This window comes from Aquarana catesbeiana, linkage group LG02 (genome assembly GCF_042186555.1).
Source record: "Aquarana catesbeiana isolate 2022-GZ linkage group LG02, ASM4218655v1, whole genome shotgun sequence".
Classification (NCBI taxonomy): domain Eukaryota; kingdom Metazoa; phylum Chordata; class Amphibia; order Anura; family Ranidae; genus Aquarana; species Aquarana catesbeiana.
Window position 1 is genome coordinate 428,017,506 of NC_133325.1, and position 288,358 is coordinate 428,305,863.

A 288,358-nucleotide genomic window follows, 5' to 3' on the forward strand; every position below is an offset into this window, starting at 1 on the left:
ATACTTTATTTCCAAAGGTCTAAGCTGATTTATTTTGGATTGAAATAGAAGTTTTGAGTACTATTTCATGACCCTTGGATTTAAATGTAAAATCATATTTTCTTGTTTTAAAAATAGATCTTCCCCCTTTAAAGCTCATTTGAAACCAACATCCTCCTAATAGAACTTGATTCATCTTAAGAGGTTAGGAGAACAATGCGTCTTCAGAACAGTGCATGCGAGAGACATGATAGTGGTTCTAATTTGCACATCTTGGCCTATTTAAGCCTCAGATTGGCTCATTGTACTGTAGAAAGATGTGGCTGATAGAACCCGGAATTAGGGCTCTGTTCGGTGGCAGAAATGGCACCAATTGGCTGCATGATATATCCTGATTGCAGACCTAATCTTGCTATAAAAACCTAGAGCAGACCCCATGGGGAAATATTTATGAATTCTGATTGTGACATCCCATTTAAAGCCTCATTCTAGATTTACCTGCATTTACAACTCATGGATACATAAAAGTGATGCTGCATTTACTTTTCAGGCTCCTGTCTCAGAAAAATAAAATCTTTCATTTTATAAAATGTCAAGGGTACGTTCATGCTAGTGTGCTGCCATCATTATCCAGCTCTTGCTAATCTCTCCTCAGCTCCTAAAAATGTATCTTATCACATTTTGTCACTGGTCTTAGCCATGTTTTGATGCCATAAAAACTTAAAAAAATAAATAAAATACAATTCAGGTATTTGGATTATGTGATAAAACATGATATCAATCTTTATTTGCTATGAAACTACAGTTAGAGTTGAAGGCAAAAGATGTCTACAGGTCTATTATTGAAATCTGCATGCTATAAACCATCACACAGTCCTTTTTAGAAATTGGGGTTAATTTAAAGTGTATGTATAGCCACTATAACTTTTTTTTTTTTTTTTTTTTTTGCGTAGAGTGGAAAGGATTGGAACGCCTGTAAAGTTTGTATTGCTGTCTGGGTCCCTGCATGAGGGATTTATCTTCACTAGTTATCTTGAGGACTGCACTACATGCAAAGAAATAGATGGGAAATCCAAACCTTTACAGTTGTCATCAGGACAAGAGGGCACGGGAAATCTTCTAATGGAGACACCAATTTTGGTGACAGCTGTCAAAGAGGGAGACTTCCCTAACATTTAACCTAATGGGGTTTAAACTCTTCCTTATGCGTTAAAAAAAAAGTTTTGGCTTACACTGTAATCAAGGAATAGAGATGTTTCACTGAGCAAAATGAATGTTTAATTGACAAAGTAAATAAGTTAAAGACAAGTTTACTTTGAATGCCCAATTGTGTGCAAGGGAAATAAAAAAAAAGAAGAAATTTACTTCCTCAAGATTGGATGAATAAAGTGAATAAATCTTCAAATTATTAATCAAGCTAAGCCAACATATACTTTCCAAATTGAACATTTGCTTTGCAGTGCAAACAGTCTTTTGTGGGGATGAAAACAGTGGTTGCGATAAAAACTGGTTAGCCAAAAATCTATTCCATATAAGCTTTTGTTTTGTTTTTTGTTTGATTATTTGTTTACCATTGTCTATTTTTTTAATTTAATTCCATTGTCTGTGCTTTCTTCTTCTGGAGAAAAAAAAAGCTAAAATAACGAAGCTAATAAGGGACATTTTTTTTTTACACAAGGATCGGTCCAATATAGTAAAATTATCTTTGGTAACTTTTAGGCGCAATTTAAAGCAATTTAAAACCCATTTTATTTGTAAAAAACTTTTAAAAAAAATGCCACCTTCCCAATGAAACCCATTGAAATCTCACTGAAAGCTTCCAATTTAGGGGACATACAAATTCTCAGATTTGCTTCTTCCTGGCCCTTATCCCTCAATAGATTAAAGAGTAACTCCACTTTTGTTGGGAAAAAAACATTTCCCTCTGAGTGATCAATGTACATTGCAGGGATTTTAACAAACTTTGGGCAGATTCCTACCCTTTGTTATTCTGAAGAAATCCCTGTGTGTTTGTCTGTTTCCATGTGCCTAGTGCATCTAATGGGAGTAGTTTCATACTTATCAATCATCTGCTGTACCTGCAGGGCTCTAATGAGGAAAGCTGCAAGGTTTGCATTCCTTTAGATGTGATTTCCTACTGGGAGTATTTCACCAAAAACTTAATTTTTCTTACAGGTTATGCCTGAAATCAGACTTTTATCTTCTTAGACTTCTGGGAAAATCAGTAAGCCAATCACACAGCAGGTAATGATGTTTCTGGGAGATGTTCTGTACACATTTTGTGTACAAAATGCCTCCATGTAGCCATAATGCATTGCATTTTAAAGAAAATGACAGATCTGCAGATTGAAAAAGAAAGGTCATTTTTAAAAACCTTCAATCACAATATGACTTGTGTCGCAATTGTATAGGCATTATTATTTTCATTTTATTAGCCATGTTTTCCCTCAAAAAGTGGAGTTACCCTTTGACATGGACATTCATTGTATTGTTCATTTAAGCACAAGAGACTCCATTTTGTTTGCACTGTTGAAATGTGTTCTGTAACCTTCACCTAACACACAGACTCATCTTCTGCTAGAAGCTCTCTCTGTCTCTACTCCCCCCTCCCCTCTCAAGGTTTTACTTTTGCAATTGTTCTTTTCGCTAGCTTTAAATAATATATTTCTATTTGTTAGCTTTTAATAACATATTTCTATTTGTTATTTTTTAATAACATCTCACACCACTCGCGGCTAGGGGGCACCCGCCATCTCTGCGGTGGATTTAATGCCCCTTTGTACTTTGAGCTGTTTTTCATGGAAGATCTGCACGGATCTATTGTGGACCAAGATAATTTATATGCCAAACAATATATCGCCAAAAACCCATATTAGACCCTGACAATTTGCATGGGAACCTATCACGGATTCCGAATTTAAAATGTTTCTGAGCCTATCCCTCAACATGGACATTACTAAAAAGAATGAGTTGTGGTCATATTGGTCCACTGACCCAATTCATCATATGCCCGTGTTCACTGCTGCCATGGCCAGGACTAGATACGAGCAAATTTCGTGGTTTATGCACTTCAACGACAATGAAGTCGGTCATCCTTGGGGTGACCCTGGATATGATTGGCTCCACAAAATTTGGCCCCTCATAACCCACTTCAGCCAAAATTTGTAGCCTTATATACACCCTAACAAGCTGTCTGTGCAGATGAGTCCCAGATTAAGTTTTCCTGGCTGCCTTGTTTTCAAACAGTTTCTCCCCAGCAAGCGTGCCAGATATGGGGTCAAAATGTATAAGCTCTGTGACAGGGCAACAGGCTATACATGGAGTTTCCTGATTTATGAGGGAAAAGATAGTCACAGGAGCCCCCCAGACTGCCCAGACTACATAGGGAGCAGCAGCAAGTTTGTTTGGGACTTGGTGTCACTCTTATTCTGAAAGGGGTACCACTTATACGTGGACAATTATTACACAAGTGTGCCACTTTTTACACACTTTTTCTAATTTGAAATTGGCAACCTAATCACTGGGGCTTACCCCAACGGCTTGTAAATGCCCCACTTAGACGGGAGGAGAGAGCCTGCTTGAGGTCCAATGAATTGCTTGCAGTGAAGTTGAAGGACAAATGGAACGTTTTTGTTCTGTCTTCCAGTCACGCAGACATGGCAGTCCAAACTGCAACAGCGACTGGTGTTGTTGAGAAGCCCTTCTGTGTCCATGACTACATCCTTAAAATGAGGGGTGGACTTCAACAACCAGATGATGGGGCTGTACTTAGTTGCCTGTAAGGCCAGATGCTGGTACAAGAAAGTGTCTGTATATTTATTCCACTTGGCTCAGTTCAACGCTTATGTACTATACAAAGCATCAGGAAGAAGTGGATCCTTCCTAAAATTCCAGGAAGAGATCATCACAGCCCTTTTGTATCCAGAAGGTGCTGTGGCCCAATTTCCCAATCCAGATGCAGTGAGCCGGCTGCATGAGAGGCATTGTCCAGATGTCCTCCCTAGTACCCCCACCCAAAGAGCACCCCAAAAAAGATGTGTCTGTAGAAACCGCGGATTTAGGCGTGACGCCTGCTATTTTTGTCCCTCCTGTCCTGGCCAACCTGGTCTCTGCATCCAGGACTGTTTCCATCGCTACCACACACTAGTGGAGTATTAATATAGGGTACAGCATGGCACAGTCTAGGGCACACATTCACACAGGGTCTCGAAAGATATTAGATGGCTATCGCATTTTGAGAGACCCTAGCCTGGAACATTTAAAGTTTTTTATAGTCACAAAAAAAGTGTAAAAAAAACAAACAAACCCATAAATAATAAAAATAAATAAAAAAATTTAAATGACAAAAATAGTTGTTGTTTTATTATTCTTACTGTTTTCCTGTATTTTATACTACACTACCATACTGTAAAGTTTTATTGTTACTGTGTTGTATTGTTAACCATCGTTTGCTTTGCAGGTACGCCATTCTACTGTTTTACTGTACTGTATACTATACTGCTATATTGTAATGTTTTATTGTTACTGTGTTTTATTATAAACCATTGTTTGCTTTGCAAGGATGCCATTCAGCTGCTGCACTGATCTGTTTATTCTGACAGCAACAGGGTTTGCTCTCACAATTCGCAAATCAGTGACTCCAGCGCTGTGGGAGGTGATTTCACTGCCACAGTTAAAAAAAGTGCATATATGCCGAAGCATAGGGGCTGGGGTGGACAAAAATGAAATATTCAATGGATTCAACATGCCTCTCAGCACATAGCTTGGGGTGTCTACTTTCCAAAAAGGGGTCATTTGGGGGGGGGGGGGTTGCTATCTTGACATTTCAGGGCCTCCTGAAACTGTGATAGGTAGTGAGGACGTGAAATGAGCAATTTACGCCCTTTGAAATCCTGAAGGCAGTGATTGGTTTTCATCACCCGTACGTGGCTAGGCAACCAAAAATGGCATATGTGAGCAATATATCATTTTAGTGACAACTTTGTTAAACAATTTTTTTTTGTCATTTTTCAATCTCTTGTGACAAAAAATAACATTTTCAATGGACTCAAAAAGCCTCTCAGCAAATTCCTTAGGGTGTCTACTTTTCAAGAAGGGGTAATTTGGAGCGGGGTTGTACTGCCCTGCCATTTTAGAACATCAGGAAATGAGATAGGCAGTCAGAAAGTAAAGGCTGCGTAAATTCCAGTAAATATACCATAGTTTGTATACGCTATAACTTTTGTACAAACCAATAAATATACTCTTATTGATTTTTTTTTACCAAAGACATGTGGCTGAATACATTTTGGCCTAAATGTATGACAAAAATTTAGTTTATTGGACATTTTGTATAACAATAAGTAGAAAATATATATTTTTTTCAAAATGTTTGGTCTTTTTTTGTTTTTATCGCAAAAAATAAAAATCCCAGTAGTGATAAAATACCACCAAAAGAAATCTTGTTTTGTGGGAAAAAAAAAGGACGCACATTTTGTTTGGGTACAGCATTGCATGACTGCACAATTACCAGTTAAAGCAGCACAGTGCCAAATTGCAAAAAGTGCTCTCGTCAGGAAGGGGGTGAAACCTTCCAAAGGTCAAGTTGGTAAACTCACAGTCCCCGATAACATCTACTCCATACACAACATACACTTCATACATAATGAAAAAATGTTGTAATGTCAAGCTATAATAGTCTATGACTATAAGGACTGATGCAGAGAACTGAGGCAAAACAGCAGCAGCTGCCCAAAGAAACCAATCAGTTTCCTGGTAGATCCAGTGTCAGTCATGATGATCCACCACCACCAGACCATTACCCAACAATCTTGTTCCAGCGCACTACTGATACAGACAGCAGTTGTAAACTTACTGGCATAAGGCCATGGGTGAAATCATTGAACAATATATATTCTACATTGACCAATATTTTATATGTAGTCAAGTAATGCACCTTTATTTGTATACTGTATACTCTCTTAGAGACCAGGATTACCCTGCTTATTTTGTCAGCTTCTAAATATTATTTTATTCTTCAAATTGAGTTCCTACATTTATTTCTAAAGCCTAAATTTTTTTTTATTTATTAAGGATCCTGGGTGATGTCATTAACTAAGCATTGGTCTTGAATATATTTGATCAACGCCATCAACCATGATCCAATGGCAGCAGCCATTTGGGGATCTGTCATTTTGTGGTGGTAGCGCTACCAACGCTAAATGACAGATCCCTGGTCAGCCTGAGATCTTGAATAACCACATCTATCAAATATGGTCAATCATATCATAAATTTTTAGCGAATAAACTCACTGTTGTCTTGCAAACATATGCCTGTGAGCCTTAGATAATAAACTGCCTTATATTCTACTGTTGCCTGTTTAAATTCTTTAGTGTTGGCTTTCTAAGAAAGAATATCAATTATGAATATGTATGGCATCTGATTTTCTTTGTTATCCAAGTTATGTTTTATGAAATCCATAGACAAAGAGTTAGGGTTCAGTACTTTCATTGTCCCCTTGTGTCAGGCTGCATCCTGAGGGTTGGAGAAGTGAGGATATTCTTTCAAGGTAAATGCATATGAGTAATATTCACGGCAGACTTTTTCATGGTAATGTTTAATATGGTATGCAGAAAGGCAGCTCTATTACACTGCATGGTGAAGGCCATACCGTGCACTCCCTACTCATTACTGACCCACCTATTCTGCCATGATCACAGATATACTCCAGGAGGCTCAACTGAGAGTAAGCAAGGGAATTAATTAACAATCAGTAGCACTATGCATCTAGTAGGGCAAACTTAATAAGGCTAGTCTGGGCCAGGGATGAGAAAAGGGCTATAATAGAAAATTCATATACATTAATGGATTCAAGCCCATTTTGAAGAGACAGAGGAAAGGTCAATCTTTAAAGCTACAGAGTATATATTTAAAGGGCCTTGTGCAAACGTATAAATCTATAGAGAAAGAAGCAATGGAAAATAAAAAAGATATCATTTAAATCCATACAGTTAACTTTGCTAGCATAAAATCTAAAATCTTAACCATATTTTTTGTATTGGCTATATGTATGTACTCACAAATCTATTCAGAGTGATCAATACCTAGACAATAGAAATTACAATCTAATATCTCCCACTCTCATCCTTTCCTTCTTGTTCTCTCTTTCTATATAAATGTACACAATAAAGTTGTTTGTAAAGCTATGTGTTGTTGATCAATACTGTAGGCACAGGGTTAAATATAATGCATGTGTACTTAAAATGATTGTGCAGAACATAATTGCACTGAAGGCATAGCTTAAATGTTAGCTTATCAATAATAACTAACAGTCTATATGCAAATAAAGCCCTCAGGATTGTATTAATAGTAAAGCTAAAATGGTATTCGCCCTGGGTCTATTACATATATAGCATACATCGCTGGAAAGCCAGTGTATACGATACAAAAGTAAATCCCACAAGGGCACTGTTGGCTTCACACACTATTCTTTATTAAATCTGTAGCAAAAAACAGCCTATTTTAAAAACAGCTAAAATCTATCTGTGCAATGGTGAGTCATTGACCAGACGAGGATTTCAGCTGTTTTTAAAATATGATTATGTGGGTGATGCCAAGCAAGCACGTGTGGGGTGTTCTTTTGCATCGTACACATGAACTAAATATACAAAAGAGCACCAAGGCCGTGTTTGCTACCTGGAAAGGATGAAGATTTTTACATGGGGATCTCCTACGGTAACTGCTCTTAGGACACCAGCCTCCATCTCCCCTGTTATTTATGAAATGGTAAGTGCCACCCATTTGTCACATATTACTAGAAAGTCCTTCCTCAGTTCAAAATGGCATCCACAAACAAGATTGGTATTGTTCCTAATAATTAAATGCTTAAAGTGGTTGTAAACCCTTCCATGTACCCAGTGAAGTGACTGACCTCCAGTGATACACAGAGATTAAACAAATCCTCCTACATAAGTTGTACATATCTGCAGTCTTCTCTACATCTGTCCTGAAGTCCTGAATTTATAAAGGTTGTCTGAGCTTTCAGAAAACAGAGGGCAGAGAGCAGAAGTTATACACTGCAGAGCTCAGTGAGGAGAGTTCTGAGAGCTGATTGGAGGGAAGGGACACCACCCCTTCAAAGAACACATGGAAACAGAGCTGAGGCTGTCAAGCAGCTGAAGCCCTTTCCCCTGTTACCTTTTTTCTCTTGGTGTCAGGAAAAATTGTCAGAAGTGACTCATGATGATAGCAGAGGAACGAAGCAGCAGACAGAAATGACACTTAGTGCTCTTGATTGAGACAAGTACATACTATGCAGGGATATGCTTTCTTCATATTTCATGTTTGAAATTTACAACCACTTTAAGTTTCAATTCAGATGTAGACAGACCTAAATCAGATTGCAACTGCCTTAAATTGACCTAAAACACCTGTTATATTTACTTCCTAAATTATGAAAATGTTGCAAATGCCTTCAGATTCCTGTAAAAATATAAACATATGTTTTTGTTTTTTTACGTATTTAGTTCGTTTAAGAAAAAAAGGAAAACACTACTGAGGACAATCTTTCTAAACCCAGAGTTTCAAAATGGTTTTCTCTTTTCAAATAGTCAGTATGTTAGGAAAGCCACTGCATACTACTGGGAAAAGGGAACTCAAGGTATCAATTCCTAAGGCTGGGTTCACACCTCCGACAGATGTGGCTCACAGCAGGGGTTCGGTGTGTTCCTGTTCTCAGTTTCAGGGATGAAATAGGGCCAAATTCATTTTGCCTGAATTCAGCCCTGAAACGGAGCCAAAGATGAACTCGTTCTTGTGCAAGCCACTCCACAGCTGCAACGATGACATGTGAACTGGCTCCATAGAGAGCCGGTCACAATCTCCTGTCATGCGAATTGGATGCGGAGAAACCCACATCCAATTCGCAGAGGTGTGAACCCAGACTCATACATGACAAATGAAAAGTGTAGTTCTCTAGATGCTAGCTGGCTTACTGAAAAGTAAGCCATTTACGTTGCTTTACAATGCATTGTGCTACAATGAATGCTGACTCATATCCTGTTCAGTTTTATTGGTTACTACCTTTTGCCAGACATGGAGCAGATTAGATAAAGGGAGAGATAAGAATTAGCAGCTGGTGCAGTGTGTAATGACTTATGAAGACACGCTAGGCCAAATGCCTGAACCAGGCATGCCAAGCTGGTGTTCTTTAGGCTGTGCATGGCCCTTCAATCCTTCTTTTCAGCTTTAAGGGTTTTAAAATGTATAACTGATTGAGACCCCGGCTGTTTTACAGTTGATAAAAGGTATACTGTACTTCCTTAAAGTGGAACTTTAGTCAGAAAGTTAAGTCCTGATAGATCACTTCATTAGCAGGTATAGATATGTGAAACATTAAAAAGAAGCGCCGTTACTGTTTAAAATCTGGTAATACACTCAGTTGCTCTCTATTCTTGGCACTGTACATAAAATCATAGCAAATGGAGGCCAATCAGCTGTAATTTTTAAACTTTACTGTTGTTGAAGGGGGAAACAATAACAGAGTGTGTCACTTTCCCCCGTCGCCTGCCTTCAGATGCAACTTGTCACTTGCCATGTTGCCTGCTACCAGATGCAGCTTGTCACTTTCCACCATCACCTGCCACCAGATGTAGCTTGTCACTTGCCACCGTTGCCTGCCTTCAGATGCAGCTGGTCACTTGCCACCGTCGCCTGCCACCAGATGCAGCTTGTCACTTGCCACCAGATGCAGCTTGTCACTTGCCATCATCACCTGCCTTCAGATGCAGCTTGTCACTTGCCACCGTTGCCTGCCTTCAGATGCAGCTGGTCACTTGCCACCATTCCCTACCTTCAGATACAGCTTGTTACTTGCCACCGTTGCCTGCTACCAGATGCAGCTTGTCACTTGCCACCGTCGTCTGCCTTCAGATGCAGCTTGTCACTTGCCACCGTCGCCTGCCACCAGATGCAGCTTGTCACTTGCCACCAGATGCAGCTTGTCACTTGGCACCGTCGCCTGCCATCAGATGCAGCTTGTCACTTGCCACCATCGCCTACCTTCAGATGCATCTTGTCACATACCACTGTTACCTGCCACCAGATGCAGCTTGTCACTTGCCACCGTCACCTGCCATCAGATGTAGCTTGTCACTTGCCACCATCGTCTACCTTCAGATGCATCTTGTCACATACCACTGTTGCCTGCCACCAGATTATTATTATTATTATTATTATTATTATAATACAGGATTTATATAGCGCCAACAGTTTACGTAGCGCTTTACAACTTGAGGGTAGACAGTACAAATACAATACACTTTGATACAGTAGGAATCAGAGGGCCCTGCTCCTTAGAGCTTACAATCTAAGAGGGAAGGTCAAGAGATACAAGAGGTAATAACTGTGGGTGATGTGCTGATTGAGAAGATAAATGTACAGTTGTTAGGTGGGGGCCAGATAGGCTTCTCTGAAGAGATGAGTTTTCAGGGATCGTCTGAAAGTGGATAAAGTAGGAGAAAATCGGACGGATTGGGGTAGAGCATTCCAGAGGATGGGGGAGGCTCTGGAGAAGTCCTGAAAGCGAGCATGGGATGAGGTGACAAGGGAGTTTGGGAGCAGGAGGCCTTGGGAGGAGCGAAGAGAACGATTAGGTTGGTATTTTGTGATTAGGTTAGAGATGTAGCTGGGGGCCAGGTTGTGGATGGCTTTGTAAGTTATAGTTAGTATCTTGAATTTAATTCGGTGACTGAGTGGCAGCCAATGGAGGGATTGGCAGAGGGGTGTAGCAGACGCTGAGCGGTTTGTGAGGTGGATGAGCCTGGCAGCAGCGTTCATGACGGACTGAAGTGGGGATAGCCTATTTAGAGGTAAACCAATGAGGAGGGAGTTGCAATAGTCGAGGCAGGAGATGACCAGGGAGTGGATTAGAAGCTTTGTGGTGACATTGGTTAGGAAGGGGCATATCTTAGAGATGTTGCGGAGATTGAGGCGGCAAGTTTTGGATAGTGATAGAATGTGGGGTCGAAAGGTTAGTTCAGAGTCCAGGATTACACCTAGGACCTTGGCGTGGGGAGATGGGTTGATAGTTGAGCCGTTGATATTGACAGGGAAATCAGGGGAAGTGGCACCTGAGGGAGGAAATATCATGAGCTCGGTTTTGGATAGGTTGAGTTTGAGGAAGTGATGTGACATCCAGGCTGATATGTCTGCTAGTAAGTTGGTAATGCATGAGGAGACAGATGGAGAGAGCTGGGGGGTGGAGAGATAGATTTGGGTGTCATCAGCGTAGAGATGATATTTAAAGCTGTGGGAGGCAATCAACTGACCCAGGGAGGTGGTGTAGATTGAGAAAAGGAGAGGTCCAAGAACAGAACCTTGGGGGACCCCAGCGGAGAAAGGAAGAGGAGAGGAGGAAGTAGAGTTGTAAGTGACACTGAAGGAGCGGTGGGATAGGTAGGATGAGAACCAGCGAAGAGTACAGTCACGGAGACCAAAGGAGTGGAGTTTTTTGAGGAGGAGGGGGTGGTCCACTGTGTCAAAGGCACCAGAGAGATCCAGGAGAAGTAGTACAGAATAGTGTCCATTGGCTTTAGCCATTAGTAGGTCATTTGAGAGTTTAAGGAGAGCAGTTTCCCTGGAATTTTGAGGGCGAAAACCGGACTGAAGGGGATCAAGAAGTTTATTCATGGTCAGATGGTTGCTTAGTCGGTTGTAGACCAGTCTTTCAAGAAATTTGGAAGAGAAGGAGAGTAAGGAGATGGGACGTAAGTTGTTGAGATTGGTGGGGTCCAGTGAGGGCTTTTTAAGTATGGGGGTGACTAGCGCAAGTTTTAGAGAGTTTGGGAAGATGCCACAAGAGAGGGAGAGGTTGAAAATGTGAGTTAGAGAGTGTAGAATAGAGTCAGAGGGTGAGCGTAGCATTTGCAAGGGAACAGGATCCAGGGGGCAGGTGGTTAGATGAGTGTTAGATAAAAGTTTAGCAACCTCAGTAATAGTAGCAGGGTTGAATGAGGGAAGTAATGATTGTATCTGTGGACATGGGGTGTTGCATGGGGGAGGTTTTTGCGCATTGGTGATCTCCTCATGAATTGTATCAATCTTAGTTTTGAAGTGATTGGCAATCTCCTGGGCAGTGATTGAGTTGGTGGGTGGAGGCAGTGGAAGACAGAGTAGAGTGTTGAAGGTAGAGAAGAGTTGACGTGGACTGGATGAGAAGGTGTTAATGAGTGTGATAAAGGTCTGTTTGGCAGTGTGAAGGCAGGAGTAGTATTTTAGGAGGGCAGATTTATATTGTGTGAAGTCTTCCTGGGTCTTATAGGGCGTACACACGGTCGGACTTTGTTCGGACATTCCAACAACAAAATCCTAGGATTTTTTCCGACGGATGTTGGCTCAAACTTGTTTTGCCTACACACGGTCGCACAAAGTTGTCGGAATTTCCGATCGACAACCACGCGGTCACGTACACCACGTATGACAAGACTAGAAAAGGCCGGTTCAGAACCAAGCGCGGCACCCTTTGGGCTCCTTTTGCTAATCTCGTGTTAGTAAAAGTTTGGTGAGAGACGATTCGCGCTTTTTCAGACTCGTGGCTTTCAGATCGTTTTCTGCCGTTCAGTTTGTGCTTGTGGGTTTGTATCTGCTCTTCAGTGTGTGCAGTCAGTTCGTATCAGAGTTTTCTGTGTGATCTTGCCTGCTCGTTGCTGTTTTTCAGGTCGCTCTTCACAGGCCTTGCTGTTCTTCAGTGCGTTCTGTTACTTCGTTCTGAGCAGCCGACCGTTTTCTAGCCATGTTTCATATGCGTACTCCTCGTAGAGTTCGTGCTGTGTGGGGGCTTGGTGTTGGGGTCCTGACCTTGACACAAGTCCAGTCCATGAACAGGGTGGGGAGAAGTTCATGGACCAAGAATTGGTTGCTTCAGCGTGACCAGTTCTCTCATATGCCTTTGCTCTGTGAGATCCGTGAGAATAATCCTGATGATTTCAGGAACTTTCTCAGGATGATGGACCCCGTGTTTCACAGTTTGTTGGCTTCGCTGACCCCCTATATCAGCAGGCAGGATACCTGCATGAGGCAAGCCATCACTCTGGAGCAGAGGTTGGTCGCTACCCTGCGGTATTTCGCCACAGGGAGAAGCCTGCAGGACCTCAAGTTCTCGACAGGCATCTCCCCCCAGGCTCTTCTTTGTGGACATTTACTGCTTGTGTTTGTTTGAGCTGACCCTGACAGAAATGTGTGGAGTGCAGAAAATGTCGTGATTGTGTAACCTTATACAAAGCACTGTTGGCTGTTATTTACTAAATGCAAAGACACTTTTCACTACAAGTGTACTTGCAACTGCACTGAAACTGCACTTGTAATGCAAAGTGGATTTGCCCTTAGGAAATAACCCCCATTTTCTCATAAAACAATAATTACATCACCCCAAAAGTGTTGTAGTGTTGAGACAATAATCCACACATTCTTGATGAACAATCTTTTTAATACCAGCACAATCACATGTGCATTTACCCAAGGTTTTTCTGACAAACCAACATGTTTGTTGTATACCAATTTTTGTGGTGTCATTATCCAAAATCAAAATGTGCATTTTATAGAAAACAGGCCTGTGTAAAACCCACAAGAAAGACACAAATCTTGATCTTACAAAGTTCACATTTGGTAGAACGTGAAGGCAATATCAGACATGAGTATTTAGGAACTGTGTTTGATATTGCGTTCAGATGGGGTGAAGTCACCCCAGGAAAAGCCAAATTTGGAAGATGCACACAAATTTCACAATGTCAACATGTGCTAGCTGCCATCACGGGGGATCAAGGGATGTGTTTTGGGGGAGAAAGCCCTTCCTCACCGCTACTTTATTATTGAGGAGGGGGTTGCACCCCCAAAACGCGTCCATTGATTTCCCGTGATGGCAGATAGCACATGTTGACACACTGTGTGCATCCTCCAAATTTGGCTTTGGGAAAAATCACAAAAACATTTCGCACATTGTAGCACACAAAAGAAGAAAGTGATTTGGAGGGGTTTTAAACTCGCCCCAAAACATCAATGATGTTTTTATATTTTGGAATAACATCATTGATGTTTTGCTTGATGTTTTCCAATTGTAAATTACACCCCATGATCTCCCCGATCAGGATCTGGGCACTTTCGGATGTGAAAGTATCTTCATCCACAACCTCACGATCACCTAAAAAGAGAGGAAACATAAAATAAATTAGGTCTAAAAAATATGCCGCCATCCATCTCTTATCTGAGCCTGTGGTCGCAGACACTCACCTGTTGTGGTGACTAGTTCCACCACGTCTTCTTCCTCCTGCTCATCTTGTGTTAGGGGGATTTCCCCTTCTTCCAGAGGGGGGGGGGCTCTGGTCTCCTCGGATGAAGTGTGTCCTCCGAGTCTTTTCTCCCCTATGTAAAACAAAAATGGTATACTTAGCACACAGATATTTGATGGCAGAAGTATAAATAGGAAACATTGCTTGGAAGTGGGGTACAATTGTCTATTTTAGTAGAGTTCCAAGATGTAGCTTTTTTAGTGTCCTTTGTCAACCTGCAATACTTTACCTGTTTAGTACAAGCTTCACAGATGTAGCCCCCCCCTATAGTATACACTGGAGCACCTGTGTGCCCCCCCCTAATAAAAATGGTGTTCTGGGGTCCCACACTAGTGCTCCAGTGTCCAGATGTGAAAACAGCTGCTGAGTGTCCTCTCCTTACACACAATCTAGTTTGCATTTCATTCTAGTAACAAAGCCATCTACACAACCCAATTCTTTGAAGACAAGTATAGGGCGTCAAAATGGTGGCCAAATGCATATGGCCTAAACAATGGTATTTTATCATCCGAAATAAAAATGTGTGATCCGAACGAATAATGTGCCCATGAACATGAAAGTTGACATTTTAAACTGTACAACAGTTCCTAAAAGCACATAGATCAGCACGAACGTAATAAACACAAAAAAAATAGGAACACAGCACAACCACTTACTTTTTTGCAGCACTCTCCGGATCTTTCTGTACTGCTCATGTTCTTGTAATTTGAGGTCCGACCACCGCTTCCTGAGCTGATCTTTCGATCGTCGTACCCTGAATTTCCGGTGCAGACTCCTGACCACTTTCGCCATGATCTTGGCCTTTCGGACATTGTGGTTGGGGTAAGGCCCATACTTTCCATCATAGTCGGCCTTCTTCAGGATGTCCACCATCTCCAACATCTCCCCAAAGGACATATTTGAGTCCTTTAATCTCCTTCTGGATCGGGACGTTTCAGGCTCCGGCCTTTCTTCCTCCTCCTCCTCCTCGTTGCTGTAATTAGCACGATCCTGCTGTCTATCCGCTATGTGCTCTTCCTCCACTGCGCCGAACGAAAAGGGGCGGGGAATAGAATAGAAAGAACGTCAGGGGCGGGCGGAGTTATACGCATGCGCAGTGTGTATAAATCGTAATGCGCGCGTCTTACGTACGATCTGTGAGCGGAGGAAGGAGCATCGGAGACGCCGATCGTGCTAACGAAGGTAGGATCTAAACTTGGGCCTATACTGCTTCGAAATGGAAGCCTATATTGTAACAAGATTAGGGGAGTTTGGCCTGACATTAGGGTTTGTCTTGTGTTGTGTCTTGCAGAGAAAATGGATGGGTTCAACGACCACAATTTCCTGCCCCTGTTCATTGACAAGTACAGGGAGCTGCCCTGTCTGTGGCAAGTGAGACACCCCCACTATAATCACAAACAGAAGAGGCAGGCAGCGCTGGAGAAACTGCTGGAGTTGGTGAAGCCGGTGGTCCCCACAGCAACCATCCCCTATTTAAAAGCAAAAATTGGTGGCCTGAGGAGCACTTATCTTAGGGAGCGCAAGAAGGTCACAGATTCCCAGAGATTCGGAGCTGCATCAGATGACGTTTATGTCCCCAGGCTGTGGTACTACGAGAGACTGCGATTTCTGTCAGACCACACTGAAGTCAGGGAATCCCTCTCAACCCTTCCTTCCATGCTTCCTTCCATACCAGCTGAGGCTTCCAATGTCCAACCTGGGCCTTCCAGCCAGGAAGAAGTGGAGGAGCCCAGCTGGAGTCAGATATAGCATTCTTCTACAGATTTCTGGTCAATAAATAAATTATGTTTACTAGATGTTATTATTGATCATTAATTGCTGATTAAAAAAAGTGTTTTACATATCAATAGACAGTAGTGGGCACCCAAAATTGGGACAAGAATGCAAAATGCTGGGCTCAGAATGATAGTCTGTTATATTTGTTAACATTCAATTTGCAACAGTCAGGAGGTGAAAATTGTGTGTGATTGATGTAAAAAATACTAAAACTATGTCCCTTTTTCATACACAGGAAGACCTCAGCCAGGAGGAGGCTGTGGAATGTGGCAGTCAGGAGGAGGCGGGGATTAGTGGCAGTCAGGAGGAGGCGGGGATTAGTGGCAGCCAGGAGGAGGCGGGGCTAAGTGTCAGCCAAGAGAAGCCTGGGACAAGTCGCAGCCTGACTGAGTCTCAGGTTCCTCCCCTCCGCCTGCCACATAAACGAGCCAGGAAGATGACTTCCAGTCCTGTGCAGGATTCAGCATACAGGCTGATCCAGGAGGCTTCGGCGTCCCTCAGAGCCTTCCCCAGTCCTGAAGAGGCCTTTGCCTGCATGGCTGCCACCAAATTGCAGGGCATGCAGGAGGACCAAGGCAAGATCTCTGAGGACCTGATTTATAAAGTCCTACGTAAGGGGGAGAGTGGGGAACTGACACACAAGACGGATGTCATTGAGAACGACGATCCTCCTCCTCCTCCTGCTGCCACAACTCCACCACCACAGCCAAAGGCTGGAAGGAAGCGTGGAAGGAAGACCAAAGAGTGATGACCCTGGGTTCAGTCTGTTCTGACAGAAAATGCAGTCTCTCGTATGACCACAGCCTGGGGACACAGATGTCATCTGCTGCTTTCCGGATCTCTGGGACTTCTGGACCAGACTGCCCTCCCTTAGATATGGACTCCTCAGGCCACCAATTTTGCTTTTAAATAATTGATGTCTTCCCTGGGGGTCCAAGGCTTCACCCACTTCTGCAGTTTCTCCAGCGTTGCCTCCCTCTTTGTTTATAGTTGTGACCCCTTAATAAAATTTTTTTAGGTAAATTCTACTCTCCTGTGTGTGTTTTCATCCAAAAAGGACAGTTTGTTGGTGACGATTCAGGTGCATTTCTAAAGTACAATGTGAAATTAACAAGGGACAACAACACCAAACAATCTCCTACAGATTAAATAGAACAACATATCAATGGTGTTGTGGGAACTTGTCACAAAAAACACACAAACATTTTCGGGAGTACAAATCAAAATCACCAAAAAACAAAATTAAAAAAGAGAAACACAAAAAAAGAATCTACATTAAAGTCAAAAAAAAAAAAAAATATGTTGTCAGATGTGAGAAATCAAAATATATTGAGGGAATCCCGATAAATAGTAACGAAAGAAGTTTGTGAGAAGTGTGTGTGAATATGAGCATCAAAACTACTTAATTCTTGTCACATTATAAAGAAGAAGAGAGTGCGCTGTATTAAACCATTTTGAACATTGCAGCGTGACGAAAGTGCTGTATCCATTGCAAACGCTAAGTTTACCAGAACGAGCTGTCGGAATTTCTTCTGAGGATGCGTGGCACTTTGTGCGTCGGAACAGGCCACACACGGTCGGAATTGACGCGATCGGAAAATTTTATCTCCTGCTGTCCAACTTTGTGTGTCGGAAAATCCGATGGAAAATGTCCGATGGAGCCCACACACGGTTGAAATTTCCGACAACACGCTCCGATCGGACATTGTCCATCGGAAAATCCAACCGTGTGTACGGGGCATTAGTCTTATGCCACAGGCGCTCAAGAGCGCGGCTACGTTTTCTGAGACTTCTGGTGTCATCTGTTTGCCAGGGTTGTAGCAGTCGGGGCCTAATTCTGCGTGTAGTGAGGGGGCAAGCTTGTCTAGGGAGGAAGACAGTGAGCTGTTGTAGATGAAAGTAGCTAGGTTGGGGCAGGACAGAGGTGAGATTTTGTCATAGAGGTGATCAGTAGCAGAGTAGAGAAGAGAAGGGTTGAGGTGGCGAAGGTTTCTACGTGTAACTGTTAGGCGGTTGGAGGGAGAAGAGGTGTAAGACAGGGAGAGAGCAAAACTAATAAGGTGGTGATCAGAGAGTGGGAGTGGATTGTTGCAAAGGTTGCACAGAGTGCACAGATAGGAGAAGACAAGGTCAAGGGTGTTGCCGTTGGAGTGGGTAGGAGCCTGTATCCATTGCTTCAGGTCAAGCGATGAGGTTAGACTGACAAGTTTAGAAGTAATAGTAGTGTTAGTGTTAACAGGGATGTTGAAGTCCCCAAGAATAATTGTGGGGATTTCAGAAGAGAGAAAGTAGGGTAGCCAGGCAGAAAAGTCATCAAGAAAGGCTGATACTGGTCCAGGGGGCTGGTAGATGACAGCAATACTTAGAGAAATGGGACAGAATAGACGAATGCAGTGTGCCTCAAAAGAGGAGAGTGTCAGAGAGGGAGGTGGGTGAAGTACCTGATAGGTGCTGCATGGGGCTAGAAGGAGTCCCACTCCACCTCCCTTCCGTCCACTTGGTCTGGGGGAGTGGGTCCAGAGAAGGCCCCCATGGGAGAGGGAAGCAGGAGAAATAGTATCTGATTCATGAAGGTTAAAGGAATTTGCGATAAAGAGGTCGTGAAGGGCGGTGAGTTTGTTGCAGACAGAACGTGCATTCCACAGGGCACAGGAAAAGGGGGGGCTGGTTTTGGAAAGAGGAATAGAGACCAAGTTCTGTGGGTTGCGGCTCCTGCCAGAGAGTGTAGGGGGATGGGAGCATTGGGCAAAGACAGATGATGGTGGCCCAGGGTTAGGGGATATGTCACCAGAGATTAGGAGAAGCAGGAGGGTGAGGGAGGTAATGTGGGAATGTGATTTATGTGAAGGGGCATTTCTCAGAGTACTGGAGGTTGTATCAGTATATGGATGTAGAATGAGCAAGAATTGGTAGGAGCAGTAGTAGGGTGAGGACAGAAGGCAGGGTGATATGTATAAGCAGGGGGGTGGAGAGGGGGGGTGAAGGTAAGAGAGTTTGAGGAGAGAGGACAGGAGTGTCAGAAGCAGTGGTAGAGAGTGCATGTTACAGAGTGGAAGGAGAGCTTATTAGAGAGACGGGGTCACCTGCAGTCTGTTAGGTGCTTTCCAGTGCAGATTGCTATATTTGTTTGCTTCGTGCAATCACTGAAGTGCAGAGATTGAAGTGCATATCACTTGTAGAAAGAATCACTTAGAGATAGCCTTAAGGATAGAAGCCATTGCAATGTGCTCCCCCAGCAATGTGCTCCCCCCTTAAGGATGCTCAAATTTATACTGTTATAAGGGTGGGGTTGAAGTTCATTAATTAATCATGAGTGATTATAAGAATGCCTAACAATCAAAGTGGACTTTTTGCTTCTAAAGTCAGAATAGCAAGAGGCCAGAGGCCAAGATAAGATCAACACATAAAACTTAGGTAAGACAGTCCAGAGCAACAAAAAACGTCATGGTTATGCACAGGGCAAACGATAGAGACGGCCACATACCAAAGACACACACACAGAGACAGCAGGCAGATCCCAATTTCATTTAACGGTGGAAGATGTGGTTGAGCTGACACATACCAAAGACATACACACAGAGACAGCAGGCAGATCCCAATTTCATTTAACGGTGGAAGATGTGGTTGAGCTGACACATACCAGAGACACACACACAGAGACAGCAGGCAGATCCCAATTTCATTTAACGGTGGAAGATGTGGTTGAGCTGACACATACCAAAGACACACACACAGAGACAGCAGGCAGATCCCAATTTCATTTTTGCAATGAAAGACTTACACCCTCTTCTCACAGCCTCTCCCAGCACTATGGTGTCCAAGTGGGGAAACTGGCACAAATGCAGTCGCTGTGTTCCCTCCTATCCTAGAGTGAGAGTAGAACAGTGGGTTGATGATGTCCTCTCTCTGCTCAACTGCCGGATTTCTGACAGCGCAGCCTTTGTGGCCTGGATGTGAGGGCGGAACAGTGGTGATGCTGGGCGGGTGGTGAGAGATGATGTCATCTATCTGCTCACCCGCCGGATTTCTGACAGTGCAGCATTCGTGGCATGGCTGCAAACAGATCACAGATCGGCACCGGTCCGCAGCCAGGGGTTGTAGACCCTCTATGTAGAGGGAACACAGATTAGGGAGGGAGAAAAGAAAAGCAGGAGAGGTGACAGAATAAATAGTGCTTCCAAGGAGATACAAAAGAGTTTAATTAGTATTAAACCTAAAATCAAAAATGAAAAATATTGCAGTTTAACAATCATTATATTTGGAGGCAGTATTTGTTTTTTTAGGCTTTGTTCTGTCTGTTTTCGCCTGGTGATCTGGCCAGTAACACACCTACTGTATTAGAGTGCCCCCATTCTGGATGAAGGAGTACAGGGGTAACATTTGAACAGTAGCATTGTCAGTCTGAGGAAGGGAGTGTTAGAAGTAATAAGAGATTTAAATACAGTAACAAACTGAAGTTGAACTCCAGCCTAGTACTTTTTTAGTCATGTATACCCATCTTTAAGTTAAGTGAAAATGATTTGATTTTTCCTTTTAAATATATTTACAAGGAAAAAATTACATTTTTCCTTTTACTTTTGTAGAGCCCCCCCCCCCCCCCCCCCAGAGAGCCGCTGGTAGTTTGGGCCTCCCCCTAATGCTCACACAGCCAGGCACACAGCATTTTCAGTCTATAGAGTTTCTCTTTTTAGTTTTTATTATTTATTTATTTTTTAAAGAACAATGAACTTGGATGGAGATACTGTAGGGAACATGGGATACCCCAAAACTGCAGAACTTGAACTTGAACAGATTGAAGACTACTAACTTTTTGGCTGCACTGGTCCACTTCTTGACAAAAAATCTTATACACTTCAGCTGTGCCTATACAAAACCCAATAGTATTGAACCCCTGCTTGGCTGTATCAATACACTTCAGGCTGTACTTCTCTGCCTTACACAAGCATGCTGAAATCTCCCCTGTGCTTCTCAGGCTCAAACTATTTATGGGCTCTTCCCTCACCTTCTGCGACACCTCCCCAGAATTGAGGGTGCCCTCCCGCTCACTGTATTCCACAGATCTCTGGAATACATGAGGAAGTAGCAGAGCAGCAGCCTGTGAAAGCCTGAGCGTCTATAACCAATCAACCCCTGCTCCACTAAATACAGTGGAGCCAAACTAAGTATACTTCACAGCCTTTCCCAAATCCAGGAGGGTGCTACATCTTTATTGGTGGATTAAACAGTAATGTGTACATTTCAGCTCCTTCATTTCCGTAAGAGGGCTGTACTGTCTGAGACCAGCTTTAACATAAGCTGTCAGTCATACTGGTTGTTAGGTAATTGCTTCCATATACTGCATGTAGCGATGGCCCGCTCCCAGACCTCGTTTAGACACATTTCTCAGTCAATGAACAGTCTTTTGCTTGTTTTTGTTGTTTTTATTAGGGAATGGACTTGGTTGGGGAAATGGACATGCCCATAGGATAAATTGTGCTTTGTACAATAAAAGTAACTGCATCACACTTCTCAGAAGAGCAAGATGGCTGACCCTAAACTTGACAGACTTTTACCTCAGAACACTTCTCCCGGCTCACTTCCTCCAGCACACTACTTCATTGTCCAATTTTAGTAATCCTGTCACACCATCAGAACAAAACTAGGCCTCACTCTGAATAAGTCCCAGTGTCTTTACTTGATGGCCCTTTGTAGGCCGGGGCCTGCAGTACCCCTTTGTGGTAGCAACCGATTTACTTGAGAAGAATAAATGTACTTGATGGACTACTGATCCCAGCAAGCCCTTCTGGCTGCATCAACTTGACACAAACTCCCACAGTCTTTCCTTCTGCTCTACATCCAGCTCCCCTGGCATGACTCTTCCAGAGCTTTCCACTGTGCTTTCCACTCACCGACACCTGCCCTGGATCCTTCCTGAATGACTTTACTACGGACTGCGGCCCAACCGTCTCCTCCAGCTCCTGTTCCAGGACACCTCTCCATGACCGTTTAAGAAGAGGCTCCCTCCCAGCTCCCGAGCTCCCCACCTGAGGTACACCCCACCCCCAGAAAGGGGGTTCCCTCAGACATGACAGTCTAACACTCCATCATCCAGTTCACCCAGCCGACAACTCCTCCCCCAGCAAGCTGACCATATGTATATGTAGGAGGCCTGCCCCCTGCCAATCCTAGTTGGTCAGAGCTCCTCACATGCACCCCATGTCACTCCAGCTCTCTGCCCTGCCCCTTTTCCAGAACATTCTCACTGGAAACAGAGGAAGCGCCCAAAAGTTGAAGTACATGTCAGTCACCTACTGCTATACTAAACCACTCCCCTTCCCCCAGATCAAAACAAACAGGCCTAGCTCACAGCATAGGCCTGCTTAAATTTACCTTTGCTGGCAGCTCACACAAAAACCTATACTAGCACCTACCTACCTAAGGTAGAGGGTGCTATACATATATATCTTTTAAGTTATATCACAGCACCTCCCCCAACAATCAGTCTGCCACAACATGCCTAATTTAAGTGCAATGTAAAACTTGCCACTCCCTTGGAAGTTAACAAGCTTAAGAATGCAATCGGTGAAACCCAGAATATTTTAACATATTATTTCTGTTTTTTCTTTTTTTCAGTGACCCTATCTATTTCCTTTAATCGTGATATCACCTCTAAATTAACTCTACACAATCTTATAAATTCTGAGCATTTTAGTATAATACAAATATAGGTGTATCCAAAAGTTAGGCCCAGCTACACAGGATCTAAAGTTTTTATTTTCAAGGAATGTACATGTAGCGCTACCCCCGCAAGAGCTGCTGGAAGTTGATGGTCCCCATTGTTGCTCTGACTTTGCAAGCTCCCCAATCCCTGCTCTGGGTTCTGACATATTTAAAGCAGACATGAAATGCAAAGACACCAATGATTAGTAAAGTTTGCAAGTTAACACTTTACTTGGAAAATAAGTTAAACAGACAATAACAAACACAGTTACAGTATAACCCAAGTTGAGTGATAATGCAGCAAAATGAATTCACAGGAACACACAAAGATATGACCATAACAGTAAGATGAATTGTTATCATGAATTGGTTGATTAGGGATTTATGACCCCAGAACAAGAGGGAGAAGAGGAGACTTTTAGTCAGTCCACTCCCTCTAAGCCCTGATGCCGCAAGAAATAGAGGATATTCAGTATAAAAGGTCTGTGTTTAGAAAGTGATGTGATAATCTCCTGGTTGAGCACTAGAAGAAAGGTGCTCCGTGTATAGCATAAGAAGAAACATCTCTGAATTAGCATAGTAGCACAGCCAGTGCCTGTCTACATCCTTATTATAGTATTACAAACACTTGAGCAGGGATGAGCTCAAGGTTCTTCTGAATACCAGACTTTTTGTTGATTTGGCTGGAGCCAAACAGCATGTATAGTCATCAAATTTCTACTGCTGCAATATATGATAGCTTTCTCTGTTGTTGGAAAAGCAGCGAGCACTGACAACTATTGCATCCTTTGCAATTGGTGAAGGCATCTGTACTCATTAATGTCCTGGTGTTGTAAACAAGGGGACAGGACTGACATTACTGCTCAAATATGGTCACATGGACATATTTGGGCAATGACATTGACAAAATATGGCCATCAGCTGTAGGACCTTGGCTTTTGTTTACATTTAGCACTGAGGACCAGGGGATGTAATTTTCTGTGAGTGTAGTGTCAGAATGTGATGTGTCCAAGATGATCAATTGATTGATTGATTGTCTGCTGAACAACGTGATTAACCATGGATGTACATTGTAGGACATTTTTTGTTTTTTTATATCTTAATGGAGGATTTGCCAAATGTGTGTGTTTAAGTACATGTTTCACATTTTTGTGTGAATGAGCAGTGGTACAATGACTTCAATGGGGTTTGGATTTGGCACCCAAAGGTCAGTAAAGTTAATTGAGCTTGACCTAAACTATACCCAGATACATTCAATGTATCCCTATCCCTGAGCAACTCTATATAATGAAAGGAAAACTGATGCAATCAAAGTTCGGGAGAAGTCCTGGAGGCGGATATGGGAGGAGGTGATGAGGGAGCTAGAGAGCAGGAGGTCTTGGGAGGAACAAAGAGGGCGATTAGGTTGGTATTTTGAGACTAGGCTAGTGATGTAGCAGGGGGCAGAGTTGTGGATGGCTTTGTAACTTATTGTTAGTATTTTGAATTTAATTTGTTGGGTAAGTGGCAGCCAATGGAGGGATTGGCAGAGAGGGGTAGCAGACACTGTGTGGTTTGTAAGGTGGATGAGTCTGGCAGAAGCATTCATGATGGACTGAAGGGGGATAGTCTATTTAAAGGTAATCCAATGAGGAGGGAATTGCAGCAGTCAAGGCGAGAGATAACCAGGGAGTGAATCAGGAGCTTTGTGGTTTCATTGGTTAGAAAGGGAGGTAGTTTGGAGAGGTTGAGGGGGCCAGCTTTGGAAAGTGATTGGATGTGGGGCCGAAAGGAAAGTTCAGAGTCCAGGATAACATCTAGCACGCTGACATGTGGGGATGGGTGGATGGTTGTGCCATTGCTCTTGACAGAGTAGTCGGGGAAGAGGCACGTGCGGGAGTAAATATTATAAGCATCGGTTTTGGACAAGTTGAGTTTGAGGAAGTGGTGTGACATCCATACAGATATGTCTGTTAGTAAGTTAGTGATGCGTGAGGAGACTGATGGAGTTAGTTGAGGGGTGGAGTGATAGATTTGTGTGTCGTCAGCATAGAAATGATATTGAAAGCCGTGAGAGGCTATCAGCTGACCCAACTGACCAATAATAATAATAATATTAATAATAATAAATAATTAGGGTTTATATATAGCAACAAAATTCTTTGTCAAATTATGGCTAGGATTGTGGACCCTCTGTTCGTTCTGCACGTAGGTGGAAAAGTAAAAAGACCATCCAGTGCTCAGACCAAAGAACTTCACCCAGGGACTGTGGCACGTAATGACTTCAGCAATGCAGCCCTCCTCAAACTGGGCGATCTTCAGAAAACTATGAAAACACGTACAAGATATTGAATGCCTACTATTAGAATCTGTAGCATTAGATGTCCGAAATGTGGACCTGTAGCATGGATGCCTTAAATCGTGACCTGCAGTATTGGAGGCCTGATATTCGGACCTGAAATATTAGAGGCCTAATATCTAAATTTGTAGTATTGGATGCCTGATATCTTGACTTGCAGTATCGAATGTCTGTTATTTTAACCTGCAGTATTGGATGCCTGATATTTCAATCTTAAATATTAAAGTGATTGTAAAGGTAAATAATAAAAAAAAGTCTATACTTACCTGCTCTGTGCAATGGAATCGCACAGAGCGGCCGCAAACCACCTCTTTTCAGGTCCCCGGCTGGCGCTACTGGCCCCTCCCCTTGGTCCAGTGCCGCCATGGGAACCCTTTTCCCATGGGGGCACTCGTGTGTGCTCGCATCCAAGCCCTGCTGTTGCATTTATTGACATAGACAGCGGGACCTGGCCCTACCCCCCGTTCCCTCGTCACTGGCTTTGAGCAAAGCCAGCAAGACCTGAAAGTGAGGGGAGAGAAGATCTGCAGATGTGCACAGCGCTGGATCGTACAAGGGCTCAGGTAAGTAAAAGTGGGAGTGAGGGGGATGCTGACACCTAAACATTTTTTTACCATAATGCAAGGAATGCATTAAGGTAACAAATGATTAGGCTTTACAACCACTTTAAAGACTGATATATAGATTGGTAGTATTTGATGCCTGATATCTGGATTTGAAGTAGTGAATGTCTGTTACTTTGACCTGCAGTACTGGAGATTTAATATTTTAATCTGTAATAATATTTATGTATTTATTTATTTCAGGTACTTATATAGTGTTTTTCATATATGTGCATTCACATCAGTCCTTGTCCTCAAGGAGCTCACAATCTAAGGTCCATAACTCACATTCATACATACAAATACTAGGGCTAATTTAGACAGGAACCAATTAGCCTACAAGCATGTCTTTAGAGTATGGGAGGAAACCAGAGTATCAGGAGCAAACCCAAGCACGGGGAGAACACGCAAACTCTATGCAGGTAGTGCTGTGGCAGCTCAGACATTGCAATGGCAGCTCAGACATTGCAATGGCAGCTCAATGAGGGTCATTGTGAAGTTCAGCCAGCACCTCAAACAGAGAGGAGACACTACGCAAACCTCACTTCACTGTTCCATTAGGCAAAGCCCAGGCCATGATGCTCCCACTGAAGGATGGCCACTATAGTGCCCTTTCTGTTGGGGGTCATGGTTGTAGAGAAAGTAGAGGAGAAAATCACTGTGAAAGACCTTGAACTGGCTTCAATCTCCTGTGAAACGATCTGCAAGAGAACCTTGGACTCTTGAGTTATGAAATCTGCTTGCAGATTTAAGCAAGTTGAGAACTGTCCAGTAGCCAGCTGCAGTAGCCATCCATGGCACACTCTAAGTTGCAGTTGGCCTTCACTAAAGCTCCTATTGGTGGAGTAAGAATGGGAACCCCAGTGGTCCCAGTTTTCTTTGCTGCAAGCTGGCACTAGGTCATAATACTCAGGTTCCCCCCCCCCCCAAGCTGGATGGCTGGAGCAGAAAGGCTACGATGGAGAGACTGTTCGCAGGGATGCAGGCAAAATTATAATCATGTCAGACAGAGGTATTAGCAGGCAGAAGGCAAGGAAATAGTCAGATCTAGGAAGGGGTCGAGGCAGGCAGCAGGTGAAAGAGTATTCAGGTCCAGGCAGGGGTTGAGGTAAGCAGCAGTTGAAGGAGTAACCAGGTCCAGGCAGGGGTTGAAGCAGACGGCAGGCAAGAGAGTAGTCAGGTCAATCCAGATCTGGAAAAGACAAGCTTCAACTCTGAGAAAACTAGTGATAAGGCACAGCACCAGACACTGGTGCTTAAATATCCTTCTGGTCAGAGGACACACCCAGTATCATTTCAGGAAGGTCATCATGGAAAGTCTGGAAGAAACTGAAAGCTCAGGGAAACTTTGAATACTGGAGATCCTGGAAATCCTTGAAATCCTGGAAGACCCAGCAGGTATCTTATCAGTATTGTACTAATGAAATTTGCAACATTGGAAGCATGATATTTGGACCTTCAGTATTAGGGACCAGTTATTTGAACCTGCAGTACTGCAGGTCTGACTTGTAGTACTACATGCCTGATATCTGGACCTGCATTATTGGAAGCCTGAAATCTGGACCTGCAGTGCTAATTCCCTGATATTTAGACCTGCAGTATTGGAGGCTTAATATTAATACCTGCAGTATTAAAAGCCTAATATCTGGACCTGCAGTACTGAATGTCTGATATCTAGCTCTGCAGTATTGGAGTTATGATATTTAGACTTCCTCCACTCCTCCCTTCACCTCCCTACAGAACCTTTTATGTAACTCCTGAGGAAGGAGGCAAGAGTAATACTATACTCCAGTGATAGTGAACCTTGGCACCCCAGATGTTTAGGAACTACATTTCCCATGATGCTCAATAGGGAAGAGCTTCGAGTTCGAGTCGAACTCATGTTCGACTCGAACATGGGCTGTTTGCAAGTTCACCGAACAGCGAACAATTTGGGGTGTTCGCAGCAAATTCAAATGCCGCGGAACACCCTTTAAAAGTCTATGGGAGAAATCAAAGGTGCTAATTTTAAAGGCTTATATTCATGGTATTGTCATAAAAAAAGTTTGGGGACCTGGGTCCTGCCCCAGGGGACATGGATCAATGCAAAAAAAAGTTTTAAAAACGTACGTTTTTTCGGGAGCAGTGATTTTAATAATGCTTAAAGTGAAACAATAAAAGGTTTAATATCCCATTAAATTTCGTACCTGGAGGGTGTCTATAGTATGCCTGTAAAGGGGCGCATGTTTCCCGTGTTTAGAACAGTCTGACAGCAAAATGACATTTCAAAGGAAAAAAGTCATTTAAACTACTCGCGGCTATTAATGAATTGCTGGTCTGACAATACACATAAAAGTTCATTGATAAAAACAGCATGGGAATTCCCCACAGGGGAACCCCGAACCAAAATTAAAAAAAAAAAAAATGACGTGGGGGGTCCCCCTAAATTCCATACCAGGCCCTTCAGGTCTGGTATGGATATTAAGGGGAACCCCGTGCCAAAATGTAAAAAAAAAATGATGTGGGGAGTCCCCCTAAATATTAAGGGGAACCCCGGCCAAAATTTAAAAAAAAATGGTGTAGGGTCCCCCTCAAAATCTATACCAGACCCTTCAGGTCTGGTATGGATTTTAAGGGGAACCCCACGCCAAAATTTTTTAAAAAACCCTTATTTGAGCACGCAACCTGGCAGGCCGCAGGAAAAGAGGGGGGACAAAATAGCACCCCCCCGAACCATACCAGGCCACATGCCCTCAACATTGGGAGGGTGCTTTGGGGTAGCCCCCAAAACACCTTGTCCCCATGTTGATGAGGACAAGGGCCTCATCCCCACAACCCTGGCCGGTGGTTGTGGGGGTCTGCGGGCAGGGGGCTTATCAGAATCTGGAAGCCCTCTTTAACAAGGGGACCCCCAGATCCCGGCCTTCCCCCCTGTGTGAAATGGTAAGGGGGTACAAAAGTACCCCTACCATTTCACTAAAAAACTGTCAAAAATGTTAAAAATGACAAGAGACAGTTTTTGACAATTCCTTTATTTAAATGCTTCTTCTATCTTCCTTCATCTTCTTCTTCTTCTGGTTCTTCTGGTTCTTCCTCCGGTGTTCTCGTCCAGCATCTTCCTCCGCGGCGTCGGCGTCTTCTTCCCTTCTTCTCCTCGGGCCGCTCCGCATCCATGATGGCATGGGGGAGGCTCCCGCTCTTCTCTTCATCTTCTTCTCTTCATCTTCTTCTCTTCATCTTCTTTTCAGCCCGCTCCGCATCCATGATGGCCTCACACAGGGAGGAGGGCCGGGATCTGGGGGTCCCCTTGCTTCCAGATTCCGATAAGCCCCCCGCCCACAGACCCTCACAACCACCGTCCAGGGTTGTGGGGATGAGGCCCTTGTCCTGATCAACATGGGGACAAGGTGTTTTGGGGGGCTACCCCAAAGCACCCTCCCAATGTTGAGGGCATGTGGCCTGGTACGGTTCAGGAGTGGGGGGCCGCTCTCTTATCCCCCCTCTTTTCCTGTGGCCTGCCAGGTTGTGTGCTCGAATAAGGGTCTGGTATGGATTTTTAGAGGGACCCCACGCCGTTTTTTTTTTTTTTTTTTTGGCACGGGGTTCCCCTTAAAATCCACACCAGACCTGAAGGGCCTGGTATGGAATTTAGGGGGACACCCCACATCATTTTTTTTTTTTTAATTTTGGTTCGGGGTTCCCCTTAATATCCATACCAGACCTGAAGGGCCTGGTGTGGAATTTAGGGGGACCCCCCACGTAATTTTTTTTTAAAATTTTGATTCGGGGTTCCCCTGTGGGGAATTCCCATGCCGTTTTTATCAATGAACTTTTATGTGTATTATCGGACCGACAATGCATTAATAGCCGCAAGTAGTTTTAAATGACTTTTTTTCCTTTGAAATGTAATTTTGCTGTCAGACTGTTCTAAACATGGGAAACATGCGCCCCTTTACAAGCATACTATATACACCCCCCAGGTATGAAATTTAAAGGGATATTACACTTTTATTGTTTCACTTTAAGCATTATTAAAATCACTGCTCCCGAAAAAACGAACGTTCTTAAAACTTTTTTTTGCATTGATCCATGTCCCCTGGGGCAGGACCCAGGTCCCCAAACACTTTTTATGACAATAACTTGCATATAAGCCTTTAAAATTAGCACTTTTGATTATTCATGTTCGTGTCCCATAGACTTTAACGGTGTTCGCGTGTTCGAACAAATTTTTTGCCTGTTCGCATGTTTTGGCGCGAACCGAACAGGGGGGTGTTCGGCTCATCCCTAATGCTTAACTACACTGCAGAGTTCATGAGCATCATGGGTAATATAGTTCCAAAACATCTGGGGTGCCAAGGTTTGCCATCACTGCTATAGTTGTATTTGTTGTTTTATAGTGTGTCATGTGAATGACAGCTATGAGTAATCTGGGGCTATTGACATCACTTTCAAGATGGCATCACCCCACAGCAGTTTCAGGGCTTTTGAACATTCACTAAAGGCTTTAATGGGACGCTGCTGGACCTGCAGCCTCCATGGCCTGATATATGGACCTGCAGTGCAAGAGGCTTGATATCTGAATCTGCTATATTTGCAGTCTGATATCTAGAACTGCACTATTGCAGATCTAATATTTGGATCTGCTGTATTGGAGGCCTGATTTTTGGGCCTGCAGTAATAGAGGCCTGATTTTTGGATCTGTAGTAATAGATGCCTTATATTTGAACTTGCAATACTGGAGGCTTGATATCTGGAATTGCATTTTTGGAGGCCTGATATTTATACCTGGAGTACCGGAGGCCTGATATTTGGATCTGCAGTATTGGGGGACTGATGTTTGGACCTGTAGTTTTAGATGCCTGATATCTGGGCCTGTAGTTATAGATGCCCAGTTTTGTACCTGTTGTACTAGATGCCTCATAAATACATTTCTCTGAATAGTGCCAACGTAATGAAATCTATGCAATAGATGGTCAGTTTATTATTACAATAAAGGGGTCATTTGTCAACTGTTATGAGAACAGTGACACACAACTTCAAGAAAGCCTGTCATAACAAAAAAAAAAAAAATAGACACTGCCTTTGATGAACCTCCTCTGAAAATACTCTTGCTAGTTCCAGTTTATGAATTGAAGGAACAAAGTCAAATGTTTCCCCTTATTTCCCTACAGGACTAAGGTACACATTACAGATAATTAAAAATGTTCTAGTTCTAGTCTTGAGTATTTATTCAGAGAAAACAACATTAGTCAGCAACAACTTTCTGATGGAAGTTATAGTCTAAGTGCAACATTCACACTTTGTAAAAATGCTAAACAGATTAGACTACCACCAATCTTAATGAAGGAATTTGGGGGGGAAGGGCTGAAGTAAGACAGTTGTATTTTAAAACCAGAAGAAAAGATTTGCAAGCTTAGCCCTGCAGGAGCAGAGAAATCTATTTCCATTATAAGAAGTATTGATTTTTGTATTAAAAAAGTCTCATTACTTGAGATAATTACCCTGGGGTTTCTTGGTTACTCCTTTGGTTCCTAAATCTTGCAACTCAATCTTTTGTGTCTCTGAAAAGGTAAAGTCTTATGAACAACAAGATCACTGAGAAACACTTTGTGATATGATACCAATAACAATTTGTAATGGTTTCTACATTTACCATTGTTAATTAATTTGAAGTCACTTGAGATAATTTTTGTTGCTTTCTGACTGTTGGCATCACAACTGATGATCCACCAAACCTACCTCAAATCTTTCATCCAACTGTTTATTTTATATGTCATCATGCATTTTAAAAGGATTTTTACATTTTCTGTACAAGTTGGAAACAATGTTAGCTTGGATATATAAAATCTTCCATGCTGGAAAACATATAATCAATGCAGTTGCTTAAATATAAACTCATCTAATGCTGATTGCCTCAAGACCTGGCAGACTAGCATTCATTGAGGGAAAAAGGAATGGAACCAGAACTCATTTATGCTTTATTTTTCAATAATTGCACAGTGCACAATCCAAAAGGAAGGACTGCCATGGAATAAGAACAGCTTTTGGCATCACCTCACTGGCCTGAAGACTGAAGGGAAAAAAGCCCCCTTTACAGCCCCCGTTACTTGAATCCCAGTCCCCTGCACAGCACCCCCTCCTTGTATCCAAGTCCCCTTCACAGCTCCCCTTCCTTGTGCCCCAGTCCCCTTTACAGCTGCTTTTTATTTGCATCTCCATCCCCTTCTCAGTTCCCCCTTACTTGCTCCCCAAGTCCACTTTAGAGCCACCTTTCTTGCACCCCAGTCCACTTGACAGCCCCCTTCCTTGCACCACAGCATCCTTTACAATCCCCCTTTACTTGCATCTTGTCCCCAAATGCACAGCAGTCCCTTTCACAACCCCCCTCCCTGGTACCCCAGTCCACTTCACAGCCCCCTTCCTTACAGTCCCTTTTACATCCCCTTTACTTTCATTTCAGTTCCCCCTTACTTGCCCCCCAGTCCGCTTCACAACCCCCTTTCTGGCACCCCAGTCCATTTTACAGCCCCCCTTCCTTGCACCCCAGTCTCCTTTACAGCTTACTTTAATCTCAGTCCCCTTTACAGCCCTCCTTTTTTGTATACTGGTCCCCTGCACAGCCCCCCTTCCTTCCTTGCAATCCAGTCCCCTTTATATGAATGCCCCCCTTTCCATTTCCCCCTGCCAATCACAACACTCCGCCAACCTTTCTGATCCTATCTTACACAGCAGGTAGAAGTCACGCCATGTCCGGACAGAGGGTGGGGCATACGGGACATGCTTTTCATGTTAACATGCTGGTGATTGGTTGCTAGGACCTCCTAACATCCTAGTAATAAATCACTGGCTTGTTTACTTAAAAAGCATGTCCTGCATGTCCCACCCTCTGTCCAGACAACCTGCACCTTCTACCTGCTATACAAGGATGAATGTTGTGACGGTGATGGTGAGGAAAGGAGGATGTAAACTGAGAGAGGATACCCAGGCTGCTAAGTGGCAGAGCCCCTCATTTGGAAAGGACTGTCATTTGGTCTGTTTTCGGACTGCAGTCCGCCATTTATTGATATATAGACTGATAAAGTTGCTTTAAGTTTGATGGTTCTGTGGTGTGCAGACTTACTTTGTTTTGTAAGTGAAAGCTAAAAGAAGAGTGAAACAATAAACAGTTAGGGGGAAACTTCTGCACATAAAGAGGAAAAATAAGATTACAAGTAGGGTGAAAGACCCTAAGATAACCCAGGAAACCAGCCTCGATTATTGGTAATAATAAGCTTTATATAGAGGATGTGTTGGTAGTTATCCAACTTTACCTGACAGTGCTTTGAAGGTAGCTATTAGGGATGGGTCGAATGACCCCCTGTTACGTTCACACCAGGACTTTTGAACATTGCAAAAGTTCTGAACCGAATAATGAACCTCATTGAAGTCTATGGGACTGGAACGTGAAAAATCAAAAGTGCCCATTTTAAAGACTTATATGCAATTAATTGGGCATACAATGGTTATGGGGGTCTGGGTAATGCCCTGGGGGACATGTATCAATAAAAAAAAAGTTTGTAAAAAACGTCATTTTTAAATGAGCAGTGATTTATTGATGCTTAAAGTGAAAGCATACAAATCAAAAATTCCTTTCAATATAGTGCCTGGGGGGTCCCCTTAGTCTACCTGTGAAGTTGCACATCTGTACTGTGTATAATTGTATTTATAAAGCCAAAGGAGTTTCATTTTTCCTGCAAGCTTTCTTTATTTTGTAAGCAATGGCTTGCGGAGCCAGTCTGTATTATGAGGCTACAATGTAGTGCACTGGGAACAAGATTAGGGATGTTTTGGATAAGTTTTGGTGTCTCTTTCACAGACTTTGGATAGAGGTAGCAGGTGCGGAAAAATTGGTCTTTGGGTGTCAGGGGTGCCTTCACACCTTAACCTTAAAGAGGTACTCTTGATAAAAGCAAGAATTGGCCTTGCTGTCAAAAATTGCAATGATATGCACTTGTCAAACAGGTGCAGAAAAATTGGTCTTTGAGTGTCGGTGGCGCCTTCACACCATAACCCTATAGGGGTGCTCTTGATGAAAGCAAGAATTGGCCTTGCTGTCAAAAATTGCAACAATATACACTTGTCAAACAGGTGTGGAAAAATTGGTCTTTGGGTGTTGGTGTTGCATTCACACCATAACCCTATTGGGGTACTTTTGATGCAAGCAATAATTGTCCTTGCTGTCAAAAATTGCAATGATATGCACCTGTCAAACAGGTGCAGAAAAATTGGTCTTTGGGTGTTGGTGGCGCCTTCACACCGTAACCCTATTGAAGTACTCTTGATGAAAGCAAGAATTGGCCTTGCTGTCAAAAATTTAAATGATATGCACCTGTCAAACAGGTGCAGGGAAAATTGCTTTTTGGGTGTTGTTGGCGCCTCCACACTGTAACCCTGTCATGGATATGCAGTAATGTTTGCCTGTCAACTTACCTCTCCATGTGTTCAGCTTAAGAGGCCAGCCCCCCGGCTGCTTAAGTAATCTCTCCTCAAAGCATGGCTCCACCCCAGCCCCTATCATGTAACACTATATTAACCTCTGCACTGCAAGCCAGCCCTGCTGATCAATATTGTGTGTCCTGGCTTCCGTGTGCTACTTGCTGTGTGGAAGAAAATATTACAGCGCACACATGCAAAAAAGACATTTACCTCCAGCAAGGCTAGTTTAAAAACACCTAAAGATTTACAAAAAAAACATTATCAAAAAATATGGGGATTTGGTCACACCATATTGCTATATGGTGCTAAGCCCACTTACTGCGACAAAGTACCCCATGATCAGTGGGTCCTACACTATCCATGTACTGGGAGATCCTGCATCTCTGAACCATGAGAGCATTACACTCTTCTAAATGGGAGAATCTTAAGGTCTCCACCCATGACACAAGTGGACACTAATGAGAGGTACTTAGTGAGGGAGTGGGGTGCTCCTCACCCAAAGGGATTTGGTCAGAATCCATACAATATACAAACAAGATATTTGGGGGGCACACTCTAAAAGATGCATTAAAGATGGTGCAGCCATAAGACCATACAGTAGAAGAAAATATTGCACACATGCAAAAAAGACATTTACCTCCAGCAAGGCTAGTTTTTGCTACTTGCTGTGTGTTCTACGTCTGATTACAGTTACCGATCTTGGCTTGTTCTTGACTATCCTTACCTGCTTGTTGCCCCCACCTTTGGCTATCCCCTGACTATCCTTACCTGCTTGTTGCTCTGACCTTTGGCTATCTCCTGACTATCTTTTGTTTTTGTATTCTGCTGCTTCCTCTCTACCTCCCTGTAGTCTACCGTGAGCATGAACTGGGAGGCCTTAGGGGTCGCGACCTGGAGCCAGACTTCAGCTAAATCCATCCCCACCACTAGGGGCCTCTGGTGAACACCCGATGGCTCTTTGATTCTGCACCCTGGGAAATCTCATGCTCTAGCTATCAGTGTCATCCGTGTTGGTACTACAGAGTACCTCCTCTCCTGTGTCACCTAGAGCTCCATCTGTAGCAGTCAACCATAGGGTCCACTACCTTGCGGTGCCCTCCAGACCCCAACGGGGTGCATCTGTCACCTGGACTCAGGGGACCTGACAAACCCTATAGAGGTGCTCTTAAAGAAAGGAAGAATTGGTCTTGCTGTCAAAAATTGCAATGATATGCACTTATCAAACAGGTGCGGAAAAATTGGTCTTTCTTTGGGTGTTAATTGTGCCCATGAAACCTACACCAAAAAAATTATTCCAGATAAAATCAACACTCACAACGGTAGTCAGCCTAGAAATCCTGAAGAGATTCCACATCACAAAAACACTTAATCAGCGACATTGGCATTAGGGCTTCATAGCTGCTGGTAATCCAGGACTGATTAATTTTAATAAATGTCAGACAGTCCACGGAGTCTGTGGACAGAAGTATTCTATTATCAATAACAAAACCTCTAGCAGCACTGAATGCCCATTTGGAAAGCACACTGGATGCAGGGCAGCCCAGCAGCTCATTTTCATACTGGGCAAGTACTGGCCAGTGGTCTATTCTCATGACCCAGTAAGCCAGTGGATCGTCGACTGGAAAGCTCTCCGTCTATGTTTTCGCCCCTAGATAATCGACCACCATATGATGCAGACATTGCCCATGGGATGTGGTAGCTGACAGCCCTGTGTGGTGAGGACTAAAAAAATGTGTGAAATGCATTACTTAGGCGGCCACCTTCTCCACCACTCCTCTCTTGACCAACAGAAGCCTCAAAACTACGTTTTCCATGACACTGTAACCTAATAGAGTCAGGAAAAGCATTAGATAAACTCCTCTTTAAGGTGTCCTCAAGATATTTCATCTTCTGCACTCTCTGTGGGGATGGGATGAGTTCTGAGACTTTCCCCTTGTAATGGTGGTCAAGGAGGATTACCAACCAATAGTGATCCTTCTCCTTTACGCCACATATTCTTGGGTCCTTTCACAGGTTTTGAAGCATGAGGGAGCCCATGCACCAAAAATTTGCGGAGGCATGAGAAGCAGACTCCTCTGGGTCACTGAGGATTATAGTATCTGGAACTGCCAAGGGTCCTGGGGATGGAAAACCATCTCTTACTGTTTGACGTATGTCTTCCTCTGCATCAATGGCTCCAAAACAACCAGAATCCTCCTCCTCCACTTCCTTCTTCTCTTCTTGTATGTTCTGTGGCATAGGAACAATGGTGTCTGCATAAAGTGGGCATTGAGAGGAAAGGACATCCTTCTCTTCCTCCCGCTGCTCTGCCTCAAGTGCCGTGTCCATAATGCCACACATAGTCTGCTCCAGCAGGAACATAACAGTGATTGGTTCACTGATGCATGCATTGTCACGGCTCACCATCCTTGTGGCCTCCTCAAATAGAGGGTACAGTGCATGCATCCTTTATGAGCAGCTTTTGGCGTGGTGAAAAAAAACCTGAGCCGGCCTGAGCCTGCCATTGTGCCATACTAACACAGATATTCGTTGACAGCCCTCTGCTGCATGTGCAGCCACTGTAGCATTGCCAAAGTCGAGTTCCACCCAGTTGGCATGTCACAAATCAGGCGGTTTACGGGCAGGTGGAATTCCTGCTGAATTTCAGCCATCCGAGCACTTTGTATAACTGCCTGAAATGGCTACAGACTCTTTTGGCCTGCTTTACTAGATCTTCCAACCCTGGGTACCAAATTAGGAAATGCTGTATCACCAAATTGAGGACATGTGAGAGGCATGGCACATGTGTCAACTTTCCCTGTCTAAGGGTGGACAGGAGGTTTGTGCCATTATCACACACCACCATTCCTGGCTCCAGCTGGCGTAGCGTGAATCACCTCTGGGCCTACCCCTGCAGAGCTGTAAAAATCTCTGCTTTGATGTGGTTAGCAGTAACCACGTGTTAGCAGTAACATGGACTTTGCGGCTGACTGCCTTGCCCATTGATGCCACAACATTGCCTCCCACGTAATGGTACAGAGCTGGAATGGCCTTACATGAAAAGAAATAGCAACTGGGAACCTGCCGTTGTGGTATTGGTATTGGTAATTCACAGAAGGGGGCAGAATCCACCAGATGGAAAGGCAGAAGTTGTAGAACCAGCAGCTTTGACAAGCTTGCATTTGGACGCTGGGCATGTGGGTGGCAGTGACTGTATTTTTTTTTTTCGCTGCAGCAGATGGGGCAGAGAAATTTGCCAGCTATAGTCTACAGCTGGTGGTGTGCTGTTGGCAGATGTGCTGCAAGGACCTGGGACACCCTGCGCTATACCATCATCCCTGTCAGTGGAGGCTGCTGAGAGGTCATGAGGTATAGCGGGGCAGACTGAGGTGAGTAAGGAGAAGGAACACATTTGCGCCCCTTTTGTGTGGCTTTCATGTGCTCTTGCCAATGGGCTGAGTGCTGGGAGGTTAAATGCCCTGTCAAGCACGTGGTACCCAAATGGCTAGTGATTTTGTCATGCTTGATGTGTTTGAGACAAAGTTTACAAATTGGAACAGTGCAATCAGCTGTACATGTGCTAAAAAAGGCCCAGACAGCTGAGCTGTGGAAAGTGGGCCAGGAGATAACAGCTCCACAATGTGATGGAATAGGGTGGCTGCTCTCTACTCTCCCATGATGGCTGCTTTGTTGGGGTTGTGCCTTACTTTCACTTTCCTCCTCTGCTCTATCTGGCACCCAAGTCGCATCAGTGACCTCATCATCATCATCATCTCCCCCATCCTCATTACCACTGGAGACAACTTGGCAATACTCTGACTGCCAATTTGTGTACCAGTGTTCTCCCCTCTCTGTAGGCTCATGTTCCTGCATTCTTCAACCTCAACCTCAGAACCAACATCTGAATCAAGTAATGGCTGTGCATCGTCAAGGAGTAAGTGGCTGACACCATGTTCAAATAACTCAGCTGACTCCTCCATGCCTGATGCTGGGGCTATGGCAAGAATAGCTGTGGACAAGGAGGTAGGTTTAGTTACTCTGGCAGCCGCAGTGGACTGTGCACCAGTCTCTACTTGGGTGACGGAGGATGAGGAGGATGAAGATGGTTTAGTAAGCCAGTCCACCACTTCCTCTCCATGCTGTGGCTGGATAGCAGGGGCAACATCACTAAACAGAGGAATTAATGCCCTGTCTGAGGACTGACCACATCCACCTTTGCCTGTGAACACATACGCTGCTGGCCCCCTCACAGTTCCATGGGAACATCTGCCTTTCCTTGTTGTCCTCCCAAACATGAATGTGGGGGAGTGCTTATTAACAAAATGTAATATGGATGTGGAAATGTGTATGTGGATGCACGTTAATCAATGAAAAGTGGTGTTTGGTGCACTTTAACTTGAGTACTCACTACACAGACACACTCCACTGATACACTATAATATACTGCAGTAAAACTGCACTGATGCACTGCAATATATTGTGTCAAATGTGCAGTAATGCACGGAAATATACTGCGTTAACAGGAAGATAACGCACTGACCTATACTGCGTTAAATGGAAGATAAACCACTGAAATATATGGAGTTAAACTTGCAGTAACACACTGAACTATACTGCGTTAAACGGAAGATAAAGTACCAAAATATACAGCGTTAAACTTGCAATAATGCACTGAAATATACTGCATTATACGTGCAGTAACGCACAGAAATGTATTGTGTTGAATGGCACGTAATTCACTGAAATATACTGCGTTAAGCGTGAACTAACGCACAGAAATGTACTGCATTCAATGGAAGATAACACACTGAAATATACAGCGTTAAACTTGCAGTAACGCACTGAAATAAACTGTGTTAAACAGAATGTAATGAACTGAAATATACAGAGTTAAACTTGTAGTAATGCAATGAAATATACTCTGTCAAACTGTCACTACACTCAAACTAACTGAACTATCCCTACATTCACACTAATGTAAAGATAAATGGTGGTGGCTAGGGATGAGCCGAACAACCCCCTGTTCGGTTCGCACCAGAACATACGAACAGGCAAAAAATTTGTTTGAACACGCGAACACCGTTAAAGTCTATGGGACACGAACATGAATAATCAAAAGTGCTAATTTTAAAGGCTTATATGCAAGTTATTGTCATAAAAAAGTGTTTGGGGACCTGGGTCCTGCCCCAGGGGACATGGATCAATGCAAAAAAGAGTTTTAAAAACTGCAGTTTTTTCGGGAGCAGTGAATTTAAAAAATGCTTAAAGTGAAACAATAAAAGTGTAATATCCCTTTAAATTTCGTACCTGGGGGGTGTCTATAGTATGCCTGTAAAGGGGCGCATGTTTCCCGTGTTTAGAACAGTCTGGATGGGGCGTGTCCGGACGTCGAGGTGGGTGGACGTGCTGCAGAGGAGCTCCGCCGAGCCCTCTGCAATCCAGAGCCATCCGGAGCCTAAAATCCCTAAAACCTTCCCCCAGCTGCACCTTACGACTGCCGAGGGCTAGCTGCATCAATCTGGGGGCAAATTACTCCATCCACCCGGAGGATTAGCTACATCTAAGGCCGTCGCCGGCCCTGCATTAGACACCGGCCGCCATCTTGCGGCCTACAAGACAGCCGGAATCCCCAGACTCGCGTACCGCGATCGGCGGTGCGGGGGGTGACCGATCGGCCCATACTCAGGACCGCTGCCTCCGGAGCTGACCGCACGGACCGGGCACCCAGGATCCCACTACAGCAGCCACGGATGTGGGCCTCAGGCATCCGCGGCCTACAGTGGATCCGAGGCCTGTGAGGCCTACACGAATACCGGGCCTTGGGGCCGAAATCAGAGGCACAGGAGACCCCCAACACACCATCCTGTACAGTGGACACCCCTCCACTACACCAGAGACTAAGGTACAGGCCATTTTTTATTTATTTATTTTTTTTCACTTTGAGAACATTCAGCCACCATCTTGCGGCCTAACAGTGATGCCGGGCCCACACTGTAAGGTGATGAATCGCACCTAGATTGTGCTCTCCTCCCATTGCATTTGAGCACACAGCACTTAGAATCGCCATCCGTGCTGGCAGGGGGACATTACTGCTTTCTCGGGCCTGCCCTTCCCCCCCCCCAGACCCCCCTTATTTTTGTGGAGGAGGGGGCTTTGATAGAGAGCAATCAACCATGGATGGCTGAGGCCACACACCCCTGAGACCCGTGCCATCCCAACAGCCGCAGGCTATTCCCGCAATACAGCACACCTGCAATTTACATGGCGGCAGCTAGCTCACACTCCTCGGAACCTGCTGACCCTCAACAAGGCACCATACAAAGATATCTACTTAGAACAGCGCCGACTGATCCCCAAACACCTAAAGACAAGATGGCGCCTGGCCGCAACCCAGGAAAGACCAAGCCACCCACCGCCATTCCCGCAACAGCTTGCATGACTCTAGACGCAAATGAGAAACACCAAGAACCCAGAGGAGAGACATCAGCCTCCTCTACAAAAGCAGTCACATCGCAAGACACAGACACCGGGGAACTACAGACAACGCCTCACCCCCTGACAGGAGTGCCTATTAGAACGGAAACTACAGCCCTATTGTCTGCTTTCAGATCTGATTTCGAATCATGGGCAAGTAAGATGGAGGATTCCCTACAAGTAGAGCTGAACGCGCTGAGACAAAAAGTTACAGCTAATGAGGAAGCGGTATCGGTTTTAAATACTGCTCAGGATGACCATGAGGCACGTACAACAGCCCTGGAATCTGCTTCCGCGACACACCTCCGTCGCCTACGCCACCAACAGCTTCGCATAGAAGACAGCGAAAATCGCAGTCGCAGAAACAATATTAGACTGCAAGGTCTTCCTGAGGCAACATCAGGAGCAGAACTGAAGCCCACTGTCATATCCATCCTTAATAAAGTTCTGGCAAGAGAGGCAACTTCACCAATTGAATTGGACCGTGTTCACAGGGTGGGAGGGCCGGGGAGAGCCCGAGAAGGTCGCCCCCGTGATGTCCTCTGTAGGGTCCATTATTATACCTTGAAGGAGGAGATCATGCGAAAAGCATGGAACGTGGGCCCAGTAGACTTCTTTGGAGCCTCTATCCAACTGTACCCAGACTTGTCTCGCAACACGCTATACATGCGTTGAGTGGTGCGCCCTCTACTAGATCTTATACGACAAGCCGGTGCCTCCTATACATGGGGCCACCCCTTCAGCATCAAGGTGACGCGGGGAGATAGCAGGTTCACGCTCTCCGACCCAGATCAGCTGCCTGACTTTTTCCTCTTTCTTGAGCAAGAGCCGGTAGACGTCTTAAATTGGCTAGACCCTCCAGTCGATGGATCGAGACAATTGGGCCTTGGCCCACTCCCACAGCGTCGCAGACGACCTAGGTCTAGGTCAGTCTCCTCTGGCCCAGGGATGAGACGACCTACCTCTCCAGAAGATTAAGTCAGAAGTTACATGAGCTCCCTGGAACACTTGGTAGATGATGAAGTGACAGCGGGGATCGGACCTTTTAGCTCTTTCCCTGCTCTTTGCCAATTTATTATATGGCTGGGGTTCAGGAGAGAACATAGTCTAAGGTCACCTAAGGACTCTCACTATGAAGGGAGTCAAGTTCTGCTACAATACAACAAAAGTTTTATATAAAATGTTTTGCTTTATGTCAGATTGTTTCCTCTCGGCCCCTCCCTCTGTGGCGTGTGGTGGGGGGCGGGGGTGGGGGGGCGCTCCGGGGGGAGGTCTCGCCATCGGTCTTGATTGTCCCCATTTCGGGAGAATGTAAGGTTAAAAAGCACCACGCTTGATGCAGTTGGGTGCCTCCTTGGGTGGGGCCCCCGCCTCCCCCCTGTGGGCCCCCGCCTTCCCCCCCCCCTCCCTGTACCCCTGTGCGCGTACTACAGTTGTGACTAACTGAGTCATCTACAAGAGGATACTAATGTAATTGCTATTTATTCTTTATAGGATCCCAGGTTAACTACTTATACTCATTGTTGATATTTAGTTGATTGTTCCCACCTGTTCTCGTTAAGCTGCCTTATGCTTCACATATGTTTTACATGATTAATGTGCCACATATACTATATACATGCCTGATTCGCTGTCGGGATCACGGCTCAGGTTCACCCATTTCGACCTTCCCCCCCACAGTAGGACAGGCACTGTTTGTGCCTAAAGCGTGTTATATCACGCAGTGTTTTGCGTTAGCAAACACATTAGTTTTCTAGACACATTTTTTAGGTGTCCTTTCATTTACACCTTATTTTTTCTATTGTCTTCAAACTCTTCTCTCACCTTTCTTCCCTCTCCTTTTCTTTTCTCTTCTCTTCCTCCTACTTAAGTACCCCACCTCTTCTCCTCGTTCTACCCCGAATTGTTTTGCGTATTTATTTTATATATTTTATTGTTCTCCCCCCTACTCGGTCTCTAGCACCCTGACATGGCTCACACCGTAACCTCACGCCCCCAATTGAAATTCTGTTCCTACAACGTCAACGGGCTGAACATTGCTTCGAAACGTGGGCAAATACTTTATCAGATGCACAAAAGACGAGTTAACGTGCTTTTGTTGCAAGAGACCCACTTCCATTCTGAATCCACCTCTTCCTGCGCCAGTAGATATTTTAATAGATGGATCCACAGTACCAATCCAACACAAAAATCTAAGGGAGTATCTATTGCGTTGCATAAAACACTCCCTATTGAATTGCTTGATCATATGGCGGACCCCCAGGGCAGGTACGTTTTTGTAAAAATCTCTCTATGGGGGATCAAATTTACAATAGCTAATCTATACTTACCTAACACACACCAAGTCCCATCGGCCTTACAATATTTCAAGATCTTATCGGGTTTCGCAGAGGGCAAGCTCATACTCGGGGGGGACTTCAATACTCCCTTGGACCCACTTCTAGATTCATCGACATCCCGTTCCTCTATATCCTTCCCTAAAATACGGGCCCTAAAACTTGCCATCTACAATATGCATCTTGTAGACATATGGCGGATTTTGTACCCAGAATCACGAAACTACACGCACTTTTCCAACGTACACCGATTGTACAGCCGTTTAGACTATTTTTTGGTCGACCACAGCTGTTTAGATTGGTCCCCAAATTGTGAAGTAGACCCTATGGTCTGGTCCGACCATTCCCCTGTATTCCTGACACTCGCAGTCCCCTCTACTCCAATAAAAGAATGGACATGGCGGTTGAATGATTCGCTTCTGACTGAGCCAGGGTTCGATACTCGGATAATGGAGACTATTTCAAATTTTTTTTCAGACCACGCCTCCGATGACACTGCACCACCCGTTAAATGGGAGGCTTTAAAGGCGGTCTTATGGGGTAGTTTTATCCAAATGGGTGCCCGCATGAAGAAAGAACGCTTGGCTGCGATAACCAAGGCTGTAAACAAACTCAGGACACTAGAGACTACCCACAAGCGCTCTCCGACTGTAGAGGTGCTTGCGGAGGTATCTTCCGCCCGCTCTCAACTTAGGGAATTATATGAGGCTTCAGCCCGTACATTTGAGAACAAACTAGCCTTTCACCAATACAAATTCCGGGATAAATGTGGTAGATCACTAGCTCGCACCCTACATACCAAACAACCTAACACCTTTATACCCCACATACGGGACAGCTCTGGGGTAATTGTCTCATCACCCTCTGAGATGGGACAGGCTTTCCGGGACTTTTACCAATCCCTCTATAACATACCTGTAACAAGCCCCACTGAACCCCTCTATACTAGAGCAGACGCGCAAGCCTCATATATCACACAAAACGCACTACCTACTCTAGATGACGAAACGATAGAGGACCTGGAAGCTCCGATATCAGAAGATGAGGTTGCCCGCGCTATTGCTTCTACCCCATCTGGTAAAAGTCCGGGCCCTGATGGCTTCACCCCAAAATTTTATAAACAATTTGCTCCCCTTCTCACTCCCTTCTTAACAAAAGTATTTAACTCAATCTCTGAGCGATCGGTATTCCCACCGCAAACTCTAGAGGCACATATCACTCTCATCCCAAAACCAGACAAAGACCTGACCATATGTGCTAATTACCGACCCATTTCGCTGATAGGGGTCGATCTGAAAGTGTATGCAAAGGTGCTGGCTAATAGATTACAACCGTTACTACCCCGATTAATACACCTAGATCAAGTAGGCTTCGTGAGTGGACGAGAGGCACGGGATAACACCCTGAAAACACTTCTCATTACAGATTATGCTCGAGCTCACAATGTCCCATTGTGCCTTCTCACGGTGGACGCGGAAAAGGCCTTCGACCGTGTCGATTGGCAATTTTTGCGTCTAGCACTACAACAGCTGGGTCTGGGCCAAAATATGCTTTCAAGAATAATGTCCCTCTATACTTCACCATCCGCCAGGATTAGGCTAAATGGATCTCTAGCCCCAAAATTTACTATTCGCAATGGAACCCGACAGGGGTGCCCTTTATCCCCCATTCTCTATGTTCTTGTTATGGAACACCTAGCCATCGCCCTCAGAAACAACCCGGCTGTCCACGGGGTCAGTATAGGCCCCATACATCCTAAACTTGCCCTATTTGCAGATGACTTGCTCATATTTGTGACCCAACCACAAGTCTCATTACCCTCCATTATGCAGGAGTTCCAGAGATATGGAGATGTTAGTAACTTTAAAGTTAACCATAGTAAGTCAGAAATACTCAATATTTCACTCCCAGAAGCAACCCTTCAACAACTAGCGTCTTCCTTCCCTTTTAAGACAAACTCCACATTTATTCGCTATTTAGGAATTCATATCCCAACAGACGCTTCCCAATTATTCACCAGAAACTTCACCCCTCTACTTCTTAGAACACAAGCGGATCTGACCACATATGCATCTAAACAGCTCTCTTGGTTGGGTAGAATGAATGTTTTAAAGATGGATCTCCTCCCTCGATTCCTTTACCTTTTCCAAACTTTACCTATTCACATCCCCACCCCGTTTTTCAAAAAGCTACGCCAGATTTTTTCTAAATTTATATGGCAAGGAAACCGCCCTAGGATAAAATATGACACATTGACTCTTCCGAAGGCCCGGGGGGGGGCGGGGGTTCCAGATGCCTCTTTCTACCACAAAGCAGCGGTACTCACACGCATTGTGGATTGGTTTCACCACCCTTCCTCCAAGCTTTGGGTTCAATTGGAAAAACATCTCAATGAGGCTGATCTTTGCGCCCTGCCGTGGACACCTGCGGCTCGGCGTAGAGATGGTGCCCTCTCTGCTGCCCTCACCCGTCAGACTCTCCAGATATGGGACCGACTGCTATTAGCAAGTAAATTATCCCAACCCAGAGGCCCGATGACTCCTCTTTTTGGGACTCCGGCTTTCCCCCCGGCGGAGGCTGAAGAGAGATTTGCACCCTGGAATAGGGAGAGTCATAGACGTTTAGCACAGGTACTACGCGCTGACCCATCTTTGAGACCAGACGTACCTCCCCGGACGAGTGTGGGGCCCCCAACCATGTGGTTACAAAGGAGTCAATTAATATCATACATACGTACTTTCTCCCCCATCTCAGAAATCCTAGATGACCCGACAGACTTTGATGAGTTGCTCCTGCAGCCAGATCCCCCAACACATGTAGTATCACTGTTATACTCCCTTCTGTTAAAAGTATCTACCCCTGACCTTCCAATATACACACAGAAATGGGAATCAGATCTACAGCACTCCATCTCCCCGACTGACTGGCAAAAAAGCTTTATTTTAACACATAGGATCTCTTTGGCAACTAAGAATCAAGAAAAGGGGTTTAAGCTATTAACGAGATGGTACAGATGCCCGGTGACTATCCAACAATTTAATCCCTCTATCTCAGGTACTTGTTGGAGATGCCTGTCCTCTAGTGGGACAATGCTCCACATATGGTGGGCATGCCCTCCAATTCGGAAATTTTGGCAGAAGGTCTTTGATCTATACAACAGGCTGATGGCGACCTCAATTGAGCCCACACCAGAGATAGCCCTACTATCTATGCTTCCGGGCCCACTCAAGCTGATTAAAAAAGATATACTGCGCCACTTTTTGGCCGCGGTTAGGACAGTGATCCCCAGACATTGGAGAACAATAGCTGTGCCTTCTTTGGGGGATTGGGCTGTCGAGGTGGACCGGATAAGAGATCTGGAGCGTTTACTGGCGCAGGAAGCAGGGAAAGAGGAACAGTTCTCCATTACTTGGATCTCATGGTCAATGTTTCGATACTCTGATGACTTCCTCATATGGATCAGAGATGCCCCGTCCCTACCCGCTGATTAGCCATGTTGGGGTGCCTCCCACTTTCATTGTCGTCCCCTATCTTTCCACATGCTTTCTCTCATACCTTTCTCTCTGTTTTCTTTCTTTTTGTACTGAACCAGTCACTCAGATATATATTAAAAACAATTATACTTCCAGAAATGCCCAATAGAATATCTATAATAAACGATTGGAGGGTCTCTTCAGAGTGTTAGCTGGAAAAAGAGGAATCTCCTGATAACGTCAACACGCAAAATTATAAAAGTGGTAATAGGTTGATTCCCCCACACATATTATTCTACTATTTACATTACAGGCCTATATATCTAATGCGTTAATACAGTATGCTACTGGAAGCTATATACAAAGACATATTACTCCATACATATATAATAAGAGATACCTTTATTGTTCTATTTGCATTGTATACATTACTATACTTTACAGTACCTTCTTTTTCTGTTATATCTCTATATTGAAATAAACTAAGATTGAAAAGAACAGTCTGACAGCAAAATGACATTTCAAAGGAAAAAAGTCATTTAAAACTACTCGCAGCTATTAATGCATTGCCGGTCCGACAACACACATAGAAGTTCATTGATAAAAACTGCATGGGAATTCCCCACAGGGGAACCCCGAACCAAAATTAAAAAAAAAAAAAATGACGTGGGGTGTCCCCCTAAATTCCACACCAGGCCCTTCAGGTCTGGTATGGATTTTAAGAGGAACCCCGCGCCAAAATAAAAAAAAAATGGCGTGGGGTCCCCTAAAAATCCATACCAGACCCTTATCCGAGCACGCAACCTGGCAGGCCACAGGAAAAGAGGGGGGACTAGAGAGCGCCCCCCCTCCTGAACCGTACCAGGCCACATGCCCTCAACATTGGGAGGGTGCTTTGGGGTAGCCCCCCAAAACACCTTGTCCCCATGCTGATGAGGACAAGGGCCTCATCTCCACATCCCTGGCCAGTGGTTGTGGGGGTCTGCGGGCGGGGGGCTTATCGGAACCTGGAAGCCCCCTTTAACAAGGGGACCCCCAGATCCCGGCCCTCCCCTCTGTGTGAAATGGTAAGGGGGTACAAGAGTACCCCTACTATTTCACTAAAAAACTGTCAAAAATGTTAAAAATGACAAGAGACAGTTTTTGACAATTCCTTTATTTAAATGCTTCTTCTTTCTTCTTTCTTCTTTCTTCTATCTTCCTTCGGTTTCTTCCTCCATCTTCTTCTTCTTCTGGTTCTTCTGGTTCTTCCTCCGGTGTTCTTGTCCGGCATCTTCTCCGCGGCGTCAGCGTCTTCTTCGCTTCTTCTCCTCGGGCCGCTCCACATCCATGATGGCATGGAGGGAGGCTCCCGCTCTTCTCTTCATCTTCTTCTCTTCATCTTCTTGTCTTCATCTTCTTCCAGAAGAACCAGAAGAAGAAGAAGATGGAGGAAGAAACCAAAGGAAGATAGAAGATAGAAGAAAGAAGAAAGAAAAAGCATTTAATAAAGGATTTGTCAAAAACTGTCTCTTGTCATTTTTAACATTTTTGACAGTTTTTTAGTGAAATGGTAGGGGTACTTTTGTACCTCCTTACCATTTCACACAGGGGGTAGGGCCGGGATTTGGGGGTCCCCTTGATAAAGGGGGCTTCCAGATTCTGATAAGCCCCCCACCCGCAGACCCCCACAACCACCGGCCAGGGTTGTGGAGATGAGGCCCTTGTCCTCATCAACATGGGGACAAGGTGTTTTGGGGGGCTACCCCAAAGCACCCTCCCAATGTTGAGGGCATGTGGCCTGGTACAGTTCAGGAGGGGGGCTGCTCTCTCGTCCCCCCCTCTTTTTCTGCGGCCTGCCAGGTTGCGTGCTCGGATAAGGGTCCTAGTATGGATTTTTGGGGGGACCCCATGCCGTTTTTTTTTTATTTTGGCGCGGGGTTCCCCTTAAAATCCATACCAGACCTGAAGGGTCTGGTATAGATTTTGAGGGGGACCCCACGCCTTTTTTTTTTTTTTTTTAAATTTTTCCCAGGGTTCCCCTTAATATCCATACCAGACTTGAAGGGTCTGGTATGGAATTTAGGGGGACCCCCCACATCATTTTTTTTTTTATTTTGGTTCGGGGTTCCCCTGTGGGGAATTCCCATGCCGTTTTTATCAATGAACTTTTATGTGTATTGTCGGACCGGCAATTCATTAATAGCTGCGAGTAGTTTAAATGACTTTTTTTCCTTTGAAATGTCATTTTGCTGTCAGACTGTTCTAAACACGGGAAACATGCGCCCCTTTACAGGCATACTATAGACACCCCCCAGGTACGAAATGTATAGGGATATTACACTTTTATTGTTTCACTTTAAGCATTATTAAATTCACTGCTCCCGAAAAAACGGCAATTTTTAAAACTTTTTTTTGCATTGATCCATGTTCCCTGGGGCAGGACCCAGGTCCCCAAACACTTTTTATGACAATACCATGAATATAAGCCTTTAAAATTAGCACTTTTGATTTCTCCCATAGACTTTTAAAGGGTGTTCCGCTGCATTCGAATTTGCCGCGAACACCCCAAATTGTTCGCTGTTCGGTGAACTTGCGAACAGCCGATGTTCGAGTCGAACATGAGTTCGACTCGAACTCGAAGCTCACCCCTAGTGGTGGCACTACACTCACACTGACTGAACTATCCCTACAATCACACTATTGTAATAATGAATGGTTGCACTACACTCACACTGAACTATCCCTACATTCACACTAAACTGATATTCTACAATGACAATACAATCAGAATAGCACACTATAGCGCACTAACTGTCTAATAGCACCGAACAGAGCCCTGTTGTATCTCTCTCCACACCGATATCACACTGAAAATGGCCTCCATTGAAAGAATATTTTTATAGTGTGGGGTGGGACTAACAGCAATGAGCCATGATTGGATAGAGTCATCATGACAGCGTCCAGTCATGGCTATGACAATGCTCTGTGCCCTAATTGGACAAAGCTTTCTTTGCTTCAGCCAATCAGGGATTCCAATGCACTGTGCAGTGGCACAGTGCATTTTGGTCGTTTGGCGGGCCGAGCCATTCGCCCAACCCTAGTAGCTACCCATGTTTATTATACGAAGGGTCCAAAGTATTTCTCCCTTTCCGTTATATTTATACATGCACTATTTAATTATTTTAGACCCTTCCTATTGCATACCTTAGTAACACTGCTTAAAAGTCCAGGGATGTTAATTTATTATACCAACATAAAGTTCAATTTATATGCTCACATATGTAGCCTTTTACTAAAGAATCTGGATTTCCTATTGGGGACTGTTTGTTTTGCAGGCAGGGTCTGCTCTTGGGTTTCGTCAGCTTTACCCTTTGTCCCTCCCCCAAATCTTCCTCCTTCATTGGTTCTGTTTTAAGGCCTCATGTACACTGCAGCTGGTAAACGGACATTTAGGAGCATTTGGGCATTTTTTTAGCAGCCCCTGAACTCTCCTCAATGGTATCATATGGGTACATGTACACCCAGGTGTTTATAGTAGGGAGCAGTGGCGTAGTTAGCACATCTTGCACCCAGGGCTGGTAATTTTTTTGCACCTCCCATGAAAATTGGTAAGTGGCAATATAGCGGCGCCACGCCAAAACTGTGGGTGTGGTCAGATTGCATCAACAGTGGGAGGGGCTTAAAGGGCCATATGCTTTATGGACTGTGCCACAAGCGATGTAACAGACAGTGCAAACCTCAGTATATTCATTTTAATAAAATAAAACTGTTCTATTGCATATCCTTTACTACACACAGCTAACCTTAAAGTGATATTAAAGTCTTGTTTTTTGTTTTTTTGTTTTCTAAATAATTATCATGTTATACTTACCTGCTCTCTGCTTTGATTTTGTACAGAGCAGCTTGGATCCTCCTCTTCTTGGGTCCCTCACCACCACCCCTGGCCCCTCCCTCTTTCTGGTGCCCTCACAGCAAGCAGCTTGCTATGCAAGCACCCAAGCAGGCGCACTCCCAAGCTGCAGCTCTGTGTGTCCATTTACACACGGAGCCATGGCTCAACTCCGCCCCTTCCATCTTCTGATTGACTCACTAGCTGTGATTTACAGCAGAGTGAGCCAATGGCTGCTGCCAAAAGCCAATCAGGAGTGGGAATCCTGGGACAACCAAGGCTCTCGTAGAGATCGCTGGATTGAGAGGGGGCTTGGGTAAGTATTAGGTGGGGCCGGGGAGGGGGGCTTCTGCACACAGAAAGTTTTTTACCTTGATGCATAGAATGCATGAAGATTAAAAACCTTGTGCCTTTACAACCACTTTAACAAAAAATATGCTGTACTTAGAATGCTGTAGTCAGGAGTGAAATGTGAAACACAGTGAGAGGAATTTATCAAAACTGGTACAGTTGCCATGCACAGCTGCTCCAAATTCTGTCTGCTCTAGTTTTGATAAATTCCCCTAAGGGTTCATTCAGACAGGTGCTGTATACTGAGCCACTTTTTGCTGCATCTGCATCCACAAGAGAGCTTTACCTATAGAAGTGGGTGTACAGATCCGAATGCAGACACTGTGTGCTCGGATACATGCATCCCTTCCTTTCTGCATGTCAAATATTGACATTTGACTATGTCCATGCAGCTGCTGCATCCCAATTGACTTTGACTGGTTGCACAGTTATGCACAGAACACCTTGCATCCCCACACGGTACACGGCCATCACACTGGGTATGGGCGGATTTGCTCCATGTAAATGAGGCCTAATTGTCATGTGGGTCAGATAGCAGCAAAGAGTAGATGAGAATTTTATTTATGAATCATACTTGCCTAGGTAGATGCTGCATCTGTCCCCCAACTGCTGTAGGGCTGAGAACCAATCTGCCCCCCCCCCCAGTGCTCACTGAAACACTGGGCTGTGAAGGGGGCTGGAGCGGCCGGCTAAGGCTCTCAGTGGCTCGCTGAGAGGCTGAGATGGGTGCCGGTCCAGGCATTTGGGCGGATCACAACCATATGGTTGCGATCTTTCCCCCACGTGGACCGACTCTGTGACATCAGCCAAGAGAGCCAGGGCCTTCTTTGAAGCCTTCTCTTCTCTGGGATGTCTCACGCAGAAAAGACATAGGCTGTTTGGGCACTGGGCATGATTGGGAGGGAGACCTCACAGCGCTCCACCAGGGATGCCACTTGCACTGGGTGCCTCTGCTCCAGGGTGTCCCTGCAGAGAAGAGAGATTCAGCGCTAATGCACCTGTGCGGTCTTCCTCCTATTTAATTCACTGGTATTTGGCAAACTATGCAGCAGGCGCTGCCTGTCCAATACAGTTGACCGGGCGGCAGTGACACCCTTAGAACAGCGGTTCCCAGTGCGGGTGGGGAATGCACCCCTGGCGGCACTCCCCTAGATGCGTCCCCCGGGGTAGGCGCCCACCCCCCCTAGTTTCAGCCCTTGTAGACTAAATGAATGCTATTCTGAAGGTACATGTTGCAACTGAGAGACAATACCACCGTTCCACTGGCATTATTGACTTTTTCAAGTGGTTCTTTGTTCTTACATTTTTTGTTCCTATTTATACAGCTTACATTCAACGAGTGTTGTAAACAACATCAGGTGCCTTTCAATATCTATTGTTTCTGCCTTGTTTGAATTTTATACTTACTCCTAATAAAATACATAACACATTTCATTTGTTTCCTTGCATTTTACTGTAATTGACTCATAAATACCTGATACTATCTCAAAACTACATTTCATTACAAATGGAAAAGGGATTTGAAAGCATTACATTTACTTCAGTTCAAACTTCTTCTTCTTCTAATCTTGAAGGGTCAGTAATAAACAGCATTACATTTCTTTCATTTCAAACTCCTGCTTTTTTTGTCTTGAATGGCCAGTATTAAATGGCATTACATTTATTTCAGTTCAAATTCCTACTTTTCCTACTCTGAACAAATTGGTTTAAAAATGTTTTAAAGTCCTGTGATAACTTCTTTCTTTACAAACTATCATTAAAGCAGGATCTACATTTCATTAGTGATCATATCTTATTGTCAAAGACAGGACAATACTGAAAGGGGAGGCATATTCTCAGGAACTAGCTCTTCATTGGCTGTGAATATGGTAAAGATGGAAGCATAACCCTCTTGGATGTTGTATTTGTGCTGCCATGCACCCCTGTATGCTGGTTTCTAGGATATTCACGTCTCTCCAGTGTTTTTGCATGTTTAGCACTTTGCCGCTGGCAGAGGGCCCACAGTATTCGCTAAGAGTACCCAATCATTCTATGTGGTGATGGCTACACATTGGATGGTGATTCCTGTCCTTGGTGGTTGTCCTCTTCAAGGGGTACTGAGAACTTCTTCCATGGTGGTTTACCTTCATAAAGTCAGAACATCCATTCTTCACTGTTTATGAACTTTTTCTTACCTAAAGTCACTCTTCCTACTCCTTGTGGACTCACTTATGTTTTTTGAACCTTTTTGATGGACATTGTGATTCATTTTGTTTATATGTCACTAGTAGGTGCCAGTCATTGGCTTGAATACATTCTTGCACTGTCACTTTATATTGTTTGCACATTTGTATATTCTGCAATATTTTTATATGTCACAGGTGCCAGTCATTGGACTGATTGCATTTCTGCACTGTCACTTTAATTGTGTACTCATTTGCATATATATTTAGCGCTGCACTTTAGTTTTATTAAAAAGGTTGCACAGAAACAAACAAAACAAAACAGAAAAAAAAACCTTGCCATCCAGGCACTAACTAAACATTGCAGGTTCCTACCGCACAGGTGAATCGCTACTTCCAGTCACCAACCAAAACAAACGTTATGCAAAAGTCTCCACATTCACAGCTCTACCAGGTTTGGCTGCCTGAGTCCCAGGCCAAGAGCAACCTTTTGCTCCAGTCCTTCCTTATTTATACCACCTGCTGCTGGTCACAGGTGGAAAGAAATATCTGGTTGGGAAACCTACACTGCCAAGGTGGCCCAGAAAAACTGGACCAGATTCCACCTTAGTTTCCCAAGTATGAAAGCACGTGAGGTGTTACATAACATCCTTCAATCACCCTGCCTTTCATAATCTCACAATATAAATATGTATTTTTAAATATTTTTATGTGGGTGTTGACTCGGTCAAAATGAAACTAAATAGAATATGTGAAAAAATTATTAGACCCCCGCGCTTATGGTGAAAATGAAAAATGAGGAGCTGCAGCCTCTATCAATAAATTCACCCTAAGGTGATTTTAGAAGAAATGTGAAAAAGAGGGGATAGGTATGGTGCTGCTCTTATTAAGAGGTGACCTACAACCTCTAAATACTTGAGGAGTGTGTGTCACGGGTGCATTTAGTGCAAAAAGTGACAATAAAAGTGCAGAAAATAAATATTTGTATATTCACAAAAATCCACAAAAAAATCCTACTGTGTAAACTTCCTAACCGCTTATATATAATGCATATTGTTATGTTCAAACGAAAATAAAATAAACACAATCCTGTGCAAAACCTGCAATTCAAAGTGACATTTCTGTGCAAAAAAATCCAACATATATGACTGGTGTATATTGTTGCTGTGAAACTGGGTTCAGAAATATGCATATACCGTCCTTAAACCCTGGTGTATAAAAAAGTCCAATAAAGTGATAATGTGCTCCTTCAAATTGTTCTGTGCTTCTTGGAAAACAGTGCCCCATAAGAAACGCACTCACTGCTATTATTCACCCCACACTGAGCTATTTCACCTTCACAGTATGAGCCACTGTGCAGCCTGTGGAGTGGGAGGAAACTTCCTGTCCTGTGTTCTCCAAGTGCCTCCTTGTCTGCGATGTAAGTGGTCTCCTCTCTGTTAACCTCTTAGATGTTGCCCACATGTAGAGAGGAAAGAGACTCCATAGTGTGATACCGTACAAGTATCCAAACATTTATTAATAATACTGATGGGTACTCACATTTATTAAAAATCATTAAAAGCAAAAACAGTATTTAAAAACAGGAAACTGGAGCGATCTGCGCTCCATGGCTCGAAACCGGAAGTGGTGCAATGATGCTGTATAGTCCCGCCCTACGCATTTTGTCAATTGGACGTCATCTGGAGCATCATCCACTCCAGATGACATCCCATTGAGGTAATTCACTCTTATTAAGTGCCTGTCACAGCTTCTATTAACCCCAGCAGTACGAGAAGATTGTGGTGGTGGTGGTGGTGTTGGGGGATATATTGGAGAAGAAGGATTTCTACTAAAAGAGGAGACAGTGGCACAAGGGACACATGGCATCAGTCGCAACATTCCTTGTTCTGATTTTTTTTGAGTGAAATGGGTTTTAGTTATGGTGAGTTCATCAGTGGAGCACAACGCCATCACCTGACAGTGTAAAGGTTGTGTCAGTTGGACAGAATTGGTAATTTTAGGGATGATTTATTCAATCAAAATGTATTTAGGTTAGAGGGAGCTTATTATAGTTTTAGATGATTTCTGGTAGAATGGCTAGTACATCAGCAACAGGCACTCTTGTATCAAGATTTTTCCACCATAGTTTTAATAACTAGTTTACCCACTCTGCTGCTGTGGCTATTGCTAGGGTTTTCAGAAACGTATGTATTAGCTGCAACAAGGCTGGGGAAAAGTTGGAAACTATGATAGAGGAATAAAGAGGAAGTAACTAAGCAGACATGAAAGGTAGCACCTCTGTCCAATCAAAACTGATGTTATTTCTTTAACAAACTCTTTTATAATATTTTGTACACAGCAGCTTTTTAAAAACAAGTAAGATATCATCTTTTATATCCTGTGGAAGTGAAACAGGGAACCTTACTGGTTGATAAAGCAAGCAAGAAAAAAATGCTCCACTGTTGCTTCAGTTTTCAAGTACCAGCCCTGCTGTATTGTCTTAATTGGATTCACAATGTTACCATTACAGTGATGAAACTGGAGCAGTGCTAAGTTCATGTTTAGGTCTAAAATGGTAAGGCACTTGCACTGTTAAGTGCAACATCATTACACAGGCAGAAGGGCAGACAGTTGGTTTTAGCACATGTGCCCGTCATCCTAGGGATACAAGAATTTCTTTCTTTGAAGCTGGTTTACCCATTCATTAAGCCATTACAAGCTTAATTAATGCATAATTACAGTTCTGTCACATTAAAAGATGGTTTGGTGTACTGACATTCATATTTTCTTCTTTAACTAGTATGTTACCTTTTGCCAACTGATTTATTTTTGTGGTATTTATAATATTATATGCTCTCTTTTGGTAAATAAAAAGTGTATAGAACACACTGAACTGGATGGACTGTTGTCTTTATTCAACCTTACTATGTAACTATATGTGCAAACATTTATTATATTGCAGTGTACCATACCAATTCTTAGATGCAATGGCTGTATTAGTTTTATTATTTAGGTTTTCTTTCTTCTATCTCTATCTGTTAATCCAGCCAGCAAGTCTGTTGTGTTTCAAAAACCCAAGCTCTCTAGCAGAATGAATCCATTTGCATGCATTGGTATTCATATTTTCTTCTCTAACTAGTATGTTACCTTTTGCCAACTGATTTATTTTTGTGGTATTTATAATAACAATTTAACATCGACAGGGCTGCTTACAATGGTCAGCTTTTATTTATTCATACACAACTTTTATCCCAAAAGGGAAAAAAACCTGTTTGCTGTAATGGATTATAAAGCTGGAGTTTCACTTGAAGTTGTTAGTGTATCTAAATCTACAAATACATGTAACACTACACCCTTCCCCCCATACTGACAATGTTGCTGTTTGCCATGCCTCATTGATACAGGAGGTGTGTTACTAGTCAGTTTACCAGTTGAAAACAGAGGGGGAAAAGCCAAAGAAAAGAAAACTGTTGAAGCCACCACATACAATGATCGGTAAGCTGCAATATTTAACATTTTTGGTTCTGGCATTAATACCACTTTACAAATAGAGTATACTATGTTCTGTATTGGAGAATATATGCATTTATACATGTTTTTTTTTCACACTCAAAGTTTATTGAGAGCTTACAAAAAAATTATGTACATATAACATTTATTATAAAAAATCAACAGTGTGAGAAATGTCAGTTTACATTTTAAAAGAGCAAAATTTACTATTGAGAGTAAATCAATGTTATAATGAATACAGGTAATACTGCTTTTGAGAAAAATGGGGGGGGGTAGGATAGGGTAAAAATGGGGGAGGAGGGGTAGAGAAAATTCAAAGTTGAAGTAGAAGAAATAGGGTGGGAATATAGAAGAACATTGACGTATTTGTTTAGTTTGTCTCGATTCTCATCTCGGGTTGTCCATTATTTGCAGGTATGGGTAGTTTATGCGGGTAATAATATTATGATGTCGTTAATCCACACTGAGAGTATCAGAGAAATGTTGTGTTTATGTATTCGCAATTGCCAACTTATCTGATTGTGTGAAAAGCCACCATGGTTGCCACATCTTTTTGAATGCAGTGCTGTTTTCTCTTTTCATAGCTGATATTTCTTCCATTTTGTATATATAGTGTACTTTGTCCAGTCAATCCCTGACCTTCGGTGTGTTGGTGGATTTCCAATGTAATGGAATTAAAGATTTTGCTGCATTTAATAAATGCCTTGTTATGCCGTGTACACACGAGCGGGCTTTTCGACAGGACTGGTCTGACGGATCGTGTCCAGCAATTGTGTGTGGGCTTCATTGGACCTGCAGCTGACTTTTTCGGTCAAAAATCTGACAGACTTTATATTTGGAACATGTTTCAAATCTTTACATCGGAACTCCGCCGGACCCAGTTCCTAACGAAAAATCCACTCGTCTGTATGCTAGTCTGAAGGATGAAAACCGACGCTAGGGCAACTATTGGCTACTGGCTATGAACTTCCTTATTTTAGTCCGGTCGTACGTCATCACGTACGAATCCGTCAGACTTTGGTGTGGTCATGTGTAGGCAAGTCCGTTCATTGGGAAAGTCCGTCGGAGGTCCGTCAAAAAGTCCGTCGGACCAGTCCGGTCCAAAAGTCCGCTCGTGTGTACGCGGCATAAGGGTTTTCTTATACTTACTCAGAGTACAAGAGTTTATATGAATTAGGCAGGCAGCAGCATTTAGGTATAATTTAGTTTCGGTAATGTGTTGAATCCAGTATATTATTTTGTTCCAAAGGTCACGAATTGGGGGACATGTCCACCAGATGTGTAGGAATGTTCCAGCTTCCGTGCCACATCTCCAGCATATATCTGTGGTTGTAGGGAACCACTTCCTGGCCTTTTGTGGCATCACATACCACTGCGTTAGGATTTTGTATGATGTTTCCTGTAATTTTGTGCTTAATGAGCATTTATGGGATAGAATACAGGCCTTTTCTCATTGTGCAGCTCTGATTATAATTCCCAGGTCTAGCTACCATTTTTCTCTGTGCTTATTACTTTCTTTGTATGGCGTCTGGTTTAGCCAAGGGTATGCAAGGGAGGTTGTTTTTAGAACCGGGGATCTTTGGAAGCATATGGGTTCTAAGGCCGTCATGGGAAGGCAGTATGAAGCCTTGTGTTTTTTATTTTGTAAGAAATCTTTCAATTGCATGTGGAACCAGAAGCCAGGAAGTGATTTGCCAAACTCTTCTTGAAGAGATTCCAGTGACCTGATTATACATATTTACCTACGCTTTATATTTTTTTTTTCTGAATAACATTTATGATGCACTGTGAACAAGATATGGGGGTTTATTTACTAAAGGCAAATCCACTTTGCACTACAAGTGCAGTCGCTGTAGATCTGAGGGGGACATGCAAGGAAAATAAAAAACAGCATTTTTGCTTGTACATGACTGGATAATAAAATCAGCAGAGCTTCCCCTCATTTCACATCTCACCCTCAGATCTACAGCGACTGCACTTCCAAGTGCACTTGCAGAGCAAAGTGGATTTGCCTTTAGTAAATCAACCCCATAGTGTTCTGGGGACACCTGAGCTACATCTAATACATGTTGCTGCTGTACTGTTGTATTTTATTCAGACTAAAATAAACTGAAGTAAAATTCAGCAATCAAACTGGATATTTTTAAGTGAACTTTACAGTAAGAATGCAAGGTTCTCCTACCTCCCAATCATTAATAGCTGCTTTGAACTTAAGGTAAACTTCAGGATCATTTACAAAAATGGTAACCAACATAATTTATAACTAGCTTTTACAGTAAGGTGCACATGGAAGGGCATTGCACACCTACCAGCAAGCCTGCAACCCCCCCCCCCAAAAAAAAAAAAAAAAAAAAAAAAATATATATATATATATATATATATATATATTATATATACAGTATATACAGTATCTCACAAAATGTGACAACACTGAAGAAATGACACTTTGCTACAATGTAAAGTAGTGAGTGTACAGCTTGTATAACAGTGTAAATTTGCTGTCTCCTTAAAATAACTAGTAACTCATGTAATTCAATAGTAATTCATGCAAAAGGAGCCCTGACCAGGTATTGGTATAGTGCATGGACATACTTTTCAGTAAGCCAACATTTCTGTATTAAAAATCCTTTTTTTTTATTGGTCTTATGTAATAATCTAGTTTTCTGAGTTACAGAATTTTGGGTTTTCAGAAGCTGTAAGCCATAATCATCAAAATAATAAAAAAAAGAAATGCTTGAAATATATCACACTGTATATAACGCATCTTTATAAAGTATATGAGTGTCACTTTTTGAATTGAATTACTGAAATAGATAAACTTTTTGATGATACTCTAATTTTTTATTTTTTGAGATGCACCTGTATAGATAGATAGATAGATAGATAGATAGATAGATAGATAGATAGATAGATAGATAGATAGATAAATAGATCTATATCTAGATATAGATATATCTATCTATAGATTTATATATATATATATAAGGCAAAGTGGCACTATCTAACGATAAGTGTTTAAAACAGAGATTTTGATGTTGCACAACATCTACAAATATGCCTCGCCTAGGCCCCTCTGTAAAGTGTGTTCCTAACTATTTGTGAGTCTCCATGTTGGAGCATATATGCAATGGATAGATTAAGGGCAGGAATGCCTAGAGGGATCCATTTCTCCATAAAGAATCAGGGAAATACTGGAGAGGATGGGGCACACTGGACGCCTTCAGCTGCCATTGTGCATTGCTGGGCTGCTAATGTGTGCCTGCTCCTTTGACAAGAAATGGGCTGCCTCCAGGCATACTTGTCCTTAATTTATGCATGGCTGTATGCGTCAATATGGAGACTTTCCAATATAAGTATTAGGACTGCACTTTACAGAGGGTTCTTGATCAGGTGGTATGGCTTGCACATACTGTATATTTGCAAATTTGTGCAGCTAAAAACTCTGTTTTATTTAGAAGCCCAGGTGAAGTTCCTCTAAAGCGGAACTGAACTCTCTCAATCAACACTAACTATTTTTAAACCTTTCACTACTAGTATTAATAAATAGATAGGAAAGTATATTATATGTATTATATTGTTTTAACCTTTTTTTTACATTTCTTTAGTTGCTTCCTGATTTCTGGCCTAGGCCAAAATGATGTCATACATCCCAGGAGTCTTCAGGAGGGGAGGAGGGGTTTTCTCAGCTAAACACACCCTCCTGCCTGAGCTAAGGGCAGATGGATTCCAGGACGTACATGCTACATCCATCATCTGCCCTTACTCAAGATGGCAAGAAATGCTGGATGGGTGTATTTGAAAGTGATTTCTCAAAAAATAAAAAAAAAGCATGGACACATGAATGGATGGGCGAGCTTGCTTGAATATTAAAAACAAACTAAACAGTTTTTTTTAGTTTGTGGTGCTCAGATACGGTTTAGTTCCTGTTTTAGCAGCTGGTTTCCTTAACTAAGCTACAAAGGTAAGTGTAATTTGCACCTTATATTTACATTTTCTACATCTAGAAAAAAAAGTTTCATAGTCTCTTCTTTAATACATGAGGAGGCCATCTTCAACATTATCAACAACTTAACAATATAGCAATATTAGATTATGTAACCTGGTGCTATCATAAACAGAAATATTGCAATTACAATATTGCAAAATTAGATCATGTAAGCTGATGTTATATTAAACATAAAGCGGCAATATGATATAGCACAAAAATAAAAGATGATTTTCTGTATCAGCATCACGTAGCATAGGTGAATGTCAGTGGCTACTTGTGACAAGGACTTTGAGATCTGGGATAAACAGGCCGTATTCCATGTTTTGATTCATAAACGGATGCATGCAAATCGTAACATCATTCATTCAGTCAGATGTGCAGATATTTATACAAAACACTTTTTAAGACAAACGTGAAAAATAATCCCTGTCTGCTTAACTGTAGCTAAACATAAAAAGGGTCAAACCTATCCAAGAAAACATTAGGTCACCTCTAATTTTAATAATTTCAGTGGCCTATTGGAATAACTATGGTAATGCTGCTGCTTTAAAAAAAAATAATCCTCAAGCACATTTAGAAAAACGCTGTGTGCTTTATGCTTAAACTGCAAGTGAAGTCCCATTAAAGTGTCAGGAGGATGAAGAAGTCATGTGATAGCACTCATTAACTCCCTAGGGGTGTTCCTCCCTAATGCCGCGTACACACGAGTGCACTTCTCGACGGACTGAACTCCAAAGGACTTTTCGACGGAGTTCCGACTGAATTCCGACGAAACGGACTTGCCCACACACGATCCCACCAAAGTCTGATTGTTTCGACCGTGATGACATACGACCGGACTAGAATAAGGAAGTTCATAGCTGGTAGCCAATAGCTGCCCTTGCGTCGTTTTTGGTCCGTCGGACTAGCATACAGACGAACTTTTTTCGATAGGAATCGAGTCCGTCGGAAAGATTTTAAACTTGTTATATTTTTAAGGTCCATCAGATTTTTAGACAGAAAAGGTCAGATGAAGCCCACACATGATCGGAATGTCCAACGGATTCGTTCAGTCTGACCTTTTCTGACGGAAAGTCCGGTCGTGAGTACTCGGCATTAGGGGCGTTCTCTGTAGTGTTATACAGAAAGCATCCTGCAGGACACTGCAAGGCTCCATACTCTGCACTACCTTTATCAATAAAACATAAATTACAGGTGCATTGTGGAATAATTATAGCAATGTCAAGATCGTACAGCAGATACAATAGTATTTTTTAAATATGGCTCTTTGTTTCCAACCTCCCACTTTAAAACAACTTCTGTCATCTATGAAATCAGACTTGTAATACATCCAGTTCAAATTACAATTAGCATTTACTTTTTCTCCTTATTTTGGCATGCTGTCCTTTACTGTTTTGATACAACCAGCCTGACAAAAAAACGTAATAATTTGCTAAACTATTCCAACTGTTGTCCGACCAGAATTTTCTAGGTGAATTCCTTTGGAAAGAGCTAAAAAAGGGCATTGGAAGTAGAAGTGTTCTATTGTATTGAGATACAAAATCCAAGCTTTGATTCATGTCAGTCCAAGCTAACTGAAACAAGTGCTAGCCTGATATTTCTTTGGTAGCTGATCCAAGGAAAAAAGCCAATATTTACTTTGCTTAGAGGGAAAAATGCGCTGGAGCTGTTAATTAACAATCCGGTTTGGGAACTTACCGCAGTGTTCTGCCTTGTCCTCATAAAAGGTGAGCCTATCTGATGATAGCTGTATCTGGTGATTAACTTTCAAGATTTGGACTGAGATAAGTTTTGTTGTATAATAAAAAAAAAAAAAAAAAAAAAAAAAAAAAAACACGTTTGCTGTATGCATTTTTTAAAATCAACAGATGTGTTTACAGATTTTGCCCTACCAAGTAATAGGCTGATGTGAAAACTGGAACATGTTATCACTACTGAAACATGGACTAAAGGCATGATTGGGAACTTGTTCTCACTTGCACTTGTCATTGTTTTTTATGTGGCAAGGTTAATTGTGTTCACTATATTGTGTCATCTGCTTTTTCTATTTATCTTGTAGAATATCAGATATGTTGCAGTTGTTTTTTTTTGTTTTGTTTTTTTTTTTTTTTTTTGTCTTACGAAACAACTAGAGCTACTGAACCACAGGTCAAGTATTTTGAGGACTTTAAGCCCATTGTTTAATTCTCCCATGAACTGTTGCTACTTTCAAAAAGTGCAAAGATAAGCTTTATTCCATATTTCATAGTTTACTACCCCTGAATTATATTTATAACTGTATTATATGCTACCCCTGAATTATATGACAACTGCTTTTGCTGCATTTTTATTTTTAAAATTCCAGCTGCCTAGCTGCTATTCTGATCTGCTGGCCTTAAAAAATCGGAGTCACTAACCCTGAACAAGTAATAGAATGGAAAAAAAGGACCGCCCAGTGTCCCAAGTAATATCACTTCAATGGGAGGATAACAATTTATTGAGCATAAAGAATGTACAAGTCGAGCCAACTTGTTTCGGGGAAATTAGCCTCCCCTTCTTCAGGGCTAACATACCAATATAAACTTAAAAATATAAAAATAAACAAAGGATATCTGCGCTTGGATCATATAATCAGCAGCTGAACACTATGCCTTTCATACTAGGCATATAACAACAAGTGGGAAAAAAGTGCAGCACTATATCAAACTGCACAATAAATGAAGAACATATCCAAATCATATATTAATCCAGAATGTGCTCAATAAAGGCATATGTGAAAGTGCACACATAAAATAAAAAAAAAATTAAAATGAAAATTTGTGGAATGAAAAAATTGTGAATGAAAAAACTCCCATACAAGATTCTGTGCCAGGTGACAAAGAGATCCAGGGACAGCAAATGTGACGCCCAGGAAATATCTGCACTAGGGGCTTACCTGAAAGCCAGTGACCCCCCTTACTCAGGGAGGTCAAAGATGGCTCTATCAATCAATGGATCCACTAATGGAAACTTAAACCCACCGGGTCCTCACCCGCAAACAATGGGTCATATATAAGCAAGGTAAAAGGCTCCACATGTGCTGTATTGTAAAAACATCCATTTTATTTGAAAAAGTATTGGACTTACATTATATCAGCAGTAAAACAGCATGAATCTCATCCAAAACTGCAAACAGGTTAGTTTCCAACATCAAAGATGGGCAAACAACGATCGTGCATGTGTGTTAGCATGTGTGCGTGGCTCCGCCCTATGCATTTCGTCAGAGGTGACATAATCAGACGAGTAGGAACCGCTCTAATTGGTTAAAAACAAGGGAGCAGGTGTGCTCCATTTAGTATTACAGTGAGGATCAATCCAAGACCACTATACTAGAATTTGTTGTGGAGATGAAACCAAAAAAGATAAATATATGTGTATCTATATATATCAAGTCAGAGTAGATTGTATGCCTATGGCACATATAAAATTTAGTTCCAATTCAAAAAAGCAAAAAGATGTATTTTGTTATATGTAAGTTAGATGTAAGTTTGGATTAGTTGTAAAAAATACATGCTTTCTAATCCCCCCACACAGCGAACAATATCACAGCTGCTGGCTTTGCCCGATCAAGGCACACTCTGCCACAGCAGGGCCTGGAGCAGCTATCTGTGTCTCTTTCCCCTGCTTTCTGTCAGGCAGCAGCGAGAAGGAGAAGTAGCAGTGGCGCCGCTGTGACAGGGCTTCTATACAGCACTACAGGGAGAATGCTGTCAGCAGGAGAAGAAGGCATGGAAGAGGGGTGACAGAGGGAGCCACACCATCTAGCAGCATCTGCAAGAGGAACAGAGAGCCATGCTTTTTTCTGAGACTACTGTGAGAGTGCTGACAGAAAACTGAGGAGAGAGGACAGCTGAGGGGAGCCAGGAACAGTGACAATTACACGGTCCCCCACCGTTCAGCCCAGGCAGCCTGCTCAGCAACCCAGTGCTGCCCAACAGAGATGACCCACACCGCTTCAGGGATTACAATACCCATCCAGGTGTCCAGTCAGGCGCTTTCCAGTCACCTTTCTAGTGTAGCTACCAGCCATCCTGATCGGCCGACAGGAGGCGATCCGGTGCCTTACAACATTGCCAGGAGCCTGAGCCAGCATTGGGAATCTCTGTTGTGTCATCGCACAGAGGATTGGTGAGTGGGTGTAAACCCTTACATTCTTCTTAACACAGTAAGACACTACATGCAGACACCTATTCCCCTTTCAAGTGTCAGAGGAAGCTTGTTTGGAGCTGCCATCTTTAGCCAGTTTTTTTCTTACAAAATACTACTGAAGGGAATATCCTAGATGATTACTGTCTTAATTTTGCTTGATTAAACCTACTCTCTTTACAAAGGGCCCCAACATTTGCGAGCAGAAGATACTAGTACTCTTCACCCCAGGACCTGTAAGGTTACAAAACTGTGCTTACTGTACCTGATAACCCATTTCTTCTTTTTGTGTTGTTACTTTCAATGGTGTTTGTGGCCCATAAGGAGCTGAGAAGTTGACAGACCTTCTCTCCTCCCTCTCAGCGCCCGTAAAATGGACATATAGATTATTGTGTTTTTTTTTATATATTTACAGTTGCTAAATATTAGAGATTGTCATTTCTATTGTATTGATACTCTGCAGCAAGGTTCAACAGTGCTGTAAGTTTCAAATATTTTTTCCATTATAAAATATTCAGCTTATTTATCACTATCAGGTTTGTCTGTCTGTTTTTGCTAAAAATCCACAGCCAGGATATTTTTTTTTCTTTTATCCTTAAAAATGTTTGCAGTGATGTTATCTTAAACCAGGTGTGCCAGAGGGGCTGAGGCCATTCTTGGAGTTGAAGCACAGAACAGAGAACCCAAAATCACCAAGCGGCACCTACGGGGGGTGCTACAGATACAATGGCATTTGTATGTATGAGCTCAGAAACTTGCATATGAGTTTTACTAAGAGAGCCCATATCAAATAAAAGAAGGAGAACACAATGATAATACTGATGAAAAGTATATTAATCATAGAATGCATACATAGATAAATAATAATAGTAGTGAGTGATAGTAGTAATATTAGTGATTAAAATAGTATTAATAAAAAGGAACATTGGTCTATTAGGACATGAAAATAATAATAATTTATTAAAAACCTGAGTCATATATACAGTTGATCATTAAATCAGTGTATGTGAAAAATGCAGACAAACTCAAAAATGCAAAATGTGAGTTGGACATTAAGTTAATTATTGAATGCAAAGGGTTGATCCATAACATTGATAAAAGCAATAAATGCAATAAATAAATAAAAAGTCTATGTGGGAGATTATATAGAAATGGACTATAATGTGAATAGGTCTAGGGTTAATTAGGTGAACCCTGTGCACCAGTATGATAAGGGAAAGCAAATGTTCTCCAGGAAGGACTAACCTTTTGGTACGTGTAAATGGAGGCTCCATGGAGGTAACTGTGTCTCTGTAAGAAACATGGATATAAATAAAGCTAGTTTAAAAGAAATATTGCAAACAATGTTGAAATGTTTTGATGTTATTACAGTGTTGAAATATATAGATGTTATTTACATACTGAACACGTAAGGAATGCTATAATTTATAACCTATGCTTCCTATCTGTCTACGCCTATGCCAGAAATCACCCAAAGCTGTACACGTAATACTTCCTTTAGAGAAAGCTACTGCCTCCAACCAATAAATCAAAGGCTGGAAACAAGCAACTGGACTCATGATCACATAATATGTACCACAAAGGCTGACAACCATTTACAGCATTGCACCTGTACAAACAACTACGTACCTCACCATATTACCACACTCCTTTGCAACCCAACAATGGATTATTTTTTAATGTGACCCCTAAAAAATAGCACTGGGTGATATACTTTCCTTCAATCTTTAGCTGTCATCAACAATACCTTTTCTTCCCCACAATATGTCCTCAATTTTTCAAGTTGAATGACGCCCAGTGTCACACAATCCAGAGGACTATAGAATGACCGTAAATGGAAGGCAGCATGGCCCACTAAGCATTGCTACTGCATTCACAGTGAATTGATTCAGAAAGCAGTGCTAATGTTATCACATTGAGACAACTCTCTGCCTCATCTGGGTCTGCTCACTGCGTCATCTGGGTCTGTTCATAGCTGGGAAAAAACTGAAAGAGGACCCAGTGCATCATGTAACTGGTCAGAAAACATCAAAAAATGGTAAGAAAAAAAGTGTACAGCTTGTATAAGAGTGTAAATTTGCTATCCCCTCAAAATAACTCAACACACGTTAATGTCTAAACCACTGGCAACAAAAGTGAGTACACCCCTAAGTGAAAATGTCCAAATTGGGCCCAAATAGCCATTTTTCTTCATGGGACTCATTAGTGTTACAAGGTCTCAGATGAATGGGGAGCAGACGTGTTAAATTTGGTGTTATCGCTTTCACTTTCTCATATTGGTCACTGGAAGTTCAACATGGCACCTCATGACAAAGAACTCTCTGAGGATCTGAAAAAAGAGTTTCTCTACATAAAGATGGCCTAGGCTATAAAAGATTGCCAAGACCCTGAAACTGAGCTGCAGCATGGTGGCCAAGACCATACAGCGGTTTAAAAGGACAGGTTCTACACAGAACAGGCCTCGTCATAGTGGACCAAAGAAGATGAGTGCACATGTTCAGAGTCATATCCAGAGGTTGTCTTTGGGAAATAGACATATGAGTGCTGCCAGCATTGCAGCAGAGGTTGAAGGGGTGGGGGGGGCAGCCTATCAGTGCTCAGACCATACACCGCGCACTGCATCAAATTGGTCTGCATGGCTGTCATCCCAGAAGGAAGCCTCTTCTAAAGATGTTGCACAAGAAAGCCAGCAAACAATTTGCTGAAAACAAGCAGGCTAAGGACATGGATTACTGGAACCATGGCCTGTGGTCTGATGAGACCAAGATAAACGTATTTGGTTCAGATAGCGGCAACCAGGTGCGGAGTACAAAGACAAGTGCGTCTTGCCTACAGTCAAGTATGGTAGTGGGAGTGTCATGGTCTGGGGCTGCATGAGTGCTGCCGGTACTGTGGAGCTAAAGTTCATTAAGAGAACCATAAATGCCAACATGTACTGTGACATACTGAAGCAGAGGATGATCCTCTCCTTTCGGAGACTGGGCCACAGGGCAGTATTCCAACATGAAAGCAACCCCAAACACACCTCCAAGATGACCACTGCCTTGCTAAAGAAGCTGAGGGTAAAGGTAATGGGCTGGCCAAGCATGTCTCCAGACCTAAACCCTATTGAGCATCTGTGGGGCATCCTCAAATGGAAGGTGGAGAAGCGCAAGGTCTCTAACCAGGGGCGGATCCAGAGTCTAGTCTCGGGAGGGGCACTGCCAGAAAATAAGGTGTACCTGTACGCCATTTTGTGCAATAGCCAGCAAAGGCACACGTGCTGATTGGCCAGAGGGGCAGCCAATCAGCGAGTCCGGCGGAAGTGATATCCGCCGGCCACCTGCAATCGCTCCCAAAAAGGAATAGAACAGCGGTCTGCTGATGTAAACAAGGTAGACCGCCATTCTGTCAGAGATGAACAAAGTGAAAGTTCCTGCTAACCAGGAACACGGATCACTCTGTTCATGTAGTGAGTCCATCTCCACACAGTTAGCAAGCACCCCCTAGGGACACAGTTAACCCTTTGATCACCCCTGATGTTAACCCTTCCCAACCAGTGTCATTAGTACAGTGACAGTGCATATTTTTAGCATTGATCACTGTATTAGTGTCATTGGTCCTCAAAAAGTGTCAAAAGTGTCAGATAGGTGTCCGATCTGTCCGCCACAATGTTGTAGTCCCGCTAAAAAAAAAAAAAACACTGATTGCCGCCACCATTACTAGAAAAAATAAATAAAAATGCCGTAAATCTTTCCCCTATTTTGTAGATGCGATAACTTTTATGCAAACCAATAAATATATATTTATTGGGATTTTTTACCAAAGATATGTAGCAGAATACATATTGGCCTAAATTGAGGAAGACATTTTTTTTTTATAGAAAAAATGTAAAAATATTGTTTTTTTTTTTCAAAATTGTCAGTTTGCTTATATCACAAAAACTAAAATATCACCAAAAGAAAGTGCTATTAGTGGAAAAAAAAGGACATCAATTTTACTTGGGTACAGTGTGGAAGGACCGCGCAATTGTCAGTCAGTTATAGTAACGCAATGCAGTATCGCAAAAAATGGCCTGTTCATGAGGGGGGGGGGGGGTAAAACTTTCCAGAGCTGAAGGGGTTTAGATTGAACAAGACTAAAAGGGCAGCATTTGCTTTCCATAAATAATGGCAGTTTTACACATTCATTAATTCTTTTACTCACTTTTTGGTGCTCTGGTGGGGGGGAGGGGCTCCCATGCAGGAGCAATGGAGAGGAGCAGGATCCATTAGCAGGTGGTGCAGCCGGCAGCATCAGATGACAGGGACACACAGTCACTGCTTCTTCCTGTGTTCACGCCATGCTGTGGAGAAGATAGAGGGAGGAGGTGGGTGGAGCCAACACTCGAGGGGCGGAGAACAAAGAAGGCTCCGCTATGAATGCTTGGGTTCTCCTCCTCAGCAGCGGCTCCAGCCTCCGATGTGACTAACGTCACTGGTTGCTACACGCCAGGCGGCCCAGGCGTTAGCAACCAGTGCAGGATACACTAGCCAGCAGCTCCACCCACCTCCTCCCTCCATCTTCTCCAGGTCCAGCGCAGCGAAATGATCACAGCACGGAGTCTCTCTCAGCGCCACTGATCGGCTAATTACACTGATGTGAAAGAAAGAGACTCGATCAGGACTGCAGTGATATTTTCGGGGGGTGCAATTGCCCCGTTGCCCCCCCTGGATCCGCCCCTGTCTCTAACATCCACCAGCTCCCTCATCATGGAGAAGTGGAAGAGGACTCCAGTGGCAACCTGTGAAGCTCTGGGGAACTCTATTCCCAATAGGGTTAAGGCGGTGCTGGAAAATAATGTTGGCCACACAAAATATTGACACTTTGGGCCCAATTTTGACATTTTCACTTAGAGGTATACTCACTTTTGTTGCCAGCGGTTTAGACATTAATGGCTGTGTGTTGAGTTATTTTGAGGGGGACAGCAAATTTACACTGTTATACAAGCTGTACACTCACTACTTTACATTGTAGCAAAGTGTAATTTCTTCAGTGTTGTCACATGAAAAGATATAATAAAATATTTACAAAATGTGAGGGGTGTACTCACTTTTGTTAGATACTGTATATATATATATATATATATATATATATATATACCACCTCAAACTCGCTCATCCATGTCTTTATGGACCTTGCTTTGTACACTGGTCCAAATCATTTGGTGGAGGGGGGATTTTGGTGTGGGGTTGTTTTTCAGGGGTTGGGCTTGGCCCCTTAGTTCCAGTGAAGGGAACTCTTAAGGCGTCAGCATACCAAGACAGAGAGAGAGAGACTCAAGTTATGAAGAGAAGCTAATGGAGAAGAGGCATGGAGCCCTGAGTTGGGCTTTAATTATTCCATATTTAATTTCCCCAACAATAAGTTTGTTTTTTGGGGGGGGTTTGGAGTTTTTTTTATTTTTTTGTTTAATAAATTTTTATTAAAGAAAAATATATCATGTATACAATTATAACACAAAATAGATAACACTTCTATTTTTTCAACAACATAGGATACAGTACTCATAGAATCCACCAATTAGAAAATTATAGTAGGTACATCCAGGAAGCTACATAGAGTCAGCTAAACAGCTAATTTAGATAAAAAATGTGAACTAGTTTAGCACTATACTCTAAATATAATTTAAATAGAAAATATTGCTTTAGTTTAACATAAGTATACATCAAGACAGAGTAGTGGTAGAAAAGGAGAGAATAGAAAAGAAAGAATTGAAGGTGGGAGGGGAAAAGGGTAGGAAGTTGTTGGTATACTAGATGTAGATGTTTTGAGCAGAGGGGAAAATTAGCATGAATAAGTGTTTAATGGCTATGCTAGAGTGTTAGGGTTGAGGGGTTAGAGCAGGAGATTTGTATATGTGGCGGTAGACTGAAATTTTTTCCAAGATTCCCAGGTTAGAGAGTGTTTCTGGGAGGTCCCTCTAATATTGTGGGTGATACTCTCCATGAGGTATACATTGTCAACCATTTGTAGCCAGGCCTTCATAGAAGGAATAATTGGTTGGCCCCACAAAGTGGGGATTAAGGCTTTGGCAGTGTTCAGTAGGTAAGGAATGATTGAGCGTTTGTATGACTTTATGGGAGTTTTTGTGACATGAAAAAGAATAGCCCATGGGTCATTTGGTATATGAACATCAGCAATCTGAGCAATCAGAGTGCGAATATCCTCCCAGTACAGTTTAATCAGTGGGCAGAACCACCATATGTGTGCATGAGTAGCTTTGTTCCCACAGTTCCTCCAGCACAATGGGGAACTGGCGGGGAACATTTGGTGTAAGCGAACTGGGGTGTAATGCCACCTAGTGAGCAATTTATAGTTGACCTCTGCCATTCTTGAGGCTATGGACGAGGTGTGAGCAAGTTGGAGGATCCTATCTTTTTGGTTGTCAGTCAGGGAGAGACCAAGGTCAATTTCCCATTTAGTCAGGTAGGGAGGGGGGTCGGAGTTTTGAAGAGTAATAAGAGCTTTATAGAATATAGAGATGCTATGTAGAGGGGGGTCTTTTGGAAAGAATATTACTTCTATATCATTTAAATCACTGACGCCCCTAAGTGGAGTAGGAAGGGAGCTTAAGAAGTGTTGTAATTGTTGGAGTTTTTTTTATTACAGGATGATGAGGTGATGAGATTTCAACAATGCGACCTCCATATTTTTCCAATAATAGTTTCCTTTACTAAGATACACTATGAAAAACAACTACACTTACTAATCGCAAAATCGTTTTCTTTTTGCATATTCCTATCCAGCGTGTCATCATCCAATATTATATTTATTTAAAAACATAAGCATGCAGTTCATATATTATAAACCCAAATATTCTGGAGCTCATTCAGGTAAGTCACTGCCAAATAAATGTCTGTGTTGCCCAGGGTTGCCACCTGTCCAGGATTCACCCGGACAGTTCGGGTTTTCGATCTATGCTCAGTTTTCAGATCGCCTGAAACCCAGACACATTATTTAGACAGTACTATGACTTCTCAGCAGGGTTGCTGGCTGCAGTTGTCTAAGCCGAGAGTGTCTGTTACACTCTTTTATACTGCCTAAAGCCACCACTAACAAGCCCCCCCCTTCTCCGCCCTCCACACTGGTGGGAGAGGAGAGAGGGCTCAATCTGTTCCTCTTCCTCCCGCCCCCTACCCCTTTGTGTCTGCCCACACTCCAATCCCCGGCGCTGTGCCTCAAAAAAAGGAAAGCGGGGGCAGGAAATTTGAAGCCCAGCAGTTGCAGATACATCTGGATGAGAGGTGCTGACTGCCAAGGGGTGAGTGAGCTCACCATCCATTCCTGTCTGTGAATGAAGTCTCCTTCCTTCTCTCTCCTGCCTCTGAGTGAGCATACTAAGGTTAATCAGGGTTCTCAGAGCACACCTTACATCAGAGTTCCCCTTTACACCAGAGGCCACAGTGTTCCCCCTTTCATCAGAGTCCTCCCTGTACATCAGAGTTCTCAGTGTAACCCCTTAAATCAGGGTTCCCAGAGAATCCCTTATGTCAAAGTCCCAAGAGTTCTCCCTTACATCCAGGGGCAGACTGATAACTCATGGGGCCCCCGGGAAATAGGAGATTATGGGGCCCCTGGGCAATAGGAGAAGATTATGGGGCCCCCGGGCAATAGGAGATTATGTGGCCCCCAGGCAATAGGAGATTATGGGGCCCCCAGGCAATAGATTATGGGGCCACACAGTATACAAACACACACATACAGTATACACACACAATATACACACACAGCATACACACACAGAATACACATACACACACTGAAAAGGTACTGGAGAGGCGGGGCAGCTATAATCTTGGGATTTTTTTAAAAAACACAGATTTTTACATACTGTCCCTGGTTTTATTGAGGCTGGCAACCCTGATGGGGCCCCTTAGTGGCATGGGGCCCTCGGGCAGTGCCCGAGTGTCCGAATGGTCAGTCCGCCCCTGCTTACATCAGAGTCTGTAGAGTCCCCCCTTGCAGTGTAAAGGAGCTCAGCGAGTTCAGATGTAATAGGGGAGCTCTGTGGATTTAGATGTAAAAGGGGAATTCTGTAGATTCAGGTATAAAAGGGAATTCTGTGGTCTCTGATGTAAAGGGGGACTCTTGTAATTAACTTTATATGATTAGCAATATTATATAATCACAAGATATATGTATTGCTTATACTATTAAAAAAATTGCTTTGCAACGCTAAAGTGTTTGGGATTGACTTAAAGAAAATGTGGCAACCCTAGCGTTGCTCCATACAAATTACACAGTGTTATAATATAGGTTATAAAATGTGTGCAACAACACTGCTCCCCGCCTTATTTTAAATACAACTTGAAAAATACAACATATATATATTTTAATTGGTGTAGTTATTTTAAATGTATTTTAAATAAAATATCTTCATATATTTACATGCTAATGAATTCTTAATTTTGACTACAAATGCAATGTTTCTACAGTGTATTTTGTGTACTGTACAGGAATACAGAAAAACACCAAGATCACTTGGAATAGTGTGTGTGTGTGTTCTGATAACAACTCAATAAAGTTATTAATCCATCAATGTTTGCAAATAACATAAACACTATAAAGTTATTTTAACATATAAATCAATGCATATTAAAGTACATTAAAAGGAAGAACCTGATTTCAGTGTAATGATGCCTCTAAGCACTTAAGAAAAACATGTATTTTCTGTTCTTTGGACGAGAGAAGCAATGTAACAAGCTGTGACACGGCAAGATTGTTTACAGAGATGTTTTTCAGGACAGCAAAGCAATAGGGGAGAGGAAAATGGATGAGTTAGCACTTTTAAAGATGGCCGATGGCACTGTAAGACACCTGGATGGGATAGCCAAAGGGATTATTGGTTGCGTTATGAAAGCAGGAGAACACGCCAAGCAAAATGTTATTTCTGTGGCAGTTTGCAACTGTTTTTTCGAAGCCCTCCAGCCCTCCAGCATGCAGAACTGGGATAAAAATAATAGAACATCAAATTTATACACACAAAAATGAAGAACATTCAGCAGAGACTGTGTTCCCACATTCTTTATATTTATCAGTTATTTTATGATTTATTTTTCAGCATGGTTAGAAGACAGATTAAAATTGCTGAGTACTGAAAGTCTCCAGTTACCACAGGCGTTTATAGCTGTGCTTTGTAGTACAACATACAATACTAAGCCATAAGATGTTTTACCTGTAACTGGCAGACAGATATAAATGTATTCACTTTTTTGTAAACATTTTATTTTATTATAAAGAGTAGGTCTGTTGGTTTATGTGGATCTTTCTATTCATTGCTTTCAGCAATCTTCAAATTAAAGTCAAACTAAAGGCAAAGCTTTTTTTTTAAGCTTGGATAAAGAAAGGGAAGGTTATAACCCCTGTCAGTTTTGTTCACTATTTGTGTCCCATTGGGGAGAGTTTCCTTCACTTCCTGTCCCATAGCCAAAACAGGATGTAATGCTGCGTACACACGACCTGACTTTCCGGCAGAAAAGGTCAGACGGAATCATGCCGTCGGACATTCCGATCGTGTGTGGGCTTCATCTGACTTTTTCTTTCTAAAATTCTGACAGACCTAGAAATAGAACATGTTTCAAATTTGTCCGACGGAATCAGTTCCTGTCGGTAAAACCACTCGTCTGTATGCTATTCCGACGGACCAAAAACGACGCAAGGGCAGCTATTGGCTACTGGCTATTAAAGTTCCTTTTTCTAGTTCCGTCATACGTCATCGCGTTCTAAATGATCAGACTTTAGTGTGATCGTGTGTAGGCAAGTCCGTTTCAGCAGAACTCTGTCAGAATTTCGTCAGAAAGACTGTCGGAGTCTATTCTGACGGAAAGTCCGGTCGTGTGTACGCGGCATCAGAATAAATCCCTCTGAATAAGGAAATTCCTGGTTGTCCCCATTGAAGGATTTCTTCTCTATTCCTGTTTCAGTTTTTAAGCTTTCGCCATTGGTGATAATGATAAACATTAAAAATTGAGAGGGTAGATCTTCCTGATGGGGGCACAGGCAGCAATAAAAACCTGACAGATGTTCAAACCCCTCTCTACTCTAAAACTAAGGAAAAAAAATATGTTTTCTTTTAGTTGTACTTTAACATGTGCCATTCACATCCATTTAACTGAGAAGGTATCAGGTCCCAAAAGCTGGATAGGGCCAAAACTGCAAACACCTGTCATCTTGCTTTATTGAATAGGATAACAAAGTCTTTTTATGCTGCAATTCTTGGGCAGAACTCTGACAGCACCCACCTCACCATCATAGCATGTTATTACAGTAAAATCTCAACCAAAAATAATAAGATAAAAATTAATATGCTGGTAAAAGATAAAACCAGTTCTATTCAACTTCAATCCAGAGAGTTCCCCCAGAGTACTTTCTCCCTGCCACTAGATGTCCTCGGTAAGCGGTCTTCATTATTTAACTCATTTCCTCTGATCTCAGGTTGTCCTGGAACTGCCCCAGCCTGTAACTGGACAATGAAAGTAGAAGTAGCACTGTGATGAGCTAATTTCTCTGTCACTCTGTTCCTTCCTCCTATCAGCATGCTGTTTGTTATACATGAACTGATTGGCTCTTTGTGCTCCTTCTTCTTCTAACACTCCAGCTCTGCTATATATAGACTACAAGAGGCAGAAAATAGATACAATTCAGGTACACACCCTACTTGCATTTAACCACTTGCCGACCCGACCATAGCCAAATTACAGCTACAGCGTAGTTGGCTAATTCTGGGAGGGCGTACAATGATATCCTTCCAGAATCGCGCTTCCCATGTGCCCCCCTGGTGCACAGACCTGGGACTGAGCGTGACCGTCGGGTCCTCTGGACTCAGTGCATCACGGAATGGGGTAAAGGGTCAATGACAGCGTTCCTTTACCACGTGATCACCCTGTCCAATGATGGAGTGATCACTTGTCAACAAACCGGTACATGTCCGGTTCAGCTCCTCCCCTCTCCTCAAACCGATCGAAACAGTCTTTGAGGAGAGGAAAGGGGATTGGTGCAGCAGCGCTTGTGGGCTGAACCTGAAGTGACCACAGCGCTGATCTGTGCCCGTCTGTGGCTCATCCGTGCCTCATATATACCCATCCATGCTCATACATGCCCATCCATGGCTCATCCATGCTCATTTATGCCCATCCATGACTCATCCATGCCCATCCATGGCACATTCATGCCCATCCATGGCTCATTCATGCACATCCATGGCTCATCCATGCCTCATGCTTGCCTACCAATGCCTCATTCATGCTCATCCATGCCACATCAGTGCTTATCCATGCCCATCCATGCTACATCAGTGCCCATCCATGCCACATTAGTGCTCATCCATGCCACATCTGTGCTCATCAGTGCTCATCCATGCCACATCTGTGCTCATCAGTGCTCATCCATGCCACATCTGTGCTCATCCGTGTCTCATCCATGCCACATCAGTGCTCATCAGTGCCACATCAGTGCTCATCCATGCCACATCCATGCCACACCAGTGCTCATCCATGCCACATCAGTGCTTATCCGTGCCATGTCAGTGCTCATCCATGCCACATCCATGCTACATCAATGCCACACCAGTGCTCATCTATGCCACATCAGTGCTCATCCTTGCCACATCAGTTCTCATCCATGCCTCATCCATGCCACATCAGCACTCATCCGTGCCACACCCATGCCATATCACTGCTCATCTGTGCCACTTTAATGCCATATCAGTACTCATCCGTGCCATATCAGGGCTCATCTGTGCCACATCAGTTCTCATCCATGCCACATCCATACCACCTCAGGAGTCATCAATGCCACATTCATGCCACATCAGTACTCATCCATGCCACATCAGTGCTCATCTTTTCCACATCAGTTCTCATCCGTGTCACATCCATGCCCCATCAGTGCTCATCAATGCCACATCCATACCACTACAGTGCCCAACAGTGCCTCACAAAAGTGTAATAGATAGTCAAATTTGAATTGAAATGTATGCCCTCAGAACACCTGATGGTGCTCCCTGCATGTTGGCAGTGCCATCTTAAGAGTATTATGGGCCCCCGGGCAATACAGTGCACTGGGGCCCTGTCTACACAATCGCTCACAATTGCCCATCAAATGCAGCTTTACTGTGCCCATGAATGCAGCCTCACTGTGCCCGTGAATGAAGCCTCACTGTGCCCACGAATGCAGCCTCACTGTGCCCACCAATGCAGCCTCACTGTGCCCACCAATGCAGCCTCACTGTACCCACCATTGCAGCCTCACTGTGCCCATGAATGCAGCCTCACTGTGCCCACCATTGCAGCCTCACTGTGCCCACCATTGCAGCCTCACTGTGCCCACCATTACAGTCTCACTGTGCCCACAATTGCACCCTCACTATGCCCATGAATGCAGCATCACTGTGCCAATTAATACAGACTCACCATCGCCTGGTAACACACACACACACAGCGGGCATCTCCTCCTGTGTGTCATGGAGCTGGCTGGGTCTGTATTTGGCGGCCACGCTGTAACAAGGTCCTGCCCCCCTAGACCGGCTAGTGTGATAGGCGGAACACTGATTCAATCTACTATTACACAAGCCAGTCTAGGGGGGCGGGACCTTGTTACAGTGCGGCCACTGAACACAGAGCCAGCCAGCTCTGTGATACACAGGAGGAGAAGGAGGAGAGAGGGAAAGAACGGAGCACTGCAGCTGCAACTCAAAGCGGCCCCGGGGCAGGCGGCGTACCGGGAAATTTCTCGGTATCTCGGTAGGCCAGTCCAGCTGGGGTTGCTGGGCAGGTGGGGCCCCCCAGGAAAGTGGGGCCCCCAGGCAACTGCCCAGTGTGCCCATACGAAAAGACAGCCCTGCATTTTGGGCCTCTGTATGTGGCCAGGCTGTGTAAAAGTCTCAAACATGTGGTAACACCATACTCAGGAGGAGTAGTAGAATGTGTTTTGGGTTGTAGTTGCAAGTATGCGTATGCTGTTTGTGAGAGATAACCTGTTAATATGACAATTTTGTGAAAAAAATAAATTAATAAAAAATCTTCAATTTGCAAAGAATTGTGGGAAAAATGACAACTTCAAAAAACTCACCATGTCTCCTGCTAAATACCTTGGAATGTCTACTTTCCAAAAAGTGGCCATTTGGGGGGTATTTGTACTTTCCTGGCTTGTTAGTGTCTCAAGAAATGAGATAGGCCGCCAGTACATCAGGCGTGATCAATTTTCAATGATTGGCACCATAGCTTTTAGACTCTATATCTTTCACACAGACCAAATATTATACACTGATTTTTGTTATTTTTACCAAAGATATGTAGCAGTATAAATTTTTGGTCAAAATGTATAAAGAAAAATTACTAACTTGTAAAATTTCATAACAGAAACAAAGAAAAATGCATTTTTTACAAAATGTTTGTTTTTTTTCATTTATAGCACAAAAAAATTAAAACCCAGTGGTGATTAAATACCACCAAAAGAAAGCTCTATTTGTTTGAAAAAAAAGGACAAAAATTTCATATGGATACAGTGTTGCATGACTGAGTAATTGTCATTCAAAATGTGAGAGCACTGAAAGCTGAAAATTGGTCTGGTTAGGAAGGGGGCTTAAATGCCCAGTGGTCAAGTGGTTAAAAACAATCATGTAATGGTGTATTAATGATTGCAGATCTATGGTAATTTATGTCTTATTTATTTGCCTAGAGTTTAACTATAACACTTAGAGGCTCAAGTAAGTAATGGCACTATCCCAAATTTTGAATTGCACAATGCCTAGGATGATGTTATTACATTACCAAAGCCAACCAAACAAAGTTATGCATATGCTCTTATGCTCAAAGGGGAAACTGGAATGGTTCAGATTGCATAACTATGCCATTGTTGCTACTGCAACTACTACTACTACCAATAATAATAATAATACATTTAGTATTACAATACACTTTCTAATTTTCTGTTGCATATTCCACAGTGGGGGTAAAGCCGTGGTCACTATTCATTTTATAATTTCATATTCATATGTTATTTACTTCCTAGCTACTCCCACCACAGTTGGATGGGGAAAGTTCAAGCTCCATATTCCCATAGTTTATTTGTGTATGGAAACAAATCTGGTTTTCCGTTTAGACTGATAGTTTGTGATGTGCCTGGCTGCAGCGGGGCTGCTTGTATCAGCTCAGGAAGACACAAGGTCATGGCCCTTATAGCTTGCTGTTCAGTATGTTTATGACTTACATCACACCAGAGGACACAAGGTGCCAGACTAACAGATGGCTCGTGTTTTCTGTGTGCCAAGACAGCCTGGCTACCTCTGCCCCTCATTACAAGGCAGGAGCTCTTTCCAATGGGAAGACCAGTCCATAATTGTAGGGAAAAGCATACACATCTACAATGCTACACAGATAAAAGTTGATTTGATTCATGTCACAGAATCATTTGTAAGTAAGTAAAAATTACATACCATAAACCCCAAACCATGTTGGCTAGAGTATCACTAATTGAGTAAAAAAAGGATATTGGGATAAAAATGAGGGTGCACTGGGATGGATACATTACATAGACTGTAGACTGAAATTTGTTTGTGATGCATTTTAAGCACTTCCTCCCTTCTGTGTGTTTAGTCAAAGGATCTGCCTGCTCCCATGATCAGACCCATGACTAGGCTATTAAAAGTGATTTGTTTCCTATATGGCTTGACCACCCTTCCACCATTTATCCATACCTAAGTAACCACACATTATATAAATTGGAGTTTAAAGGCCATAGCAGTCCTTTATTAACAAATTGTAGAAATAACATATTAAAAGAGAAGTATGGGAATTGAAAAAAAATGATATTTATACTTACAGATGCTGCATCTGTCCCCCGCTGTCTCTAAGACCGAGCACTGAGCGGCCAAACATCACTGATCGCTTAGTTTTCGGTCTTCAGTGAGCAGAGAGCTGGTTGCTGTCAGTCACCAGCTCTCTGCTCTGCCATTTCAGTGCTCACTAGAGCACTGGGCTGTGGATGGGGCGGGAGCGGCTGACTCCCAATGGCTTGCTGAGAGGTTGAGTCCAGGCACCTGGGTGGATCCCGACATTAAAGGCTGTGCTGGAGGCTGTACTGTATTGGCAGAACTATGTAAATTTTAGAAATACATGGATGGAAATACACATTTTTTGGCATGTAAAACAACTCCCATATATGTGTTTCATCTGTTTATTTAGCTGGTCACTGAAAGAACATATTTTACAGTTACCGCAATACACATGCAGTAACGTGATTTTACATAAAGTTTGAAGTGCTATTTTCATAAGTTATAAACTACCATAGTTCCCAGATGGAAGAACAAATATTGTAGCTTATAATGTTAGAAACCTGCCTCTCTTTTACCATGACCATCATGGCTAATTTACTCTGATTTAACCACGTCTCAATTACCACATCCCATTTGGTTTTTCATAGACCAAAAGGTGGTAAAATTGGAACCAGTCGGCAGTGGCTGTCAGTTTTGCAGCATGGGTTTGCTCTGCCCCTCTACATGCAGACATGCAAGGAAAATGAATGGGGGAATGGTGGTATACTTTAGCATCTTCTCCTTGTGTGCCAGAGGACCTTGCCCCAGTAGTGCCTGCAATACTTTGGTTAAAGCACAACTCTGGGAAAATGTGAAATATTAATTGCTCATTTTGTCTATGGGAGAGTTGAAGCACATTGATTTACCCAGTGGACTATCCCTCAGCATCAATCTTCTTTTTTTTTGTTCCCCTAGACCTAAACAAGCCATTAACCTTTGCAATGTGGGCACGGCCCCACTGCAAGGGATCATTTTTTAGTTGCCCAGAGGTGGGCTTTAAGACTACTGGACATACCAAATGCACTCTATAATTCTCACCCTGCTAGCAATGCACCATCTGGGACAAGCTATCAGTTTTGACAGTCTGGGACCTAGCAGATGCTGACAGCACCACAAAAAACTCAGTGATCAGTGTAACAAAGTGCATTTACTGATAAAATGAGCCTGGCTTACTTATAGAAAATAAAACAAAAATAAGGATTATTCACTTGCTTTGTGGAATTGCATAAGTGTGAAGAAGTAAGCAGTCCCTGAACCTATTTAGCATATTACATGCCAATTAGGGATAATGCTTGGGTTTGGGTCAAACGTGGGTTCTGGGTGAAAATTTTTGCTGTCATAGCCACCAACTGCCAATGATGTACTTCCTGACCTTTGAACTTTGGTTATAAGACTTGGAAGGGCCAATAAGCGGGTCTATGGATAAGCCAGTCATCTCACTATTAGGAATGAGCTGAACATACCTGGGCTTGAATCGAGGCAGGCCTTGCAAACATTACAGAAGTTCCGATGTTAAATCCAACCCCCCTTTGCAGTCAATAAGAGCTAATTAATAAAAATCATTTCTGGCCATTGTAAACATTCTGGACAAAGAGGAAAGGGCGGTGTGGTTGACCAACAGGCTGGGCCTACATCCCATCAAGTCTGGAAAGTGGAAAGAAAATTCACCCAATTAATGGCCCATTAATGTTACACAAAAATATGTAAAAGAAAAAGTATACAAAAGTTTATTGAAATATAAATAGATAAAATGTAATCAGTAGGTAGCTATTGACATATTAAATGCATATACATGGCAAAACATAGAGAAATAAAACTCTAGAGGGGTCCAAGTGCTACCATGATTGGAATCACCACAGCAGAACATGCGGACCAGACCCAACGCGTTTCAGAAACCTCCTTGTTCAGGGGTGTGTAGAGAAGTTTAACTTATGTTGCCCAGGTAGGTACAAGTACATGTCATAGCCACAGAGTGATTTTGTAAACATTCAGGGTGATTAGATTCAAGTAGTGTATGCGGTTTCCAGAAATGTGCCACTTCAGCGTTTTTTAAGGGCATGGCAGCCCACTTTTATTTAAAGAAAACCGAATGTTCAAAACAAACAGTAATCTCCCTTGCAGGGGATTCCACCATCACTGTATACACACACTCCAGCCTCCTGGCTTACTCACTGTCAGCCTTGTGCTGCTCTGTCGCGAGCCACATCTGCCTGCTGCTGACATGCACGCTCAGACTGCTTCCTGCAGCCTTAGACTCATCAAGACCTCCTGTCTCTCTCTCCTGGAGCCGTCTCTTACGGGGACCTTCCTGAGCTCCTAGGCTCGAAAAATAAATATATTTCCCAGCAGACTTACCAGCTAGCCAGCACCAACATTATACTAACAAACTGCATTGAAAACAGAGGTTTTTGTTATAGCAAATTTGCAAATATATATTTAAGCAGCACTGCCTCATCAAGGCCCCTCTGTATAGTTACTTACTATACTATACTTACTGTAAATTTAATCTATGAGGGACGCCATGTTTGATCAATTGATAAATGAAAGCAGGCATGCCTGGAGGGAGTCTATTCCTTCTTGAAGGCTCAGGCAGATGTTAATTAGGAATCTAACACAAAAAAATTATGTGGGGTTCCCTCCATAATTCATACCAGGGCCTTCAGATCTCAAATGGATTTTAAGGTAGACCTCCATTGAAAAAACAAGAAAAAAGCATGGAGTTCCCTCAAGAATCCAAACCAGGAAAGGTGCCCCCTTTTTCTGATCCATATCAGGCCATGTGCCCTTAACATGGAAGGGTATCTTGCTAGGGGGTACCACTCTGGAAAAGCATCTAGTGCCTGTGCTACATAGTTATATAGTAGGTGAGGTTGAATAAAGACACAAGTCCATCAAGTCCAATCTATGTGGTGTTAATGAGAACATTATTTATTTATAAAAAAAAAAAAAGAAAAGGCCCACAATGAAAACCATTGTCAATCTTGTACACATTAGCAACCTTGAAAAAAATGTCCACTATATGCCCTTGAGGAAGAGGAGGAAAAAAATGCATTAGCAAGTTGCTTATTAAAGAGCCATTATGTTAAAAAAAAAAAAAGGAATACATTAACAGATCTCAAAATAAAATGGCTGCTATGCACCCTTGAGGAGGAGGAGGAACAGGAACATTAGCAACACTCTAAAAGAAAGTGTCTGCTTTGTGCAAAGGAGAAGTTTGGGACTAATTCTGTTGACTTGTCTCATTGAAGTGTTGCTCCCTAGCTCTGTGGTGCAGAGTCATGCGTTTCCTCATGAATTTAGTACCCAAATGGCGGTGGTATCCAAATACCTGAAAAAACCCTCTCCCAGCTGAACTTTATTTTTATATTTTTTTTCTCATTTAATTTGTACTTGTCCCCCATGACAGTGCCCAATTCCCCATACCCCTTTTTTGTCAATATCTTGCCTATAGGCATTGTAATACTATTTGCTAGAATCCTAAAAGGCCTTGGGCCCCCATGAACATCTAGATTCAAATGTTTTAAAGGGGTTGTAAACCCTTGTGTTTTTTCACCTTAATGCATCCTATGCATTAAGGTGAAAAAACACCTGGCAGTGACCGGCCCCCCAGCCCCCCCCCCTTTTTACTTCCCTGAGCCCTGTATTTCTATTGGCAGAGATGCGCTCTCCCTCTCTTCACAAGGTTCCTGATTGGATAGATTGATAGCAGCTCAGCCATTGGTTCCCACTGCTGTCAATCAAACCCAATGACGCGAGCGCTGGGGCGGGGCCGAGTTTGGCATTCGTGCCTATGGGCGCAAATGCTGGACACGGGAACACGCCCGCAAGTTAACCCCCTGGGGGGTTATCTGATGTGGGAAGGAGCCGCAAGAGCCGCCGGGGGACCCCAGAAGACGAGGTACGGGGCCACTCTGTGCAGAACCAGCTGCACAGTGGAGGAAAGTATGACATGTTTGTTTGTTTGTTTGTTTTTTAATTAACCCTTACAATCACTTTAAGGCCTTAGCATAACATCATAATAAAAAAGATTAGGTGGTTTTTCTAATGATCTCTTCCATCTCTCTTGGCCCTGTTCATACTTTTGCATTATTTATTATGCATTGCTTATACATGACCAGGATTTTGGGGGTGCACCATTGCCTCACTTCAAATCCATGCATCGAAAAATACACTTGAGACTAACATAAAAAAAAAAAACACAAAATAAATAAAAAAACCTGTAGACACATGTACTGTGTTGCAAAGTGATGTAAAAAATGGGTGCATGCAGAAGTGCATTGTACAGCAATGCTTGTTTGTGTCTTAGGATGCACATTACAACAGTGCTATAAATTGCAGGCATAAGTATGAATGCACCTAGTTTTCTCTACCTTAGGTCTCTCTTTCCTTTCTGTATCCAATGGAATTATGCCATTAGCTTTCCCATTCTTTTATGTGAGCACTCTGAGGACAGGGAGGCAAGGCACTCAAGAACACACACAAGTACCTTTCAATGCCTACTGTATCTCCATAATTAAGCCAGATGGAAATAAGCCGGTGCAAAGGAAAATCTTTAGATCAGATCTGTTATTTAAGAAATCGACTGAAATGGAAAATAAAAAAAATAATCATCATTACTGACAAAAATAATACATTAAAATATTACATTCTTTTAAAAGTAGATAAACTACATGATATTCGAAAAACATACTGTCTATCATCCTACTGTTTATCAGTGGGCAATAGTGATAAAGTGAAAAAGAAATGTGCTTTGTGAAGTACAGGTATAAGAAAGTCAGCAATTCAGACTCTTCAATTCACTAAATGAGCTACCTAACATAATTCTAAAGATATGTAAGGGGAAAATGCAATTACTGGTAAAGGTGAGAATGGATGTTCAAGAGCCAAAAAATATCAATGTTTATCAAAGTCGGAAGTGCTTTTGTCTACATACTAATGCTCAATTAAGGACAATTACTGTGAATAAGATCTAGACCAAACAGTAGAAGACCTGGAGCACATGCCCTGGGTGCCAGGGTCTAGCAATGCTCCTGTTAGCATTCTTTAGAGCTAGAAAGCTGTTGCTATAATACATTTAAAATGGTGTGTTTGGTCATGCTTAAAAATATTCTCCTACGTTTATTGTTAATGTCAAGGGTGATGGCAGCAAATTCACTTACCCCAGGCATTGCCTATGGTGGATGTCATCTACCTATTCCATAATAAGTTTAGCATGAAGCTGCCCTACTAGCTCCAAGGTCTTTTTGGATTAGCAGTCCCAAAATGAACACATTTTGACACAGAAAGCTCATAATTGTTATGAACTTTATTGAGTGCCAGAAAATTGACATATGACAATTAGATCTTAGTGATAACAAGCAACTGATATAGATAGCAAAGACATTCCCTAAAGATGACAGGTGACACACAGAGCAAACAAAAGAGCAGACTTACAGTTATACTGTATGAAAAAGTTGCAAAGATTTTAAGTGATCTCACACTTTGAAAACTAAAATGCATAACAGGTCTTCATACATGCCTACTATGGTTAGCAAATATTGAAATGCAATAAGAGCTTTATTGCAATAAGCTTGATTTACTAAGATAGATGAGATTTTATAACTCCACTACTTCTTTTATTTCATGATAGTTTTCTCCTAAAAATTTTCATTTCACTAACATAAATGTGTCATTATTTTTTTTTTTTTTAAGTCAACATTAATCTGTCAAAGGGACTATTTTTAAATAAATCCTTATTTTATCTCATGAAGTTACTTTATCACCATCCCAAATAACTCCTTTTGTTTGTCTTCTTCATAGATAATGAATCCCTCAGTTGTGACCACTCTGAAGCTGGTATCATTTTAAGGGGTAAAAACCTGTATTGTAATCTTTGCAAATTGACTTTTGCATTACATTTTTCGTAAAGGCTGATAAAAAAACACTAATGCCCCGTACACACGATCGGACATTGATCGGACATTCCGACAACAAAATCCATGGATTTTTTCCGACGGATGTTGGCTCAAACTTGTCTTGCATACACACGGTCACACAAAGTTGTCGGAAAATCCAATCGTTCTGAACGCGGTGACGTAAAACATGTATGTCGGGACTATAAGCAGGGCACTAGCCAATAGCTTTCGTCTCTTAATTTATTCTGAGCATGCGTGGCACTTTGTGCGTCGGATTTGTGTACACATGATCTGAATTTCCGACAACGGATTTTGTTGTCGGAAAATTTTATAGCAAGCTCTCAAACTTTGTGTGTCGAAAATTCCGATAGAAAATGTGTGATGGAGCCCACACACGGTCGGAATTTCCGACAACAAGGTCCTATCACACATTTTCCCTCAGAAAATCGGACCGTGTGTACGGGGCATAACAGTGATATAAAAGCACTAATAGTGGTAAAACCCCAATACTTACAGAGGTGATTACATAAAGCAGAGCTGAGAGTTACTAGGTAAATAAAGCATGTATTAAGGAAACAACACCAGCTACAACAACAATGCTAGCAAAGAGCTTAATGTATGCTTAAAGGAAGAGAAGGCAGTAGAGTAAGTGTGCTGCCGCTCCTTTGCTGTCCAATCACAGTCTAGGGTCAGACCTAGTTGTGCTTTCTGGCAGTGAGGATTGTCACACAAGCCTGCTGAATGAAATTAAAAAGCAGTTTAAATATACAGTATGTATTTCCACTAGGTTTCCACTATGTTGTTAGCTGCCTGCCTAGTGTTCAGCTTTGAATTGACAGTTCCCCCAATCAGTGTGTACACCTAATTATTTTCTGGCTTGTTAGCTACAATATTAACATTTTCTAGGTCTAAGCAGTGAATGTAATATTTAAAGACCGTGTTGAGGCACCTCATTGCACTAGTAAAGATGCACCAAACATGTACTTAGGCAAAACAAGAATATCATGTGTATTGCCAGCAACCCCTTGCAATATATCTCACAAAGGCACAGTAGTTGGTTGTTCACCCCTGTCCTTACCGTGCCCTGTTCTCCAGTATGTTCACTTTGTCATGTCTTGTTAAGCCCAGGTAACAGCTGAAATTTAATTGACACTTCTCCAGCTGCAAGACGCCATCCCTATTTGTTTATATCTTGCATCTTTTCCTCCGCTCTCTCAAATTCCATGTGGGCAACATTAATGGCAGAGCATAGATGCATTATATGTGAATAATGTATTATAATGATACAATTTGGGTCTCTTAGCTCGAGCCTAGACCAACGCCGCTCTACATAATTTATCATTTCCACACACCTTCCAGAACCTTTTGTATGTAAATATTTAATACAAGAGGCATGTAAATCCTTTCAACATGATGGAACGTCCAGTATATCGGAAAAGATTATTGTAATTAAAGCATGTGCCCATTCACGTCAAGGAGGAAAGGGAAAACAAAAAGAAAGCTTTTGAATATTAAAGGATTTATAGCTTTGCTATTGTTCTATGGTTGTTAGTGCTGTTATCTAGTCAAGACCCCATGTATGGCAATAATCTACTTTACATCCAGCCAGATCTGGAATTCGTAGGGGAGATGCAACTGTACAAAAATGTTAACTACACAATATTTTACTTGTTGTTTTAATACAAATATGTTGTATGCTCTTAACCCCTTTGTTAAGACAGGATGTGTCACTATGTATCATTTACAGCTAAAGGCTTTGTTTAACTACATATAGAAATTTAAAGGAGAGCTCCAGGCAAAACAACAGTTCATAAATAAACAAAGATGAGCATAATTGTATTTATTCCTGAGAATTATGACATTACTGATTCACCTGCATAGGAGCGTGCAAGTTTGTCAGATCTGTGGAGAATCACATAATACATGAATTCTAATTGCCTAAATTCATGAAGTCTATGATTCACAGATCGGACAAACTTGAATGAATATTTTCAGCTAACTGCAATTTGGCAAATTACCTTGAAAAGATGAGAATCAATAGCTATTTACCTGTATCTGATAACTGTTTGGATACAATATTTAGAGGAAAATAATGTTCTAATTTTGGTCCTGTCTCATAAGATGTTTTTAGCTACTGTAAGCCATTACACATGTAGCATCCTCCTAGTTATGTTGCTAGGTACATTTAGTTTTGTTTCTTTCTGTAATCAAGGAAGCAGAAAATGGTTTCTTTTGGCCTGTTCAGGGTTTCAGAGGCTGGGAATTTGATTACTTACCCCTGCCTCTAGAAGAAGCTTCTAGATTTTAGTGAGCGAGAATTTAAATGATCTGTCTGAGTATTGATCAGGCCCTAGACAATTCCTGGGGAGGTGTGCCCAGAGGCTAGCTAGGGGAGCTGATAAATAGTTTGGAGCCCTAGAGAGACTGTCTTTTCCCTGAAAGGAGAGTTCCCAGCCTCAGGGGGAGCTGTTGCACCTGAGGCCCCCTAAGGATCAGATTGCTGTCCTGCAGAGTCTCAGCAGCTGCAGTCCTGGGGCATAGAGCTAGCCTGGATATGATTGAAATATTTCTTCCAGGGATCTGGTCTGGAGGAGTATCTCCCTTACTGAATGGTGTCTGGAGGAAGCTGGAAGGAGTCAGCAGCTCTGGAGATTTGTGAGTAAAGACCCTAAAAGTTATCCCTGCGACTGTATAGCATTCTGAAGATTTTACTGGGTACCAGCACCTGTACATTGGAGCAAGGTAACTGGATTTCTACCATGGTCCCCAGCTGTGAGGGAATTGACTGTTCAGTGTTCAACTTTACTTTGGGAGAAGATTGTCATCTCACTGTTGTTGCTAATAACTTTTGAATTATCTCATGCCCCAAACCCTCTACTCTCACAAGTTTTTCAAGCAATAAATTTTAAAAAGACAACCATAGACTGTTTACTGGAGCGAGAGTGCATGGACTGTTGCTTTGGTGACTGGTGGCCTCTGTACTGTTTGGGAAAGAGGCAGTTCAATTTCAGTGGCCCTTATGGGGGTAATGCTACACACGCAATGCAGTTTTGTCCAGTGGTAAAGCCCCTTGCATCCAAATCAGAGACCTAGCTTAATTATCAAAATGGGTGTGAGAAAACATCTCAGCAGAGTTATAATTTTTCCTTCAATAACTGGAAATGGTGTGGATATAAGCATTAATTTCTTAGTAGTACAACAGCCTTTAACGACCAAGCATTGTGATAATTATAAGTTCACAATATACCCCCACTAAACCAAGCTAAGTAGTCAGCACATGAAGCAGCAGATAATTCGATTTTTCCTCTGCTTCCCCTGGCTCTTTGTGCTGTGCGTTACCTGATCTCATTAGGAAATGAAATTGGAGATTGGAGAGAGATTCCCACTGGTTGGTGCTGAGTTGCATTTAGACTGAGAAGTTTTAATGGTGGAACATCGTACAGCAACCATTACTACTGCTTATGACTTCCAGCAGTCCTCTAGTAACCATACCTTGTTGTGAGACACTGTCCAAAAAAATGAGTTTGGAGTGATGTCACTGGCTCACCTACCTGGCGATCCCACTGATCAGTACCAGGGCTTTTTTCTCCTAAATACAAAATACATGCATACTCTTAGATTCTAGTAATTTTTATGATTATAGGTAGGTAGAAAATCACAGACCTCTATGTTGAAGAGTGCCTGTTCTTGCAACATGTCCTAGGCCCCTCTAATGCAACTGTGAACTTTCATTCTAAGGCTACTTAGCTCAATGTGGTTCAAATGTTAGATAGCATTTCATTAAAGCCATGAATGCACTTTGTTGCTAGCCTTACGACCAACAAAAATTAAGATTTTCAGTTCATATAAACACGCTACCCTTCTTAACTGCTAAAATATGAATAAAACCCCATCTTTTAGTGCTTATCCTCAATTACTCAGCAATCTGCACCATAGACACATTCTAATTTTTGGTGCTGTTGGTGTTCTTATCTATGCAAATGTTTAAGATTTAAACAGTTCAGATTTTAAAAAGTGTGTTTGCATAAAAGAAGACAAAATCCTATGTGGGAGTTGAGGAATGTACAAGGCGTACACCTCAACATAAGATGCTTTGCTGTTCAGCCACAACCAGTACTGTATGTAAGTCATGTAACCTTGCAATCTGAATGTGCAAACTCTAATCAATCTCCTTTAGATGTATCAAACATATGTTGAAGTTCTACCTAATTATTTCAATTTGTATCTAGTCAGGCAGGCCTTTTTACTATATCATTTTTCAATCAGATTGCAAAGTGTATGGCCCACTTAAAAAATTACACATCCTTAGCTAAAATTGAGGCACCATAGACTTTTTTTATCAATTCTGATCATGTGTTCTCTGCTCTTTTACAGGTAAATGTCTTATATCCATCTGTACACTCTACTGAACTGACATTGCTGTAATATTTTTGGTAAATGTCTTCTATCCATCTGTACACTCTACTGAACTTACATTGCTGTAATATTTTTGGTAAATGTCTTCTATCCGTCTGTACACTCTACTGAACTGACATTGCTGTAACATTTTTGGTAAATGTCTTCTGCTGCCATATCTTTAAACTTCTATATTTAATGCTAGCTCTATAACAACCACACTGCAATAGCAATATTACTGGTGATCGATTCTCGACCCCATTTGGCTTGAGTGATCAAGAGAGGTAATTAGCTTTACGACCCTAGCCTGTGTCTGTAGCTGGACTGGAATTGGCCATCTCCTCTCCCATATTCAGGTGTCTCAAATCAGACCCTATAATGACCAACTGAGAAATGCATGCCTGCTCAGTCTCCCTATAAATTTAAAGCAGCCTATGGGGTAGCGCAGACAGGGGCAAGGCACAGACATCATGGCTCTTTCCTGAGTGGCTCTGTCATGAGTGATGCGCAGTTTCACTGCCGCAGTTTAACAAAAGCAGGATAACTAAAGCTGGATGAAGATACAACAAAAACTCTGCTCCACTCTGCAAGATGACAAGCAAACCAATTTTTGATATTTATTTTATATAAAGTCAGATTCTTACTCTCTATCCACTAACATGCTCCTTATTCTCTTCCTTCTTACATCGGTGTCTTCTATCCTCAAATTATCCTTACTCTACCCCTCCTCTTTTCCCTGCAGCATGCACATATCACCCTCACTCCTACCCTCTCCCTACTACTGCACCCATCATCTCCTGCATTTGGTGCACCCACATGCTGACATAAACACCAGGGCCACTAGACACATGCGCTCATGCACATCCCACACCCATCTTGCCTTCCTTGCCCTCCTCCTTCTCCTAGTCTCAGGTGACATTTCTCCTAATCCTGATCTGCCATTTTCCAACTGCAAGCCACATATCCAATACCCCTCCTCCTCTGGCAACCACCGCAATCCACTCAGTTTAATTTCTATGCCCCCGCTTCCTCAATGCACCCCACCAATCTCATGCGCCCTTTGGAACGCCCGCTCCATTTGTAACCAGCTAACATCTATACATGACCTCTTCATCTCTCATGGCTTTAACACTCGCCATAACCGAAACCTGGCTTTGAAATTTTGACTCTTCTCTTTTGAGCTTCTCCTGCTGCCCTCTCCCATGGTGGTCTCCATTGGACTCACTCCTCCAGACCCAACAGACAGAAAGGAGGTGGAGTTGGATTCCTTCTATCCTTCCATCCCCACAAAGCACCTTCCAAGTCCTTCCTGTCTCTCCCTCTCTATCCCTCTCTTCTTTTGAGATGCACTGTATTCACCTGTTTTCTCCCATTTCTCTGAGGATTGCAGCAATTTATCGGCCTCCTGGACCAGTATTGCTCTTTCTTGATGACTTTGCTGCCTGGCTACCCTACTTTCTCTCCTCTGAAATACTCATTATCATTCTTGGTGACTTCAACATTCCTGTCAATGTTAACAGCCCAACTACAGCTAAACTTCTCGACTTAACCTCATCTTTTGACCTAACCCAAATGGACACATACTTCCACTCACTCCAATGGTAATACCCTTGTATTCTCCCATCTCTGCAACTCTGGCAACCTCACCAACACTTTAACCCTTCTCTTCTCTATTCTGCTCCTGACCACCTATATAACATAATCTCTCCCCTGTCCTGTCCTGACCTGGCCACCTCTGTCTACAACAGTTCTCTCCCATCATCACTAGATGCTCTTGCTCCTCTAACCACACGCAGAATCAGGCCCTGACCGTTACAACCCTGGCAAACTGACAACAATAGAAATCTCAAGAGACATTGCCGTGCTCTTGAACGACTGTGGCGTAAAACCAAATGCTTGCAAGACTTCACCCTATATAAATCTGCCCTTCTAAAATACAATTCCTGCCTCCATGCTGCCAAACAAGCCTACTTTGTCTCTCTTATTAATACCTTGTCATCCAGTCCCCGTTGGCTCTTCTCAACCTTTAACTCTCTGCTTCGTCCCCCACCCTCTCTACCCACTAACTCACTCACTGCCCAAGAGATTGCCAATCACTTCAAAGACAAGATTGATGCAATTCGTGAGGACACCTACACTGTGCGTAGATCTTCCCCACCCAACATACCTTGCCTAACAGCATATTCAACACTCTCCTCTTTTGAATTGGCTACTACTGAAGAGGTTACAAACCTTTTCTCAGATGCCCACCTAACCAATTGTCCCTTGGATCCTGTTCCCTCACAACTACTGCAGTCACCCTCTTCTTCTATCCTATGCTCCCTCACTCACATCTTCACTCTCTCCCTCTCTAGTGGCACCTTCCCCTCCCCTCTAAAACATGTGCAGATCACTCCCATACTTAAAAAGCCCTCACTGGACCCCACCAACCCAAACAATTTAAGACCCATCTCATTGCTCCCATTCACTTCTAAACTTCTAGAACACTTAGTCTACAACCGTCTTAGCTCCTACCTCAGTGAAAATAACCTTCTTGACCCCTTACAGTCTGGCTTTCGCTCGCAGCACTCCATGGAAACTGCCTTACTAAAACTCCCTAACGATTTACTAACTGCTAAAACCAACAGCCAGTACTCCATACTCCTACTACTTGACCTCTCTGCGGCCTTTGATACTGTTGATCACCCGCTCCTTCTCAATAAACTACATTCCCTTGGCCTCCGAGATTCTGTGATATCCTGGTTCTGTGCCTATCTATCACAGTGCTCCTTCAGTGTTACCTACAACTCTGTTTCCTCCTCTCTATTGCCCCTTTCTGTGGAGGTCCCCCAAGACTCTGTTCTTGGACCCCTTCTCTTCTCTATCTACACCTCCTCCCTTGGTCACTTGATAACCGCCCACGGCTTCCAATACCACTTATACGCCAATGACACCCAAATCTATCTGTCTACTCCTCACCTCACTCCTTCAGTCTCCTCTCGCATTACTAACTTACTAACTGACATATCAGATTGGATGTCGCACCACTTCCTTAAACTAAATCTCTCTAAAACTGAGCTATTAATATTCCCCCCCGCCTGGGCCCCCCTCCATGACTTTTCCATCAAAATCAACAATGCAACTATCAGTCCCTCCCCTCACGCCAGGGTACTAGGTGTAACCCTAGACTCTGACTTGTCATTTCAGCCTCAAATCCAATCGTTGTCAAAAGTTTGTAGAATTCACCTCCGTAAAGTCTCTAAAATTCACCCCTTTTTAACAAATGAAACCACCAAGCTGCTCATTCACTCCCTTGTTATCTCTTGCCTTGACTATTGCAACTCCCTTCTCATTGGCCTGCCTCTCCATAGGCTATCCCCTTTTCAGTCTATCATGAATACTGCTGCCAGACTTATACACCTTACCAACCGCTCAGTGTCTGCCAAACCTCTCCTCCAATCCCTACACTGGCTCCCAATCACCCAGCAAATTAAATTCAAAATACTAACCACAACATACAAAGCCATTCACAACTCTGCCCTGAGCTACATCACCGATCTTGTCTCCAAATATTACCCAAATCGTCCTCTCCGCTCTTCTCAAGACCTCCTACTCTCAAGCTCTCTCGTCTCCTCCTCTAATGCTCGTCTCCAGGATTTCTCCAAAGCCTCTCCTATCCTCTGGAACTCACTACCTCCACCTTTCCGGCTATCCCCTACCCTTGCTACCTTCAGGAGATCCTTGAAAACACATCTCTTCAGGAAAGCCTATCACGCCTCTAACTAATCTTTTACCACTTCCATCAGCTCATTCCCCACAGTTACAACCTTTTGTACCACCTGCTCCACCCTTTTAGATTGTAAGATCTTCTGAGCAGGGCCCTCTTAATACTCTTGTATTTTATTGTATTATAACTGTATTGTCTCCCAATTATATTGTAAAGCGCTGCGTAAACTGTTGGCGCTATATAAATCCTGTATAATAATAATATTATAGTCTCTAGATGTAAAAGCACAGGGGTCACATTTGGTCAGCAGCATTGTCAGTCTGGTGGGGAGGGTATTGTTAGATGTGTTAGCAGATTTAAATACATAAACAAATTGAAGCCAAACCCCAGCTAATATTTTACAAGCAGTTACAGCAAACAGTTTTTTTTTTTCTTTTGGGTTTTACATTAGCAAATAATCACAAGTACTCCTACCAGTGTTAACTGGTTTGTCTCCTCCCTGTAACTGAGACATCTGCAAGACATCTGCTTGTTCTTTCAAAAAGCAGACTTGCTGGCTGGATCACTGGATGAAAATAGAAGAAAAAAGCCTAAAAAAAAGACTGCAGGAATCACATTTAAGAATTGGTAAGGTATGATAAATGTTTGCTTTTGGGTTTATTACTGCTTTAAGTTAGCAGAAATTTGAAGCTAAAAATGGATTGGTAATATATTAAATCCCCCTAAATTGTTTAAACATATTAATTCCAAGGATAAATGAATATATGACAATGATAAATTAGAAAACATAACTGTAGAAAAGAAAGGAAAAGCTAAGACTTGTTTAGTTTCTTTTTAGAAAAAGGAAACAGATAGAAATGCACAGTGTCCCAGGCAGGCTCAAAACCTGTCACGTTTCCTTACTTACTTATTGACATCACTAAAGTTGGCTAATACTTGAATGAAAATCATCCAGATTGGTTCACTTAGTCATCAACAAGAAATATTTTAATGTTCTCCTCAGAAGGATGTTAATTTACAGACTGAGGATGGAAAGGGGTTAAAGACCAGCTTTGACTCACAGGTTTAATCGCTTCATGACATGTTTACAAGGCAGAAGTGTCATGATAAATGCTAGTGTGCTAATGGTCTCCTATAACTTGTTTTTCATATGGTTCACCGTTCCTCCAATTACACCATCTAGCAAGACCAACCTGTAAAAATTCTTGATGGAACCAGGTATATCATATTAGAAAAGACAAGCCAAATAGACAATAACCTTACTGGATACTTTGGTTTTAGGTAAACTCAAAAGGGCTACAACAGCAAGCAGGGATATTAAGAAACAAATACCTCCAAATGCAACTGTTGAGGACTTGACAGTTCTTTTATAATTTATTCTGCAAAATAATAATTATCTGCAAATGTATTTGGCTGTAGGCTGGGTCTTAAAAACTATATGAAGTCTTTCTCTTTCTACTGCCCTCATTTTGCTGCTCAGAAAATTGTAAAATGGACATTACTGCAGCAAATAATACTAATAATGTCATTTGTATCCACTACTTGAGAGCCTGTGCAGTACACTTCTGCTCTAATGACTCTATGGAATTTTAACTCAACCAAACAAAAGAGGAAAATATTACTAACTTAACAAACCACTGCTCCAACTAAGATAAGATAAAACTTTGCAGTTTAACAGAGTTTTCTGTGTGTGTGTGTGTGTGTGTGTTGTGTGTGTTGATGGATAGTTGTAATCTGAGTCCCAAAAGTTAGGGATAGTTTGGAAGAAGTCCCATAACAACTGAGAGCCTCTCTCTTCCATTATCTCTGTCCACTGTCTATTGTCTAATAAAGACAGTCACATTCAGCTTTACTTGTTTTGTAATGTTGAGCTCCTCTGTAAACCCAAGAACTTCATTGATGTTGGTCCTTTCAACTGAAAACATCTGTTGCCAGATGTTGGGCTAAAACAACATGGAGAATGAGACATTGCTCTTCATTTGCCTCTCCACCTCTACTGTGATATTAACATTATATTGCACTATTCTCCTCCGGCCAGCGGGAGAGAGCTAAAGCCAAGCATGCCCATAGGTTTCTATGCAGAGCACTTAGAATACTGGGAGTTGTAGTTTGAGACAGCAGCCATATAATGGCTACACTATAATGGATACACTACAGATCCCAATTTGCACTGTGCAGTAGTAGTGGAGAGGGGATTTTTATTAAACTGTCCGGGAAAGTTCTTTCTCTTAGCACCGAGGGAGTTAGAGTGAGAGCACCTCTGTCTGGAGACCATGCCAGCATAGATCAGATCCTGAAATTGAAAGTGAGTACACCCGGGGGCAGTGCAGCACTGCCCCATATCACAGCCCCTACACAGCTGCAGCAGGGAGACTGGAGCATCCACTTACCCTCTTCTTCCCACCATTGATCACCAAGGGGGTGTCACCTTCTACAGTGAAAGGTCTCCACAACATCCCAGGAACTGATGAGGTGGCTATTCGCCATTACTGATACTGATAGCAGGTATTGAGCCACTAAAGGAGGACACCAAATGTTCCCAGTCCATACTGCACCCATACTGCACTCTGTATCAACCTTATTTCAAACCTAGACTGCACCTATACCATCCCTATATCACGTTATACCAAACCTTTACTGCATCTGAATGACATCTACCTTGCAAGTTAGGGAGTTATTCCAGCGCTATCAAATATGGAAGCAGCTAGGAGTGGAAAAGCCGCATGCACCGATAAGGTGAACACCAGACCTTTTGGGTAAATGATAAAAGTGGATGGTGCTGCGCTAATCCAAAGCAATTAAAATTGGATATAAGTGTGTGTGAATGAATAAATAAATACGTGTATCACAAATTCCGTGCAATTTCTTAAAAGAAAATATATATGTATAACCCAAATAAAATAGTCAATTACTTAGATGACTGGTGCGAGAGTGGCATACATACATTATAAATAAATAATCACAAAAAAAAAAAAAAAAAAAAGGATTGGTATAATTATGAATACAAAAACGTGATTAATGAGACTACCTAAACAAACAGTAGCTAAGATTCAGTTAAGCATAAATAAAGTGCAACTGTAAACAACGTGCATCTACAATAAAACCAGCAAAGTGTACAGTGCAAACACAAAAGTGCAATGTGCAACCTTAAGAGGTAATATCTAGCTCTTATTCATATAATGCATGTGTGTAGAAATGACATCAAGGAATAAAAAGGAAAAATGACAAAGAAAAAGCGCATACAAAAAGCATAAAAGAGTCCGTTTATAAGATTGTGACAGCAACGTCCTGGCATGCACACGTTGCAATTAGAGTGCTGAAGTGAACCACATCAAGTGTTTTCTTCGTGTATAAAAACCACTCGGATAGGTAATGGCCCCTTACCTTAAGGTAATAGGGCAAAAGCATGTGTCAGGATAGTTGTTAGGGCATCTACCTATAGGCTCCAAACACGTCCCTCACTGTCCTAGATCCAAGGATGGAGTTCCTTCAAGTCGGATGCGGGGGGGTTGTATGTATATGGGGGTAATCGGCAAAAGAAAAGCCAATAGTGTAATCCCGTTTGGTGAATGATTTTCTCTTTATTAATAAATAGGTACTCACACAAAGATTAAAAAACAGCGGTATCAATCCGACGAGCGGCGAGCTCGTATGCCTCTGTTAGTGTATTCAGCCTATCTCGTCCCTACGCGTGACGTCACACCTCGTGACTTCATCAGGGGATAAACAATGGCTGAAATCATGTCCTTAAATAGTCTAATATTAGCCAATATGAGGCGGCCATTTTCCCGGAGTTTAATTGAATTGATGCGGCGGCCATTTTCCAATAGATTTTTTCATTTCCGCCGTTAGTTCCGCCTTAGATGTGTGTCTGTGTGGAGGTGTCAGCTGACATAATGGGGCCAATAAGCACCATCTCGCTTAGTTGTTAGGTAAGGTGCTGTCAGCAAAGGGAGTCACACCATCTCTTATACACAGATAATAGCGGGGGGGGAAGACTGGAGGGGAAAATTACAAATTGATAGATAGAACTAGCATAATTGCTAACAATAGAATTTTGCCTTAATGGTTAAGAACTACGGGGCCCGGGGAACGGGAACAGAGAGGCAGCAGACACTGACAGTGCTGATAATAAACACATTGTAAATGGTGAATAAAAAAAATTAATTTAAAAAAAATATATAAAAAATATATACAATATATATTTAACCAAAAAACTTATATTAAGCCTATTAAAAGGCAGGTTGATCCATAATGATATAAAATAATGGTAGTAGGCTTATACTAGATAAAAATAGCAGAGGAACCAGAAAAACAAAAATATATATAAAAATATGTAAAAAATATAAATTAAAAAAATTATAAAGGTATTAAAAAGCACTTAAAAAATACAAATAGCATATAGTAAATATTACTAGTATAGAATATATATTTCTTGTCAAAAGAAGTTTATTGAGTATACAATGTTATAAAGATACATAAAGTAAGTTTACAAGGATCTATAAAGTAAGCTCATTGTTTTACAGTAGGGTTTATATAGGTAAATATCATGAAATTTCAAATATTAAACATTGGGTTCACGTAAACCTAAATTAAAGATATATATCATTTCCTTAGTTACTTTTGTAGGTATTTAAATTATTTATACCTACTATACATATTGTTTACAAGTAGAGTGTATATAGGTCAAATAAATTCTGATAATGAGCTTTAATCGTAAGGTGGAGAAAAGGAAAGAGAAAGAAGAAAAAGGGTTGAAAGGTAGAGGTATGGTCCACAAGGTTGTCCCGCTCGTCAGTTTATTATTCTTTTTAGTTCTCTTTGAAGCCTTAGAATGGGTGTCTCTGTAAGTCATTTAATCTGTTACCATGGCAACAGGACAGAGTCATTGAAGTTTGACAGGAACTGTTGTTTTATCCAAGGATGCCAAAGTTTTTCAAATTTTGGAATTTGATTTTGATCGATGGCTACCATCTTAGCATGGGACATTGTATTATTCATTCTGTGAATTGTTTCTGCTAGTACCAATGTAGGAGATTTCCATGCCTTGGCCACTGTTTGTTTTGCAGCCGTTATTAGTTGGATCATAAGTTTGAATTGAGAGAGTGTTAACCATTCCGGTTTTAGATTAAGCAAAGTTAAATATGGATCTGGTTGTATTATTTTTTAAAATATTTTAGATGCAATCACGAAGACTTCCTTCCAGAAGGTTTGGATTACTGGGCATGTCCACCATATGTGTAAATATGTGCCTATTTCTGGGCATCCTCGAAAACAAAGAGTTGAGGTATTAGGTGAATATTTTGCCACTCTAGCGGGTACAAGGTACCAGCGAGTTAGGACTTTATAATTTGTCTCCAGTGCTAAGATGTTGGGTGAAGATGACTTAGATGTGAGCCATATGTTAGACCAGTCCGTGTCTTCTAAAGTTCGTCCCAGGTCCTCCTCCCACCTCTGAACGTAAGAGGGTCTATTAAGATTTGCTACTCCATATAATTGATTATAAAGTGATGAAATTGTACCTTTAGCAAATGGATCTTTTGTACAGATTGATTCAAAAATGGATAATTGGGATAATGGTGTATCCCCCTTTAGGAATGGTGTATAGAAATTTTTGATTTGGAGATATCTAAATATCTCAGAGTTTGGTAGATCATATTTTTCTCTAAGCGATGGGAATGAAAGGAATGATTTAGATGCTATGAAGTCATTTAGTGTCTGAATGCCTGATGTTGTCCAAGCTTTAAAAGAATTTGGGTAGATCCATGCCGGATAAAAGGCCGGATTTCTGATAAAAGAAAGGAGAGGATTGTGTGGAGATTGTAACTGATATTTGGTTTTTAGTTTATCCCAGAGAGATAAGAAGTGTTTAGTTATGGGATTATGAATTTTAAAGCGGTCTTTAGGATCAAGCCATAATAAATTTGATATTAATAGAGGGTCATTTTCTGAAGCCTCTATAAATACCCATAATGGGATTTCCTGTTTTGCATGGTATTTGGACAGACTGGCCAAATGTGCTGCTCTGTAGTAGTTAGTAAAATTAGGGTATCCCAGGCCTCCTTTATTTTTGGGAAGATGTAGTGTGTGTATAGGTATACGTGGTTTAGAAGAGCCCCATATAAACGAAGTTGCTCTTTTTTGTGCTATTCTCAAGAAATAGGAAGGAATTGGAATAGGGAGGACTCTGAATAGATAAAGCAATTTGGGTAGAATAGTCATTTTGATTGCATTAATCTTCCCTATCCAGGATAAAGGAAGTTGCGACCATTGTTTTATTAGATTTGTGATCTGTCTTAATACAGGAGGATAATTGGTTGAGAATAAGTCAGAATGAGATGCTGTTAAATGAATTCCAAGATATGGGATTGATTTTTCTGCCCATGTGAATGGGAGTGCAGCCCTAGCCGGGATCAATTCCATGTTTGTGAGAGAAATATTAAGCACTAGGCATTTCTTAGGATTAATCATAAGGCCGGATAGGGCTGCAAATCCATCAAGAGCTGGTATTAAGTTAGGACCAGAGACCTGTGGTGATGATAGAAAAAGTAATATATCGTCTGCAAATATACATAATTTGTGTGTAATCCCTCCTACTTCAATGCCAGTTATAGTTTGGTTTGTTCTGATGTATTGGGCCATGGGTTCGAGTATAAGGGCAAATAATAAGGGAGATAATGGGCAACCCTGTCGGGTACCTCTTTCGATATTAAAGGCTTCAGATTTGTATCCAGCATATTTTATATAGGCTTTGGGTTTATTATATAATGCTTTGATCCATGTTAAAAAGTGGGGTCCAAAACCCCATTTTTGTAATGAATATTGCATATATTGCCAGGATACTGTGTCAAATGCCCTCTTAATATCGAGAGATAGAAAACATAAAGGGATTTTCCGTTTTTTAGCAATATGTGCCAATAACACTGCCCTGCGTATATTATCGCCTGCCTGTCTATTTGGCATGAAGCCTACTTGATCTCTATGTATTAATTTTCCTATAATGCTATTGAGGCGTTTTGCTATTATTTTTGCTAATAATTTAATATCGAGGTTTAACAGTGAGATAGGCCTATAATTCACACAGGAAGTATCATCAGAAAGGGGTTTTGGGATCATACAAACAATTGCCATTAGTGTTTCTTGCCGAAAAGAATGTCCATCTAGAAGTTTGTTAAAAGTTTCAGTGAGAATGGGAGAGAGTATTTCTGAGAATGTTTTATAGTATAAAGCCGAGTAGCCGTCTGGGCCTGGTCTTTTGTTAAGTTTTAGGTCTTTTATGGCGTTAGCAACTTCATCTATAGTTATAGGCTCATCCAAACTGCTTTTTTGATTCTGAGATAACTCAGGTAAGGTTATTTTTGAGAAGAAGGATTCAGCTTCTGTAGGATTAAATTCATTGTTTGTCTTGTATAAAGTTGCAAGATGTGTGTGAAATTTATGGACTATTTTAACTGGATTACAAGTGTAAACATTTTTTGATAATTTCAAACGTATTGGTTTGAAAGATTTGTTAGTTGAATTTAATGCCCGAGCCAAATATGTACCTGGTTTGTTTGTATTCATGTAGAAATTGTGTTTGGAGCGTTTGAGGGATTTATCAACTGATTCAGTGAGAAATAGATCGTATTCCAATCTAGATTTTTCCAGATGAGATTTTGTACTCTGAGATGGATTATCTTGAAATGATATGTAGGCTGCATTAAAATTGAGTTCTAGTTTTTTTGCTAGATTTTTGCGTTCCCGTTTAAATAGTGCCATTTGTCTTTGTATTGTACCACGCAAGACAGGCTTATGAGCTTCCCACAGTGTTATTGGGGAGATGTCTGTTGTATTATTAATTGATATGTATTCCTTTAAAGCTTGTTCAATGGCCATCTGATGTAGTGGGTGTTTGAGCATTATGTCCGGTAAGTACCACGTTGGGTCATGCGCTTTTGGTATGGCTGAGGCTATAGTAGTGTATACTGCATTATGGTCAGACCACGGAATCGGAATTATATCTGATGCAATAATTTCTGGTATCATTCCTATTGTTAGAAAAATATGATCTATTCTGGTGAAGGTTTGATGAGGGTGCGAGAAATAAGTGAATTTCTTTTTCATTGGGTTACTTTCTCTCCATGAATCTACCAGATTGTATTTGGAAAGAAGTTGAGAAAAAGGTAATCTAGAGGTTATTTTGGATGGTGTAAAAGGTGATTTATCTAGAAATGGGAGGAGGACCTGGTTCGAATCCCCACACATTATCACTGTTCCTATTTTGTGTGTATTAATCACTTGTAATATATGTGAGAGGAATGGTGTAGGTTGTTTGTTAGGAGCGTAGTAGGAAATCACCGTGATTGCTGTATCCATTATATAACCCATGAGTATCAGGTATCTACCTTCTGGGTCTTTAATTTCTGATGATAAGGTGAATGGTGTGGATCGGTGAAATGCAATTAGAGTTCCCCTTTGCTTGGTACAGGCAGAAGCCGTGTAAATTTGTTGATAAAAAGGAGAAATATATTTTGGAGTAGAATCTTTGGTGAAGTGTGTTTCTTGGAGGCATACTATGTGAGCCTTCTTGTTATGGAAAGTACGGAAGGCTTTGGTCCTTTTTTGAGGGACATTTATTCCCTGAACATTCAGGGAAAGTATATTCAGTGGTGCCATGGCAATAGATCAAATAGTTTTGACTTACTTTTTGTTATGCAGAGCTGACTGCGCAGATCAACCTGTGTGGACTGAAGAGATGAATAGATAGAAAAGAAACCAGTGAATTCTGGAGTAAAGAGTAAACAAAAAACATATGAGATTAGATGATACATTGTATAAATTATTTTTTGCAAGTAATCACAATTTACCCGTGAAAGAGAATAAATATCTCTCTCAGGGGAATAAGTGCCTTCGTCACACTCCCACATAATATGGTTGGGAGAATGAGGAGGGCTAATGGGGGTACACGGATCTTCCGCTTACAGGAGAGAAGTGCTATGTCAAAAGACATCAAAATGATGTTTCATTAATTGGAGTGCAGAATATAGTTTTTGTTGAAATTATTTATTCCAGGGTGGTTGTATATGGTTAGTCTTGCCCTAGGCTAAATAATTCAGTTAGAAAGGTACTGTTAATAACTTTGGTATTGATGAAGATAGTTTGAATTATTTTGGGATTTTAACCCTTTTAGAGTAAACAATTACATATTTTATTCATATGTAACTGTTTAGATATGTTAACTCGTAAAATTGAGGTTGTATTGCTTCAGATTAGAATAAACAAAAACATAATTCTACGAACTAGTTAGGTAATAATATATTTGTTTTAAGAAAAGAAAGAAAAAGCTTCCATTACTTCTGGATTATTGAACATATTTGTCCTAAAAAGTAATAAATCTATTGTTATTACCTGATAATATATAACTGAACAAGAATTTCCTTATTTCACTTATATATTCTAAGGCTATATGAATCAGAAGTAATAAGAAATATAACTGTAATGTAACATGATCCCACACAGTGTGTGACTATCAGAATGCAGTTACATTCAGTTATAAATATAGGTTTTTTATAGAGAACCATCTCTTGGTATAATAAATGAAGAGATATCAGGAATTAGGATGTCAGTCCATTGAATCTTCTTGGTCCATGGATGATGTGGCATAACGGCCTCTTTTGTGAGAATGATGATTCCCATTTTGTTCTGAAATTTTCTGGGTGCTGCCTGAAGGTGAAGATGATGCCATTCTTCTGCGTGTGGGAGTGTTGCTGCTTGTGGGTTCTGTCAGATTTAATTTTAAAAGGGTTTGTTGTAGTTCATCTGCTGATCTGCTTCTGTAAATTGTACCTTGGTAGTTAAATCTGACTGAAAAGGGGAAGCCCCATTGATACATAATGTTGTGGCGTTGCAGTTCCATTAGTTGGGGTTTCATGGATCGTCTTTTAGTAATAGTAAGTTGGGATAGGTCAGCAAAAATTTGATAATTGTGTCCTTGAAAATTAATTTCCTTTTTTTCTCTTGCAGCAATTAGTATTTGTTCTTTCGTTCTGTAATAATGAAATTTTGTGATTATATCACGTGGGGGTCCATCTTTCTTTTTGGCTGTGAGGGCTCTGTGTACTCTGTCCAGTTCTAAACGTTCAATAGGGATATCTGGCTTTAGTTCTTGTAATAGAGCAGTAATAGTAGATTGCAGGTCTGTCACAGTTTCAGGTATTCCCCTTATGCGCAAGTTTGAACGTCTGGCTCTATTTTCGTAATCTTCGAGCTTAGTTTGAAGTATTAAATTCTCTTTTTTTAATTGTTCCAATTCTGTTATATTTTCTTGGGTTGTAATTTCAATTTCATCCATTTTTATTTCTAAGGCTGCGGTGCGGTTTCCCAGCTCTCTTATTTCTTTGGTTAGGCTTTTTGTTATTTGGTCTGAGGTTTGTTTTAAAGCCTTATGAAGCATCTTTTCAAATTGTAATAATATTACTGGGGATACTGAGGAGGCTTGTGGAGAAGTTTGTGAGAGGATTTGTTCTGTATCTGACTCAAATGGAGAGTCTTGCTGTGACATTTTCTGTCTGTGATAGGGCCCTGATGCTGTATCTTGTGAGGTGACTGGAGCTGCTTCAGCTGCAGTGAGTGCCTGTGAGCTTTTTGTGAGGTGATTTTTATTTCTGCCACGGTTTCCTCCCAGTACCATATTTCCTGCCCAAACTTTCACAGTTTGTTCCCTGGGGCAAAAAGGTTCAAATGGATACCTTTTGAGCCTGCAGGCTCCGCTTTGTCCTCCTCTTCTCTCCTCAGCGGTGTGGAGCTCTAACAATGCATGTCTGCTCTGCTAGGCTCCGCCTCCTGCCCCCCCAGAATATATATTTCTAATGGGTTTAAATATATGAGGTATATGTGTGCAGGAATAGACAAGATCTTTTGATTGGGGTATCCTGCCACAGAGTATATGCTGGTTCTCTAACTAATAGGTGGCGCATAGAGAATCTGATCGTATAGGCCGTATATTTTGGACATGTTCCTTAATGCGGGTTCTCAGCATATACTCTGTGGCAGGATACCCCAATCAAAAGATCTTGTCTATTCCTGCACACATATACCTCATATATTTAAACCCATTAGAAATATATATTCTATACTAGTAATATTTACTATATGCTATTTGTATTTTTTAAGTGCTTTTTAATACCTTTATAATTTTTTTAATTTATATTTTTTACATATTTTTATATATATTTTTGTTTTTCTGGTTCCTCTGCTATTTTTATCTAGTATAAGCCTACTACCATTATTTTATATCATTATGGATCAACCTGCCTTTTAATAGGCTTAATATAAGTTTTTTGGTTAAATATATATTGTATATATTTTTTATATATTTTTTTTTAATTAATTTTTTTTATTCACCATTTACAATATGTTTATTATCAGCACTGTCAGTGTCTGCTGCCTCTCTGTTCCCATTCCCCGGGCCCCGTAGTTCTTAACCATTAAGGCAAAATTCTATTGTTAGCAATTATGCTAGTTCTATCTATCAATTTGTAATTTTCCCCTCCAGTCTTCCCCCCCGCTATTATCTGTGTATAAGAGATGGTGTGACTCCCTTTGCTGACAGCACCTTACCTAACAACTAAGCGAGATGGTGCTTATTGGCCCCATTATGTCAGCTGACACCTCCACACAGACACACATCTAAGGCGGAACTAACGGCGGAAATGAAAAAATCTATTGGAAAATGGCCGCCGCATCAATTCAATTAAACTCCGGGAAAATGGCCGCCTCATATTGGCTAATATTAGACTATTTAAGGACATGATTTCAGCCATTGTTTATCCCCTGATGAAGTCACGAGGTGTGACGTCACGCATAGGGACGAGATAGGCTGAATACACTAACAGAGGCATACGAGCTCGCAGCTCGTCGGATTGATACCGCTGTTTTTTAATCTTTATGTGAGTACCTATTTATTAATAAAGAGAAAATCATTCACCAAACGGGATTACACTATTGGCTTTTCTTTTGCCGATTACCCCCCTATACATACAACCCCCCGCATCCGACTTGAGGGAACTCCATCCTTGGATCTAGGACAGTGAGGGACGTGTTTGGAGCCTATAGGTGGACGCCCTAACAACTATCCTGACACATGCTTTTGCCCTATTACCTTAAGGTAGGGGGCCATTACCTATCCGAGTGGTTTTTATACACGAAGAAAACACTTGATGTGGTTCACTTCAGCACTCTAATTGCAACGTGTGCATGCCAGGACGTTGCTGTCACAATTTTATAAACGGACTCTTTTATGCATTTTGTATGCGCTTTTTCTTTGTCATTTTTCCTTTTTATTCCTTGATGTCATTTCTACACACATGCATTATATGAATAAGAGCTAGATATTACCTCTTAAGGTTGCACATTGCACTTTTGTGTTTGCACTGTACACTTTGCTGGTTTTATTGTAGATGCACGTTGTTTACAGTTGCACTTTATTTATGCTTAACTGAATCTTAGCTACTGTTTGTTTAGGTAGTCTCATTAATCACGTTTTTGTATTCATAATTATACCAATCCTTTTTTTTTTTTTTTGTGATTATTTATTTATAATGTATGTATGCCACTCTCGCACCAGTCATCTAAGTAATTGACTATTTTATTTGGGTTATACATATATATTTTCTTTTAAGAAATTGCACGGAATTTGTGATACACGTATTTATTTATTCATTCACACACACTTATATCCAATTTTAATTGCTTTGGATTAGCGCAGCACCATCCACTTTTAACATCTACCTTGCACTTCTGCCGTGACTATATCATACCTATACTGTACCTATACTATATGCAGGTTAACTGGAACTGCCATTAAAAGCAATAATTATTCTGCAAGCCCTCTTTGTTCTCCTGTCCCCTCCACTACCATCCTCCCTTTCTTTTAGACAGTGCATACCCAGTAGGTCTAGGACTAGCAACACCACCATAAATGCGCTCCGGCAGTATAGTTCTAGCAATGGCTAGATTAAACTTTACTACTGTTCCCTGCTCCACTTGAGGTGGCCTTGCTACTGTTTATGCATATCTGGACAGCTTATGCCTAGTTCTTACTATCAATCACTTTGTTTGGTAAAGTATGTTATTACCATTGTATGCTTGCCTAGTTACCAACCATACTGGGTGACAATGTATTAAGTTTGCCTTTACTACCTGTTTTGCTGCCAGTTTTCCTTGATATAGCACTACAATTGGGTACTAAGTATTACTTTCAGTGATTTCCTGTGATATTGTATGTATGAACACTCAACCTGGTGTAGCAGAATGTGGGCTGGGCTTAAAGCGCCATAGTGGGGACATTGTGGAACTGCACTCGCTAATGCCTAAACCTTTGGCTGGAGCTAAGGTCATGTGAAGTCAACATTAAGGCAGGACTCCAGATTTAGAAACAAGCAATACACTCACACAGTTAACTCCTTGTAATCCGTGGCAATACTTTTTACATTGTTGACACCAAAGCACTTTGGACACAACTTCTGTTAGAAAACACCTCCTTATCTAGGTATGCAGTGTTTCTGAGCCAGTACCGTGTCTCTTGTATCAGTCTTCACCAACTCAGCAGTCCCGTCACCTCACTTCCAGTGACAAATGTTCCTTAGGTTGCTGTTGGACATGGAAATGCACTCCTCTATAACTTCTTGGGTAGCGCTACACATCTCTAACATTTTTCTAATCCTCTGCTATTTTTGCTACATTATTCCTTAACTGAAAGTAGACTCTGAACGTTTACCACTATCCCTTGCACAACTCATCTTTTAAAGCAGCCAACTGGGACTATTTTAGTTTCTTATGATCAGGAAAACAACCACGTTACCATAACCATAAGGAATCTACACTGTGTGCCTTATATAAAGTATCACTTAGCACAGTGGTATAGTGGTTAGCACTTTCACCTAGCAGCAATAGGGTCACTGGTTCAAATCCCAACCATGACACCATCTGCCAGGAATTTGCATGTTCTCCCTGTGCCTGCGTGGGTTTCCTCCGGGTACTCCAGTTTCCTCCCACACTCCAAGACATGCTGGTAGGTTAATTAGATCCTGTCGAAAAAATTGGCCAAATATGTGTTTGTAAGTGCATCGGGACCCCATGGGGCAAAGTACCGTGCTATACTCCAGATGGACACCGGTGGCAAAGAGCACCCAGAGGTGATTCAGTTTGCATCAGTAGCGCTATACAAGTCATTCATTCAGTCACCCACCTATCAACAGCTAGAAGGTAGATGACATTGCAGGTGGAACTATATCCATTATTATAAACACACGCATAGATTCTTCAAAGAAGTCCCAGAGCGTGGTGTTTATGTGGCTAGTACAGTGTTTCTCAACTCCAGTCCTCAAGGTGCCCCAACAGGTCATGTTTTCAGGATTTCCCTCAGATGAAATGGCTGTGGTAATTACTAAGGCAGTGCAACTGATCAAATCACCTATGTAAAATAATGGAAATCCTGAAAACATGACCTGTTGGGGTGCCTTGAGGACTGGAGTTGAGAAACACTGGGCTAGTAACTATCAAATTCCCAATGTCGTTTTGACTGACAACCCAAAATCAAATTCCCAAGTACGTATTAAAAGAATTACTACAAGTTTGTTAGGAAGCTTTCAGACAAAAAGGTAAATAAGGTCAATTATACATACATACATCTTCTACTCCCTGATAATATCAAGTTCAAGACACATCTGAAACATGAATAAATGGTTCAGCTTTTCATGTTACTTTATGAAGAACTGAATTATACTAGTGTCTAAAGTAATAAATTAGAAGTTTGGTTTTATTTTCTAACCAGCACCATAAAAATGACAGGTTAGATCTTATAGGCCTCCACAGACATTATTTGTTTTAATAGCTATTTACAATTGTGTCACTTAAAGGTAATGGTTATTAATTTTTTTTACCTTTGGCTGTGAAGTATGTCTATGAAACCACTGTAAAATTTGAATTCTCTGAGCCTTACTAATGATAACACGGGTGTCTGGAAAATCCATGTAGATATTTAAATCCATTGCAAAGCTAACATATTTTTATGTAAAGGTATTTGAATCTCATCTCCTAAGTGCACAAGCTGCACTTCATACTGTTGTCTGTAATGTAATATTATTATCGGAGAACAGTATGTAGCTAATAAGAGAGACAATGACATTCCCGTGTTTGAATAGAAAAGCAGTAATTTTTCACAGGTGGAAGAAGAATGTTTAAGGATGATTAGACTTATTGAAATAAATGAATGCACTGTACACTTTAATAACCCTTACACTGTACATGGAGGTAGAGTGAAAGGGATTATAATTTAATGCTTATCCAAGCAGCTTCCTTCTACAAGACTCCCTACGGTGCTATAAAACATCTTACAAAAATTCAGTCCATGGAGTGAAGAAACTCTTTAAGCAGGGGTCGCCTTTTCGAAGAATAATGTTTAGTGTACCGGGGCCAGGTCTCCTTCAAACTCATCAGTGTGAACAGCAGAAGCCTGAACGATGGATCCTGCTAATTTCTCCCTTCTTAAAAGGCAGACTATAAATTTAACTAGCTGACAAAATAGCTATGCTTTCCGATCACATTCACTTAGCTTTATGAGATTTCTATGGGTGTTATTCCTTACAAACAACATCCTACAACCATAATTTCCTCTGCTGAATCAAATGATCTTCTTCAGATATCCTTTTCTTCAAAATTCAAGAGCAAATATTGATTGTATTTTTCTTTAGTATTGAAATGTTTGTCAAGGGAGCAAGTTGTGTTTGGTTGTAAGTTTAGGAATACCTTTAAATATTATTATTTATAAATAGTATAGTTGCTTAAAGCCCAACTCCAGGAAGAAATTAGGTAAATATAGTGCATTGTGTATAGATTACCTTACTCCTCAGTCTTGATTCTAAACACCTTTTTATGAACCATCCTGCAGTGCAATGGAACAAAGTCACTGTTTCCTCTATGAGGAAAGCTTATTTTTCCCTGCTAATCATCTTCTTGTGCCCTGGTGCCCTCTCCATCCCTGTGAGTCCTTCTTCCTCTGAAGGATAAAACAAGAAACACAAAGTGTGGTAAGTGATTAGGTGACAGGATTAGGATTTCAAGTGAAGAGACTGACTAAGTCATTGGGTTGAGAATTCAACCTTGGGCAGGTCTACCCTTAACTATGCTTTATGTGCTGACTACAAATAAGTTTATCTTGCACTTTAATACTTAGGGGGATGATCCCTAGTATGTATGGCATACTCTGATGAAGAGATGCGCCGAACTCCCCCCTCCCCCCCTGTTCGGTTCGCACCAGAACATGGCAAAAAATTTGTTTGAACACGTGAACACTGTTAAAGTCTATGGGACACAAGCTTGAAAAATCAAAAGTGCCGTTTTTTCGGGAGCAGTGATTTTAATAATGCTTAAAGTGAAACAATAAAAGTGTAATATTCCTTTAAATTTCGTACCTTGGAGGTGTCTATAGTATGCCTGTAAAGTGGCGCATGTTTCCCGTGTTTAGAACAGTCTGACAGCAAGATGACATTTCTAAAGGAAAAAAGGTCATTTAAAACTACTCGCAGCTATAATGAATTGTCGGTCCGGCAATACACATAGAAGTTCATTGATAAAAACGGCATGGGGAACCCAGAACCAAAATTTAAAAAAAAAATGCATGGGGGTCCCCCCAAATTCCCCCCAAATTCCATACCAGACCTGATATTAAGGGGAACCCCGTGCCAAAATTTAAAAAAAATGGCGTGGGGGTCCCCCTCAAAATCCATACCAGACCCTTCAGGTCTGGTATGGATTTTATGAGGAACCCCACGCCAAAATTTTTTTTAAAATGGTGTAGGGTCCCCCCAAAAATTTATACCAGACCCTTATCCGAGCATGCAACCTGGCAGGCCACAGGAAAAGAGGGGGGCCGAGAGAGCTCCCCCTCCTTCCTGAACCGTACCAGGCCACATGCCCTCAACATTGGGAGGGTGCTTTGGGGTAGCCCACCAAAGCAGCTTGTCCCCATGTTGATGGGGAGAAGGGCCTCATCCCCACAACCCTTGCCCGATGGTTGCAGGGGGCTTATCAGAATCTGGAAGCCCCCCTTTAACAAGGGGACCCCCAGATCCCGGCCCCTCTCTGTTTGAAATAGTAATGGGGACATTGTACCCGTACCATTTCACAAAAAAAGTGTGATAATGGTAAAAAAAATAACAACACACACTGTGGGAGAAGTCCTTTATTAAAAAATAAAAAAATAAAACTGTCCCGCATAGTCCATTCTCCTCCGCCGACGGACCGAAAAAAAAATAAAGAAGATCTGCCTCCATGGGAGGCACACACCACATGACGCATCCTCGCAGGTGACAGCTCTTTTAAAACTGTGGGTGGGGCCACACAGTGTTGTCGTCGGGTGACCCCGCCCCCTCTCTGACACACGGGGACATCCATATGGCTTCCCCGTAGCGTCAGAGGGGGCGGGGCCACCTGGTACCTTTAGTACACAGTAAGCAAGTCTTGGCCTGGGGTAGGTCTTGCTGCTTTATTGGGGCAACAATGACAGTAGTAGCAGTGAAGTGTTGGCGAGCAGTATCTCTGTGCTCTCTCCCTCTCTGTCTCCATTTTCTCTAAAATAAAATTCATTTTTGGTGTAGCCAATGTCTCTCTTTTCCACCAATGGCCTGTTCTTACTGTGCTAGAATCATCAAAAAGCTTGAATGCAAGAATATTTGGGTAATGTATAATCTAAATTGTTTAGGGTATTTAGGGTATCACATATGTTATAATACCATCTATTAAAAATTGACAATATTTCTTTGTGAATGCCATGCATCACATATGTCTTATGCCACGCACACACGACCGGACTTTCCGGGAGAAAAGGTCCGACGGAATCATTCTGTCAGACATTCCTATCGTGTGAGGGCTTCATTGGACCTCCTCTTTCGAAAATTCTGACGGACCTAGAGATAGAACATGTTTCAAATCTTTCCGACGGACTCCTATCGAGAAAACCGTTCGTCTGTATGCTAGTCCGACGGACCAAAAACGACGCAAGGGCAGCTATTGGCTACTGGCTATTGAACTTCCTTTTTCTAGTCCCGTCGTACGTAATCACGTTCTAAACAATCAGACTTTGGTGTGATCATGTGTAGGCAAGTCTGTTTCAGCGGAACTCCGTCGGAAAGACCGTCAGAGTCTACTTTGACGGAAAGTCCGCTCGTGTGTACGCGGCATTAGAATTTCTGCAGATAGTGTTAATTATGAACTTAACAGACAGTTTATTACATATAAATCAAGATGTGTTTTTATAAATTACAAAGTGAAATTGCAGATATTAAAATGATACCTATTACTAGTGCCTACATATGAAGTTCCTGAAGGATGGACAATAAATAGTCTTTATATAAGCATGATTTCGTTCCAAAGGCCAAATGAAAACCTGACAAGTTTATAATACATTTTTTGTGAGATTTAAAGGTATTGTTTTGTCAAGGCCAATTAACATGAAGGTAAAGAGTACAAAATGTAATTCTTGAACTAATGGTTATATTAGTCACATATTGGGCAAACATAATAGTTGATATATTTTGGTATTGTTATTGAAAGACATACTGATTTTAATCTTCAGCGATTGTCCTTTTTTTATTGTGACCTTGTAGCTTTTGATTCAACTTTTCTTTACAAAATGCGAATGTTCAAAGGGGAATACATTTAGCTAGGTGTACAAAACTTATCAGTAATTTTAACAAAAATCCACATAAAAGCACATAAAATCACTACTGCAGCACCCTTCACCTATAGCTGTTCCTAGAAAATATGTGACCCCAGGACTCATATGCAGATTGTATATATATATATATATATATATATATATATATATATATATATATATTAAAGTCCAACTCCCCTTTTTTAATAAATTATAATAGTATATACAAATATATATACTGCAGAGGATCCCCTCAGAACAGGCCTCGCCATGGTAGACCAAAGAAGTTGACTGCACGTGCCCAGCGTCATATCTAGAGGTTGTCTTTTGGAATAGACATATGAGTGCTGCCAGCATTGCTGCAGAGGTTGAAGGAGTGGGGGGTCAGCCTGTCAGTGCTAAGACCATACACCACACACTGCATCAAATTGGTCTGCATGGCTGTCATCCAAGAAGGTAGCCTCTTCTAAAGATGATGCACAAGAAAGCCCGCAAACTGTTTGCTGAAGACAAGCAGACTAAGGACATGGATTACCATGTACATTTTCCCCACAAAAAATGATTATGTGTACCAACATCATTAATCCAAATCAAAATGTCATTACCAAAATTCAGAGGGTAACACCACTATTCTACATTCAAAAACCAATAAACACCAAATATCACAGAATAAAACAAGAAAAAGAAATCCTGCCTGATGTAATCCCACTACCTATAGGTAAATGCTTAAAGAAATGTAGTATGTAGGTGTAGGAGGGTTCCACCACCTTTGCTAATTTTGCCATATGTGTTCCTTGGGGAAGGACAAGAAGCAGCCTTGTGAATTCCACACCAGCACCAATTGCAGAGTCTTACCAAGCAAAAAACCCCAAAATTAGAGATGGTCCTTGTGACAGACTCACCCGGGACAGAGGTTTTTGGAGGGGACTGAATGTGAGCCTCCTCCCTACAGATTATGGGCCCTGGCATTTGGGGTACACTTGAGGTGTTGTTACTTTGGCTTTGGGTCCTTGTCCCCCAGGACACACACACTCTGGGGACCCTGTATTTGCCATATTAGCAATAGTGACTGAGTCATACTGTTGGGACACATACTGTGTGTTGATGCTAATATCAACTCCACTCGTCTGTCTGGTGTCTGCTATAATGTGTTTAATGTAAATGAGTCTAGTCTGGCTTACCACAGGTTCTGAGGGTATTCCACACATTGTTGTTTGTTCTAATTAACCCTGTGTTGATGTTTATGGTAATGTGTATTGAACAGTCAATGAGCTAGGGGACGTAGTCACCTAGTCTGGGTAAAAGATTTAGTAAACTAACTCATGTTAATTAGTTTAGTTGTATTGTTAGAGTAATATGAGCAGGAGGGGGGAACATCCTCTAACGGTATATAAAGACTTGTAATTTTGTTTCTAAATAAACAGTCCATGTTAGCATCTAAGCAAGTCTTGTCTTGTTTTATGCTTGTGAGTGGTTGGAATATCTGATATATGTATCCAGACTGGGAGGAAGTGGTATACTGACGAAAGCACTCAAGTGGAGTGGGGAACGTTCCGTGACAGTCCTATAACAGCATGCTGACAGTAATTAGCTGTAATCCAGCCTTGGAACCAGATGGCATATCACAGAAACAGGTTGGTCAATGGCTCTCAGGAGTTCCAGGGTACATCTGCATTGATTAACTTATTGCACCCCAGGGACTTAGGACTGTTTGACACCACAGAGATGGAGGCTCCATCCATGTGGCAGCACAGTGGCTAACTGGTTAGGACTTCTGCCTTGCAGCACTGGGGTGGTTCATTTGAATCCCAAACACGCCACTGTCTGGTTAGAGGTTTGTATGTTCTTCCTCTGTTGTGTGGTTATAGCTTCTTATATTTCTGACAGGTTTCACATAATGGAAACAAAAGAAATGACATTATAAATAAAGCGAGTGTGGGTTTTGCACCAAATCCTTAACAGTTTTTTTTTTTTGATCAGATATGGATTTATAAGTATGGTGTGATACTGCATCCATATTTAAATGGTGGATGCTGATGACGCATGTAGTTGTCAACAATTTGTGTGAAGCAACCATCACAAAGTTGACATTTCCTACTTTGTATCCTCCACATGCCCAACAACTTACAACTTGAATTGTTTTGTTTTTGCTATGACTGATCATGGCCAGAGACTGATACATTATGCACTGCACAGATACATATGCTTATATAGCTGATGCATTCTTTCATTTGCCAAGAGTGTGTGTTCCTGGTCATCAGGTGTGAGTACTTGAGGCATACATAAAGAGACAGAATTAATTGCACTGGTGGGCATGCCTTTTTCTGGGTGGGTGTAGGTGTGCTATCAATCCACCCTATATTATATAAAGCAATAAAACAAATTTCTATCAGCGCAAATATCAATAACCTTAATCACTATGTAGTGATATGTGTAATAGGTGATATAACACAATCCCACCAAAAACCAAAAAGAATTGAAAAATACCCCCCCCCCCCCCCCACCTGGCTGCTGCACACACAGAAAATGCATTCACTTCACATATAGAATATACATAACAAAACAGTGCTGCACTTCCAAAATAACTACCAATAAATCCTTAAATGAGAATAAATGATTAACTTGCAATGTAGCAAGATACTGAGTGCACAATCAAATATTTGTGTTCCCTGACTGGGAATAGTGAACAATACACAATAATGAAATATATGTGTTCCCTAAATGGGAACAGTGAACAATAAACAATAAAGATAAAGTCCACACACTCAAAAAAAAATGAATTAAATAAAAATAAGAGTCCAAATGCACAAATATAATTCTCAGAGTCTTCTGCACAAAAACACACAACACACCACTAGTGCATAAACGTTGAAAAAAGTGCTCTCCTCCACCTCAATATCCTAGCTGCTCACCTCACGTTCTGACCCTTGTTTCACCAGAAGGTCAGAAAAAGCAGGTTCCCTCTCAGGGATACAAACGGATCAGCTGGTCACGGAGCTCCTATTCCGTCCGTGCTGCCTCCGGCTGATTAGATGGATACCAGTCAGATTCCCTCAATGGGGTCCGGTGCACATAGGAATAGAAAAGGCAAAATCTAGTGCTCTCTGTATATCAAAACAGTTTATTTCCTCATTAAAACATTAAAACGTTACTCATAAACGAAGCACTTAAGCAGTGCGGGCTCTGGATGCATAGAAAAGACAAGATGCTTGTGGGATGACATTGCCACTGCGACTCCTTCCCCCTATAGGATAGAATCTGTACTGGCTGGTATCCATCTGTGTCTAATATCTACAACTTGCTGCCATGTAGATATTAGACACAGAAGCCAGTAAGACACAGGAATGCATTCATCAGCTGACCTCAATATTGCACACACCTGTGGCTGCCCTCCCCCCTTCCAGCAGATCTGATTGGATAGCTGGTGTGTCCTCCCATTATATAGTTTTGGTAAATCTAAAGGTGATTACAAAGAAGTACCATGATTACAGAATGAACATATATAAATAAAACTGAACATTTTCATAAAATATGAATTAGACATAAAAAAGTTTGACATACAGTACACCCCTCCCATTTTTGTAAATATTTTATTCTATCTTTTCATGTGACAACACTGAAGAAATGACACTTTGCTACAATGTAAAGTAGTGAGTGTACAGCTTGTATAACAGTGTTAATTTGCTGTCCCCTCAAAATAACTCAGCACACAGCCATTAATGTCTAAACCACTGGCAACAAAAGTGAGTACACCCCTAAGTCAAAATGTCCAAATTGGGCTCAAAGTTTCAATACTTTGCGTGCCCACCATAATTTTCCAGCACTGACTTAACCCTCTTGGGCATGGAGCTCACCAGAGCTTCACAGGTTGCCACCGGAGTCCTTTTCCACTCCTCCATGACGACATCACAGACCTGGTGAATGGTAAAGACCTTGTGCTCCTCCACCTTCCGTTTGAGGATGCCCCACAGATACCCTATAGTGTTTAGGTCTGGAGACATGCTTGGCCTGTCCATCACCTTTACCCTCAGCTTTCTTAGCAAGGCAGTGGTCATCTTGGAGGTGTCTTGGGTTGTTATCATGTTGGAATACTGCTCTGTGGCCCAGTCTCCGAAGGGATGGGATTATTATTATTATTATTATACAGGATTTATATAGCGCCAACAGTTTATGCAGCGCTTTACAATATAAAAGGGAGACAATACAGTTATAATACAATAAAATATAAGAGGAGTAAGAGGGCCCTGCTCATAAGAGCTTACAATCTAATAGGGTGGGGCAGGTGGTACAAAAGGTTGTAACTGTGGGGAATGAGCTGATGGAAGAGGTAAAAGATTGGTTAGAGATGTGAAGCTTTCCTGAAGAAATTAATTTTCAGGGATCGCCTGAAGGTAGCAAGAGTAGGGGATCGCCAGACAGGTGGAGGCAGCGAGTTCCAGAGGATGGCAGAGGCTCCGGAGAGCGAGGCAAGCATGAGAGGAGGAAACGAGAGAGCTTGAGAGTAGGAGGTCTAGAGAAGAGCGGAGAGAGCGATATTTGGAGACAAGATTGGTCATGTAGCTCGGGGCAGATTTGTGAATGGCTATGTATGTTGTGGTTAGTATTTTGAATTTAATTCGCTGGGTGATTGGGAGCCAGTGTAGGAATTTGGGGGAGAGAGTTGGCAGATGCTGAATGGTTGGTAAGGTGTATAAGGCTGGCAGCAGCATTCATGATAGACTGAAGAGGGGATAGCCTATGGAGAGGCAGGCCAATGAGAAGGGAGTTGCAATAGTGAAGGCGAGAGATAACAAGGGAGTGAATGAGGAGCTTGGTGGTTTCATTTGTTTAAAAGGGGCGAATTTTAGAGATTTTACGGAGGTGAATTCTAAAAACTTTTGACAACGATTGGATTTGAGGCTGCAATGACAAGTCAGAGTCTAGGATTACACCTAGTACTCTGGCGTGAGGGGAAGGACTGATAGTTGCATTGTTGATTTTGATGGAAAAGTCATGGAGGTGGGCACAGGCGGGGGGAATATTAATAGCTCAGTTTTAGAGATATTTAGTTTAAGGAAGTGGTGCAACATCCATGCTGATATGTCAGTAAGTATGTTAGTAATGCGAGAGGAGACTGAAGGAGTGAGGTGAGGAGTAGATAGATAGATTTGGGTGTCATCGGCATATAAGTGGTATTGGAAGCCGTGGGCGGTTATCAAGTGACCAAGGGAGGAGATGTAGATAGAGAAGAGAAGGGGTCCAAGAACAGAGCCTTGAGGGTCCCCCACAGAAAGGGGCAATGGAGAGGAGGAGACAGAGTTGTAGGTGACACTGAAGGAGCGCTGTGATAGGCAGAGAACCAGGATAGAACCAGGAACCAGGGATCATGCTCTGCTTCAGTATGTCACAGTACATGTTGGCATTCATGGTTGCCTCAATAAACTGTAGCTCCCTAGTGTCGGCAGTGCTCATGCAGCCCCAGATCATGACAGTCCCACCACCATGCTTGACTGTAGGCAAGACACACTTGTCTTTGTACTCACCTGGTTGCCACCAAACACACTTGACACCATCTGAACCAAATAAGTTTATCTTGGTCTCATCAGACCACAGGACTTGGTTCCAGTAATCCATGTCCTTAGTCTGCTTGTCTTCAGAAAACTGTTTGCAGGCTTTCTTGTGCATCATCTTTAGAAGAGACTTCCTTCTGGGACAACAGCCTTGCTGACCGATTTGATGCAGTGTGCAGCTTATGGTCTGAGCACTGACAGGCTGACCCCCCACCCTTGAACCTCTGCAGCAATGCTGGCATCACTCATACATCTATTTCCCAAAGACAACGTCTGGATATGACGCTGAGCTTGTGCACTCAACTTCTTTGGTTGACCATGGCGAGGCCTGTTCTAAGTGGAACCTGCCCTGTTAAACCATTGTATGCTCTTGGCCACTGTGCTGGAGCTCAGTTTCAGGGTCTTAGCAATCTTCTTATAGCCTAGGCCATCTTTATGTAGAGCAACAATTATTTATTTCAGATCCTCAGAGAGTTCTTTGCCATGAGGTGCCATGTTGAACTTCCAGTGACCAGTATGATAGAGTGAGAAGATAAAACCAAATTTAACACACCTTCTCCCCATTCACACCTGAGACCTTGTAACACTAACAAGTCACATGACACCTGGGAGGGAAAGTGGCTAATTAGGCACGATTTGGACATTTTCTCTTAGGGATGTACTCACTTTTGTTGCCAGCAGTTTAGACATTAATGGCCGTGTGTTGAGTTATTTTGAGGGCACAGCAAATCTACACTGTTATACAAGCTGTACACTCACTACTAGGGTTGTCCCGATACCGATACTAGTATCGGTATCGGCACCAATACCGAGCATTTGCCCAAGTACTTGTACTCGGGCAAATGCTCCCGATGCTTCCCCCGATACCTGGAAGTCAGCAGTGATCGGCGCGTGGGGGAGTTACAAGCTTCTCCCCCAACGGCTTTCAGCTGCTTTAGTGACATACAGCGGTGATCGCTCACCGCTGACTGTCACTGCATCCTCCTCCATGCCCTCTCCGTTCCTCTGTCCCCCTCCGCTGCCCCCCTCCGTTCCTCTCTCCTTTTCTGTTCCCCTCCGCTGTCCCCTCCGTTCCTCTCTCCTTCTCTGTGCCTCTCTGCTGTCCCCTCCGTTCCTCTCTCCTTCTCTGTGCCTCTCCGCTGTCCCCTCCGTTCCTCTCTCCTTTTCTGTCCCCCTCTGCTGTCCCCTCCGTTCTGCTGTGCCTCTCCGCTGTCCCCTCCGTTCCCCTCTCCTTCTCTGTCCCCCTCCGTTCTCCCCCTCCGTTCCGCTGTCCTCCTCCTCCTTCCTTTGTGAATGGACAGAGTCAGCTGACTCTGTCTATTCACATAACTGAAACATTGTAATCTCCTGTGATTACAATGTGTCAGTTTATGAATGGAGAGGAGCCGCTGTCTTCTCTCCATTCATTCTCAGTGCAGCTGAGGCTGCAGAGAAAGGGACTGGGGAATCTCTATCCTCAGTGTCTTTCTCTGTCTCAAGGGGGAGATATCAGAGGTCTGTTAAGACCCCTGATATCTCACCAAAGCCCCCCAACAGGGCTGATTAAAAAAAAAACTAAAACAAAAAACCACATATTGCAATAAAGATTAAAAAAAAACTTATAGTTAAAAATTGTAAATTAAAAAAAAAAAAACACACACACACATACACCGTTCACCCCCTCCCCCCCCCCCTGTTAAAAAAAAAAAAAAAAACTGTCACGTGACATAAAAAAAAGTATCGGTATTCGGTATCGGCGAGTACTTGAAAAAAGTATCGGTACTTGTACTCGGTCCTAAAAAAGTGGTATCGGGACAACCCTACTCACTACTTTACATTGTAACAAAGTGTAATTTCTTTAGTGTTGTCACATGAAAAAATATAATAAAATATTTACAAAAATGTGGGAGGTGTACTCACTTTTGTGAGATACTGTATATACTATATAGAATAGAGACATAACTCTTACATCAATGATAATAATATAAATATCAGCAAAATTAGCAAAACAAGTCACATCTACATTTTTTGGGGGGATTTAGCAATGATCTTACATTTGTATTTTAGGAGAATATAGATTCTTTTGATCTATGTTCATTTGTTAATGATTGTACTACTGGTTATTCTAAGTATAGTTTTGTTCATCTCAATGGCTTAGTGGGTAGTACTCCTACCCAGAAAAACTCAGACCATGGATTCAAATCCCAAGCATGGTATCACCTGATTAGATTTTAAACAGCATAGTGATGCTGAAAATAGGCGAATGCCTAATTGCCACTGCCACATCAGCATGGTTGTTTCCATACATTGCATGCTCAATTGCATACAATGGTACGTTATTTAGCAAAAATATTATTGTGTGGAAATAAAATAATCAAACACTGGTCAACACGCAGGGTGTTAGCATGGTTGGGATTTGAACTCTGGACCTAAGTGCTTTTTGTTCATGAGTACAGACCACTAGGCCAATGTGGTCGCAGATTGCCGCCATTACCAGTAAAAACAATTAAAAAATGAAAAGTTCCTAAATCTATCCTCTATCTTGTAGATGCTATAACTTAAACCAATCAATGTACGCTTATTGGGATTTTTTTACCAAAAATATGTAGGATAATACATATTGGCCTAAACTGATGAATACATTTGTTTTTTTTTACATTTTTTTTGGATATGTATTATAGCAGAAAGTAAAAAAAAAAAAAAAAAAAATAAGAGGATTGTCCCCCCATGAGGTTTTCCAGGCAGTAAAAGATAATTAGAAAGTACTGAGGAAATAGCGTAATTGAAATTGTTTTATTATAACAAAGTATCAAAAAATGCTGCTTTGGACATGAATAGTCAAACCATGAGCTCATTTTTTGACTATTCATGTCCAAAGCAGCATTTTTTGATACTTTGTTATAATAAATCAATTTCAATCACACTGTTTCCTCAGTACTTTCTAATTATCTTTTGCTGCCAGGAAAACCCCTCATGGGGGACAATCCTCTTATTTGATATTTTCACTCAAGGCGTACAGCTATTTTTGTCTTCCCTCATATGAGTGTCTTTCATTGAAAAAAAAAAAAAAAATTTCCTACAAGCTATCAAAGACCTTAAGACTGGGAAAGGCCCGGGACCAGACGGCTTTACAGCCATTTCCTACAAAACCTTTCAGACCACCCTGCTTGGGTCGCTACTGAGAGCTCTGAACTCCATGTCAAAACCCAGGAAGACTCCATCAACTTTCCTTGCGGCACATATAACAGTTCTTCCCAAGCCAAACAAGGACCCAGCAAACTGCGCCAGCTACAGGCCAATTTTACTACTTAATCTAGATGTAAAATTGAAGTAAAAAATCATTGCCAACAGACTGAAACCCCTGCTTTACAGCCTAATAGGTCCTGAGCAGGCTGGATTCATGCCGGGCAGAGAAACAAGAGACAATGTGATTAAAACACTCAATCTAATACATGCTACCCGGACGCAAAACATTGGGGGCCTTCTCCTGTCAACTGACACGGAGAAGGCCTTCGATCAAGTGGCCTGGGGCTTTATGCTGGAGACATGCAGGTACATTGGCTTGGGAAATCATATGATGACATGGATCTCCTCTCTCTACAGAAATCCAGCTGCACAACTCAAGATCAATGGATCTTTATCAAACACAGTAAAAATTAACAATGGAACGAGGCCCTTTTGTTTATCCTAACACTTGAACCATTTATTAGAGGAATCATAGCAGAGAGCACAATACTGGGGTTTAAAGTAGCTGGAAAGGAGTTCAAAGTAGCGGCTTATGCAGATGATCTGCTATTCTTCATAACCAATCCACACATCTCACTTCCCTCCTTAATGAATGAATTTTCCCCATTTGGATATGTTTCAAACCTAAAAATCAATTACTCCAAGTCCGAAGCAATGAATATTTCCATCCCCACAAAAACTCTCAAGACCATTAAATCCAATTGCCCCTTCAAGTGGGAGGACTCGGTGCTTAAATATTTAGGGATATGGCTGACTCCTTGCTGAAAACAATTTGCACAGATCTCCAAACCTGGCACCCATGGTGCTTCTCCAGGTTTGGGCAGGTTGCTATTTGCAAAATGACTATTTTGTCAAGAGTTCTCTACTTATTCAGGAACCTACCAATAAAAATCCCCCAGAGTTTTTTTAAAGTTCTACATTCGACTCAATTGAAATTTATATGGGCCCATAAAAAACCCAGAGTTAAATTCACCTTACTTACACAAGCTAAGGAAAGAGGAGGGATGGGCATCCCGGACTTCAGAAATTACTATTTTGCCTTACATGTTACTAGGATTATTGATTGGCACTGTCACCAGAAACTCAAAGATTGGGTCGAACTGGAACATGCGCTGAGTCATACATCCATTCGGTTCTCTCTGTGGATCCCATGGACAAGCTATCCAGCAGCCGTAAAATCGCACCCCCTTGTAGGCACTACCCTAGCAATTTTCCATAAACTAACCAGACTCTCAAATTTCACTTCTCACCTAAGCCCACTTACCCCTTTGCAGAACAACCCGACTTTCTACCAGGAATGGGAAATTACACCTTACGCTCCACTAACTCAAACAAACCTCTTCTAGCTATGCACTGTTTCCACAACCACGAGTTCAGAGAATTCACAGACATTAAGGCAGACAACCACTTCCCAGACCTGCCACTATGGACATATTTTTAAAGCTGCAGCTATCTTAATCATACAACAAAAAAGGCTAATTTCAGCAGACCACTAACAGAACTAGAATCAGTCTGCAATGCAGAAGAACCTATCCCCAAAGCAACATCACTTGCCTACAGATGGATTCAGAATGGAGATGGTGCAGGTGAAAGCGGATTCAGAGAGTGTTGGTCAGCGGCACTGGGTATTTCGCTTTCGGATAAACAGTGGCAAAAAGCTTGCACATTTGCTCATAAATGCTCTTTGAGCACCAAAACTCAGGAAACAGCATATAAGCTGCTTACTCAATGGTATGCCACCCCTGTAAAGCTACATTCATGGTTCCCCCAACACTCCGACACTTGCTGGCGCTGCTACAATGATAGGGGCACCTTATTACACATATGGTGGCACTGCCCTGTGCTAAAACCTTTCTGGTCTGAGGTCAGGGAGAAAGTGTTCCAGAGCACAGAGACGAAGCTGAGACTGGACACTTTGGGTTGTCTCCTCCATGTCACAGATTTTCCTATCAAAAAGTACAAACACTCGCTCTCCAAGCATTTATTGGATGCTGCCAAAGCGCTCATTCCTCTTTATTGGAAGGCCGCAAGTGTTCCAACCATTTAGGAATGGCTACGTAAAGTGTCTGAGGTCTGCAAGATGGAGGAGAACATTGCCCAGTTGGGTGACAACGATGAACGCTTTTACGATACGTGGTCACCCTGGTTTCTATACAAATACTCTCAGCATACTCAAATCTAATAAATACGCGTTGACGTTTTATGCCTCTACATGTTTGATTGGTTTATAAAATTGATGTTTCTGAATATACTTATCTGAATGACTGCTACGATAGGACTTACCTTGAAAGGTACTAAATAAGATTAGTGATATATTGGATGACCCAACACTCTACACTACTATCTTCTTTCTAATCTTTCCTCTCTCAGGATTAAATCTCTTTCCACCTTTATTAAGACAATCTTTAAACTATGAGGTTTTTTGATATAATTTTTAGTATGTTAACATAAATAGAATTCAAAAATGTCATACTAGACAACATCTTGTTGCAATAGAATATGATTACGTTTAATCAGAAGTTCTCTTACATACTTGATTTCTGTATTTTCATTAAGTGGAGCTGCGACTCCATAGCTGTGTGTCTTCTACTTCAATAAACTTTGATGTTAAAAAAAAAATTCTAAATTGTCGCTCTTTTTTTGTTTATAGCGCAAAAAATAAAATACCACCAAAAGAAAGCTCTATTTATGGGAAAAAAAGAACATCAATTTTGTTTAGGTACAACGTCACACGACCGCGCAATTGTCGGTTAAAACAATGCAGTGCTGTGTCACAAAAAATGGCCTGGTCATTAAGGGGGTAAATCCTTCTGGGCTGAAGTGGTTAAATAATGAACATAGATAAATAGAACTCTATAGTCTCCTAAAAAAAGAAATGTAACATGAAAAAAAATAACATATAACAGATATATAACTGTAAATGATAAATGCTTGTAGCCTCACGGAATAGCAGACGTTACTCTGTAATAATCATTCAGAAAAGCATTCGTTAGCAAAAGAAGAAAACAAACTATGTACAATAATTGTAATATAAATAAATAGCCACACACAAGGTAGAGCACAGCCTATATAGGAATAGTTTATTGTCATACATGTGCACACATGATCATAGCTAAATACTGCATTGTAGTTCCATATAGGAAACTCATTGCTAGTTATGGAACCGTGATTATACCGAATTGAAATTTACTAACGCTCACTTAGTCACTTTTCCTTTCACGTGTTCACCTAGTTGAGGTCTTAATTGGCTTAATTGGGAGTAACTAAATGGAGAGTGACTACTTTTTCACCTTATTCTTTGTGAATTAGGCCCTCAGTGTTATTTGACACCGTCCTGCGAGCCCAGGCCACCGTGGAAACATCGGGAAAGTGTCATCACGTTCACCCGGGCCCACAGTACAATGCTGCAGAAAATGTTGCCTGCTACTTTACTTAAGTTTTGTTCTTTGAATCAGAGAATACTGTTCATTGCTGGAAACAAAAGTGGGGCCAGAAGAAGAGGACCCTGCTCGTCAACTGACCAGATTTAGGTTTCATAGAAATAAAGTATATAAGCAAAAATGGTTAATAAAAACTCTGAGTTGGGGTTTAACACATATGGAACCCATGCCACCTAAATTTCACACAGGGTTTAACGTGATAATGCAAATTCTTCAATGTTATAAATCTGCACCAAAATTTTACCCTGTGATTTGACCATTTTCTGTTAAAGATGACAATGCTCTGTTCCTTTCTTACAACTGTGCTTCTGCATAGTCTCCATTAGGAAACTCACCTTCAGAATTGTCATGCAGCCATTGCTGGAGTACCAGAATGTAGACAGGAAGTGACAGCAAAGAGGTTGCAAGCATGGAGATGCAACAAAGGGTGGAAAAAATGAAAGCAAGTATTTTATTAAAAAAAAGGTAACTACTGATGATACATAGCACTTTAGCAAACAAAATTCATTCATTTTGTTTTTACAGCAGCCAGACCCATGCATTAGAAATAATCAGGAATCAGCAGTAGATCAGAAGGGTATTATAGTAAGAATTTACCATAGGTCAGATAGCAAGAGCAGAAATCCTGAATTGGGCAAATGTTAGCAAAGAGACCAAAAGCACAAGAGAGTCTGTGCATACTCGGCTATGCTCTCCATAGAGGGCCTTATTAAAAAAAAAGTAAGTGGAGTGAGGCAAGGAGCGGATCACAACAATGCACTTACAATAACGTGTTGCTGTCTACTGTTGTTGCCCAAATAGCATATTTTATCAGACATGTGAAAACATGTACATCAATGTATGCATAAGTGCTCAGTATGAACCAACGTGCAGGAGTTTTTGAGTTCTTTGTTTTTTTAAATGACTGATTTTCCTAATATTCTATTTGGTCATACTAGGCATGCTGGAAAATGTTTGTAGGCCTTTATTGCTTGTGAATGTTTGTTATCAGCTACAATTATAAGTTTATAGCAGCCGGGCAATATCGTTATTGTAGCCAGGCAGGGTGTAAGTTGTAATCTATTACAACCACAAATCCCATGTTTAGGCTTTGTTCATACTAGTGCGATTTCAGATGCGACTTGGGATGCACAGAATCGAATGACAATGGAAATCACGTTGTTTTCAATTGTGCCCTGTTCATATCAATGCAACACAGCACGGTGCAGTTTTGGAAAGGTTTCCTGTACTACTTTGGTGTAATTCCAACGCAATTTTGGCTCCATAGTATATGCAAACGACTTCAAAGGTGTATCAAAGTTGTATTCTAGGTACATCCAAGTTGCACTACATAGTCACACTGAAAGTTGGATAAAAATCAGAACGTAGCAGCGTGAACCTAGTCTTTGTCATTCTCTCATCATTGCAAAGCATCATAGAGACATAATGGCCCTTTCCTACTAAACCAATCTTTTTTTTTATTTCCCTGAGCAAATATACTTGAGATTTATCTAAACATAGTTTATTTAATACTCCTATGGGGACAAAGGATTGCTTCAGTGGTCGAACAAATGTACTTTTACATTTACAGTTTTATTGCCACTTAAAAGATAGCAATTCTTCAGAGTGGAGATATACTGTAGGTTATGACTGACTAAACACATAACCAATTTTTTGAAATGCTGAAGTGCCTCCTTGTGACTATTATAACAGCTGAAACTTCAAATCAACCAAAAAATTGTGGGTTTGATTAATCAATTAAAAAACTCTTACCCCAGCCTGTCTTCACTTCAAATTACAAATCCAAGTCCAGGGGATTTTTCAGTAATTTTAAATTTTCCAAGGAAACACAGGCTAATGTGAAAATTACTTTTCTAATACTTCAAGAAAATGAATGACAGGGTGGATGCTTGTATTATTACAGTGAAATGCATTATTATCTGGGCTAGCTAATGAATATGACATACAGTATAGGGTTGGTCATAGATCAGCTGATCTGTGAGTCCAGTAGGATACCTGCCTGTTCTGTTTGAGATCAACTGTCCACTGAGACTTCTTGCCATCAATGAATAGCTCACAGTGTGTGGCACATTCTGGCTAAGTGACGTGTTCCCTTTGCTCTGTATCAATCTATGGCGCAAATTCCTTATACAAGTTGATTTCTTTCACCATTACAAATTGCTCAGCACATTTAAGTGCATATTAAGGGCATCTTCAGCACAAAAAAAAAAAACAATCTATTATGAATGTTTCTCCCTCTCTTTGCAAAATCCAGTCACATTCATTATAAACGTATGCAGTAATGTACATAAAAAAATGAGCATATGCATAGATGGGAACTAATCCTACTGGTGGGGGCATAAACAGCCCAATAAAAATAGGCTATACTTATAATTTATGTGGCAATGGGCATATACATAGATGGGAACTAATCCTACTGGTGGGGGCATAAACAGCCCAATAAAAATAGGCTATACTTATAATTTAATACATGTTATTGCCAAATATTGCAGCGGGTCTCAGTGCCCTGATGACATGATTGAGAAACCGGGAGATGTGTCCTTGCCAATCAGTCTTGGGGAGATATCTGCCCATCTATGGGCAGGCCTCAGGGCTGGACTTTCCATAGGGCTTGACTGGGCTCAAGCCCATGGGCCCCGCCCAATAGGGGGCCCCGCCTGTTTCCGCTTTAAATACCGTGTCCCGGGAGGGCGTGCATCGGGGAATCTCTGTGTTGGCCGGGTCCCCCTGCTAAATGGCCAATCACTGCAGTCATTTAGCACTCGACCTGAGTGTCCGATGAGAGATGATCTCATATGAGATCATCTCTCGTTGCCGGCTCTCCCTCCTCACACAGAGACAGCGTGTGAGGAGGGAGAGCAAACAGCTGCAGCTTGTGAGCAGAAAAAAAAAAGGGGAAAAATAAAGTGCTCACAGTGCCATCTGTTCCCAGTGCCACCTGTCCCAGTGCCACCTGTCCCCAATGCCATCTTTCAGTACCATCTGTCCCCAGTGCCACCTATCCCCAGTGCCACCTGTCAGTGCCACCAGTCCCCAGTGCCACCTGTCAGTGCCACCTATCCCCAGTGCCACCTGTCTTTGCCATCTGTCCCCAGGGCCACCTGTCCCCAGTGCCATCTATCCCCAGTGCCATCTGTCCCCAGTGCCACCTGTCCCCAGTGCCACCTGTCCCCAGTGCCACCTGTCAGTGCCATCTGTCCCCAGTGCCACGTATAAGTGCCATCTGTCATCAGTGCCACTGCCACATACAGGTGCCATCTGTCATCATCAGTGTCACGTGTCATCAGTGCCACGTATCATTGCCATCTGTCATCAGTGCCATCTGTCAGTGTCACGTGCTATCTGTTATCAGTGTCACGTGTCATTAGTGCCATGTATTAGTGCCATCTGTCATCAGTGTCATGTATTAGTGCCATCTGTCATCAGTGCCACATATTAGTGCCACGTGTCATCAGTGCTACGTGTCAGTGCCACGTATTAGTGCCATCTGACATCAGTGCCACCTGTCAGTTACATAAATTATGTAATTTTGTTTAGTTGTTTGTTCAGAATCGTGATCTCTATTTTTATTCTCAGTTTATCCCGAATTGTGTGGCTCTAATACATAGCTTGTGTATGTATCATTTTGTTCTATTTAAAGTAATGTATAGAAGGTAGGGCCCGAAAGTGACTCAAGCCCAGGGGCCCCCACCACCCTAAGTCCTGCCATGGAAGGCCTACATTTGTTCTTTTTTTCTGCAGACTTCCTAGGCAACCATTTTATCTCAAAAGAATAATGACCTAGCAGCCACAATATTCCTTCTAATCAAAAGGCACCCCCCCCCCATATTTGGTAGGGGGATTTGTCTGTTGGAGGTCTGAATATAACTATTATTACCCTTCCTATTGCTTGCTACTGACAAATATCATCTTATGTCCATATTTCATTTTATTTTACTCACATATTCAACAGTAAGGATAAATATGAAATTCTAGTAGGTATAGCTGAGAAAAGGCAACAAAACCAGTATCCAAGTACGTCTACCTTTTCTCACACCAATCCTGCATTTCTACCAAATAAACCTGGAACCATAAAAGAAACATATGCCTATAGACTTTTGTATTCCATGCATTGACAGCTTATGTGTTTGCCAAAGAGGTGTATATCACTGAAGTTATTGATTGGTCAATCAGCTTCTATTGTCTTAGAGGTCAAGGAAACAAAGTGTAAAGCAGCTGTACATGCTGATAAACCAGATAAAGTGTTTATTGTATATCATACAAGAGCAAATGGCTTCAGAATAGATGTACACAGCTATACTTCCTTTGCTATTTTTCTTTAACATTTCTATTCCTCCAGTTGCATGCCATTATGTGCTATCTGTTGTCTATTGCCCTCTTTGACAACTAACAGTCTAACAAAAGTCACAAGTTGTTATTGGAATGAAGATGATGCAGGTTGTGTAGGTCTTCTTAAAATGTTTATTTTAGGTGAGTTTTCTTTCAAATAAAAAATAAATACATTAACTCTGAATAACTTATTAAATAGATAGTTGTAGGGTCACCTAAAAATGTTAATTGCGTGTAAGCAGTACCCTGAAAAATGTATTTTGCGCAACATAACTGTTACATTGTTAGTTACATTCAAGGAAAGTCCATTGACTGTATCTAGATGTGTATCTGCAGTATGTAGAAAAATGTATATGTATACACTTCCCTTACTGCTGCCTTGGGTGCCTGCCCGCTGGAGTTCCTACTCTTCTTTCTCTGCAGCAAGCAACTAAGTGTCAGCATCAGCAGGCAGGACTGTGTCTCATCTTCCCAATGAATGGAAGCAAGCAAACATCCCCTGCCTGTACAGTGACCTGTGATTGCTGTCCATGATGTGAACACAGCCAGCCAGCTCTGCCTCTCTGCCCCACCCCCTGTCGTAGAGGTCGCTCTCCCTCCTGGCCTGTCCTGAGCAACGCTGGCAGCGTCACTCAAGTGGTATAGTGCCTGGCGGTGGGGATCCGGGCTTGGTGACAGGTTGAGCCTGCCCAGAGGAGGCACCGAGGCAGGCAGAGTTTAAAATTGTTCCTCGCACACGCACTGTTAGGGTTGTGTCATCGAATGGATGCAGAGCAGTCTGCAGAGCCTTAGACCTGGTGAGTGAATTACTGTCACTGTCTGAGGCTGCATTATCGAAGATTTACATGTAAATGTATTTGGTATATAGAAACTGATCTGTCCATGTACTGAAGGGTCGAGTCCCCTCATTCCCTGGTAGGCAGCATTGATGAGCACTGGTAGGCTGCATTGAAGGGCACTGGTAGGCTGCATTGATGGGCACTGGTAGGCTGCATTTGATGGGCGCTGGTGAGGCTGCATTGATGGGCACTGTCAGGTTGCATTGATAGGCACTGGTAGGCTGCATTGATAGGCAATGGTAGGCTGCATTGATGGGCACTGGTAGGCTGCATTGATGGGCCCTTCATTAAAAAGGTGGGGTATATATGGGGAGGGCAAATGGGGTGGAGTCAAGGGTGGGGGCCAATGGGGGGCCAGCAAAATGAGGTTTCGCTTAGGGTGTCAAAAATCCTTGCACCAACCCTGTGGGCCACGCTACCATGATCTGTCACCGGCTGTGTGCCACCTGGTGTTAAGGGGGGCTTCCAGATTCCGATAAGCCCCCTGTCCGCAGGCCTCCACAAACACCGGCCAGGGTTGTGGGAAAGGGGCCCTTGTCCCCATCAACAATTGACAAGTTGCTATTGGGGGGTGCACTCCAGCAAAAATCTGGCATGGGAAGGTTGTTACTGGAGACAGTGAGGTGAGTTTTGTAAATGCTTTATGTTGAGTTTCAAGAATTCATTTTGGTGCAGGATATGCAGATTATGTCCACAGGATTGTATGCCTAATTTTTGCAGCTGCCTGCCCTTCCTCTCTTGTCCCTGGAGAAATACTTACAGGAAAAGGCCAATGAGGCCTTGGGTAATAGGGGTAATATTTTAGGGCAGGAACTGGAGGAAGGGGGCTGCTTTTCGCCATGTATGATCGAGGGACACTCTCTACATTTCCTTTTAGGCTTGACGGTCATTGTTTCAACAATTGTTCTTTGGGAAGGGTGTGTATGGTGGTAGGATTCTTCGTTATTTTTTTTTATTAAGCCTGTACTTCCCATTGGCCATAGAACCCCCACCCCCCAAAAAGAAAAAAAAAATGTTAGCTGGGAATGTGGTAACTTTTCCACTATATTATATGGGTGGGGTTGCAGTACAAAATGCTTGAGCAAAGTTGGACTTTTGCTTTAATACATCCCACAGCACCTCAAAATCCATGCTAGACCCTTATCCAAGCATGCAGCCTGGGAGGCAGCATAACCCCCCCCCCCCTTAAACACTTAAACATAACCAAAGCAGGCCAAATGCCGTCAATGTAAAGGGTAACCTTGTTTCCATGTTGATGAAGACAAGGGGCTTTTCTCCACAAACATGACCCTGCGGTTGTGGGGGTCTGTGGGTTGGTGGGCTTATCAGAATCTGTAAGCTTAAAGAAAGGGGAGCTTATCAGAATCTGGAAGCTTAAAGTAAGGTGACCCCAAAATTCCACCCCCATTGTCAGTGTGTAAGGGGTACCCACACTCATTTATAAAACAATTCAACAGTAAATAATAACACCTAGACATTTAACCTTTGTCCTTTATTTTAAAAATAAATAAAAATTCCCCAAAAATGCATCACTTTTTAATCCAATGTCAATCAAATCTCCAAATGGCCGTTAAAGGTAACAAACCCAATGGTCTGAACACAACAATGGCCACTTGCTGAATTGCAGCTCCCTGGCCTGTCATCTGCATTTTCAGAAAAGGGGAGAGGATAGTGGTGACATCATTGTTCAAATATGGACATGGACATATTGTCAATGTTGTTGCCCAAAGATGGCCATGTGGCCACATTTAAGCAATGATGTCATTCTTCCCACTGACCACCAAGTTAAGGTGCATCCTTCTCACTGACCATTAGGGTAATGGGCTCCTTCCCCCACTAATTACCAGCATAAGGGTGGCTCTCTCCCACTGACCACCAATCTAAGGTGACCCTTCTCTATTGACCAATGAGGTAAGGGGGGACTTTTCTACAGATGCTAATATAGTAGAACACCACAATTTTCACTGTCTGCATTTCTTTTCCGAACATTATATTATTATTATTATTAATGAAAATAATTTGGTTATAGAGCAGGCCCAGGTGTCAAATACTTTAAGCATGCCACATCCCTCATTTTTTTATTTATTTTTTATGTCACAACTTACTGTTCATGTCAATGTCCTCTAAGCTCTAGATATAGTCATTATTACAAGGGTTCAGCAAAGTATAGTGTATTCGTTTTGTGCCATTTATTAATAAAATAACAAAATAAAAACATAAAAGCACATGACGGCAAAGCAAAAGCAGCTGGGAAGGATTGGGTGTCACAATAGAAGATCTCCAGCCCTGGCCAGGGGGAGAGTCAGAGCACCATGGATGGCCTCAGGGTGGATTGGTTTTTAAGTGTTTATTCAGGAGCCCCATTCCTCTTTACACAAGCTGGCTGCATAAGGCTCTGTTATGCCCTGAACACACGGTCAGACATTGATCGGACATTCTGACAACAAAATCCATGGATTTTTTCTGACGGATGTTGGCTCAAACTTGTCTTGCATACAGATGGTCGGACAAAGTCGGAAAATCCCATCGTTCTGAACGTGGTGATGTAAAACACGTATGTCGGGACTATAAATGGGGAAGTAGCCAATAGCTTTTGTCTCTTAATTTATTCTGAGCATGCGTGGCACTTTGTGCATCGCATTTGTGTACACACACGATCGGAATTTCCGACAACGGATTTTGTTGTCAGAAAATTTTATAGCAAGCTCTCAAACTTTGTGTGTCGGAAATTCCTATGGAAAATGTGTGATGGAGCCTACACACGGTCAGAATTTCCAACAACAAGGTCCTATCACACATTTTACATCAGAAAATCCAATCGTGTGTACAGGGCATTAGTGAGGATCTGTTGATTGCTGTTTAGTTATTGGGACCACCTCTAATTCATATGCTGTAAATGAATGGTCTTTGGGTCCTGTAAAATCAGTATTTCATGCTTGTTTATATATTATTTTAGTTTTATTGTACTGGTTCTTTTTTTTTGTTTACCTTCATTTTTATGGTTGAGCACCTGGGGATTTTTTGTTTCATTTGTGATCTGTTTGGGACTAGCATGAGTGTACATAAAGCATTTAAAATGTACCTGAAATCAAAAAGCAAAGATTTGCTGTCCTACAGGGAACACCTAGAATTGTTATTTGTGTTTACATCGTAACTTGAACGATTTACCTTTTGTCCTGAATTCATCATGAAAACAGCAGTGCACTTTCTGTGCCTAGAGAAGCATAGCTGTATATTTGTAGTTTGAGTGCATTTAAGGCATTGTGCCTCAGACAGCCGGCATCACAAGATTTGGCGTGAGATTTGGAGATGTCAGTACTGTGCTGCTCATTGTTCTCTTTGCTGGAGAGGAATCTCTACCTCTAAAACCTGAAATGCCAGGATCTCCCCACTTCTTCTTTGCCCACTTCTTCTTTGCATTTGTGCTTTATGCACATTCCCTGCTACTTCGTGAATATTCTTCTGTCAATAATTAGATCCCAAACATCAAAGGGGCAGCTCTGACATGAGAAAGAAAAGCATTACTCCTCTCCGCTAAGACAGCTCAGTTATTCATTGTTATGTTTTTTTTTTTCTACTTAGTACTGTATATGTATAAAAGTGATTGCTACATTATAATCAGTGTATAGTTCAGCTCACCATTGAGTATGCCATCAGGCAATGTGGCTTTAAGCAATGCTCATTGTACTGTTGCGTGTCCTTGAATTAGGTCAGCACAAAAAAGATCAGAAATATCAAACGATGAGGTAAAGACAAAGAAAAGCAGAGGACCACTTTCGACATTATAGCATCTTTAATTGATGCCTGGAATTAAACAACACTAAAGCCAAATAAATACTGGCCACTTAGTTTGAAGAGCATTGATTTTTTTATGAGACCACAAATGAATGACACACCTTTCTGCCCTGAGAAGACTGCTATGAAAGGATGGATTCAGATGCGTCTAGAAAGCATTTCTTTAAAAATCGAAAGATCTTGGCTGTAGTTTTGACCCATTCACAGCCAAATTGAATTGAAATATAGTCAATTACATTTACAGGTCTACATTTCCTAAAGTTTTTCTTTTTATATTTTTTCCACCAAAATTTTAAAGAAATTATATCACATGACAGCAGAAGATACAAAATCAAGAAAAAATAGTCATTAATTTAGTAGGTGCTATGTTCTGCAATAGACTTTAAATTTATTTTATATTTTGCCAAGAACCTTTATTTAGGAAATAGAACATAATAAACAGACAATGTGATATTATGTAGAGATTGTCAAACATCGTGAAATAGGTTTCCCTGCCGGGAGTAAGATAAGATACACTTAATGTCACCTATGAAAACAAGACAAAGTAAACCAAAACAAATCTCTGTAAATAAGGGTTTTCCCTTACAATAGTACCTGTAATTGTACAGAATAAGTATATAGCAAAATAAAAAACATTAACCAAAGAGGTATCAAAGTAAAACAACTCAGGAGCATTAAAAGTATACAAACAAAATAGGTTTGGTGTTCAGCCAACATGGTGGGATGAAAATAAAATAACTAGGTGTCATAAGGATATAAGAACCCCAAATATCTTGGTAAACATCAGATTCAAAGAGGGGAAAATGCTTAGAATAAGGGTAGGGTAGAGCTGGTATCTATATATAGGCGGACATAGTATGTCCAACTGTTGTATCACATTGTAAAAAAAGAAAAAAATTAAAAAGGTGGGATGTGGTGGGAGGGAGCACGGGGAAAGGAGAAAAAGTAAGGGGGAAAAAGGGAATGGGAAGAGAGGGGAAGAGAAAGAGATAGGAGAGAGTGTCTCCTATTGTCTAACTATCCATTCCGGTTCCTGAACTCTGGCTATGTTTTGTCTACGTTTACTCTGTTTACCTTTTTATTATCATTATTATTAAACAAGTGTGATTTAACTGTACTTCTGTCTCAGTCTGATTCATGGTTTCTGACAGTAGGCGAAGGCCATGAATTTAAAAGATGCAGTCAACACACTTGTTGGTAATATTTTTTCCAGATTGGATGAGCAGGATCACCGCATGGATCGGTTTGCCATGGCCTGCTGCTGCTCCAGTCTCTGTGCAGGCATCCGCCTCAAGTATTACCTCTATTAGAGGTATGTCTGGTTCCGCTCCACTTCCCCAGCAATTTGGGGGCAAACCAGTCCAATGCAGAGGGTTTCTTAACCAGGTTAAGGTATACTTTGAGATGCTGCCCCAGGCGTTTCCCCATGCACAGAAGAAAAGTAGGTTTTGTGATATCTTTGCTTTCTGAGAGAGCCTTGGCCTGGGCAAACTCTCTATGGGAGATGCAAAAACATGTTGTCTTGAGTTACCCAGAGTTTGTGACTTCTTTTAAAAGAGTATTTGACGTTCCCGCACGCTCCGCTTCTGCTGCCAAGTGCCTCTGATCTCAGTCTGATTCATGGTTTCTGACAAGTACAGAGTTACAGGAAGGGTTGGGTAAGTAAGGGTTCTTTTAGGCATCGATTGCCTAAAAGAACCCCTTTAGGCAATGGATGTAATGCCGCGTACACACGGTCGGACTTTTCGACCGGACTTGTCCGGCGGACGCCGACGGACCAAATCCGGCGGACAATCCGATCGTGTGTTAGCTTCACCGGACCTTCAGCGGTCTTTTCCAGTCGCAAATCTGACGGACTTTAGATTTGGAACATGCTTCAAATCTTTGCGTCGTAACTCCGCCGGACCCAGAAATCTGTCTGTATGCTAGTCTGATAGACAAAAACCCACGCTAGGGCAGCTATTGGCTACTGGCTATCAACTTCCTTATTTTAGTCCGGTGTACGTCATCACGTACGAATCCGTCGGACTTTGGTGTGATCGTGTGCAGGCAAGTCCGGTTGTTAGAAAGTCTGTTGAAAGTCTGCCAAAAGTCAGTCGAAAGTCTGTCAAAAGTCTGTCGGACGGGCTGTCTGACTTTTGTAGCTGAAAAGTCTGACCGTGTGTACGCGGCATAAGGGTTCTTTTAGGCATCCATTGAATTTTTTACAGTAAGGGTTCTTTTAGACATCCATTGAATTTTTAACACATTTACTTAACACATGTTTGCAAAGCGTTTGTGCTGTATTAAGGGCTTTTTTTTTTGGGGGGGGGGGGATGTTTAAGTTTGGATGTTTTCCAGTAATTGCGCTGTTTTAAGATAGACAAATGTATTTCTACACTCAAATCTATATGACACTTGGTGTGATCCAGGTAAAGCTGATGATGGAGCGAATAGCCAAGTGAAAGAAGGAGAGGTAGTTCTACAGTATTAGGTGCATCCAATAGATTCTCAGAGATTTTCTAGGGGTAATTTTCACACCCTCTATCATGAGGTACATGTCTACCCCCATTAATTATTTGAGTATACTGGCATCAAAGTATCAATTTTTGATGCCCTGCTTGAGACTCTGAGACCAAGCTTGGTGTGATGCACAACCAATATGAGGCATTCACTTTTCCCAGAAGAACGTCTCCTTGTAACACGGAAGGAGGTATTTTAAATTTTTTTTTGTAAACTTACAGTTAGTCAACATTAGGTATAAGCTGAAATGCCCAGGGTTTATTCAGAGCGTTCTTTGGTGAACTTTATGGACGTTCAGGTGTCAAACCCCATTGAAATCAATAGGAGCCAAATAAGTAAAAAAAAAAAAAAAAAATCACAATTTATGGGCTACTAGGCAAAGAAGGAAGAACAAAAAAAAAGCATGGGGGTTGCCAATGCCCTGGGGACATTTTTGTAAAAAAATGTATTTAGCCAGAGGCAGTGAATGCTTAAATTCTTAAAGTGAAAGGCTGGGTGCCCTAATCTTGGCTGTGAAGGAACACACCACTGTGATGTAGAGAAAGTGTTGCAGCTGCACTGATATTTAGAGAACAAAATTGTTTAACCACTTGCCAATCGGCTCATGACGATATACATCCGCAGAATGGCTCTCCTGCGCAAACTGACGTACCTATATGCAAAAGCAGGATAGCGGGTGCCGCGCGCCGCTGATTCGATGTCCGCAAGCTTTGTAAACAAGGCATTTCCCTGTTCTGCCTAGTGAAATGACAGGGATCTACTGCTCCCAGTGATCCAGAGCAATGATCTCTGTCATGTTTCAGTAATCCCATCCTCCTACAGTTAGAACACGCTGAGGGAACACACTTAACCCCTTGATCGCCCCCTAGTGTTAATCCCTTCCCTGCCAGTGTAATTTTTACATTGATCAGTACATTTTTATAGCACTGATCAATGTAATAATGTCACTGGTCCCCAAAAAGTGTAATTTGGTTTTAGATTTGTTGGCCACAATGTCGCAGTCCTGTTAAAAATCACAGATCACCACCATTACCAGTAAAAACAATAAAAAAAGTCCATAAACCAATCCCGTAGTTTGTAGACGCGATAACTTTTGCGCAAACCAATCAATATACGCTTATTGCGATTTATTTATTTTTTTTACCAAAAATATGTAGAAGAATGTATATCAGCCTAAACTGATGAATAAATTTGTTTTTTTTATATATTTTTTTTTTGGATATGTATTATAGCAGAAAGAATTCAGAATTGTCGCTCTTTTTTTGTTTATAGCACAAAAAATAAAAACAGAGGTTATCAAATACTACCAAAAGAAATCTCTATTTGTGGGAAAAAAAGAAGATCAATTTTGTTTGGGTACAGCGTCCCACGACCGCACAATTGCCAGTTAAAGCGACGCAGAGCCGTATCGCAAAAAATCTGGTCATTAAGGGGGCAAATCCTTCCGGGGCTGAAGTGGTTAAAATTGGCAGCAAGATCTCCAAGGTCTATGTATTTTGGAAACTGTTGGAGGGGTGCTGTTTTTATTTTAAAAAAAGGCTGGCAATGAAATTTAATTTTCTTGCATAATAAAAAGTATTATTTTTTACATTTGTAAATCTAGCACACCCCACAGCAAGAATAATAAAAAAAAATTGCATTGAGTTACCACAAAATGTATACCAGACCCTTTGAGTCTGGTATGGAGTTTACCCCATACCCACCTCCAACAAATGTGTAAGGTTCCTCTGGAAAACCATACCAGACTTTTAGTCCAAGCATGCAACCTAGTTGGCCAGTAAAGGGGGAAAGTTTGTGCCCCTCTCCAGAACCATACCAGGCCACTTGCCCTGACAATAGACTGGTACCATGCCAGGAGGGCAGGGGGGACCCCCCTGGCTACACACCATGTACCTATTTTAATGAATACAAGGGCCTCTTCCCCATATACCTGGCCTGGTGTTTGTGAGGATCTGCAAAAGGAGGGGATTATCGAAATCTGAAAGCCCCCTTTAATAATAAGGTGACACCCAGATACCGCCGCCTCTACACGAATGAGTATGGGGTAAATCATATCCCTACTGATTCCCCCAAAAAATGAAAAAAAGCTGCCATCTCTAAATAAGCAGAGGAAGGGATAGTGGGGACATCATTGCCCAAATATTGTATAAGCAGTAGCCATTTTTGGGTCGTCGTGTCACTGGTATCTCCGCCCCTTTGCTTTTGTAGTCAGGGAACCTTAGCCATGTAAAGCAATGTGGCCGGTGTTGGTGGTTCCTATGGTTGCTGTGAGTACAAGCACCAGCTGCTGCCTTAAGAACCAGTGACATCTGAAATCTCACATATATAGAAGTGGTCTGTTCCTGCTGAACAGAGGGGCCGAATGGGCAAACATTTAGTCCTAGGTTCAGACCAAACCCAACATTCAAATGCTCCAAGGAGTGGCTCTAAGTTCTACAACTATTAAAAAAATCTGTTGAGCTTATGGTGATTGCAGATAGAAGCTTTCATTTTATAGCTGTAGATGTTGACGCTTATGGAAGATCTGCTGACTCATAAGTTTTTCACAATTCATAAATGGAAAGTAGAATTATGGGACAAAGGTTCAAGGTGACTCTTTCCCTTATGTTCTAGTGGCCGATGAGGCATTTGCACTCTCCACATCTCTAATAAAGCCTTATTCAAAAAGAGGTCTGGATCTGAGGAAGAATGTTTTCAATTACAAGGGATTAGATCAGGGGTCTTAAACTGGCAGCCCTCCAGCTGTTGCAAAACTACAATTCCCATGAGGCATTGCAAGGCGGACAGTTCCAAGCATGACTCCCACAGGCAGAGGCATGATGGGACTTGTAGTTTTGCAACAGCTGGAGGGCCGCCAGTTTGAGACCCCTGGATTAGATGATTTGTAGATAGAGTTGGGTGAATGGTTCGGGCGGAGCAAAAGTTCGGCCTGAACATTGGCTGCTTGGCAAACACCCAAATTTGTAGGGCGTTCGGCGGGTGCCTGCCCCGCCGAACGCCCTGAAATGCACTGCACGCTGCACAGTGCATTTTAAGACCTGATTGGGCAAAGCTGTACCCAATCAGGGAGCACTGGTTGTTAAGTAGACATGTGCACAGCCCAAAAATTTGTTCATTTTCGTTTTCGTTTCATTAGTTTTTTTTTTTTTCGTGTCATTCGTTATGATCGCGATTCGTAAATTCGTTCATTCGTAAATTCGTAAATGCGTTCGTTCGTACATTCGTACATTCGTAAATTTGAACATTCGTTCATTCGTACATTCGTTCATTCGTACATTCGTTCATTCGTACATTCGTACATTTTTACATTTGTACATTTGTAAATTCGTACATTCGTAAATTCGTAAAATCATACATTTGTAAATTAGAAAATTCAGAAATTTGTAAATTCGAAGTTTGACAATCCAAAAACCCGAAAATTCAAAAATCTGAAATAGTAACTAACTATTAAATTATAGGTATTGTAATTTCCTTTCAAATTTGACTGTCAGTGAACGTAACAAATACGAATTTATCCGAAGTTACTAATTATCCAAAATGAATGCTGCATCTAAACAAATGGAACGGAACAAATTAATAATAAATAATAATAATAAAACATTGCTATTATTATTATTGTTATTTATTATTATTAATTCATTACGTTCCATTCCATTTTTTCGGATCATTCATAACTTTGGATAAATTTGTATGTGTTACGTTCACTAACAGCCAAATTTTAAAGGAAATTACAATACCTATAATTTAAAAGTTACTAGTAATTACTAATAGTTAAGTTATTATTAGTTAACTATTATTTCAGATTTCCGAATTTTCGAATTTACAAATTTACGAATTCACTAATTTACTAATGTACGAATGTACGAATATAAGAATGTACCTTTGTAAATTGCGAATGTACGAATACCCGAATTTACGAATGCCTGAATTTACGAATGTCCAATTTTATCGAATTTACGAATATTCGGAAAAAATTCATTAAACAAGTTTTCGTTAATTCGGATATTCCTGAATTAACGAATTTGTCGAAATTCGTTAAAAAACGAATTCGGAATGAAACAAATTGCACATGCCTATTGTTAAGGAGTGTGGCCCGTGATGTCTTTAACAACCAAAGAGTCATCAGCTGTCAATGGGCTTTCCCGCTGACAGCTGAATGAAAAAAAAACATAAAATAAAAAATAAAAAAGCAGAAAAAAATGGCGTGGGGTTCCCCTCCCAATCCATACCAGGCCTTTTGGGTCTGGTATGGATTTTAAGGGGAAACCCATGCCAAAATTTTATAAAAGGCACCCCCCCAATTCCATATTGGACCCTTATCCGAGCATGCAGCCTGGAAAGCCAGGAAAGGGGGGGACGAGCGAGCGCCCCCCCCAACCATACCAGGCCACATGTCCTTAGCATAGGGGTTGGGTGCTTTGAGGCAGGGTGGGCGCTCATGAATCCTGCCCAGGATGAAAGTGAGGCATTAGTCCTAAGTCCTACCTATCAGTAAGTATATGTGGGGCTGAGCTCTACCTACCTGCAACCACATAGATGTCATATTGGGGACACAGTGGTTGTGTCCCAATAGACATCAATGGGACTGCCTGCACAGGGATGCACAGATCACCTGTATATCCCCATGTGGGTAAACACAGCCCTGCACAGGCATACAGTATGGTAAACCCAATGTGAATGAAGCCTATGTATGAAAACTCTGTGTTGTGTATGATACTGTTTTCAAACATTGATTTTGAATTAAAACAAAGAAAAAAGTAACAATTTTGCTGGATGTTGAAAAACCCAAAAACTCACCTGGTCGAAGCTGAAAAAATAATAGTTAAAGTGGATGTAAACCCTTACATATACCCATTGAAGTGAACAGCCTCAGATGATACACAGAGATGAAACAAATCTCCCTACACAAGTTTTACATGCATATTTGTTGTCTTTCCCTTTCTATAGTCTTTAGAATTCTTACATCGTGTTAGAATTTTTACTTCCTCATTTTGCACTGGAAGGGGAGACTTGGCTTTCAATGGGAGACAGCTGATTGGAGGGAAGGCACACACCCCTCTACACATAGGCAGAGATTTTCAGAGCTGTTTTGTGACAAGGAAAGCTCTCTGCTAATCTAGTTATAGCAACCACCCTCGACACACAATTCAGGCTGCTTTTATCTCCTGTTTCCATGAACTTGTCAGAAGTTATCATGCTGGGAGGAGCGGCGTGCTGACGTCACCACTACACCACGCTGATCCCGGAAGATACGGGCAGCATCTGAGAGCCAGCCGGCTTGCATTGTTTTTAAAGGCGTTTTACACTGTAAGTGCATTTCTTATATTTTTTATTTCAATAAACCACAACTGTACTAAGCTATGGAGCATCTCTTTTTATATCTATTTTTGGGATCTGAGCGCTAATACCCCAATCCTGTGAACTTCAGAGCAGGGACCTTGAGATACTTCCTAACAGAGACCCAGTGGCTGGGGGACACGGCCACTTGCTCGCACGATCTCTGTGACAGGAGATCTAACCATCTGGTAAGGGGCGTTTTTGTTTGAGGTGGAGGAACTTCCTATATCACCACGCTCCCCAGGGAGACATTTTTGTGCATGCCTCACTCTGTGTCAAGATTGGTGCTTTCTTCCTTTACCTGAAAAGATGTTTTTCTCATAAGGACTGTTCTTTGATAGTATGGACTTATTAGCAATATTTGGTCCTCGATTCTGAGTTTTCACTTTTTATTTATCCACTATGAATCGTGCAGTCTGTGGAGTTTAGTCTACACTGTTATAACAGCATTCACATATTTGCTTTGTTTGTATTTATTTTTTATTTCATTTTGAGTGTTGTTCATCACTAGGAATGTTCTTGGTATGGTTATACTAACCTGTCATAATCACGCTCACTTATCAAGCAGCGCAGCCTATTCCATTTAGCTATTTGAGGTGGGGGTTGTCTCTCATTTGTGGTTGCAGCAGCACAATTATGCTTTTTGTTTTTCACAGACACACTGTTTGAAGGTTATTTTGAGGGACAGTGCAGTATAATTTTTTTGATTTGGACATCACACACCATATTGTGTGAGTCTTATGGGGGGACCTGAGAAGAGGAGGACCGGGGGTTCTCTGTGCAAAACGGAGCAGGTAAGAATATCAGAGCAGGTAAGAATATCATGTTTGTTATTTAAAAAAATATGTTTGCCTTTAGAATCACTTTAACTAACCCAGGTGTAATTGTTCTCTAGGATAACTTCCATATAAAAAGAAAAGAAGCAACAGGGCTCCACAGGCATTTGAGGAGATAAGCTTTCTTTAGAGGTCTTGACAGGCCATAAAAGAGTCAGCAAAATGTTTAGATCAAGCCAAGAGGGCAATTGAAAGCAGTGAACACCCTTGTTGGCTTTAGGGTTGGGTTTGGGATTAGGGTAGATGTCATGGTTATGTAATAGAGTTTTGTCTGTCAGCTTACTTGTCTCCATGTGTTCATCTCTAAAGACCAGCTGACTCTCACCTGACTGGTTTTATAACCTCTCCTCTAAGCATGGCCCCACCCCAGGCCTTATCAGGGAACCCTATATTAACCTGTGCACTGCAAGCCAGCAGTGCTGATCAACCATTGTATGTTAGCTTTCGTGTGTACTTTCTGTGTTTCCTGCGTCTGATTCCAGTTACCGACTGGACGGTTCTTAAATAATGGGGGGCGGAGCCACCCGGTGACCCCGCCCCCCTCTGATGCACGGGACATGACGGGACTTCCCTGTGGCATTCCCCGTGACGTCACAGGGAAGTCCCGTCAAGTCACCGTGCATCAGAGGGGGGCGGGGTCACCGGGTGGCCCGCCCCCGTTATTTAAGAACCGTCAGACAAGGAGATGCCATCACACAGTGGGAGCATCCCTCCATGCCAGCATGGATGCGGAGCGGCCCGGAAAAGAAAATGAAGAAGAGAAGAAGATGAAGCAGAGAAGAAGATGAAGAAGAAGATGAAGAAGAGAAGAAGATGAAGAGAAGAGCGGGAGCCTCCCCCCATGCCATGGGTGCGGAGCGGCCCGAGGAGAAGAAGATAGAAGACGCCGCGGAGGAGATGCTGGACGAGAACGCTGGAGGAAGAACCAGAAGAGCCAGAAGAACCAGAAGAAGAAGAGGAAGATGAAGGAAGATAGAAGAAAGAAGAAAGAAGAAGCATTTAAATAAAGGAATTGTCAAAAACTGTCTCTTGTCATTTTTAATATTTTTGACAGTTTTTTAATGAAATGGTAGGGGTACTTTTGTACCCCCTTACCATTTCACACAGGGGGGGCCGGGATCTGGGGGTCCCCTTGTTAAAGGGGGCTTCCAGATTCCAATAAGCCCCCTGCCCGCAGACCCCCACAACCACCGGCCAGGGTTGTGGGGATGAGGCCCTTGTCCTCATCAACATGGGGACAAGGTGTTTTGGGGGGCTACCCCAAAGCACCCTCCCAATGTTGAGGGCATGTGGCCTGGTACGGTTCAGGAGGGGGGGCGCTCTCTTGTCCCCCCTCTTTTCCTGCGGCCTGCCAGGTTGCGTGCTCGGATAAGGGTCTGGTATGGATTTTTGGGGGGACCCCACGCCATTTATTTTTTTTTTTTTGGCGCGGGTTTCCCCTTAAAATCCATACCAGACCTGAAGGGTCTGGTATGGAATTTAAGGGGACCCCCACATAATTTTTTTTTTTTAATTTTGGCCGGGGTTCCCCTTAATATCCATACCAGACCTGAAGGGCCTGGTATAGAATTTAGGGGGACCCCCACGTCATTTTTTTTTTTTTTAATTTTGGTTCGGGGTTCCCCTGTGGGGAATTCCCATGCCGTTTTTATCAATGAACTTCTATGTGTATTGTCGGACCGGCAATGCAATAGCCACAAATAGTTTTAAATGGCTTTTTTCCTTTGAAATGTCATTTTGCTGTCAGACTGTTCTAAATACGGGAAGCACACACCCCTTTACAGGCATACTATAGACATCCCCCAGGTACGAAATTTAAAGGGATATTACACTTTTATTGTTTGACTTTAAGCATTATTAAAATCACTGCTCCTGAAAAAACGTCCGTTTTTAAAAGGTTTTTTTGCATTGATCCATGTCCCCTGGGGCAGGACCCAGGTCCCCAAACACTTTTTATGACAATAACTTGCATATAAGCCTTTAAAATTAGCACTTTTGATTATTCTTGTTCATGTCCCATAGACTTTAACGGTGTTCGTGTGTTCAAACAAACTTTTTTCCTGTTTGCATGTTCTAGTGCAAACCGAACAGGGGGGTGTTCGGCTCATCCCTACCTGTGACCCTGAACCTTGGCATGAACTCTGTTGTCCTTGTCCGCTTGTGGCCCCGACCTTGGCTTATTCCCTTACTATCCCTATCCTCCTGTAGTCTACGGTGAGCTGTGAGACCCTGGGGGCCGCGACCTGGAGCCAGACTGCAGCGCAGTTCATCCTCACCACTAGAGGCTCTGGTGAATACCTGCTAGCTCTTAGACTCCGCGCCCTGGGGAATCTATGCTCTAGCTCCCAGTGGGATCTGTGTCAGTGTTCCAGTAGACCTGCTTCCTGAACCTCTCAGGGTTCAATCCGCAGCAGTCAGTCCTAGGGTTAACTACCTTAGCGGTGCACTTCCTGACTTCCACAGAGTGCATCTGTCACCTGGTCTCAGGTGACCTGACAGTTTGATCAGCCATGGACCCGGCTGATGTGCCGCTACCTGCAGATGATCCATTGCAGGGCTTAGTTCGCAGACTTGAGACCCAAGAATCGCATCAGACCCAAGTGATGCGATTCCTTCAGGATTTGGCATCCCATTTTGAACAGGTTCAAGCCTCATTAGGACCCCCGGTTCAACAACTTCAACCGCTATCTGCTGCTGCACCTATCGCACCAGTCGCAGCCACACATTCATTACAACTGCCAGCACCGGCCCATTTCTCTGGGGACTCCAAGGCTTGCAGGGGGTTCCTTAGCCAGTACATAATTCATTTTGAACTTCAGCCCCAAAACCTCCTGTCCGATCGGGCGAAAGTAGCCTATATTGTAGCCCTCCTGTCCGGCGAGGCGCTAGCTTGGGCTGTCCCTCTGTGGGAACTGAATGATTCAGTGGTTTCTAGCTTGTCTGATTTCTTGAAACTTTTTCAGAATATTCGAGGAACCGGGTCATGTCTCCTCAGTGGCTAGCGCTTTTTTACCTCTCCATCAAGAGTTCGCTTCTGTGGGACAGTATGAAGGATGAATTAGCAGGAAGATCCCTTCCTGCTGATCTGGACAGTGTCATCACCTTGTGTAACCAGATATTCGCTTTCAGGAGAGGGCCCTGGAAAAAAGATGCCAGCACTCCCCGTTCCTTAGGCAGCCTGAGCTCCCAGTCCCTTCTCTTCGATCCGAGGAGCACCCCCTGCCCGCTGAGGAACCTATGCAGCTGGGCTGGACCAAGTTGTCTCCTGAAGAACGCGCTAGGCGCAGAACTCTGGGCCTGTGCCTCTATTGTGGGGTCAAAGGTCATTTTGGAGACACTTGATCTCTTCATCCAGAAAAACGATCTGGGCTAATACATCTGGAAGGTGGAGTATTAGACCCTGAAGTATCACCTTCACCTTCTCGTCTTCTTCTTTCTGTGTTCCTTCATGTCGGCGCTTCCTCTTGTTCGGTCCCGGCACATCTGGATTCCGGAGCCGCTGGAAATTTCATGGTTTGGGAAACTGCATCTTCCATGAGACTTACCCTTTTGCCCCTTTCAGTGTCATTGGTGGTTTTGGCGAATGATGGCACTGTTCTCCTAGGGGGCTCTATCCGCTTCCAGACCCTCCCTGTTAAGATGTCGGTAGGGACACTCCACCAGGAGTGGATATCCTTCCTTGTCTTACCTAAGGCTTCATCTCCTATCATATTAGGTCTTCCTTGGTTACGGTTCCATTCTCCACACATTGACTGGACTGCTGGATGGATCCTGGCTTGGGGTTCCTCCTGTTCCTCTTCCTGTCTACTCAAGATTACTCCAAAAGAGAAACTTCCTGTTACCACCATCCCAGTATCTTCTGCTCTTCCTGCTGCATATAGCGATTTCTGAAATGTCTCCTGCAATAGTCGGGCTGAGGCACTCTCTGGGTCATATGGCACTCTGGATGAGGAGCCCACCTGTGAACTTGAGCCGATCATTCACTCCAGTTTGCATGGTCATTTAACTTTGCCTGTTCCTGGACCCCCTTGGACGCACACCCAGGCTGACTCGTCTACCAGTTCCACAGTCGCTACGCCCTGTGATGCGATTCTGGTGGTCGTTGCACCTGGCAATGCTGTTCAGTCGGCCTCTGCACCAGTTCAGCCTATGCCCAGTGAAGCTATCCAGCTTGACTTCTGTGACACTCCACTTCCTAATCAACCTGGTCTCAGGGATCCTCTGACTTCTGCCAGTCTGATGATCCTGTGCTGGATGTCCAGCTCATCTTTAAGGGTCTGGGGGACCCTGCTCAGACTCCTGATGGTCTTCTTATGCCTTTACCCATTCCTAAGAAGCCTTTAGCCCTGAATAAGTCCTCTCATCCTCTCCCTACATCGCTTTCGGTCTCCAGGGATAATCTTAAGTATGAAGTTAATCAAATTCTCGATTTCCGGCGCCGTAGAGGCACTCTTCAGTACCTCGTACATTGGGAAGGGTTTGGTCCTGAGGAGAGGTCTTGGATCACTGCATCTGGGATCTTTGCGCCTCGTCTGTTGAGGAGGTTTCATCTGGAGTTTCCCTTTAAGCCAGGGCCCAGGCAGGGGGGAGGGGGAGGCCTCATAAGAGGGGGGTACTGTCATGGTTATGTAATAGAGTTTTGTCTGTCAGCTTACCAGTCTCCATGTGTTCATCTCTAAAGACCAGCTGACTCTCACCTGACTGGTTTTATAACCTCTCCTCTAAGCATGGCCCCACCCCAGGCCCTATCAGGGAACCCTATATTAACCTGTGCAAGCCAGCAGTGATGATCAACCATTGTATGTTAGCTTTCATGTGTACTTGCTGTGTTTCCTGCATCTGATTCCAGTTACCGACTTTGGCCTGTTCTTGACTATTCCTGTCTGCTCGTGACCCTGACCTTTGACGTGTCCCCGACTATCCCTGTTTGCCTGTGACCCTGAACTTTGGCGTGAACTCTGTTGTCCTTGTCTGCTTGTGGCCCCGACCTTGGCTTATTCCCTTACTATCCCTATCCTCCTGTAGTCTACCGTGAGCGTGAGCTGTGAGACCCTGGGGCCCACGACCTGGAGCCAGACTGCAGTGCAGTCCATTCTCACCACTAGAGGCTCTGGTGAACACCTACTGGCTCTTAGACTCCGCACCCTGGGGAATCTATGCTCTAGCTCCCAGAGGGATCTGTTTCAGTGTTCCAGTAGACCTGCTTCCTGAACCTCAAAGGGTTCAATCCGTAGCAGTCAGTCCTAGAATCCACTACCTTAGCGGTGCACTCCTGACTTCCACAGAGTGCATCTGTCACCTGGTCTCAGGTGACCTGACAGTAGAGTTGGGATTAGGGTTATAGTTGGCATTAGGGTTAGGGTTAGGGTTGGAATTACAGTTGGAATTAGGACTAAGATTAAGGTTAGCCCCAATCCCATTCATAATCCCAACTTTAATCCCAACTCTAACCCTAACCCCAAACCTAATCTCAACCTTAATCCCAACTCTAACCCTAATGTCAAACCTAATCTCAACCCTAATCCTACACTTAATCCCAAACCTAACCCTAATCCCAACTCTTTGTCGCAGTAAGTGGGCTTAGCACTACATGACCATATAGTGTGACCAAACCCATGTATTTTTGAATATGTTCAGGTATTTTTAACTAGCCTTGCAGGATAAATTTAATTTTTGTATGTGTGCGCTCTAATCTGTTTTGTACTGTTTTTGGTCTTATAGCAGCACCATTTTGAATGTAAAGCATTTTCAGGTGTTCCCCCCAAGTATGTTTTTGTATATTGTATGGACCCTGACCAGGTCTCTTGGGCTGGAGCACCCCTCCCCCTCTTCATTATCTCTTATTAGTGGCCACTAGGGATGAGCCGAACACCCCCCTGTTCGGTTCGCAACAGAACATGCGAACAGGAAAAAAGTTCGTTCGAACGCGCGAACACCGTTAAAGTCTATGGGACACGAACATGAATAATCAAAAGTGCTAATTTTAAAGGCTTATATGCAAGTTATTGTCATAAAAAGTGTTTGGGGACCCGGGTCCTGCCCCAGGGGACATGGATCAATGCAAAAAAGAGTTTTAAAAACGGCCGTTTTTTCAGGAGCAGTGATTTTAATAATGCTTAAAGTCAAACAATAAAAGTGTAATATCCCTTTAAATTTCGTAGCTGGGGGGGTGTCTATAGTATGCCTGTAAAGGGGCGCATGTTTCCTGTGTTTAGAACAGTCTGACAGCAAAATGACATTTCGAAGGAAAAAACCCATTTAAAACTACTCGCGGCTATTGCATTGCTAACAATACACATAGAAGTTCATTGATAAAAACGGCATGGGAATTCCCCACAGGGGAACCCCGAACCAAAATTAAAAAAAAAAATGATGTGGGGGGTCCCCCTAAATTCCATACCAGGCCCTTCAGGTCTGGTATGGATATTAAGGGGAACCCCGGCCAAATTTTTTTTAAAAAATGACGTGGGGTTTCCCCTAAATTCCATACCAGACCCTTCAGGTCTGGTATGGATTTTAAGGGGAACCCCGCGCCAAAAAAACCAAAAAAAAACGGCGTGGGGTCCGCCCAAAAATCCATACCAGACCCTTATCCGAGCACGCAACCTGGCAGGCCGCAGGAAAAGAGGGGGGGACAAGAGTGCGGCCCCCCCTCCTGAACCGTACCAGGCCACATGCCCTCAACATTGGGAGGGTGTTTTGGGGTAGCCCCCCAAAACACCTTGTCCCCATGTTGATGAGGACAAGGGCCTGATCCCCACAACCCTGGCCGGTGGTTGTGGGGGTCTGCGGGCGGGGGGCTTATCGGAATCTGGAAGCCCCCTTTAACAAGGGGACCCCCAGATCCCGGCCCCCCCCTGTGTGAAATGGTAAGGGGGTACTTACCCCTACCATTTCACTAAAAAACTGTCAAAAATGTTAAAAATGACAAGAGACAGTTTTTGACAATTCCTTTATTTAAATGCTTCTTCTTTCTTCTATCTTCCTTCATCTTCTTCTTCTGGTTCTTCTGGCTCTTCTGGTTCTTCCTCCGGCGTTCTCCTCCAGCATCTCCTCCGCGGCATCTTCTATCTTCTTCTCCTCGGGCCGCTCCGCACCCATGGCATGGGGGGAGGCTCCCGCTCTTCTCTTCGTTTTCTTCTCTTCTTCCTTCTTCTCTTCTTCTCTTCTTCATTTTCTTCCCTGGGCCGCTCCGCATCCATGCTGGTATGGAGGGAGGCTCCCGCTGCGTGACGGCGTCTCCTTGTCTGACGGTTCTTAAATAACGGGGGGCGGGGCCACCCGGTGACCCCGCCCCCCTCTGACGCACAGTGACTTGACGGGACTTCCCTGTGACATCACGGGGAATGCCACAGGGAAGTCCCGTCATGTCCCGTGCGTCAGAGGGGGCGGGGTCACTGGGTGGCCCCGCCCCCCGTTATTTAAGAACCTTCAGACGAGGAGACACCGTCACACAGCGGTAGCCTCCCTCCATGCCAGCATGGGTGAGGAGTGGCCCGGAGAAGAAAATGAAGAAGAGAAGAAGGAAGAAGAGAAGAAAATGAAGAGAAGAGCGGGAGCCTCCCCCCATGCCATGGGTGCGGAGCGGCCCGAGGAGAAGAAGATAGAAGACGCCACGGAGGAGATGCTGGATGAGAACGCCGGAGGAAGAACCAGAAGAACCAGAAGAAGAAGAAGATGAAGGAAGATAGAAGAAAGAAGAAAGAAGAAGCATTTAAATAAAGGAATTGTCAAAAACTGTCTCTTGTCATTTTTAACATTTTTGACAGTTTTTTAGTGAAATGGTAGGGGTAAGTACCCCCTTACCATTTCACACAGGGGGGGGCGGGATCTGGGGGTCCCCTTGTTAAAGGGGGCTTCCAGATTCCGATAAGCCCCCCGCCCGCAGACCCCCACAACCACCGGCCAGGGTTGTGGGGATCAGGCCCTTGTCCTCATCAACATGGGGACAAGGTGTTTTGGGGGGCTACCCCAAAGCACCCTCCCAATGTTGAGGGCATGTGGCCTGGTACGGTTCAGGAGGGGGGGGCCGCACTCTCGTCCCCCCTCTTTTCCTGCAGCTTGCCAGGTTGCGTGCTCGGATAAGGGTCTCGTATGGATTTTTGGGGGGACCCCATGCCGTTTTTTTTTGTTTTTTTGGTGCGGGGTTCCCCTTAAAATCCATACCAGACCTGAAGGGTCTGGTATGGAATTTAGGGGGAACCCCACGTCATTTTTTTTTTAAATTTTGGCCGGGGTTCCCCTGTGGGGAATTCCTATGCCGTTTTTATCAATGAACTTCTATGTGTATTGTTGGCAATGCAATAGCCGCGAGTAGTTTTAAATGAGTTTTTTCCTTCGAAATGTCATTTTGCTGTCAGACTGTTCTAAACACGGGAAACATGCGCCCCTTTACAGGCATACTATAGACACCCCCCAGCTACGAAATTTAAAGGAATATTAAACTTTTATTGTTTGACTTTAAGCATTATTAAAATCACTGCTCCTGAAAAAATGTCCGTTTTTAAAACTTTCTTTTGCATTGATCCATGTCCCCTGGGGCAGGACCCGGGTCCCCAAGCAGTTTTTATGACAATAACTTGCATATAAGCCTTTAAAATGAGAACTTTTGATTTCTCCCATAGACTTTAAAGGGTGTTCCAAGGCATTCGAATTTGCCGCGAACACCCCAAATTGTTCGCTCTTCAGCGAACTTGCGAACAGCCAATGTTCGAGTCGAACATGAGTTCGACTCGAACTCGAAGCTCATCCCTAGTGGCCAACATTGCATAGGAGGATTCCCTTCAGTTCTCCCACATAGAGGAGTCTATCTCCCATGGTTGAGACACAGGTACTTTCATTCTATTACTAGGGTAGGACCCACTAAGTCGAGGTTCTTTGTCGCAATAAGTGGGCTTGGCACTATATGACCATATAGTGTGACCAAACCCCCGTATTTTTGAATATGTTCAGGTGTTTTTAGCTAGCCTTGCAGGATAAATGTAATTTTTGTATGTGTGCGCTGTAATCTGTTTTGTACTAATCCCAACCCTAACGCTAATACCAACCCAAATTTTCACACTAATCCCAACTCTAACCCTACTCCCAATACCAACTCTATTCCTATTCATACTCTAATCCAAGTTGCAAAATTCAAATAGTTGTCCATTACGGATGAGCTGAACACCCCCCCGGTTTGGTTTGCACCCGAACATGCGAACAGGCAAAAAGTTTGAGGGAACATGCGCACCCTTTTAAAGTCTATGGTACACGGACATGAAAAATCAAGAGTGCTAATTTTAAAGGCTTATATGCAAGTTATTGCCAAAAAAAGTGTATGCGGGACATGTATTAATGCAAAAAAAAAGTTTTTAAAACAACCGTTTTTTCAGGAGCAGTGATTTTAATAATGCTTAAAGTGAAGTGAAACAATAAAAATGAAATATTCCTTTAAATATGCCTGGAGGTCCCCTTAGTCTGCCTGTAAAGTGGAGCATCTGTGTAATTTTAGAACAGTGCCGCAGCAAAATGACATTTCTAAAGGAAAAAATGTAATTTAAACTTGCTCGCGGCTGTAATGTATTTCTGGCTCCCAGCAATATAGATGAAAAATCAAGGAAAAAATTGGCGTGGGTTCTTCCCAGTACATACCAGGCCTTTCGGGTCTGGTATGGATTTTATGGGGAACTCCACGCCAATTTTTTTTTTTAAATTGGCGTGGGTTCCCCCCCAAAATCCACACCAGACCCTTACCCCCCTGAACCATACCAGGCCACATTCCCTCAACATGGGGAGGGTGCTTTGGGTTCCCATGTTGATGGGGAAATGGACCTCTTCCCCACAGCCCTGAACATTGGTTGTCTGGGTCTGCGGGTGGGAGGCTTATCGGAATCTGGAAGCCCCCTTTAACAAGGGGGCCCCAGAATCCCCCCCCCCATGTGAATGGGTAGGGGTGGGTACAATGTACCCCTACCCATTCGCCAAAAAAAGTGTCAAAAACTAAAAACCACAATAGACAGTTTTTGACAATTCTTTATTAAAAAAAAAAAAAGTGTCCCACGATGTACATCCATCTTCAATCACGCCGCCCGATGGACCCAAAAAATAGAAAAGAAAAATGTAAAAACTCTGCCTCCATGGGAGGCTTCCCAGCAAATGACCCATGTGTTCGGTTTGTTTGTGGACAAACAAATACCCGATGTTCGAGTCGAACTTACGTTCGATTCAAACATCGGAACCATCCCTATGCTCCCTAACTGTATCAGTCATAAAACATGGTTGCAGCATCCAAAGTGAAACTTCTTTTTGCTATACTATGTTTACAGTATGAAAAGTTAGAATTGTGAGAAAAAAAGGCATTTGACTTTGAGGATTCAAAATATAACATAGATGGAGGCTTATATAAATAAATAAGAGTGTACATGAAGTCTTCCTTCTGATGCTGTAACTACAGGGAAGCAAAAGAGTGTTTTTTGGTGCTGCATTTTACTAAGTTAGCAACAGGAACTAAAATTAGCAATAGGATTAGCAGCTAAACAAACAATATTACAGACGGTATTCTGAAAAATATACACTGCTTTGTTAAAGTTTCAGGTAGTGCTTCAAAACAAAAATCTTAACAAAATGCTAACAAGAATAAAGTAATATTTCAAGGAGATTGTCCTATAATTTTTTTTGCATAACAGTGCTGGGAGCAGCCAAACTCACAAGTGCCTGTGGGCTCCTGCGAGGAGGATGGAATGACACATAGGAAATGACCACGAAGCTTGGGTTCACTTGCACCTGTGGTATATGTGCAATATTGTGTTGATATAGAGAATGTGTTGTATGTTGGATATGTTTGTAAGTGTACTTTCAGTGGCCTTAGCTGGATTTTGGTTTGTGAAGTTTGCTTTGAGTAGGAGTATGGCTGCTGCAGCAGTTGAGGTGTGTGCGTGTATGGTTTCCATGTAGCTGGTGCAGGTGACATATGCATATAACATTCAACAACATGTGAAATATTAGGCCATGAAAACCATGATGTGTAATTTGCCTCAAGTCATATTCTAATGACCATAGAAACGATGAGACTTCCTTGTCTCTGACTTCTGGTTCCTTTCTCTGGGTAACCTTATCCTTCATTATTTCCACCAATTTCATGACCTCTGATTGTTCTGGGTCACATGTTGTTGTCTTTTATTTTGGTGAGGGGCTGGTTGTGAAGCAAGCTGTTTGCCCCTACTTCTTGGGGGAGCACAAGAGGTGGATTGTAGCAGGGACGACTAGCCAGAGGATATTTCTTGAATTTCCTCCTGTACAGTGGCAACATCTTCACCACTGGAATCTTGCTCACTATCACTTATGTTTCCAGAAGTTCTAAGGCAAATGAAACACAAAAAGGTTTGGATAATGAAAGAATTTTAAAGCACAACAGGTGACCCCCACTGCACAGAAAGTGAGATTTTTTTTATCATAACACAAATAATACTCAAAATGTATGAGCAACATTAACGATCTTCATGTGATTATAGTCCTTAGGAAAGAAAGGTCTTGTTTTACTTTTTTGGGCACCGGAACATCTGGGTCATTTTGAGACTGCAGCAAAGTCCTTGTTATAGTGGTACCTCAGTGATTTACAACTTGTCTTTATTAATTTAACTGGAAAACAACATTTTTAAAGATCTATGAAAACCCATAAATAGGGCACACATTCTTGGTAAGATCTTTGTTTTTATAGGTGCTGTATTTCTTTTTAAAGATCTCCATATCAAAACAACAACATAGGAAAAGATAATTTGTAAAATCTGTAAAATTATATAATAAATGTTAATTAACCTACTGTATAACATTGGTACAGAGCAGTATGCAATTAGGTAACAAACATAAAATCAGTGTTCATTTTGATTCAATTTCTCCTTAGAAGATTTGCTCTAATAATCTACCGCACAAGCAAATTTGGTTATTTCTTCCCAGGTTTTGTTTTTTTCTGTATGCATCATTGTACAGTACAGTATTTTGTAGAATTTTGAATAAAATAATGAATTTAATCAATTTTGGAATAAGGCTGTAACATAAAATGTGGAAAAAGTGAAGCGCTGAGAATACTTTCCAGATGCATTGTATATAGGCAGAGTGTGGTCATATAGCTCAGGAAGGATGTTGTTTAAGTTCATGGATTATTGTAGCCACCTATATTTGCAGACATCTTGCCAGCAACACCACATGCAATCCCTGCAGTACCTCCTCTATCTTACAGGGAATTCTGGGATTGAAACACTGCATGCTGGTGTACCTATTCTTTCAAGGTTTCACCCCAACACAAAGCTTTGTAAACACATTAAAAACTCTGTATAAACGCACTGCAAACACTATAGGTGCGTTTATTGTGATTGTTTTGATGCATTTTCATAGACTTTAATGGATGTAGTTGCCTAGCATTAACACATCTTAAACACAACAAGCCAAGTTAAAATCACAGCAGCGCAACGTGACGGTAGCACAGCTGTGTGAACTCTGCTGTGTAGTCACATTTTAATATTTTTTTTGAGCTGTAGAAGGGCCTTAAAAGGGTGGCTCAAATGCCTGTTTTTAACACTCCAATACCACATATGTGAAAGGGCCCTAACACCGACGGTAGCACTTGCAATAGCATTTGTGATAACACTTGCAATAACAGTTGGGGTAACACTTGCAATAACACTTGTGGTAATAATTGGAGTAATATTGGTAATGACTGTTACTCCGCTCTAAGGTTTGGTAGGTTGGTTTGGCAGGAACTGGCTAACTTTTGATCTGTTTGTACAGCTCCCTGTCCTACAGAAGCCAGTCTCATGACCGACTTCTGTCGATCAAGCTTGTGAACAACCAGCATTGGATGTATGCCAGTGCTGGTTGGTGTGTCCTGGCAGGGCGGAAGTGCCCCTGTCAGAATACGATAGCTTAGTGGAGGAGATCTATGCACTAACGAGGCTTATGTTAATATGGCGACCTGTACGTTTTTTTTTTTCATTCAGCCCCTTGGGTTGAACGGACAAAAAAAAAATGTATAGTGTGTACCCTGCATAGCACAGCATAGGGAAAATAGACCAGTTAGGGTAATAGGCCAGGCATTAAGAGCACATGTTGAAGCTCAAGTCACACAGGGAATAACAGGCTTGTAACAGCATATCACACAACAGTGGCACAGGCATGCTGTTGTGAATCCCACAAGTACACAGTAAGGCCTTGTTTCAAGCAGGACTTACTTTACCAGGATAGAATCTGCTGGAGAGGTGGTTGACTGGCAAAACACAGATAGCGGCTCTTCTAGGCTGACAAGGAGGATGCGGCAGCAGCATCAGTGACTGGAATGCATCATAGGAATACATTGATGTCCTTATTCTATTCCTCCTCAAGCAGGAACCTTTCCCTTGGCTTCTCTCGCACCCTAATGAGTAGGGAACCTGCCCCTAACCTCACCACTCACCAAAAGCACACCAAACCCTGGCAAGGTCCCCTTTTTAATTAAGTCTGCTCCACCTAAGATGACCACTGAAGCTTACTGGGAATTGCAGCAATCAGACAGCTGCCCTCCCTGTGTCAACTATGGAGTTTACAGAGGATCAATATTCTTCTAAGCCTCCACTCCATCTATACAGCAGCATGATGCCACGTACTGAATGGAGAGAAAGTTACACCTGAATACATAATGGTAGAAATGGCACTACCAGCAGCAGATTACATGCCCTCTACCTATCCTTTATAATGCATGTGTTTCCACTGTGGAGGCTCTCACAAATGTATAAAGTTAGGAATGCAGATAATACTGGGGTGCTGTGAAGTTGCTCTGCAGCTTACGCATGTTTTTGCAGATGTGTGCAAACAAAACCCCTGTTTTTAACACAAACTGCTGGACATGATAATCAAGTTATTTGCAGGCTGGTTGATGAGTTGAGCTAGGAGCGTACAATTAACAGCAGTTTTGAAAGGGTTGGTCATTAACTGTGAGATTGGAGCTCTAAAAGATGAAAAGAGACTGACTGGTAGAAAAAAGTCAGTCCACATTAAAGAAAAATTGCTCTTGGACAATGATTTAACTTAAGCAAAGGCTATGACAGTTTCAAGCCAAAGTGAAACTACTGTGGTTGAAGCAAAAATACTTACTCATAGGACTACTGGCACCATTCAGGCTGCAAACCCAGAACCTTCTTCTTATACAGTGCAAATTCAGGTACAACAAGATGCTCATCTAAACTGCTTTGTGTAGCTAAACGTACACAGAACAAGTACTGCCTTGCAATAGACGCACACTAAAAGAAAAGCCTGTTGTTCTGGAACTGGTTTGTCATCTTAGAGATCCTATTCCTGTGCTTGGTTGCCTGCCAATGCCTATAAAATTTCAATCAATCAATTGCTAGATGCTAAATTGAAAAGAAATTGTAAAGAAAGGAAGAACTATACTGGGCGGGACCCTGTTTAATCTACAATTAGTGGATGGTCTCATAACAGTAGCTACAGTTGCCCCTATGCTGGGTATCCAAAGTTTCACTCAGTTACAACTCTCTGATTTATGCAAGAAAAATTGTACACAATCAGCATTGTGTCAGAAAGACCCTTATGCCCCGTACACATGATCGGAAATTCCCCCAGCAAAAGTCCGATGTGAGCTTTTGGTCGGAAATTCCGTCCGTGTGTATGCTCCATCGGACTTTTGCTGGCGGAGTTCCCGCCAGCAAAAGATTGAGAGCAGGTTCTCTATTTTTCAATGGGAAAAAATTCTGAATGGAAATTCCGATCGTCTGTACCAATTCCGACAAGCAAAATTCCAATGCATGCTCAGAAACAATTCGATGCATGCTCGGAAGCATTGAACTTCATATTCTCGGCTTATTGTAGTGTTATACGTCACCGCATTCTTGACGGTGAAAAGTTCAGAGAATTTTGTGTGACCGTGTGTGTGCAAGCCAAGCTTGAGCGGAATCCCGTCGGAAAAACCATACAAGTTTTTTCCGACGGAAAATACGCTCACGTGTACAGGGCATTACACTTCCCACACTATGAAAGGAGCTTTTTCAAGAAAATCAGCCTCTTATGCATACCAATAGAAGTACAATTATGGGACATTCTACAAATCAAATTGGCAAATTTAGAAAAGAAATTGAGCTATATTGTCTGTGGATCTCATCGCGGATTAGTACTATAGTACTAGAGACCTTGAGAGAGAGAGCCGTATACAACTTGTACCTGATGCCGCGTACACACGACAGGACTTTACGGCATACTTGGTCCGGCGAACCGGAGTCCATCGGACAATTCGATCGTGTGTGGGCTCCAGCGGACTTTTTTTCCCCAAAAGTTTGACGGACGTAGAAATGAAACATGTTTCAAATCTTTTTGACGGACTCGAGTCAGGTTGAAAAGTCCGCTCGTCTGTATGCTAGTCCGATGGACAAAAACAGACGCTAGGGCAGCTATTGGCTACTGGCTATGAACTTCCTTGTTTTAGTCCAGTCATACGTCATCACGTACGAATCGGACTTTGGTTGATCGTGTGTAGGCAAGTCCGTTCATTCCGAAAGTCTGTCGTAAAGTCTGTTGAAAAGTCCACAGGACAAAGTATGCCGTAAAGTCCGGTCGTGTGTACGGGGCATAAGAGTCACCAAAGATTTAAAAAAAATAAAGCAAACAATTTGTGAACTAAACTTGCCAGGCATGGATGCCGAAGTAGTAACTGTCAGTCTTGCATTACTTATTAGGATCATTACAAATCTGCTGTCACACACTCCACCACTTCAGCCAGTGCAATTTCCTGATTCTGAATGTGAGAAGCTTGCTATTGATATTTTAAGATCCTTTTTCAGAGGCACCATTGGACTGCCGATTTGCTATAATATTAAAATGGAAGTTTAAGTACATTTTTGTTTTTTTGGGGTCAGCTTTGGTCACATAACTTACAGTGCCTTGAAAAAGTATTCATACCTCTTGTATAGTGGAGAGGGGTATGAAGGTGGAGACGTGACGGCAGTGCTGCTCATGCCTATTCACACCTGCACCCCCATAATATGAAAATTGGGACTATTACGGTACTCGATAATAATATTGCAGTTACAACATTCTAAAAAAATATAAATATAAATTTTAATAATTGAAAGTATCAAAATACAACACAACAATATAACATACTATCATAAAAACAAGTGCCACACTACATACAGTGAGGATAACCCGCAGAATTTATACAGAGCACGTGTGTGGTATTATTCATACCTCTTGATATTTTCCACATTTCGTCAACCAAAAACATAAATGTATTTTATTGGAATTTTATGTGATAGACCAACATAAAGTGACTCATAATTGTGAAGTGGAAGGAAAATGATATATGGTTTTCAGGTTTTTTTTACAAATAAATATGTGAAAAGTGTGGCGTGTATTTTTATTCAGCCCCCCTAAGTCAATATTTTGTAGAACCACCTTTAGCTGCAATTACAGCTGCAAGTCTTTTTGGGTGTGTCTCTACCATCTTTGCACATCTAGAGAGTGAAATGTTTGCCCATTCTTCTTTGCAAAATAGATCAAGCTCAGATTGGATGGAGAGGGTCTGTGAACAGCAATTTTAAAGTTTTGCCACAGATTACCAATAGGATTTAGGTCTGGACTTTGTCTGGGCAATTCTAACACATGAATATGCTTTGATCTAAACCATTCCATTGTAGCTCTGCCTATATGTTTAGGGTCCTTGTCCTGCTGGAAGGGGAATCTCTGCCCCAGTCTCAAGTCTTTTGCAGATTCTAACAGGTTTTCTTCTAAGATTGCCCTGTATTTGGCTCCATCCATCTTCCCATCAACTCTGACCAGCTTACTCACAACATGATGCTGCCACCACCATGTTTCATGGTAGGGATGGTGTGTTCAGGATGATGTGCAGTGTTAGTTTTCTGCCACACATAGCGTTTTGCTTTAAGGCCAAAAAGTTCAATTTTGGTCTCATCTGACCAGAGCCCCTTCTTCCACATGTTTGCTGTGTCCCCCACATGGCTCCTCGCAAACTGCAAACAAAACTTCCTATGGCTTTTTTTCAACAATGGTTTTCTTCTTGCCACTCTTCCATAAAGGCCAGATTTGTGGAGTGTAAGACTAATGCCCCGTACACACGGTCGGACTTTGTTCGGACATTCTGACAACAAAATCCATGGATTTTTTCCTACGGGTGTTGGCTCAAACTTGTCTTGCATACACATGGTCACACAAAGTTGTCGTAAAATCCGATCGTTCTAAACGCGGTGACGTAAAACACGTACGTCAGGACTATAAATGGGCAGTGGCCAATAGCTTTCATCTCTTTATTTATTCTGAGCATGCGTGGCACTTTGTGCATCGGATTTGTGTACACACGATTGGAATTTCCGACAACGGATTTTGTTGTCGGAAAATTTTATATCCTGCTCTCAAACTTTGTGTGTCGGAAAATCCGATGGAAAATGTGTGATGGAGCCTACACACGGTCGGAATTTCCGACAACAAGGTCCTATCACACATTTTCCGTCGGAAAATCCGACCGTGTGTATGGGGCATTATAGTTGTCCTGTGGACAGATTCTCCCACCTGAGCTGTGTCAGAAAGAGGCAGCTGGTCTTGGTTCCAAGTTTTTATGCCCTCAATACTAAAAAAGTGGCAAAACATGAGATCACGTTGGGGTTCTCCTTTCCAGCAAGGGGTCATTTTGGATGTTTTTGCACTGTCCTGGCATTTTTATTTGACATGTTTTATAACAGAAAATAAGGGAAACTTTGTTTTTCCCAAATGTTTTTGTTTTATATAGTAAAAAATAATAAATAACTACATACCACCAAAAGAAAGCTTAGTCTGTTAAAAAAAATTACATAAAATTATTTGGATACAGTTTTGCATAATGGAGTAATTGTTGGTCAAACTATCAACAGCACTGAAAAATTACCTGGTAATATTTATTAAAGGCAGGTAGTAGTACAGGAGTGGTTAAAGAAGATCTTCAGGGGAAATCCTGGAAAGGTTTTACTACAAAGATCTTATATGTTGACTAAGTGATTAGGAATGTAACTATAGAATGTCATTATTTCTTAACAACCTGCCTGAGTGGGAGGCTGTCACCTTTAGCAGAAATGGTAATAGTGCTGATAAATATATAATGTCCCACTGCAGCTGGAGGTTTTGCTCAGCAGATGGGAGAACACATCCATTTATTTTACCTGTTCATCCGAATATCAAACAGGCAAAGTCTGGACTAAGGTCTACTTCGATGTGAACCCAAAGCTTATCCCTAGGTATAGGGATGCTCGCTGCACCCAGAAGTAATGGGAGCCACCAAAAGTAAAGACATTGTACCTAAGAATGAAATTCAATAACTCCCAAGCAAAGAGATTAAAGTGCCATTCAATTCTCTTTTATTGGAAAAACACTTTAATGCCTGGTACACACTACTAGTATTTTTTCTTTTAACCCAGCAGGCTGAATGAAAAAAAACTGACAGCTAAGGTCGGAACCATTGTACTAACAATCCAATATTAGTACAACGATCTCACCTGTTGTGCAATTGTGTTCTGACAGGGGGACGGTCCCCTGTGCCAGAACACTCTGGTCAGCGTTCTCAGCCATTGACTGAGAGCACTGACCGAGAGCCAGTCGGCAGACCTTTTTCGGCCATGCCCCTTCAACAGAAGCCTGGCAAAAAAGGCCTGCTTCTGTCAGACCAGCTGCAGTACAAATGTACCTAATGTCAGCCAATTTCTATTGAACTAGTTGATGCTGATTGACATTCGACCCATATGTACGGGGCTTAACAATCTCGAGACCTGTTTGATTCATAATACTGCTATAAAGAGTCATAGAAAGTTGGTGTACATGGAAAATCCACTTTAAGGAATTTCCTTGTTTTCCTAACGATAATGTTATGACTACAACCTGCCGTAGTGTTCACAGTAGTGTTTGGTATTTTTTGTACAATTCCTTGTGTTGCCATGCTTTGCTAATATAGGCATTGCAGTTGTGATGGTTACAAATGAGTTTGGCTCCCCCTAGTGTCGTTTTAATGCTATTAAGACTTTTGTTTAGTTTCTGCCAAGCAGAGTTACAAAGCATTGTGGGAGATGTAGTTGTATGAGGAAATGACTCATGTGTTAAATTAGTTTTGGAACTACTAAACCCACAATGCCAGGACATCGACCCACAAGGCTAAGTCACTGCGCTGCCTGCTGGGAGCAGGAATAAAAGACACAGCGCGGCCATCTTTCACTCCCTTGGGATGCCATTCAAAATCTGTCTGCAGGGAGGTCTGTGTGTGTGACTGGGAGACTGAGCGGAATCGATCGGCCTCTGAGGAGTTCCAGAGCACAGCCAGCTGGACCAGTGTGCACGTCGACCTGAGGACCCAAGATTTCTGAAGGTTTCCTGCATTCCAGCCATCAGCCATCTGAAGGAGAGGTGCAGAGTGATGGCACCAGCTTTGGATCAGACTAAGATATCAGGAAAGGAATTCAGAGAGAACTCCGCAGTACCTGGGCCTGTTGTGGTGAGCGGGCACTTGCCCAGATCAGTAGAGTGTACTGTTTGCTGTGTGAGTTGGTTACCGATCGCTGAGGAGACTTGAAGTTCCACGGAGGTGATTCTACTTGTTCACAGGCTCTATACAGTTGAACTCTGGGGTTTGTTATTACCCGCGCTGCAAAGTCAGTACTGCATTACATATTTCCTCCTCCACGGTCCCCCCCCCGTGACTTCACCATTAATATCAACAACACAGCCATTGGTCCCTCCACATATGCCAGGGTCCTGGGTGTAATCCTTGACTCTGACCTCTCCTTCAGCCCCCATATCCAATCATTGGCTAAATCCTGCCGCAACATCTCCAGAATTTGACCCTTCCTGACTAATTACACTACAAAGCAACTTATTTACTCCTTGATTATTTCCCGCCTTGACTACTGCAACTCTCTCCTTAATGGCCTACCCTCAAGCAGGCTATCCCCCCTTCAGTCTATTATGAATACTGCTGCTAGACTAATACACCTCACTGATCGATCTGTGACTGCCGCCCCTCTCTGCCAATCTCTTCACTGGCTTCCCCTACCCCACCGTGTAAAATTCAAAATGCTAACCATAACATACAAGGCCATTCACAACATTGCCCCCATCAACATCACCCTCATCTGCAGATATCGCCCAAATCGTCCCCTCTGCTCCTCCCAGGACCTCCTGCTCTCTAGCTCCCTTGTTACCTCCTCCCATGCTTGCTTCAGGACTTCTCCAGAGCCTCTCCCATCCTCTGGAACTCCCTGCCCCAGTATGTCCGATCAGCCCCTACCCTATCCACCTTTAGGATATCCCTGAAAACTAATTATTCAGGGAATCCTATCCCACACCCACATAACAACTGTCCCCGAGCCACCCCCATCAAATCATTCTCTGCAGCTATTACCTTTTGTACCACCACCCCCTCCCTTTAGAATGTAAGCTCTACGAGCAGGGCCCTCCTGTACCTTTTCTATTGAACTGTACTGTAATTGTGTTGTCCCCCTTATACATTGTAAAGCGCTGCATAACCTGTTGGCTCTATATAAATCTCATATAATAATAATAATAAAGATAAGAAGGAAGAGTTAGAAGAGTTCTGTTTCTCCATTTCAAACAGTTATCCATGCACCAGTCATTCTACAACTCGCTTTCTCTCTGTTTCCCTTTGGATTGCAAACACTGCAGTTCAAATCAACAGGCTAGCTGAAGGATAACTAAAGACAAGGAACTTTATTATCCTCTGCAGAGCATCACGGTTTCACTTTATATCCTGAACACTGAATTGCAGCCTAGGGGGAGCTCTTGAGAATACAGGCGGTCCCCGGGTTACAACCAAGATAGGGACTGTAGGCTTGTTCTTCAGTTGAATCTGTTTGTAAGTTGGAACATGTACATTTTTTTAAGTGTAGCTTAAGCCAAAAAATATATTTTTAAGCTTTTTGGATAACATAGGGAAGGGTTATCACCCCTGTAACATTTGTTTTGCTGTCTGTTCCCCGTTCAGAAGATTTCACCTCACTTTCTGTCCCAATGACAATTGGATTTTGAAAATGTTTGTTATTAGGGAAACAAGGATTGGTGATAAAGCATCAGTGGAGACACCTTTTTCCCATGTTAACTCTTACAGGAGAGAATTTCCCTTCCTATGGGTAGATTTCCTCTCACTTCCTGTTGTCTCCCTCCATTTGTAAGGAGTTGTTTATAAGTCGGATGTTTGTAAGTAGGGGACCGCCTGTATATAGATATTGCATTGTTCTGTTGCATGTGAATGTAATATATCATAGCTCAGTGTGTGTATCGAGGTTCCAGGGGGAAGGTGTTCAATATAAGGTTTGGCAATATTGAGCATTTGTCTCACTGTGTGCCTGTCTACATATACCCCTTACGGTAACTACTGAATTAACAATTTTCACGTTTGTACTGACTGTTGTCAATTGTCATTTACTGCTTATGCTTAACTGCATTGTTCTTACGTTCAATATCAATTACAGTAAATTCTCTAAGTGGTTCAGTAACTCTGTGTGTGGTTCTCATTGATAACATCACATTACAATATGAAACCCGAGGTGTCAGAGGTAAGAGAGGATCTGCAGAGTCGGGGTAGCCAGCGGGGTATAGAGTCAATCAGCAGCCCCTATGGGGGTACCGTTACACTTATTTTTTAAATATCCAAATATATAGGGATCTATGTATAAAAAAACTTCACTGTGCAGATATCTGGTATACAAATCAGAATCCCTATCCCTACAATAGTTTTAAATAATAAGCATTGTCTGTTGTGAAAAAAGCACAAATGGTAGGATTAGTCTGTATCTTCTAATGTATGCTCATGATTTGTCATAATTTGTCTCTTCATCCAATTCGCTATTACCTCTCATAATTCTACTACTATCTCCACTGAGGGGAAATCCTTTTCATTGTCCTTGTAATATGTTACTTAAAGAGTCAGATTTCTAGCAAAGAGATTAAAATCCTTTATGACTTTAAATATATCCAAAAATTTGATATGGACAGAAACGCAATCCTAAAGCCAATATTTCTTGTTCCTCTATAGATAATGCATAAGTAGATACATCAAGTTTTTCCAGCTTGTTTTGTCCTGAGTTAACCTGGTTATTAAGGATTCGATAGGATTTTGGCCAAACTCAGTTAGGCCTGAACCCGCGGCAAATTGTCACATGATAGCAGGCCACAGGCCCAATAAGCAGAGGTTTTGGAATTCCCTACTGAGCAGACATATGTAAGGGGCGATAATGTTTTTGACATCCTTGACCTAACATGGTCAAATGACCATATTTGGGCAATGACATTGTCCAAATATGGCCATGTAGCCCTATTAAGTCAATGATGTCACCCACCTCTTTGTTTTATGTTGCTTTAAGGCAGGAAGTTCCACAGCTGCAGCAGGTTCAACTAACAGCCTGCTATCGTGTAACAGTTTCCTGCAGGTTTAAGCCAAACTGAGTTTAGCGTGAACCTTGACTCATCCCTATTGGATATATATTTTCCCATACTTTCTCATTTTCTGTGATCCCATTGGGCTGTCTACAATCATAGTGCCTCAAAAAAGGGAAAAAACTTTGGAACTGCCCCTGGTAAATTCTGACTATATGAGTCAGTGCTTTGTGTACATTGCATGACATTGTACTCTGTACCATCACCCTTTGCATCTTTACGCTCCAATATGTGATCCAATTGCTTAGCCATCATACAACACCTCCATCTCCTTTGTTACCTTTGTGTCTTTTTCTAACTTTAATTCTTTGCTGTGCATGATAATTCTGTGTGAGTTGAGAAAAATCTGAGTCATCATTTACAGACTAGTGATACATTGCTCTCTGACTACTTGTCCCATGATAATTGTGAGTACTGTATCTACAAGAACAAAAAATATATAAATACATATATTTGTTTTTTTCACATGCTAGATGTAAGAATATGTTTGTCCAAAAGTTAGAGCTACATTTCAAACAGAAAACCCATTATTTCAAATAAAAAAGAGCATGAGCTACAACTTCTTGAAATTGACTTGGGGTACCTAAATATTTTAAAAAATAGAAGCACAAAATTGACTCTAAAAGGGATACAATTCTTGTAGTTAACAAAAAAAGGAGGCAGAAAAATGACATGGAAAAATGCTGCTTTTTGGCAATAACTATAAAGACACCAGTTCAACAACATATTGTTTTAATTAGCTAGTGATAATAACCACTGCCTTTTAACAGTTATAAAAAAGCAGTTGGATTTTTATTAAAATTACCAATTGATATCCACCATCCTTTCCCACAGATAAAACTGTGTTTCCAACTAGATGAAATTCAAAATTAATGAACAGAGCAATCCAAGTTTGTATTTAAGAGGTTCTTAAAAATACATCATAAACAGCACATTGAATTCAATTAACTAGAAGCAAAAATATTATGCTCTAGGGAGAAAATGTTGGATTTCATTCAAGGATAAATCAGCGTGGCTTTAATTAGTCCAGGAGTGAAAAAAATGTCAGCTTTGTGTCTTAAAAATGAAGGGAAATAAGAGAGAATAAAACACTGTGGTTATTAGGTTAATGACGACAATTTACAGAAAATTGGAATTCTAAAAGTTGTTGAGATTTACAGACGAGTGTTTACATGATCATTTCGTGGTATTAAAAACAGATTTAAGGAAGCAGGCAGTGATTAGTTGGATCAAATTCTGTTGTACTAGTGGTCAATATTTTAAATTATTTGCTGCTCTAACAAAACCATAATTGATTTATATTTAATTGTCTGTGCATGGGTAAATGTTAATTATATTATTTAATTATTCCTTGTAAAAAAAAAAAGGTGTACAGACATAAGGGAGCCTTTAAATGAATCTTCATGTTATGGATGGATAAAGCATTCTATTTCTATATGGACGATCTAGCCTCTCCAAACATGCCCAACCAATCCTTTTCAGGAGTAGAATCAATCTGTTGGGTTAGGTATTCATTTTTTGGGTTGTTTCAGAACAGTAATTGCTCAAATTATAGTCTTGAGCAAGGACCAGGAGGCCTTAGGAATAAACATACACATACACCTAATCCAAACATGCATGTTATTGTAAAGAGCATTCAAGGGTTGGATTGAACATGCTTATTCCACCAACATCTGATGTTTACAATGTATACTAAAACTATATTGAACCCAAAACTTTTTTTAAATTCAAGACAAAGAGAGGAAGCTTTAAAGCCTGTGTCAGGCTTTATGGCTTTTTATTGATTTGGAAAATCAAAGAGTAGCATGGTGTAGAGCTAGTGATTCTTGTGCCTTGAAAGCAATCCAGGAGGTTAATAATAGCTTAAAATGCTAGAAATAGGATAACGGACTCTAGAAGTTAATGGAGTCACATGTAAATTGTTTTTTATAAAATGTGCTTCAGTTTCTGGCTGCAGCATTATTCCTATTAGCACTCTAAGCCCTGATGAAGGGATTACCCTATAAATCCTGAAAGGAGTTGGCTTGTTATCTTGAATGTTTTAAGAGTATATAAATTATCTTTAAGGCAACTAAATAATTGGTGCAATGCTCCTTCTTCTTTTACACCCCAGGCTTTTATTGCAGTCAGTATACCCTCTGAGGAGGTTCACCCTGTGTATTCGTCCTTACACATGTTTCACTGAAAATTGTCTAAAAGGGAATTCCTTCTCTTTGAGAGATGCATCTTTCCTTTCAACTAATTCACGCATAGGGGTTGATTTACTAAAGGCAAGTAGACTCTAGTCTACTGCTAGTGCAGTTGCTCCAGGTCTTAGTAAATGAGGTAAAACTTCACTTTGCAAAGAATACCCAATCACGTGCAAGGATAAAAAAAAAACTGCATTTTTGCTTGCACATGACTGAATGGATGAAGTCAGCAGAGCTTCTGCTCATTCACTAAGCTCTGGAGCAACTGCACTTGCAGAGTGCAACTGCACTTTGCAAAGTGCACAATCTATTTGCTGTTAGAAAATCAAAAATAAACCCCATAGTTTGCATTGTAAAGTGCCTGTCTCTGCAAGAACACACAGAAAACAATTGTGTTCTGTGTGCCCCATTCATACTGCAGCACAGCCCAGAGTTGTGCTGCAGCATGCAGCACTAAAATGCAGAAATGCTGTATTTTATCTCAGCTAGCTGTACATAATCTCATGGCAACTATTTATTATTTTACTTTTAAAAGTGTGGGGAAGAGTTAAAATTTCTGTCAGGGCCTCTTCTCACTTGTACAGTAAGTTCTGTTAATGTATGTTGAAATGCGCCTGCTACAATTTATGTACACAATATGTACAGTGCATTGCCTCCTTCCTCCCCTTCCTCCATTGTGGGAGGAAGAGGAGGGATCTCAAATGTAAACACTTGCAGTATTTACATTTGTGATCATTTTAATTAGCAAGCACAGCAATAACAAGGCACAAAGCCACTCTGATTGGCTCTAAGTAATTTGTCTCTGATCTGTGCTATCAACTGACTGTGTGATTGCAGGCATTGCATATGCTCCTGGTGCACACAAGTAGTACATAGAGCACTGTTTAATAAATGGCGTTCCAAAATACACGTCCACCTCTATGCTGTTTTTTTCACAATATGACAGGATTGGGTTGGTTAAGGTTTTTTTTTTTCTGTGACTCTGTTAGGGAGATTTTCCCCTTACCTGATCCTGTGATGACCAAACAGGGCATGGAGGGTGCATTCATCAAATGAACATGAAGACACGGATAGCAATGAAGGCATTGGGGTTTATTTACTAAAGGCAAAACCACTTTGCACTACAAGTGCAAGCTCTGCTGATTTTATCATCCAATCATGTACAAGCAAAAATGCTGTTTTTTATTTTCCTTGCATGTCCTCCTCAGATCCTCAGATCTACAGTGACTGCACTTCCAAGTGCACTTGTAGTGTAAAGTGGATTTGCCTTTAGTAAATAAACCCCATTGCCAGAAGTTCTAACCCATTCCCACACCACTAAAAATTTGTTTTTGTCACTGTCCCTGTTGGAGAGCTCTTTCATCCTACCCTCCTTCTTCAGTAAGATAAACAGACAGCAATAAACAAACAGCAAAAAACACCTGTGTTTTAGAAAGTATTGAAGAGCCACACCAAGCATGAAGAGTCCAAATAATTTATTGCATGACTTTAAAGGTGTATAAAAGACAATATAAAAGACAAGCAATACATTTGGGGGGTGCTATTGAGTCCTTTCTAGAGTAAATGCACCTAACTCATACATCCTAGAATGCACAGCAAGCATAGACGTGCATGCAGGGTGTGCCGGGGGTACTTGGCACTTCCTAATCACCCCATTTGTATTAGCATTATTACTCTGTGTGCCAGTAGAGAGATGGGAAAGATCTATATATATATACACACACACACACACACACACACACAAATGCATGTCGGTTTGTAAGTTTAATTCTTGCTGTCATAGGTGTGCACAGCCTATTGCATTAGGTGTGCACACCTATGACAGCAAGAATTAAACTTACAATGTATCTAGCTCCTCAACTCTACACACCAAGCAATAAAAGCCTCACAGAAGCTGTAGACTTTCTCTCCTATATTCAAAACAAAGAAAGTTTTCCTAAAGTTGAGCTTTAAGAAGACCTCTGGTCTTCTCAGTGCACGATATGAAACTATCACTAAATATTATCAGTTAATGCTTTTGTCTGAGTTTTATGCAACTGGACAGCAGCTAATATGCAGTTCTAATGTCAAATACCCTGGCCATCTCTTTCACTACATTCACTGACTAGCAGCTTAGTTCATCTGGGAGTAAAGCAGGAAAGGCTAAAATGACCTTGTGACATCTGTGCGTTTTTTCTTATGTGTGTGTGTTCCAGGCATACTCAGCTATGCAGGGAAAGGAGATTTCTCAATCAGTAATAAAAATTCAAGTTTGTCCTCATGTACCTGGTGTGGGGACGCCATAAAAAGAGTTATTTTCTCACAGAAACAGGTGTCGTTCTTCTAAAATTATAATAGGACTGTGTCATGTGGCATTTTGAAGCACAAACAGTGCAAGCTGGGGTTATTTAATTAGAACAATCAACATTTGAATTATATTTAACTCTGCCTTTACTATCCTATAATAAAAATTACTTATTGTACCTGAATTTGCTCTTGCATGCTTGTTTAAATAGAGTATTCAGTTCTGATTTACTAAAGGATGCACATATGCTGGTGCATCGATCATGCGCGTACAAAAAATGATATGCGCCGGGAATTTTTTATGCGTCCGCAACAAACATGTGTACAAGGAATACAGTGACTGTATGTGGAACTTACTAACAAGTGTGGTTTGCTAAGGAAACTATGCTCTAACATCTAAACATAAGCCAGCTAAGCCACAGCATACCTAAAAATAAAAAATAGTTTTTCCTGCTGTTTTTGAATTTATACAACTCTTTGGCTTATTCCCAAGAAAGCACTCATACCTGTCATGCTTTTTTGTTTTATAGGACTACAAATATTGCCTGAAGGCTCACTCAAAACATTGCTCTCCTTCTTCCAAAATCACAACAATCTCTCTTTTTTTTCTGTAGTCTGGTTTCCATTTCCTCATGTTCAGGTCTGTGTTATATTATGGTACTTACTAATGCTCAGTCACATACTCTTTTACTATGTAAAAGTTGCAATTAATGGAGAACACATATACCATGATGCAATATCACTCCTCACATCATATTCAATTGGAAAATGCATAATACATACTACATAAAGAAGATAAGAGATAACAGGTTTTTTAGGCAGGTGCAGTCTATTTTGTCCACTGTAGGTGGCGCTCATCCATAGCGGCAATGCAAGTGGAGGAGGAAGTTGAGAGGATTCTCATTCCTCTATGATCTCCTTGTCACAGGAGACAGTATCCAATTGGATGCTGGCATTCCATGTGACTTTGGTGGCCATCTTGGGTCAGGCAGAGTCTATTTAAATACTCTCAGCGCTGTAGAGGAACGAACCAACAGAGAAAAATAATGATAACAATAATAATGTCTATCTATACTTAAAAAAAGTCCTAAATTCAGTGTTAATTATTGTGCATGTATACAAATATATATCTCACTGCTGCCACGTTAAAATTATTTGAAATACCAATTCTCAAAGTGTAAAGATTCCACTTCCACAAAGTGGTGCTGTGATTTAAAAATCGAATACAAAGTTTCACAAATGACAACCAAAGTCCGTGAAAAATAAAGTGTCCATAAATGAAAAATCCACCAAGTAGTAAAAAATCGACAGTGTTCAAATCTTCTCCGGTTGAAATTAATTTAAAAACACACACCACTTTGCTTGCACTGGTGATTCCTCTCCCCAGCAGGTACACGCTCACCAAATTTATATGCCTCTCACTCTCATGGTTGGCACAATACACTTGTGTAAAATATATCCAGCTGATCAGATCAGAAGGGTTCATTAATGGCCATTAGCATGTGAAAAAAGCAAAGATACCTCCAATGGTACAGTAACCAAATTTATTGAAAAGCAAAAAGCCACTCACACATTAAAAACAAAGTAAGCGCATGTTGGTATAAAGTCTATATGATACACCGTGAAAGTGTCACCACTTAAGGACACCATGAATGGACCTCCGCGTCTACTTCCGGTTCCGGTCCTGACGTCACCTATGGTTGCAACGTAACCACGTCCTAATGCGTTTTGACACAGGGAGATCCAGAGTGTGGCACGCATTTTTTGGTGTGGATAGAATAGGTCACTCGTCTGTCAGGAACAGTGCTTAGTGTCAGGGAAAGGTTCCAGACTAGTAGGGACATATCATCCTTCCTGGAAGCCTCCCCACTTGGGTATGGACCAGCCAGGCCAACTTCTGACCCTCGAGACAGATGCTGTTGGCACACCTAAGACCTACCATTACTACTCATTGCTGTGCATTCTGTAAGTGTGCCAGAAAATACACTGTCACTAATGCACTCAATTGGTGTAGAGAGCATCTCAGAAGTCTGTAATAGAATTCCCCCTTCTTCTGCTTGCCATTTTCTGCTTGCCCAACATTTACACCAGAGCACTTAGGTTTGTGCCCCTTTAAGAAGTGGAACAGGTTACAGGTACTGACTCTATGTTAATTGCAGACAACACTGTTTTTTGGACAACATGTAATGTGATTTTGACCAGCGGCCTCTCACCAACTCCTGTTTCAACAGGTGGTTCTCTCTTTGTTCACTGTGTGTAGCACAGCCAGTCAGTGTCAGCATCATGTTTCCCCTTGGCAGTGGGCTCCACCAACATCCATGGCAAACTCAAATCTCTCAAGATTTCTGTCAGTGCCTCTCAGGTACAGCTAGCAGCTGAAGGTGTATTCAGTCCTCTACAATTCCTCTCCTCAGCCCAGGAAAAGAAGTGGGTAATTACCTGTCTATATGCCAATGTGCCTTGTAGGATTTGCAGTTTACCCTTCCAGCTCACCAGGCCAACTCAGTCTGCCAGAACTATACTCCCCACAATCTTCCTATTGGGTAGAGGGTGGGCTCAACACTGGCTGTACACAGCTCTGCAATAAGTGTTCCTTCCTGTAGCTGTGCCTGTGCAAATGTTTCCCCTGCTTTCAGACACAGAATTTTTTTCCTGTCATTCCTGCAGACTGAGCTATAGGGGCCTAATGTCATTCAGGCAAGATGCTTAGAGGATCCTGACATGGTGAAAATGAAAGGCTAATTGTGCATGTGCAGGTAAACATCATGATCTAAAATAAACAAAAAAAGGAACAGTTTCGGGCAGTTTACTGAATGGAATGGTACCAGCAGTTTGAGAAAAAGCATGCGTGGTACCTGTAAGGGTGCCCCCAAGGGGGCGGAGCGGACGTCTCAGGCTCTCAGCGGCTTTTTTACCAAAAGTATGTAGCAGAATACATATTGGTCTAAATTTATTAAGAAATTTGACTTTTAAAAAAGTTTAGATATGTTTTATAGCAAAAAGTAAAAAATATATATATATTTTTTTCAAAATTATCGATCTTTCTTTTCTATGGTGCAAAAAATAAAAGACACAGCGGTGATCAATAGGGATGAGCCGAACACCCCCCGGTTCGGTTCACACCAGAACTTGCGAACAGGCAACAAATTCAGGTGAACATGTGAAGACTGTTAAAGTCTATGGGACACGAACCTGGAAAATAAAAAGTACTAATTTTAAAGGCCTATATGCAAGTTATTGCCATAAAAAGTGTTGGGGGACCCGGGTCCTGCCCCAGGTATCAATGCAGAAGCAGTGATTTTAATAATGCTTAAAGTGAAACAATTAAAAAAATGAAATATTTCTTTAAATATCATGCCTGGGGAGTGTCTATAGTATGCCTGTACAGTGGCGCAGTTTTCCTGTGTTTAGAACAGTACCACAGCAAAATGACATTTCTAAAGGAAAAAATGTAATTTAAAACTGATCGCGGCTGTAATGAATTATCGGATCCCTTCAATATAGATAAAATTCATTGAAAAAAACGACATGGGTTCCCCCCCAAGTCTATTACCAGGTCCTTTGGGTCTGGTATGAATATTAAGGGGAACCCCAAACCAAAATTAAAAAAAAAATTTGCATGGGGGTTCCCCCAAAATCCATACCAGGCCTTTCAGGTCTGATATGGATATTAAGAGGAATCCTACGGCATTTTTTTAGGGGTCCACCTAAAATCCATACCAGGCCCTTATCCGAGTAAGCAACCTGTCAGGCCGCAGGAAAAGAGGGGGGCGAGAGAGTGCCCCCCCTCCTGAACCATTCCAGGCCACATGGCCTTAACATAGGGAGGAAGCTTTGGGGTCGCCCCCAAAGCACCTTGCCCCCATGTTGATGGGGACAAGGGCCTCATCCCCACAACCCTTGCCCGGTGGTTGTAGGGGTCTGCAGGCGGGGGGCTTATCAGATTCTGGAAGCCCCTTTAACAAAGGGACCCAGGATCCCAGCCCCCCATGTGAATTGGTAGGGGTACACTGTACCCCTACCAATTCACAAAAAAGTGTCAAAAATAGTAAAAATAACAGGAGGCATTTTGGGACAAGTCCTTTATTAAAAAATAAAAAAATAAAAATCAGTGCCCATCAGTGCCGCCTTATCAGTGCCCATCAATGCAGCCTATTGGTGCCTATCAGTGCAGCCTATCAGTGCCCATCAGTGCAGCCTCATCAGTGTACATCAATGAAGGAGAAAAAATACCTGTTTGAAAAATTTAATAACAAAATATAAAACGGTTTTGTATTTTTTTTTAATTTTCGGGCTTTTAAATTTTTTTTACAAAACATAAAAAACCCAGAGGTGATCAAATACCACCAAAAGAAAGCTCTATTTGTGGGGAAAAAATGATAAAAATTTCATTTGGGTACAGTGCTGTATGACCGCGCAATTGTCGTTCAAAGAGTGACATCGCTAAAAGCTGAAAATTGGCCTGGACAGAAGGGGGGTTTAGTTGCCCAGTAAACAAGTGGTTAAAGTAATGCAGTGCTGTATCACAAAAAATTGCCTGGTCATGAAGGGTTGTAAATCTTCCAGAGGTCAAGTGGTTAAAGTACTGCTAAAGGCTCCTTTTATGACAGCCTAAACAAGTACCAAATCTGCAGTGGTGGCTTTTTTTGGGGGGGGGGGCGTCAAACAATCCACCCCCCGCCACAGACGGCACAGCCGGCTGGGTTGCGGGGGTCACGGGTGGCACCTCCTGTCGGTCAGTCAGTCAGGGCCTCGCACTTACCCCATCTTCTGGGTAACGCTCTGGGCAGCAGCTGCTTTTCTCCGGGCTGCGGGCTCTTCTCGGTTCCCCAGCATCTTCTCCCTCCTCCTGCTGGCAGCCAATCTGATCGGATCTCCTTTCGGGCAATTGGGTGATTGGTCTTATGGCCCACTTCCTGACAGACCGGGAGAAGAATCAGAGTTATAATAGCGAATATTCATTTGCTATTGTAACACAACTGGGTGGGCTTGGAGTGCAGTACTCTGCGCCCCAAGCCCAAGCTTTTCTGAAGACTATTAGAGCCTCTGGCTTTAATCACGTGCTTAAAAAAAACACCCCCCCTATTGTAATGCATGCATCCGGCGCCCTGCATGTAGATCAGGTGGCCGGACGCATGGATGGGGGTGGCGGTGCCCGTGCGCTCCTAATGGACGGGTCGCCACTGCAAATACAGTTACTATGTGATGCACAAGCCTTATAAAATGAACAAAGAGCTTCCTTGAGTCAAATTCTTCTTCTTTTGATCCTCACATGCCCCTTCTTCTAGATCCTACAGCCTACAGTAGGAAGGTTCGAATGACAGAAGCAGTGCTGCCAATCCACAATGCAGTGGGCAGGACTGGTTGTGGCCCAGTGCTAAATAACAAGCTATAGACATGCAAATGAAAAATAAGGTAATAGACCCACCCCCTCGTAACATTTTTTGTAGCCCTAGTCTGCATTAGAGTTGCATCTCTGTTCTGAATTCAGGAGTAGTGCATCATTGCATATGAAGCTGCATTAGCTGGACTTTATTAGCAGGCTGAACTGCTATTTCTGGGATGGTTTACAAAAAAAACCAGACTGTTCACTTTGGAAATTAAAATAGAAAATTACGTGAGCAGATACTACTCCTTTAGTAGCTCCACAGTCTTCACTTTAGCAAAGCATCAGTGTTTGCTGAGTAGCCTACACAGTTCGGTGACTGGCATGAAATTGCTCTTTAATAGTAGAAGCATTTTCTGCAGTGACTCAATATGATCTTTTCTCATATGACACAGATTCATTTAAGAATCATTATATGCGGCTCAATCTGTCCTATTTCTGCTGTTTCATTTAATTCCTCTTATTCCTTTGCTTCCTCTTGTGTATTCTTTTTTGCAATATGCCACTTCCATGACTGATAGGACTTTTTAGATTTAGTTTGCTGGAAACCCGCATGTGGGGAAAATACCTCTGCTGATCAATGTGCAATCTGAAATAATAAGATAGTGATGAAAGCAGCAGCTGACCAGTTTACATATTCTTTTCATGTGTCTTTTTACAAATATATTTCTACAAGAGTTTGAAGTTGCATGATCTGATAGCCGTATGCTATGTAATGTAGCCTTTGTCAGTCTTTTTACCATGAAGGAACACTTGTTATTTTCAGCTTTCGGGGAACCCCTTCTAAAAACTAATATATCTATAGGTCACAATACTTTAGCATGGTAAGTAAGTTATAGATATAAAAAAATATCAATATTAAATATAAAAAATGTGTAATTTGACATACTTTGTGCATTTTACACCTACAGTGGATAATTGTGTTTTAACATCTCTCTTGCTGTATAAGACATTTTTATAGTAATAACCATGAAATTAAACAAATAATTTTAATAGCCAGAAAAGTTAGGGCCTGTGTTGGCAGGCTTGGGGTTATAGCATTGGGCAAATAAAGAGTGCTCTCAAGTGCATTTTACTTTAATATTCAATGTCTATTTAAGACCCTTAATTAATTAAAAGAAAAGTACAGCTAACGTTTTTGTGACCACACTCTTGTGGGTCACAGGAGTGCACTTAGTTTTGCACTTCTGTTACCCTACGTCCACTTATGACGGGCTATAGCCTGTTGTCAGCTGATGTCACAGTGCCGCTCCATGCTCTGGAAGGATTTCGATCATATTGTCGGGATCCACCCAGCTGCCTGACTGACAGCTGAATCTGGCTCTCAGCACGTGGCTGAGAGCTATAGCCAGCTGCGCCCACCCTTCTCCAGCCTGGAGCACTGGAGGGGCAGAGCAGAGAGCGATGACTGACAGTCAGCACTCTCTCCCCCGAATAGACTAAAAACTAAGCAGCGGTCGTGTGATTTCTCAGTTCTCAGTTTTGGAGACAATGTGGGACAGCCGCAGCATCACACCAATGCTGCAGCATAGAGGTGAATATGCGCGTCTGTTTTTTTCTATAGCCCCAAACCTCTCCTTGAATTAATGCATTTAATTACCCATTGACAGGTGCATATGGCCTGCAACTTACCTCCTTCTAATCTGCATTAAACTGCTTTTTATTTTCCATTGACTTTGGAGAGAGATGATTGATGCAGGCCCTAACCCAAACAGTGAAAATTGTAGTGCTGTTTTTCATTGGTGATCAGTGGAGGAGTGCCCTTTTACATTGATGGTCAGTTTGGTTTCTCTTCACATGGATGTCAGTGGAAGAGTACCACCATTCATTGGTGGTCAGTGTACTGCTTTATTACATTGGTGGTGAGTAGAAAAATATGCCCTTACATTGGTGTTTGGTGGCACAGGTGCCACTTTATATTGGTGGTCAGAAGGAGAAGAGCTCCCTTAGATTAGTGATCAGTGAGAAGAGGACCCCCTTACACTGGTGGTCAGTGGAGCGAAATGTTTGTTTAATTGGTGGCCAGGAGGAAAAATGACCCATATATTGGTGATGAGGGGAAGAAAATGACCTCCATAAAAGCAGCTAAAAAAAACAAAAAACAAATCATTAGTCTCAGTGGAAGAAGCTCCACTGGTTCCACAAAGCTGGCTCAGTCAACATCACACAGGAGATGAGGCTACCACTCTGCACTACTCAAGGAACTTCTAGCATTGCCTGGACGAAACGTAACAAAACCCTGGTTAAGAAAGGCTGATGTACTGTATTAGCAGGTAACATCATTAAACTCATTAGGCAATATCTGGGTCAGTGATTGACCGATAACTCTCATTCAAAGGCTATGAACGCCAATAGTATTTGTAACAGAAATCTAGCAAATCTTGCAAAATGTCTAATGCTTGTGTATAAATACTTTTTGATAAACAGAGGTACCCTTAGTCAAATGGAAAAAGGTGTCTAGCATAAGGATATTACTAAACCTCTTGTGCTTCTGTCCATGTGTGAACTGCATACCTGTGATCCAAATATTATCACATAACTAACATCAGCAACTAACATTAGGCTAGTGAAAGATTAAATTGTTTGGGTTTGATTTGTAGGTGCGTCTAGCAATCATACAAAAACTTTTTAATGCAAACCCCATTGAAAAACAATTCTCTCCATTTTAGGCAAGAGAATGTCAAACAGAGAATATGGCGAGCTGGTTACAGATCTGGGGAAATGTACCAATGAAAAGTCAAAAAAATGTAAATATAAGCTATATATAGTGTTACAGAACCATAGGATTCTCTGGGATAGCATCAGCATCATTTTTTTTTCTGCCATTGCATAATCTGTATGTGTAATAAATGTTTTCAATGTTACATTACTCATTGGCTTACATTAAGCAGCACCCATATATGATTCATTTTAACTTGCAAAAAAAATATTTTTTAGGTAGTTTTTGCTGCAACATGTGATTTTTTTTATCTAGCAGTAATAGCCACAATTTTGCGAATTAAGCAGAAAACAGAACAGATGTGAAAGCTTTTAAACAGTTTACACATCAAATTAAGAAAAATCCCTCAACTTATTAATAATTGCCAAACAATTAAAAAACATATTTCACAGCATAGCTTGTAAATTTCTTTTAGAGTTCTTTTAGGTTCACATGAGAGCACAGTGCAGGAAAGGTGCATTCTGTTCACATTTCCTGTACTGTGCTGAAAATGCACTGCCTTTGCGTTCTGCTGTGGGTGCCAACGCATTGCTAATGGCATTCCAAATGCATATTGCAAATGCAGTACCATGTGATTTGGTGTGGTGTGTTTTTTAAAAAAGTGGTGCATGCACTACTTTCTCTGCATTCCGGTGCAATTTCAGCCTATGCTAATGAATGGGAGGCAAAATCACACCACACAGGAATGTACTGAAATCATATGAGAACATGGCACTTGTTCTTCTGCAATCCAGGTGTGAACCGGCACTTAGTGCAATACCACACTATTGTCTTCAAAGTTTAACAAAATGTCAACACAGAGTGCAAAAAGACACTTCAGAACCACAATCCCACATTCCAGAAATTAAGCAGTTGTTATGCAGAAATAAACATTACAGAGCCATATTTCAAAGCCAAAGGTCAGACATAAAGCACAGTGGCTGAAGAGCATTAAAGACACTTGATTGAGTAGCAATGTAAGAGTGAGAGACAAGGCAGGCTTTAAAAAACTCAAATAAAAATTACAATGGATTATGTCATAGACAAGAGGCAGAATTATTGCAAAGCCTTTTTAGCAGGCTACATTTAAAGAGGGAAAAACAAGATATTTTTGATCCCGAAATAAAAATGATAGTGCATTATGTCAAGAAGACAAGGTAGACTTATAACATAGCCATGTTGCACCTCATGTAACCTTATCTTAAAGACTATATTTAAAGAGAGAGAGAGAGAGAGAGAGAGAGAGAGAGAGAGAGAGAGAGAGAGAGAGAGAGAGAGAGGGAGAGGGAGAGAGAGAGAGAGAGAGAGAGAGAGAGAGAGAGAGAGAGAGAGAGAGAGAAGAGGCATTTTTATTGAGGAATAAAAACTACAATGGATTGTGTCAGATACACAAAACAGAAATATTACAGAGACATGCTGCTTATTATATAAGCCTTTTTTAGTAGGCAAAATTAGAAGAGACAAGCCATTTTTATCCAGAGCCAAAAACTACACTGGAATATGTCAGAGACACAAAGCAGACCTATTGTACAGACACATGTAAGCCTTTTTAGTAGGCAACATTTGAGGAATGAGAGATAAGGCACTTTTTATACAGTAATAAAATTGCATTGGACTGTGTCACAAGGCAGTTGTAGTAGGCTGCATTTTAGGGCACTTGACACAACAAGTGCATTTGTTTAAGCTAGATTTGTGGTGAACAGCCACATGTCTCCTCATGCATGCGATACCAAAATGACTAGTGAATTTACTACACTTGATAAGCTGTAGGCAGAGGCTAAAAATCACTACAGTGCTGTCTGCAGATCATGTATGAAAAAAGGACCATGCTGCTAATCCCTGCAGAGTAGACCTAAGGATTTAAGTGGCTTGTACCCATGGAGCAGTGCCCTCTGGTGAAATAGGGTGGCTGCTCCCTCCCTTTCTATGTAAGTTGCCCATGGACACCATCCTACTCTGCTGATGTTGTGTTTTTCCCTCACATTCCTTCTGTATATGGTCAAACACCCGGGTACAGTCTGGCACATCCTCATACCCACCATCCTCATCACTGGAGCTCACTCTGCACTAAGCTGCAGCTGCAGGAACATCACTGGCAATAGATTCTCCCTGCTTGTTGGCCCTCCCCCATATCTATGTTATATAGTATGCTCTTCCTCAACATCTGATAAAATGAATTGATGTGCATCCTCCTGAAGTATGTAATTTATGCTGTTCTAAAATAATTTTACCCGTTCCTCAATGTCAGTTTGTGGAGTGGTGGGCATAAATGTTAAAGATGGGGAAAAGCAAGGCACATTTGCTGATGACACTGCATTCATTTACACCTGAAAGAAGGAGGAAGATGAAGGCTCAGTTACTCACTCCACCACTAATGATAAGCTAAAGTTTTGGCCAACCCCAGTTCAGTCCTAACCTGCAGGAAAATGTCACATAACAGAGGGCCACCAGCCCAAATTGCTACAGTTGGGGAATCCCCCACCCTGCAGCTGCACAATACAAAGAGACAGGGATGCCAGTGACAAAATTGACTTAATATGGACACGCGGCCATATGTGTACAATGTCAATGATAAGTGTGGCTGTGTAGCAGTAATTTCTCTGGCCCCAGATGGTTGGGCTGGTAGCCTGCTGTCATGTGACATATTCTCCAGCTTCAAACCTTAGCTCATTGCTATATAACACCTACCCTGACTGTTCTGCCTGTATAGCACACCAACTGAGAGACAAGAAAGGAAGATGTACTATCTGTCCTTGCCTACTAGTTGTATAGATGAACCTAGGTCTCTCCTATTAGGCATGATGGCAATAGGAGATTGTCTAATTCTATCAGCAGTTATGGCAATAGGGGGATAGAAGATGTGGTGTTATGGAGCACTTGATTTTGTCTAGTAAACTGGACTGCAGTAGTTGTTTGTGCTACGAACTACCCCCCTTACAAATATCAAACATCAAACATTAAACAGCAACAGAAGTTATTGCTGACACATAAAATAATAGTCCTAAAAAGAACTGTGGGTATATTCACAATAGGTGGTTCACAGTCACACAATGCAGTTCACAGTAATGGAGCACAGATAGCACCGAAATAGCATAGTGAATAAAGGGAAATACACTCCACTTTTTGTAGCCCACCACACTGAAATTCATTGCAAAGTATCCATGGCACTATAATGCACTGCATATTGTACTTTATAGGTTTATGGTAGCACATTAATACTGTAAAATACAGTACAGTAGTAGCACAAAGTGTGTCACCTTCATTTTCAGCCAACTCCAACACATGGTGACAAAAGTTTTCTGGGAGAGCTGACTTTTATAGGGAGCGCATCTTGAAAAGCTCCATTATTGGCCATCATTTTTACCTAACCAGAGTTCATAGGTCAGGCAAAGGATTATGGGGTTTGCTTTTGGTATCTGGGGAAATATGCCCATAAATGCAACATTCCATACAAAATTTTCCACAAACGCAACCCGATGGCAAATGCAAACCTCATCTCTACAGAGGACACTATACAGTGCACATAGTTTTTATTACTTCCAAATAATAATTTCCCATGCAGCCCCAGATCACCTAGGCTTGACCTGGACTCAAAGTTTGTGCTTGATGACATCATGTTTTTTTCTATCCAACACTTCAACATCCAATAGAGAAGCTTCCATAGGATAATGGGACTGTGGGGGTGCGGTAAAGTTGTGAAGTTAGAGCAAAGCTGAGGCCTATTTGTGCTTAGTGTTACCTGAGCAGTACAGAAGACAGATTAGGAACAGTATGTGTAAGGACTGTATATTTACTGGTTTCTTTTTTTTTTTTTTTTTTATCTCTTTAAGTGATTTCATTATTGCTATTGTATTTGTGAAAGTGCCTGGCTGGCTTCCTTAAAATCCAAGCAAACAAACAACATTTCCAGTCCCACAAAACACTTCTTTGATAGGTACCAGTCTGTATTTGATAGTTCTCTTGGTCTAGGTGTTGCAGCTCCCTTGTAAATCCACTGGGTGGTGGACTGAAGTCTGTAACATATATATATAAGGAGAGAGCGTGCAAAGCTGCCCTAGTGTGATACCGTTAATTCAATTAGAATCATAAATTTTAAAAAGTTGCACTCACAAACAGAGAAGATTTCTCGAAATTGCACCAAGTGTGTATGCCTCCTCTCCTGGCTTGTGGGGGTGACTGGGCTCCAAGACCTGATGAGTGGTAAAAGAAGTGGTAATCTTAGCTGCAGTGTCCCACTGAACAGTACAGGGAGCCGCGCATGCGCACGGACCAGCTGGCTCTGCGTGATGTCAATCATGGCCACGATGGGGAGTGGTTACAGGTGGATCTTATCCTCAGATGGGTGGGCGGTTGCTATTACAACATGTTTCGGAGGCGCAGCCACCTTCTTAAAGTGTATGTTACACCAACATTTCATATTCTTGATATGTGTCTATGTTACTACGTACTGTAGTTCATATCCTACACTTGTATCAAAAACTGTCCTGCTCTCTTTGCATTGCTTCCTTTTTGTGAAATACCTGGTGATTGTACCAGCCCTCCTGCTTTCCTATTTTAAACTGACCATGCTAGGCATGGAAACTCATCCATCCCAGTGTGGTCAGTTTTTTCTTTGCATTCTACTTGGGAGAGCAGCTTGTAATCCAATGTCCACTCCAGACTTGTGCTGACCCCCCCCCCCTCAGCTAATCACTGGGAAGATCAGTGTATTTCCGTTTCTCTGTCTCGTGCTGACATGGCAGTCTCCTGCAGTTTCCACCCCCACTTCTCAAAGCCCCTTATGCAGCTAAGAATGGATTTCATGTAATCACTTCCAAAAAAAGAGGTATTTAAATACTGTATATTTTATATATATATATATATATATATATATATATATATATATATATATATATATATATACACACACAATTTGCCATGTATTTCTGTCTTTAACTTGGTTGTTTTACAAGGTACAGTGCCTTGAAAAAGTATTCGTACCCCTTGAAATTTTCCACATTTGATCATGTTACAACCAAAAACATAAATGTATTTTATGAGGATTGTATGTGACAGACTAACACAAAATGGCACATAATTATGAAGCGGGAGGAAAATGATAAATGGTTTGCAAATTTTATTACAAGTAAATATCTGAAAAGTGGGCCGTTACTTTTGTATTCAGCCCCCTTTACTCTGATACCCCTAACTAAAATCTAGTGGAACCAATTGCCTTCAGAAGTCACTTAATTAGTAAATAGAGTCCACCTGTGTGTATTTTAATCTCAGTATAAATACAGCTGTTCTGTGAAGCCCTCAGAAGTTTGTTAGAGAACCTTAGTGAACAAACAGCATCATAAAGGCCAAGGAAAACACCAGACAGGTCAGGGATAAAGTTGTGGAGAAGTTTAAAGCAGGTTATAAAAAATTTCCCAAGCTTTGAGCATCTCACAGAGCCAGGGGCGGATCCAGGGGGGCCAACGGGGCAATTGCTCCCCCCCCCGAGAAAATAATGAGTGGGTGAGCGAGTGGACGGGCAGGCTGGTGAGTGAGCAATCATGCCAGTGGGTGGTCAGGCTGGTGAGCGGGCTGGTGTGTGACTGAGCAAGCAGGCAGGTTTTCTGTCAGGAAGCCGCTACCCATCTGAATATGCGGCTGAAGGGACATTGTGTCGTGGCCATCTTGGTACACCTGCACTCGTCCACAGTAAGCCTAGTGTTATAAGTCATCTTTATACACTAACCTGAGTCTTGCTTTTCACAGTTATTTTTAACAGTAAACTCAACTTATATTTCACTAAATAAGCTAAGATTACTTTTAAAAATAACTGTGAAAAGCAAGACTCCGGTGGGTGTATAAAGATGTCTGCCTGCCGACTTCTAACTCTAGGCTTCCTGCGAACAAGTGGGGGTGTACCAAGATGGCCGCAATGCAACATCACTTTGGTTGCATATTCTGATGAGTAGCGGCTTTCTGACAACATCTCTCACCCTGCATCACCGCAGCTCAGCCTCTAATAGAACACCGCCATCACTGTGCAGGCACGGGCAGCCGACAGATTACATTATCTCTCACTGCCCGCCCTCATTCTGGGACACAGCCACTGGTAAGTGACAATCCACATCTGGTGGCAAGGGATGTGGCAAGTGACATGGCAAGTGACAATCCGCATTTGGTGGCAGCCAACGGTGACAAGTGACATGCTGCATCTGGTGGCAGGCAACGGTAGCAAGTGACACACTCAGGGCTCCCACTGATTCTGCAGTATGGTGAGTTGAACTATTTAATTTTATATTACAATGTAATAACAGAAATAATGCGCTTCAATCATACTGACACCATATCAACCATGGCACTATGATAATTGAAGCACCAGCCATTACCCCGACAAATTTCCCGCAGAATTTTCTGGCAGTGCCCCTCCCAAGACTAGACTCTGGATCTGCCCCTGCACAGAGCACTGTTCAATCCATCATCCGAGAATGGAAAAAGTATGGCACAACTGCAAACCTACCAAGACATGGCCGTTCACCTAAACTGACAGGCCGGGCAAGGAAGCATTAATCAGAGAAGCAGCCAAGAGGCCCATGGTTACTCTGGAGAAGCTACAGAGATAGACAGCTCAGGTGGGAGAATCTGTCTACAGGACAACTATTATTCGTCCACTCCAGCTTGCGAGAAGCCATGTGGGGGACACAGCAAACATTTGGAAGAAGTTGCTCTGGTCAGATGAGACCAAAATTAAACTTTTTGGCTGAAAAAGCAAAACGCTATGTGTGGTGGAAAACTAACACTGCATGTCACCCTGAACACACCATTCCCACCCTGAAACATGGTGGTGGCAGCATCATGTTGTGAGGATGCTTTTCTTCAGCAGGGACAGAGAAGCTGGGCAGAGTTGATGGGAAGATGGATGGAGCCAAATACAGGGCAATCTTAGAAGAAAACCTGTTAGAATCTGCAAAAGACTTGAGATGGGGCAGAGATTCACCTCTGTCAGGTGAAACATACGACCCTAAACATACAGCCAGAGCCACAATGAAATGGTTTGGATCAAAGCATATTCAGGTGTTAGAATGGTCCAGTCAAAGTTCAGACCTAAATCCAATTGAGAATCTGTGGCAGGACTTGAAAATTGCTGTTCACAGATGCTCTCCACCCAATCTGCCAGAGCTTGAGCTATTTTGCAAAGAAGAATGGGCAAAAATGTCACTCTCTAGATGGGCAAAACTGGTAGAGACATCCCCAAAAAGACTTGCAGCTGTAATTGCAGCGAACGGTGGTTCTACAAAGTATTGACTCGGGGGGGCTAAATACAAATGAACGCCACACTTTTCACATATTTTTTTGTAAAAAAATGTGAAAACATAATTTTCCTTCCACTTCAAGATTATATAGAGTGTGTTGGTCTATCATATAAAATCCCAATAAAATACATTTATGTTTTTGGTTGTGACATGACAAAATGTGGAAAATGTCAAGGGGTATGAATACTTTTTCAAGGCACCGTAAGGGTACATATATACGTTAATAAGTGCAATGAGCAGTGATGATTGTTTTTTTCATAAGTATAAATTAGTTAAATAAAGGCTGGCTGCTTTTTGCCTTGTATGCACATGTTGCAGCTTGTATAAAGCTGTAAATACTATAAACTATAATTTTTACAAAGCAATTGCAAGACTTTCAGAAAGTTTCCAGTAGCTTTCTTCAAGCCTTTAGGACCCTTTTTCGCATACTTGTTGCGCTAACACTTGAAAAAAATGCTTGCCACTGTGTGCGATGTGCTGTGGTGTCATTTTTTTGTAGGAGCTGATGAATGGACCTGCAGTGCAGTGCACTGCAATGCACATACCTACCATAAAGTACAGTCAGCATACTTGCTGAATTATTGCTATGATCTGATAAATTACAGGATGAACTTCCTATCAGTTGCGTGTCATTCAAGGAATATGAGCTGACACATTGACTTCCATTGAGAAAAATTGGGAACAAGAAAGAACAATCACTAGTCTGTACTACTGAGCCATGCATGTATATGTAATCAACAGCAGCGGCTGGTCTACTAGGGGCGCAGGGGCGCCACCCCCTAGTTTGCATGCGGTTTGCTTGCGGGGTGCCAGACTCATTTTTCTATGAGGTTTTTTCAAGCACATGATTAGAGACTCAAATTAACTTGAAAAAGGTTGGGCTCTGCACCCCGAACCCACCTATTTGTGACACTAGCGAATCAACATTCGCTATTGGTTTCCAGCTTCTCCTCCTGGCCAATCAGGGCAGGAGGCAGATCTGAAGAAGATCGGGTTGGCCAGGAGGAGAAGCCAGGGAAGCCGCAGCGTCGGAGAGGTGAATACTTAAGAACAACAACCCAAAAATAAATGAGTGTTGAATAATAGATCATGTCACCACGAAGACGTTGAGCCGCTAATATGGTCAATAACATAACACAGGAGCGTGTGGGCAATCATGTGGGCAATTATGGCGTTCTTTTTGGCTCCTGTTTCTGTGCATATCCCAGAACACACGAGCTGGGGCAAGGTTTTTCAATTACCATCTGCTAAAGCAAACGAGTAGATGGTTTGTTCTTTAATCCATGTGTCGAAACCAGGAAGGTGCTACAGCGAGACATCTGGCACTCTGCCCAAACTATTTATAATTGATTTGCAAAGGGAGCAGTAGGAGGATGGGTTTTGCATGCATAACATTGAAAATTATACAAAGAATGAATACAGTGCAGGCAATAAGACAGCAACGAGTGTCCAAGAGCAGCACGTTGCTCAAGTATCTCTAATTAGCTAACGGTTCCTGAGACCTGGCCAAAAGGACGAGATAGGTGTGAAAATAATAGATTAGAACAGAACTGCAGTCAGTCTAACTGATATTTAGCCCCGTTTCATGCTGTATTACCATCATTTTCCACTCCAAGTCCTTTTTTTCCTTCCTGTCTGCAGATATCTGTCATTTGAATACAGTGTAAAATTGCAAAATAACAGCTACCTCCTTATCAGGAATATTCGCATCTTGTGGCACAAGGAAAGGGTTAATTTCTCTCCGTGCCATGTCTCCTGAAGTATTTTATCATGGCTAATCCATTATTGTACATGACAACAATGCAACCATATACAATACGCTGGAAACCGAGAGAGGGGAAATGCAGAATTTCAGTGTGTCTGTGAACCATTAATGCCATCCTCCCCCGATCCGTCCCCCTCCCCCACCCAACCTTATAAATTAAGCAGCCTGTGCGAGAAAAAATAAAATAAATAAAACCCATAGAACAACCGCTTGCAACTTTTTTATGGATGTTTGGGAAGTTTAATCATTTTGCAAAATGCAATTCGTGGTCGTAAATTCTGCCACCAGCGCGGATTTAGGAAGATGTAAAGGACTGGAGCTGGTTGATAGGTAAGTTTTAATCTGACAAGGCCAAAAAGCCTGCTAGATTTATACCCAGCTGGTTTCTTCCGAGTAATTACCATAGGACATACGCTTACTCTATCTAAGCAGAGAGGAGACGGTTTGATACACAAGAAAGAGGCAAAGTCATCTTTGTAATATTTGCTTCTCAGAACATTGGAAACATTCTAAGGTGTCCACAATTACACTTTGTGTAAAGTATTGGTTTACATATATATCCAGGGTGCAATATGTCAGTCTAAGAGGAAGGTAAAAGCTTAGAATATGGTGCGGAAAGAAAAAAAATATTTTTTGATATTTATGATGTTCCAGCCAAGTTTATTTTTCCAAAACTAACTTAGAGATGATTACATGCTGTGTTGCACATATACAGTAATGAAAATACTTGCTGGTCAGTGACTTTGTGTTCCAGATTGTCATAATGTTGATGGAGGTCTACAAACGAAAATGCTGCTTTGGATAGCTTTGAGGAACTGAATGTAGGACAAGGACTTAGATAAGGGTTGATCGTAGAATATTTGTAAACTGAATTAGTTTCTGTAGGTTTTTTCTTCAATGCCTAAGGCCTTGTTCATATGGGCGCTGCGGCCCATTCACTATGAATGGGCCATTTGTCTATGTGTCCATATCCGAAAAATGTGGCATGAAGACAGTCTATTCAAGTCTATCAGGACGCAAGGATTGACACGGCCGCTCATCCTAATGTGACAGACATATGGCTGCGGGTGAGCAGTCCCAAACGCAGACAAGTGTCCATTCCGGAGCTGGTCACTGATACCCACACACCTGTCACATTAGGACAAGTGGCTATGTGTGTGAAGCTGTTGCATCCTCACAGACTTGAATGGGCTGCCTGCACACAAAATCTGCCAGCTAGGGGCACATAAACAAATAGCTTGTTCATGGTTGTAGAACCCTCCTATATGGGTTGCTAGAATGATTGGTAAATTTAGTTCTTTTTGGCTCCTCTATAATCATTGGAGCAGCTATTGATTCTTTTGGACTGTTCTAGATTGCACAGGATGCAGGTTCGGTTGCTCCCCCCTGCATTCTGAAGGTTTCCAGAACATAGAGGACTGAGAGAGACAAATGGGCAGCTTTATTCACCCTGGGTAGGTGTACTCAGTAGATGGCTGGGGAGAACATAAATAGCCTGGGTCCAGAGAAGTTCTTGCTTTATCCTGCTGGAGAAGTTCCAGCCTTAGGGGCTCTGCCCCCCTGAAGCAGTTTTTTTAAGAATTTTGCTGATGTTCATTGAGGTCCCAGATGTTGCATGTTGCAGAGCTGGGGGGGGCTTTCCTATTGGAGCTAACTAAGCAACTAAGGAACCTCACTAAAGAATGCTGGGTGGAAGCTGGAAAGTATGTAGCTATCCTGTAACAGTGTGAGTATTTACCCTTTCCTCACAAAAGAGTGTCTGTTGCAAGCTAGGAACTGAGCAGTTGTCCTGAGGCATAGAGATGTGTGGAGGAAACTGGGGAAGTTCAGCTGTCCTGGAACAACATTGTGAGAATAAACCTGAGCTCAAGACCCAAATGACTCTGACCGGCTATTTTGAAGGATAAGTGCCAGCAGTAACTCTTTCTGAGAGCTCTTGCAGGGTGTCTGGCCATTCCTTTCAACTCTTGGTAGAAATACTGTTCAGAGAAACCTAGCCTAGCCAAGAGTGTCCTCTTGGTTCAAGTCAGTGTAGCGGTGTAGTTATCACTAGTAACAAACATTCACCAATTAACCCCACTGCCAGACTCCCATAGATCACTTGCAGAGACAATGAACAGTCCTTTGCTGGTTTTGTTTTTGCTTATTGGGGGGTACAACTTGGTTAGGGGAAAGGGGTATATGGGATACCCATAGAATAGTTTACTTTGCCATCATATTAGTAGATTTTTACAGGTTAGCTCATAATTAGAGCCTGAAGAAATGAATGGGCATGTTTAACTGCTATCCTATCTCCTCTGATCCAGGACTTCTCAGCATTGACCGTGTAATGATGAAGACTTTGCTAATGACCGTGTAAAAGCGAAGTTCCCTCACAGATTTCCTGGCACATCCAGCCCTCCACTGTGGTACACTCACCGACCTTTCTCTGCCCTGAGTCCTTGATGGAGAACTTGACCGGACCATACGTTCCGACAGCTTCACCTGCCCTTCTGCTCCAGGAGTTCCTTATCGATCACCGTGTAATGATAAGGACATCGCCAATGACCATGTAAAGGCGAAGTTCCCTCACAGTTGTCCCTGGGCCTCCTCCTGCGATCGACACACCCCCCCATATGGGGGTACCCTCCTGCTGCTGTCTAGTATTCCATTCTCCACTTCACTCAGTCAACAACTCCCCCCAGTGGCATGTTACCTGAGCTTATATAGGATTCCCGCTCCCTGACGATTTCTGTTGGGGATTGATCAGGGCTCCTACATGAGCTGCCTGCCACTCCAGTTCCAGGACCTGCCCCTCTTCCAGAACATTCTCCCTGGAAGCAGGGGAGGCGCCTTAGAACCAGAGTACAGGTGGCCACACCCACTGCTTCTCTAACCACTCCCAGCCCCCAGATCAAAACAGACAGGCCTAGCTTGGAGCATTGTATGGGCCTCTGCTCCATTGTAAATGAAGCTTAATACGTGTTGATAATGTAGATGGCCTACAGTGCCATACATGGTTGCAATGTTGTCTTTACATTATTTCTCCTCTAAGCTAAGACTCTGCAGGCACCTATGCAAACATTCACAATTCTATGGTAGAGAGTGATTTTTTAATAGGTAAGTGCATCAGGTAGGGTATCCCAAACTACATGTCAAACAAGTTGCCAATTTATAACTCTTATAGCAGTAGTAAACCAGTGTTTTTTTTTTTTTTTTTTTTTAAACCTACAATGTCATATCGTGCTAGTATGCTTAGCATACTAGCACATTATGTGAAACTTACCTTAGAACGAAGCCCTCCAGCGATGCACTGTAGCCATTGAAGGTGTTTCCATCTTCACCTGGTCTTCCTTCCATGTTTGCAGACTCCGGCTGTGTGAGTGGCCAGAGCTGCGATGTTGTCACTCCTGTACATGCGCGCAGGAGCAAACTTTTACAGCACAGGACTCTGAAGGAATGGCACAGGTATGCCGTTCCTTCACAGCGCATGCACTGGTGATGTCATTGGCTGCATCTACAGTAAATATCTTCTAAATGGTGCATGTTTAGGAGATATTTACAGTACCTATAGGTAAGCCTTATTATGGGCTTTCCAATAGATAAAAATTATGCATGGGAGTTTACTCCCACTCTAACTCTCTAAGGGATATAAGGACACCCTGGAGGGAGTAAACATGTCCACTGTGGAAAAAAAAGGGGGCATGTAATGGGGTGTTAGTCTCCCATTGTCTTGCGCAAATGAGATTTTGCTTGGGTGAGCAGTGACCGCTCATCACCCATGGAGGGGTGTATGGTGTTAGTCCACCTTTCCATTTTTCAGAAAAGTTCAAAACCAAAACTAATCAAAACCAAAAATGTAAGATATTGCAACTTATCTATCCTTAGATGTTACTATTTTTTTTCTCTGTATTTTCAAAAGGAAACCCTGAAAATAACACACATCCTGTCCCTGGCTATGCTCACTTCTACACTTTCTATGAAGGGAGCCATGGTACCCACCCAAACTGCTCTCATGATTTGGACTACAAATATGTCTTCCCCTATTCATTTATATTACACGGGGTTAGGAAATTTCTCATATAAAAAAGACAGCTTGTAAGACACCAATGATTATTTTTGTTCTTTCAGTTCAGGAGGAGGCAAGGACACTGCCTTTTTGGCACGTTTAGAGGGTATTTTCTATACTTGCTGGAAATGTTCTTAAAAATTAAAATGAATGCAGCCGCCAAATCTAAAGTTTTGTATACTGTAGTATATTACACATTTGTTCTTGGGTCTAGATAAAGTTTAGGAAATTTTTATACAGAGAGGTATGATGCCAAATAGGGATGAGCTTCGTGTTCGAGTCGAACCCATGTTCGACTCGAACATCGGCTGTTCGATCGTTCGCCGAATTGCGAACGTTATGGGCCGTTCGCGCTAAATTCGTGTGGCGCGTCACGGCCCATAATTCACTGCGGCATCGCAGTGCATTGCTGGCTGATGATTGGCCAAGCATGCACTATGACCCGCATGCTTGGCCAATCACAGCGCTGTCAGTAGAGAGAGCTGTAATTGGCCAAAGCCAGGGTGGCTTTGGCCAATTACGGCTCAGGGCATTTAGTACACACCCCACACTATATAAGGCCGCCTGCACGGCGGCCCTGTGTAGTGTGTGTTCCGGTGTGCGGTGTGCTGAGAGATAGAGAGAGAGAGAGACAGTGTCATTTGATTTGAGTTAGATAGATTAGGCAGAACAGTCAGTCAGTTAGCTGCACTTACAGTGTATTGTGTATATATATATGCATCCCAGGTGTTGCATATATATATATACACTGTATTCAGTTTAGCTAGATCCGTTCCTGTTATCTTCTATCTAGACTATTTACATTTAATGCAGTGCGTCCTGCTCACAGTGTTCAGCTAGATCCGTTCCTGTTATCTTCTAGACTATTTACATTTAGTGCAGTGCGTCCTGCTCACAGTGTTCAGCTAGATCCATTCCTGCTATTTACATTTAGTGCAGTGCGTCCTGCTCACAGTGTTCAGCTAGATCCGTTCCTGTTAAATTCCTACTGACCGGCAGGCTTGTCTGGTTACAGTATATAAAGCTACCTGAAGAAAATTACAGGTGTTCTATTTGATCCTATTAGTACCACGGTCAGGCAGCTAGACTATTTACATTTAGTACAGTGTGTCCTGCTCACAGTGTTCAGCTAGATCCGTTCCTGTTATCTTCCTACTGACAGGCAGGCTTGTCTGGTTACAGTATATAAAGCTACCTGAAGAAAATTACAGGTGTTCTATTTGATCCTATTAGTACCACGGTCAGGCAGCTAGACTATTTACATTTAGTACAGTGCGTCCTGCTCACAGTGTACAGCTAGATCCGTTCCTGTTATCTTCCTACTGACAGGCAGGCTTGTCTGGTTACAGTATATAAAGCTACCTGAAGAAAATTACAGGTGTTCTATTTGATCCTATTAGTACCACGGTCAGGCAGCTAGACTATTTACATTTAGTACAGTGCGTCCTGCTCACAGTGTACAGCTAGATCCGTTCCTGTTATCTTCCTACTGACAGGCAGGCTTGTCTGGTTACAGTATATAAAGCTACCTGAAGAAAATTACAGGTGTTCTATTTGATCCTATTAGTACCACGGTCAGGCAGCTAGACTATTTACATTTAGTACAGTGCGTCCTGCTCACAGTGTTCAGCTAGATCCGTTCCTGTTATCTTCCTACTGACAGGCAGGCTTGTCTGGTTACAGTATATAAAGCTACCTGAAGAAAATTACAGGTGTTCTATTTGATCCTATTAGTACCACGGTCAGGCAGCTAGACTATTTACATTTAGTACAGTGCGTCCTGCTCACAGTGTTCAGCTAGATCCGTTCCTGTTATCTTCCTACTGACAGGCAGGCTTGTCTGGTTACAGTATATAAAGCTACTTGAAGAAAATTACAGGTGTTCTATCCCAGCTTAGTGCAGCTACAGGCCATTAGTATGTCTGGAAGGCCAAGAAGGAGAGGCAGACAGTCACAAGCCAATAAGAGAGGGCAAGCAGGCTCTGTGTCTAGTGCTGGTCGTGGAGACGGTGCATCCTCATCAGCACGTGGCCATGGGACACGCTTGGCCTTTTTTTCGGCAGCTGGCCATGTTGAGCCGCAACATGCGGAAGACTTGGTCGAGTGGATGACCAAGCCGTCCTCATCCTCCTCATCCTCTCTCACCCATGCCCAGGGTGCTTTGTCTGGCAAAGCAGCGGCCTCTTCCCTCAGCTCAATGTCATCAGTGACTCCTTCCCTAGCTCCACCATGTCCTCATGAGGATTCCCTCGAACTGTTTGACCACAGTGTTGGGTACATGCTCCAGGAGGATGCCCAGCGTTTGGAAGGCTCTGATGACGATACTGAGCTCGATGAAGGCAGTAACATGAGCGCGGACAGAGGGGGTGCCCAAGAAGGACAGCAATCTGGCAGTCATGCTCCCCCTGCTGCAGCATACTGCCAGGTTTGCTCCAGTGATGAGGAGGGAGGGGATGATGAGGTCACTGACTCAACGTGGGTGCCTGATAGGAGAGAGGAGGAGGAGGAGGAGGAGGAGGAGGAGGAGGAGGAGGAGGAGGCGGCAGCACATCACCAACGAGGCAGGATGCCCTCCAGGGGCCAGCCTAAGGGCAGCACATTGACTGCATCACACCCCAAAGCTCCACATGTGCAGGGCGCTGCAGTCTCTGCGCGTTATTCAAAAAGTTCTTTGGTGTGGGCCTTTTTTGAGACGAGTGCATCAGATCGCACCGCTGCTATTTGCAACATATGTCTCAAGCGTATCTCGCGTGGCCAAAATATCTCCCGCTTGGGTACCACATGCTTGACCAGACATATGTTGACCTGCCATGCAGTTCGTTGGCAAGCGTATCTAAAAGACCCACACCAAAGAACAAAGAGGATCTCTCCTTGCTCCTCATCAGCTGAGATTTCCAACCCCACTAGACCTTCAGTCCTCTCTGAGACCTGCAGTGAGAGGAATGAAGGTGTAGAATTAGGTGTGTCACAGCCAAGTACTTGTGGGCAATCTGCTTTTGGTACACCGACGTCAGATTGTACCAGGCAAATTTCCCTGCCCCAGCTGCTGCACCGCCGAAAGAAGTTTGCTCCCAGCCATCCACATGCCCAGCGGTTGAATGCTAGCTTGGCAAAATTGCTAGCACTTCAACTGCTGCCTTTTCAGTTGGTAGACTCTGCCCCCTTCCGTGAGTTTGTGGAATGTGCGGTTCCTCAGTGGCAGGTACCCAAACGCCACTTTTTCTCACGGAAGGCGATTCCGGCTCTCTACCGGCATGTGGAAGGCAATGTCCATGCCTCGCTGGACAGGGCGGTCAGCGGTAAGGTGCATATTACCGCTGACTCATGGTCCAGCAGGCATGGACAGGGACGTTACCTAAGTTTCACGGCGCATTGGGTGACTCTGCTGGCAGCTGGGAAGGATGCAGGACAAGGTGCAGTAGTGTTGGAGGTTGTTCCGCCACCACGCCTCCAAAATGCTGATTGTGACACACCTCTCTCCTCCACCCCCTCCTCTTCTTCTTCCTCCATGGCCTCTTCCTCGGAACCAGCGGTGCTCCGTAGGCGTTCAAGGGGCTACGCAAGTACGCAGGCCAAAAGATGCCATGCGGTGCTTGAGCTGGTGTGCTTGGGGGACAGGAGCCACACTGGGGCAGAGGTTCTGTCAGCTCTGCAGGGGCAGGTTCAGAGGTGGTTGACGCCACGCCAACTTAAGGCAGGAATGGTGGTTTGCGACAATGGCACCAACCTCCTCTCTGCCCTCCGACAGGGACAAATGACCCATGTGCCCTGTTTGGCTCACGTCCTTAACTTGGTGGTGCAGCGGTTCTTGGGCAGGTACCCGGGCTTACAGGATGTCCTGAGGCAGGCCAGGAAAGTCTGTGTGCATTTCCGCCGGTCATATAATGCCAGTGCTCGGCTGACGGACCTCCAAAAGGAGTTTAACCTGCCCAAGAACCGCCTAATCTGTGACATGCCCACCAGGTGGAACTCAACGTTGGCCATGCTGCAGCGGCTGCACACGCAGCAGAGGGCCATCAATGAGTACCTGTGCGACTATGGCACCAGGACAGGGTCAGGGGAGCTTGGTTTTTTTTCCCCACGCCAGTGGGCCATGATCAGGGATGCATGCACTGTCCTGTCACCATTCGAGGAGGCCACGAGGATGGTGAGCAGTGACAGTGCATGCATCAGTGACACTGTCCCCCTTGTCCACCTGTTGGAGCACACGCTGCGTGGAATAATGGACAGGGCACTTGAGGCAGAACAGAGGCAGGAAGAGGAGGACTTCCTTAGCTCTCAAGGCCCCCTTTATCCAGACAGTGTTCCTGCGTGCCCGCCGATCACACAGGAAGAGGACGAGGAGGAAGAGGAGGAGGAGGAAGATTGTGTCAGTATGGAGGTGGAGCCTGGCACTCAGCATCAGCAGCAGTCTTTAAGGGATCAGTCCCAAGAAACACATGGACTTGTACGTGGCTGGGAGGAGGTGGCTGCGGACCATGTCGTTCTTAGTGACCCAGAGGACTCCGGACCGAATGCCTCAGCAAACCTACGCTGCATGGCCTCCCTGATCCTGCAAAGCCTGCGTAAGGATCCTCGTATTCGTGGTATCAAGGAGAAGGACCAATACTGGCTGGCAACCCTCCTTGATCCACGTTACAAGGGTAAGGTTGCGGACCTTATCTTGCCATCGCAGAGGGAGCAGAGGATGAAACATCTTCGGGAGGCCTTGCAGAAAGGTCTGTGCAACGCGTTCCCAGAGACTGGGAGGTTACAAACTCCTGTTTCTGGACAACGTGTTGCTGAGGCTTCGGTCAGTCAAAGAAGGAGCGGTGGAGAAGGTGGCCGTCTGACCGATGCGTTCAGACAATTTTTTGGTCCGCAGCCCCAAGGTATGATCGGTTCCAGCAACCATCGCCAGCGTCTGTTTTACATGGTGCAGGAATACCTAGGGGCAAGATCAGACTTGGACACCTTTCCCACCGAAAATCCTCTGGGTTACTGGGTCTTGAGGATGGATCACTGGCCAGAGCTTGCACAGTATGCAATTGAGCTACTGGCCTGTCCTGCATCCAGCGTTCTTTCGGAACGCACATTCAGTGCTGCTGGAGGCGTGGTAACCGATCACAGGGTGCGTCTGTCCACCGACTCGGTCGATCGGCTGACCTTCATAAAAATGAATGAGTCTTGGATCACCACCAGCTACCAAGCACCTGATGCTGATGTAACCGAATAATTTTTTTTGAAATCTCAGATCCCTTCAAAGACTGCCTATGCTGATGCTGAGTGACTATCCCTGAGTAATTATCCTCTTCCTCCTCAATCATCACGCTGATAGCTTGTAAGAACATTTTTGGTTCTGGGCGCCACCACCAGTGCCTAAGGCACAATTTTTCAGCCCCTGTTTAACAGGGGCGTGTAATTACAATTTTTGATGTAATACTTTGCAGCAGGGCTCGTTCCTGCATTCCAACTAGAGTGTCTGTGAGGGGTTGCAGTGTTGTGGCACCAGCACCAGTGCCTAAGGCCCAATTTTTCTGCCCCTGTCTAACAGGGGCGTGTAATTACAATTTTTGAAGCAATAATTTGCAGCAGGGCTCGTTCCTGCGTTCCAACTAGAGTGTCTGTGAGGGGTTGCAGTGTTGTGGCACCAGCACCAGTGCCTAAGGCCTAATTTTTCAGCTCCTGTTCAACAGGGGCATGTAATTACAATTCTTGATCTAATATTTCACAGCAGGGCCCTGTGAGGGCTTACAGTGTTGTGGCCACAGCAACACCTAAGGCCCAAATTTCTGCTGAGTATATAGGGCAGGACCCTACTTTCAAACATCTAACTTACAAACGACTCCTACTTGCAAACGGAAGGAGACAACAGGAAGTGAGATGAAATCTACCCCTAGGAAGGGAAATTCTCTCCTGTAAGAGTTAATATGGGAAAACAAGTTCTCCTTTCCACTGATGCTTTCCAATCCTTGTTCCACAAAAAAACCCAAATTTTCAAAAAACATTTTTCATTGGGACAAAAAAGTGAGGTGAAATCTTCTGAAGAGGAGGAAAGACAGCAAAACAAATGTCACAGGGGTGATAACCCTTCCCTATGTTTTCCAAAAAGCTTAGAAAAGATTTTTTGGCTGGAGCTAAACACGTTAAAAATGTTCAAAATTACAAACAGATTCTACTTAACAACAAACCTACAGTCCCTGTCTTGTTTGCACCGCCTGTATACTGCTGTTCAGAGTATATAGGGCCTGGTGGCCCCACACCTTTCCTTATTTTAATTTGGGTGCGGGGTTCCCCTTAATATCCATACAAGACCCAAAGGGACTGGTAATGGACTGGGGGGTACCCATGCCGTTTGTCTCACTGATTTTCATCCATATTGCCATGACCCGACATGACATTAAACCCGCAAGCAGTTTTAAATGAGATTTTTTCCTTTAAAAATGACATTTGGTGCAGGGACTGTTCTAAACATGGGAAACACGCGTCACTTTACAGGCATACTATAGACACCCCCCAGGTACGATATTTAAAGGAATATTTCACTTTTTTTTTTTTACTTTAAGCATCATTAAAATCACTGCTCCCGAAAAAACGGCCGTTTTTAAAAGTTTTTTTTGCATTGATACATGTCCCCTGGGGTAGGACCCGGGTCCCCAAACCCTTTTTAGGACAATACCATGCAAATTAGCCTTTAAAATGAGCACTTTTGATTTCGAACGTTCGAGTCCCATAGACGTCAATGGGGTTCTAACGTTCGTGCGAACTTTCGGTCCGTTCGCGGGTTCTGGTGCGAACCGAACCGGGGGGTGTTCGGCTCATCCCTAATGCCAAACATAATAAAATAAATTTTGGGGTTACATACACATTAACATATAATTTGCTAAGTGGGCAGCTTCTACTCTTTTGTTAAAGGCTAAGTTCACCTTTTGTAAAATAAATAAATAAATAAATGCACATATTTTTGCAGGTAAAAAATGTGCATGCCTGGATCCTGTAGACTCCCAGTACACTGTCTGCCCATACCTCTGATATGGGCAGGCAGTTATTGAATGGCAGGAAGAATCTATTAACTACAAGAGCACTCACCAGAGCCTATGCAGTTAATTGAGAACTACAAGCCGTCAGCTGCAATGGCTGACAAGACTTGTAGCTTATTCATTCATAGGAAACTGTAAATGAATGATACAGCCATGTAGTCAGAGCCCTGTACAGCCACGCTATTTTCAAATTGTGACAGCAGATAAGGGGAAAAGATCCCCCACCCACTGTCACAGAGCAGGGAGCACTGGCGGCGGGAGGTAGATAAATAGGAGCATGCTACATGCTAAATATGGGTGGAATGTGCAACATGCTCCTAAAGGTGAATTTATCCAGGGCCGATCCGGGCCAGGGTGCACGGGGTGCAGTGCACCCAGGTGCCACAGAGGTGGGGGCGCTGAAGTGCCAGAGTGCTCCCCTCCCTCCTCCTCTCCTTGTCCGTAGGTGGCTTTCTCCGCCGGTCACCACCGCTGCTGTGCCTATCCCCCCTCCCTCCTCCTGTCAGAGGAGGAGAGCGAAATAGCCAGAGACCAGAGCGGCTGTCTCTGTGTGCAGAGAGAGACCAGCTGCGGCCGCACAGTGATGTCACAGGGGGGGGCAGTCCGAGCCCGACGTGTTCCACTTCTCCTCCTGTGTATAACTCCCGCCTGCTGCCCAAGCCTGACATGCTCTGTTCTCCACCCGGGCGGTGCGGCTGCACACCATCCTCTCCTCTCCAGCTGACGCCTGGGTGTTTTTAATTAGCCTAATGGAGGGGGGGTCTGTATTAATGTAGGGGGGGTGATTTGTCCTGGGGGTCTAAACTAATGTAGGGGGGAGGTGATTTGTCCTGGGGGGTCTGTACTAATGTAGGGGGGGTGATTTGTCCTGAGGGGGGTCTATTCTGATAAAGGGGGGTGTTTTGTCCTGGGTGGGTCTATACTGAGGGAGGGGTTTATACTTAGTGGAGGGGGGTCTGTACTGAGGGGCGACTATAGTTGGTGGAGGGGGTGATACCATGTTTTACCGCACCGGGTGACACCAACCCTAGTGACGCCACTGCAGCCGCGGGCTCATGTTTCCCCTCTCCCTCTCCTCCTCGTGCATACTGCTGTATTAGTGAGCGGCGCACTATGTTTCTTCCTCCGCCTTCATATCGGCCAGGGAAGAAAAAAACAAGGAGCAAAGAAGAGGATTGTGGGACATGTAGTCCCAAGGACTGGCAGCCCCACTGTAACACAGAAAATGCAGCCCACACAGCATGCTCAGCTGAATGGGAGAGAGAGCCAGGAGCCTGGGAAAGCTTTCAGGGAAGTGCTCCCAGGACTCCAGAGGGAGAGGACAGTGCTGAGGGAACACCGTCAGAGAGAGAACCCCGCTGCCCTGCGCCACCAGAGGGAAAGCCACACAGCCAGGCACAATCCCTGGTGGAGAAAGGAATGGAGTCATTGCCAGAATACAGATCTGGGCTCTACCCAGTGGAGTCGCCACGGGAAATTCAGAGTGAGCTGACTCCTGATCAGAGGAACCGTTGTCGCTGTACCGCTGGGTCAGGTGAGAGGGCCGATCGGCCATTATTTATTAACGTCCATAGGAACTGCAGTCTCTGACCATCTCGTGTAACATGTCTGCCGTCTCTGACCATCTCTTGTAACATGTCTGCAGTCTCTGACCATCTCTTGTAACATGTTTGCAGTCTCTGACCATCTCTTGTATCATGCCTGCAGTCTCCGACCATCTCTTGTTTCATGTCTGTAGTCTCTGACCATCTCCTGTATTATATCTCAGTCTCTGACCATCTCCTGTAATATGTCTGCATTCTCTGACCATCTCTTGTAACATGTCTGCAGTCTCTGACCATCTCTTGTAACCTGTCTGCAGTCTCTGACCATCTCTTGTAACATGTCTGCAGTCTCTGACCATCTCTTGTAACATGTTTGCAGTCTCTGACCAACTCTTGTACCATGTCTGCAGTCGCTGACCATCTCCTGTAGTATGTCTGCAGTCTCTGACCATCTCCTGTACCATGTTTGAAGTCTCTGGCCATCTCTTGTAACATGTCTGCAGTCTCTGACCATCTTCTGTATTATGTCTGCAGTCTGACCATCTCCTGTACTATGATTGCAGTCTCTGACCATCTCCTGTACTATGTCTGGGGGCTCTTTCTAACAGATTCTCTAACAGTACATCAGAGAGACTCCGCTTCAGGTCTCATTAGTGTAAGCTCTTCCTGTATTTTCTTTATTGTTAAAAGATCATGGGAGGAACCAAGGGTAACGAAGAGTTCTTAGGGGAACATCTCTGTGTTTGAGTCGTTGCCATAGAAACATTTGTAAAGGGGAGGAGTTGGTAAGATGACCACGCCCACGTGGGGGCGCCAGAAATATTTCTGCACCCAGGCGTCTGTGACCCTAGGATCAGCCCTGAACTTATCTTTTAACATAACCACAATGAGTTAAGAAAACATTAACCACTTTAGCCCGGGAATGTTTTACCCCCTTAATGACCAGGCCATTTTTTGCGATACGGGACTGCGTTACGTTAACTGACAATTGCCGGATATGCAAAGCTGTACCCAAACTAAAAAAATGTCCTTTTTTTTCCTGACAAGTAGAGCTTTCTTTTGGTAATATTTGATCACTTCTGCGGTTTTTATTTTTTGCGCTATAAACAAAAAAAGAGTGAAAATTTTGAAAAAAAAATTATATTTTTTACTTTGTGGTATAAAACACATCCAATAAAAAAATGAATTGAATTGAATTTCTTAATCAATTTAGACCAATTTGTATTCTACTACATATTTTGGTAAAAAAAAATCCCAGTAAGCATCTAAAAACTATGGTATAGATTTATGGCATTATTTAAATTATTATTTTTTTTTTACTAGTAATGGCGGCGATCAGCGATTTTTAGCGGCGGATAAATCAGACACCTTACTGACACGTTTGACACTTTTTTTGGCAACCAGTGACATTAATACAGTGATCAGTGCTAAAAATATGCACTGCTATTGTACTATTGACACTGGCAGGTAAGGGCTTAACATCAGGGGCGATCAAAGGGTTAATTGTGTCCCTAGGAGGTGCTTGCTAACTGTGTGGGGGATGGTCTGACTGGATGAAGACAGAGATCAGTGTTTCTGTTTAGGAGGAACACCGATCTCTATCTTCTTCCCTGTCAGAACAACGATCTGCCTTGTTTACATAGGCAGATTGCCATTCTGCCTCTCTAGGGAGCGATCACAGGTGACCGGCAGACATCGGTTCCGCTAGACTTGCTGATTGGCTCCCCCTTTGTCCAATCAGCGTGCCCCCAGTGTCTATTGCACACAATGACGTACAGGTACGTCGTTTGCGCAATAGAGCCACCCTGCTGCAGAGCCACCCTGCTGCAGTATATCTGCAGTAGGCGGTCTTTAAGTGGTTAACTGAACTTCACCTTTTAATTTTCAAATCCTGACATCAGCAGGTGGGCTTAGATTTGACTAAACCAGAGTATGTATATTAAGATGTAGCACGGATAGGATGGCTACATTTAGTATATGACTTTGCTATAACTGATTTAGCTGCAAGTTATTTTTTAGGTCTGATCAGGTTTATCCATAAACCTGGTGGCTGGTTGTTTCTGTCTGCTTCTGGAAGAATGTTCCAGAAATAAGAGAGAGGATCTTTTTAGAGTTCTCTTCCACTGAGGCTTCTACTCTGGGAGAGGGCATGTGTGTGATTTCCAGAAAAGCTGCTGCTACTAGGCCTCATCATATTCTATTGGCTGAGGACTGAAAAGAAGACTGAAGGAAGCTTGCCTGTGGAGGAATCGGATGCTTTTCGCCTGAAGCCCCAGGTATGGAAGTACTTCTAGATGGTAAGGTTCCAGAAGTTGCTGCTGACTGTGATTGCTCTCATAAGATTTTAGATATACTGGCTGTCCCCTCTTTCTTCATCATTTTAAGGCTGCTACTATAGGGTCGAAAACAAGGGTTTTTCAGGAAGCTGTCCTCTAGGATTTTGGCAAGTATCTTTGGGTATCCTGCACCCTAAACCCTCCTTCCTGTGTTTTCCTCAAGTTCTGCAATAAAGGGTAAAAAGACCCCTGAGACTGAGAATGGATTTGTCAGTGTGCTTTTGGGACTGCAAAGAGGGTTGTCAATCTCTGAACAGGTTATTGTTACAAAAACATACAGTATATCTGCAGCTTGAAGTAATAAAATAAAGAACAGAAAGGCAAATCTTCCTAGATTTTTGTAAGTGTACCAGCTGTATGTAAGTGGTGTCTCATTGCAAGAATGGTACTCTACTGTACTATAGCATCTCCAAGACTGGCAACTGACAGTCAGTAACTCCACATCACACGTGCACACCTGCTGATGAGGCCCCAAGTGTTAAAGGGTCAGAGGTGCATACAGATCCTAAAGCATTACTATTAATGCCAAGGCTGACAAAGAGCATACCACAAAGAACTAAGGACTGGTCTAGAGGCAGTATGCTTAACCTTAATGGTTTTAGCAATACTGACAAGCAGCATACATTTAATGAAATTATTAAGAGTTTAAAAATGTTACTCACTGAGACATGCCACACAAAGTAAATCTGAGTATGAACACTCAACTGTTAAATGAAGAGATCCAAAGACATTGATGTTATTTGAGTTTTAATTGGACTGTGAGAATTTTTTGGTGACCTCATAGTCTTCCAGGGTCAAGAAATCCCTATACAGCTTTAATCCAGCAGGTTCAGGAGGAGGTCAGAGGTGCAGACCAGGAGGTCTTGATGGTTTTTTTAATCAATAAGAGGGTACAGTTATTATTCAGTACAGCTCATACCGCCAGATCCCAGAGCACATCTGCCGGTCACCAAAATATCAGAAGAACACAGCAAAATGTAATAAAGAAATAACGCAATAGCAAAATACTTCAAACCTCTACACAGATCTAAACGATGTATCTCAATATAAATGAAAAGCAGAAATTCTGTTTAACTGAAAATCGTTTTTTTTTTTTTCAAAGCTTGTGTTTTCCAACTATTTAATTTATCATTTTAAAAGGAGTTAACTGTGCTTTTGAGGCTTCACATCAAAGATCACTATTGAATACAAGAAAGAACAAGGCGATATTGGTACAAACTTATTCTAAATGTAATCGGCTTGCCAGGGCCGATCCTGACCGAGGTTCACGGGGTGCAGTGCACCCGGGTGCCACAGAGGTGGGGGCGCTGAAGCGCCAGAGTGCTCCCCTCCCTCCTCCTCTCCTTGTCCGTAGGTGGCTCTCTCCACCGGTCACCGCCACCGCCGGTCACCGCCGCTGCTGTGCCCATCCCCCCTCCCTCCTCCTGTCAGAGGAGGAGAGCGAAATAGCCAGAGACCAGAGTGGCTGTCTCTGTGTGCAGAGAGAGACCAGCTGTGGCCACGCAGTGACGTCACGGGGGGGGGGGCGGTCCGAGCCCGACCTCGACGTGTTCCACTTCTCCTCCTGTGTATAACTCCTGCCTGCTGCCCAAGCCTGACATGCTCTGTTCTCCACACCATCCTCTCCTCTCCAGCTGCTGCCCGGGTGTTTTTAATTAGCCTAATGGAGGGGGGGGTCTGTACTAATGTAGGGGGGTGATTTGTACTGGGGGTCTAAACTAATGTAGGGGGGAGGTGATTTGTCCTGGGGGGTCTGTACTAATGTAGGGGGGGTGATTTGTCCTGGGGTCTAAACTAATGTAGGGGGGAGGTGATTTGTCCTGGGGTCTGTTCTAATGTAGGGGGGTGATTTGCGCTGGGGGTCTAAACTAATGTAGGGGGAGGTGATTTGTCCTGGGGGGTCTGTACTAATGTGGGGGGGGTGGTTTGTCTTGGGGGGTCTATACTAATGTAGGGGGGTGATTTGTCTTGGGGGGTCTAAACTAATGTGGGGGGGTGATTTGTCCTGGGGGTCTGTACTAATGTGGGGGGGTGGTTTGTCCTGGGGGAGTCTATACTAATGTAGGGGGGATGATTTGTCCTGGGGGTCTGTACTAATGTAGGGGGGTGATTTGTCCTGGGGGGTCTATACTAATGTAGGGGGGTGATTTGTCCTGGGGGGTCTAAGCTAATGTAGGGGGGTGATTTGTCCTGGGGGGGTCTATACTAATGTACGGGGGGGTGATTTGTCCTGGGGTATCTAAACTAATGTAGGGGGGTGATTTGTCCTGGGGGGTCTGTACTAATGTAGGGGGGGTTTGTTCTGGGGGTCTATACTAATGTAGGGGGGGTGATTTGTCCTGGGGGGGTCTGTACTAATGTAGGGGGGGTGGTTTGTCCTGGGGGGTCTATACTAATGTAGGGGGGGTGATTTGTCCTGGGGGGTCTGTACTAATGTAGGGGGGTGGTTTGTCCTGGGGGTCTATACTAATGTAGAGGGGGTGACTTGTCCTGGGGGGGTCTGAACTAATGGAGGGGGGATGATTTGTCCTGGGGGTCTAAACTAATGGAGGGGGTGGTTTGTCCTGGGGGGTCTGTACTAATGGAGGGGGGTGGTTTGTCCTGGGGGGTCTGTACTAATGGAGGGGGGGTGGTTTGTCCTGGGGAGTCTGTACTAATGGAGGGGGGTGGTTTGTCCTGGGGGGTCTGTACTAATGGAGGGGGGTGGTTTGTCCTGGAGAGGTCTGTACTAAGGGAGGGGTAGTGGTTTGTCCTGGGGGGTCTGTACTAATGGAGGGGGTGGTTTGTACTGGGGGGTCTGTACTAGTGTAGGGGGGTGGTTTGTCTGGGGGGGTCTGTACTAATGGAAGGGGGCAGGTGGTTTGTTGCGGGGGTCTGTACTAATGTAGGGGGGTGGTTTGTCCTGGGGGTCTATACTAATGTAGAGGGGGTGACTTGTCCTGGGGGGGTCTGAACTAATGGAGGGGGGATGATTTGTCCTGGGGGTCTAAACTAATGGAGGGGGTGGTTTGTCCTGGGGGGTCTGTACTAATGGAGGGGGGTGGTTTGTCCTGGGGGGTCTGTACTAATGGAGGGGGGGTGGTTTGTCCTGGGGAGTCTGTACTAATGGAGGGGGGTGGTTTGTCCTGGGGGGTCTGTACTAATGGAGGGGGGTGGTTTGTCCTGGAGAGGTCTGTACTAAGGGAGGGGTAGTGGTTTGTCCTGGGGGGTCTGTACTAATGGAGGGGGTGGTTTGTACTGGGGGGTCTGTACTAGTGTAGGGGGGTGGTTTGTCTGGGGGGGTCTGTACTAATGGAAGGGGGCAGGTGGTTTGTTGCGGGGGTCTGTACTAATGGAGGGGGGTGGTTTGTCTTGGGGGGGTCTGTACTAATGTAGGGGGGTGGTTTGTCCTGGGGGTCTGTACTAATGGAGGGGGTGGTCTGTCCTGGGGGAGTCTGTACTAATGGAGGGTGGTGGTTTGTTCTGGGGGGGTCTGTACTAATGGAGGGGGGGTGGTTTGTTCTGGGGGTCTGTACTAATGGAGGGGGGTGGTTTGTTCTGGGGGGTTCTGTACTAATTGGGGGGGTGGTTCTGTACTAATGGAGGGGGTGGTTTGTCCTGAGGGGGTCTGTACTAATGGAGGGGGGTGGTTTGTCCTGAGTGGGGTCTATTCTGATAAAGGGGGGTGTTTTGTACTGGGGGGGTCTATACTGAGGGAGGGGTTTATACTTAGTAGGGGGTCTATACTTAGTGGAGGGGGGTCTGTACTGAGGGGCGACTATAGTTGGTGGAGGGGGTGATACCATGTTTTACCGCACCGGGTGACACCAACCCTAGTGACGCCACTGCAGCCGTGGGCTCATGTTTCCCCTCTCCCTCTCCTCCTCGTGCACGCTGCTGTACTAGTGAGCGGCGCACTATGTTTCTTCCTCCGCCTTCATATCGGCCAGGGAAGAAAAAAACAAGGCGCAAAGAAGAGGATTGTGGGACATGTAGTCCCAAGGACTGGCAGCCCCACTGTAACACAGAAAATGCAGCCCACATAGCATGCTCAGCTGAATGGGAGAGAAAGAGCCAGGAGCCTGGGAAAGCTTTCAGGGAAGTGCTCCCAGGACTCCAGAGGGAGAGGACAGTGCTGAGGGAACACGGTCAGAGAGAGAACCCCGCTGCCCTGCGCCACCAGAGGGAAAGCCACACAGCCAGGCGCAATCCCTGGTGGAGAAAGAAATGGAGTCATTGCCAGAATACAGATCTGGGCTCTACCCAGTGGAGTCGTCACGGGCAATTCAGAGTGAGCTGACTCCTGATCAGAGGAACTGTTGTTGCTGTACCGCTGGGTCAGGTGAGAGGGCCGATTGGCCATTATTTACTAACGTCCATAGGAACTGCAGTCTCTAACCATCTCTTGTAACATGTCTGCAGTCTCTGACCATCTCTTGTAACATGTCTGCAGTCTCTGACCATCTCTTGTAACATGTTTGCAGTCTCTGACCATCTCTTGTATCATGCCTGCAGTCTCCGACCATCTCTTGTATCATATCTGCAGTCTCTGACTATCTCCTGTAGTATGTCCGCAGTCTCTGACCGTCTCCTGTAGTATGTCTGCAGTCTCTGACCATCTCCTGTAGTATGTCTGCAGTCTCTGACCATCTCCTGTATTATATCTCCAGTCTCTGACCATCTCCTGTAATATGTCCGCATTCTCTGACCATCTTTTGTAACATGTCTGCAGTCTCTGACCATCTCTTGTAACATGTCTGCAGTCTCTGACCATCTCTTGTATCATGTCTGCAGTCTCTGACCATCTCTTGTAACATGTCTGCAGTCTCTGACCATCTCTTGAAACATGTCTGCAGTCTCTGACCATCTCTTGTATCATGTCTGCTGTCTCTGACTCTGACCATCTCTTGTATCAAATCTGCAGTCTCTGACCATCTTTTGTATTATGTCTGCCATCTCTGACCATCTCCTGTAGTATGTCTGCAGTCTCTGGACATCTCCTGTACCATGTCTGCAGTCTCTGACCATCTCCTGTAGTATGTCTGCAGTCTCTAATCATCTCCTGTACCATGTTTGAAGTCTCTGACCATCTCTTGTAACATGTCTGCAGTCTCTGACCATCTTCTGTATTATGTCTGCAGTCTGACCATCTCCTGTACTATGATTGCAGTCTCTGACCATCTCCTGTACTATGTCTGGGGGCTCTTTCTTACAGATTCTCTAACATTACATCAGAGAGACTCCGCTCCAGGTCTCATTAGTGTACGCTCTTCCTGTATTTTGTTTATTGTTAAAAGATCATGGGAGGATACAAGGGTAACGAAGAGTTCTTAGGGGAACATCTCTGTGTTTGAGTCATTGCCATAGAAACATTTGTAAAGGGGAGGAGTTGGTAAGATGACCACGCCCCCGTGGGGGCACCAGAAATATTTCTGCACCCAGGCGTCTGTGACCCTAGGATCGGCCCTGCGGCTTGCTCATTCAGTGCTGCAGTGTCTATGCCAGTGCTGGTTTTTGGTTTCTAACCTTTTTATTAGTACAAAGGAAAGGAGTAATCTGGTTCACTATAAGTAAAGTCCCAAGTATTCGTATGGCACATAGAGACAGTCTCTGTATCCAAAATGACCAGGAAGCTAAGCTCAGTGGTTGCCGCTGTTGAAGAGCTAGAAGGTACTCTGCAATGGGCAATAGGGGAAACATGTAGACATGCATGTAAACTGGAATATACCATTTTACAGACATTACATTACAGGTTGCACTTACACTAGATTACCACTAACCACAAAGGTGTTATACATATTACATAATGAATCCAACGCAAAGTTATGGATACATAAAAAGTGCTGCTATTGAAGTACATGTTTAACTTGCTAGAAGTCAAAGGACCAGTTCCATTAGGTAAGCAGCGCCTTCTGCGTGTAGCATGAAAGCAGTTTAATGAGAGACAACAAAGTGGCAACTTACAAGATGGAGAATAAAAATCATCAATAAGATGTAGAAGCACCACTGCAGCTGGCCGGTCACTACTTGCTCTGAGCATGCATGCTCCTTCATCAGGCCGTCATGCTACAAACGCGTGCTACGCCCACCATATTCGACACTGACGTCATCTCCTCTCGCCCAGGGTTCCCGGACCATCCAGGAAGTACTGAAAGCCACCAGCATCGCAGAAGGGTTCCATTCAGGATTCACACTGCAGGAGGAGCGAGTAGTGACCAGCCAGCCGCAGCAGTGTTTGCACATCTTTATTCTCCATCTTGTAAGTTACCACTTTGTTGTCTCCCATTAAAGTGCTTTTATGCTACACTCAAAAGGCGCTGCTCTTATTCCTCTTCTAACCTTTTTATTAACCAAATACAAAAATGTATGTTGAATTTCTATTGTTCTTTATGGTTGACTTAAAGGGTAACTCCACTTCTGTGAAAAAAATAGCAAAAAAAAATAATAATAATATAGCATATACAATTGCTACACATGTCATACTGTAATTTACTGTTATAAAAAAAATTACCTTTCCTTTTCAGTCTGCTGTGCTGTCATTTTTTTGTAAAATCTCAATGCAGTATGGCAACCTGGAGGCTATCTGTACACTGCTGGTGTACAGAATGTCCCCGGAAATGTCAGTTTCTGCTTGTGTGAATGGCTCACTGATTTTCCTAAAGGTCTGCACTAAGATACAAATTCAAATTTTAGGCATCCTCTGCAATAGAAATGTTAGTTTTGCTGAAATACTTGGCAAGGGTTACGTTCTTACAAAGTGATGCAGACACTGAAAGTTTTCTCATCAGAACACAAAGTGCATCAACTGGACCTTCCCATTCAGAATCAGTATCCAAAGGACATAGTGGAACAGACAGCTTTTCTGTCAGAGCAGAAACAGGTAGGACTCTGCAACAAAGTTTGTTAAAATTCCTGCAATGTACATTGATTGCCCAAAAGGGATAATTTTTTTCTCAACCAAAGTAGAATTACTGTGTTATATATGTTTGTGTAATGCTGCGTACACACGACCAGACTTTACGGCATGCTTTGCCCGGCGGACTTTTCGACGGACTTTACGACGGACTTTCCGAATGAAAGGACTTGCCTACACACGATCAACCAAAGTTCGACGTATTCGTACGTGATGACATACGACCGGACTAAAACAAGGAAGTTCATGGCCAGTAGCCAATAGCTGCCCTAGCGTCGGTTTTTGTCCGTCGGACTAGCATACAGACGAGCGGACTTTTCGAACGGACTCGAGTCCGTCGGATAGATTTGAAACATGTTTCAAATCTAAGTCCGTCAAAGTTTTGAGAAAACAAAGTCCGCTGGAGCCCACACATCGAATTGTCCGACGAAATCCGGTACGCCGGACCAAGTATGCCGTAAAGTCCGATCGTGTTTACGCGGCATTACATGTTTTATGTTTATACGCATTAGGCTTATTTAGTATTTCTTGGATATGTTTTCCTAAATGTTTTTTAGTCTCTTCTTTTTTCTTTTGCATTATTTTGCATTGCAGTTTAAAGGGGTTGTAAAGGTTCATGTTTTTTCACCTTAGTGCATCCTTTGCATTAAGGTGAAAAAACACCTTGCAGTGTCCGCCCCCCCCCCCTGTTCTACTTATTGGAGCCCCGAATTTCCATGGGCGCGATCCTGCGTCGCTCTCTCCGTGGCTTCTCGCCCCTTTATTGGATAGATTGATAGCAGCGCAGCCATTGGCTCCTGCTGCTGACAATCAAATCCAATGACGTGGGTGTCGGGGGGAGGGGCCTGAGTGTATGACACGGGAGTGCGCCCGCAAGGTAACCCCCTCGGGAGAGAGCTTCCCAGAGGGGGTTATCTATTGTGTGGAGGAACCGCGAGAGCTGCCATAGGACCCCAGAACAGGTGGATCGGGGCCACTCTGTGCAAAATGAACTGCACAGTGGAGGTAAGTATGACATGTTTGTTATTTAAAAAAAAAAAACTGTACCTTTAATGTCTCGTATCATATCTTCCATTGTGTTAATTGTGTCACGTAATCAAGAAAATTTTTCTATCCTGTCATGGAACATCTGTGGCCTTCTAAATTTAAGAGAGCGCTGCTTTTTCATTACAGTATTTAAAAACTTACTCTCCACATACGGTGTTACTGCAAGAAATGCATCTTATGGGTAGTAGGCTGCTGACGCTTAAGAAACCTTTGGTTCAGAAGACCTTTCATACCTCTTATTCTATGTTCTCTAGAGGGGTCTCAATATTAATTAGCAAATCTTTGTCCTGTACAATAGAGCATGTTTACTCTGACCCCCAGGGAAGATACATTTTGGCTGTGTTTTTGCTGTGGGAGCAGAGATATATAGTTATTAATGTGTATATTCCTCCTCCATTTTCTGAAGCCCTACTATATAGTTTGCTGGAGAGAATTACCCCCTACTGTCCAGCTAAATTGCTATTTATGAGAGATTTTAATGCCGTACTTGATACTACTTTAGACTCCCCCTAAACATTTTTCAGTTGATCTCTCTGCTTGGGCCCAGGCGGTGGGTGTGTTAGAGGTTTGGCGGTGGAAGAATCCTTTAAATAGGTCTTACTTATGTTTTTCAACCTCATACAAGACTGCCTCTCGTATAAATCTGGCTTTCTGTAATCCTGCTATTCTAGCCGATATAATAGATGCTAAATTTCTGCCAAGTGGGTTATCTGATCATGCCCCATTGCTACTTATATTACGTCTTTCCCATTCTAGGGATGCGGCTCAGTGGAGATTGGGAACCCATTGGGTGTCACATCCTGATGTCATGAATAAAATTCAGCCCCTTGCATGGAGACGAGTGAGGGGAAGATGGCCCCCACCCGTCTCCATGACATTGCAGGGCGGAAGCGAGGTCAAAACTTCACTTCCGCCCATAGCTCTTAAAGGGACATTTTTTTAAGTCATTTTTTTAAATGACATTTTTAAAAAAAATGTTTTATTGCATTTTAGTGTAAATATGAGATCTGAGGTCTTTTTGACTGCAGATCTCATATTTAAGAGGTCCTGTCATGTTTTTTTTCTATTATGGGATGTTTGTAATAGGAATAAAAGTGACACTTTTTTTTTTTTTTTTAAACAGTGTAAAAATTAAAAATAAAAGGTAAAATAAATAAGAAAAAAAAACATTTTAAACAAGCCCCGGCCCCACCGAGCTCACGTGCAGAAGCGAACGCATACGCGAGTAGCGCCCGCATATGAAAACGGTGTTCAATCCACACATGTGAGGTATCGTCACGATCGGTAGAGTGAGAGCAATAATTCAAGCCCTAGACCTCCTCTGTAACTCAAAACATGCAACCTGTAGAATTTAATAAATGTCGCCTATGGAGATTTTTAAGGGTAAAATATTGTCGCCATTCCACGAGCGGGCGCAATTTTGAAGCATGACATGTTGGGTATCAATTTACTCGGCATAACATTATCTTTCACAATTTAAAAAAATTTGGGCTAACTTTACTGTTGTCTTATTTTTTAATTCAAAAAATATATTTTTTCCAAAAAAAGTGCGCTTGTAAGACCGCTGCGCAAATACGGTGTGACAGAAAGTATTGCAACGACCACCATTTTATTCTCTAGGGTGTTAGAAAAAAAAATGTATAATGTTTGGGGGTTTTAAGTAATTTTCCTAGCAAAAAAAATAGTTTTTAGCTTGTAAACAACACGTCCAAAAAAGAGGCCTGGTCCTTAAGTGGTTAATTTACATAGGTTATATACTAACATTAATGCCTCACATCTTAATACAGGCACCAGGGTTGTGGCCTCCTTAGACATAGAGAAGGCCTTCAACACTGTTGAGTGGAATTTTCTGTGGGAGGTACTTCGTAGGATGGGTTTTCCACTGATCTTTATCAAGTGGATACAGGTCCTATATAGACATCCTACAGCTTCAGTAAGACTGGGGGGAGGACTGTCATCTTTGTTTTCTTTATATAGGGGTACTCGGCAGGGCTTTCCTCTATCTCCAGCCCTCTTTGCCATTGGGATGGAGCCGGTGGCGGAGGCTCTTCGAATTTCTCTGAATATTAAGGGACTGAGAATTGGTTGGCTGGAGGAGAGGGTAGCCCTTTATGCGGTCACCTCCTATTGTTCCTAAATGATGCTGGACCTTTCCTACAGGGTGCTCTACAGATATTAAATTTCTTCTCGTCCATAACAGGTGTAGTGGTACCCCCGTAAGGGCTGCTGATTTGGTTAATATCAATCCGCCAACCACCCTGCTGCCAACCCCCATTCACCATTTTAAAGATAATAAACAGTCAATTTTCTCAGTTTTTTTGCTTTTATTGTGGGTTACAACTTGGATGGGAAAAAAGGGAAATATGAGATGCCCATGATACAGCACATTCTTGAAATTACTCATGGCCTTGGCCTTGTATCTTTGTATTTCTGTGCATTAACTTCTTTACTGACTGTTGCTTCTTATCTTCTCTGTGCAAATCCTTTACTGCATAGTTACTGAGTTATTAACTTAACTTCCAATGGAACAAGAGGAATCACTCTGAATAATCTCCACTTGTAGACCAGAATGATTTTGTCTTTATGAATCAAAGAGCCAGATATGCACACAGCCTTCCCCTCCAGCCTCCATGAAACTGACAATCACCCAGTATTACCAATGTGCTAACCAGGCCAGAGACGACACAGCATCCCCCCCCGATGACCTGACACATGGCAATAAGCGGACTACTGCTCCCAGCCAGTCCATTACTGACAATGCTGTGTTCCCCGGCCACAACATTCTACACTGCTCTGACCAGCTTCTCTTCTTCTGTTGCACTGACCTTCTCATCCAAAACAGTTCTGTGTCCCCGGTCACAAAATGCTGCTCCACTCTCCTCCACTTGACTGCTACTTCCTCTGCTTGATCCTCTTTACATCCAAGTCCTGTGTTCCCGGTCACAGCAGCTTGATGCCTTCTTAGAGATGAAGATCCTTATCTTTAGCTCCTTCCCAGCGGTTCCTCCATCCCTCCTCCACGTCCACCGCATCCCCCACGTGGTAACGCGCAGAACAGCACCTCAACACTCCATTCTGTCTTTCTGCTCCACAGAACTCCTCCCGAGAAGCATGTGACCCTAGCTTATATGAGAGGCCTGCCCCCTGCCAATGCAAGTTAATGATTGGTCAGGGCTCCTCACATGAGCTGCCTGTCACTCAGATCTCAAGTCCAACCTCTCTTCCAGAACAATCCTTCTGAAAGTAGAGGAGGCATCTCTGAGTCAGAGTGCAGGTGACCACACCCCCCACTACACTGATCACTCCCAGTCCCAAATCACAACAACCAGGCCCAGCCTACAGCATAGGTCTGGCTAAATTTACCTGCACTTGGGTCCTGAGCTAGAAAAATACTACTCTAGCACCTACCTTTAGGTAGAGGGTGCTACACAGGGTTGAAGGTTAACTGGACAAAATCATTGCTATACCCAATAGGTATAGAAGCGCGAAATACAGCTCCTTCTGACATTCCATTACAGTGGGTAGAGTATCTTGGAGTAGTGATATCTAGACAAGCTTCGAAGTTCATTTCTCTGAATTTGGCCCCAGTCTTGAGGGATATGCGGCCGAAATTTAAGTCATGGGAATCTTTACCTTTATCCTTATTGGGATGCATCAATCTTTTAAAAATGAAAAATTATTCCAAGATTCACATATTTCTTTAGACATTCTCCTCAGTGGATCCCTAGAACCTTCTTTGTAAGAGTCAATCAATTACTTTCCTCCTTTTTATAGGGCCCAAAAAAACCTAGATATAAACTGACAAATTTGATGCGCCCCTGTAATCAGGGTGGTCTAGCTTTTCCAGATCTTTATAAATATTTTTTAGCTACTCAGCTGGTGACGGCCGCATGGTGGTTATGCCCAGATCTATCAAATTCTTCCACTCAGTTGGAAGCAGCGGTGGTGGAGTCTACAGAAACTCTTAAGTTTCTATTATTCAGAGGCTCTCGGGCCCCCTATTATTTGACCCTCTCAATGCTTACCACTATCCGAGCTTGGAGGGCTGGCCTTAGATGTGAGTACTATCCCAGAGCAGCAATCTCTCCAAATGCCCCTTTATGGCTGAATCTTACTCTACCCCAGTTCTATAAACTACTTGAACCTATTGTATGGACCAAGTATAATGTTAAGTCGGTTTCTCAGGTTGTAAGTAATCAGAAGTTATCATCTTTTTCTTTACTTACATTAAATTTTAATGTACCTAGTTCCCATTTGTTTAGATATTATCAGCTTTCTCATGCCATCAATGCCTAATTCCCACAAGCTAATCCAATGATTGAACAATCTATTTTGGAAATGGTACTCCGGTCTGACTAGAGAAACCTACTTCTAGATTGTATTCTCATTTTATCACAATCTCTCTTCCGGGGTTAGAGGGACTTATTGTGAGATGGCTGCGGGACATTCCTGATCTAGATAATGATGACTGGGATGAAGTGTGGGATTCTCCTTTTCGATCTTTGGTCTCAGTAAGAGACCGTTTGATTTGATTTAAATTGGTACATAAAGCTTATTTTACGCCACACCGACTTCACAGGATGAACCCCACATGCTCTCCTGATTATTGGGGCACGATGCGGGTCTGGGAGATTTCACACACACCTTCTGGACTTGTCCATACATTTCAGGGTTTTGGATGGAGGTTTTGTTAAACTCTATTCTATACATTCACATGCCAGTTTCCATGTCAGTGTGTTTGTTGGGCCTGGTTAAGGATATTCTTCGTACAGAGGCAGATATTTATTAATATTAATTTGTTTTATGCAAGAAAAGCTATTGCCCTGTATTGGAAGAAACCTTTCCCACCCACATTAGTATATTGGAAACAACTGGTTAATAACAGCGTACCATTATATAGAGATACCTATGTGAACAGAGGTTGTCCTTACAAAAAAATTTGGGCTAAGTGGTTGGAGGAGCCCTGTACGGCTTCCCACAATAATATATATTTTTAATTTTCAATATTACATTTCAGCTATGATACCAACACATATATTGTTATATAGATTATATGGTTTATTTGTGATATGTTTTGCTAAGGATATTGTGGTGACGGAAGGGTTTTATTTTTCAGATAATATTTTTCTACTTATTACAAGAGAGAGAAGGAAAAGGGTATAAAGGGAAAAAATGCTATCGTGATCCAATGAGGATCCCAATGAGGAATGTATACTTTGACTAACGTGTATTGTGTTTTTTTTTGTGTATTGTGTTTTTGTAGTGTGTACTGTATTTGTGCTAGTGTTGTTAATTTAAAGAAAATGAAAACAATAAAGAGATTTATAAAAAAAATAAAAAAATAAAAAATAAAAAAAAGTGGAATTACTCTTTAGGTTCTCAAACTAAGTTAAAAAAGTAGATCCGGCTGCAATATTCGCCCTATCTCCAATGCCGTCCTCCGCACCTGGGTACCGATCCAGCACCGTTGCTTTTCCTTGTTGAATGATACCCAGCATCATTCACTCCACTTCCTGAGTCCAATCTTGATGTATTAAAAAAAAAAGTTAAATGCTTCTGTAATGTAAGTTAGTAGCAAGTCTGAAGCACTCCTCTACTAATTCACCTTGTGGAGAAAGTTTTTAAATATTTTTGAAACATATTATTATTATTATACAGGATTTATATAGCGCCGACAGTTTACGCAGCGCTTTACAACATGAGGGCAGACAGTACAATTACAATACAAATCAATACAGGAGGAATCAGAGGGCCTTGCTCGTTAGAGCTTACAATCTAGGAGGGAGGGTCAAGTTATACAAGAGGGTAACAGGATAAGCTAATGGAGAAATAAGGATAAGCTAATGGAGAAAACAGTGCAGTTGTTAGATGGAGGCAGGATAGGCTTCTCTGAAGAGGAAAGTTTTCAGGGATCGCCTAAAGGTGGATAAATTTGGAGACAGTCTGACAGATTGGGGTAGGGAATTCCAGAGTATGGGCGAGGCTGGGGAAAAGTCCTAGAGGCGGATATGGGAGGAGGTCTTGGGAGGAATGGAGACGGCGATTAGGTTGGTATTTTGAGACTAGGCTAGTGATGTAACTGGGCGCAGAGTTGTGGATGGCTTTGTAACTTATTGTTAGTATTTTGAATTTAATTCGGTGGGCGAGTGGCAGCCAATGGAGGGATTGGCAGAGAGGGGTAGCAGACACTGAGCGGTTTGTAAGGTGGATGAGTTTGACAGCAGCATTCATGATGGACTGAAGGGGGGATAGTCTATTTAAAGGTAAGCCAATGAGAAGGGAGTTGCAGTAGTCGAGGCGAGAGATAACCAGGGAGTGAATCAGGAGCTTTGTGGTTTCATCGGTTAGAAAGGGGATGTAGTTTAGAGATGTTGCGGAGGTTGAGGCGGCAAGCTTTGGAAAGTGATTGGATGTGGGGCCGAAAGGAGAGTTCAGAGTCCAGGATAACACCTAGCACCCTGACATGTGGGGAGGGGTGGATGGTTGTGCCATTGCTCTTGACAGACAAGTCAGGGGAAGAGGCACGTGGGGGAGGAAATATTATAAGCTCAATTTTGGACAAGTTGAGTTTGAGGAAGTGGTGTGACATCCATACAGATATGTCGGTTAGTAAGTTAGTGATGCGTGAGGAGACTGATGGGGTGAGTTGAGGGGTGGAGAGATAGATTTGTGTGTCGTCAGCGTAGAAATGATATTGAAAGCCGTGAGAGGCTTTTAGCTGACCCAGAGAAGAGGTGTAGATTGAAAATAAAAGAGGTCCAAGAACAGAACCTTGGGGGACCCCAACGGAAAAGGGAAGAGGAGTGGAGGAAGTAGAATTGTAAGTGAAACTGAAGGTGCGTTGGGATAGGTAGGATGAGAGCCACTGAAGAGCACAGTCACGAAGACCGAGGGAGTAACGTTTTTTGAGGAGGAGGGGGTGGTCAACCATGTCAAAGGCAGCTGAAAGGTCCAGAAGTAGGAGTACAGAATAGTGTCTGTTGGTTTTTGCAGGTAGTAGGTCGTTCGTGAGTTTTAGAAGAGCAGTTTCTGTGGAGTGTTGAGGGCGAAATCCAGATTGAAGGGGATCAAGAAGGTTGTTCTTAATGAGGTAGTCACTCAGTTGGTTGTAAACCAGGCGTTCAAGGAGTTTAGAGGAAAAGGGGAGCAAGGAGATAGGGCGTAGGTTGTTAAGATTGGTAGGGTCCAAGGATGGCTTTTTAAGTATGGGGGTGACCAGTGCATGTTTTAGAGCATTGGGGAAGGTGCCAGAGGTGAGGGAGAGATTGAAGATGTGGGTTAGAGAGTGTAGGATGGAGTCAGAGGGCGACCGGAGCATTTGAGAGGGAATAGGGTCCAGGAGACAGGTGGTTAGATGGGCGATAGAAAGGAGTTTAGCAACTTTGTCTGTAGTAGCAGATTTGAAAAAGGGGAGTGTCGGTCCTACCTGTTGACATGGGGTCTTAGCTGGGGGAGATACCTATAGAGTGGATATTTCATCACGGATTGTATCAATCTTGTTTTTGAAGTGATTAGCGATCTCCTGTGCAGTGAGTGAGTCAGTGGGTGGAGGCGGTGGAGGACAAAGTAGAGTTGAAGGTGGAGAAGAGTTTATGGGGACTGGATGAGAAGGTGTTAATAGGAGTTGTAAAATAGGTTTGTTTGGCAGTGTTGAGGAAAGAATAGTATTTTTGGAGGGCAGATTTGTATTGGTTGAAGTCTTTGAGAGACTTAGTCTTGTGCCACAGACGCTCAAGAGTGCGACTACGTTTTTTGAGAATTTTAGTGTCATCTGTTTGCCAGGGTTGTAGGGGCCGGGGTCTGATTCTGCGTGTAGTGAGGGGAGCGAGCTTGTCCAGGTTGGAGGACAGGGATTTATAGTAGAGGGACGTGGCTTGGTTGGGGCAGGACAGAGGAGAGATTTTGTCATAGAGGTGGTCAGTAGCAGAATAGAGGGGAGTGGAGTTGAAGTTGCGAAAGTTTCTACGAGTGATGGTTAGGCAATTGGAGGGAAAGGTGGTGGAAGACAGGGGGAGAGAGAAACTAATAAGGTAGTGGTCGGAGAGAGGAAAAGGATTGTTTGAAAAGTTGCATGGTGTGCATAGGTAGGAGAATACAAGGTCAAGGGTGTTGCCATATTAAACTTGTTCTGTTTCAAGCACCACCTTATGCAATGACATACCTCCTTTAGGCCTCGATCTACCTGCTGAATAAGCACCCTCCACAGACAGCTCAACTTTCTAATGATAATAACTTTCCAATAAGACACAGCAGTTTAATTTAACATACTTTTACTTGTAAAAATGCAATACATGAATGTTAACTGGTTATATCAAAGTATAAATGGACAATGATCTTCTACAACTTATGCTCACTATGAAGGTTGGAAACTAACTGAGGGAAGAAGAAGAAGAAGGGAAGGTTCTAGCTAAGTACTATACCAGTTAATGTAAACATGCATGTAAACTGGAATACACCATTTTACAGACATTACATTACAGGTTGAATTTACACTAGATTGCCACTAGGTTTAACCACAAAGGTGTTATACAGTATATTACATAATGAATCCAATGCAAAGTGATGGATACATAAAAAGTGCTGCTATTGAAGTACATGTTTAAATTGCTAGAAGTCAAAGGACCCGTTCCATTAGATAAGCAATAGTTCATTTTTTTGTTTGTTTTTTTTTTCTTTTTTTATAAAAAACAATCAAAAGGAAAAATTAAGTTGAAACACTGTAGTTTCCAAAAACAGCTTTTTAATAATTTTTAGAGGGTTATCATTTTAAGAAATAGTTTTTGTGTTTGAAAAAAAAAGTTTTATTTTAATTATTAAGATTTCTTTTACAATCATCATAGGTCCATATCCCAACCATGACACTACCTGCCTGCAGGTTGCATGTTCTAACTGTGCCTGCGTGGGTTTCCTCTTGGTACTCCAGTTTCCTCCCACGCTCCAAAGACATTCTGGTAGGTTAATTGGCTCCTGTCTAAATTGTCCCTAGTATGTGTATGTATGAATGTGAGTTAGTTTTCATTATTTTAGACTCGGGTTAGGACATAGGACTTAGGGGTGGGAGAGAGAGAGAGGGGGTGTGAGAGGGAGGGTGTGTGGGGGTGGGAGAGAGAGAGAGAGAGAGGGGGTGTGGGGGTGGGAGAGAGAGAGGAGGGTGGGAGAGAGAGGGGGGTGTGTAGGGGTGGGAGAGAGGGGGTGACAGAGTGAGGGGGGTGGGTGTGTGGGGGTGGGAGAAAGCGGGGGGTGGGAGAGAGAGGGGGTGGGGGTGGGAGAGAGAGAGGGGTGGGGGTGGGAGAGAGGGGGGGTGGGTGTGGAAGAGAGAGAGGGGGTGGGTGTGTGGGGGTGGGGGAGAGAGAGAGGGGCTGTGTGGGGGTGGGAGAGAGAGAGGAGGGTGGGAGAGAGAGGGGGGTGGGGGTGGGAGAGAGGGGGGTGGGAGAGAGAGGGGGTGGAAGAGAGGGGGGAGATGGGGGTGGGAGAGAGAGGATTTGTCTTTAGTAAATCAACCCCATAGTCTCATGTAACATACCTTCAGGAGATGTATCTAACAAAATACAAATATTTATTAAAAGATAACACATTTACAGAAATCATATGCAATGCATTTCTGGTTACTCCATAGTTACAATATTTTGAAACAAACAGTGACTTATGTACATATAAGGGTTGTTATGTACAGTCTAATCTTTGCATCTAATGTGCTTGACTCAAGCTTTTGATGTTTCCGCAAGCTCTGGGCCATGTAGGAGTAACCAAACACAGTAGCAAATATGTTTGACAGAGATAGAGATTAGAGATACTCATCATTGCACATAATTCCACATCTTCCACAAAACCTCTGATTGCTTTCTTTTTTGTAAAAAGACAAAAAGACAACATGTATTTATGTGAAAACAATTATAAAACATAGTGAAAGTAATGGTAAAGTCTCTTCCCTCTTCTGTGATCCTAGACCCTCCCTCCTGTTCAGTGCCCCCACAACAAGCAGCTTGAACTTGCTATGGGGACACCCAAGCAGAGTCACTGCTCCCTGTGTCCATTCAGACACAGAGCCCCAGCCCGGCCCCGCCCCTTTATCTCCTGATTGGCTAGTTGACTTTTATTGACAGCAGCAACAGCCAATGGCATCGCTGCTGTGACTCAGCCAATCAGGAGGGAGAATCTCGGACAGCTGAGACCCTTGTGAGGGGGGGCTGCTGCACACAGAAGGTTTTTTATCTTAATGCATAGAATGCATTAAGATAAAAAAAACCTTCTGACTTTACAACTCCTTGAAGCCTTAGGATAACACAAGGTACAGTATCCACAAGTTCCGCTTGCTTCACTAAAGTGAATGTACAATATTTATTTTTTATTTGTTTATTTCAGGTACTTATATAGCGCCATGAATTTACGCAGCACTTTACATATACATTGTACATTCACATCAGTCCCTACCCTCAAGGAGCTTACAAACTAAGGTCCCTAACTTACATTCATACATACTAGGGACAATTTAGACAGGATCCAATTAACCTACCAGCACAGGGAGAACATGCAAACTCCAGGCAGGTAGTGTCATGGTTGGGATTTGAACCAGCAACCCTTCTTACTGCTAGGTGAAAGTGCTATCCACTACACCACCATGCCGCCCCCACAATATGTAAACTGCTGTGTAAATTGTTGGTGCTATATAAATACAGTACCTATAATAAATAAAATTAAAAAAACAAGGGATTCCTCATATTAGGATATAAGACAGGCCATGAAAATCTATTTTTTGTTTGCCCCTGTACCAACTGTGCATTTAGAACTGCAGTGCATCCCTGCAAGTGATATAAATCTATTGAGCTATGGACCTTTAGATCATACGTGCTGAGTCTCAAAGTTAGATAGAACAAAGGCAACTAATCATAAAATTGAGTTGACTAGGTAGAGAAGCATACTTTTTAATTGTTATTTAAGGTACAGTACTTATTTTGCTTTTGATTCTTTGTATTATATTGAGCCTGGGTATGCCCAATAGGCACTGTTTTCTATTTTAATCTTTGAAATTGAATAAAGATAAAATTGAAAAAAAAAAAAGAACGCCTTGTTTACAGGAGTTTTTGACAACACGTGTCAAAGAAACTTTTCTAGGAAAAATAAAAATTTAAAAAATGTGGTAGTTCAGGTATTAGCATATATTATCATGTTTTATTCATCAAAAATGAGAAAGTTTCAGGCACTGAGACTGGAATCTTTTAAGGGAAGCATTTTATGCATTATTAAGGAATTCTTATGCCCCGTACACACGATCGGAAATGCCGCCAGCAAAAGACCGATGTGAGCTTTTGATCGGAAAATGCGACTGCGTGTTTGCTCCATCGGACTTTTGCTGGCGGATTTCCAGCCAGCAAAAGATTGAGAGCAGGTTCTCTATTTTTCGGTCGGAAAAAGTTCCTATCCGAAAAAGCGATTGTCTGTATGCAATTCGGACGCACAAAAAATCACGCATGCTCGGAAACAATTCGACGCATCCTCGGAAGCATTGAACTTCATTTTCTCGACTCGTCATAGTGTTGTACGTCACCGCGTTCTTGACGGTCGAAAGTTCAGAGAACTTTTACGTGACTGTGTGTATGCAAGGCAACACAGAAAAGCCATCATATCTTTTTCCAACCAAAATCCCAATCGTGTGTACGCGGCATTACTTTACAATGTGATTCACTGTGGGAAAGTCTAATTTCAGGATTACGCTTGTTTTAGCTTTGCACCTTCTACAGGAGATTTAAGTGAATATGGAACCAGGGTGAAGCCATTCAGGTATGTATACATTCTGAAAAATAACAAGCAGTAAATAAGCATTTAGAGCAGGCCAGTAATTAAATGTGTATCTGTGAGCACTGTGAAGCAATCTATTTTCAAATTTCATTGCAGAGGCTTTAAAATCAGGTCTTGCCAGTTTCTCATCAGCTATTTAGCTTACACAGTTTCCTCTCCCAACAGTGATATAGCAACACAATGCAATGTGAGAAAGTGTATAAAACTTACCTTTAGAAAAAAACAAAAAACAAAAGAAACCCACCTTTAGTGCATTTTTTCAATGAATATTGAGAATGCACCACTCCACAGTGTCCTCAGCTACAGAAGTAAGTCAATAATTGCCCTAAATAAGAATGAGTCGAACACCCCCTGGTTCGGTTTGCACCAGAACTTGCGAACAGCCAAAAAATTTGGACGAACACACGAACACCGTTAAAGTCTATGGGACACGAACATGAAAAATGCTAATTTTAAAGGCTTATATGCAAGTTATTGTCATAAAAAGTGTTTGGGGACCCGGGTCCTGCCCCAGGGGACATGTATTGATGCAAAAAAAAGTCATTTTCTCAGGAGCAGTGATTTTAATAATGCTTAAAGTGAAAAAAAAGTGTCAAAAATAGTCAAAAAGATCACGTGACATCAGAGGAAGGTAGGGTCGCCTTTTACATCACCGAGTGGCCCCGTCCTCAGCTATATGACAGCTGTCATCGAGAAGAAGCGTCACTCGGCGGGAGCCTCCCATGGAGGGGGAACTGTTGCGGCTTTTTTTTTTCTTTTTTCATCTCATCGGACGACGTGAGATGAATCTACATCACGGGACATTTTTATTTTTTTATTTTTTAATAAAGGACTTTTTTTGTGAAAAGGTAGGGGTACTATGTACTGTCACTTGGGGGGGAGGCTGGGATCTGGGGGTCCCCTTGTTAACCTCCCTGGCGGTATGATTATTTCATATTTTTAATGCTGAAAGCGGTACCATTACTTTGCATGGAAATTTGGCGTTTTATATTGTAGGCCTGTAATTCTTGTGATTAACTCACTTAAATCTGTCCAAACCAGAGTCTAGTAGACATCTCGGGTATGATAAAGTTTGAAACACGAAATCATAAATTATAATATAATAAATAACTATAAATAATTATACCAAATAATAATATAATAATAATAAACATTATTCAATAATGTAATCAAATCAAAAACACTGAAATTTGCTCAGTTGCAGAATTGTCGCTGTCATTACTTTTCAGTGTTTGATGACGGATCTCCCCACAAATCACTATTGCTCAATTCTGCGAGTGATTCTAATTTATTATCGCTGTTTTCTAGTTGGTCTAAAACCACTTTTGATGTAAAGGGACGGTTTTGGTTGCTATGGACAATCTCCAGTTTCCAGGCAGAAAGAACAGTTTTTATAATATAAAACTGCATGCAGGCCACTAGAGAAACCACTAGGGACAAAAGGGATGTGAAATAATTTCATACAGTAATGTAATCTGTAAGATTACAGTATACTGTATGTATTGTGTGTGTTTCACTTTTTGAATTTGGCGCCGTTCTCCGTCCCCGTGCGTTGCAGCGTTTGCAGGGAACGGAGCTCGGCTCTGTGATGAATCGGGCGGAGGACGAGCCGCTCACACTGCGGGGAGACATCGCAGGATCCAAGGGACAAGGTAAGTAAGCTCTTCCTGGATCCTGCGATGCGATCCCGAGTCTAGCTCGGGGTTACCGCTTTTGGTTCTGAAATTCCACCCCGAGCCACACTCGTGAATACCGCCAGGGAGGTTAAAGGGGGCTTCCAGGTTTCCGATAAGCTCTCTCGTTCCCTTTCTTTTCCTGCGACCTGCCAGGTTGTGTGCTCACATAAGGGTCTGGTATGGACTTTGGAGGACTCCTACGCCATTTTTTTTTAATTTGGTGCAGGGTTCCCCTTAATATCCATAGCAGACCTAAAGGGCCTGGTATGGAATTTTGGGGGACCCCCATGCAATTTAAAAAAAAAAATTTGGTTCAGGGTTCCCTTTAATATTCATACCAGACCCAAAGGGCCTGGTAATGAACTGGGGGGGACCCATGCCGTTTTTTTCAATGAGTTTTATCTATATTGTCGAGACCCGACAATTCATTACAGCCGCGATCAGTTTTAAATGACTTTTTTTCCTTTAGAAATGTCATTTTTCTGTGGTACTGTTCTAAACACGGGAAAACTGCGCCACTTTACAGGTATACTATAGACACCCTCCAGGCACGATATTTAAAGTAATATTTCATTTTTATTGTTTCACTTTAAGCACTATTAAAATCACTGCTCCCAAAAAAACTGACGTTTTTAAAACTTTATTTTACATTGATACATGTCCCCTGGGGCAGGACCCGGGTCCCCAAACACTTTTAATGAAAATAACTGTGCTATAAGCCTTTAAAATTAGCACTTTTGGTTTTTCATGTTAGGGTCCCATAGACTTTAACAGGGTTCCGCGGCTGTCGAATTTGCCACAAACACCGTATAATGTTCGTTGTTCGCCAAACGTCCGAAGAACCAAAGTTCAGCCAGAACTTATGCTCTGGCCGAACCGTTCACCCATCCCTAGTCCTAAAGCTTATTTACATCTTGTTAGAAATATATAAATACTTGAATGTCTAAAGTGTGGCCACAGGTTCACTGTAGGATAACCTCCCTGTTGATACGATTAAGCAAATATTTCGATTAATGAATCATTAACTAGTGTGCTTAACCACTTGCTGCCCGCCATATAGCAATATGACGTCAGCAAAGTGGCTGCGATACCCTGACCAGACATATGACATTGCCAGGATATCAAGCCGCTGCGCGCCCCCAGGGGCGTGCTTTGCAGTGATCGTTGTCGTGGTGTGTCAGTCTGACACACCACAAATCCGATCTAAGTAAAGAGTCTCTGACAGAGACTCTTTACTACATGATCAGCGGGGTCCAATCACGGCTGATCATGACGTAAACAGGTAGAGCCATCGATCGGCTTTTCCTCACTCGCGTCTGAAAGACGTGAGAAGAGAGCCGATCGGCTGCTCTCCTGATGGAGGGGTCTGTGCTGATTGCCCCCCCTCGGATGCCCACCCAGGACCACCAGGTATGCCACCTTAGACCACCAGGGAAATGCCAATCAGTGCCCAGGCAGCTGTCAATCAGTGCCCAGGTAGCTGCCAATCAGTGCCATTGAAAAATGCCTGCCAGTGCCAGTGATGCCTATTAGTGAAATCCAGTGCCAGTGCCAGCCACCAGTGCCCATCAATGCCCATCAGTGCTGCCTTTCAGTGCCCATCAGTGCCGCCTATCAGTGTCCATCAGTGCCCAGCAATGCCGTCTATCAGTGCCACGGAAAAGTGCCCATCAATACAGCCTTTCAGTGCCCATCAGTGTCGCCTATCAGTGCCCATCAGTGCCCACCAGTGCTACCTATGAGTGCCCATCAGTGCTGCCTATCAATGCCCATCAGTGCCGCATATCAGTGCCACCTATCAGTGCTGCCTATCAGTGCCCATCAGTGCCACCTATCAGTGCCCATCGTCAGTGCCCAACAGTGCCACCTCAACGGTGCCATCTCATTGGTGCCACCTCAATGGTGCTGCCTTATCAGTGCCCATCAGTGCAGCTTATCAGTGCCCAACAGTGAAGGAGAAAACTTACTTATTTACAAAATTTTATAACAAAAACAAAGAAAAACTTTTTTTTTTTTTTCAAAATTTTCGGTCTTTTTTTATTTGTTTAGCAAAAAATAAAAACTGCAGAGGTGATTAAATACCACCAAAAGAAAGTTCTACTTGTGGGAACAAGACTATAAAAATTTAGTTTCTGTAGCATGACCAGGCAATTGTCATTTAAAAAGTGACAGCACTGAAAGCTGAAAATTGGCCTGGGCAGGAAGGTGCGAAAGTGCCTTGTATTGAAGTGGTTAAGAAAGAAACTGACCCAACATCACCTTTAGGGTGAAGTTCCACTTTAATAAAAATACCTGTTTGCTTTAGAAAACTTCTGCAAAATAACATTGCTATATTTCTGAATTTACAAAAGTACAGTCACTCCTGCCATTAGAAGAACAAATGATCTTTTTTCAACTTGTAATTCTAGAGGAAGCCTGAAAATAAGTTCTCATTTCAATCATACTCCCACCTGCATTTTGTTCCTCCATTTCCGTGCAATTTCCACCACTGTGCACTTGTATATATGGCACTAGGAATAGAGCAAGATGGGCCATGGTCTAGTATACAAAATATTCTAACAGGGTTACTTTAACCATAATTATAGTAAAATGTAAACATTTTAGGCTCAAATTCACTTCTTTCACCCCTTCCTGATGGCTGCTGGAAGCTCTTTAAATAGGCTTTAATGCTGGAAGGCAGAGTTGCTTCCCAATCCTGTCCTGCAGTAGTTTGGCAGTATTCACATGATCAGAAGTCCATCCTGCTGGCTCCTGACCAAAATCTGTGACAGAGAGCTGAGGGAGACTGCTCAGTCAGTGTGTGATCTGAGCACACAACCTCAGACCACCATGAATGCATATGTGCGGTGGCTGGGTTTTAAAGGCCACTTTACCTGCAGTCACATATACATATTACATGGAAGTAGTTAAAACACAGCTCTAGCCAAAACATTTTGTCTTGTTTTGGATAGAGTGAGGAAGCATTAGAACCTCTGTCAGTTTTCTCTTTCTGTCTGGGTTCCTATTGGGATAATTTCCCCTTACCTTTTCTCAAAACAGAAAGTAATGAAAAATCTCTCTAATGGGGACAAATATAAAGATACATTTTTAGTGGTTTGAGGAAAGGTTAGAGTTTCCCCGCAATGTTTTATTTTTACTATCTGTGTCTTCCTGTCCCAATGACAACCATCTCCTTCATTTCTTGTCCTAGTTTCATAAAGACAGTAAGGGAGGGATAATTTCTCCAATGGAGAAATAAAAATATGACAATGTTTTTACTTTACCCCATTGTATCAACAACTAAAAAAAAAACTTTGCTGGAGTTGGCATTAAGCCTATCTTCACAGTGGCAATGGATGTTGAAAAATCTCCAAATCCAGGTTGGACTGCTCTATCAAACAAAACCAGGCAGCTACGGACTATACCTTAACTGTTGATATTTTCAGCTACTTTTTAAATTATCATATGGGTAGCACTTAGTAGGGGTTCCAACCATGAGCCACGCAACTCGTTTACTGTAAACGCTTAATGTTTTAATCTCCTCACGCATCACTGATTTACTAACAGACATATCAGCCTGGATGTCAAACCACTTCCTCAAACTGAATCTATCTAAAACTGAGTTCTTAATATTTCCTCCCCCATGTGCCCCTCCCCTGACTTCTCTGTCAAGATCAATGGCACATCTATCAATCTGTCCCCACATGCCAGGGTGATAGGGGTAACCTTAGACTCTAAACTGTCCTTTCAGGCCCACATACAATCCCTGTCCAAATCATGCCGCCTTAGCCTCCGCAACATTTCCAGAATACGCCCCTTTTTAACTAATGACACCACCAAGCTTCTAATTCACTCCCTGGTTATCTCTCGCCTCGACTACTGCAACTCCCTCCTCATTGGATTACCTTTACATAGACTATCCCCTCTTCAGTCTCTAATGAATGCTGCTGCAAGACTCATCTACCTTACCAACCATTCAGTATCCTCCACCCCTCTCTGCCAATCCCTCCACTGACTTCCACTCACCCAACAAATAAAATTCAAAGTACTAACAATAATTTACAAAGCCATCCATAACTCTGCCCTAGCTACATCACTAACCTAGTCCCAAAATACCAACCAAGCCGCTCTCTTCGGTCATTCCAAGACCTCCTGCTCTCTAGCTCCCATGTCACCTCCTCCCATGCTCGCCTCCAGGATTTCTCCAGAGCTTCTCCCATCCTTTGGAACTCCCTACCCCAATCTGTCCGACTGTCCCCTAATTTATCCATCATTAGGCGATCCCTGAAAACCCTTCTTTTCAAAGAAGCCTATCCTGCTTCTAACTAACACTGTTTTACTTCCTCCATCAGCTCATCCCCCCACAGCTATTACCTTTTGTATCAATTGACCCTTCCTTTTTAGAATGTAAGCTCTATCAAGCAGGGCCCTCTGATTCCTCTTGTACCAAATTGTAATTTAACTGTAATGTCTGCCCTCATGTTGTAAAGCGCTGCGCAAACTGTTGGCGCTATATAAAACCTGTATAAGAATAATAATAATAATAAACAATCTGGCAAAAGTAAACATTGTTTGTTTTTTATATAATTTTTTACATTTTTTTTTGTTTTAACAATCCTGAAGGTAACTTTTTTCATGATTCATATGTGACTGCATGCATTCTCCATGAGTTTCAAAACCATTCTGGCAATTAATTACTTAATTTGATTCAATTGCACATTTTGGACCAGATATATAGTCTAGTAGGAGAAAGCACCAAACCTATTAAGATACCACTGAGGAAAATCTTCTAATATTAATATATAAGGAATATTTTCCAAATTCCCCCATGTGGCTTTTTGAGGAAGCAGCCAATTAATTTCCAGACTGACTCTTGATTTGTGCCTCAGAGATGTGAATTTTGGATTACGGTGTGTCAAAGGTCATCTTGTAGCAGTAAGACTTCTTGAAACAGATCAATTAGAAGTTCCATTTTTTTGTGTCATTAGCTAAACCCATAGTTTTTGTTTTTAATACATATCTTCTGGCATAAGAGAAGAATGTATAAAAGGCACGATCAGGTAAAGTTTAACACTGAACATTATTAAGGGTTAATCATTTTTGGTAAAAATAAACCTATTAAAGTATATTGAAACTCCAAATTCTTTTTAAGATTTGGATAGAATGGGATTTATTTATTTATTTTTTGCTGCTTGTGAAGAAATCTTTCCAAAGTAAAGAGAAATCCCCTATTAGGTAGTTGTCACTCCATTATGTGTTCACATTGGAACATTTCCTATCACCTATTTACATAATGTACTACCTGTTCCAGGGACAGCCAGAAGGTTTTGCATTTTCCATCACTTTCTCCTCTGGTGACAATGGTCAAAAGGGGAAATATAGTGGGTGAATTTTCCAAGGGCTGAGACAGACTGCAATAAAAATCTGAGAGTTTCTTACCCATCCTTACACTAGCCAAAACAAAAAAAGGTTTGGCTCTAGATATATGTATGAAAGGGGCAAAGAGGTGCCCAGTGTAGTTCCCCAAATTGGTCGCTAGTTGACAACATAGTTATAGTTGGAAACCCTGTACTGAAGAGTAAGCACTATAAGTGCCCAAGTAGCCGGTAGAGGTCCCCAGAGTAGTGGGTGAAGTGTACTAAAGATTGTTACGAGATGCCAGCCCTGCTCTTGCTAGTGTGGGGCATCATTGATAAGAGGACTCTGTATAAATAATCTGGTGGGAGTCCACCTAATTGCTGGTTAGTCATTGGAAGAAGTGCAAGGATCAAGATAACAATGACGTAATCTTAGAGGTTCTCACTTCTGGGAGCTTCCGCTTATAGGGGAAACAAGGATGGAGAAGTGTCAGTCTATGGGACTACAGTACAAAACAGATTACAGCGTGACATTTCCTGCAGGGCTAGTTAAAAACACCTGAACATATTCAAAAAAAATACGGGGATTTGGTCACACTATATGGTCAAATAGTGCTAAGCCCACTTACTGCGACAAAGTACCCCAAATTAGTGGGTCCTACCCTAGTAATAGAATGAAATATCCTGCGTCTCAACCATATCCTGCGTCTCAACCTATGTGGGAGAACTGAAGGGATTTCTCCTATGCACTGGTGACCACTAATAAAGAGGTAATGAGGAGGGGGAGGGGTGCTCCAGCCCAAAAAAATCTGGTCAGGGTCTATTACAATATACAAAAACATATTTGGGGAGCACACCCTAAAATGCGTTTTAAATTCAAGATGGTGCTGCTATAAGACCAACAAACAGTAAAAAACAGATTACAGCACACACATTCAAGAATTACATTTATCCGGCAAGGCTAGTTAAAAACACCTGAACATATTAAAAAAAATACAGGTGTTTGGTCACACTATATGGTCATATAGTGCTAAGCCCACTCAAGGTCTATGGCACTACTCACATCCCTGTGGCTATGGAATGTAGGACTCTGGAAAAACCCCCAAAAGTATAGGCTTCTCTTTGACTTATCTGTTTGCAACTGAAGAAATGTGTTGTCACCATTGGGATGACTGATAGCGTGCAGGAAGAGTGCTGTTTTTTTTGTTTTTTTTTAGAAAATACAATAGTATTGGAAAACAAAACTAAATACTAAACACAAATAGTCAACTAAAATCATGAGATACCATTTCTTCAGGAAAGCAGCAGCCACTGTGGTTTAATATTCATTAATAAAAATGACATATACATGCACTGCAAAGCAGGAAAGCCGTCACTGTTGGCAAAAACATAAATTCCAAAAGATGACCAAGAAATGCAGTTAGCTGTTGCCCTAAAACAAATTTTAGGAACCATTTCCTGGTTTTGATAAACTACTAAAGCTGCAAGGTAGGGTTTAGGTTTGACTCACCACAACTGCAAAATCATTCACTGATAGCAAACCTATGCTAAAATGATCATTTCTATTGTCACAATACATTCACTGTTTCAGAGCACAGCTGTTGACAGCTCTTTCGAATCACTCTGATGAGCAGTAATTCTCTGGGACAGCCAGATTCACTTTGACTGCCTCTCTCTAAATCTGAGCACCCTTCAAGTGAAACAATGGGGACACCTTAGACAAAGGGTTGTTTCACTTAATTTGGAGAAGAGAAAAGGAAAACAAAAGCGAAGTTGCCCATAGCGACCAAATATACTGCAATTCTTTCTTCATAAAATGAAAGATAAATCATAACATGACTGGTTGCACTTACTAACAACATATTGTTCTCATTTTCTATATTGCAATTTTAATGAATTCCTTATCTTCTTATAAACAAAAGATGCCACTGAGAGTTAATTTACTGGTCAAGGGGTGAAGCTTCAAACCCCACTAAATCAGAGTGATGAACATAAATTTCCCCCTTAAATGGAATGATAGATCAGGCAATGCCCCAACATCAGGCCCAGATGCAGCAGGGACAGAAGGAGTGAATGGACTGGAGAGATATGCTGAGGGGGGCTCCATCTAGATGCATACGGTAGTTGGAAATATGTCCCATCCAATGACCTGAGCCTTACCCCTTATCTGAAGTCTAATGCCCTGTACACACGGTCGGACTTTCCGACGGAATATGTGCGATCGGAGCTTGTTGTTGGAAATTCCGACCGTGTGTGGGCTCCATCGGACTTTTTCCATCGGAATTTCCGACACACAAAGTTTGAGAGCAGGCTATAAACTTTTCTGACAACAAAATCCATTCGCGTAAATTCTGACCGTGTGTGGAAATTTCCGACGCACAAAGTGCCATGTATGCTCAGAATTAATTAAGAGACGAAAGCTATTGGCTACTGCCCTGTTTAAAGTCCCAACGTATGTGTTTTACGTCACCGCGTTCAGAATGTTTGGATTTTCCGACAACTTTGTGCGACCGTGTATATGCAAGACAAGTTTGAGCCAACATCCGTCGGAAAAAATCCATGGTTTTTGTTGTCGGAATGTCCGATCAATGTCTGATCATGTGTACAGGGCCTAACAGTAACCCTTTTTCGGAAACAGTGAAAAGGGATTCATTTTATACTTTAAAACATCTTTAAGAAGAATTTCTACACAGTGAATAAACCCACGGTCACATTTCTGTCCCCAGACCCTTTAAACTTTCTTGCTTTGTAGTTAAAGCTTTATTTCATGGCACTAGGAAAAGACACCTAAAACTGAGGACAGGCTCCCATATGGTTACGTTGAGGGACAGAAACATATGAAATATATATTAAGATTAGTCAAATGGAATTAATGTTTCTAATATTGCCTTAAGCTGGCTCATATGCATCAGATCTTTATAATATTGTACTTTATCAAGATGGAATATTGTAGATATATATTAACCACCTGTCTCTCCATCTCCCTGTCTTCCACCAAATAAAGCAAGAACAATCCTCAGCGTTAGCAGGATGTATCTGCTGAAAGTAGATGAAAAGGCCTTGCCCCCTGAAAACATATGAATATTTAAATTGCACTTAATTATTTAACATTCACATTTTTTATTATTCGATATTGTATGTGAATTTATAGATATACATTATTTTTTTTAATTTCTTGCATCATTTCTAGACATGTAATTTAACCTCAGTGAAGCCAGCAAATCTTGGTCTTCTGTTTATACACTAACGGTTATTATTGAAATACAGTAGTTTTAAAAGGCTTAGATCACAGTGAATATAAAATTATTTCTCATGGTTTAAAAAAAAAAATCCTACACTTTTAACCAATTTGTTTTAGAACAATGTATTTTCGCAGGAAAAAATAACTTATCCATGATATCAATGTAAATAATAAGATATTATTGCGTGCTAGGTATGTCAGTATACTGTATATGCAAATAGTGTCCCTGAAAATTCAAATGTATTTATACTGTATGTACTACATGACATTTAATGTCCGATATTTATTATCACTAAATGCTATTTATCATTTTATACACTATTTATTACCTTACATTTGTGCAGCCTCATGAAAGATATTTCATTGTGCACAATGCAAAATCTAGAACTGGCTAACTACACAAAATGCAAATTACATGTATATGTGATTATACCTGAAACAATTAAAGATCAGTTTTGCTTCATCAGTTAACTTATACAGTGGGGCAAAAAAGTATTTAGTCAGCCACCAGTTGTGCAAGTTCTCCCACTTAAAAAGATGAGAGAGGCCTGTAATTGTCCTCATAGGTATACCTCAACTATGAGAGACAAAATGTGGAAACAAATCCAGACAATCACATTGTTTGATCTTTAAAAGAATTTATTTGCAAATTATGGTGGAAATTAAGTATTTGGTCACCTACAAACAAACAAGATTTCTGGCTCTCACAGACCTGTATCTTCTTCTTTAAGAGGCTCCTCTGTCCTCCACTCATTACCTGTATTAATGGCACCTGTTTGAACTTGTTGTCAGTATAAAAGACACCTGTCAACAACCTCAAACAGTCACATTCCAAACTCCACTATGGTGATGACCAAAGAGCTGTCGAAGGACACCAGAAACAAAATTGTAGACCTGCACCAGACTGGGAAGACTCAATCTGCAATAGGCAAGCAGCTTGGTGTGAAGAAATCAACTGTGGGAGCAATAATTAGAAAATGGAAGACATACAAGACCACTGATAATCTCCCTCAATCTGGGGCTCCACGCAAGATCTCACACCGTGGGGTCAAAATGATCACAAGAACGGTGAGCAAAAATCCCAGAACCACACAGGGGGACCTAGAGAATGACCTGCAGAGAGCTGGGACCAGCCTAACAAAGGCTACCATCAGTAACACACTACGCTGCCAGGGACTCAGATCCCGCAGTGCCTGCTTAAGCCAGTACATGTCCGGGCCCATCTGAGGTTTGCTAGAGAGCATTTGGATGATCCAGAAGAGGATTGGGAGAATGTCATATGGTCAGATGAACCCAAAGTAGAACTGTTTGGTAGAAATACAATTCGTCGTGTTTGGAGGAGAGAGAATGCTGAGTTGCAACCAAAGAACACCATACCTACTGTGAAGCATGGGGATGGCAACATCATGCTTTGGGGCTGTTTCTTTGCAAAGGGAACAGGACGACTGATCCGTGTACATGAAAGAATGAATGGGGCCATGTATCGTGAGATTTTGAGTGCAAACCTCCTCCCATCAGCAAGGGCATTGAAGATGAAACGTGGCTGGGTCTTTCAGCATGACAATGATCCCAAACACACCACCTGGGCAACGAAGGAGTGGCTTCGTAAGAAGCATTCCAAGGTCCTGGAGTGGCCTAGCCAGTCTCCAGATCTCGACCCCATAGAAAACCTTTGGAGGGAGTTGAAAGTCCGTGTTGCCCAGGGACAGCCCCAAAACATCACTGCTCTAGAGGAGATCTGCATGGAGGAGTGGGCCAACATACCAGCAACAGTGTGTAACAACCTTGTGAAGACTTACAGAAAATGTTTGACCTCTGTCATTGCCAACAAAGGATATATAACAAAGTATTGAGATGACCTTTTGATATTGACTAAATACTTATTTTCCACCATAATTTGCAAATAAATTCTTTCAAAAATCAGACAATGTGATTGTCTGGATTTGTTTCCACATTTTGTCTCTCATAGTTGAGGTATACCTATGATGACAATTACAGGCCTCTCTCATCTTTTTAAGTGGGAGAACTTGCACAATTGGTGGCTGACTAAACACTTTTTTGCCCCACTGTAGACATAGATCTAGTAGACATACAGTAAGTGATTCAACCATCTGGGACACTTAGAATATAATTTCTCATTTGAGAGTTCACTGTTTAATGTAAGACCTAAATGAGTAGAGGTACTACCAAGAGAGATCCTAAAGCTCCTCTCGCATTACTTACTTACTAACTGACATATCAACATGGATGTTGCGCCACAACAAAATCTCTCTAAAACCGAGCTGGTAATATCCCCCCCCTGCCAGTGCCCCCCTCCATGACTTTTCCATCAAAATCAGTAATGCAATCATCCATCCCTCCCCTTATGCCAGGGCACTAAGTGTAATCCTAGACTCTGACCTGTCCTTTCAGCCGCAAATCCAATCGTTGTGGAAAGCTTGTAGACTTCACCTCCGTAACATCTCTAAAATACGCCCCTTTCCCCTTCCTAATAAATGAAACCACCAAGCTACTCATTCACTCCCTTGTTATCTCTCGTCTTGACTATTGCAACTCCCTTCTCATTGACCTACCTCTCTATAGGCTATCCGCCCTTCAGTCTAACATGAATGCTGCTGCCAGACTTATCCACCTTACCAATCACTCAGTGTCTGCCACCCCTCTCCGCCAATCCCTACTCTGGCTCTTATTCCCCCGGGTAATTCAATTCAAAATTCTAACCACAACATACAAAGCCATTCACAACTCCGTACCGAGCTACATCACCAATCTTGTCTCCAAATATCACCCAAACCGTCCTCTCTGCTCCTCTCAAGATCTCTTACTCTCAAGCTCCCTTGTCTCCTCCTACCAAGCTCGTCTCCAGGATTTCTCCAGAGCCTCTCCCATCCTCTGGAATTCTCTACTTCCTATTCTAGCTGCCTTCAGGCAATCCCTGACAACTCATTTCTTCAGGGGAGGCTATCATGCCTCCAACTAAAATCTTTTACCACTTCCATTAGTTCATTCCCCACAGTTACAAACTTTTGTACCACCTTCCCCGCCCTATTGGTTTGTAAGCTCATCTGAGCAGGGCCCTCTTAATCTTCTTGTATTTTATTGTATTGTAACTGTATTGTCTCCCTTTTATATTGTAAAGCGCTGCATAAACTGTTGGCGCTATATAAATCCTGAATAATAATAATAATAAAGAGAAAGGCCCATAATCTTGGTTGAGCAGAGGATCAGTTAATTCCATTATCATGTAGATCAAATGGTACAACAATACCCTGAAAAGCGCTCATTGTAATAAGAAGGCTACTCTTAAAGAGATATCCTCCCTGCCCCACGCCTGTGCCCAAAATAGTCAAAGTAATAGTGTCTCTTTAAAGGTTTACTTTAAGGTTCCGCTCTCTGCTGCTTGAGGAAAATGACACTGCGGGTTTGATTAACTATGAGTAGAGAATGTTGCCTGAGCAAACTGAGTGTTCACTTACTTAAAATGCATTCACCTCCTTTACTTAGCTAAGTGAACATTCAGATTACCAAGTAAACAGCCTCTACTCCTAAACAAATCACCCTACTGTAACTTTTGTTAGTTTGAGGCTATTTTTTTGTACCTCTGACATGATTTTTTTCTCTATTACTCCTACGTAGCTGTGAAAATTGCAACACTTCAAGTAGACACCTGGTTTGGTCTTCACATTTATTTTTAGGTGGGACTCCAGGAAAAATAGTTACCTGTACAAAAATGTAGTCAGCATTGTACTTCAAGCACTGCAGCTATGAGAGCTGTGGACCTCATATAGTGAAGGGATCCTGTCATTTTCACTCCCTTTTCTCTCTCCTGTGAATAGAGAAGAGGGGAGATCCTGTCATTTACCTCTTCACCCTCTCTTTAAACATCACTGAAAAGATTACAATAGGAACCAAGAGTACATATGCAAACTCTACATGTCTCGGTTCTATCTCCACTCTCAACACAACATTCTGCAAATTACCACACTCCACTGTATCAATTATTCAATCACATATCAATGGTCCTCCAATTTCTACTCAAAATATACTGATTCTACCAAAAATATACTGACTCCGCTCCCTCCTATTTTCATAGCCTGACCTATATATGTTAGAATTACAGACTTAGTGAAAAGCATGTTAATGATTTTATTTATTTCAGGTACTTATATAGCGCTGTCAATTTACGCAGCGCTTTACATATACATTGTACATTCATATCAGTCCCTACCCTCAAGGAGCTTACACTCTAAGGTCCCTAACTCACATTCTTTCATACTAGGGCCAATTTAGACAGGATCCAATTAACCTACCAGCATGTCTTTGGAGTGTGGGTGGAAACCGGAGTACCCAGAGGAAACCCACGCAGGCACAGGGAGAACATGCAAACTCCAGGCAGGTAGTGTCATGGTTGGGATTCAAACCAGCAACCCTTCTTACTGCTAGGTGAAAGTGCTATCCACTACACCACCGTGCCACCCAAGTGAAATGTTTTTTATTGTCATGATCTGTAAAAAAAATAAAAAGACAATTCTGACTGACTCTTGAAGTTACTTTTCTTTGATGGCCTATGGTAATACTGTTTTATACAAGCAGTCATACTAATGCAGTGTGCTTTTTGATTTTTTTTTTTTTACAAAAACCTACTTAAAATTTTGGAAGTTTTCCATGCTTTTCATTGCAACTCTGAGAGAGTCCTGTTCTGTGTAACTACACTTTGGGGAAAAATATATTTTGTAATACAAATATGTTCAAAATGCATTTTAAAATGTATATTTTTGCCTTAATCTATAATAATATTAATAATAATATGTGGTTGAAAAAAACAGCCTTACCACTGCACCACCGATCGCCGCGATCCACACCCCCACAGGCATGCGAGAGCGGTCATTCTGGGAAGCTGTCATATGACGTCCACTCAGAATGAGAGCCGCGCCGCCCAGCCGTCATTTGACGGCCGGTGGGCGGAAAGCGGTTAATAAGCTAAACGTGACGTTTTAAGCTTTTGGCACTTTTCTTGGGAAACTCAATTTCTCCAAAATGACTCTGCTTATCACTGGTAATCAGTAGAAATTAGCAAATTAAGCAAAGTTCAGTTCACTGGGCATTCACTGAATCTGAATTTAGTGGGAAATCCACATACCCCAAACATAGTGTTCAATCCCTAGCTGAATCTTGGAATTTTTGTCTGGCCTTTTTCAAGGTCAGTTTGCCAGCTTTTGTTAATAAAAGGCATGGGTAGCTGGATAATGCCATGGGGAACATGGAACATGTACCAATGGAAAAAAAAAAAAGAAATTGTAGAAAATACTGTTTAGCGGTGAGAATGTCTTTTATATCTTTAAATAACATTCTCGGGTATGCTTTAAATCTGCATGTAAAGATGTGCACCTGTACAATGTTCTCCAGCACAAATGTTTACACAAAATAATGTGGGGTTTCTGTTAAAATCCAGTGGATAAGGGTCTGACATGGATATTTATGGGGACCCAATGCTATTATGTGAACTGCGCTTTTTGGAAAAAAAAAAAGAAAAAATGATGTGGGGTCCCCCAAAATCCATTACGAACCCCTATCCAGGCATACAGCCTGGCTGATCAGAAAAGCAAGGAACAGTGAGTTTGCATCCCCCTCCTGAACCACACCAGGCCACATGCCCTAAACTTTGGGAGGGTACTTTTTAGGGGGGTGCAAAGCTCCACCCCCTGCAAGGCACCATGTCTCCATACTGAGGGGGACAAGGGCTTCTTCCCCACATGTGGATGTGAAAGTCTGTGGGGAGGTTGACATTTTAGAATCTGGAAATCTAATCTAAAATAAGGGGACCCCTGGATATCTTGCCCTCCCCCATGTGAATAACCATCACTACTCATTAACTAACCATTCACAAAACATGTTAAAATGGTTGTAAAGACTCAAGATTTTATAGAATGTATGAAGGTAAAAAAACATCTGTGTTCAGCAGCCCCCCTTAAAATTTACCTTAGCCTCATCTCAAACCAGCTATGTGCACGAGAGTAGTGACTCTCCCGGGTCTCTTCCTCCTCATTGGCTGAGACAGCAGCAGGAGTCATTGGCACCCATTATTGTCAATCACAGTCAGTGAGCAAATGTGGAGAGAGTGGGGGTGAGGCCAAGCTGCATTCCATGTGTGAATGGACACACAGAGCAGGAACGAGCTGACTTGGGTGCCCTCATAGCAAACTGCTTTTTATGGGGGCACTGGGCAGGAGGGAGGGGCCAGGAGTGCCTGTGGGGAACCCGAGAAGAGGAGGATTTGGCCTGTTCTGTGCAAAACCATTGCACAGGGAAGGTAAGTATGACATGTTTGTTATTTTTATTTTCTTTAATCTGCCTATAATATCACTTTAAATTGTAAATAAACACACAGACACAATGAAAAAATCCTTTATTTAAAAAATATATAATAATAATCTACCACAATGTATATCCAACATCGCATTATCCAGCATAAATACAGCATCAATCACAACAAGCAACACCCTGGAGGCCTGCTCCCACTGCTACTCCCATTGCAAATGCCAGTTCCCTGATGTAAACACAACACCTGGGAACCTGGATGACATCATATTTGGTCAGTGACATCATTCCTTGCTGGCTTGTTTGGCAAGTTAAACAAGTTGGCAGACAGAATGCTCTCTTTTAGTGGCAGTAGTGATACCACCACAAAATGAATGACTTCTGGCTGCAGAAGCCAGAGGTTCAATCAGACAGGCAAAATCTGGCTATTAGGTTCATCTGTTCAGCAAACTGATCAAAAGAATCACCTGTAATCCCCGCTGACTTGTTTACAATGTGAAACAAGCTGGTGGACAGAAAGCTTTTATTTAGTGGCTGTAGTGATATCACCACTAAATGAATGACTTCTGGCTGAAGCAGTCCACAGTTTGCATAGGTAAACCAAATCTGGTCATTTGGTTCACCGGCTCAAACTGGGTCTGGGTCAAACTCATGATCAACATAAACCCAAAGATCATACCTAGTGATTACTTCATCATTACATCATTACTCTTTTTTTCTCTTCAGATGGACCTGCAGGATCATGGCAGTATTATGCTGCACAGCGTCTGCTATTTTTTAGATGTCAAAGGATCAAAATTTGCTACTAATGGTGACCCAGCGGAGATGATCTCACTTGTTTTTGGAAAAGAGACTTGTTTTATGTGGTGTTTTATGGATACAGACTTTTTGAATGTAAGGAACTTCAAAAAGGTACAGTAACCATAGGGTGTAGCTTGCCCAGCAAGATGTTTTGTGAATAATGGCAGTGTCAAGAAAGTGATCCCCTATGGTTACTATGAAGAAAGGAAGCCTATTAGCACAAGAACTGGAAGATCACTGCTATCTCTGTAGTAGCTGCAACTACTACAATGATTTGCAGTTTCCACAGAGACCACATAGGTATTAAATATGCGTACTCACAGTAGCTCACAAAAGTGAGTACACCCCTCACATTTTTGTAAATATTTTATTATATCTTTTCATGTGACAACACTGAAGAAATTACACTTTGCTACAATGTAAAGTAGTGAGTGTACAGCTTGTATAACAGTGTAAATTAGCTGCCCCCTCAAAATAACTCAACAAAGAGCCATTAATGTCTAAACCACTGGCAACAAAATTGAGTACACCCCTAAGTGAAAATGTCCAAATTGGACCAAAAGTGTGAATATTTTGTGTGACCACCATTATTTTCAAGCACTGCCTTAACCCTCTTGGGCATGGAGTTCATCAGAGCTTCACAGGTTGCCACTGGAGTCCTCTTCCACCCATCCATAACGACATCGCAGAGCTGGTGGATGTTAGAGATCTTGCGCTCCTCCAACTTCTGTTTGAGGATGCCCCACAGATGCTCAATAGGGTTTAGGTGTGGAGACATGCTTGGCCAGTCCATCACCTTTACCCTCAGCTTCTTTAGCAAGGCAGTGGTTGTCTTGAAGGTGTGTTTTGGGTCGTTATCATGTTGGAATACTGCCCTGCAACCCAGTCCCTGAAGGTAGGGGAGGATCATGCTCTGTTTCAGTATGTCACAGTACATGTTGACATTCATGGTTCCGTCAATGAACTGTAGCTCTCCAGTGCCAGCAGCGCTCACACCACCATGCTTGACTGTAGGCAAGACACATTTGTCTCACCTGGTTGCCGCCACACAGAGTTGACAGTATTTGAACCAAATAAGTTTATCTTTGTCCTTAGTCTGCTTGTCTTCAGCATACTGTTTGCAGGCTTTCTTGTGCATTATTTTTAGAAGAGGCTTCCTTTTGGGATGACAGCCATGCAGACCAATTTGATGCAGTGTGCGGTGTATGGTCTGAGCACTGAAAGGGCTGACCCCCCACCCCTTCAACCTCTGCAGCAATGCTGGCAGCACTCATACATCTTTTTCCTGAAGACAACCTCTGGATATGATGCTGAGCACTTGCACGAAACTTCTTTGGTTGACCATGGTGAGGGCTGTTTTGAGTGGAACTTGTCCAGTTTCAGGGTCTTGGCAATCTACTTATAAGCCTAGGCCATCTTTACGTAGAGCAACAATTCTTTTTTTCAGATCCTCAGAGAGTTCTTTTCCATGAGGTGCCATGTTGAACTTCCAGTGATCAGTATGAAAGAGTGAGAGCTATAACACCAAATTTAACACACTTGCTCCCCATTCACATCTGAGACCTTGTAACACTAACGAGTCACATGACACCGGGGAGGGAAAATTGCTAATTGGGCCTAATTTGGACATTTTCACTTAGGGGTGTACTCACTTTTGTTGCCAGTGGTTTAGACATTAATGGCTCTGTGTTGAGTTATTTTGAGGGGACAGCAAATTTACACTGTTATACAAGCTGTACATTCATTACTTTACATTGTAGCAAAGTGTCATTTCTTCAGTGTTGTCACATGAAAAGATATAATAAAATATTTACAAAAATCTGGGGGATGTACTCACTTTTGTGAGATGCTGTACATTGGTTTAAGCTGGGCCAAGGTAAGTATGCAATAAAAATCATACCTGGAGTTTGGCTTTAACTCTAAGTTCACTTGGTAGAATTGCTATTTCTAAAAAATATCTATTGTTCAAGGTGTGCACAGTAGTAGCACATCCAAGCTGAAAAAGATAAATAGGTTATTCCTTAAATTCCTCAAGATATTCAAAAGCTTAAATTCTAATGGATATTCAATAATTGTGTTCTTATGGGCCTAAAATCTGACATATAATTGGCTCCTATCCTCTGGCTTTTAAAATACATCATATACCCAATAACTTTTCTTCTTTAAGAACTCCTCTTCTTCCACTGCTGATGCAGCAATAGTGCACATAATAGACAATGCTGACATGATAATCCTGGTATTGATGACCTCTCACAAAACACCACAGAGTTAAGACACAGGAACCATTTTTAGTCTTTATTTGCACTCTTTCAATTAACAATGTCCTTTAGGTAAAATTCCAACATAGAAACATTTTTTGCAAAAAAAAACTAATTTGAAGCTGTTTTGAAAATTGCACATAAATGAGTTTTAAAATACACTTGTTGTAACAAAGCATTACATGCACATACAGAAGCATATTAATGTGTGTCATGTGATTAAGTATTTGTTGACAGGTTCATTGAAACTTGGGCTGTGTTTATTTTGCATAGGGTATATAGGACCCAAGAATTTCTGTGTGCTACTGGCTTAAGAGACGATTGAGTTTGTCCTAGATCCAGCAATTCAGGGTCCCTAATACACTTATTATGGCGTTACCCGAAACTCCAGAGATATTGGATGGAGGTTGTGGGCACACTCAATGGGATTTTAGATGTAAATCTTTTAGTGGATCCTCTTACATGTTTACTGGGCTATGTTGATTTTTCGTTGCTTAAGCCACCAAAGCGAATTACTGTTATACATGCGCTGTATGTGGCTCGAAGACAAATCACCCTTAAAGGGAAGTTCTACCCAAAAGTGGAACCTCTGTTTATCTGCTTCCTCCCTCCTCCGGTGCCACATCTCCACTTCCGGGAGACCTGGCTGCGGCGAGATGCGGCGAGGTCCCCCGGAAGTTCGCCCACCTGGAAGTTCGGCCCCCCTCCTCCTTCCCTTACCACCGGGCCATTCACAAAGTGCAGCGCGCTTCACGCATGCGCAGTAAGGAACCAGCTGTGAAGCCGCAGGGCTTCACTTCTGGTCTCCCTTACAGGCAATGGCAGCGGCAGCACCCAAGAGCCGATGGTAACATTAGCTTGGGTGCTGACATCATAGGATTCCAGGACAGGTAAGTGTCCTAATATTAAAAGTCAGCAGCTACAGTATTTGTAGGGGGCTGGACCTCCTCTTTAAGTGGACTTCTCCGCATCCTCCTACCATATCTGACTAGATATTTGATCTTAATAAGTGTATTTCCTATGAGAGACATATTTTCTTTCTTAGAAATTCATCTTAATCTGGTCACCGTGGTTAGCCCATATGGTTCTTTGTGATATGCTTTTTTTGTCTTTTTGTATATGTGTATGTGTTGATTTAAAAAAAAAATCTGATTAAAGAAATTTGTGCTGTTTAGATAAAGGCAACTAGTCTTTAACAGAGCACATGTTTAGTATGGGTGCCAGATCCTGTTTTTAATCAAGAATGCAATTGATTTGTACAGTTTCTGGGGCTGCCTGAATAACCACATGAGATAGATGAGAGATAAGACAGAGGAGCCCTCATAATGGGCCTGATGTATAAAAATTGTTCTAAAGGTACATTTTTTTCTGATCATCCATACAGTTCTCAAATCCATAAATCTAAAGCCTTGCGTACAAGAGATAAGGAGAAGTGGAAAAAAAGGGAACACCCTTCAAAATTTGAAGGACCACTTAATCCTTAGGATGATGATTCAGAAGCTATAGAGTTGTTGATTGTAATTCAGACAACAAGCCAACGTGTACAGTATAGAGGATTTGTACCCCTTTCATCACGGTTGAGCAGCAGTATAAACGGTCGGGCATACAGTATATGTGAGATACAGTGCAACATTAGCTGGGATTTAAATTGCTCATGTGAAATATTAAAACTGAAATTGATAGCTTGCAGAGAATAGCTTTAAATCCTGAGCATGAATCTGAGTGTCCTGCAGAGTGGTGTCCGACATTTGAAGATGGCATAGCTCCTCAAACTTCAAAAGGTGCATCCATTTCTTTTGCTTCTCCTAAATCAGTTTTCAGCTGCCACATTTCTAGTTAAAGAAGAACTAGCAGGCAAAACTTTTTTTTTTTTAATTTTGGATAAAGCAAGGGGGGGTCATAACCCCTGTCAGATTTTTTTTTCACCATTTTTGTCCCATTGGGGAGATTTCCCTTCATTTCCCATCCCATAGCCAAATGGGAAGTGAGAGGAAATGCCTGCAAATTAAGGGAAATCCATTGGTGTCCCCAGGTCACCAGAAGTAGTGTCCCTATTGGAAGATTTCCCCTCTTACTTTTCTGGGGACAACCCAAAATCTGGGATTTTCTTTTACTTTCACTTTCATTATTAATGGTGGACTGGACAGATAGAGAGGGTGAATCTCCTTCACGGGGGGCACAGACAGTACTAAGATCATAATAGGTGTTCTAATCCCTCCCCACTGTATCCATAACTATTGCCTTTAGTTATACTTAAATTTTTGAAAAAAAAAAAAAATTATGAAGCAGATTGGTAGCTATAGGTATCAAGAAACTTTTGATCTTGCAGACTATACATGCATCAGGGTCCATATCATTTAGATGCTAATATGTGTCCCCAATAAAAGGATGATTTAGTGACTTTTTTGATGAAATGCACTTCCATTTTTTTTTTTTTAATATGTTACTACCCTTCTTGTCCTTCCAGAATATTAATGATTAAAATGATTGTATTCTTTTGGTCGTTCTCAGAGGTAACATCATATTGGCAGTGCTATTTGTAATCCTTTGTAGTAAGGACAACACTTTTTCTGAGATGTTGGACTGGTGGTCACAAATCTAGAAACCGCAATTGTTTCATTTAGCTAAATGCTGAACAGGTTAAGAGATGTCTCTTGTCCATTTCCTAGAAGTCATTACAGTTTCTATTCACCACTTTCTCTCAGCACTTGCACGTGGCATGTTTTTTCATTGCTTGGCAGTTTTGCAGCGCAATCCTACAGGGACAGCTGTGTACACATCTCCCCCAGTCCTCTCCTTACCATTCTTGCCTGCAGCAGTCCCACTGTTGAAAACCAGAGGCAAATAGGACTGCACTTAAACTAGTATATAACACAACACAACCCAGAGAGGCATTTGGCAATTTTAGCTCATTAGACATGTTTTGGGTCTGATGACTGTGCTGGGATGATAAATAAGTATAAATATTATATTTGCCTGTGGGTCATGTTTAAAAATGTATTCTTTTCTCTCTCTTTTTTTATTTTATTTCTATCCATTCAGCACCAGGAGAGACGCATTTCAACAGTCAGTGTCAAATATCTACTACAGATCACATTACATGCTTTTTACCAATTTATTTTAGATTCTTTTAATATATAAGTCGCTATAAACCTAACCAATAAAGGATATGACAAGAAATATTCACGATAATAGCCTTTTAATATTAAGGTGCTTGGCGTTTAATGCTCTTATATCAGCTAGGGAGACACTTACAAAGATAGGATCAAAGAACATTCAGCTTTATGCAGAATATATTTCTTATATATATATGCATCCTAACTTATTGTACAGAAAGCTTATGTTCTGTAACTCTCTTTGTAAGCACAGTTTTCTGCCCGTTTTGTTGTTATGCTGTGATACCATTTTGTAGTCTTTCTCCTAAGATTGTTTGCAACACCTTATTATAGACTGCATCTGAGAAATTGATTCTGTTTTATATGTATTGTTACAACTGTGGACCAATAGAATTCGTGCCACCTAATCTTAAAGTGATTGTAAAGGCAGAAGGTTTTTTATCTTAATGCCCCCCCCCCCCAGCCCCCTTATACTTACCTGAGCCCCCTCTTGATCCATCCCGTGTACACAAGAGCCTTGTCTCTCCGGGGACTTGCACTCCTGATTGGCTTTTGGCAGCAGTCAATCACAGCAAGTGAGCCAATCAGGAGACAGAGGGGGCGGGGTCGAGTCACGGCTCCGTGTGTGAATGGACACTAAAAGCCGCAGGTCGGGGGCGCGCTTGCTTGGGTGCACCTGGCAGGAGGGAGGGGCATGGAGCTCCAGTGTGGGACCCTAAAAGAGGAGGATCTGGGCTGCTCTGTGCAAAACCACTACACAGAGCAGGTAAGTATAACATGTTTGTTATTTTAAAGAACAAAAAAAAGACTTTAATATCACTTTAACTTTATACAGAATATAACAGCCTGGTGGTACAAATGCAGTATGGTTGGAGCAGTAAGATAGCCACGTACCACTACCTGCCTGAAGTGATAAGAGGCCTCACCTTGTAGAGGAGTGCAGAGCACCCCTGAGAGTGGTGACAGGGAGTGCTGTGCCCAAAGATGCATGGGTTGCCAGTGATGTAGTTGTCCGGTGATTCTAGATGAAGAGACACTTGTAGAGCAAGGGTGCCAAAAGGGCAGATGACATTCTGGATGAGCAGACGAATCTTGACAGCAGGGCTGAGCAGAAGCAGAGTCAGAAGCCAGAACCAAGGTCAAAGGAAGTCAATCAGGAACAGAAGCAGGAGCATGGTTAAGATCAAGCGAGAGTCATTCACGTGAAAGCAGGAAGAAACAAGTCCATGGAAATAAGCCAGGGTCAGAGCCAAGAGAGAATCCAAGACAGGTCTAGAGGAAAGCCGGGTTGGGAATGGGTAGTCCAATAGTATTGCAAACACAGGAACATAGGATACAAGAGGCTGTTGATCATCCAGCAACTAATGAGCAAAACTGCTGTCCTTATAAAGGCCATTGGGTGCCAGTAATTGGGTGCGCTGTTGTGCACGTAGTTGCGCCAATGCAAGCTACGTGCCTGTGCACATGAGTGCGTGCCTGCGCATATTGTGCAAATTAGGGCAGCCATGCTGGGAATTGGCCTATCTGCTGGGTCTTCTCTGGTTATTTTGCTGACAATGACACAACTATAAATAAGGTCAGGTAAGTGTAATTCTGGGGATGACAATAAAATGTAATTGTATGCAAACTTATGGATCTATGCCTTATTCAACACACTGTATGACAGGGGTCTCCAAACTGTGGCCCGATGGCTGGATGTGGCCCATTGCTTGCTTTTATCAGGTCCTTGGAGCATCATTCATTCCACTAATACATAACATTCTTCCTTCCACTGACATAAAACACGGGGGACTGTTTCGCCCAGTGGCACCATAGATGGGGAACAAATTCCCCCACTGACACCAATGACAGAGCACTATTCCTCTCACCGATGCCAATGTTGTAATTTTTTTACTCCCACTGGCCACCAAGCATATGACCTTGTTTACTCCCATTGGATTTAGTCCAGTCCCCCTAAAGTTTAAAGGGAAATAAACTGTCCCTTTGTTTCAAAAGTTTGGAGATGCAGACGGGTGGGCAGAGACTGCACATGCTGGCACTTGTGGTTCATATTTGTACCTGGAAGAGATGCTGAACTGCAATAAATCACCTCTGCTAATTGGTGCTTAGTGCAATCCCTTTCCCATTTCTATCTGTGGATAACCATCTTCTTTTGGGATAAAGGCCCTGGCTGGGTATTTAGCCGCAGGCTCCTAAAAGCTTGCCTTCTGGTAAGCACGCAAAATGTGGTGGAGGTGCACTGTCGTCTAGAGGTGTCATATCACAAGAACCTACATTTATGTGTTATTCATGGACTATTCATTTATTGCTATCACTTATGTTGTTTGTGTATATTAGTTCACACACATTCACTGTTTTTGACTATTTTATTCTATTACGGTTTTTATAGCACTGCTACTTTGTATTGTGTATTTGTATCTGTGTGTATCTCACGGTTTTAGCAGCTGCTTGATTTGTATTTATATATTTCATTCAGCGCGGTATTTTACACTTTTTTTTTTACAAGGCATACTAGTTGTGTTAAAGATACCTAGTAAAACAACATATAAGAACATTTGTTGAATCAGAAAAGGGGATTTATTGTGAGCAAGGATACATTACCTATTTTACCCATGAAATCTCCCACTGTCCTATAACCAAAGGTATTAAAAGTGGTTGAATTATAGCAGTAACGAATGAATTGATTCAACTGGTGTCTGCTACTGGGGAAGAATTCTGTTCCAATATAACCAACTGTTATTGAATGTCATATTTTGACTGAAACTACATGAACAATGACTAGGGCATTGATCTCATGACCAGGCACCTCTGTTTTATTCTTTACATTTTAATTAAACCTCATTAAAAGCTATATTTTACTATTAATCCTAAAGGGGCTTAATTATTGACCTGTTACTGTCTATGTGAGGTGCTGCTTTTAATATTTTTTTTTTTTTTTATGGCTATAAGGGCAGCAGTGGTGAAGGAGGCAGGACTGGCATCCTTATATTGGATATGACAGAATATTCTTTTATTGAAAGCTTTGTTCAGATAACATTATCACCAGTATCTAATCTTTTATGAAAAAACTAACCAAGAGGAATCCAAAAGCCATCTCTAAAAGAAAAAGTAACTACAGTGTTCAAACAATGATTCGCAACATATCCTTTGAGCACAGCTTGCATTTTAATACATTTTTCAGATAAAGAGAAACCATTCCTCACAAAGTTATATCAGCAACGTCATAACGGTTTAAGCTGGCAGTTCAAATCTTCAGTTTCTTCAAGACTTGCTTATTTCCTGACCCATAGCACTAATAGAAATTTTGTCTTACAGCAGCTAGCCAGCGATTAAAAAAGTTACTTTCTGTGAGATTTTTTCTGGTCAAGAACAATGTGTGCAAAATTATCCTGTCAAGAATATTACACCCTAAAACACATCTTTTTTTAACCAAACATATCTTACATTTAAAAAAAAAAAAACTTTCCTCATTAATAGAAGATTATTTAAAAAAAAAATCGTGTTCATAATAACCATTACAAGGTTTACAAAAAACTATTAGTATTACTATTATATTACTATATCATTACTATTATAAGGCCTTACACCTTATGGGGTTTATTTATGGGCACTTGTATTAATAATAGTTTTTATAAAAATTGCAAAAAAAATGTTAATAAATATATGTTCTTATTTGAAGATATGTGTGCTGCAATAAAAAAAAAAGTCTGAGTTTTTGTTAAGGTGTGATATCCAACTTTAACCTTTAACAGGGGTTACCTTGAAGAGTCAGCAGACACATGTATGGCCTCCAGCAGTAGAAACAGTAGAGTCAAACCATCAGATTTCCTTGTGAGCTATAAGTTTCTTGTGATCCCAGCTTTTCATCACACTGCTTCAGGTAATACGTTGCTCCAGGTAATCAATCTGCACCTGTGCACCACATAGTCTTGCATACTTTCTGACTCCAGATAACAATGTCTAAGATCACTTATTTCAGTAAGTGAAACATATTCTGAGTTATGAATATGAGCAGGAGTTTGCAAAAATGCTTAAGTGTTCATTGGTTATAAGCCTGTCCTGTTTAGTGTTTGGACAATGTGGAGCAGCAATAATCTCATGACAAAAGGCTAAAATCCCACCAAGAAGCAATGGATGTAGCCGCAATAGGTAATATGGTATTATAAAAAAACTGTAACTAAAGGAGAAGTAGAGCCAAAGCTTTTTTGGCCCTACTTCTCCCATGGGTCACAGGAGTGCACTTGACATTAAAGTGGTTCTAAAGGCAGAGTATTTTTTTTTTATCTTAATGCATTATATGCATTAAGATAAAAAACCTTCTGTGTGCAGCAGCCCCCCAATACTTACCTGAACCCCATCTTGATCTAGCGATGTTGTGCAAGAGCCTTGGCTGCGGGACTCCCCTCCTGATTGGCTGAGACACAGCAGTGGGCGCCATTGGCTCCTGCTGCTGTCTATCAAAGCCAGTGAGCCAATGAGGAAAGAGAGAGAGAGCAGCAGCTCAGGTGCCCCTATAGCAAGCTGCTTGATGTGAGGGAACTCGGCCTGAGGGAGGGGCCAGAAGCACTGAAGAGGGACCCAAGAGGGGGAGGATCTAGGCTGCTCTGTGCAAAACCATTACACAGAGCAGGTGTGTATAACATGTTTGTTATTTTTAAACTAAAAAATAGGCTCAGCCTATCAACACCCCCCCCCCTCCATAATCCGGCACTCCAGTGAGTGCTGGAGGGGCAAAGCAGAGAGCCAGTGACTGACAGTCACTGGCTCTCTTCTCACTGAAAACCGAGAACTGAGTAATCAGTGGTGTTTGAACGCTCAGTTCTCAATTTTAGAGGCAATGGGGGACAGATGCAGGATCATTTATCGTTAATTTTCATACTTCTCTTTTAAAGATAAATAGGGTTTTTGACAGATTGCACAGTTTCAATGTTTCCTTTGTAGTATTAAACATTTGTTGGTTTTACTTACCTTGTTCCTTATTTCTCAGGGATTGATAAGAGCAGGGCCGGATTAAGAACATCATGGGCCTGGTGCTGAGGATTATGGTGGGGCTTTTTATTAAAAATAAATAAATAAATAATTAAAAATGCAAACAATTTTTTGTTATAACAAATTAAATTAAATAGAAAGAGGGAGAATGAGAGAGAGAGAGAGAGAGAGAGAGAGAGAGGAAGGGGATGAGAGAGGGGTGAGGGGGTAAGGGAGGGAGGATGAGAGATAGAGGGGGGATTAGAGAGAGAGGATGCGAATGAGCATGCGTGGAAGTGACAGCAACACAGCCCGGCCAAGGCAAGTGACCGAAGGCACAGAACCCGGAAGGAAGACAGGTTGAAGATGGAACAAAAGTGTGCCCATTCTAGAGCTGGTAACATTGAGGATATTCAATATCATTTTAAAGAACTGTTTTTGTGTGTAAGAGGCATAAGGGAGGAGTATGGATAGTATAAAAGTGGGAAGTATGTGCAGGTGAGGGAGAGGAATGTGGAGGGTATAACAGTGGGCACTATGTACAGGAGAGGAGTGTGGAGGGTATGCCAATGGGCAGTATGTACAGGAGAGAAGTGTGGAGGGTATGATGAGGGCAGTATGTACAGGAGCATAGTGTGGAGAGTATGATAGGGACAGTATGTACAGGAGAGGAGTGTGGAGGGTATGACAGTGAGTAGTATGTACAGGAGAGGAGTGTGGAGGGTATGACAGTGAGCAGTATGTACAGGAGAGGAGTGTGGAGGGTATGACAGTGGGCACTATGTATAGGAGAGAAATGTGGAGGGTATGACAGTGGGCACTATGTATAGGAGAGAAATGTGGAGGGTATGACAGTGGACACTATGTACAGGTGAGGAAGATGTAGGAATCTGGGAAGGAAAAATGTAAAGGTTTGTGGAAGGATTTTTAGGGACTGCGTAGTGGTTAAGCGGGCCATACATGAATTGAAATTAAGCCAATTAAGCAGAGACCAGCTATAGTCGATCTATGTATGGGCTAGCTGGTTGTACACAAGTCAATCTACTGTAATAATCGACTTGAGTACAACCAGCCTGTCAGGTTTTTCCCATAACAGTCAGTGCTGCCAGCTATAGTTAGCAACACTGATCATTGTATCGTGTGGGTTGGGAAGACTCCCCACTGGCAGAACACAATAACACTGTGGGAGTGATTTCCCCATCCACAGGTCAGCAGGTGAGAAGGTGTGTGGGGACAGGCTGGGGAGAGAGGTCTGTCAGCAGGGGTGTGTGAGGTGGTCTTGGAGGGATATCAATCAGCGGGTGGGGGGAGTAACTGGGAGTGATATCTTTTGGAGTAGGGTCTGTCATCTGCAGGTTGGGAAATGGTCACCTGTGATATAAGTTGAAGGGAGGTGTCACGTACCTGGTTGGAGGCCGAAATACCGAGAGGGCTCCCCTTGCGGCTGAGTGCAGTACACCCCTGAAGTTGGGTACAGAGGGTGTAGTGCCCAGAGAAGCACAGGTTGCCAGATGGATTCCAGAGAGAAGAGCTGGTGGGCACCAAAAGGACACCGGGTAATACAGGAAACACAGCTGGGCTAAAGTCTATAAGAATCTTCGGTAATACTTGGCAAGGTGTGCACAAGGAACAGTAGTGGAAGTCAGGCCAGGGGTCAAACACAGTAGATCCGGCAAGAGGAAGAGGCAGGTTGCAGAAACAGGGACAAGCCAAAGGTCTGGTATCAGGAAGCAGGCAGGAACAGGTACTGTAGCAAAGTCCGTGATACAAGCCGGGATCAGGTACTGGAGAGGACAACAAGTCGGTAAATCAAGCCAGGGGGTTAAACCTGGAGAGCAGATCAGACAGGTCAGGAACAAGCTGGGTCACAACAGGAATCCAAATAGTAATTGCACAGAGGCTCAGGAACACAGGAAGACTGAAAAACCAGCAACTGCAGACACTAGCAGACTTCCTTATATAGGCCCCTGTGACCTGCTGGTAGAGATACTGGGTCCTAAAGCCCTTCTCCTGACGGAGATGCTGGGTCCTAAAGTCCTTCTATTGCCATAAGTGCTGGTAGAGATGCTGGGTACTAGAGCCCTTCACCTGCTGTTGGTTCCTTGACAACTGGCACTATTGCCAGTTTTCCTACGGCCATTTCCCTGACAGGAGGTGGCTAACATGGAAAGTGGCTGGGTGGGTGACCTGGTTGGTGGTGAGTGTGAAATGGATGATGTGTTTCAAGTTTCTTTCACATTTGCAGTAATGCTTACTGCCCTCTGAAAAGTTATCTGTGGCATATTGCTTTTCAAAGAGTGGTATAGCTGCAGCTGACAGGCATTCATGAGATGCTACTGCCGCCTCCTTTTTTTTTTTTTTTTTTTACATTGCAGCAATGGCAGTTTTACATTGTTGGACTATGCTGCTACTGCAAGCGAGTTTGACAGGTGGTGCTGCCTGTCAAACTCTGCAGGCTCCAAGCTATCCATTGAGATCAGTGCCTCTGACAAGAAGTGAGGAGAGGCACTGTGAGCTCATCCTCTCAGTCTGCTGCAAACAGAGTGTGCCAGCTTGTATTTATATTGGCTGCTCCGTATGTAGCTTCTGACAGGCTGTGCAAGGAGCCCGTATCTCCAGGACCATAGGTGATAGGAATCCCAAATTTTGACCAGTAGTGGGGTAGACCTTCAGCTACCTACCCCCTAAATTTGGGCTCTATGTGACCCCTGGTCACCGAGCCACAACCCTCAAAGTCAATCTTTTTTTTTTTTGTGATTTTTTTTTTTTAAAAGGGCCTATCTTAAGGTAAGGGGCCTGGAGCTGCAGCTCCAATAGCCCCTATGTTAATCCGGCCCTGGATAAACATCATACCACATAGTCTTTAAAGTTGTTCTTGGAGGCGTATTTATAAATCTATTCCATTTACATTCACTAGACATTTGCTACACAAAAGTTAGGGGACACATTTTATAGGTCTAAAGCACACTCACTGTACATTTCCTGCACACTCCCCAAAATGTGTTCTTTAATAAAAAAAAGAAGGTGATCGTAACAGCCAGCATATTTATACAGGGCAAGTGTTATATTCCCTCAATTCTCATGCTGACATAGAAGGGGCTTTCTGTAACATCTACTGTACTTGCTATGGAACACTAAAAAAAACCATTTCCAGATGGTGGGAGGTGCAGGAACTTGGTACTTGCATTTTATATATACAGTATGTTATGTATATTTAGCTAATTATTTAGAAGTAATCAGTAATTAAACAATTAATTAAAATATAGATACTAACTTTAAGCTCCTTACACCAACCACATAAGAAATGCAATACCAAAGGGATAGTATGACCGAACCCTTGGGACTTAAGTGCAAGAGTGTTGGAATTAGATGTCATATCATATAAAATTAGCATATTTGCTGGTGCATGCAAATCTTGCATGATTTCATCTGTGAAATGCCTATTCAAGCACAAATATTTAAATCTTTATATATAGACATACCTCATGGCTCTCTGTTACATAGAGTGCATAAATGCTCTCTATCACACTCAATGTCTCTGGCCTCTCTGTTGCACGCAGTTCCTCCTAACTTTGTGTTACCCATAGTATTCTCTTTCTTTATATTACATGCAGTGCCTTACATCTTTCTATTACATGCAGTTTATAGTTCCTTTCTTTTATAAATAGTGTCACATGCCTCTACAGGTGCAGTGCCTTATACCTATGTGTTACTTACAGTGCCTTATGTTTCCCTATTACATGTAGGGCTGATTCACATTTGTGTGGGGTGTTTTACATGCAATTTAGGCACATATTCATTGAAATCTATTAAAAGTGCAACAAGCAGAATAATTTTTCAATTTACTGTACCTAAAACACACAGAACCTTATGCCTCTCTACACACAGAGCCTCATGCATTGTTAGTGCCTCATACCCCTTGATTACACGCAGTGCCTCATACCTCTTGATTACATGCAGTGCCTCAGCCTCTCTATTACACACAGAACCTCATTGTTTTATAATACATTCAGGGCCTTATGACTCTGTACATACTGTACCTCTTGATGATACCTTCAACCTTGACATGTGTCAAGCAGACCAGACATGTTATAAACAAAAGTACAAAATGTTCAAAGGTTAGGTTGGATAAAAATAACAAAAAATATATTGGAATCATAATGTAAGATGAATGTTTGAGGGACCATTTACTGTGTTTAATGCATATGTGTTAACAACATGCATTATGATGATTTCTTTTTTTTATTTTATGTGTCAAACAAAATATATACAATAAATATATTTAAAAAGAAAAACAAATACTACACAAAAATGCCTTGCTTAACACCCATAAATGTGTAGTCCATGCATTTTTAAGAATTTACAAACGAGTATCCAAATAGGGAATTGGAACTTCTTTATGAAAAGTTAATAAAATTGTGGCCAGAACTTCCTTCCTCTGGAATGCTCAAACAAAATAGCAATAACAGCAATGACCATCATAAGAGACTCAGGTAACATCCCCCCCCCCCTCATAAAAGGCACATAAGATACAAATTAATTCTAAAGAACTTGTATGACAAGATCATCCTCTGAAGGGCTAACTTCCCATATATACAAGATACTCATCTCCCTCCAGATCATGTTTAAACATCTATATATGAGTAAATGGGAATAGATTTTGGGTGTGGAACTACCTCTCCCAACATGGCAAGTCACATGGTCTTAGGCTCCCAAAATCTCAATATGCAGTCTACATAAAGAAAACCAGTACAAAGTGCTTTTTTCATTGGTATATGACCCCAGCATTGTTTAGATCAACTTACCACACTGCAGATAAATCTATGTTGGCGGTGAAGGAGGGAGTTAGGCACCTTCCAGCACATATACTGGAGCTGTCCACTCCTTACTCCCTATTGGTGAGCTGTTCACTCTCTCGTACACTCCCTCTTTGGGTCCTGGATTCTCTTCTCTCTCAAAACCTTTCCCTTGGGGTTTCTTTTGCTACATTCTCTAAAATATCCAAAAAGTTATTGATGCACATATTAACAGCAGCTTGATGCCTGGTTGCTCTCAAATGGAAATGTACAGAGCCCCGTTCCCTGATACAGCACCACACAAGAATCCAAGACAAAAAGAGGATGGATACCTAATGAGCTCCCTTACAAAACTTACTGGATAATCACAATCAGATTTGGGAACTGTGAGAATACCTTGAACACCCCCTCTACTGATGGACTTTTTGTTGCTGCAGGACTTGGCTTACGCTCAACTACATAGAGGAGGTTGGACCCGGCTCTGGCTGGCAATCTGGACATCTGAGCACTTTATTTCTCTCTTCACTCTCATTTTGTTTCTCTTTTCTCTCTTTTCTTTTCAACAACAGTGGGTTACATTTTTTTTTTAATATGCCAGGCTTTTTCCCCTTGGCTAATAATGTGATCTGTTCAGTTGCTACTTACTGGTTTGTACCTCTGGTCTTTCTATGCATTTGCCATATTTCTTCTAATTTTTTATAACTAGTGGGTACCGCACTTAGGTAAGGCTAGGCTGCTGCCTCCCCTAGGGGCTCCACTAATGAAGCCCCATAAAATATGTAGAGGGGTGCAGGGGTGGGGGGCGCTGCCTATCAACTGGAGAGTAACCTCCAGTGATGACTTACAGTTGAAAGTACTAGTGTTAATTGGACCACTATGTGGTGCAAACTAAGGTTAGATTATATGTGATATTACGTGACACTGTCTATCCCATTTGATATCAAGGGAGGGAAAAAACACAGAGGAATTGTTTGTGCAAATTAGTCTCAAAAAACCATGTTAAGGTGCTCATATATATGGTAACTTGAACCTCCACACTTATATATGAAGGTGCATATAGCATTCAAAAATTCATTAAGTGGTAAACGGAACATAAACTTAAATGTCTTGTGAGTTCATCAATAAATTTATTGAATAAAGTCTTTTGTGCAAAACATTCATAAATTGTATAAATTCAATCTGTTGTTCTAATTGCATGTAAAACAGTGCAAAGTGACTTGTGCAAATTCCTGTGTAGACAGCATAAGGTGATGCTTGTGCTCCCCCTTCGATACCCCATTCCCCAGATTCTCATATCCCTGCAGGGGTGAACCGCATAAGGTGGGGATTTAGCTGGAGCTGACTGCCTCCTTGTTGGATCCAACCATAGGGTGTCCTAAGCTTTTGTTCCTGCTGGGGATGAACAATGGTAAATGTAGCTGACAGTTACTGGATGGTCACCTTCTCCGTGGCACTTCCCTAAGGGCCTGAAGTGCCACGGAGAAGGCGACCATCCAGGAACTGTCAGCTATATTTACCATCATTCATCCAGACATTTTCACTAAATGTGATGGAGATAGACAATCAGCTTCATTCAATAAAAAGATCTTAAAGTGTAATATAATATATTTAATTGCCCCCCCTCAGCAAATTAACAATGCTTCTGCCCAATGGTGCCCCTTCATCCAGAGTTGGGGCACTCTAATACAGGAGGTGTGTTACTGGCTAGATCACCAGGTGAAAAGAGAGGGGAAGAAAAAGTAGAAAAAGGAAACAAAAGCATCTACCACATCCAATGATTGGAAAGCTGCAACATATTACAATTTTTTGGGGGTTTATTACTGCTATATATAAGTGCTAATTCTTAGAGAGAAACACCAGCCAAACCTTCTTTTTTCATTTTAGGGTTGGAACCCCTGTCAGGTTTCACTGTTTTAAGTGTACCTATCAAGGAGATTTCCCCTCATTTACCGCAAGCAAGACAAGTGACAAACGAGAACAAACAATAAATGTCCCCAGTGGGGATACAGACAGCACAAAAGTTCCAAGTCTTCCCAACTATATCAAAAACTATGAAAAGATACAGTATATTTCCATTTATTGCCTGGGTTACACCTGAGAATTACAGTAGTGCTTCAGAGGACCTTACCATATTAGGGACATACATAAATAACTCTTCCCCATCCCTCATGCATAGCCCCCAATACAATAAACTGTGTCAGTTTCTTCAGGTCCATACTTACCTCTGACAACATCTGCGGCACAGCTCAATGTCTGCAGGCCAGCTGGTAATAATATGGTAACAGGCTGCCCAAGACTTTACACTAACGTCACTTATACCCATCTTGTTAAATATCTCCTGTCGGAAGTACTTGTACTGCAAGAAGCAATGTTCTATTCAAGTCTATAGAATATTAAGCCGTCCATACATGGATCAACATTTTTCCTGATTCAGCAGAGACCAGCCGAATTTCAATCCATGTATGGACAGACTCGTTGTACAGAAGTTGGTCTACAGATCAACTTCTATAAAGCCATCTGGTTTTTCCCGATCGATCAGTGCCACCGGCTATAGCTGGCAGCACTGATCAGTGTATTCTGACAGAGGGGAAGTTTCTCCACTATCAGAATTCAATAACTCAGCAAGAGTGATTCCCCCATCCACATTAAGTATGTGGATTGGTAAATCGGGTCTTTTTTTTTTTTTTCATTCAGCGCACTGGTTAACCTCCCTGGTGGTATGATTATGTCAGATTTTTGAAAGTCAAAGCAGTACATTGTTTTGAATGGAAATTTGGTGTTTTATATTTTAGGCCTGTAATTCTTATGCCGCGTACACACGACCGGTTTTGCCATCGGAATAAACTCCGACGGTTCCTCCGACGGAACTCCGACGGAATTCCATTCAAGCGGTCCTGCCTACACACGGTCAAACCAAAGTCCGACCAAAATCCGACCGTCCAGAACGCGGTGACGTAAAATACGTATGATGGGACTAGAAAAAAGGTAGTGCAATAGCCAGTAGCCAATAGCTTCCTTCTTGTACTTGCTTCAGAGCATGCGTCGTTTTTGGTCCGTTGGAACAGCTTACAGACGAGCGGTTTTACCGATAGGAATTGGTTCCATCAGAAATATTTAGAACATGTTCCATTTCTAGGTCCGTCAGAATTAAAAAAAAAAAAAGTCCGATAAGGTATACACATGATCGGAATAGACGATGAAAAACGTCCGTCTGGCTTTTTCTGTTTTACATTCCGCTCGTGTGTATGCGGCTTTAGTAATAACTCACCTAAATCTGTCCAAACAAGAGTCTAGTAGACACCCCAGGTATGATAAAGTTTGAAACATGAAATCATAAATTATAATTAATAAATAACTATAAATAAATACAACAAATAATAATATAATAATATTACATTTTATTCAATAATGTAATCAAATCAAAAACACTGAAATTTGCTCAGTTGCAGAATTGTCGCTGTCATTACTTTCAGTGTCTGATGACTAATTTCCCCACTAATCAATATTGCTCAATTGTTCAAGTGATTCTAATTTACTATCACTGTTTTCTAGCTGGTCTAAAACCACTTTTGACGTAAAGGGACACTTTTTGGTTGCTATGGACAATCTCATTTTTCCAGGCAGAAAGAACAGTATATAATATAAAAATGCATGCAGGGCACTGGACAAACCACTAGGGACAAAAGGGAGGTGAAATAATTTGATACAGTAATGTAATCTGTAAGATTACAGTGTACTGTATGTGTTATGTATTTTTCACTTTTTGAATTTGCCGCCAGGCTCTGCCCCCGTACGTCCCGACGCTCGTAGGGAATGGAGCCCGGAAGAGTAATACATCGGGCGGATTATCCAGCGGAGTACACAGTGGGGGGACAGCGCAGGATCCTGCTGACAAGGTGGGTAAGCTGTACAAGGATCCTGCAATGCGATCCCGAGTGTGGCTCGGGGTTACCACTTTTGGTACTAAAAATTCACCCTGAGCCACACTCGGGAATACCGCCAGGAAGGTTAAACAAACAAATACATGAATAATGTATGGGCTGCATTACTGAGCACATACATACACTATATTTTTACTGACCAGGCTACAACACATGCTTTGTAGAAGGTAAGGTCCTCTGGGGAAGCGGGGTGGAGGTAATACAGTTTACCGTATTGGTTAAGCTAGGCAGGGGGACTGGGGGATTTCTTGAACATTTAAGAACTTGTCCTTTAATCCACAGCATTAAAATGTACATTTGTAGAAAAAGGGCACAGTAAAATAACACACTAAAATTAGTTATAAAATACCTGAATATGTATGCATTTATGTGTTAAAAATAGTCAAAACAGGAAGCAGAGACTGTAGCCTTCCTCCAAGCTAACGACATTGCAGGTATTGTGGAGTTAAAGCTCTCATACAACACTTGTTAATACTGGAGTATTTCCATATCTAATTTGGTATATCTGTTAATAATTGTTTGTAACTGTAATGTTGTACTCAAGTACATCTTTATGCATAAATATTTAAAGAGTATCGCAAATGGCAAGCTAAACAAATAAAAAGCATGTATGTTTATATTTTTTTCAGGGAGAATAAAGATCATTTAGGCACTTCAGCCCCATAAGGTTTTACCCCCTTCCTGATCAGAGCACTTTTTACAATTTGGCACTGCGTCATTTTACCTGGTAATTACGCGGGCGTGCAATGCTGTACTCAAACAAAATTTGTATCCTTTTTTTCCACAAATAGAGCTTTCTTTTGGTGCTATTTGATTACCTCTGCAGTTTTTATTTTTTGCGCTATACGCAAAAAAAGAGCACCAATTTTGAAAAAAAAAACAATATTTTTTACTTTTTGCTATAATAAATATCCCCAAAAATGCTTTTAAAAGGCCAATATATATTCTTCTACATATTTTTAGTAAAAAAGAAGTTGCAATAAGCGTATATTGATTGGTTTGCGCAAAAGTAATAGCGCCTACAAACTATGGGAAAGATTTATGGCATTTCATTTGTATGGCATTTTTATTTATTTATATTTTTTTACTAGCAATGGCTGTGATCTGTGATTTTTAGCAGTATTGCGACATTGCGACGGACAGATCTGATACTTTTGACACATTTTTGGGACCATTGACATTTATACAGTGATCAGTGCTATAAAAATGCACTGATTACTGTGTAAATGACACTGGTAGGGAAGGGGTTAACACTAGGGGGCGATCAAGGGGTTAAATGTGTGTTCCCTCAGTGTGTTCTAACTGTATGGGGATAGGACTGAATAGGAGAGGAGACGTATCGCTGTTCCTACAAAGTAGGAACAAACGACATGTCTCCTCTCATCAGGTCCCCCGCCGTGCAGCGTGAGCCGATCGGGAACCAGTTAATAGAAATATCCTTTCCTCACTAACAACAAGCCAACCAACTTAAGCCTGAACTATAAACACTACAAGCACAAAACATTAATCTACTGTAAATATATTCCTCTATAGCCACAATGGTTATACAGTAAATTCAGAAATAAATGCCTTTGCAACCCTAGATATTACCTTGCAAAAATGGCAGTGACACCATCGCTGTGCAGTATATACAGTGGGGAAAATAATTATTTGATCCCCTGACGATTTTGTAAGTTTGCCCATTTACAAAGAAATTAAGGGTCTATCATTTTCATCATAGGTGTATTTTAAATGATAGAGACAGAATATCTACCACAAATCCAGAAAAAAACACATGACACAAATCTTATCAATTGAGTTGCAGTTTAAAGAGTATAATAAGTATTTAATCCCCAAGCAAAACGTGACTTAGTACTTGGTGGAGAAACCCTTGTTGGTACAGAGGTAAGAGGTTTCTTGTAGTTGGTGACCAGGTTTGCACAAATCTCAGGAGGAATTTTGGTCCACTCTTCTTTACGGATCTTCTCTAAATCCTTAAGCACTTCAATACAGGGCACTTTCACCCCCTTCCTACCCAGGCCAATTTTCAGCTTTCAGCGTTCTCACACTTTGAATGAGAATTACTCAGTCATGCAACGCTGTACCCAAATGAAATTGTTATAATTATTTTTCACACAAATAGAGCTTTCTTTTGGTGGCATTTTACTTGTGGACTGCCCGCCATCGTTGTACGTCGGTACTTTGACGTAGAATACCGAGGTCATGGCAGCTGGCATAACCCAGGTATATTCTTCAACCGTGGGCGGTTTTCTTTCAGATAAAAGTGGTCTCCGCAGCAAATTCACTGCAAGATTACTTTTACTAGGGGAGGGAGGGCCCTCCAGCCGCGCTCTGGTCGTCTCCTCCGCTTACCGGATCCCTCTGTAGCGGCGCAGACGATCGCGCCCCCTCTCCCCTGTGCGGCCGGATGCCGTGTGAGGAAGAGAAGGCCCCCACTCAGCTCCATATTATTGGATGACGGAAACAACGTCAATCATCACTTCCGCCCAATGGTCTTAAAGGGGAAATGTTTTAATAAAATTATTTTATTGCTCCCTTCCCAGATTTGAGGCTATATGGGGACACTGGGACTCCTCTGAATACAACATAGAGAATCCCCAGGTAGTCCAGAGTTAGGTGTCCGTTTATGAAGCAGTGATCAGCGGTGATCCCGAGGATCACCGCTGATCACAGTCCATAAACAGTTTATGAAACAGTGATAATCGGGGGAGAACATGTTTGAACTTGTTCTCCCTCCGATTATCTCTACACACGGAGAATCCTCATTGAATGACACAGAAAGGGCCAGTTTATGAAGCGGTGATCTCACCGCTTCACTGGTGATCTGAGTCAGAATTCACACTCCCAGGTTCACCAGCTCAGAGGTGGTGAATCTGGGAGTGAAGAGGAAATCCCGGGGGATCTGAGGGGGAAGGAGGAAGATTTTTAACTTCCTTATGCCTCGTTCAGACCCCCCAACACTGTAAGCATGTCCCCCTGTCATATTTATGTGTATACATATATATACATATATACATATAATGTGTATATGTATATATATATAATGTATGTGTATATACATGTATATATAATGTGTGTGTGTATACATATGTATATAATGTAGGGGGACTCATTATTTTATTAACAGTAATTCACGCCGTCTGTCCGTGTATTGAGCGGTGATAATTTATCACTGCTTAATAAACTGACATCTCTGTATTTCTGGTGCTGTAATCTCGTAAAGTCTCACGAGATTCCAGTATCAGGAGCCTTTCTCCACTGTTGAAAGCATTTGTAGATCTCTTCACTCCTCCAAAGGTGAAGCGATCTACAAAGCTTCATAAACTGGCACACAGAGGAGAAAAATCTTCACTGTGAATGCCGGAGAATGAAGCAGTGAATAGATTTCACTGCTTCATAAACGGACACCTTAATGAGGTATAAAGACAGATTCCTATATTGTATGAGTGAAGCAGGACCACTGACCATGACGTTGCTTTATTTCACTAACTGACCCTCTTATTTCTACCATGATGTGTATGTATTGTCTGAAAATCATTTGACACCTAATGTTATCTCTTCTTGTTATATAATAAGCTACAAAAAAATGTTTTACCTCATTGAGAATATGTTGCTATCAATGATTTTTCTATGAGAATGAATACTCTGTTTCTGTATACTTGAATATACTTAATAAATAAACAATTTAAAAAAAAAAAAAAATTATTTTATTGCATTCAAGTGTAAATGTCAAATCGGAGGTCTCTTTGACCCCAGATTTCACATTTAAGAGGTCCTGTCATGCTTTTTTTCTATTACAAGGAATGTTTACATCCCTTGTAATAGGAATAAAAGTACCCCAAAACATTTTTTTTTAAAAAAAGGACAGTGTAAAAATAGAAAAAAAAAAGTAAAATAAATAAGGAAAAAAAATAGCGCCCGTACCGCTGAGCTTGCGCACGCGAAAGTCGTGCCCGCATATGAAAACAGTGTTCAAACCACATATGTGAGGTATCGCCACGATCGTTAGAGCAAGAGCAATAATTCTAGCACCTAGACTTCCTCTGTAACTCAAAACTGGTAACCTGTAGAAGTTTTTAAACTTCGCCTATGAAGATTTTTGAGAGTCAAAGTTTGTCGCCATTCCACGAGCGGGCGCAATTTTGAAGCATGACATGCTGGGTATCAATTTACTCAGCATAACATTATCTTTCACTATATAAACAAAATTGGGCTAACTTTATGTTGTCTTATTTTTAATTCAAAAAAGTGTATTTTTTCCCAAAAAATTGTTCTTGTAAGACCTCTGCGCAAATACGGTGTGACACAAAGTATTGCAACAACCGCCATTTTATTCTCTGGGGTGTCTGAAACAAATATATAATGTTTGGGGGTTCTAAGTAGTTTTCTAGCAAAAAAAATGATTTAAACTTGTAAACACCAAGTTTGAAAAATAGGCTCAGTCCTTAAAGTGGGAGTCCAGCAAAACATTTTTTTTTAGATGTCAGCAGCTGCAAATACTGCAGCTGCTGACTTTTAAAATAAGGTCACTCACCTGTCCAGGGGTCCAGCGATGTCGGCACCCGAGACTGAACCGTCCCTCGATCCTCGGGTGCTGCCGCCACCATTCTCAGTGAGGGAATCAGGAAGTGAAGCGTTGCGGCTTCACTTCCCGATTCCCTACTGCGCACGCACGAGTCGCACTGCGCTTTCTGAATGGTCCCCGCTATCTCCTGGGACCTGTGTCTTTCCCAGGAGACAGCGGGGGAGTGCGGGAGGGGGCGTGACTCCCGCGGGAGCCTATTTCTGGAAGTGGGTGCAGATACCTGTCTTAGACAGATATCTGCACCCCCCTGAAAGGTGCCAATTGTGACACCGGAGGGGGGGAGGAATCCAATGAGCGGAAGTTCCACTTTTGGGTGGAACTCCGCTTTAACTAGTTAATCACCACTTGGGTTTTTATTTTTTGTGCTACAAATGAAAAAAGACAGAAATTTTGGAAAAAAAAGCTTTTTCTTAGGTTCTGTAATAACATTTTGCAAGTAAGAAATTTCTCTTCATAAATTTTGACCAAAATGTATACTGCTAAATTTCCTTGGTAAAAAAAAATAACCCAAAATCAGTGGATATTATTTGGTCTGTGTGAAAGTTATAGAGTCCACAAGCTATGGTACCAATCAAAAATTGATCACACCTGATGTACTGACAGCCTATTTCAATTCTTGAGGCCCTAACATGTCAAGACAGTACAAATATTCCCCAAATTACCCCTTTTTTGGAAAGTAGACAGTCCAAGGTATTTAGTAAGAGGCATGACAAGTTTTTAGAAGTTGTCATTTATTCCCATAATTGTTTGGAAAATTGAGATTTTTTTTTTCACAAAAATGTCATATTGACAAGTTATTTTTCACACACGGCATAGGAATACTAGCAACTACACCTCAAAACACATTTTGCTATTCGTCCTGAGTATGGTGATACCACATGTGTAAGACTTTTTCACAGGCTGGTCACATACAGAAGCACAACATCCAAGGAGCCATTATTCACTTTAAGACCAGGTCTTCTTCTGACACTTTTTGTTTACAAGTAAAAATCTGTAGGTGTTGCTAGAAAATGACTTAGAACCCTCAAACATTATATATTTTTGTAGCAGAGGCCCTAAAGAAAAAAAATTGTGGTTTTTGCAAATTTTTGTGTCACACGGTATTTGCGCAGCAGTTTCATAGGCGATGCTTTATAAGCCGTTATTGGCTACCAGTTTCGAGTTACACAACATAGGGATTGAATGCCTTGATGCCACATGTGCCCCTGACATCAATGAGGCCCAATCATATAGACCCTTTTTATGATTAATTGTCCCAATCCTTGACAGACCAGGTATTTGGTCTGTTATTTGTTTCTATATATGTCCCCTTCCAGGTTTTATCAGCAATCTTTTTGATGGTTTGGTTAACACTACTGAAGTTGATATGTGTAAGCTTCCAGTTCATATTTATTCAAGAAGGGTTATTACCTCTAGATTCATCATATTAGGTTTGTTTAGGATATTTACTTTGTCATCTTATTCTATGCACTTGCACCCTTTAATTCACAGTCTATGGTATCTGCTCTAGGTTTGAAAGGTCTTTCATCAATCATCATGTGACCCTATTTGCTGTTATTATTATATATAGGTTGCTATCATATATTGGGCAGTTTCTTTTTGCATACATTATATGTTAAATATGACTATTTTTGCAGCTTTATGACAATATGTCTTGTGTTATAATTAACATTCCTGTTGTCTCTCCCTAATTGGCCGCATCCCTCTGGGTTCCCTCCTCTGGTGGGCTGGGGCATTATCCCTTCGCTACTTTTTCATCTCACCCTCTATAGGGTGGTTGGGCTGCGGCACATGGAGGGCCAGTTAGGTGCCGTCATCAACTTGATGGCTATGGCACATGCGCATGTGGCAGTGGCGTCTATCAGCTGGTCCGGATGACATTATCCACGGGGGCTGCCGATTGGATGATTACGGACAGGGCGTGCATACAAATTGATGCTGCAGTAGCGTCCCTAGCTGTTACCATCCCCTTTGGATGGCTCTGGAGTAGCAGCTGCTTGTTGTTTTTAGATGGTTCCCCTGCCCGGTATAGTGCATTCTCTATGTAACAACTCTATTGATAACTTTTGAATGCTGTCTATGTTTTGGTGGTCGTTTTACCAGCTTCTGTGGTATTTCCCCCTTTTCTCTCTGCAGATAACATAGCGCCTAATGATTGATTAGGGATTGCTCTCCTAGCTTTATGCCTTTTGCTTCTCATTATTACCAATATGTGAAGTTTATGGGAATGATTCCCTTCATTCTACTGGCCCCAGTAGAAGGAGCTGTGAGCCCCGAGCGCGTAGCCTGTACATTCCACTATCTGTGTTTGGATGCTCTCCGTGCACCGCTGACGTCACGTCCACTTCCGCGTTCCAGGGTGGTTAGTGTGGAGCTTCCACACACTGGACACCGCTGAACCGCTTTATCATCCAGGAGCAAAACTTCCCCTGAGCTTAAAGACTGCCACCGAAGCCTGTACCCTAGCACCAGCACATCACAGGACATCTTCACTTTTTATGGACACCGCCACCCATTCTGAAGCTGCGAACCAGTAAGTGTATATACTGCACTACATTAAAATTATCTGTCAATATCATAAGAGTTGGCACCTCCCAAACCCCCCTCCTTCTCATTTGCTTGCTGACAGAGGTTTTTGGACACCCTCTGAGGATGGTTGCCTCCTCTCCTTTGTTTTTTCTATATTATCTACACTAGATGTGCCATTTAAGCTATTATTACACCATCCTATGAAGGCATCACAATATTTGGAGCGCCGGAACCCTTTTCTTTTCTTTTCTTTCATCCCCCACAGCTATTACCTTTTGTAACAATTGATCCACCCTTTTTAGATTGTAAGCTCTAATGAGCAGGGCCCTCTGATTCCTCTTACATCAAATTGTAATGTAACTATATTGTCTGCCTTCATTTTGTTAAGTGCTGCGCGAAGTATTGGTGCTATATAAATCCTGTATAATGATAATAATAATAATAATAATTATATATATATATATATATATATATATATATATATATATATATATATATATATATATATATATAGTGCTATTTTAATTTTATGATGTTATGCACACCCCCATATATATTTTTACCTATATTTATGTGTTCAGCATTTCTATGATGTTTATATATCGAATGTATTCATTTGTTGCTTATGTTCTCTTTCCTTACATGCATAATAGTTGCCTTAAGCTCCTGAAGAAGCGCTTGGTACGTAACATGTAGAGCGAGCTATGCCACAACTCTGGAACTAATCCTACCATATAGAACTAATTGTTTTCCTTTGTAGTGCACCAAGTTGATGTTAGAGTGGTGATTATGTACTTTACAGGCAGTATATTCAGCGTGAATTTTAAGCTGTTTGTGTAAATTTTTATTATGTATTAAAGATATATTTTTTACTATCAATTGCGTACTGGTGTGCCTAAAAAGTCCAGGTTCGATGTTCTATTATCTATTTCCAAATAATTAGGATGCGGCACATGCACTATTTCTTTATATCCACAGTACCACTCTGTGGTGGTACAAATAATTTTCGTTAAAGAGTTACACAGGTGGTATGGTACTAGAAGTATTGCACTTGTTTTGACGTTCGTGGCAAAACCTCACATGTGTGGTGCGATTGCTGTTTATGTATGCGTATGGGACCAACGTGTGCGTTTGCCTTTGCACGCGAGCACGAGTGGGGGCAGGGGAGCTTTAAATGTTTTATTTATTTATTGATGGGACACTGGTACACTCACAGATGTTGATCAGCCACCGGCGGACTGGTAAAGATGTGATGGGGCACTGACAGATGTTTTTTTTTGTGCAGTGGTGCAGATTTTTATAGGGGCACTTGGGCAGATCAGTATGGGGACAAGGACAGTGGTGCTTGGTGTACTGTGTGTGGGGGGATCTGTGACAGCTCTGTGTGTAAAATCATGCTTATAGAGAGATCTGTCCAAGATCTTGCAGATTCCCCTGTTCCCCCCCACCCCCGCACTGAGCTCAGCAGGGAGAACTGTCATAAAGACACGTGTCTCTGTTTACACGGTAAAGGCTGTGATTGGACACAGTCGACACATGATCAGGAGGGCCAATCGCAGCGCCCATGTCTCAATCCCATCTTGTCTGCGTCCTGCGATCACAGCCATCACAGGATCATGCTCATTCTGAGGGACATTCCTGAACGTCCACTCAAAGCGATGAAAGGCCCACCGTACAGTGGCCGGGTGGGAGGAGGTTAAAGTGATACTAAAGTCTCATTTATTTTTAGTTAAAAATAACAAACATGATATACTTACCTGCTCTGTGAATTGGTTTTGCACAGAGCAGCCCAGATCCTCCTCTTCTTGGGTCCCTCTGCAGCGCTCCTGGCCCCTCCCTCCTTTTAAGTGCCTCCACAGCAAGCAGCTTGCTTTGGGGGCACCCAAACCGTGCCGCTGCTCTGTGTTTCTTGGCAGTATGTCATTGGGTTATTGTCATGCTGGAAGACCCACCCATGACTCATTTTCAGTGTTCTGGCTGAGGGAAAAAGGCTCTCATCCAAGATTTTACAATACATGGTCCGGTCCATTGGCCCCCAGTGCGGCAAAGTTGGTCTGTACCATCAGCAGAGAAACAGCCCCAAGGCATTATGTTTCCACCTCCGTGCTTGACTGTAGGGATGGCGTTCTTAGAGTCATAGTCAGCATTGTTCTTCCTCCAAACACAGCGAGTCGAGATAATGCCAAAGAGCTTTTAGTCTCACCTGATCACAGCACTTTCTCCCAATCTTTCTCTGAATCATTTAGATGTTCATTGGCAAACTTCTGATGGTCCTGTACATATGCCTTCTTGAAGAGGGGGATCTTGCAGGCACTGCAGGATTTCATTCCATGGCTGAGTATTATGTTACCAATGGTTTGTTTGGCTACTGTGGTCCCAACTGCCTTGTGATCATTCACAAGCTCCTCTTGTGTAGTTGTGGGCTGATCCCTCACTTTTGTCATTAATCTCCTTACCCCATGAGGCAAAATCTTGCAAGGAACTCCAGACCGAGGGCGATTGATCGTTAATTTGTATTTCTTCCATTTGTGAATAATCGCTCCAACAGTTGTCTCCTTCTCACCGAGCTTCTTGCTGATGATCTTGTAGCCCATTCCAGCCTTGTGCAGGTCTACAATCTTGCCCTGATGTCCTTTGACAGCTCTTTAGCCTTGCCAATGATGGTAAGGTTTGAATGGAAGAAAGAGATTCTGTGGCAGGTGTCTTATACACATAATGAGTTGTCATTAGGAGCACCTTCTTAAATTGACAGGACTAATCAGTGTACCACATGAGCACATACTGTAGCCAGTTTGTGGGAGACAGAATTATTGTTGGTTGGTAGAGGATCAACTACTTATTTTACTCACTGAACTGCAACTCAATTTATAACATTTGTATCATGTGTCTTTTCTGGATTGTTGGGTTGATATTCTGTCTCTGTCATTTAAAATACACCTAAGATACAAAATGCAGACCCTTCATTTATTTGTATGTGGACAAACTCACAAAATCTGCAAGGAATCAAAGTATTTTCCCCACTGGAACATGTGCAGAGAGCAGAGCTGTGGGAGGGACTCTGCAAGTCCACCCACTGTAGGCTGCCTGCAAAAATAGGACCTGTTTCACACAGGTTTCAGCTTGTATAAGAGCAATGTGAATAGCATGCTTTGACAAAGTATTTGCAGAGCTTTCAGCAAGCTTTTTTGAAGATTTTAAAGTACAATAAAGCTCCAGTTTGGAAATGCTGAACACAGATTCTAATAGGAGTGCTGATTGTCATCTTAAACAAGCTGCTAGCAGAATTCAGCACTTCTGGAAGCTTATTAAAAGCCTTCTGAATCCTGCTAGCAGCTTTCTTAAAGTAGCAAAGCAATCAACACTTCATCACTTATTTTTGTTTCATAATAGTCTTTATTGAGCCAAAGGAGTAAATAAAAAATAACAAATTAAAGCATTTGAAAAGGGGCACTGTGGCCACAATCGACCATGAGTAGCTTGACAATGAACAATGTTACAAAGTGATAGAAGAAATGCACAGTGTCAAAACCAACCATGAAGATGACATCATATAATATTACACAATTGAGAAGCGACATAGAAAATAAGCTTTTGAGGCGGGGAACCTCGTTTATAAACAGGGAATGCGTAACGGGAATGTGCAATTTTGGTTTCCAAATGCCTCAGCAATTAACACTCCCATTAGGATCTGTGTTCAACATTTACAAACTGGAGATGAATGGTACTTTAAAGGCTTAAAAAAAGATTTCTAAAAGCTCTGCAAATACTTTCTCAAAGCTTGCTGTTCACACTGCTCTTATACAAGCTGAAGCCATGTGAAGTAGGCCTTTGAAACTGCAATGGACTGCTAATGCATTTCACCACCCATAAACCTGCTGTCATCACTTGACCATTACTGATAGACTGAGACGACAGTTGCCACCTGATGTAGTAATTTAATATTCAATGACATGAAAAACCATACAGGGACACATCCTTTTCCTACAGCCACATTTGATTGCAAAGATCTGGTTTTGGGCACCGCGGAAAGTAGTATTATTGGTTACCAGACCCCAAGGATTTCAATGACTGGTGTTCTGCTGTAACAGAAGAGCTGGCCATCACACAGGGTAGTCTACCTATCTCCACAGTAGTTTTTCCATATGGGAAATGCTCCACTCATTCTCTCCAGGGAAGTTTATCCAAATATAATATTTTGGCTGCATTTTTGTGATGGCTTCTTATAACTTTTAACACAGCAGGTGTATTTGAGCCCCCATACCTGAGAATTTTGTAGCATTTTGTAGCAAGAAACTTTAAAATGCTCGACATGAAAAATCTAATGGTTTTTAAATACCCTTGTTAACTCCTGCTTGTTGTTTTTTGAGCTACTATCTTCAAGCTACAAGCATTTTTGACCCCAAGAAACTTCAATAGGAGTGCCTGAAAAACACGTAAAAAACACAAAAATGCTCATGTAAAAAACACCACTTTTAGAGGCATTTGATCTTCTATTTTCTGCCTCTAAATGCCTCTCCATGTTAGTCTTTGGGGTTGATTTACTAAAACTGGAGAGTGCAAAATCTAAGTGTAGCTGTGCATGGTAGCCAATCAGCTCCTAACTTCAGCTTGTTCATTTAGGCTTTGACAAAAAAAAACCTGGAAGCTGATTGATTTCTATGCAAAGCTGCACCAGAATTTGCACTCTCCAGGTTTTATAAATCAACCCTAAAGCAAGCCATGCACAAATAGGCTGGCTTATTAAAAGAGGAGTGTTTAGAGGCTGAAAAAAAACATTACTTACACGTTCAGGAGAGGAGCATTTGGGCAGAAAATATGCTAAATGTGCAAAAATGCTAGGTGCATTTAGCGCTTAGACATTCATTCATTCCAATGGCCAGAATAATATAACATTTTGGCCAATGGACTGAATGAATGCCCACATACTTGATGCACCTAAAGTGTCTAAACTCTCCAAAATGCATTTGCAACATGCAGCTTTAGGCAGATTTTTTAAAGTTGCTTTTCTCCTGCCCAGAAGAAAGGGTATTCAGAGGAGCTGGGCAAACACTCAATGTGCATGAGACCCAAAAATAATTTTTAAAAATGTGAATGTAATGATTTAAAAAATGAATAATAAAAAAGTCTCTCCTGAAAAACACCTGAACGAGCGCTAAAAAAAAGCCTGTAAAATGATCAAAGATGCTTGGCTCAAGTGTGAATGCAACCTGAAAGTCTCTTCCAGCATAGAAGAAGAGTGTGGAGAATCCATTTACCTTACCATGGAAGTGTAAGTCCAGGCTAAGTCAAATCTTATAAAGTCAGGAGAAGCTGCACCTCTGCTCTCGGTAGTACTGCCAGTGTTGTGACACTTCAGTAAAAAAAATGTTTCAATCAGCATCAGGTTTTCAGCTTGTTGGTCACCAACCAATAGCTTTAAGGCTCATTGCAGAAACAAAACTGGGAAATAAGGTCAGAATCTGAGATCTTGGATCATTCAAAGTTCAGTGCTGTATATACTAAAGTCTGTTGCTACTGACATTCTCGGTAATACTGCTGCATTATCTTTTAAAACCAGAATGCCAAGGAACAGGGGATTTTAAACTCTATGCACTTTGCAGGAGGTCCATTAGCTGGAGACATCAGATGCCAGTAGAGATGAAAACATTCTCTAAAAGCTTCCTTGAAGTGCCACACATTACAGTTTCCAGACTGGCTACACATATAACACACTAAGCCTGTTGCTTTATAGTATTATTAGGGAAGTAATTGCATTGCTGAGCTCCACACTTTGCCATTCCAGCTGTTTCAAAGTTTCAAGCAGCCCCCATCATTTCTCGTCTTTGCGCGACTTTACAACTTGTTGTGTGCGTATTCATCCAACAAAGCAGCATCTTGCAGACCTTTAAGCTGTGCTACTCACCGCGTGAGCTTTCCTGCTCTCTGAGGCTCATCCCATAATGGAAATTGAGCACGACTTTTCCAAATTCGACACTCTTAATTATTTCCAGGCGAGGGTTCGTCATGAAATTGCCAAGTGTTGCTCTACAAAAAAAAAGGAGGCATCTCGGGTGAAATGGATCTCAGCAAGAAGTCAGATCACAAGCCAAAACAGATTTTATCTGGGCTCCTTAAAAGCAAATTTTGCTTGAAACCAATCATAAGAGTACATTGAATATTGTCTTATATAAATTCCTTTTTAATGATCAATAATACAGAATGTGACTCTCACTTACTGAGATGGTTAAATGTATTTGAGCTTTTATAATATGGCATTGAGTTATAAGAAATATGCAGAAGTCCAGAGCAACCAATTCAAATTCATCTTCTGCTGGATGAACTACAGTAAACTGAAATCTGATGACTTGCTGATACTCACAGCAGAACTAAATAATAAAACTACTATTATTTATTATATAAACGCTATTGTGTCTATCCATTAAGGGTTTCGATTTATCCATGTTATAGCTAGTGGTTAGTAACATTTAATTGAACTTCTTTTGTAACAAGTCCACTATGCAAATTGAACATAATAAGTTACTACTAGATCCCATTACATTGCCATTATGGTACAGCCAATACTTCCAACATGTCTTCTGGAATGACTTCAGTGTTACAAATCAATTACCTGTGCAATCTGTGAATGAGGATGAACATATCTGTTTCCTTTAAATGTACTTTATTGTATTCAAAGGAGATATAAATGTTAGCATGCGCTCCCTATGGGCTACAGGTAGAAAATGTTCATACCAGACCAACCCACATTGGACACTTACTGTACCTCAGGTGGCATTAACACTTTAAGCAGAAGGCTTAATATGGCTATACTAACCCTTGCAGAAGGACAGTAGCTTCATTCAATCCTTAGCCAACGGCTAGGTTTGTTCTACCTATTTTGAGAAAGTATTAGATATCAGCTTGCCTCACATTTTAACTCTGCACCTTTTTTTAGCTCTAGTCTGCCCTTGGGCATACAGGGACATCGCTATACTTTACTTTACAAGGTCTTGCACATTGTGACGCCATGATCAGTACATAGGCACGACCTGTACCACAGCAGGCACCAATATGGAGGCCCTGTCACTAAGTAGGGGCCATGAAGTATTAAACTGTTCCCTCACAGGACGCCATCACTTGCTACCATCATTGCACCCTCTGCCAGCTGACTGCTTTTCTATTTGGCACTCTTTTACCACATTAGTACATACCTCTACTGGTTGACTAGGCTACACTTGTTCTTACTCAACACATTCTTCGTTATAACCCAAAGCATTAAAGCGGTATTAAACCTAAAAAAAAAACATGTTTTATATTGTAGCGTGACAAGTCTTAGATGTGAAGGCTGCATTACTTTCCATTTATATTCTTTTTCTCCTCTATTTTCATCTGGTGATCTAGCCAGTAAGCCTGTTGTTTTCCAAAAGAACAAGCTTCCTTCCAGATACATCAGTTTGCAGGGATGGAGCAATCCATTTAACACTGGTAGGGGAGCTTACAATGATCAGCTTTTGCTTATTTATGCAAAACCTTTATCCCAAAAGGAAAAAAACTGTTGACTGTTACTGATAATAAAGTGTGAGCAGGAGTTTGGCTTCAATTTCTTAATATATCTAAATCTGCTTGTATATTTAACTCCCCCCCGCCCCCTTATCCAACGGACAATGCTGCTGTCTGCTGCATCTCCTGTTCTCATTCATCCAGAGTGGGGGCACTCTAATACAGGAGGTGTGCTACTGGCCAGATCACCAGGTTAAAAGCAGAGGGAAAAAAGCCTAAAGAATAAATGTAATACAGCCACCACATCTAAGGATTGGCAAGCTGCAACGTATTGCATTTTTGGTTTGGTGTTTAATACCACTTTACGTGTAATTTCACTCCCAGTTGCCAGTTCCTTGAGATACACCATGACTACATGTTATTGAATAATAGATCTTCAGTTCCCCAGTAATTGAAACCGACAACTTTGCCTTTAATGAATATTCTGTTTATTGAAGCATTTAGTAATTTACAGTTGAGGTAGAACAATCCAGTTCATAATAACATCCTTCCTCACATACATAGCTGACAGTGCATTGGAAATGGCTGTACATAAACTTAGTGATGCATAGATTGGCTAAAGTGCTTCTAATGGTATTGCCCATACCTTTAGCATAAAGATGTCCTTGCAGCAACATGAGATCCTAATGGGAAGGGGAGGGAGAGAGACGATCACACAATACACAGGTCCTCACCTACAATTCTCACAGCAGACTCCTCACCACAAGGCCAGGTTCCCCTGTATATATGCCCTGGAAAAAAGGAAGTGACACAGGCAGGGGAAACCATTGCACAAAGTACATTACTCCCCTGCATTCACCAATATTGAAAGGTGCATAACATATTGCTACATAAATACAGTTTAAAGTAGACACTTGCCTATATGCAGGGCTGGGACGGGGGGGAGGGCAAGAGGGGTGGCTGTCCTGGGTGCTGGAGTGTTCCTGCCACCTTAAGCTGAAAGGAGCTCCTTTCAGCACAGCATGGGAAATGACAATCCAAATAGGGAGAGCAGAAGAGAGTCAGAAGGAGGTGCAGGCTGCGCACTCTCTCCCCTCCAGCTCCTCCACCTGCCACAGCAGTGCTCCTGCATCGGGACTGTGCAGGGTTTGCTTATTCACCCCCATCTCTTCCCAGCAAAGTCTAAGCAAACTCTGTAAAATCCCAATCTGAGAGTCAGTGGTGTCCCCCGTGCCACTATCTCATACCACTACAGGAGCCAACAAAAGTCAGCTTGGCCTAGACAAATCAACTCTGACATGTCAAGAGGCGCTTAGGAGGAAGGACATCACACAGCCATGTGTAATTCTGTCTCTGAGGTCTGTGTGTTTGAGGGAGGAGAGAATTGTACTGGAGACATAGAGAGGGGAAAAAGAACAAGAAACATTTGTTCTGGGGATGAGAGCGTGCTGGGGGGAGGAAGAAGAGGATTAATGCTAGGTGAGAGGTGTGGAGGGATATGCGCTAGGAGGGAGAATGGAGGGGGGGGATTTGTGCAGAGGGGTGATTTGGGAGGGTTGCTAGGAAGGATCATTTGTGCTCATGAGAAATTTAGGGGGAGGATTTGTGTTAGAAGGGGGATTCGTGCTGGGAGAAATTATTTCGGGGGATTCGTGCTAGGGGCAGGATTTGTGCTCAAGGGGACATTTGGGAGAGGATTTGTGCTTAGAGGGGAAATTTGAGGAGTAGAGAATTTTTGTTAGGTTGGGTGATTTTGGGGAAGGGGGGATTTATGCTGAGAGGTGAGATTTGAGGAGGGAGATGATTTGAGCTAGGAGAGGGGATGGGGGTCAAAGATTTGGAGGTGGAATTCAGAAAGGGAGATTTATGCTGGGAGGAGGGGAACATTTGTTTGGAGAGAATGTTGGCTTGCAAAGGGAATATATGCTTAGGGGTATAGCATTCAGATTAGTTCTTGACTTTTTTGGAGGGGGAGAGTTATGCTGACACATAATGATCATACATTTTGGGGGACGCAGTTTGGCATTTTCACCCGGGGCAGTAGATTATTTTGTTCCGGCTTTGCCTATATCTACTAAAGGTGTTAACGGTTCCACTCCATATTGTTTGCTGCTGGTTATATATGGACTAAAGTTTTATTGCTGTATATCTCTGCTGGGTCCTAGTGACCACTGTCGCTGGTACTGAAAGTGAGGGAAAAATACAAAACTATGAGTTGTCAGTGGAACAGGCAACAGTGACAAGTAAGATTTATCTCACTTTGCAAAGATTTCCTCTTGCATCCTATTGTGAAATCACCCAGTTAAAACAGAGATGTCAAAAAGTTTTGGCTTAGACAGTCTTTAAAGCCTATCTTTGGGGAAAATTCTCGCAATCACTGTACTGCAAGCGTAAATGCTCATTTAGGTCTAAGGGACTGATAAAAAAAAAACTTTTACGTACCTGATCCCCTGCTCCACAAGCAGCCAGCACTCCCTTACACTCTAGCAGTGGACTTTTTCTTGGGGGGGCAGCAAACAGTGCCCAGCCAAGCCACCCACCCCCTCCCGGTCGGGATCGGCCTGTCAGCCGCAACACCTACCCTGGGCAATGTTTCCCGACAGGCGTCAAGCGGAGGGCACCCCCTTCTCGGCATCACGGGGGTGTCCTCACCGTGCGTCTCCTCCTCTGCATCATGGCAGTGTCCTCGCCATGCGTCTCCTCCCTCCTCCTCCCTTGGCTAATAGGGTAGCTTCTCCTTTTGGACAATCGGGAAACGGTTCTCAGGACCTGCTTCCTGATTGGCTGGGAGGCAGAATCAGTGTTACAATAGCAAATATTAATTTGCTATTGTCACACAACTGGGTGGGCTTGGAGCGCAGTGCTCTGCGCCCCAAGCCCACCCTTTTTTGAAGCCTATTAGAGGCTCTGACTCTAATCACATGCTTAAAAAAAAAACACCCCCCCATTGTAATCCATGCATCTGGCACCCTGCATGTAGATTAGGGGGCCGTGCACATGGATAGGGGGCCACGCCGTGCGTCCCTTATGGATGGGCCGCCACTGGGGCTTTTAACCCTGTATTGTATTTGATGACATCAGAGGACCTGCAACTTCTGGAACATGGGGAAGAAGAAGCTTAGGGCATTGATCTAGCAGGGTGGAGGGAGCCCATAGGACCTGAGGGTCATGTAAGTAAAAGTGCTTTTTCTGGTCCCTCTAGACCTTTTTCCCTGGAGTACAGCTTTAAATTGTATCTATAGTCAAAAGTCCCAACGTATACAGAGCAAGATGTGAAGAGAAGTCTGCCAATAGAAAGTCATTTTGGGAACAATTGTCTAACAGGAAGATTCCTCTCTCCATTTTCCTTCAATTGCTATTGTGTCCCAGACACAGGAAATTAAATTAAATATCCCCAACAGGACAAATACATCAAAAAATAAACTAACAAGAATTTTAAACCTTCTCTTCTTTATAAAAAAAGATTTGGGATTACATGTACTTTAATTATCAATTCATTCCCTTCATTCCAGCTTGCACATTAGAGTCACCAAATGTGGCCCTATGTTCTAACAGAATAAAAACTGGCACTGAATTTCAGAGGCCCAGAGAACATGGAGGGTCTCTTCATGTCAGCAAATATCTCTATCTGTACCTAATAAATCATGTAGGGGGTTGTATTGGCTTTTGGCTGTTTTAAGTAGTAAGAATGATACATTTAAAATTCATTGTTACGTACTGTATTTTCTCAATGTATTGCACATTTTCTTGCAGAAAATCTTCAGCTTTGTCTATAGTACTGTTTATAAGGATATACAGTAAGTCAACTGTGTGCCAAATGTATGTTAAATGTGTATTTGCACTCACATATGTAAAGTTCTTTATTATATCAGACAGAAAAAGTACAAAAATGCATTTTTATCTCTGTTAAGAAAAAGCAAGTCAAACATGTCATGGTATGCATCCAGAAGCATGCATACATAACTAGAAATGCATCATGGGGCAAAATATAAAAGATACATTTGACTTTTCCATATTTTAGTCAGGTAAAATTGATGTTTGATATGTCTTTGGGAAGGTCCACAATGCAATTGGTTATTTTTTAAACTGGAGGAAAGAGAGTAAAGCTGGTTATATACTAGTAGATTTTGAAATGAACATTCATATGAAATTCTCATGAGTACATTCAATAATTTCACGAATGTCGTTTGAAACCAAATTTACTTTTCCATCCTGCTCCTTTGAAAGTACTCATCACTGAAGTCAGAAAACAAACATCAATTTGACCACTAATGATTAGAAAAAACAAACAAAAAAAAAACAATTCTACCAGTGCCTCTTGTATTACACTTAATTTTTTTAAACGGTAAAAAGAATTTGGTTGCTATTCAGCTATCCAGCATTTTTTGCTATTCGCTAATGCACTACTTTAACTGGCAATTGCGCAGTCATGCAGCCCAAATGAAATTTATATCATTTTTTGATACATAGTTTTCTTTCGGTGCTGTTTGATCACCTCTGGGTTTTTTATTGTTTATTATATAAATGAAAAAAGACCGACAATTTTGAAAAAATCTAAAATCAAAATGTCTTCATAAATTTAGGACAAAATGTATTCCGCTACATGTCTTAGGTAGGAAAAAAACAAATCACAATAAGTGTATATTGATTGGTTTGTGTGAACATTATGATGTCTACAAATGATGTTATATATATAGTGGAATTTATATTAATTTTTATTCTACTAGTAATGGCAGTGATCAGTGGCTTATAGTGTGGCAGACAACCTGACACTAACTGACACTGGGTGGGAACTGACTAACTGACATTGACATCACCAGTAACACTATTACAGTGATCAGTGCTAATACTGTCACTGTACTATTAATACTGAATGGGAAGGGGTTAACATCTAGGGACAATCAAAGGGACAATCATAATTTTCTTACAGCCATGTCCATGAAGCCTTCAAGTGCCTTCAGCTCTAAGGAGACAAGGAAGCCACCCAGAAGGCATTCCACATGAGGAGGTGAGGGCTGGAATGCACCATGGACCGCGCCGCTAAGGGTGGTGACATCACCGGAAGTGATGCAACCCATTTCCGAGCATGCTAAAAGTCTGAAACAGATAGGCACGCTCCTCTCTCAAGTTTGCGGGATGCCCTCACCTCTACATGGGGGTTACCTGCTTGGCTGGCTTCTTTGTCTCGATGAGGCTGGACATGTAAATTCAGTTTTTACTGATGAACCTGTGTATCTTTTTTTTAATCAGAAAATATATTTTATTGTGCATAAAATAAAATAAGATATGAACAGTTACAACGGGTAGAACATACCCAAGAATCAGGTACAAGTTATGCATTGAAATAGGGTGACTCAACTGCACAATAAGTGCAGTATCAGACATAGTGATCAATGTTAAACAAAACCGTAACTCAGAGAACTGAAAACATACAGTTCCCGAGATATATACCATTTATTAATATATAAAAAATAAAAAATAGAAACAAAAAATAGAAGTATCTTGAACAAACAAAAGACCCATACTCGTCCATATAGCTGAAGCTAGTGCACTCCCATTTTCCTTCCCTATATCTGGGGTAATCTAGTAAGAACAAGGTGAGGAGGGGCTACCTCAGGGTTCTCCAACCACTACTGCCATACTTTGGTAAATGTATTTACCCGGTACATTCCTGTTGTTGATAGGAAATCCTTTCCCTGACAAGTATTGTATTCACCTGTTGTACCCACTGAGCAGATGTGGGAGCTCTGGGTGAGAGACAAAATCTTGCAATCAATTTCCTTGCCAGATAAAGCAACCTAATTAAAGTGATATAAGTAGAGGGAGGGTACAATTCCTCCACCAGACCACCCAATAGACATGTAATCGGGTCCACCGGTAGTTGAAGATGATACACATTATTAATAGGCTTGGCAACATCATGCCAATACCATACCAATTTGGGGCATTTCAAGAGCAGATGGATCAGAGTACCCTGATGTAGCTGACACTTCGGGCACAAGGGGGAATATCTCCTTCCTCATTTATGTAGTTGTACTGGGGTCCTGTACACCCTGTGGAGGATGACAGAAACTAGGGCGCCGTTAGTCAAAATCTGATTCTAGCTATCCCCATCTATAGGGCCGATATCAGTTTGCCCCTTCTCCCTACAGGGTAGTAGATCTGGGGCTTGGATGTGGGCTAGCAGACAAGTATATATGCAAGAGATAATTCCTTTCTTATCCCTAGTATTAAAAATAGAGGGGAGGAAGTCAGAGTCATCAAGGTGCAAGACAGAGCATCTACGCTGTATTCTCAAGGCATTGCGCAGCTGCAGGTACATAAAGTAGTGGTTTGGTAACAAAGGAAACTCTTCTCTCAGCCAAGAGAAGGGCTTTATCACTGTATTAGTGTTTTTTGTTTGAAGAATAGGTTTCAGATTTAAGGGGATATAGTCTCTAGGGTTCCCAGTCACTTCAATTCCCCAGGTATCTAAAGGAACGTACTATCTATACCTGGGCTTCAGAGTCTGGTAAGAGAGATTCTAGGGGGTCTAATAAGAGGAGGGAGGATTTATGCCAGTTGATGGTAAATCTAGAGTACCGCCCAAACCTCTCTATAAGTCGCATAACCGCTTCTAGTGAACCAACCGTATCCCCCAAGTATATCAAAACGTCATTGGTGTAGAGGGAGATTTTGTCCTTCCTCTCCCCCCGATGAAATCCCACTATGTCCAGAGAGGACTTAACCATAGCTGTCAATGGTTCGCGCCGGGACAAAAATCAGGGGTGAAAGTGGGCACCCCTGCCTAGTGCCCCTATGCAAAGAAAACACCTCCGACCATATCCCATTGACTTGTATTCTGGCCCGAGGAGCCACATACAGTAGCTTCAACCAGGCAAGATTCTCCAACTCAAAAATGTTTTCAGCACCGCCCACGGGTACTTCCACTCGACACTGTCAAAAGCTTTGACGGCGTTGAGGGAGAACACCGCCCTATTTCCAGGATTATCCCCCGGCATCTGGATATTCAAGAATAAGCAACGTATGTTGATCGCAGTAGACCTGGCTGGTATGAAACCAGATTGATCCAAATGCACCAAACCTGAGACAACCTCCGCCAATCTCATGGCTATAACCCTAGTCAATAGCTTAATGTCCGAGTTTATAAGTGAAATGGGCCTATACGAGTCAGGTTGCAATGGATTCTTGCCTGGCATGGTTATGACCACTATGACAGCCTCATTCATAGATTGTGGGAGATTTCCGGATCTCACAGCAGCCTTTAAGGTATCTAACAGGGGAGGAAGGAGTGATTCACTACGCCGCTTGTAGATCTCAGCTGGGAGATCATCCGTGCCGGGGATTTACTATTGGCCATAGAGGCAACTGCTTCAGTAATTTCCTCCAGTTTGATAGGAGCGTTTAATTTCTTATGAATACCCATAGACAGAACTGGGAGAGGACACTAATCTAAGAAGGTTGCTAAGTCCATATCTGTGGGAGAGACCTTGGAGGTATACACATCCTCAAAATATTCCCCAAGCACTGATGCCACCTGATCCGAACCGTGAACAATTGCACTGGCCAGGGTCTGAATGGCATCAATCTGTGACTTTGCTTGTTGTGCCCGAGAGATCACTGCCAATAGATGTCCAGTATTTTCCCCCTCTTCGAAACATTGCTCTTACATAAAAAATGTTTATTTTCTGCAGCCGTGGTGACGACTTGTTGGTATAGGGACTGGACCGCCAGCCAACTACGTTCAGATTCTGGTGAGGGCTGAGCAGTGTAGTGTTCCTCAGCCTTTCTAGTCTCAGCAGACACCAGAGTCTCCCATTCCCTAGTGTGAGATTTGATAGCAGATATTTGTTTTATAATAAGGCCCCTATGGTGCGCTTTAGGGGCATCCCAGACAATGCCTGGAGCCACTGTACCCCTATTACACCTAATAAAGGTAGTGATTGCCCTAGGCAGGGGATCCTCAGCAGGGAACAAGTGTAACCAAAAGGGATTTACTTTCCAAAATCTTTCCCCAGGAATGCCTGGAACAGAAACCAACGCTCGTAGGAGAGAGTGTTCAGAAATGCTTTGAGGGACATATTCAATTAGGGTAACCTTGGGCATAGCTAAGGAGTTGCACAAACAAAGGTCAATGCAAGATATTGCTCTGTGCGTGGCAGAGTAGCATGAGTAACATCTCCTGTCTGGATACCTGTCCCTCCACACGTCTTCCAAGCCAAGCCCACAGATCAGTCGAGCAAATGAAGTGGTTCCCCCTGAGCCCCTGGGGCATCCATCAGGGGGTGAAAATTTGTCAAATTTTTTGTCAAGATAATTATTAAAATCCCCCAGGACCCATATGGGTATGTCAGGATATGGAGCCATAAATTGCGCCAAGCAATTCAACCCATCTACGGAGAAGGGTGGAGGCACATAAAGATTAGCTATGATACACATCATGCCAGCTAGCTTGCACAATAGAAAAATATAGCGACCTTGGTTATCTATCCTAGAATGCAGCAATTCAAAGGAGACATCATTAGAGATTAGAATACTAACCCCTCTGGAATATGCGGTGTGAGTAGAGTGAAACTGCACTTGGTAGCAAGAGTTTTTCAGCATAGAAAGAGTAATAGACTGTAAATGCGTTTCTTGTAGAGCAACTGCAGAGCAGTATGATTTAAATACAGAAAATGTGCCTGACGCTATACCACATCACTTACATTCCATGAGAGAAAATTATACCCGATCATCATAAGAACAGTTAGGCATAGAAAATAAGCATAATATACTTGCATTGAAATTCACAAAATAGTAATCCAAACTAGGCCATTTACAGACATAGGCATGACTGAGGTAGAGAAGCCAGGTAGGTGGGGGAGACTCCAAAAAATAAATAAAAAGGGAGGCAGAGTAGGACTCTGTAGAACACCAGAGTAGGGAGGTACACAGTTAAAGTAGTAATGTGGGAGTTAGTCTCTGTGAGGATATATCTGGTACACACTTTATCCAACCTTGCAGGGACCCTGTGGAGGTCTCTACAGCACTCAGCAAGTGGCAGGGAGCAAAAGCATCCTAAGAAAAGGTAAACATATAGCCCCCAAAAACAGATGGAGTCAAACATGAACAGCATGTCCGCACGGGACAGTCACTTAGGGGGGCCCCTAGGTTACTTCGTAACACAGATCCAAAGGGACTTATATCCCAACAAGGGTAACTTTTGTCAATTACAGCAACTGGATTTAAACTTACCACCTTAAAGGGGTACAGGTAATAGCAGCATTGTGCTTAATTAACAGTTCACCTATAAAGTGAGAAAAGACAAACCAAACAGGAAAAAGGGGCCAATCATCAGTGCCTCAGGTATTCGTAGGTTTCCACAGTGTATGTTCCTCCCAATCAAGCCAGTCAGACGCTGCAACGGGATTTTCAAAGAAATGGGTGCAATCGTGCGCTGTTATCCTCAGTTTTGCAGGGTAAAGCATCACAAAAGAGACATCATAGCATCGCAATTGCCTTTTAACCTCTGTAAACGTTGCCTGCTTGCATTGCAATTCAGCAGAGAAATCTGGGTAGAAAGAAAACCAGATGTTATCCATGTTCTTTGCCTCACCCTTGGTTCTGGTTTGGTAAAGGATAGCATCCCTATCTTTAAAATTTATGAGCTTAAACAGGAATGGCCGTGGAGGTTCCCCAGGGCGTGGGGGTTTTCCAGGGACACAATCTGCCCATTCAACAGCAAACATTGGAGAAAATACTTCCTTGCCAAAAGCTTCAATAAGCCAGCGTTCTATGAACGCCACAAGTTCCCCTCTGTTTTTGCCGGGATTCCCACAGCTCTCACATTGTTCTTTCTCAGCCTATTTTTCATGTCCTCCAAGCATGCAGCGTGGCTAGAAGTTGAGGCCTGCACCTGTCTCACTTCATGCAGTAATGGGGCAACATCATCCTCACTAGTACTGACATGGCCTTCTAATGCAACTGTGCGATCCCTCAGTTTTTGCATATCCTGTCTGATCAATGCCACTTCAATTTTCACTCCTTTAAACTCAGTAGTAAGATTCGACAGGTTAGTATTGCAGGAGGTGATAGCAGCAAAGATCTCTCTTAGGTTCAGGATCCTGATTGCTTGGAGCACCATATGTCTGAAGCCAGGATAGCAGGGGTACTCACTGTGTCCCATAGTAGCTCAGCAGGATCATCCATCCATGCAGGGTCATTCTCTGTCTCCATAGGGGGATCCACTGAGGCTTCCGAGTGTGCCCCCATCAGTTTAGCTGGGGTGTCTTTTCCCATGGTCTTAGGGAACAACTTTTGAGCAGCCTCTTTTGCTGATCTGGGTGGCCGGGTGCCATCTTGGGCCGCATGGTCTGGTCCTGCAAGCAGGTCATTTCCTCATCTGGACATTGTGCAGAAGGGCAGGAGAGACACCGGAGGACTGCTGAGGCTGTACCGAGTGTGCAGCCAGTGAGCAAGGCAAAAACGTGGCTGCTAGAGGATGTAATCAGGGTAAATGGCAGGAGATTCGGCGGAGAGAACCCTAAGCATGTCCTACTCCATGCGCCTCAAGCCACCCCCATCCCCCCTGTATCTATGTGAGCAGTTTACTTTTATTTTAAATACATTTTTAGTGAATCTACACTTATGCCATGTACACACAAGCATATTTCTCATTGGAATTAGATATGATGGCTTTTCCGACGGGATTCCGTTTGCCTTGCATACACGCGGTCACGCAAAAGTTCACTGAAATTACGACTGTCAAGAACGCAGTGATGTACAACACTACGATGAGCTGAGAAAATGAAGTTCAATACATTCATAATTGTTGGCCAACATTTGTGTGACCGTGTGTATGCAAGACAAGTTTGAGCCAACATCTTTTGAACAAAAATCCACAGTTTTGTTGGTGGAAAGTCCAATCGTGTGTACGGGGCATTACAGATACAACAAAAGATCTGTTGGGATCCTGGGAGGTGAATTATAACTATAATTAGTTATTATGTCTTAATTAACAAACATGATTGTATATTTTAATTATCTTGCCTTGATGATTATTATAATTAACAAAAAATAGCAACTTAAAATACTACTATGATTGATATGTCGTTTTTGCCACCTTTTTAATACAAAGCACTCAAAGGGTCTTTTAAGATGATATACTTTTTAGTATTCAATTTTTGTTATTGTTATCGTTACAGTTATTAGTTTGAAGTCCCCTAGTTTTTATCTACCACCTCTGCTGGGAAGCCACTCAGTAAAATGAAGCAATGAGAAAATGTTCAGTAAATGATTGATGCTACATCTTGTTCTTCCTTGGGGAGTAAATGACACACTTCCATGCTGCACGCGGCAGACACTGAGCATATTTTCCTATTATTCTAAGAGTAATATACCAAGAGGAGGAGGTGGAGGCGAATGGCTTGTACGTCTCGTCCACCATTTTATTATTTCCTTAAAGAAATCAATGACCTGAAACATTCCCTCTGGACCTATCATAATTTATTTCACTGTTCTGTCAATAAATTTAACAAGGTTTAGGTTTATATCAGCGGCATCGGAGGATTCAATTGGGGAATTTTATATTTGTTCAGCTCGATTACAGAAAGCAATCAATACATGGAAACAGAGAAAGATCGGACTCTGCTAGAGGAGAGAAATATTGAACCTACCCAACTTATTATGTTGAAAGGACATTACAATGTTTTTATCCTAGCTGTGCTCTATCTGGATTCACTAGCAAAAGCTTCAGAAATATCAATAACATATCTATTACATAATATAAGTATATTGCTCTCTCATATGCACATATACACACACACAGTTTGACATACATAGACAGATAGTAATTGCTATTATTTTTATATCACCATTTTATTCTGTAAAAATGTTTTCTGCAAGGAACATTGAAAGCACTGCAAAATGTATGAACCCTAAACTCTAGTTTTTCTCAGTATTGAACAGAATGGACCCAGAAGAATCATTTAATCTTATGTAGACTCCAATAAGCCATTAAACTGATACAAACAACCCAAACTTTCCATTATTGGGTGGGATTGAATAACCAAATGGGGTTGATTAACTAAAACTGGAGATTGCAAAATCTAGTGCATCTCTGCATAGAAACCAATCAGTTTCCAGGTTTTTTTGTTAAAGCTTATTTGAACAAGCTGGTGTTAGAAGTCCTGTAAAAGTGGTAGTGGAAGGATTGGGACAAACCATATAACACTGCTTGGCAAGCTTACAAGCCTGCTTTATTTCATATGGTTTAAACCCTTTTTCCAAATGAAAGAACAAAAACCTGTTGCTTTAACTACCTAGAATTGTTAGCTGGAGACTGACTTTACTTTTTCTGCCTGTTACTTAACCACTTCAGCCCTGGAAGCAGAGGCGGCTCTAGACTTTGTGAGGCCTTAGGCAAAACTTAGACATGAGGCCCCACTCACTCTCATAATGGGAAAAATAATTCAAGGGATGAAAATGAACTGTATTAGGAGTGTACAGTATAGGGGAGTGGACAGTACAGGGAGAAAAAGAGAGAAAGAAAGATGGAAGGAAAGAAAGAAAGAGAAAAAAAGATGGAAGGAAAGAAAGAAAGAGAAAAAAAGATGGAAGGAAAGAAAGAAAGAGAAAAAAAGATGGAAGGAAAGAAAGAAAGAGAAAGAAATATGAATGGAAAGAAAGAAAGAGAAAGAAAGAAAGAAAGAAAGAAAGAAAGAAAGAAAGAAAGAAAGAAAGAAAGAAAGAAAGAAAGAAAGAAAGAAAGAAAGAAAGAAAGAAAGAAAGAAAGAAAGAAAGAGAAGATAGAAGGAAAGAAAGAAAGATGGATGGAAGGAAAGAAAGAAAGAGAAGAAAGATGGAAGGAAAGAAAGAAAGAGAAAAAAAGATGGAAGGAAAGAAAGAAAGAGAAAAAAAGATGGAAGGAAAGAAAGAAGAGAAAAAAGATGGAAGGAAAGAAAGAAAGAGAAAGAAATATGAATGGAAAGAAAGAAAGAGAAAGAAGAAAGAAAGAAAGAAAGAAAGAAAGAAAGAAAGAAAGAAGAAGAAAGAAAGAAAGAGAAAGATAGAAGGAAAGAAAGAAAGATGGATGAAGAAGAAAGAAAGAGAAAGAAAGATGGAAGGAAAGAAAGAAAGAGAAAGAAAGATGGAAGGAAAGAAAGAAAGAGAAAAAAAGATGGAAGGAAAGAAAGAAAGAGAAAAAAAGATGGAAGGAAAGAAAGAAGAGAAAAAAAGATGGAAGGAAAGAAAGAAAGAGAAAGAAATATGAATGGAAAGAAAGAAAGAGAAAGAAAGAAAGAAGAAAGAAAGAAAGAAAGAAAGAAAGAAAGAAAGAAAGAAAGAAAGAAAGAAAGAAAGAAAGAAAGAAGGAAAGAAAGAAAGATGATGGAAGGAAAGAAAGAAAGAGAAAGAAAGATGGAAGGAAAGAAAGAAAGAGAAAGAAAGATGGAAGGAAAGAAAGAAAGAGAAAGAAATATGAATGGAAAAAAAGAAAGAGAAAGAAAGAAAGAAAGAAAGAAAGAAAGAAAGAAAGAAAGAAAGAAAGAAAGAAAGAAAGAAAGAAGAAAGAAAGAAAGAAAGAGAAAGATGGAAGGAAAGAAAGAAAGAGAAAGAAAGATGGAAGGAAAGAAAGAAAGAGAAAGAAAGATGGAAGGAAAGAAAGAAAGAGAAAGAAAGATGGAAGGAAAGAAAGAAAGAAAGAAAGAAAGAAAGAAAGAAAGAAAGAAAGAAAGAAAGAAAGAAAGAAAGAAAGAAAGAAAGAAAGAAAGAAAGAAAGAAAGAAAGATGGATGGAAGGAAAGAAAGAAAGAGAAAGAAAGATGGAAGGAAAGAAAGAAAGAGAAAGAAAGATGGATGGAAGGAGAGAAGAAAGAGAAATAAAGATGGATGGAAGGAAAGAAAGAAAGAGAAATAAAGATGGATGGAAGGGATGGAAGGAAAGAAAGAAAGAGGAAGAAGATGGATGAAGGAAAGAAAGAAAGAAAGAAAGAAAGAAAGAAAGAAAGAAGAAAGAAAGAAAGAAAGAAAGAAAGAAAGAAAGAAAGAAAGAAAGAAAGAAAGAAAGAAAGAAAGAAAGAAAGAAAGAAAGAAAGAAAGAAAGAAAGAAAGAAAGAAAGAGAAAGATAGAAGGAAAGAAAGAAAGATGGATGGAAGGAAAGAAAGAAGAGAAAGAAAGATGGAAGGAAAGAAAGAAAGAGAAAGAAAGATGGAAGGAAAGAAAGAAAGAGAAAGAAATATGAATGGAAAAAAAGAAAGAGAAAGAAAGAAAGAAAGAAAGAAAGAAAGAAAGAAAGAAAGAAAGAAAGAAAGAAAGAAAGAAAGAAAGAAAGAAAGAAAGAAAGAAAGAAAGAAAGAAAGAAAGAAAGAAAGAAAGAAAGAAAGAAAGAGAAAGATGGTAGGAAAGAAAGAAAGAGAAAGAAAGATGGAAGGAAAGAAAGAAAGAGAAAGAAAGATGGAAGGAAAGAAAGAAAGAGAAAGAAAGATGGAAGGAAAGAAAGAAAGAAAGAAAGAAAGAAAGAAAGAAAGAAAGAAAGATAGAAAGAAAGAAAGAAAGAAAGAAAGAAAGAAAGAAAGAAAGAAAGAAAGAAAGAAAGAAAGAAAGAAAGAAAGAAAGAAAGAAAGATGGATGGAAGAAAGAAAGAAAGAGAAAGAAAGATGGAAGGAAAGAAAGAAAGAGAAAGAAAGATGGATGGAAGGAGAGAAGAAAGAGAAATAAAGATGGATGGAAGGAAAGAAAGAAAGAGAAATAAAGATGGATGGAAGGGATGGAAGGAAAGAAAGAAAGAGAAAGAAAGATGGATGGAAGGAAAGAAAGAAAGAAAGAAAGAAAGAAAGAAAGAAAGAAAGAAAGAAAGAAAGAAAGAAAGAAAGAAAGAAAGAAGAAAGAGAAAGAAAGATGGACGGAAAGAAAGAAAGAGAAAGAAAGATGGATGGAAGGGATGGAAAGAAGAAAGAAAGAAAGAAAAAAAGAAAGAAAGAAAGATGGAAGGAAAGAAAGAAAGATGGAAGGAAAGAAAGAAAGATGGAAGGGAAGAAGAAAGAGAAAGAAAGATGGAAGGAAAGAAAGAAAGAGAAAAAAAGATGAATGGAAGGGATGGAAAGAAGAAAGAAAGAAAGAAAGAAGAAAGAAAGAAAGAAAGAAAGAAGAAAGAAAGAAAGAAAGAAAGAAAGAAAGAAAGAAAGAAAGATGGAAGGAAAGAAAGAAAGAAAGAAAGATGGAAGGAAAGAAAGAAAGATGGAAGGGAAGAAAGAAAGAGAAAGAAAGATGGAAGGAAAGAAAGAAAGAGAAAAAAAGATGGAAAGAAAGAAAGAAATAGAAAGAAAGATGGAAGAAAAGAAAGAAATAGAAAGAAAGATGGAAGAAAAGAAAGAAATGGAAAGATGGATGGAAAGAATGAGAGAAGGAAAGAAAGAAAGAAAGAAAGAAAGAAAGAAAGAAAGAAAGAAAGAAAGAAAGAAAGAAAGAAAGAAAGAAAGAAAGAAAGAAAGAAAGAAAGAAAGAAGAAAGAAAGAAAGAAAGAAGAAGAAAGAAAGAAGAAAGAAAGAAAGAGAAAGAAAGATGGATGGAAGGAAAGAAAGAAAGATGGAAGGAAAGAAAGAAGAAAAAAAGAGAAAGAAAGATGGATGGAAAGAAAGAAAGAAAGAGAAAGAAAGATGGATGGAAGGAAAGAGAAAGAAAGATGGAAAGAAAGAAAGAAAGAAAGAGAAAGAAAGATGGACAGAAAGAAAGAAAGCGAAAGATGGATGGAAGGAAAGAAAGAAAGAGAAATAAAGATGGATGGAAGGGATGGAAAGAAAGAAAGAAAGAAAGAAAGAAAGAAAGAAAGAAAGAAAGAAAGAAAGAAAGAAAGAAAGAAAGAAAGAAAGAAAGAAAGAAAGAAAGAAAGAAAGAAAGAAAGAAAGAAAGAAAGAAAGAAAGATGGAAGGAAAGAATGAAAGATGGAAGGAAAGAAAGAAAGAGAAAGAAGATGGAAAGAAAGAAAGAAATAGAAAGAAAGATGGAAGGAAAGAAAGAAAGAGAAAGAAAGATGGACAGAAAGAAAGAAAGCGAAAGATGGATGGAAGGAAAGAAAGAAAGAGAAATAAAGATGGATGGAAGGATGGAAAGAAAGAAAGAAAGAAAGAAAGAAAGAAAGAAAGAAAGAAAGAAAGAAAGAAAGAAAGAAAGAAAGAAAGAAAGAAAGAAAGAAAGAAAGATGGAAGGAAAGAAAGAAAGATGGAAGGAAAGAAAGAAAGAGAAAGAAAGATGGAAAGAAAGAAAGAAATAGAAAGAAAGATGGAAGGAAAGAAAGAAAGAGAAAGATGGATGGAAAGAATGAGAGATAGAAAGAAAGAAAGAAGAAAGAAGAAAGAAAGAAAGAAAGAAAGAAAGAAAGAAAGAAAGAAAGAAAGAAAGAAAGAAAGAAAGAAAGAAAGATGGAAGGAAAGAAAGAGAAGGGGGGTGGAGGAAGAAGGGAAGGAAGAGCATCCCCTACATCAGTGTACTCACTGGGAGGCAGGAGGGACTGGAGGGATGGATTCATGGATCAGACTCCCCTTTTCCTTTTCTGTTTTCTTCTTCAGCTTGAATCTTCCCGCCCACACATCCCCTTCTGAGGCAGAGCAGAGAACACTGCCGAGGAGAGTGGGCGGGGCAGACACAGGAGGAGAGGGCGGGAGGAGGAGGAGCAGAAGCTCTCTCTCTTCTTCTGTTTGGCTGTGCGGGCAGCAGGGGGAGGGGAAGATCTGTCAGAGCAGGCTGTACTGAGCGTCTCTCCGGAGATGTAGGTGAGCTCC